The sequence below is a fragment of the Cygnus atratus genome, chromosome 17, assembly GCF_013377495.2.
Source record: "Cygnus atratus isolate AKBS03 ecotype Queensland, Australia chromosome 17, CAtr_DNAZoo_HiC_assembly, whole genome shotgun sequence".
Classification (NCBI taxonomy): domain Eukaryota; kingdom Metazoa; phylum Chordata; class Aves; order Anseriformes; family Anatidae; genus Cygnus; species Cygnus atratus.
The window spans coordinates 10,510,155-10,798,512 of record NC_066378.1 but is presented as its reverse complement, the minus strand read 5'-3'; the positions used below and the strand labels follow the sequence as shown (position 1 = coordinate 10,798,512).

The window sequence follows — 288,358 nt, the reverse complement described above, 5'->3', positions numbered from 1 at the left end:
AAACTAGTTGGAGAAATAGAGCACAGAGCACTCTATAAAAAACAGTAATATGAGTCAGCTTTGAGATGGAATGAGGCAAGAAGTTGGCAGGGTCTCCATAGTCTTATACATATCTCCCTATATCATGCACTGAAATAGTATATTCCTCAACAAATGCTGCATAGTAGCTGACATTTAGCTAATGATGGCAAAGTGATTATATCAGAACTTATCCAAGGCACAGAATTTGCCCAGATGTTTTTCCCAATAGTTAACAGTTTTGTTTTTTTTTCCCTGGATAAAAAAACAATGCGGTAATTTTTGCAATTATTCTGGAGCTGAAGAATCAAGTTCCCACAAACACAGTAATACAATGATTTGCAAAACAACACATCTCTCAGACTACAAACTGATTCTATGGTGATATCAGAATAATTTAACATGTGATGTAAGCACCATTAAAAACATTCATCCATTTCTAACACTGTGTATATTGCTAGTAACAATCATTTGTAAATGATTGTTAAAAAACAAAACAAAACAAAACAAAACAAAACTTGTAAAAACCATTTACTGTGTCCAAGTTTGCCCGCGCTCTGTGGTTTTCAGGAAAGGCTGGTAGAGGAGTGGGAAGAACAGTGTTGAACAAGGTGTTTCATATCTGAGCTATAAAACTGGAGTCATGACATTTGTAATGATCTTTCTCCAGATGTTACAAATTAAATCAATGAAAGATTTCTACAGCTAGTCCTTAAATAGAACTGATGGTCCAGCTATATATTAAATATAATTCAGACAAAAAGATTTAAGTGGGACAGATTTAATTTATATTGTAATTCTGCCCTGCGTTCAGATGCCTAACTCTGCCCATCTCCAACTGAACACTCAAAATTAAATTTATTGGTTGGAACCTGGTATTTTGTATCCTCAGCGGGGCTTGATATATCTCATTGAATAAGGCTAGGATATCTTGCAAATGTTTTGTCCTGGGTTCAAATTCATCTATTTCCAACAAAAAGAGGAAGAGACTGAAATGGGTCTTCTACTAAAATAAAAATGGATGATGCCTATCTGCCCAGAAAAGTTGTGGATGGCCCATCCCTGGATGTGTTCAAGGTCAGGTTAGATGGGGCCAGCCTGATCTAGTTGGGTAGCATCCCTGCCCATGGCAGGGGTTGGAACTAGATGATCTTTAAGGTCCCTTCCAACTCAAGCCATTCTATGATTCTATACCTAAGAAAAAGTGGCTGGTCAGAAGTTGTGGGACTGCTCTGATAATGTGCCAGTTCATTTGAAGCTCAGAGCGGAGACCATGTGAACAGACAGTCAAGTCAGTCTGCTGCCTTCCTCTTGGGCTGGACTCCCTTGGATTTGTAAGTGATGGGTAGCTGAATCTCCCACCTCCAAAACAGGACAGCCTGGGCACCTGCACATTGGGTACTCATGCAGCCAGTAGAAATGAAAATTTCTGTTTCAGAGTGAGTGCAGTGAAATTTCTGAGTGCCTCAATACAGTTAATTATTTTAAAATTATCCACACAGAAAGGAATTAGACTATTGTGCTTTCAAAAATGAGAATATTCTCCTGGAATTAAATGACATTATTTCAATAGACGTACTATATTCCTTATGTATGTTTTCTATTATTTTTCTCTCAGCATCAGAAAGATACGCATTCCTCCTCCTGCTGTCCCCCTAAGCTCTTTAAATACTGTCACTGAATTAGCTTTGTTTCTTTCCTTTCCTGGTATTCTAAGACTTACTGAAAATCAATAATAATGGCCCAGAGAGTTTTTTGGCCAACATCTTAGGAGTCCAGGATACAGCCTAATCTGATTTACCAATTTAAATATCACAATTTAGTGTCTGCTGTTTAACATCTACCATAATTATCACCATTATAGGAAAATATTTTATCACTATATGAGATTTTCTCATCTGTCAAAATATTTCTGCATAGCACCTTGAAAAAAATATTCTTACACAGTCTTGAAATATTCAAAATTTTCTGTCTTAATTCTTTCTCTAAATCAATGTGACTCAATTATTTTTAGCTTTATGAAATTAGGTCTTTTAAAAGCACTGCTATACACTTATGACAGATTTGGACTTCCTTCTGTTTGCACATTATAAATAAAATCTATTTATAATCATCTAGGTAGTTTCTCTCTCAGGCCAGAGAGTCTCATCAAATGGGTGGTATTATGTTAACCTTAACAATGCCTACCACTCAAGCAGGGAAAGACTAAATCCTAAATTTACAAATGTTAACACATTCTCAAGAAGATAAAAATTTTATTATATAGAATGCTCTTTTGCATATTTTTCCAAGTACATGGCTGTTTAGCAAATTTAAATAGCATTGGATTGGATTGGAAAGACAAGCTGAGATTACTTTTTGAGGCATATACCAACAAACAAGAAGAGGGAGAGAGTAGGCTGCAGGAAGGAAGAAGGTGGCTGGCGACCATTCAGGATCTGTTGTGAACTGACAGATGTGTCAGACAAATGTAAAGATAATGGAAAAAAAAAACAATTTGATAATTTTGTGCAATACAGAATTTGCATATAGGCCCCACTTAACACTGCTCCTTCAATTACAAGGGCATGTAACCAACAGGGTGGACAAGAAGTGATTAAAAGCACAAGTAAATAAAAATCTGCATCCCTTGACATTTTGAAAAAACACACAGATGTCATATCTATGTAATTATTGTGCTTCAAAATGGACCATGCTGCAAATGGGAATGTGAAATGGCATTTACTTATTCATAGTTTCAATAACATATGCAGATATTGTATAATGTGTGTCAAATGCCATTTGGCTCAGTAGAATCTAATTAATCTTAGTTCTTTCCACTGTATCTTCTGTCATACGTATTCAATAATATGTGTATGCTGGGGAAAAAGTTCTGTAGCTGTCATAGTTAACTTAAGAAATGTTTAATTTCTACTTCTTTAACAGTCCTCGTTATTATAAGGCCTGATTCGAGATGATCATCAGCAACAGGCCTCTCTCTTTAACTAATACCAAAACTTCAGTTATAAGAAAGGGGAGAGAGGAGAGAATTATCATTGACTTCAGAGAATAGATAAAGTGCTCAGAATCTCAAAGAACTAGGCTCTAACAGAAGAAATTTGATTTTCTTTTCCATGACTGTTCTACAAATAGAGAGCCTGGCTGCCTAAAACAAACTAAGTTACTGGCACAGATGATATGATTTAATTTACCAGCACAGAGGCACTGTTAGCATCTTGCTGGAATCCTGGGCTCAGAGTCAAGACAACAGGGATGTGGTTCTATTTCTCTTGTATAACCTTCTGCAAGGCACTTCACTAGGTTTTTGTTTTCTACGTAAATAAAAGGCTGTATCTTTCAAAAGCATTCTGTGACTTTGGAATCCACATCTTACTAAAATTCAGTGCTACCAGGGCTCCTGATTCATCTCACCACATCAGGAAAATGCAACCCAATGTCACTTATTTCTAGAGATCTTTGGTATCTGTGGACCATAACTAACATGCAAGAGTTAAATACATATCCAACTCTACAATCAGTGACAGTTGTAAATCATGAGTAAAAACGAACTTCTGTACTTAAATTGTCACTCCATCTTTATTAACTCATCCTATTATATTAAACTATTGAAAAAGATCTTAGAGCAGAGCACAATCCTATGCACTGCAATGCATTGTGAAATGAATGCTCACAATGAGCTGAAAAATTAGTAGGGGCCTGTCTTTGAATATTCCCAGGTTTTGACTTAAACTGACAAAAGCAGGAATTATTTTATTTTTAATGTATCTTTTCATTTCCACCAGGGTACTGTTTGAACTGTAATGTAAAATGTAAAACCTATTACCATCTTTCTGTATTCAAAACCTAAATACAAAAAGCTGTAACTATCCAGCTGATCTATGAGGAGCTTACCAGCTGATTCACATTTTCTAGTCATTCCAAGTCCTTAAAATTGAAGGAAAGCAATAAGATCTGTGTACATGTATGTGTGGATACAAACACAGACATTTATATAACTGTAAATACATGTAAATATACCTGCAGAGCAGGTCAACAATAACAATGTCTTTCTATTGCCAGGTAAAAACTTGATTTTGATAATCTAGCAGGAATCCTAAAATATTTACAACCGCAAACTGTATGCATCATAGGGATCAAAGATGGGGCTAATCAGAGCATATTCAGATTGGCAGTATGTGATAGAAGTAGTCAGTGATGACTTGCATTTTTGATAAAGGACTGATTTTAAGCTGGGCTTCTACTTTCAAACATAGAAAGTCTTTGGGAATTTCTCATTTGTCTTAGTGATGTGCAAGAACCTTGAATAAGAGCACCATAAATAGAGACCTAGCGAGGTGATCTGGAGCAACATGATTGGATAAAAGTATTTTTATTCATGCCTTCTCTAAGGAAACGAACTGAGATTTACAGGTAACAATCAAACAGTAACAAATGGTAACCAAGATTTCCATTCTCCACGGTACAGTTTGTTGATATTCACTTCCCTACACAATACATACAGATCAGGAAGGGAGCAGAGTCAAACCCAGCAACAAGAGTAAAGATAGAGAAATCATACACAGGCAGTTCTCACAAGCCAAACAACACTGATAGGAAATTAGAGGCCCTGGTAAGATATTTTTATATGAATGTCTGAACTCCTCAATGTTAATATAAACCAGTAAAAGCATCAAAGGCTTAAAGAGTCATCCACTTACTCCTAGGTATTGCAGAGACACATTCAGCTCCTAAGAAAAATGTTACAAGAACATTAAAGTCATGAGTAGTCAATGATTTCAGCTTTAAGCCATATGAATTTCTAATGTCAGTCATCAAAACACTAACTGTCTTGAAATTATTTCTAGGATGCCAAAAAAAAAAAATATATTGAAATTGTTTGAAGAAGTGAAACCCTGCATCAGTCATGGCCTGCCAGAAGCTATTTGACCAGGTTCAACTGCTGGGAAGTCTCTTTCACTGCTCATTTATGCTCCCTTTGCCATACCAATTGATGTCAAGCGTGAACCATGAGAAAGTTTAGAAAGCCAACAAACAAGCTGTAAACAAGTGACTGAGGTAGAGCTAAATGTTTTATTGCTGGCATCTTGCATCAGGCTCAGAGTCTGGTGTTTTAAACTGCCTTGCACAGTTATACTGTGCACTGATTTATAGTGTTTATGGCAACCAATATCAGATGACTGTACAGTGTAAAAGAATATCAGCCCTGCATTACAATCACTGTGTCTTGCTCCATCTGAGTGATTTACAGGAAAACACATTTTGTCAAACATTTTTTAATTTTTTTCTTTTCAGGAAATCTGACTTCACTTTTGTGTTAAATGATGATTGCTCACAAACTGGAAAGAGTGAGCAATTGTGAGTGCAATAGAAGCTGAAGCCCTTGGAGCTTTTTAATTTTATTTTTAGTATAAAAACAATTCCATTTTTAGATGGATGTGCACTACTAGTGGGAGGAGAAGGAAACAAGGAACATGAGAAATGGAGTAGGTGAATACAACAGGATCCAATATTCTATGCTTTACAGTTGATCAAAAACTTAAAGATGAATAATCTGGAACCAGAAAAGTGTTAATTTAAAACAGACAATGTTATTAATGTAGATGTATGCTTTGCTGAACAGAAAACGTTCCTGGTGATAAACTTCAGGTAAATCACAGGGACAGCTTTGTTTTGATTATGAATTGGATGCATTCTGATTTAATTTAGTATTCCAGCCCACTGGTCTTATTCTGATTTTCATACCTATCTTCTGAGATAGCCTCAGGAGTATTTTGAAGGTTCTGGTCCAAATTTTAGAGTTTTGATTGACCAGAAAATTCCTATAAACCATTTTTAGTTAACTGAGTAAAATCTCTCCAGCAAAGTGGAAACAAAGGTTAAGTGGAAAAGTTTTTTTTTTTTTTGTATTTTCTAGCAAGAACAGAAGAACTCCACTTAAAAAAAGAACCAGAAAAAAACAAATTTAATTACACTCCTCAGTCTACAGGCAAATTGTCTTTAAGCAGGGAGAGCTGAATTCTTTACCGACTACCTTGCCTCGGCTCTTTCAAAGCCATCCAGGAAGGGGAGAGAACATCATGCAGTTTGCATCTGTGAGCCAACCTGCAAACATCAACGGCTTGACCTCTACAGAAAACAGAGACAAGGTTTCTTACACCTCTCTACATCTTTATGCAAACATACATGGAAATAGGATGGTCTGGCCCTCCAAAAATCCTCCCAGGGAATACTCAGCCTATTTTCACAGAGAATGTCAAAGAGATGAGAACAGCCTGCTGCTGCTGCCACACAGAGCTGATTTTCTTTGAAAACAAAACAAAAAAATAAAAAAAGGAATATATTGTCACTACAATGCCTAAGATAACACACTGCATTTGCACAATAAACAGTATCTGGGAGTTGCTTCCCAAATAAATATTCAAAGTTATTTAGTTGACAAATACATCCCTTAAAGGAGAGCGAGAACTGTCACTCCCTCTGCAAGGTGAAACCAATTAAAGTTTCCACTGTTACTATCAGAAAGGAATAAAAGAAACCAAACAATAAGAGTAAGTAGCAATTATAGGTATTTCATGACAAAGGAAACACCTGACAAAAAGGAAAAAAATAGTCTAAAATTTTATGAAGAAGAAAAGTATTTCTGCTTCCCTAGAAGAGATAGTTTGAATTGTGACTGCAACTTATAGGTCTTGTTAGTGAGACTGTTCTTTTATGATAACCAATTTTTTATTTTTATAGAAGACAGTAGTAAGAAAAAGCATATACACATTTAGGCACATCGACGAAAGGAGGGTATAAGAACACACATGGCCACTGCAGACAACTGATTCCATGGGAAGCATTTTTTGTGTCTTCTTTACAAGCATCTTTTTGGATAATGGATTAGATGGACCGTTGTCTAATTCTGTTAATATACAGTTTGATTTGCTTCAAAGCATCTAAGAACACTGAAATAGAAAGGTATTAGAGAGACTGCCTCCCCCCCCACACACCCCTTTTCAGTCTATAACATTTCAGTTTGAAGAAAAATATTAACCTTTGCTTTCAGTCAACCTTGGTATGGATATTTATCAGTAAAGAGAACGTTCCTTTTACAAATTCCAGCACTGTTCAGCCAGTTATAACTAACTCTCATTTGGTGATGTAGTTGTTGAGCCTACAGGTGGTACAGATCAGGACAGGACAGAGGGACCAAAGTAATAGTCTGCTAAGACTATTGTACTACATGAGGTAGCAACAACAGCATCCCATTTCATTACTTGCACCAGCATCCATTCTCATCACAGAGCATCCCTACATATAAAATGGACCAAAATCCTGCCATGCTAGGTGTTCTCCCACTTAAAAAAAAACATGAAGCAAGCAGGAAGATAAGGTCAGGATGAAACATAAGAGCAAATTCATCAAGAGATTTCCCAGTTGCTGCTCTTGCCTTTCTTCATCCCATGCTGATAGGAAGTGTGCTAACAGCAGCCTTGAATGGATTATAGCAGTATTCCCACCCTGCTCATCAGCACTTACCCTCAAGATCCTTAGTCAGGCAGGAGAGCATAACTTCCTCACCCTTTCCTTGGTATTTCTAACACTGATAACACCAACACTGTTTTGATATCTGACCACTTGGATGGGAGTTGGTTATTTCCAGCTGACCATCAGAGAAGAAGACAATTTACAGTAACTATAAACATGAACAGGATTGGAGACAATGAAAGTATAAGTTGAAAGTATGCTTCCCAGTTCCAGACAGCACTGGCAACTCTTTTTCACATTACTTCTTTCAATATACAGGCCTATTTTTCCCCCAAGTGCCTTATTTTGTTCCAGTTCCTACAGACTGAAACGAAGCCCAAAGACATTTTTGACCTTTCCCCCCCACCACCACCCATTTTTACCATTGTATCCCTGCAGCTTTCAGACTATGTTATGAAAACTGAATTTACCCCTAAATGCAACAAGGCAGAGTCCCAGTAATGGGAGATCTCCTCATCCATACTGGATCTGGTTCTTCAGAGACATAAATCAGTACGCACCTGTTGTTATCTAAAGACTAGGCCTATAAACAATACAACTGTGACCTAGCTGTTCCTCTTTCTCTGTGCTAAATAGTTACAAATCTGCACACACTGTGTGCATATCTATGTGCTAATACATCACCAGCATAGCTTGAATTTTCACATAGCCTGTGGGACCTTTCCCTTGCATCCACAAGCTGATTTCTGTAGATTAGAATAGAACAATTTTTGAAATATCTGAAGAATTCTAGAGCTGCCATCCATAACACCACTTTCATTTTTATAAAGTAAACACTGTTGTTGGATTAACCATTTCTTAGTTTCACAATTCAGTGAGTTTGAAAAGAAATCACACTAATTCATATCAAAGCAACTGAATTATTTATGTCTTAGGAATACAGTGGGTAAGAGCTACCATGAAGAGATGAAATGATAAAAGCAAGCAAGCAGTTACTGTAGTCTGAAAACTCAAAATCCATTCAGCATCCTTTGTGGATCTGTTGACAAACAAGTCATACACTGCATTTGTAAAGTATGAATGGCTGCACCACTGATTTTCCTGAGACAATGCATTTCCTGAGGAGGAATGGGCCCCTTCCGTGAAAAGCAAACATGAAAAGTACAGACATTCCTATGTATTTTTAAGTGAAAAATCTACAAAAGCCAGTGCATCCAGTAAAGACGGCTCATTAATAGTCAGAGGGACATCATGAGCATGAATCCAAAAACGCCATCACACTTTGGATGCCTCTAATCGTCTATCACACTGTGGGCACAAGCAGCTTAAGGTAATATTTTAGTAAAGGCATGAAAGAAAAAGTTAATCCTTCATTCTTCAGGTCCCCTTTAGTAAAGTACTACCCATCTTTTCACTAAAATATGGTTCTTGGGACAAAAGTGGGGAAAGATTTTTTGAGTTAGCCTCCCAATTTGAACCTGCAAGTCTAACAAATCATATTTAGAAACCTATATTTCTTGCTATAATATACACTATTTATTCCTTCAGTTTCTAGTGGCATAACTACCTACAAATAAAGTATCCATTCTAAATTCATGTTTAGTGTCACCTTACATATTCCCACTCTCCTACATTGTTTCTTTAATTAGAGTTTCAGTTAGATTTTCTAAATTTGGGAATGAAACTGTTCGAAGTTGGACTTGAATGCAAAAGTAGTCACCTGTCTTTTAGCTAACACTGGACAAAATCCCTTCCTGAAAACCCGAGGAAAAAACATAACCAGAAATCATCACCTGCACTACCACTGCAATGTGGGTTAATTATCGGAAGGAAACAGCTGAAGCACTTAGTGCACTTAGCACTTTCTTAGTGATTTCTTTTCTTCCCTTAACATTCCACCACAAATCGTGGCAACAATGGGTGGCAGAATGACGTATTTTCTCAATGATTGTTGCTAAAAGCAAAGGAAAAGAGACACCAACTTATGTGAGCAATAGAAACCATTAGGGAAGAAAATGCAGCTGGTTCTTCTAAAAAAATATTTACAAAACTGCTGCTTAAAACAAATAACACAACCTTGAACTCAGCCAAACCTTAACTTTCAAAGGCATCTGTCTCCCTGGTAGAGCTTGACATTAACAGTGAGGTGTTTTCTTCAAGCAGGAGAAAAAAGTGTCTCAAATACAAGTTTCTCATTGAGAAAATTTCTATTTTCTCCCAGTCTTCTGAGAAAATGCATTACTCAGAAGCTTCCATATATACTTTTTCTTATATAACTCCATGCATCATGCATTATACATGGGTAAATATTTGATTCCTAAAAGACTGTTTTATAAACCTATCAGGATAAATTTGCAAGTAATGTTTTCCTGGATAGATGCTGAACTATTGCTATTTATATTATGGTAGAATTAAGAGGCTCTTACTCTGAGATCCATCATACTTAACGTATTAAGTGCACAATAAGATCACTTCTCCAGTGGATTTTGTGGTTTAAGTTGAAAAAATAAAGAAAAGAATCACAAGGAACTATTTTACAACAGGACAACTGAATTAAAGAAAACAAGGGTATTTTGCAAAAGACAGGAAAAGCTTAGTGACTTTTTAAAAAAGTCTAGCATGTCTATTCTGTGCTGTCTGATTTTATAAACAAAAGATAAACAAATTTTGTAGTTTGAGGCTGAGTTTCCAAGTCAACCCCAAAAGCTGGCTGAGAAGGAGCATATCAACATCTGGTACTTGAAGTTACTTACCACAAGCCTCTGAGCAGGCTGGAACTATGAGTAAACACTGTTTTCCTTTTTTTCCCTTTTTTTTTTTTTAATGAAAAGGTGGTCTTGAAAAAGAGAAGGGAAGTGTAATGGAATTAATCTGATTCTGATAAGATCAAAAGAAACCTTGTGCTATATTATTCCATACTATCTGGTAACTTCCCTGCTCCTTTCGAAGTTGGATTATGCCAATCTGTGTTGTGAATTTGCTTGCAATGGGAATTTTATACACTGCAATCATTATTAGATATACAGCTGTTAAGAGCCAGCAACCAACTCACATGCTTACTGGCAGTCCTCGCTTTAAGGGGGAAAAAAAATTGACGACAAAGTACAAGACTGATTGCTTAGAAAATTTAGTAGGACCCAGCCTTTAAATCAAAGTTATGTTAAACAGCACATGGGTGAGGTAGGAATTCTAATTCATTTCAGCCAGAATCTTTTACTAAAGAAAATGGATATTCGGAATTAGCAGAAAGAACAACAAAGCAGGTTCTGATCTTACCATGGATAATTCTCATGAGTATTGCTTAACCTAGGGAAGTAGATTTGTTGACTTCAGTGACATTTAGTTCAGTTGGGCTACCGTGTGAGCTGGTCTGCACGTTTCTGGAAAGAAGCAACTTCCCTTCCCCATGTCTTGAAACCGCATAGAGAATTTGGACCAGCTCATCTAAATTAGCCTAAGCATGGGACAATATTACTGACTGCAAGCTTTTACCTCCTAGAAGCAGTGGGGAAGGAAAAGGCATAGAATTGTATCTCCCTGCACTGTAATTCCTTACAAAGATGGCTGAGCAATACGCTATCATTTACTGTGTCCCTGTCATAAAATATTGTCATTCACGGCATTAACCGTGCCATTAATTATGGAAGGACTGGGCTCTATGTGATGTGATTTATTTTATAAAACTTTCCACAGTGTATTTGAAAAAAAACAAACCACCTTACACCTATTCATTAGCATGTACTCAAAGAAGGAAATTGATTATGCAAAGACTTGCAAGAATTTCAGTCATTTCTGTCCCTTTGTGGATCACATAAAATACAGATTTACTTATGTCCTCTTTCTATAAGAAGAGATTTTTGTGTATTTTGTCCTGGTTGCTGTTAATTACATTACACTGATGAGAAATTTGCTACCTTTCCCCCAAGCGTGCTAAGCACTCAGGATGCAGAGCTCCCTTTATTCCTACTGGCTCAGGAGATGATCATAAGAATACTGTTTTCTCTATGACAGTGCGTCTTCCTGTAATTTATCACAATTTGATTACATTTATTGATAACACCGCCACTGACACTACCAATTTTAATTATTTGTAATGGTTCAGAGAGAGGATGTTGAGTTTTTTCTTCAGAAATCAGTGACTACTCACTTTGGGATTGCTGGCAACTTATAAAGTTAAGCGGGTCTCTAAGTCTTTGCAAGGAGGATAGAGTTATGGGAGCTTTCCGCTAAAAGATGCTCACTCATATATTATGACTTCAGTCACTATAAATTACACCACTTTTAAGATGAAAGTAAAGAAACCAGTTGACATGGCACTCGATATGACACGGAGTGAAAGTTTGGCTGGGGTCACCTCCACCTTGAGGTGGAGGTTATGAATATAATACCTATACCAGGACCTTAGTGTAATGAGGTCTCATCCAAACAAATTGCACACTAAACTGCATGGAATTCAATTTCTCTACTTCTGAAAGATGAAGGGCAAGTTGATCCTGCCAGGGATTCAAATTTATGGTTTCACAGCTTCAAAATGTGAACAGTATATCATTAAATAAAAGCCTGCTTAGTGGCTAGATAATATCACGTGGTTATCTGAGCTATTATCGAAAAAGGAGGAAAAGACAGGATAATTTGTACTACATATTGCATATACACTTTACAGCATGGATCAGACACAGGCATTTACCTGGAAAAAAAAAAGAGGAAAAAATTGGCAAAATATCTTTATAAAGAATGAAAGGGGCAGTAATCAGCACAATGACAGAAAGACAAAAAAGGTAACTTCCTGTAATCAGTTGTCCCATTTGCCTAGAAGTCACTTCTGTAAATCATGAAGTATATTTGCAGTTATCAGTGGCTAAATTTGGGCCAGATGAAAAGCTATTGTAAATGACTTAATTTAGTAACATTTTGTCAATTCTCAGCAGGTCGGGATATCACTCACTGTCAGTTTATGTCCTGTGGGAAGCATGTTCAAATACTGCCATCTCTCAGGTGAAATTCACCAGGGCGATGGTCATAAAAGCCAGCCAGCCTCACTGGTCAGGTTAATCCAAAAATATTACTTATCCATCATAAATCCTGGATTATCTGTTATCTATGTGCAACAAAAGCAGATACAGAATCATAGCTTTCACCCACTGTGTAAGCTAGCAAAAACAATTACTTCTGTTCACATAGGGTGGTAGCTTTCTCTTCCAGGCTAATTAAGTGGAAAACTTTTGCTGGGATTTGGTTCCTCAGTTTAAATTTGAAGGCTGAAGTGAGTAGGGTATCTTCGCAATTTCCACAGCAGACCATTTTTCTGCATGTAATCCATTACTGCAAATCTGAACAATAATTTAAAACACTGATAATCAACCATAGCATTGACCCTAAAGATCCTTACAGCAACACAAATGAGATCAAAGGACTAATGAAAGTCTCTTAATCTCTCTAAGCGCGAGTTCAACCTAATCTTACGTTTCTGTCTTTTAATCCTCTATAAATCTGTTTTTAACTTTGCTTAACATTCACCATCCATTTTCACGCCCTAATCTTGAAAGAAAAAAAAAAAAAAAAAAAAAAAAAAAAAAACAGCATACATCTAGGTGTCCATTCGAGCATTTCTCCACAAGGATATTTTTCTGTATGAAATACTATCTCTTGCCAGGTATTGGAATGGGAAGTAGATGGAAGGGAGAAGTGGGTGTCGGATACGCAATGAGGGATTACGATTGATGAATGAAGTGCAGAAAGATTCCTTGCTGATAGCTTTTATGAGCAAAATATTTGAACAATAACTTTGAAAAACATTTCAAAATAAGATCATCAGGGACAGTAATTTCCTTTTACAAAAGAATTTACCCTGAATTGGACGAAATACTCATCAGGAGATGATATGTACACTCCAGATATCCTGGCCTGTTCAGCATTTACTGAGTTCCCCACCTTATTCATAGCCTGAAGAAAGGAAGGGTTGGGGGAATCTTTTCAATCAGCATTACTGAGGTTACCTGGCATTATTTGATCACAGCTAGCTATTCCTTCCACCTTGCCAGCCTCATGTCATAGATCTCAGCTTCCGACAGTCTTATTAATGAGGTCCCATATATATTTTATGTAATGCAACTATCACTCATAGATATTTTGAAGCTATGTCAACATTTTTATGTTACACAGATTTGTGTATTTTGGGATATTGAATACTTTCGCCATTAAGCATTATTATTTGCTAATGTGTAGTTAATAACATAATGGAAAAGCTTTTAAACTGCTCTGAGGATTAAACTGCTCATAGTTGTTTAACTGCTTGATTTGCTAATGGATACAGTGTAGGATTTAATATTTTGGTCATTTATATTTTTTACTAGAAGAAAACAGACTGTCCTTTAACTACTTGTACTATAAACAATGATAAATCATATTTAAGTTGATTGATTTCTGCATATATATTAACATAGGATTATAAAAGACAAAATGTCTTCATAATACAAGCCATCATGTGCAACTACAGCTGAATATTTAGATTTATTTTTCCTTAAAAAGAAGAAACAACATCCCTATTGCTTGATTGAATTTGAGTTACTTTCTCATGTGATGCTAAGTTAGAATAAAATTCCATTCTGTCCATAATTACCAGAGCTTCACTGATTTACATCAGCCAATGCTCTAGCCCCATGTGTTTGATATAACTGGAAATCTTTGTTCAAATACATCCAGACATACAAAAACTTCTAAGGATTACATTATATCCCGTGTATTCACTCTGAGAAATACTTTAGCCCCTAATAAATTCATGAACATAGGCTGACAGCAATGGTGGAACTGGCACCACACAGGCAACTCATGAACATTTTCCTTTTCATTTCAGTCCTGCCTTTCCTCTCTCACAGCTATTCTAGCAACCACATCATGCGAGTGAATTTAAGAGATTAAAAGCCTAGCATATAACCCATTTGAACCATCCCCAGTAATTTCCAGTTAGGATTTAAAAGTCCCTAGGAAAAGGTTCTTCACTGAGAGGGTTGTTGGCACTGGAACAGGCACCCCAGGAAGTAATTTAAATTGGCAATTTTAAATTATACATGTACATGCATCCAACCTGAATTTTTAAACGTGATTTTAGCTTATAAAACTCTAAAGACTTGGGGTTTTTACCCCAAACACTATTTTGTCCAGTATTCTGTAAAATCAGTAGCACATGTCCCTGTGGAAGTTTACCACAAAGATTTTACAGAACAGGTACATTTTAATGCTAACTTCCTATAGGCCTGATCATTCTGCCACAGTTATGTTAAATAATGCTTTACTCAAGAAATCCCACTGATATTCATTGGAACTATCCAGAGATCATACCACTGTTCAGCACGGGCAGGCAATGAGTGAACCAGGGGCAGATTTTCAGCTGGACACAGAGAGCAAAGATCTCAGGAACTACTCTCCTAAGATGACCCTCCGTAAGCCCAAGGGCTGTCTAAACTGCTGAGGCGTAAATAAAAGACAGAGCTGATATTCCATAAACTGCTCTCTCTTACAGAAGGGGTCATGTTTAGAAGCTCAGAATTGTTAGCCAGATATGATTTACTGACATTGTGAAACAGAGTCATGAGTGTTCATAAGCAAAATGATTAAAAATTACTGCCATGAATGCTAAAATAATCAAGTTCATAAAGTGCACCACAAAAAACTATTACCTAATCCAGGCCACATATGCAGTTTGGAAAGTGATATTTCTGTTGTCTGAATGGTAGTTGCAATTCAACATTAAAATCACACACCGAGCACTCTCATTAGCTGAATGGTTAAAAAAAATAGAGTTAAATGTAAGAACTGGCATTTCACAGAAGTCTGTTAGGCAAACAAAATCAGCAAAGGTCAGAGAAGCATCAAGGAGAATTAAACAGGTCATCTGTAATTCTCTTTGTTTTTTAAATAAAGGATCTTATCTCATCAGAAAAAAAAAAGTGAAGATTTAAGATCATTGCTAGGAATTGAAAAAAGGCAAGAAATATTTCACTGTAAAGCTTTCAGGCATTACACCAATTATTCATTTGGATGATAACAGAACTCTGGGACCCAGACATCCACCACCTTTCTCCTTGCTCTGGAGTCCTTTGAAAGGTGAGCCAGGTGTAGAGGCAGTGAGAAAGGTGTGGTGTACTCCACCCATTACTCCCTCAAATTTCCAATAACTCCAGAACCAGAATTCAGGTCACATTCAGAGCACCTTGCTTTGCAGGAAGGATGCAGCCAGGAAGCATACATGTGGACCTAAGACTGGAATGTGCCGTGGAGTAAACCACAGTAACCAAAGATTCACAAATTCAATGATTTCATGAGTTAACAATTGCTTCCCCATTAAGCCAGATGGAGAAATGTGGGAGATATACTGCTGGATATTGGTGTGGCAGGTTTGTGTTCCAATGACTAACATCATCCCAAGTTTCCTCGGGAAGTAATATGACAATGTGGAAGAACATCTGACTTCAGGATCTTTTATGAGTTTGGGACAGTGCCCGGCTATCTTTGGCACCCACCAACAGCTTCCAGTTTGGTTTGATTGAAACTTCTAGCTCTAATTTTGGCATCTGAAAGTCAAGTTTATGCAAAGCAGTTCTTGCCCTTGGTAACAGCTGTGCAGCATTACTGCCATCAAATAATTTGGGTCTTCTTGCAACCCTTAGAGCTCTCAGTTGCTCTGCATGGCTTTCAGCAGCCATTGCATTTGGTCAACAATTCTATTGATTATGCACAATGTTGGCAATTTGCATGAACTGATTCCATTTTGTTCTGCCAAGGGGCAGAAGGCCTAATGCATCAATCATGATTAAAATATTTGGTTAAAAAAGTAAAGAAATTCAGTATACATAAGTTAAGGGACTCAACGCTTTAAATTACTACAGACATTCTTTTAATACAGTACACCAATTAAAAAAACCAACTTCTAAATGTACGTAAATATGTTCCCCCTGAAGTCATAGAACAGAAGGGAGGTCTTAAATCATGGAAATGAACTATGGAAATAGCATAAACAAATCCATTTGAGCCTGAAGCTAATTATGGCACTGTAGCTGTCAAAAATTTCATCTGAAGCACTTACTGCCTAAATTGAAGGTTGGACATCCAAATTGAAATGTCATTTTTATTAGTCTACAACACTTACAGAAATAGCCTCTTCTTTTCTAGTAGGCTATACCCATTAACTCCCATTAGTGCTAATGGAGTTATGCACATACATCACATGCATGTGCATCACTCTACGCTGCTTTAACACTCAATGTCACATTAGACAACAGTTGTGTCATCCCCCTCCCTCCCAGTATAGTAGCAAAGATTGCAAGATGATGGCATAGCTGACAGCATTCTCTGAAGTCACTACTGGCCACTGCAGTACTTTACATTGACATGTATTCTAGGATGAAAAGTTTGGCTCTTCATACAGATCTAGAATAACACCATTGATTTGATTACATCTGATAAGAGATGCTTCATTTAGTAGTTACACTAGATACACACAACATCAGACCACCTGGCATCAGTGAGCAGCAAGAGCAGGGCTCTTCCAAGAGGGTGAGCACACCAGTAGCCATAAGAAATTAAAACATAAGCAATTCCTCACCAGCCAGAGCACAGTCCCATAAGCACAGTACACAGAGCCAGGAGCTGATAACTTCATTCCTCAACAGTTTCGCACAAAACAAGACGATGAAGCAAATCTGGTATACCCATCTCAAAGCAGTAGAAGATTAAGCTAGAGATGAGACTGGAGACAGAACTACAACACAGGCCCAAGGACCACCTAGGAAACAAATGCAGCACAGACCTAGAGGCAGGCACATTTACAGCATAGCTCACACAAAAACAGAAGGCTCAGACCCCAGCTTAAATGGAGCTCCTGGGTCACACAAAGAGGCTGCGGAGTTGAAAGTCCAGGTGAGTCTGGTCAGTGCCACTCAGAGCTACATTACTGCACTTAGTGCATTGATATCTGGTGCAGAAAGTGAGCTTTAAAATGATTCTGCAAAGAGACTTAAATCCACTGATGCAAAGCCAGAAAGGATCATATCTCAAATTTTGACCAAATCTCAGATATTACTATAGATATTATATCAGATATTTTTTCCAAGAACTTCTGCTGAAAAGCAGAAATGTAATTCCCACTTTTCTGATAGGCAGTTCAGCCTTAGAGAATCAGCTGAATTGCCTGCAGTCATTTAGGAAGGCTGCTGCAGAGCCAAGCCTAAAACTACGGTTATATATGGCCCCTGACAGGGAGCTGGTCTTCTTATTGGAACAATAAGAATTTGGTTTCTCTTGGGAACTCTGCATGCCTCAATGGTAATGGTAATTGTATTTCAGTGTAATAACATGTAAGACAGAAAGACAGAAACTGTTTTTTTTTTTTGTTTTTTTTTTTTTAATTGGCAGGTGGCTGAGAACAGTTTATCAAATACTTTTTGTTTTTTTGATTTTTCCCTTTCAAGTGTGCTTGCTAGGAAAACTGGATTTTTTTTTCCCTGTTATTTGGATTTCAGAATCACTATTCTCCTAACAACCATGTTTTTTTATAAACTTGAAATTTGGGTTATAAGAGAACAACAATTACAGAAATTAAAGTGCTATAAATAATCAATAAAAACACAGAAAACCCGATCCAATGAACCTTCTGGCTTCCGCAAGTTTTATTCTTCTTATCCATTGTGTGGAAAGGACAATACTGGGGATCAGCCAAGAGATGAACTTTTTGGAGTAACTACCATAGGGAAAGGGTAGTAACAGAAATAAGCATTACAAAACAAAAAGGTCTCTGAATCATCCAGGGAGGTATATAGATAGGTGGCTGAAACACTCATTCTGTGATGGTATTAGCTCTATTTTATTCCTTCTCTCCTCTAAATAAATAAATCCAAAGCGAGCTCAAGCCAATATTTCACATGGCCGAGAAGGCTACTGACAGCAGTGTATCAGAGTATCTCTGTTTCCTGGTCTGTCTTGTAGTAAAAAAGCAATAATTAAGAACATTCTACCTGAAAGAAAACCTGTGTAGAAACAGAGTGCAAATAGATCAACGGATGAATTTATTTATTACAAACTCCAGTTGATTTTGATATTTCATACTTTAAATACTTGGTTTGTACACAAAACTAATGTGCTTTATATTATATATTGGGCTTCAGACATTATTGCTTTCAGCATTATAGTGCATGTTAGACACAGATCTCTCAGTTTGGCAACCCTCAGTTGAAGTCTAGCAACATAAAACTCCATTGCACTCTTAGGGGCAGGGTGATGCCATCTTCCAGTTTGTCTGGATGCTATATCATACTAGAAAGGCATAATGAAAATGACAACATCATCTTCGTGCCTAATTTAAAATTTTGTTTTGTATAGCAGAACATAGAATTTAGAACTATAGTTTTATATATTAACTGAGCTGCACAGGAAACTTGAGGTTGTTTCTGGGTGATCTAGATCAATTCTTTTCTCTCTAGCTGAGCAATCTGAAGAAGTAACCATCCATATTGTCAGTCAGCACAGGATATTCTGCTTGTGGTTGTGTACAAACAGGATGTCACATCTCAGAAGACCAAATCCACAGAGCGGGATTATAACAAAACACACTATGAACCTTGCCTTTATTAAGCATTGTGCCTTTTGTCATAATCCCATAATGCTTTACATTATTGATCTGGCATTTCTGGCAGCAATCTATCAATAGGAAATTGAGTTGAATCTTTTCCACTGAAGAAAAGGGTGACTAATTACCTGACATGTTCAAATAGCTCTTGCACTGAATAAATTCTTGCACTTAGATTCCATGTTTTATTAATGTTGGGATCCAATCTACTATATAGGCAGTATGTAATAAGAATGAAAACATTTACCATTGATTGCAGTATCAGCTCCTGACACCTCTGTGGTGCATCTCAGGTGCAAAAGTAACCCAACAAATCATGTAGAGTTCCAAGCAAGAAGCAGCATTATACATATTGTAACATCCACCTTAGTCATCTCAGTTCCTCTTATTCAGAGAACAGATGGAAATGAAAACTGATTTCAAGTAGTTATGTATAATCCCTGCTAAGTGCTTGTCAGAATTTACTGCAGTTGCTATGTACTGTATATACACCAAATGGTAATTTTCTAAAGACTTTTATAAAAGTCATTTTAGAATGCTTTCACCTCTGGAGCAGTTTGAAATGAAGAACACTCCAGCATAGTCAGATAGGCTGCTACAAAATAAGAATAGAAGAGAGCCACTCATGGAGCTTGGAGGTTTCATCATTTTCAGGACATCAGTGGGAGGTAGAAAGGATTATTTAGGTATGACAAAACAACCTCACTTTAAGACAGAGGTCACCAGGTGAGAACTGCTTATCCCTGTTTCCAGCCGCTTTGAAAAATAGTCTTAGGTGCTTGAATTGCAAATTCACTTTGTGGGCATGTGATCATACATAATGCAGTATTGCTGTCCCTAAACCTGTAGAATGCAAGGCACGTGAGAAAAAAACTTTAATGCTACACAATGGAAAATTAACAAAACTCATTCTCATTCTTATCACAACATCACTGTGCTATATAGCCTCTTTTAAAGCACATACTCTGCTCTGTAAATGGGAATTATATTAGCAAATGCAAATGTTTAGGAGTTATGATTTCTGCCTGTGATATCTGCCCTGCTGGAGTTTTCATGTGTATGCCACTTCTCTGGAGTTTGGAAAATAACCACCCAGTGGTATATGCCCTTACACTGCCGCTAGTAGAAATTCAAATGAAATTCGTGTGTCTTGTTTCCAGCCAGATGTGAACTTCATTCTGCTGGGATGCTCTGAAGTGTCTACATTGCACCAAAGAGGTCAGTGGAGGGGGAAGGTGACAGCCACAAGAATTTCCAGTTTTGTGGGTAGCACTGAAAGAGTTACATTTTTAATGCACTTACTTGTAAGACATTCTACATTTAACTGACCTGCCTATCACCCAGGCTTTTACAACATGCGATGACATTGCTAAAACAGACTGACTGAGAAAGAATCAACAGCTTGCTTTGCAAAAATGTTAGTAAATCATTTTGGAGTTGAAAGAAGCTTTTATATTAATGAAATGGCTTTGTATTACAAACCTAATCTGGATAACCTGCTTAATCCCTTGTCATCTTAATTCATGAATTTATAGTATGAATTCTCAAAGGTCTGTTGCCCTTGCCTGAAAGTTTTAATTCCTTTCTAAGTGTATCAATATCATACATCTGAAATCAGTCAGAAATGAAAATACAATGTACCCAATATTTCTTATACAAATAGAACTTGAAAGTATCTTAAACATGTTATGTATTTTCCTATTGAATATCATTACAAATATTAAATATATCATAATGCCCTACAGTTTAGTTAATGTGATTCATGTTACTTAGAACTTTATATGCAAATTTTTTCAAAGGGAGTTTGAAAACATGGATAATCCTCAAACATGTCAGTTAACATTATTTAAGTCATGTAATGTTCTTAAAAGGTGGTTTAGAACACTTCTCTCTTTCAGTAGAAATGTCCTGGGGATGGCAAGCAACTCTGAGAATCAAGAGAAAATATACAGTAAGGCCTACCATTTACAGCCTATACTGTCTACAACTCAGAAAATTTCCCAGTCATTCCAGTTGTGTACCTCTCGCTCAGTAATTTCACTTATAACCATTTTTGCTATTCCAGAATCTGTAATCCAGCTGGAAGTATCAAACTACCTTCAACTACAGCCATGGTGAATTCAAAGCTATATATACATTGTTTTTCTGTAAATGAATTTCTTCTTTCATGCAATAAAAAGGTTTTCAAAGGAACAATATTGATCACCTAAATTCCCCAAGATAAATTTACTTAGGCATACTCAGAAGAATCTTCCTTTATATTGAAAGTTATCATTCTAGGGTAACACTATTTATCATGTTTCCTATGTTTTTGTTTGTATGTTCATTTTTGGTTTTGTTTTTGTTTTTTTTGCTTCTGCCATAAGGCAACTTTGTCATGCACCACTAAGGCTATCACAGCTTCCAAATGCAATGTATTGTTGACTTATTTATTTATTTTTGTTGTTCTTGCTATACTGCCGATGCAGATAATACTTCAACCTGTTTCTCAGCCAGTACCAACAGAGAGCTGGCTCATTTAAACTCTCTTTGAATTGTATCCAATTTGGCTGCAAGGCTAGATTTTTCATAGCATTACACAGGGCAGCTAAAGACCAATTTTTGCCATGCAGCTCTGTTTCCTTCTAGTTTTATCTTTCATATGTACATCAACATATCATTTATATTACTGCTAAATTCAGCCAGAGCTACATCACATACCAGTTGCTTTTTCATACTTTCTAGGGTCCTTCTGTATTTTCATGTGTAATCAACCTGATGTTATATTGACAGCAATAGCGTCTACAAGCTTTATGCCAGACTTAGCAATGAGAAGACTGACCTAAACAGCCTATATAAAGTATAAGATCTTATAAAGAGTAATACTTAGAGTGTAAAAGCCAAGAATAACTAATAGATTGGGGTGACACAGAGCAGGAATGTAGGAGCTAATGCAGCACAGAACAAAATGAATGGAAATGCTTAGAATGGACACCCTCTGGTAGTGATGTTCCAAGGGAATTTGATTCCTCCTTTTGTCAAGTGGAGTTCCTTTCCAATTTCTCATCAGGCCAAATATGAACAGCAGGTTCAATAGGATACCATGATATTTTTCAATCCTCCTTTTATCATTTCTAATGGCAAATGCCAGCAGTGTATAAATGCTTGCTATATCACACTTTCTTCTATGTGAAGATGAAAGGAGTAAATCAAAGCTGGAGGTGAGGGTGGTTGCTGGGTTTTCTTTAGAACAGCACTCAATAAATCACCAAAATTACCAATGCGGATCTCTCACGAGTTATTTGCAAGTATTATACTTCGTTGCATGTGTTTATTCAATCACTTTATGGCTCTAGGTCAGATAAGCAATGAAAGGCAAGTTAGAAACCTTTCCGATATCATCTTGCATAACCTCTTTGATTCATTTTCAAGCAGATGAAGATCTAGCCTACAATCTTCACAGGGTTTTTGAGAAGAACCAGACTGAAATCCAAATTGCCCTGATAGTCCCATAATTTTACCATTCTTCAATTGTCCAAATATACTTTTGTGTTCATTTGCTTCCTGAAATAGATGAAAATGATTAACTGTATGTTGAAACCAAGGCAGGAGTCCTTGACAAAATCCAAGTGTAATTTTCACATCAATTAGCTGTTTGAGACAGCACGTTTTATAGTTTATGTTTTATGCAATGTATTGGATTTACCATTCTTTACTCCATCAATAGCAAAATCACACCACATCACTTCTTTTATTTCATTCTCCATCTGCTTTGCAACATCTCAAACTTCCCCAGTGCACCCCAAACTTCTATGCTTCACCGGGCCTTTTCTTCAGAATTACTAAGTCACATTCACGCAGACTTTGCACCCTGGGCAGCCAAACAAATTGTAAATATATGGACTCACTTTCTTCGCTGCTGAACCCTTGTCTATGGCTCTTCTGTGTTTTCCAAAAGGTCCTTCCCAGCTGCAGATAAACAGCGAACTCTTTCTGCTGACTTCCTGACCAGTTTAGTATCCTTATTTAGGCAAATCCAAAAATACTAAGACTGAGAAAAGAATGTGTGTTGAGGAAGAAGCAGTTCTGGAAAAGCATCTGTCATACCTAACTGTACAGCATTATCATTTCATAATCTCTTATGACTCTACCTAACCAGATATTAGTATATGTAATTCTATGTGAATTACATGATAATTCTGCATGACTTCTCAAAGCAACAAAACTGAATTTGAACAAGAAGTATCAAATTCACAGCTCAATTTGGGTTAGCAGATGCATCCACAAAACTAACCCTCCACTCCTTCGGGGTCAGGAAATGGTTATGGCAGTAAGAAATCATCAAGAAATGTTGAAGCAAATTGAAGCAAATACTTCACTGAAATTAAATAGTATTTTGGTACTCAGTTCTGAGTACTCAACTGAGATTTGTGACCAGCTCTGGCAACAATCTTTTTCACTCCATTTACATTTTATTTTGACATCATCTCAAGCTTCCTTCACAATCATAAAATATTTTGCATATTGTTTTCCCACTGCATCAGGAGACAAAACTTTGCAAATTGGTGTAATATATGAATTTTGAAGTAGTTCATGCTGCTAAATGTTATGACTTTAATTGAACCTTCTGGGAGGCACATTATTCCATTTCTCAAAATTGTTTTCCCAAGACACCTTTGGTCTAAAAATAATTTAGATATGAAACTCAGTTTGCTTCTCAGACTTCTAAATTCATCACATAGTTTCAGAGCAATAATATCCCAATGGGTACAACCTCTTCTACTTCAATAAACTGTCTTCTACATACTTCTGATACATTCTGTTCAAGTTAATGAGTGAAATTCCTGGACCTTGCTCCTCTTGGTGATGATGAGAAGACAAGTTGCCAGCTCTGTGTTTCTTCCAGTCTGGTCTCTTCTAACATTCCAATGTAGTCTGTACAATTCACTACTAGCAGCTACAGAGGAGATCTGGCTTTTCAATTGGTGAGGTAAGATCCATTAGTGCATTTTCAGAATGGATAACTTCATATTCATGGAGTCAAAAAATTCCATGTACCAAATAACATCCTGTAATACTGTTATGAGATCAAGACAGAATTTTTTGTACCACAGAGATTTCACTAAATCTGCACCTTTCATATGACTGCTGCAATTTTAACTTTCTCAAATCCAGGATGAAATTTCTAGTTGAAACAGACACAATCATGACACCAGCATGACTAAAAGCTCAAGTAAAGACATAAATCTAATACAGGGGAGACGAAGGTTTAAGTTTCATTTTGGTGACATTAATCAGAGGTAAATGAAGAGATTTTTGAAAAATCATCTCTTGTCCCACTCTATGCAGTAACTTCACTGTTATCCTGGGAATTGTCTTTCATATTATAAAAGTAGCCAGAACATGAAAGAAAAAAAAAAAAAACCCTACACCTTATATCATCCAATTTAAACTGTGATGACACCTTTGAGTTCCTATGAAAAGGCAAATATGCTGAGAATGGTTAATGGATTATAATGTCCTCTTATCCTATGCATAGAAATTGAAATTTCCTTTATGTATGAAACAAGAGGCACAAGAACTGATACAGCCAGTTCAACCTGGTATTTGAAAAACATCTCTAATGCTACCAAGAACAGCATTCAGTCCCTTGGCAAACAGACATATGCTATGGAAGGTAGTGACATTTAAAGAGAGGGATTTATTTTTTTTTATCATAATTTATATTTCTGCATTTTAGCAGTAAAAATGTCAAAGATTCACAGACTGAAATAAGTCAAATACTATGATGCATGTACAAGATCTTTTCTGGAGAAACAGGAGGTTGCTCAAAAAATGCTTAAAACTTCCAAAGAGCTTCTTTTCTTTATAGGAATGCTAAGGGAATTTATTTATTATTAATAATTGATATTGCATTAAGATGTTATCGAGGCTAAGGGACAGTTTTTAATACTTTAGACTCCAAAGACCTTGTCCTGGGAATAGAGCAAACAGCTTTCTGGGACAGACTTTAACACCTCAAGTGATATCTAACAACATCCAGTATCTCCCAGGGATGGTCCACAGTCATGCAGAGCTAGGCACTAAGTCAACGGAGGTATCAAGATAGAATTGCAGTGTTGGTCACTCACTGATAACCTTATCTGCCTCATTCCAAACTTTATCTCCAGCTTCCTTTACCCTCTGTTTTCTTCTTCCTCTTCTTCCTCTACTACTTCATCCTACAAAGAAAGACTGGATCTCTGACAGGCTCAACTGCTGTTTTGAATTTCTCTTGATGAAGGCTGTAATGGATCCAGCTCTACAGATCAGCTATTAGTACAAGCTTCTAAAAAACTACTGTTTGCCATTTTCACCCTCTTTTCCAGGTCTTGCTTTATGACACTCAGGCTGCAGTATCTCCTCCATCTCATGCCATCAATTCTTGCTGGATCAGAGGAGCCAGCATTCTGCCATCCTATAACTGCTTGATTTTATCCTGGCAGCACATCTTAGCTCTAGAGCATCCTCTCTGCTCAGCAGTTGAGGCAACCATTCCATGTTCCTTCTTTGTCCTACTGGCTCAGGAAGAGCAGGGTGAAATTCAGCTAAGGCAACAGTCAGAATAGAAAACATCAGATCACAGATTAAGGATTGTTCATTATCCATATATTTTTCTTCCATGGTAAATGTATATTTTAATTATTATTAATTATTATTATTATTATTATCATCATCATCATCATTATTATTTAATGTTACTGTGCCAGGGGAGAGCTCTTATTGGGATGAAACTGATTAGGTTTAGTAGATTTTAACAGAAACACATGAGAACAATTTTTATCACCAAATTCCTAACATACTAACACCAATCTGGCACTAAAATATTTCAATGTAAATTCAAGCCATCAACCTATCAGTCATGCAATGTAATACAGATGCTGTAATGCAGATATGTGTAAAATAATAACTTAATTACAAAGCTGTAGCTCTAGCAGTATTTTGCTACCTTGTAAAATGACACAGCAAGTAAACAAGAAAAGCAGCTCAATATATAGATTGCTTATTTTGTGCTGCCTTCATTTGCAGCAAACCATGTTATCTTCTTATTCTAGTAGCATGGAACTAATTCAAAATGCAAGCCACTTGCCTTTCTGAGAGTACAAAGTGGGTTGTTTAAATGGGACAATGTTGACACCCTCTTTTTCTCCCACTCCTCTCCAGCCCCCACACATAACCAGAGAACATTTCAGATAAACTTTTTCAAACCAGCATCCTTAATTCTTTTTCTTTGATTGTGAATCTATGAAGGGGCTAAGAACCTGCCGCAGACCAGAAGCTGAACTAACACACTATTTATGCACATGCTTTATCAGCATTACTTCTGGGAGACTTCCTGCTTTTAGGACATTGTGCAAGTAGACTGTATTTCATGGCAGTAGAAATCTCCTTTGTCAACAGTAGCATTTTGTGTTTGGATTTATTATAGTTCCTGAAAATAATAATGTTTCCCTTCTTTAATGATACCTACCCATTACACAATATTTTTTAATTTACTTAATTTACAGAGGAGATTACTAGCATGTCTCATTCCTCAGGTGGGAAAACTGAGGTACAATGACATTATCACTGTCACCAATCAGCACAGATGAGAACAGAACTTAGGTTTTCCCAGTGGTGGTCTTGTGCTCCAGCAAGCAACAAAACTATATCGAGTTTAGCTTCCTTCTATAAGCAGCAACTTCTAAATAAGTCATATGTTAGGCCTCATTAATTTGTCCTGTCAAGAATTGTTATTAATTGACCATGCTTCCTCTCCTTAATCCCCACATTCTCATATACGTCAAACAGTAGCTTACACCACAGAAAGTCCTTTTGACTCACATGGAGCAGTGGAAAGCAGAGAAAAACAATCAGAAAATTGTCACTGTACTTGAGCCTTTGACCACGATAAATGTTTCCCTCCCTCATTGGTGTTTACACTTTCAAATGCTGGACTATTTCCCCGGGGAAACAATGCTAACAGGCCATGGCCAATACCTACTCATTGCTTTTCCTTCATTTTCCAATATATACCATAAAAGCAGTGGTCCTCTTTACTGCTGATGGTGTAATTTTCTTTCCTTCCATTTGCTGTTTTTTAACTTCGGCCTACTGTAAATCACATTAAAAGGACCTGCTTTCTAATAGTTTTTTTATTGACTAATATATTTTATTTGGCACTTGTTACCTGGGTGGGGATTTCATCTTCCAGTAATATACTGTATGTGACATAGTCCTCTAAGCATTAGTCAAAAGGAACCAACACAGTTAAACAGTAGATTTACTCTATTTGCACTTGGGGTTAGAAAAAAGAATGTGTTCCTGTTATGAAAGTCTATTAGTATCCCCTGTTTTGCAAAGAGAAGACTTGCTATTCTGCTTACTTGCCATGGAAGCTGTTGACATGATGTATTATCTTATACAAGTCACTTAGGCATGCTGTGCCCATTTATCTATTCGAAATATGAAATAACTCTTATCTAATACAGAACTGTTTAGTGAGACTTAATGAGTTGCTAGTATGTTTATTGCAGAGATTCCTGAGAACCAAATGGCATAATATTGCTTTATATATGAAAAATGATTAAAGCATTTCATGAAGTTTCAACTTGTAAATAAAAAGGGATCCAGCTATGAAACCCCATTTGCTACTGCACTCTGGAGGACATGCTATAATACTTGTGTTTCTTAAGAATAGTTCTTTAATTTTATAACAATGTTTCTTTATCACCACAGTGTTACCAGTAATAAGGATTTAAGCACTCCAAGCCCCTACGAGATTTGGCTAGTTTTCATATGTTCTGTCTATTGAACAGCATTTGCTCACTGAAAGCTTTCAAGTTAGCAATTATTTTGCACTCAGATGACTTCTAGATATTGTGGTAGGAACAATGGTGGAGACAGTTTTTATTGTACTAATGAAAGAAAATGCAGTCCTCCAATATGGTTTCATGTATCTTTGATGCTGGTTACATTACATCACTTCAGTATATTTAGGAACTAATTAGCTAAGCCAGGACAAACCTGCTTTAGACTCTCCTGTTCCAGCATAAGGGGAATTTACCTTAGTTTAGCTTAAACTGGCTCTTAATTGAATTAATCCTGAAATAAATTCATTCATACTTGTATTGCTATTAGATTAACTGAATAAATGAGAGAAGAAAAGCAAAAAGCTCACTTATTTTAATCCACATAACTATCCTATGTAGGTTTTTGATGGATCATTGCTTGGATACAAGGTTGTAGGTCCAAAGAGTTTGCTTACATAACACAGATAACATTTAGAGGTACCCTCAAAAGTCATCTGAAAAGTCTTAATTCTTTCACCTATCTCAGTGGACCCATCTAAACTAATATATTGTCATGTTTCCTGAGTAATTCGAGCCTTTTAGAACTGGAGTAAGAATTTATTCTTAAAGTATATAGAGAGATACTCATCTCTGAGGCAAGGGATTTGGGGGTATGGTCTGTGCATCACAAAGTAGCTCCAATACACGAGCCTATGAAATCAGCAGGGGGAATTCAGAAGGTGAAGTTTTGCCTTCTTTCACAGAATTTCTATAAATTGCCATTCAATGACAATTGTTGAATCATTTCTTGATTGGCCTTTAGAAGCAATGGTATGTTGGTGTATTTCTTTTACATTGGCATCAATATATCCAGTCTTGACAACTTAATAGATTAGACCTATGCTTTACTAGCAAAATGTACAGCTATATGCATATATACAGCCAACAGAACCACCTCCCAAAGTAAGCCTTAGGTGTTCCATAGCATTTGCTCTTTGTTTTGAATGTTCTTCTACAAGCAGAATAGTCGTCAATACAGTTAGAGTATGACAAGAGGAATTCCATTTGCTCCAAAACTCTATCAAATTGATTTATTCTAGATGTTTCTGTAATGTGCCCCTCATGGAATACTGCCATACCGAAAGAAGTTTAAGACCTCACTTGTAATTATAAAGAAACAAAATTTAAAATGTCAGGTCACGGCAAGCTGATAATAGCCAGGAAATTTCATAAGTATAACTCTGCTCATAAGTCACCATGTGATTAGGAGATATGGGGGTGGGAGAACATCAATCACTATGTGAGTCAAGGGCAGTGACAAATGTTTTTGAAAGTTTTGGTTATTTTTTTCTTACTTTTTTTGAGTGCCAGTGCTTTTTGTATATTAGCCTATGATGAATATGTGCAAGACAGATGTGTCAAAACTGTTCCCTTCCTCCAAATGTGTGAAGCAAGATTTTATGAAACTATTCAGGTATGTTCTGAAACATCTAAAGACTTCCAATTAGTCCCATAAATAGCTGGTGCTCAGAGCTGTAAAGTGAAGGTTGTGAAAAGAAAGAAGAAAGGACCTCAAACAAAACAAGAGTCAACCAGTAAAGAAAGATCTGTGATTAGAGGAGACAGAGAAACTTAACTTTATGACTGGCTGCTATATCCTGTTATGCATCTCAACACACTGTTGGCAATGTAAATGGCAGCCTGCCCACAGAGCACATGGATCAGCAGGTGGCATGCGTACAGCTGGGCATATCTGGCCGGCAGCATGTTCAAGTTTGTCTTTGCCAGCTAACCAGATTTTTGGAGCCAATCTCAGTTATTAAGAGAAAGGATCACTAATTTTCCTTCCCTCTCTTTGCCATAAGACTTTAAAACTTTACAATGGGAATGTGGCATGGTTGGAAATATATTCTGTGAACCCATCACAGCTGCCACAGAGCCCTGGGTCCTCAGAGAGGAAAGGTAAGTCACAAAACTGTTACCCAGCTTGTACAATGAGCACAGAGCAGTTGAAAAACACTGCTTTATTTTCTGCAGCTTTTTAAAGGTCACATACAATGTATTAGGAAAATATGATGGTAAAAAAAAAAATGCTGCGACACTCCTTTGACTTGCAACCCACCGTGGACAATAACTAGCGCAGAAAAATAAGCCATATTGGAAACAGGGTAGTCATATAAGCTATGTGATCCAAGGCACACTATACCCAGAAGTACTGACATTGTGTCATGTTTCTGAGGGAAAAGTGCTCGTGTAGCCTGAGCTGGGTTTTTAAACACATTTAGTTATGCTAATTCAAAAGGTCAGGTGCCTCAGATAGCTCATATCAACTTAGAATTGCTCTAAGAGAACTGAGGTCAAAATCCCTGCAATTTCAGGGGTTAGGCAGATCCTAATCATTTTACGTCCTCTCTTTCAAAGCAGGAGCACAAATAGTATTAAAGCATGTGAAGTTGTGGGGGACGCTGAGCAAATGTCTATTTGTGTCAGGAGGCAGGAGACTAAAATAAGGAATCAGTTTTGAGATCTTGTCTGTTAACACTTTTAATTTTACCAAGGCTTTTGCCTAATAGGACTAATAGGCAGAATTTGATGACCTCCTAAGTAAATGAGTTCCACATACTGACCATAATGTCAATGAATTCATGCTTCTTTATGCTTGCTATAAACGTACACCTTTTTACAGCAACAATCCATTCTATTACAAGAGGAGGGAAACTTTTAAAAGGGGGTGGACAGAAAATTGTATTTGAATTCAAGTCCCCTACCATGTGAAAAACATTTCATATGTCTTATTTGAATGTTTGCTTATATCTACAAAATGTGTGGAAACTTCTCTGAAAAGGTATAGGAAATTTCCTTTCCCTTATTCAGATTCAGCTGATAGTACTATATATTCCTATCTTTAGGAGGAAACTGTTTTAAATCAAGTAAATTACTAGTAGCATAACTAGTAGCAAGTAAATTACTAGTAACACATTACAAGCATTACTAGTAGCATTATAGTAGTCCATTTATGATGTTGAATTTTGTATGTTTTGGTGGCAAATTAACCGATGGACTATACAACTGGACTATATGTATTGCTATGGACTATATGTATTGCTTAAATATCAAAATCAGAACCACAACCAAACATTGTTATGCAGGAGAAGTTAATGCCAGTGTTTACCTTTTGGTATTTTGTTGGCAGGAGAAATATCAGTGAAATTGGTTAGCAAAGCTTTTAAGTTTAGTGTAGTAGTGGAAAAAAAAAAAAAAAAGGAAATATAGAGGATTACTCTAGATGTTTCTCCAAAGCTACCTAACTAGCTAAACTTCTCAACCTATAGAATCAGATCAGGCATTTTCTGAGACACTTTGTTAGGAATACAATGGAAATGGGAAACTTTGTGGCTAAGACAAAAATATTGCCTCCTCTAGGATTCTGTGAGATTTTAATTAGTCGTCCTGATCATGATCTCAAGTCAAGAATGACAAGTAGAAATAAAAGGAGAAAAAGGAGCTAACCTTTATTATACCCATGCAGGAATGTTATCAAAGTGAAAGAAACCTGAGGGAACAAGAGCTTTGAGCTATGATGTTCTTTTCTATATAACTGATGAAAAGAGACTACAAAAGGTCAAACAATTCTAATTCTCCTCCCTGAAGTTAGTCATTCTTCTTGTGGTCAGTGTTAATCTGTTGTCTACTTAGTGAAGGAAGGATTGCATCTGTTCATGGCTACAGCAAGAAAGAATAAATTAAAAGAAGTAAGAATGACTTCTTACTTGTGTCTTTCCATATTGTGTGTATTTGTGTCTTTCCATTTCCCTGAACTGCTTACGGTCTGAAAGCCAAACCTCATGTGCAGGTCAGACTCTCCTTGACAAATAGAAATTCTGCATGTGGGAGGGAGTTCAGTTTAATACTTCCTACATCCAAATCTTCACTGAGGCGTGGCTGATTACTCTGAGCTATTCATTCCTCTTACAAAGCCACTGCATACTGTGTTACCTAGGCTGACATCCTCCCTTCCTTTGTTCCCACTCTCCCACACTTCCTAGAACACTTGACAAGGTATAGAAAAAGGTACAGGGCACATGACAAAGAAATGAAGTGCAGAATCCCTGCTCAGTGAAAAACCATAGGGAGTTATCACCTTTACTTCAGCAAGCTAAGAATTTCAGCTAAAACATCAATCCTGCATATACAGGAGTTAATAGGCATTTTAGGTGTAATTTCTAGGTTTTTGTGATGACCTAGAACAGCTATCTGCAAAAGGTTAAAAATAAATTTCAGGTAGGTAAGGAAGAAATGTATTTTAATATTTTTAATGAGCTGTATGTCTCCTGAAAATAAAATTAGTTTCAGAGCTTAACATTTCAATGTCATGGGCAGGCTGCTAAATTTCCTTTTTAAGAAATGTTAAATTGAGGCTAGGCACTTGGAGAAGAAAACACAACCTTGCTTCCTTTCCATATTCATGATAATATTTGTCATAATAATTTAGTTTTGTTTCAGTAATAGGACTGTTGATGTTCTTCCATTTCCCCAATGCATTTCCAATTTCACACTTGCCCATCTAACATCAAATATATTGAAAGGGGTGCCAAAATATTCAATAACATTGGAAGAGCAGAGGAAAGAGGAAATCATAGTCACAGATTTTATTTCACTCCTTTTTCTAAATTAATCAATATTTCATTTTTTAATTCTTAACTAGAGAACTAGCAATATACTACTTCCAATCCCAAATATGAAAATCTGACAACCTGAATTTGAAAATTTGGTTTCGCAAAGACATTCTTGAAATTTAATCCATGATTATTACAAGCAGCAATCATATTCATGTGAACAACAACAACAACAACAACAAAATAAACACAGAATTTGTCACATGATTCTACCATTAAAATGTCTCCAGGATGATATATTTAACAAATTATTTCAGGTCATCTTGCCATTGAAAACACAGGGATTTTGTAACTCAGGGTTACTGACTCTAGGTAGAATAAAGGTGTAGCAAAACAACATTCATAATCATGATTAGCGCTTTTTTTTTTTTTTTTTTTTTTTTTTTCCCCTTTAATGCTTCAAAACTCACATTCTCATCTCTGCTGCTATATAGCAAAGACCATAGTGACACTTGCTGGTGCAGCAAAGAGTCAGAAAATAAAATGCAAAAGTAAGGTAAGCCAACTGCAGTTGTTTTTTATACATCTCTTCCCTCAGGGATAAATGCTCTGAGGATCCTGTTTCCTGCTTGGCATATCAAGAGATTTACAATATGTAGAGGTAATTATTCTTCTCCTGATCTAACAGTGTAAGCATTCAAATTACAACCTTGGCTACAGCAGGAATAGTATGCCACTTTGTTAAACTTAGTTGATTCAATCATCTCTCTTTTTTTTTTTATTTTTTTTTTACAGATATCTGAAGAAGTAAAATATTTCAATATACACTCTCCCCTTGCTCTCTTACCTGTCTCTTTAAATGCCCCTGAGTTGCAATAACCTCTTCTTCCAGTAAAGGACTGTAAAAGTCTCTCTTCCCCTGTGGCTGGCATGTACAGGACACCCCAATACTACTCATGGCTCTGCCAGCTTTCAGAAGTGCAGTGCATTGCACTGGTTCTACAAGGAGAATTGAGTATCCTCAGCACACCATGTAGCCAGAAACTCAGGATGTGTTTCTAGCTATGGAAGCTTGAGTAAATACCTTATAGTCCTCGTCTCAGCAAATTCTGCACTGCAAAGGACACTGGGAGACATAGATCTGATTTTATTTGAGGGGGAAGGTGGCTGTACAGACATATTACCAGACTGCATTGCCTAGTGGTAATGATTGGTTAAAACCCCTGTACAACCTCTTCCCTCTAATCCACATCTAAACTGGAAGTTATCATGAAACTAGTGTTAAGGGCATGTTGCAGTGAGTGCTCACTTAGCTGAAAAGAGTTATGGGATCCTCAGGTCTGATTTCATACTTGCAGTACTAAAGGTGAATTCCCTTACAGGCTTAACAACAGCAACAAACAAACAGCAAATGAACAGCAAAGAGATATTTTTGCCATTTGTTGATTATGATGACAGACAATTCCTCACAGGGAATTGCATATCCTAGATGATTACTTCATTCAATTTTTGTCCTGATTGAAGCAACATGGTTGCCTTCAACTTGGGTTGAATTCATTGCTAGAGTAGAGGCACCTTCCAAATTGTTAACATGTAGGTCTAAAAAACTTTAAAAACTGAGCAGGTATAGCAAGGTAAGCATGGATTTTGCACCTTGCTCCTATGGTAAAACAACAGTAGAGAAACTCATGGGTTTACTCCTTAGCTGCTCAACACCTCAACATCTTTAAAAGGAAAAAGGTTTCTACTTTCTTTTCCACATATTTTCTTATGACCTTTCCACATTTTTTGACCTGTTCTAAGGAGCAAGAAATACCATTCCCAGCCATATGCTTTTGCACACACAGGGGACAGAGAGGGGAAATAAAGAGCTGCACTTTCTCCTCTACAATGCAATTCAGCACTATATATAATTTGTTATGTGACTCATCTAAATCTGCTTTTGTTTGCTCCTTGCCATTTTCTGTCATTCCTCCCCTGTTGTCCGTAAATCACATCTTCCTCTCAGTGTTCCCATTTCACCCTCTATCTTATCCATGTAGACTAAAAGTGTCGCAAAAAGAGGATCTCTGCTAGACATACTGTTATACTATTGTTATGTAAAATAGTATTTGAGAGGTGTGTTTTGTTTGTTTGTTTATTTGTTTTTAATTCCCCAAAAGAAAAAGAAAAAAAGAAGAAAAAGAAGGTTGTTTAAAAATGGGAGGGGAATATAAAAATCTGTTTAGTATCAAAAATTTCAAAATGAAAATTATTTGAATTGGTGAATCTTCTAGCTGAGGCAATTCCACAAACTCAGCATGAACTCACAACCATGTCAATCAGTTCAAACGTGCGCATATTACACTGAAAATGTTATGTCCTGAGATTGTTGACAGATTCTAGCTGTAACACAGTATTATAGTTCTATCCTAATTTTTGAATGGCTAACCAGCTTTGTTTTGGTCTTCAATCACTCAGAGTTTACCTTGGTGCAAGCAACTCATATACAGAGCACAGGATGGAACAATCTTTCTGGTAACTTTACTTTTTCTTCCTATGACTAACCTATTGTTCCATATTCCTTGAGTAATTAAAAATTTGCTGCTCATCTATATGAGCTCATCCTTTTCCTTTGAAAAGCTTCTACATACACTAAATGTATTTTTTGGAGAGAGGTTGCACAGTTTGGCACATTTTTTTTTTCCTGCTTAATGAAGTCATCACATGTAGAGAAAAAGGATGTCAAGTTCTCATCACTGTTGAACAATTTGCACTAATGAAGATGGCTATCAGGTATGATCTCTCCTCCAGCCACACAGTCTCTCAGATCAGTTTGTTGTGCTCCAAAGCAGTCTAGCACACTAAATAAATCTTAGCTAGAACAAATGGGAGAATGGAATGGACACAGGCCATTGCAGCTGCAACACAAATGTTCCCAAAGAAAGCGAAGTACCATTGTCATGAGCAGTGTTCCCATTCATACCAGGGTAAGATTTAAAGTACAAGACAGCATATCAAAATATTAGATACCATAAAGAATCTAGTAATTTGGAAGAAAGCTATAAAGTGTTGAAAAAAGGAACAGAGATTCCCTAGTGGTATTTTTTTAAAGATATTCAAAGGGAAAAGGTGCCATTGCTAAACTTTCTATCAATGAACTAGAAAAAGAGAAGATAATGACTGGGAACAGCAAGTGTCAAAAATATCATCTGCATTATGCCATGGGGCTGTTGAGCTGTGACATTCTGATAGAGCAAAAGGACTTGTAACAGGTGATGAAAAGTGTCTCTCTGAAACACAGGGGCAGATCATTCACCTTTAGAACCAGTTACTAAAAAACAAAGAAAAAAAGAAAGCAGACATATTACTTACCAGATGAGAATTGTCTCTCCCTTGGTCATCCTCTCTCTGCCCCAGATGAGATCTGTCACCACTGCCCTTGTACAGGAGAATGAGAGATTCAAGAAGACATCTGATGCCTGCAAAAGAAGAAACCTATGAGAGCAAGAAATAAAAGGAAAAACAGAATGCATTTGTCAAGGCACCAGGCCTTCTTCTTTCCATGTAGGCAATACTTTGCATAGGGAATCTCTTTCCCTGTAAGTCTATAGTTATGTCTTTATTTCCATCCATAGTCCCACCAGAAATACTGGGGGCTGAATCCTTAGGATGGATGTAGGCCGTAATACTTGGCCACTGGTAGTACTTTGAAACATAGACTTCTAGCAAAACTGGAAAAATGACCTTTCCTTGCAAAATATTTATGAGGAAGACAAACACTTATCTTGGGATTACATGTTAGGGAATTGAGAACATGTTACGTTCTCAGTTTAATGACACTGAGGTTGGAGAGAGCATACGTAGTGGTGAATTTGATGCTGAGAGTTTAAATAATCTGTCTGAGGTTACATTGCAAACCTGTGTCAGCCCGGAGGTTAGAAGCCAGGAGCTTTAAATTCTCTCACCCATTCTCACCCATTCCTAGGCTAGGGAGTAAAGCTCCCTGTGGGGAAGAATATTAAAAAATAAATACAGACATAAAGAAGCGGCCTTGTTCACTCAGTACAGGCTCTAGAGTAAGACTTAGACACACAGTATCACAAATACTTCTCTATCCCTCATGTATCCTCTTCGACCTCCTCTGACTGACAGAAGTACTGACAACTTCTCAAGAGCCATCTGATCAAAACTGAGGATTAGAGCTTCTGGGGTTAGGAGAAGGGGAATTAAGTGTGGCTGTACAACCCTAGATGTGAGAAATAACTTCACCCCTGCACCTAAGAAGAACTGTCTCTGTTAGCAGCTGGTGTTAGATCCACTGACAGCTTGACAAAGGCATTAATAAAAAAAAGGTTCTTCTTTCCAGTCATTAGATGAAAAGTGGGTATAGGCCACCAAACAATAAACTGCTCCAAACTCCCACATAACAGCAATGGGATGAGGAAGGCTGTGATGCTCTTCAGTCTAGGCCTTTATTATTACATTTATCTGTCAACATTTCAGAGTAAATACTTGTAAGATTTTTTCCCAGCCTTTGACTGCAGCATGATTTGTGATTATAATGCTTCATTTCATGGAAAAAAAACATGCTGGCATATGATTTCCCCCCTCCTTTTCAAGTAGATTTCCATGAATTTCATGGACACCAATAAAGAATGCAATGTCACCTATCAACCTGAGGAAAATCACTTGTCCTGTCTTCTTCAGGTCTTCTCCATGGCCTCTACTGCAGTGCTCATCTAAACCATACTGCTTATAACACACTCACAAGCACTAGGGATTCCAAGGGGCTGACTTTATGGCAGATGCTTTGCAATGAGCTGGACACCACCAAAACAGCCCTCGTGAAAGGAGAGTGAAGCTATCTTTACTCTGTACAACCTGGTAGCAACAAGAATATTTAAAAAAGCAAAGACTATCACAGGGAACACCACCATGTTTCGAGTAACAGTAATTTACAGACAGATCCAGGATTTAAGGGCCCAACTTTTTTTTACTTTTTTTTTCTTTTTTTTTTTCTTTTACCTGTATAAAAAGGCCATAAAGAACACTGACTGTGATTCGACTTATGTCTACCTTCCTGATAAAAAGTTGGTCTCGGTTCTTTTGATTATTTTTTTGCTGACAAAGTAGGAATAGCTGATCAACAAATGCATTGTTCTTTTTACAGTACAACTTTAATATTTTCCATACTGTAACAACTGAGAAAAGAACTCCCCAAATCTGTCAAAATAAAATTTCTCTGGAATAAAGCCAGGTAAGATAAAGTGATACTGTCATTGAAAATGGATTAATATGAAGTAGCAATTGGTAGGAAGAGTAAATACTTTTTAAACCTAGAAGTGCCAGTGCAATAGCCTACTGAAAGGCTATTTTTAGGCCTATTTTTAACAAGCATACCTCAGTATGTGTAATAATACGAAGTTAGATCTCCAGGGCAAAATATGGAGAGAAAATGTTTACAGCATGCACTTCGAGATCTGAAAAACTTACCTTAACAGATTTTTAAGGTGTTATTAAGCTTCAGCTGGCTTTTTTAAGAAATGGCTTTAGAGTATTTTTCCATTATATGTGTTCATTATTTGTTATAGCAAGTGAGGTTTCTGTGTAACTAAAAATCATATGCATATGCAATTTCAATGTATGACTGTCCATAAAAGCCAGTTTTCTTGAATGTAAGTGTGAAACAAGCAAACACAAAAAATTGTTTCTCGCTTAAAGAAAAAAATGCATTTTGAAATTAACTCAGAGTTCAGTTAAAAATCTTTCATCTCTCTTTTTCAATAAATATTTCCCTCTGACCAAGTAGATGTCGAGAATTAAATTAAATCTTCTGACCTTCTTATAAGAATCTATATCCAATCTTAAAAATCTATATCCAATTCTAAACACATTAGACCACTGGAACCTTGTCTTGGCTTAACCAGAAAGGAAAAAGCATCATTTGCTGAGCCATAAGACCTTTTAGTTTTCTCTCTTTGGGAATTAGATGAAGCTGGATATGTTTCTTTTGAGTTTCTTAAGATATCTCTCTGCAGTAGCTAATAAAACCCCAAGCTATACACAGTAAAATTCACCCCTCTGCAAGGACTACATGTTTATGTCTCATGATAACTTTCAAAATGGAGTGAAAAAAAACATCTCTGTGCATCTGTGTACACACATGAATTCTACTACCTTTATTTGAAACTGACAGGACAGAAATTAGGCAAGGTACATCACTCCAGTCCAGCAAGACTTGCCCTCGTCATTTTGTTACACATCTCTGAGCTGGTTGCAATACTGGCAGACTTTTGGTGATTAGGTATGGACACGGGAAGGCACACACTACCTTTTTACTGTACAGAACCTAGCATCACTTCTCAGCAGGCTGAAGAGATGAGAAGACATGACTTTGCCTATAGAAACACAGAAATGAGAAAAGAGATAACTGAGGGAAGCAAGGTACAGACAATAGTGTCATCTGTCCAGGTTGCATTCTGCATGGATTACCATTCTGCCTAAACTCATACACCCAGCTCCCAGTACTGCTCATCAGCTAGGAACAGCACTGCACAAATGTCATTCTGCAGCTTCTGGGCCAGAGCTGACACTCCTATCTGCACCTCTTGAGCATCAAAGGGATGATTTTCTACCATAATCTCATCTGAATTCACTTAGAAGATGTCACTTACTATTCATGGAAGTACTTAATTGTGTAGCTCCCAGAAAGAGTGCTTTTAAAAAAGGCTCCATGCTCTAAATACATGACTGCTAAAATGTGTATCCAAAATGCATTTATACTGGCAGTAGTCCAAATATTCATTCAAATAAAACATCACTGTTTATTTACTACAGATAAGCAGAAGTGGACAGAATACATTTCTGGAAATATTTTTTAACTTAAGTAAATGGTGTTTATCAATAACTAAAATTACCCCACAACTTGAAAAACATATCAGAAAATTAATTAACATTCAGAATGATACATGTATCCTGGAGGCAATCTCCTCAGAGAAATTCTTGAGCATGTTAGGGCATCTTAGAACAAAAAATAAGAAGGAAATGTTGTGTGAAGGATGATGAAATACTAGGGAACTGTGTATGTTCAACATACAATATTCAATGTATTGCTCAAGACCAGTAGAACTGATAGAATATGGCCCACAAAATACTTTAACATGCCTAGATATGTGTTAAGTCTGGGATTTTTTTAAAGAAAAGCCTCTTTTCCTAAGAATATGCATGTTAGTGATTCAAGTAAGAAAGAAGCATATATGAATTGAAGTAAGAAGTATATACAATCATAAGCATGCCTTCTAAGGACTTCAATCAATCCTCAGTTGCCCATCAGAAAGGCAATATGATATATTCTGAATGTTCTACTGATGGGAAAACTATGGAACAAAGAAATGAAACGAGCTACATTTCATATTTTATGCAAGAAACTCCCTCTCATCAAAGAACTTCTTCCATAGTTTGCTGTACAGTGTCTTCTACTCCAGTAAAAACACAAAATGAAATACTTCTGTGAATCAAAGATTTTATTTTTTTTAATCCATGTATGATGAAGAATAAAAAATAAGCAGACAATAAAAAAGAAGGGAAAATCCAACTTAATCTAACCTCTTCACCTTTCAGATATCATCAAAGACAATAGTTTCTAGCTGATTAGGTCAGATTTCATCTGCTAATGCTGGGCAGTGATCATGGGTTCCAAAAGACAGCTTCAAATAGCTTCAAAGACAGACAGCTTCAAGAAATATGTTTTCACTTAGAACTGTAAAAACTTCCTTTGACCCATTCCAACCACAAACTGAAAATCTTTAATAATGTCGTGAGCTATCCACTCACAGATTTGGACACTTCAAATCATTAGTCATTCAATAAATCCTTTTTTTTTTTTTTTTTTTTTGTGAAGGTTGCCTGAATGTTTGGTTCATTTGCAGGAAGTCACAAGCGCATTGAGGCATGGACCAAATTCTGCCATAGGATACCTTGACCTCAAAAGAAAGTTGCAGCAGTGGGGAGAGTGACAACTTGTGAACCCAAAGCCAGCTTTAGCTTTCTGTGCTGATATACAAATATTTTTTTTTCCTTTTCATCTACAGATGATGAACAAACCTATTTTTATAATGAAAAATAATACTCCATGATGAATTTTCACTGACCTCCATTCTGTCTGCTAGTGGAACTTCCCTGATGTCAGGGGAGCCATTCTTTTCATTACTCTACCAATTGATTAGAATCAACATCTAAATAATTCTTTCTAATTTAGAGCATTATTTGGAAGAAGAAATAAGCACTGCAAACTTATGGTAAGATGCTACCATTCCTACTCATCATGTCACCAGACAACAGCATAACCGCATGTGGGAATCAACCTCTTAAAGGAATTGATAACCCTTCTGCTCTTGAAAGGAACACAAGAGCCCTGGCGTCGTTTTGTCACTTGCATATAAAAATAGACACTGAGTGAACAGCCTGCTCCACACCCAACAACCACTTTCCATTTTGATGCTTCAACATCTTTCCATTAACACCATCCCCTTTACAACTCTTGATTCATTAAAATCCATGCCTCATTACTTTGTTCTCCAACATGTTGGTAGGTATTTTTATGATTCTTACCTTCCTATCGTCTCTTACTGTCCTAAAAGATTAAATATGAGATGCTCATGGTTTTTACTTTCCTTTCCACATCTAGTGCTCATGGAAATGTTATTAATTGTACTCATGCTGTACTGATGCTTTTGGAATTGATTTTTCCATTCTTTTGAAGTCACATATAGTGAATTAAATCATTTTCTGAAAGTTCTTACATCAAAAGTCTCAGGTGACCAGAAAGAAGGAGCACCGACTAATTAATAGTCCACCACCTCCTAATTCAACATCAAATACTGCAGATTATTTATACCCAGAACAGCATTTAACGTTAGAAACAAGCAGGGGAAGAAGCACAGTTATTACCACATCACTGTGACTTACATATGAGAAGGGCTTTTCCAATATATGTACAATAACATAATTTTTGAAAGTTGCTTTACAATGGAATCAATTCTTTTTACATCCAGAATAAAACCCTTGCCTTACAAATGATTAGCTAGTGACAGCATATGTAAAGACACTGCAGAAAAACTTGTACCCTTCTTTGGAAGAAGCCAGTCTCTGTACAATTTTACAGGTAATCAGGGGATACTGTATTGTGATGCATATCATGAGCGAATCCCTATCAGAAGTGAGGATGCAATGCTGTAAATTAGAACTAGTAAGACACAACTATGAATTCAGCCATCTCCATGCTGACAATCATGTGCAGTCCAGTCCTAATTACTGTATCTTTAGTATTCATGGCAATTTATTAGGGAGTTTGGATATTACAGGAATTCTTGCTATGCTTTCTATCATATCTCTATACAACTGGCTCCATGAATCACATGTTATTGCTCCTCTGTCTTTGAATGCTTTGTTAAAATTTCTGTTCTGTCTGAAGAGAACAACAAACAAACAAACAAACAAGAAACACTTTGGGCACAGATTTCAGAGCAAGCAAAGGCTAATAACATAATTTATGAAACTGAGGGTTTCAAAAACCTTTTGAAAAAGCTGTTTAATATTAACCCTTTAGTTTGTGATTTCTCAGATGGCCAGACTGAATGAAACAACTTAATATTAACAATATGTAGCTGAACACCATTTAAATCTGATGACATCCCACAAATTCTGGATATTGTTGGTTGCTGTATTTTAATAACAGATATTAATACACTTCCATGAAAAATCATTTTCTTCTCATCTCTCACCATCATGTTTTGTGGCAGTAGCTTGACAAACAGTGGTTGTACTGGTAAATACTTTTGTATTTGAGTATAAATCCACCTTTTACTTCTCTGTTTGTGGACATTTTCTGAGAAAGGATTCACTGACCACATGTAAAAGGGCAACCCAGTAAAAAATAGAGAGGAGCAGGACTGGATGAAAGAAAAGGCAGATATCTATCGATTGTGTGATTCCTGCTAGTTAGTTAAATTACTGCATGGTCGTACAGGACTGCTTCAATCAACAAGATAAAACCTCTACAGAAGAGCTCTGCAGTCTCTCCCCCACTACTACATCTGCAAACTGCAACACTAGTGTGAATCACTGGGTCATTGCTGAACTGAGTTTTAGCTTCAGCATCTGTCCTGTGTCAAGTTGTTATGTAGGAATAAGCTCTGTCCTTTATGCTGGAGATGATTTTTCCACCTTCTTGGAAAAAGGATCTCTGTAGAAAATGAGATGATATAGAGAGGAAATCGTATACTTAATAAAAGTTTTGGATGTGTCATTTCTGCTTACCAAAGAAAATTGCACAGAAAAAAAAAAAAACTGGCTGCTTAATGGATTGTTCAAATGCTCATTAGCATCAAGCAGATTTATTTGAACAGATAATTATCCCCATATTGTGCTTTCATCACTGGAATTGTTTATGTCAAACTGTCAAGCAGCCGTTTTCAAATTTTACTCCTCGATGTGTTGAAGTTCCTCTATGGTTAGAAAAACAAAAAAGGATTTATTTAATTTTTTTTTCTCCTCAGCCTCATTTTAACCCCATTTAAAGTGTTTCATGTGACTTTAAAGTTTCCAGGAACATCGAGTCGTTTTCATTTCAGACATTATGAAGAACTGAACATACAGGGCCTCCCATGAGGAATACAATGCTATTCAAGTTTCTCTGTTCTTCTTTAATTCATTCATTATGCTAGCTGGAAGGCACATGTATGTGCGCACACAAGAGAGAAGCAACTTAGAAGTGGCAACTTCCTTACTTCCAGAAGCTGATTCTGAAACTGACAGTCCCTCAACATTCACTTTGGCTGCTGCCATCAGTATGTTTAGCAAATCAGTCTATTTGCAGTTACAAGTGACTAGAGCCCTATGTGAGATAGATAGCAAATTGCTATGCCTAATCAAAACAAGCCAACCCATGCCTTTAGGCTACTCTCAATGCAGTTATCTGTTGCTAAAGAAAGCAGTTTGACAATGTATTTGTCCTCATAATTTTCTCTGGCTGTCAGTCACCTTTATATTCTTTATAAAAGCACACCACTTGTCCACAGTTAAAGTCAATTTTGCTAGCCAGTATGAATATGCATTTTCTTCAATGGTAAGTGACTGATATGACAACGTTCAGCATTTAAAGTTTAACTACATAAATTCTGCAAACTGAAATAGAATGCTTCTTTTTGGTTTTAATCACGTTCCCATCCTTTTACCTCCCACTACAATGGATAGAAATTCTTTAAAACTATCTCCAAGGAAGATTTGCAAGTCTTCCTGTAGAGAACCACTACAAAAGCAAACAAACAAACAAAGAACAACAACAAACACAAACCCTTTAGTTGTGCTTGCAAGGTAATCATTAAAAAAGCCCAAAATTCTTTATTTGCTACTTCTTGTACTGCCACAGAACTTAACGTGCAATGACTCTGAGCTATAATTTTAGTCTGTACCTCATGGTCAATGAGGAGGAGAACTATGTCTACTTACACTGCTTTCACGCAAGTCAGCCTGAGAATTTCCAGCCAACAGGAAAAAAGGTGTTTATCAAACTATGCTGATCAGGCAAGGCTGGAAAAATACTAACTCCTTTGATGGTATTTAGAGTATCTCCAGTGCTCTCCCTGTCTTTTATCCTCATAAAACCTCTATTAAGCCTTTTCCATTATAAATCTTCATTCTTGTGTTTAGACTCTGTCCAGGTTTGAATACCTGTCTGGGTGAATCTTACCATGTGTAGCTGTCCAGCATCTGGTCTTTTACATCTACTCCACTGCTTGCTATGGAAATAGGTACTTTAACTTAATGACAGGTACTTTAAATTAATGATAAAGTCTTTTTATTATAGAGCAGAAATCAAATCCCACAGAGGAAATATGCAAAGCTACACTAGTATTTTGTAAAGGAGCACAAAGAGATTGGCATTTTATCATTCCATAACCTAAGCAAGAAATCTTTACAGCTCTGAGAGATGATAGTGGCTGCCAGTCTTAGAGCAATTAGTATTGGCACCAGCCTTCAGACAGCGGTGTAGCCACACACAAAGACTGCGCTGTTGTGTGGGGATGTAACTTCAACTGTGCTCAAAGGTCAATCACAGGAAGTTGCTCTCGTAAAGGGAAATAAATCAGGTGGTTTGGCTCTATGGAGGAGAGTAACTTTCCTTATTAACTGTTGATTTTGAGACTGCACAGGCAACGCTTGAAAAATGAAGTGAGGACGCAGTCTGCGTTTTGCATTATAATTCAATTTAGCAATACCACACACACACAAAGCTTTATTGCTAATGGATGCACCGAGCAGACCTGACTGCTCTACATCAACAACAAAACAAAGAACTACACATCAACAGTAGGCTATCATTAGCAGTAATGTTATTCCAAAGCATGGCGTATCTGTCAGGCAAATGTAACTGCATCTGACATCTACCGTAGTTCTATTTGCCTGGCTGAGATGATACATTTCAAATTGAGGAACATCTGTTTCAGGCATGTGATGAATCATCTTCAACTATATTTCCTACTTCCTGCAATCCTGTTAGATCAGACAGCGGAACGAAGTTACATAACACTATGACTGTGTTGTTTTTCAGTATTTCTGAAATTTTAGATTTTTTTGACCCGTGGCTCATTTTGTGATCTAAAAAATCACAGAGAGAGAGCATATTTCCATTGCTAGAAAAGGAAGAAGATGAAATAAAAGCTGAAATGGCTCCCCTATTAGAAGATAATAGTTCTAGCGAGGTACACTGTGGTGCTTTTGCGAGTGTCCCCTTCGACTGATAAATTATCTCCCTGAATGTATTAGAATTGCAGCTGGTTGGTGGGGTATGGGAGGGTAAGCAAGAAATAAAGTAAAGTGGTTTCAGTGCATCCACTGAAAACTGGAAGAATCAACACCATGTCATAAGCAGAAAATACTGTGAGAACCTGAGAGAGGAATTTGACAACAAAATAAGACCCTCTGATTGAAATGTTAAATTTCACACATAAAGAGAGGGATTCATACTCAGCCAATGGGACCTGACAGCACATTCACACAGCACATGAAGAGAATGTAATGTAGTACTCATGTGCATGTCTTCTGCATTTAAAAAGAAAATTGAAAGCTATCAAAAATAATAAGGCAGTTTTAAATATGCTATACCGTGAATGGTAATATGAACTACTTCACGCATGAGAAAGAACAATTTGCCAGTGCTCCAAAGAGGATCGTTATGTATTTAGTCTGTACACTTGCTGAAATAAAAACATTTATTTCTCAGTAGACAGTATTTATTGCATTCCAGTGATTTGCAGTGTGACAGAAGCAGACCAGATCTTAAGTGCAGTCACAAGTTGCTCAACTGCTTTGCATGTTTGCTTTAAAATGATGGCTTATACAATTTCTTCTCAGTCCTTAAACACCGAAAGCATTCAGACTTCTTACTTAACTACTAGATAGCAACCAGTTTTGCCGTCTTTAGAACTCACTTCTCTTTCTGGACATGCTATACCATCCTGAATCTTACTATACCAGGTGGTATATTTCTGGCTGAGCAGAAAGGTATCTTTCAGTAAGCTTCAGATCCAAACATGGACCTCAGCTTCATTTAAATTCATTGGAAGTCAGGAATTTCATTTGGACTCATAGGCCATTGCTCCACTTAAGAACTGTTCCATCGCTGATTAGCACAAAGCAGACTTGTTGGGCATATATTCAGCTTCCAAAAATGAATGCATCACAGCTGACCATAAGCATTTCTCCAAAAGCAAACTGCCATATCAGCAGGTCATCAAAAGTAGCAAGACCATTTACAATAGCACCATCTGGTGTCTCTCAGTGATTTTATAGTTATGGTAAATGTAGCAGATTACAGAAGTTAGCATACAGAAATTACCACAGTATGCAACAGTCATGTCCTGTCATTTCTGCTATTCTGTCCTAACCCTTCACAATGAATGAATGATGCTATTTGTTTCTTTCCCTGTGATCTCACAGTCGTCCATATATAATGAATTTAGGGTTTGTTTTGTCTTTAAAAGGAGGCAGATTTCTATCTTTTTGCCTGCATTGGAACTTGGGCTGTATGAACAAAATCAGGAAACTGCCTGTGCAAATCAGTCTTAATATGTTAAGCAGGTTTTGATCTGCCTATACCAAGTACATCTGGAAAAGTTGCCTGTCACCTGCTCTCATGCCTGGATTTTTCCCAGAGGTATACCTGCAGTCATTGCACTCTCAGAATATAAAGAATTATTTTCCTCAAAGGATGCACATCTGAAATGCAGCAGATTTTAGTGAACTGGACATTAGACAAGGCTAAGGAAATCATTCTTCAGTTCTCAGACAAACCACTCACTTGGAAAAGTGAGTTCAGTACTTTATTTGTCTCTATTTGCTATAGCACTCTGCTTTATTAAGTGTGTGTAGTATCCCATCTAATGAGGACCAGCCTTTATAAATATGGACAACAACTTTACTTCTTTCTAAGTGAGTGTCTCCTGTGACTGAACTCTTAGGGAATGCTATTCCTGAAATTAATCTTGAATGCTCTAATTAGAATGGTAGCAGTTACAGAATTCTCTAATGGCTACTTTGAAAAAACAATTACTGTCTTTATTATGATAACCATCCAGATGAGATACTACAGTTGACAAAAGATTATTAAACAACTTATTATTCAGTCAATGACTCACTCAGCCAAAAGCTTATACATGTAGTGATGAAGTCTAATGTGCCAGCAGTTAAAACTGTGCAGTGGCCAGCTTTTTAATACTTTTTAGACAGTACAATATTGCAATAGTTTTTTAATAATTTTTTTTTTGCTGTTGGTAGTGGTGTTTTTTTTTTGTTTTTTTTTTTTTTTAAAGTAAGTCTGTGGTAATTCTACTACAATTAAATCTTCCTAAGATATTATAAGATGTGATTAATGTATAGAATTATAAGCCTTTCATTTCATTTTATCTCAGAGATTAGCATAGGAGTTCACAATCTAAGGCAATGGTCTATATTTCCCAGAGGAAAAGATTGAGTCAGTCCAATCTGTATCTCTTTATAGGCATATCTATTAGTCAACAAGAAATGTGACTTTAGAATAAGCAATGTCAAGTCTCTGCTAAAGCCTGAAAAAAGATCATAAGGAAAAATTTAATCCTGGCTTCCCAGACAGAAGGTATTTCGGTGCTGAGGAATAAGGGGAGAAACAAATGGAACCATGGAAGGAAAGGTGGGATTCAAAGAGAAACATTTAAAATATTGCTCTAACAAACAAGGGGGTAAGACCGTAAAGTGTGTAACTTCCTCTCCGAGGAGGAGTGAGTTATAGGGAAATGACGCTTCTCTGCGGAATATATATTTTGAGCTAACTTGCTTGTCACCTGACACATTTAAACATTGAGGATGAGACATTCTTATACACAGTTTTGTCCCAGTTTGTTGTATTGCGTTCTCACCATCACCCTGTCGCACATCTCAGTAGATCTGCTATATCTTATTAGGCTAAGAGTGTACTGGGGAATTATCTTGCAGCAACCAGTGATAGAGCCATACCTTATTTCTCCATCAGTTAGGTGGTCTGGATTTTCTGAACATTCCTCATTTCCTTGTAAAATACAAAATACAAGTGAACACCAGAATCACCTACACACCCTAGAAACGTCAGAATCTTCCTTCCCAAATGAGACAGTGAGACGTGTCTTCCTCACGCAATCTCTTGAAGTCTACCACACAAGTCTTGGTTGCCTTCCTCCTGAATTTCATGGTTTCCCTGCAAGAACATCCCCACGAGAACATTGCCAAGAACAATAGGGAGGCAGACAAGTACTGTCCTTGCAAGGCCTGCAAGTCATTATGGGTACTGTGCAGCAATATGAAGTCTACCGGATGAGGCATGGAACAAAACCCTTATCATTTACAGAAAAAATATATATATTCACAACATTTTGTTAAGGAAGATGTGGAAACCTTACTGGTTTGTCCAATTTCCTTGCCTTCTGTGTCTAACTCACAGTGCCATTTCAGAAAAAAACATCGTTTCTCCCTGCCCTTTGGTGTTGCTAGTCCCACTGAAAGCAGGGTTATAATTTTTATTTCTATAACCCTTGGGTTGCATCCACTTCTAAAATGTCTTGGCAAGAAAGGCATTGCAGAAATGTGAGGACATTATCATAAGACTACCTACAACCAGTTTGTTCAATTTCTCTCTCTAGGGATAAGCATTTGAATAAGTGAGTAGTCATTGAAATTTTGAATTAGTCGTGTGTATTATAACTTCACTAGATAGTTCATTTTCCTCTGCTATGAAAAACACAAAGATACTTTCTAAAAAGAAAGTGCACCAAATTTTCTAATCAGATTCTTATACCCTGGTGGCTCTGCAGATCATTTTGTAATAGAATTGAGGAACAGGCTATGGAGCTAAAATAGAATAGGCAATTAAAATGTTATCTCTACGGAAGCTTATAATAACAATGATACAAAAATTCCATGAGAGAGAAGAATCCACTTAGAAAAAAGATTCATTCAGTCAGAGATGCATGAAAAACTTCCAGTGAGAGAGACTGATTTATGGCAGGAAGGTCTTGTATCCAGGGAAAGGGATGCTTCTATCATGGCATAATTCAGTAGATTTGACTACAACTTAAAAAATCATGCAGTAGTGACAAAATCACTGATGTTTATTTTATCTGATCCCAGATTGGCTATATAATCACAATAGTCATACTGGGGATTCTCTAAATATGTTACTTATGAACAAAGTCTAAAAGTATACAGGCAATATTGTACAAGTCTAAAAACTGCTTCTCTATTTTGATGTCCCTCAAGGGTCATTTACTTCACTTGAACCACGTCATGTTAGCAAGTCTCTGTCCAAGTGCTAGTTTGCATCAATGGACTGTACTGGATTCTCAAAAAGTGAACATGAGGAGAACAGCTGCATATTTAATCTGTCATTGTCATGGCACTATTTCATTTCAGCACTATAAGATCCTATTTTAGAATACACTTTTGGTGCTGAACTGGAAAGAACTTTGTTGATCCCCTGTAAAGTATGATGGTAGAAAAATGTGAAGGATATTTACCACAAAAAGATCTTCAAAGTGCCCCGGTTCTTCTCCATATAAAACTAACAAACAAAAAAACAATTGTCCAAATAAATTTATTTCTCTTGAAATTACACCATTTGTCTTTTTCTAGTTGAAGGTATTTGTGAAATTAAGTTAACCATGCTTTGCTGAAATGGTCTGCTGAACACCTGTATCCTTGCTATATTCACTGATCTTTCAGTGGCCATCAGCTTATGCTTAGGGTGAAGCTCACAAAAATCTTTTATGTTCACCTATGTCTTAGGTACTTTAAAATAATGTGGTCAAAATAATTGAATCTCACATTCAATGCAGTGAATATAAGATAAAAATCCCCATGAAAAATGTTAAGTATCTTGAACAAATTGAGTGTTCCTAACAGTACATATGCATACATCAGTATTGGGCTATCACCAGCCCTTACTGTAGAGCTGTTTGTCATTCACAGGAGACCTGCTTAGAAATTTATAGCACATTTTGGTCCATTACTGTTAGAAAGCATCGTTGTTATTGAATGTTGTCCCTTCTCAAGGGTATGTCCTTACGCTGGTGTCAGGCCCAGCGTGCTTACTTTCCTAAAGAGAAATTTGGCAGTATGCACTTAAGTAGCTAGGTAACAGTTCCCGAATGTCCATTAGGATTACTTCAATATGTTCAACTGGGGTTTATTTACTGAAGGAGCTTTGCTTCTGATGACTGGTACAGTGGCTAATTAGAAAGACCCAAATCACACTTATTTACAGGAAAAATATTATTTGTTCACTAATTCAAAGAAACAAAGTTTGAAGGCCCAGGTGTTAAACAATTAAAAAAAAAAAAAAAAAGAAAAAAAAAAAAAAAGAGTTGTCCTTTATAAGCATGTTCCCTGGCTAAACTTCCACACTCCATAATTAACATAAATCGAGATTAGTTTTCCTCTCAGGAGGAACAGCCTCCGTTGCTTGCAGCACATTCTTTCTGACTGCGAGTCTTCCCAGCCTGTCAGCTCTGTAATTGACACATTCTGGGAAACCTCTCTTGGCTCACCCAAAGCTCTCTCCCTTTTCTAGTTCTTTGAGGTTTCAGGCTTCTTTGATCCTCCACTTAGCCTTGGGAAGAGTACCTATTCAGCCTGGATGGAGCCAGCTCATTAGCTTTTCTCCAAGTGATGACCCAGCCATTATTATCTTAACTACTTTGAAGCCATTTATATGAAGTCATTCTTATCTGTGTCATTGTTTTACATTTCCTGTTTGGTCCTTTAACAACCCCTTTACAGACCGCTTTGATTTAACTCTCTCCATGCAGGGAGGAAGCAATACTGAATTGAATAGGGAAACATTTGTAACAGGGATGAAAGAGCTCAGCACACAAAAGTACTCCTGATGAGAAAAACATATTTTCTTTTATCCAACACCTGTTTCATCATCCTTCTGAAATGATAAAATCAGATAGGTAAGTGGGAAGTGTTTAATGACTGCTATTAGATCTGACCAGGTCTGAAATCAGATGCATGCACGTGAGCTAGAAAAGCAGAGCAAGACCCTTTTGTTCTTTTTCTGCATACATATATTTATTGGCCCAATTCTGTGGTCCCTCTTATAACAATGTAAGATTTTCATAAAGCCACCATCATTAATTAACAAATTTCCAGCAAAAATCCCAACAGTTCTGGTGAATCACGACCAGGAATTAAAATGCTCCTTTTTTTGGATTCAGGTGTGAAGACTGCTTGCAGTGCTTTCTCAGGTAACCATCCAATACAGAAAAATTAAGCAGAACAGCCACAGAGAATATCTATGTGACTCAGAAGGAACAAGAGTAATGTGAGAGTTCTGAAAGATCTGAACATCACCTGTCTTCCCTCCACTTCACTTAAAAACAACCACAAAAATCCCAGCAAGCCCATGGAAGAAAATTTCAGACAAAGTTAAGCTATTCTGAAAACAACATCCAAAATCTGTAAGCAACTACAACAATTTGCAACGTTATCTTTAACTGTGAAGACATTACCATACTTATAACAAGATCTGACATTTTGTCACTGTTGTTGTTCTACATAATTTAATTACAAGAAACATGAGTTATTTTCATAGATTCAGTCTAATTAAAATTAAATGTGAGATAAACGGTTTGTAAATATTTCAAAAGTATAGGTTATTCACTTTAAAAAATGCTAAAGTTGTGGGTAGGCAGTGTTCCATATATAATGAAATTTGAGATAGGGTACTGTAAAAAATTTTTGTAATTAGGTGTTCTTTGTAGCAGAATATAAAAGAACAATGTCTTGTGAGAAGCCTTATTTCGACAACCTGCAGCATAGTTTACATGCTAGGCTGCGAACTGTGACAAGTTAATGTTGGGTACAGTGCTTCATCAACAAATCATTCACAAAAGAGTAACACGTGGAAAGCTCATAGAAGAAAATGAAAAGATATTCATTGATTCTTGTTGTGCTAAGAAAGTTAAAGTGCAATAAGATAGGTAGGTAAGTTAAATTGGCACTGACAATATTCTTTCTGGACACTTCCAGTCTTGGACAAGACATTTCAACTCTCAGAATGATACATTGGTTTGTCTGTAAACAATTCAGGCATGTGCAGATGGAACAGGCAAAATATATATGTTACCTCTGAAGATCCAATCTCTATTTACATGCTAAACCACCAGAGAAATTAGTTTCAATGATTTCCATCAGATCCATAGTTACAGCAATTATTGTGGCAGTTATAGAATGTTCCTGTGTTCACTTTTAATATCACTTACCAGCTTTTCTGTTAGAATGAATACTAATTCACTTAAAGGTAAAGAAACAAGAGAAACAATTGGGGAGAGATCAATAAAAATGACTCTGAACATGGCAAACCACTGAGACATACTGTAGCAGACATTTGCTCTGAAGTTTAATCCAGTACATTGTTGAGACTCTTTGATTTTTTTCTTTTTGAACATGGAACAATGGACAGTGAGGAAAAATCATGGACTTAACAAGAACTAAGGGATTCTATCTGGGTTGAGTTCTTTCCTTCCCCGTGTTCTCTGGAGAACAGTTGTAGAGAAGCTATTTCAGAAGATCAGACTAACAGAAGAATGTCAACAAAGTTCCCAGCAACATTCAAACTGCATGAACACCTTTTTCATATATATATTATTGTTTGAGTGACAACATTAGTCTAAGCATAGGGGAGATTTAACCCTTTTGCACTTTTACCCATGCCTTAAGTGAATTTCACCTGTAGGAGAATGAATGACTCTTCGCAAATATTTGTACTTATAACATACAAATGATTTGTTAGCCAAGAGAATGATTATAGAAAGACACACTGTCAAAGAAAAAAAATGGAGAAAACAAAATTTGGATTTAAATTTGTACAGGTAGATATTTTCCACTGAATTGTATACTGAGCCGTATGTGAAATACCTACAGAATTACTGTTGCAAAGGCTATGCAGGATGTCAAGAATTTCAGAATCATTTGCACTAAGTCCAAAGTGGACATTATTTAAAAATATCTGAACAGTATCAAAAGGAGTTCTAAAATATTCTTACAGTTAGTGTTTTTTAAAGTTTCCTGTGTTATGTTTCTGCAGGAGTTATCAGCTTCAAAGGAGCCATCAATTCACTTCTAAAAATTCTACCTTAATATCATTTCCTAAAATTGTCTAAGTGTAGAGAGGATTTGTAAGCTATTTACTCAACAGTAAAAATTCAGTCAAAAGGTCAGCCAGGACCCTTTGTGTACTCCTGGTTCTCACTTTTCCTAGGTCTCATTCCAGTGATTAGCGTAGGAGTGAAAACTTTGATTAGCTACTGCTTGTTGTGATGAAGCTGATAAACTGCTGTAACAGCAGCTAAGAGGTATACATAATATAATGGAATGTCTACCTGTGTCAGCACTAGACAGAAGATCGAGTCTTCTCATGTCTCTTAATCAAAGCATTTTTTGCTGCCTTATACTTGTAGCTCTATACATCCATGGCTTCATTCCTGCAGAAAAATAAACAGAGGTGGAATTATTTCACTACGTGTGAAATGGATTTCCCATCTAGAAAATAAAAAAATGAATTTCAGTAATCTTTGTAACACGTTTGGGGTCATGTGCATGGATGCTAGGAATAGGCATGTATGTTTTTTTATTTTTTTTTTATTATTTTACTTTAAATCAAGGTCGTTTTGCCAATAACATCAACAAAATCAAGATCAGTCCCCTTTCAGGGAATTTTGTACACCCTTTTATGTCTCTGGTTTTATTGCACATTGAGGCCCATTGACTTTTCATGGCTGCCACTGTGGGAAATAAGTTATTCACTAATTATTATATGGGTGGGTGTGAGTATGTTGCAACATAATATTAAAACATTACATCAAGTAAAGAGCAGAACATAACATGAATTAATTAAACATGCTCATTTTTTGATGGATATGTCCTTCCGTATATATCAGGCTCGGACAGAGGGCTGAGTGAATGGCAGATTACTGTCATTGTCATGGTGGCTAGTCATGAAGAAAATGCCTTTCTGATTTCACTAATTTACTTTTCACTCCGTCCCCAAGTGACGGTTTTAGTTTATCGCACCATCTTAGTTTTGACAGTTTTTCTTCCCTCTATGGATTAAGCACATTAGTTATGTAGTAATTGTCTGAAACTTCTACAATGGTTGAGTTCAAGATTCAAGACACTTGCTGGGGCTAGGTGAAGAGAGAGTATGGATGGTCCACAGGGAATAGCTTAAGTAGAATGGCCCTTCTATAGAGAGAGCTTCAGAAAATGTTGTGTATGATACTAAGGAAAATCACCAGGAGTTTCAATGGAAAACCATCTCAATTGTATAGAACACACTTAATTCATCCTGCGCTTGTTGCAGTAATATTTGCAACTTACTTAAAACTATCTTTTCCAGTTTTTTTTTTTTTTTTTTCCCAATGTTAATGGCTCAGGCAATTTAATTTACGTACAAAAGTACAAAGCAGAAAGCAGTTTCCTTTGAACACATGTAGTACTTTTTCTGGCTATATTAGGGAATATTGCGATTGCTTCAAATGAAAAGGTATGAGGAACATACTAGTGAGAGCTCATTTAATTATTTTACTAAATACCAAGCAATCATGTTTTACTTGAAGGTTTTCATGTTCAAAGGGATCCTACTTTCATCTTCTAAGTCTCTAAAGAACGCTGCAGTAGAAAAGGCTCAAGTAATGTACCTTTTCTTTCCTTTAACTTGAAGGACAGTAATATTCCTTGTAGACAGAACTTCTTCCCTTTCTTTCTTCTACAGAAAGAATGTTCATATTTCTTCTCATTTTCTTCCTTTAGGAAGAAAATCTCTCCTCTTTCACATTTACTGCACTCCATCAGTGTATGGCCTACTAACTGAAAACACTTGCTATACCCTAACTAATATCTGTAACAAAGAAATAAAGAGAATAAATACTGATTTGGGAATTGTTGATGTTGAAACATTTCACATTTAGAATTTTATTTCCTGTGTTCTGCACATGAACTCATTTTGTACTTATATCCATCACCTCTGTAGTAAGCTTATCAACTATTTGAAATGAGGAAAAAGGAATTTTTGAGAGATGACTTGATGTAACTCACAGGCTGCTATGTACCAGTGGACAACACTGAGTGGCCAAGACAGTACATCACTTCTAATAACTGAATTCATATCTAAGGATGAATAATTTTAGGCTGAGGATTTCAGTACCACATGAGGTAAAATTATTGCTGTCAAATTAAGAAAAGTGGAGAGTCTTGAAAAGATCTGGGTATCTCAGAGTTCTCACCGAGTAGATGCATATAAAGGAGTTAAGTCATTAATATTTTCTCGTACTCTTTACAGCTAACACAGGAAGTTTTATATCTTATGATAAAACTCAATCCCAATAATCCATTCACTGTGATCACTGAATTATAACACTATCAGCAGTACGCAATGATGTTGGATTTAACTGAGAGTCCTCAGTAATGGAGAGACAGGTGAAAATTTTGAAATCAGCCTTTTTTTTTTTTTTTTATTAGAATGTCATTAAATCACAGTAAATTAAAAAAGCAGACACTCAGTGATTCTCTAAAGAGTAACACTATAGTTGCATCATTGCCACAACATCTCGCATACCATATCTTAGTATAAAATGCTTGAAAAGTAGCAATAAAAAAAGGTTGGAACAGACTGAGTTTTTCAATTTGACCTGTTGTTTATAATTCCATTACAAGATATTTTGAAACAATGTGAGCTCATACTTTCTCTTTGATCTTTTCATGTAATAATATTCTTAAGTAGAATATTCAAGATAAACTTTAAATAAAGCTTTAAATCTCAATTCAGTTTCTGAAGATTTTAGGAGTTGGCCCTAGAAAATGGCACTGGTCTATTAATAAATATCAAGGACATTTTTTCACAGCTCTGTTAAATGCTAAATGCTCCCATTATCTGAAAGTGTATTCTTTTGCAGTCAGAAGGGTGTTAACCTTTTAGTTGTATGGGAACAATAATAAATCCATCCTCTTCCAACATGGTTTATCAGTTAGTGATGGCACTTTAACAAATAACAACGAGCTCTTTATTCAACAGTACATAAAACGTAACTAGAATTTTGTTTAATGACTTGTAAAACTGTAACTTATTTTTATTTATTTATTTATAGGTAATTCACTGACCTACTGTCCCTGGTTTCCATTACTTATGTGTAATCCTTAAAAAGTGAGATTTATCATCATGTCTTTGAAATAAAAAGGATCATGAGGCTCTTTCCTGATGGGTAAGATTTCTTTTTTCAAGTCAGTGCACAATTATTAACTGTTTCTTTTCTTGTTCACACACTACCCTCCAGAAGAGGCTAAACTAAAGTTATTGCACTCTGGACACAATTTACCAGTGCTCACCATCTGTAGACAACTGTAGGATAGGTGATCAGAAGGGAAAGGAGATCTTTAAGGTTGTTTGTTCCTAAGCCGTTAGCTTGTTCTCAGTATGTTATGAACTAAATAACTCTTGCTCAGAATAACTGATGACAGTGATATCTCAGACGTTATCCATGTCTTCAGCAATCACTGACTTTTTTAAAAAGCAATTTCTGCATTACAAAATCAGGTATCTTTTCTAGAGAGACTACAAGCATCAGGTGATACCAATAGTGCAGTATCTTCAAAGCATTTCTTAGTGGAAAATCACTTTCAGGAACGCTTTCAGAAATAACAGAGATAACATGGATGTCAGCAACATTTTATATCTATATGAAATTATCTGGGAGTATCAGTTTTCGAGGAGACTGATCCAAGGTCCATTTAGTAGAATGAAAAAAATTCTTTTGGCTGTGATGAAATTTGAGCTAATACTGATGACCTATGAAGAGTGTCCACATCTGAAAAATCACATTTAGGAATTGACAATAAAGGTAGTAAGCTTAAACAGCAAGAACTGAATTTTAGAAGAGTTGACATATTGATAAAAGCATAGAGAAATACTGTGCAAGTTCCTATGCCAGTATGAGGTGGATGACTCAATCTACCAGCTTCCCATACCCGGTTTCGAACCTTGGAAAGAAAGGGAATAGCAATGGCTCTAGGCAAACAAAAGGATGTTTCTGTGAATTAGTTCTCCACAAATCAATAACAATTTTATCTTTTCAAAAATGGAAAGGAATGGCCATACTGTTTTTACCAGTCCCACTTTCTCTGGAGATGGGAAGCAGAATCTAATCTGAGGCTACTGCAGCTCTTTCTAATAGGAGATATAAGGGAAGAAAATTAGTAAAACGGGCATCTACAGCAATGTTTTGGAAATCACTGTTTTTATGTTGACTGATTGCTGAATTCTTCTGGCCTATCTGCAGCTGTAGTTCTGTATAAAAGCAGCTAAGCTGCAGTGTTGTGAGCAAAGGTTTAAAAAATAATAGCCTAGAATCTATTTATTTCCGTCTGAAAATTTATACATCACGCTATTCATATTTGCATAATGTAAAGTATATTGGAATACAGATGCACATTAACTTAGATATGCATTCACTCTATTGAAGGGACAAATTTTGATGCCTCACAGACCTGATCTACTGTTTATTAGAGTCAATGAAAAGTCTTCCATCCATTAAGTGAATTCTGTCCCAACCTTTCAGTGTTTTTCAGGCCTTATAAGTCAAAATTCCACAGTTCACTACTTGGAGGCTTTTCTTCAGCAACCAGTATTCTAAAAGCTCTGAACAAATGGTCTGTTATCCAGTAGTGAAGAGAACAGCATACAAGAAGCTACTTCCAGTCCAAAGCTAGTAAATAACCATAATCTTACAATTCCCAAGAACAATACTACATATTTTTAGAACTCTATCCATCTTAGCTCCAAGGAGGCAAGCCAGGCTTTTGCCTGCATCTTTGCATTTAGAAACAGGATCAAGTTTCTCACCACTTTTTACTGAAATACTATGTGATCTTGCAGAAGGTATTTGCTTGCCTATTTCTCCTCCTCTTTCTACATTTTTAATTAGGCTGTAAATTCAACTTGCTGACTGCCATCTAAAGTGGGACCTCAATCTTGATCAGGACCATTAATTGTAATACAACAAAATAAGAGATGTTACTAAAATTTTATACAATTTCTATCATACCTGTTTGTTAACACAATGACAAAATTCTATCTGTCCATTTTCCCTCTATCCAAACACTAATGATTCACTTTATCTTTAATGAATTCTAAATCTTGCCATACAAAAATCTCTTTATATTCAATATTACAATATAACACACTTTAACTTTTGGTTAGCCCTCAAGTGATGGGGCAGTTGAACTCAATGATCTTTGTAGGTCCATTCCAACTGAACTATTCTAATATCACTATTCTCATTTTGTAACACACTAAATATATGCTGCATGGGTATAAAATATTACATGAATTATCAGAGAAGCCGTGCCTAGCTTGAATTACCTCAACTAGAAGATGTTATTTGTCCAACTGAGTAATGAATTTTAATATAATAAAACTTCATTTGCTCGTCATTTTACTAATGGTTGGTGTTTCAGACAGGACAGAAAACAACTGCATATGAACAGTTACAAGCAAGCCTCTAGTTGCTTAAAACAACTACCTCAGCTAGCATCAGAAAATGAATGGAGTTTTATAAAATAATATTCTTTATCTGCAGCTGTACTACAGGGCCCTCTGCCGTGCAGTTCATGGTAATAACAGAATAAACATAGCAGTTCAGTAAAATTATCCTCCCATTAGTTCTAGCAGCGTAAGCTGCATAATTGACATGTTAGGTTTTCACTATTGTTTAAAAACCTTTTTAGGAGCAAGTGGCAAGTGGGCGTTATTTACCACTCACTCTGAGTTCCTAACAAGGTCAGACAGATCGCCTAACCTTGTCAGGTGGCAAAGCCATCTGTCTCAATCTCGGTTTGATCTGATTTCTGTTTCATAAACTAAACTCCACAGTCCCTTGAAAGAGAGACAATAGCCTTTTCAATGGGCTGAGCCCTTTCACCCTTTGTTTCTCTGTTTAAATAATATATCTCTCTTTGGTCTTTTGGCAAGAATGCTTGACCTTGTAAATGTGACCATTCACAGTGCTCTGTAGTGCTGGAATGTGCTTTCATAATACTCGAAGGCTTCTTTATATTATCTAAGGCAAATGTTTGTTTATGAAAGTTGAAGTAAAACATTCACATGATCAAAAGAGAAATGAACAGGCACCTGGAATGCACAGTAAAAAGATCTCCCCCAAGAGGAAACTCCTCTCCTTTCAGCTACTGTTCTGAATCCAATTAGGATATATGAAAACATTTCTCTCAGTTCTGAAATTAGAAAAAGAAGAGGAACTATGAAAAAAAAATGATTAATATCCTAACTAATTTGCTTTCTTTCTGTGTTTGTGAACTGCTGATGCTAATGGTTGTCTTAGTCCACTACAATAGCTGCGGAAAGGACAATTTTGACCTTTCCTAGTGGCCTGGGGTACAGTTCCACAGTACAGCTGAGGCAGAATAACAACTTGCTGTACCTAAAAGGTACAGACCTGTTTCTTTTCCCTTTCTCTGACTCTGCCTTCACATCTTCCTGCTCACAACAATGTCTCCCTTGCATTGGCTCTGTTGCTTTTTTGGAATCTTCACTGATCTGATTTAATTTGCCAGCCACACAGAGAAGTATTTGCCTATTTTATTTTATTTTATTTTATTTTATTTTATTTTATTTTATTTTATTATTTTCCTTTATTTTATTTTATTTATTTTATTTATTTTTTGCTGTTCATCTGAGCTGAGTCATTTTAGTGGGGGGCCAATAAGCATGGAAATGAGTGTAAGGGAAGCAAGAGACACATGCAGTGCAGAGGTATAGGAAAACAGTGGAGCTGATACAGATATACGGTGGGGAAAAAAGCTGTGGGGTGTAAGACTTGCTGTTCTGCAGGATGTGAGGAGGGGAGATGGTGACTGCTGCAGCTGCAAGGAGGAGGTGGTGAGGGGTCTGGAGAACAAGTCTTACGAGGAATGGCTGAGGGAGCTGGGATTGTTAAGCTTGGAGAAGAGGAGGCTCAGGGGCGACCTTATCGCACTCTACAGGTATCTTAAAGGAGGCTGTAGAGAGGTGGAGGTTGGTCTCTTCTCCCACGTGCCTGGTGACAGGACGAGAGGGAATGGGCTAAAGTTGTGCCAGGGGAGGTTTAGGTTGAATATTAAGAAGAACTTCTTTACTGAAATGGTTGTTAGGCATTGGAATGGGCTGCCCATGGAAGTGGTTCAGTCACCATCCCTGGAGGTCTTTAAAAGACTTTTAGATGTAGAGCTTAGTGATATGGTTTAGTGGAGGACTTGCTAGTGTTAGGTCAGAGGTTGGACTAGGTGATCTCGGAGGTCTCTTCCAACCTAGATGATTCTGTGATTCTGTGAGGAGCCAACCCTTCTGCCTTTCCCAGAATTAGCTCCCACCACTCACCCAGCCTGAGCCTTCCTCGTGCTGTAGCAGCAGCTCCATGGCATAACCAAAGCAGGTGGCTGGAGTGTGGTCCCTTGCCGCACCTCCAGCAATCTGTTGCTAAAGGCAGTTGCCTGCTTTGTGGCTCCAGGCAGCCATGTTTAGCGACTTCAATGTATGGCAGGATCTCACAGAGGAAGGGCTTATCACTGTACACATTAAAAATTTTTAAAGGAGACAAACTAAAGGCATACTTTGAATAAGCCTCCTATGCTTTAAATGGCGCAGTAATTGTATGTCTGAAATTCCAGAAGATCATCAAGAACAACTAGTTCTTGTTGCAGACTAACTTAGAGCATTCCCTTTATTCAGATGGCTTGTATATAAGTGAGACTCTTGTTTCCCTACAGACTCTTCACCATCTCTTAGAATCCAGTGCAAACCATGTTTTTTTTTTCTTTTCAAATTTAAGATATTGCTCTGTCTGGTCACTCTGTCAATGCACTGAAATTTTCTCTTTATTTTTATACTCATCCATTATTTTTTTTTCTACCATAGAGCCAATTAAAAGTCTGACCTAGAAGAAAGTAGTTAACTACCATTGAGTCTGAATAGCTTCTCACTTTGAATTGCCATTAAGCTTCTTAATAAGGCATGGTAAGTAATATTAACCCCAATCTGAATTTCTTAAAAGGTAGAGGCACTTTTCACTATCATAAATTAGAGCAAATAAAATATCCTTTCTTTAGCCTATCCATCCTTCATATGGCTATTCTATGGGATTGGTGTTGTTTATATTAAGCAGCCATCTAAATGCTGAAACTACATACCGATAGTTTAAGCAGTGGATTTTTTTCTCTTCTGTTAATTTTGAATAGAAAGTTTGAACAGAATTGTTAAACAGGTTTAATTTGTTTACTGAAATACAGTTCTGATATTCCTAGCACTTGATTCAATATACATTAAGTAAAATTCTTACTTCGTAACATGATTAAATTGTGGTCTTTAATAACATGCGGAATTTTGAAATTACTCTGTCTAGTGTTGACAATTGCTAAGGTTGAGGAATGAAACTGAGAGAAGATTAAAGGTAATCATGCTCAGTTCCCATTATTTCTTCATTTGAAATTTAGAGTTAGCCCTCACTGCCACAGCATCTTCAAGCTTCACAACAGAATCTCTGCAGTATCTGATAGGATAAGGAAAAGCTATTATTTCCTATAATGTAGAAAAGTGTTGCACAGAGAAAGTAAAGTTCAGGTCTTTTAATTTGATACCCAAATGGCACTGAGAAGCTAAAATATCTTTTGAAGTTTCCTTATTCTCAAACCTTTCAAATTAACAGAACATGGGTAGTAAGAATGGCGAACAGAGCCATAACCCAACAAGATCTATGCCTGGTTTGGTTTTCTTATCCAGGCAGTGAGAAGAACATGATGTTTAAATCATTGTCACCAATCAGCAGGAAAGAACAGTGTAACCTCTTGTGAATTAAATTACAGATGTCCACTAACATATTCTAGGAGAGTGAACACTTCAGACCTACTGCAGTCTGTAAGGTAGGAGGCTTTTATAGATGTTTTAGAGAACAAGATTGAGACTACTGCCTGCTTAGGAGAAAGAAAAGGACATAAAGAATTTCTATTGCCTGTTCTTCCAAGCGAAAACATCCCACAGACCAGAGGGAAAAGTCCTACGCAAAAGATATGGACATGTTATTTATAGACAGGTTACAAGTATGCAGTTGATTTTATTTCCTCTAGATGAAAGTTAGTGTGTTTTGGACAAGAAAATGCAGTTGATATTTGAAATCAAAATACTGATTGAGTGTTTTGAAAGTATAACACATGCCTTCTTAGCTGAAAATTGCAGACAACTCCAATTCCTACTTTGCTGATTGTAAGCTTTTGTGTCCAAAACTTATCTAATGCAGTTTTGTACCTCACGTGGAACAAACAGGGTATGTCAGGCTCTAGGTGCCAATGTAATATAATGATCTAATAATAGAGGAATATTATTATAATGCATAAAACAGTCTATAATACATATTATTATAGACAGTATAACATAAGTAAAAATACAATTAAACTTAAATTTTAATAATAAAAATGCTTCTATTGTATTGACAATAAAAACAAAGTTTTCTAGTATGCTGTCATGTGTAATTTTAAATTAAGCCTCATAATAAAATTAATTAAGAGTAAGCAAAAGCTTTCATAGCTCTTAAAAGCAGCTACAGCAAGGGATTCGAATTAATGCAGTTGACTACTGATTCAGTTAAATGTTAGATTTACAAATGAAATTAACTATTAAAAGCTAGAAAAGAATCCTTTCTTATCTCTTCTTTTCAATTCTTATAAACCTAGGATTTCACTGATACTAAGTTTCTTCCAATATACCATCCCATCTCTGTTTCAAAGTAAGGCATGAGGAACAATTGTTTAAATCGACAAGATAATTTGCCAAAAAATATAGAGTTTCTTAATTTCTTTGGTTAAAAGGTAGCTTTTTTTTCCAAATATCCTGATGGGCAGGAATTTATAAATTTTCTGAAACTTCTAGACTTACATAAATGCTGCTACCGTAATTTGCATGTAGTTTATATAAATCTTCCATGTCTTTTTAACACTACTAATCTGCTCACCTAATAGTGTCTGTGGTAAGGAATTCTGCAGACATTGCCCTTGTTCCTAAGGGCAATTTAAAAATTGCTGTCTTACAATTATATTGAATACCTCTTTGGCTTTGCATTAATTAAGAAATTAATGAAATTCCTGATTTACCTTTACATTATTGTTCATTATTTATGCCTTTTGATCATCTCTACTGCAAACCATAATTTAACTGGTCTTACCCCATAGCTACTTCTGATGACAATGCAGGAGAATGTAAGGTTGTCTCATGGAGCAGTTTTAATTTAGGTTAATACGTGTTGCTTGAACACAGTCGTGGAAACTTGGAAAATTTCTTCTTTGTGAAGTGTGAGGACTGAAGGATGGATGGACATTGCTGACATCATATAAATCATTATGTCAGCCTTAAGTCTACCAGATCTTTGAGCAGACAGTGAAATCAAGAAAACTTAAAATAACCCCTCATCCATAAGTCTTTACAGCACTACTTTTAGGATTAGCAGACAAAAACGATTTTAAGCAGAATCTGTCTCTGGCACTAAATATATAAACCATAGCTCAATGGAAAGACAATTCTGAGCCTAAAATGCAAAATTTCTATCTTGCTACTAGGGAAAAAATTCCTGCTGTTCTGATAGTGTGATTTATCTTTGATGTTCAAGGAGTAAACTCCTATGTCTGCTTGACACATGGATCCTATTGAACTGTCAATTAGAAGTGTTACATTTGCTCAATGGATACAACCTAGAACACTGAAGATTAGACATGGAGCTAGAAGTTCAATCTATTTCTCTTTGGGAATCTTGAGGTTTCTTTTCTACTAATTCCTGTTGTCAAAGACAGTCAAAAAGAAAAAAACAGTAAGCACTGTTATATAGAGAGCTTTCTCCCTTGATCCTCTCAGTCTAAACAAAACACATCACTTCAGGAAATTGAGTTGCTCTTTGTAGCCACAAAATCTGATGCATCTGCTACGAAGGAGGGAAGTGTAGACAGACTTACACACTCCTTCAAGAGCTTCTGTTGATCTCAGGGGATGTTATGAGGTGTGTGTCCTAACTTTGTGGATGTCAGAGACTGACAAACTGTGGTCTTCAGACCACAGGTATTTAATGGAAACATAATAAATAGTCTGTGGCTCACCTGTAGAATCATAGTGTCTATTGTTTTTACTTAAAAATTTCATGATAATGGCAGTGATGGTGGTTTCTGCAAGAAATATTCAAGGCTGATTATACTCCATTGATACAATGACCTACTTCACTAAAGATTCTTGAGTTAAATTCTTCCCTCACTTTAACCTTCTACTGTCAGTGCCTGTGATTTCTATGGGATTGGTGATACTTACAAATCAAAGTAAAGCCAGGTTTCCTTTGTTTCTACCCTGATGTTCATGTGAATGTGCCTGGAGATGTATTCACTGAGAGCTCAGCATGGACAGTTATCACCTAAATACACTCCTTTCTTTTTCTTCTCATTAAAAATTTCTTCTAAAGTAACATGGCAATTTGCAGGCTCACATAGACCATGAGATAGGATCGTATAAAAAATTAGATTGAAGAGGACCTCTAGAGGCTACCTAATACAACTCCCTGAGACATAAGAGTCACATCTGAGGTGGGTTCAGTGTTTCTAAATAAAATTGGAATACGGTATTAGAAGAACTTCGTAGCCTGTTGCATGCCTACTAAGCAATTAACTAACAAAAAGGATGAAGAGTGAACATAATATATTGAAGTGAATTTTGACAATTTCTTTGTCTTCTGAAGACAGTCACAAAGTAAAGTTTCATTTTACAAATGTTTCAATTTATGATATGATTAAAGCACTTAGAGGAAGTTCTTGACAGTAAACAGACAAGTCATAATATAGAAGAAAGTCTGTGGGATATTCAGAAGTGCTAAGAGACTCCAACAGTCTCTGCAGTATGTGCATATGTTCCGCAAAATCTGTCCGCATGGCCATCTTCATCTTTTAGACACCTAATTTTTTTTAGATTTGTTTCCCTAATTCTGTTTTTAAAAACAAATCTGTCATAACACAAGCAAGAGTCTGCATTCTCAGTATTAAAAGACAGCTGCATCTAGAATGTCATTACAATTCTATTCATCCTTCATTTGATTTGGAAAAAAAGAGAGACAGAAGAAACGTATAAAGTTCTTACTCCTGGCTAGATTATTATTATTTTTTAACTAGGACTACTTAATTGCATCTTCTCCATTTTACAACAGTTATTGGCCACAGTCATCAAAACAGTTCCTAAAGCAATTTGAAGTATTATACTCCTGTAAGACTGTATTTGTTTTGCAATGTTTTCTTTATAAATAATATGCATTAGGTTAGAACATTATCCTCATTAGCCTAGGGGACTGTTGAAAAGCAGAATAACTATATGAAAGATTGAATTTCAGCATTTCAGGTCCTATTATACCACGTAATTAAATGAGAGCGTCTGCTAATTGTACTGCATCAAAGACTGACAATGGCTAGGAAGAAATAGCATGTTCCATTCATTAAGCAAGGATAATATGCTTGTTATGACCAAATAATCCATCATGATCAGAGAATGATCCGAATATTGTTTATCTGTATGCCACATTAACAAGACTTGGCGCTTTCCTACTGCTCTTGAGTACCAGATGCATTGGAAAAAATAACAAGTCTACCTTCTGCTCCTGCTTTTCCCTGTGGCATGATGCAGACAGCCCTGGCTGATGCACGAGGGGGCACTGCTCGCACTGCAAAGCAATCACTCGCCTTCAGCAAAGCGAATGCCAAGCTGGAAAACTCCCCATTAATCAAAACCTTAGAACAAAACTCCCTCAGAAGAACTTGAAGCTTTAAATAAATCCACCTTAAAAATATATCTCTTGACCCCTGGTCAGATGCTGTCACCTCAGTTATGATTGTCAGAGAATATGGTATTAATATGACCATTCCCATGTACTGTCACAACAGGTCTGGTATGTTGAATACAGCTTTAGAGTCCCATAATTGATAACACGTGTTTAAAGTAATGGTTGAACTCAAACTAAGTGTCAAAAGGTTCACCTGGATTAGCAATTTATCCTGGGCACAGCACTTTGAAGTAGCTATCCTTTTTCAGAATGCAACCTGCAACAGATGTATCTTGAGTATTTCAAAGCCTTAACTTCCAGCAAATTAAAATATGCAGTAGTACAGTTACAAACACCTTTGAAATGCATTATATCTGACAGAATATTTGTTTCTTAAGTTAGTGCATATATATTAAGACAACTAAATTACATTGAAGAAAATGTACTAGTTATTCATGATATATATATCTAAAGGTTGTCAAGATATTTTGATGTATGTTACTTTGTGTATAGAAAAATAAGAGAAGAACTAAGAGGGAACAGAAACCTGTGTGGATAAATTTTTCCAACTGCTATTCATATATGTAAATGCTGTGATATACACACATGAAAAAAACTACATAAGACAGGTATTACTGTTTTATAGACTTCTGTTGTAATAGAATCTAGAGATCATAATTAGTTCATCATGATACCTCCCAAGAGTTTGCAGTTTCAAGTTATGATGAGCTATAACACTTGGATAAAACAAAGAAATAAAAAGACATTACAGAATAGAAAAAAAAAAAAGTGCTTCTAGGGATTTCAGCAAATGCTTGAGATATGAAAACAAATACTTAGTCTTCACTCTGTTCAAATTCTGCTCACATTTGCTTTCCACAAATGATGAAGTTGTATTTACATTTCATGTTTCTGGAAGCTAATACTCCCAAATGTTACTGGTAACTTGAGTATTTACTGTAATTATGGACATCTTGAAAAACAAAATTTATACTATTATATATACGCTATATATGTAGTTCTATATTTTTCACTGTTTTTGAATCAAAAAATTAAGGAATACAACATCATTATTTATGTATAAAAACACTGTTATTTGCCTTAGAACAGATACCAATTTTATGGATTGAACCCGTCTAAAATGTAGAAGGGTTCAAAAACAACTGGAAAAATTCAGAGGAGCAAAATCCATCAAAGACAGTGATACGATTGTTGTCTCAGGAATTCTCTGAACCTCAAATCTTCAGAGCCTGGGAACGGACTGTCACTGCACACTTGCACTCTTGTACTCATCTCAAAGCATCTGCTTTTGGCCTCCGTCAAAAACAAGCCAGGTGAACTTTTGCTCTGACTTGATACAGCTGGTATTATGATAGAGATCCTTAGCACATGGAGAAAAAAGATCAGATTCTTCAAAAACTTTAGTTATTAAAAATTATGGAAAAGCTTTTGCATGAACATAGAGCGCTTTATTATATAAGTGCAGAAAAATAAATTTGCATCTATCTGGCATGACTAGTCATGCATGATGGCACGACTTTTCTAAAGCTCATGTCTCAGGTAAGGCGTTTGCAGACAGAAATTAAAATGTAGAAAAGATTCAGAGATCCTACATGTCTTTTAGGAAATGTCCTTTTTTAAATGATATTCCCTTTACCTTGTAGTTTCTTTCCTGGACCTGTTTCCCTAAAGCTTCTCACTCATAAATTTGGCAGTCAGATGAAAGATACTTCCTTTACTTCACTAAACTATCTGTGAATAGAATTAGACAATAAATACCTAAAACAACTGTTAGCCACCTGTTTCTTTGTCTCTATTGTTCCCAAAGTTTACCTCATTTTGCCAACAGTGTTGAATAGTAAGAGAGAAAGCCATATATTTAATCCCTTTTATATCAGTGATTTGAATACCTCAAATTTGATGTCCTCAGTTATGTTTCAAGGTCAAAAAAGCCTTCTCTTCAGATCTAAGACTGAAAAGCACACACCCATGACATCCCAAATTTTTGACCCATGCAATGGATACATATTGTGTACATTGCTTATAGTCACAAGCATAACTAGAAAATATCACAGTAACTAGGTGAGATGGTTCCTTTTGCAAGCAATAGTGCCTTGTGATCCTAAGGCCTTAATAAAAACATTTGTCAACCAAAAAGATGACAACACCATGCACTATGATAGAGAGATACATTTCAGATGTCCTGAATACGAACCCATGCCATGCTGTCTGCATGCAGCACAAATGAATAAGTGTAAGAGATACAAGTTACATATCTATTTCAAGGAGAAATGCTGACATTGAAGTATAAAAAAATTAGTTTAAGTCGTGCAACACAAAGCATAGAAGACAGAAGAGGGATGATAATGCACCCAGGTACAAGGATGGCATAAAACTAAATCCTGAACATTTTTTTCACTCTATTCCATTATGTGAGCTCAGGTGTCTGGCAGGAGCTGGGGTGTACCACCTTTCCTTACTTTCTGTTGGAACCTTATATACATGGAGCAACACAGAATGCAGTTTTGGCATAGATGCAGTGAACTGGACATAACCCCGTTCAATGGATTTAAAAATAAATCCTATATTTAAATTAAATGAGTTAAGAAAAGTATAATTCTGAATAATTACAAACAATTTGTGAGCAGAGAGGTACACAATAAATTAGAAAATCATTTATTTACCTAGTTCTATTAATTTTTAAAGAATTCTAGAATACAGATGTAGCTATGTGCCCATGTACTTTATAAAACTTTTTAGATCATTGTCTCGTTATACACATAAAGACATTACGGAGTAAAGTAGGTGCCTTGCTCAAATTCACATGAATAGACAAAACTATATGTATAATATAGTGCCAAGGATAACGACACGTAGCTAGCTAAAACAGCAATCAAGCTTAACAGGCCTTCAAGTAGTAGATGTAGTTAGTGCTAAATGATTACATCCATAACCACTCACGTATATCAAGGACAACCTATGTTTTTTGGCTAAATTAATGAGTATTTGTCAAAAATTAGTTTTCATTAGAGACTGATTAAAACCGAGATCACAGGCTATAATGTCTATTATACTCACTTAAGTCATGAGTGTTGAACTGCTGGCAACTTCACAACCCCAACATCTGCTTTCTGAAGTTCTGTCAGATTATTCCTTCTGACAAACTTTTGCTTGAAGTGCAGTCTTAGGGCTGGCTGATGGGTTTGTGATTTTATTTTGTTATTGGAAGTCTACATAGCACAAAAGATGGCCCTTTTTTTGTCTTAAAATGAACATGTTTTCTCATGAAGAAAAAAATGTGAAAAATCTTGTACTTCAACTATTTTCCTTTTTATGATGAATGTTACATATCTCCGTGCTCGGTATGAGACAAACTTATAGCTTTTTTATTGTCCAACAAAATAGCAAATGGGATAGCTGTAAGTACCTATTCTAATGTTCAGTTACCTACACAGTATGTTACTCCTCAAAGTGTATGATCATGTGTTTGCCTGAGAAATGTCGGTGAGATATATTTACCATACAGAACTTCCGCATATGCAGCAGGTGCACCTTCAAAATACAAATTGTACAAAATATCTCAATTTCTGCACATGGGTTTAGAGTTCCCCTATCAATTGCTATCTGCACATTGCAATATGTGCTTTGGTTTGATGCATTCTTTTTTCTGCTTTCATTTTTCAGCTTGCATCAGTGAATTGGCATGTGACTTCAACATTGTGGTTGACAAAATCTAAAGAGGGGTTGGTGAGAGACCTTGATGTAGGTAGCATTTTCAGCTTGAAGGACACTTTTGAAAAATTTAGGAGTCTGCCTGACCCTAAGAAAGAAGTCAGCTTTGGCCAAGTCACATTCTATTTGTTCCTGAGAATGTTCTATATTTCCTTATGCTTACTGAAGGGAACATACTAGCCTAAAAAAATGATTTTAGGCATAGCTTCTATTGACAATTTTGGCTCCAAAATATTGCATCTACAATGACAAGAAATCAAATTTCAATGGAATAATGACAGCTGTAGCAAAATCTATTATATTTAGACATCTCTATACTTCTTATCCATGAAAGTCGCTGCCAATGGGTTCTATATGGAATTTCCAAAATTTTCTTCAGATCATTTTAGGCAAATAATGTTATATGCACTCCAGTTTGGATATGATAAATAGCACATAATCCTACATGTCAATATTTCCAAATAATCTCATATTCCCTCTAGTTTACATTATGTTGAAATTTTCTTTGCAATTTAAAGAAAACAAATGTTGGTAGTTTATGAATGATGATTGCATTGTTTTTTGGTCCCTTGGTAAAAGTTGCCTTGGAAAGGCTTTTGTCTTGACTGTATCTGCTTTCTGTTATAAATCAGATGAATTGTGTATACACATTATCTACAAATTCAAGTGTAGACAGGATATAAATGCTTGTTAGCTGTTGTGTTTTACTGTTGACTGCGGGATTCTTACATTTAAAACCTCTAACAAGTATTTGTAGTGTCTACAGAATTTACAATCAAGCAGAAAAGACTATAGCTGTTACATGTTTGAATTATTTTTTCATTGAGAAATGTTTCTTTACATTCCTGTGAAAAAATTCTCTTAGGATTGCATCCATATGATATACTTTCTTCCTTTTTTTTTTTTTTTAATGTATTTGAACTGGCTGCTATTAGTTTTTTTTTTTTTCTATTTGAATCAGCTGTTTTTATGACAATAAAATCATGTAAACCATAACAGTCCCAGGCATGCTCCTTCATCATCACTTCCTCATCAGAAGTCCCTATTTTAAAGTAGTTTTTCTTGGCTTATCAAATTGGGAACTATGTCTTGTGTAAACAATAGGCTTTATAGAATTAGCATAGACATGCTTTATTCACTTTATTTAGAAAAATATCTAATGATAAACTTTGACACCTGTTCACTACCTGACCACAGATGGAGAGAACTTCACTAATTTTATCTTATTAACCAGTCATAGCTGACTGGCTGTGACTCTTCATCTGAAGAATGAGGGCCTAATTTCTCAGACAAAAGCAGAGGGTAGGTTGTTCCCTGCTTCGGGGATTTCTGCACTCAATATTTTCTATTATGAGTAAAATATCAGAAAAGATACCTGCTGGATTATCTGGATCAAGTTAAAAGATGGGAATAAAGATGAGGTGTGAGAATTATGTTTAGAAGATGAAACTATGCAGAAGGAAATGGAAGTGTGAGAGGCTGGGCTGGAGATGGGTGAAATCCAGGTGGGTTGAGCAGTTCTGAGGGACTAGCGGTGGGCTGTAATGGCACAGCATGCAAACCAACGTGATCAAAATCTGTCATGCATCCCTTTTGCCCTTTCTGGAGGGGTGCGTATGTGTGTAGTAAACTTTCCTGTTTTGGTAATGTTCTTTTCTTTTCAATATATCTGGCACTATACCTGGACTTGAGAAGGGAGGACTGAAGATGTGAGGTCAGAGGCGGCCCATAGTTTCTGAGGGGGCTTCCTCTATTCCCCAGGGCCAGCCGGCCCGGGGGTGCCTTCATTCGGATGCCCTGCCCCTCCATTCTGCCCTTGGCCCCCCATCGGGCCGAGGTTCTCCTCTCCTGCCATGTCGGCTTCGCAAACCTCTTCTCCCCTCACAGTCCAGGCGCTGTGAGTGGCGGTCTCACCTCAGCAGCGCTTTCCCGCGGGCGCTCTCCGTGACAGGAACGTTACCGGTTCCCGCTCTCCCCCCTCAGCCTCCCGGTGCCGGGCGCTCCCCCCTCAACCCGCGGCTCTCCTGTCCCTCATGCCCCGCTCCCGGGGGTGGGTCCCCCGGCTGTGGTGATGGTGGTGGTTGTGGTGACAGTGGTGGTGGCAACCCCGTCCCCGGGGGCGGGCTGCCCGGTGCACGCGTGGGTTCCCTGATTGGAGCTGGTCCTCCCTCAGCCCGCAGGTCACCGCCTCCGCTCCTCGCCGGGGCTGGGCTCCCCTCCTCTCAGGGAAAAGTGCGTCTGTGTGTGTGTGCGCGTCTGCTGCCGGCCCCCAGATAAAGGCACGGGAAGCGGAGCCGCAGCGAAGGGCGCCCGTGTTTAGCGGCGAGCAGCCGGGGGGCGACCCAGCCCCTCCGCTCGGAAAGTTTTCCTTGGCGGGGCCGGGGGTCCCGGCAGCCGCTCCCCCCGCCCCCCCCGGCTCTGGGGTAGGGCTTCGAGGGGTCGGCATGGGCAGGAGCCCCCAGCGGTGCTGAGCGGGGTCTCGGTGTGTGCCTGCGGCGATGGCGAGCCGGGGGAGCTAGCGGGGCGGCGGCGGCCGAGCCTCCCGGAGCCGCTCCCGGGACGTGTCCCCGTCTCGGCGGCATGGCGGGGGCTGCCCGCGGCGCCGTGCCCCGCCGGGCGGCTCTCAGCCCGCTGCGGGCGGCCCGCAGCCTGCTCCTGGCGGCCCTGCTCCGCGGAGGTAAGCGGGGGGGGCCGCGGGGTGGTCGCGATCGCGCTCGGGCTGAGCTGGGTGAAGCCCCTCAGGCTGGCCGCTCGCTTTGCGCCGCGGCGGCGTGTGGGCTCAATTCCTCCTTTCTCCTTTCTCCTCGTTATTTCCTTTATCTCCTCTCCCCGTCTTTATTTTCCCTTTTAAAATCCTCTCTCTTTCTCCTCTGTCTTACAGTTTCGCCCCCCTCTCTCCCATCCCCGTGTTTATGTGCATGGGAGAGAACCTCGCGAGCTTGCATCTGGCTGAAATGGGAAACGGGGAAAGTTTCCTTCCTCTCCGCCTCGGCGGTGATGGTGTGTTCAGACACATCTCGGAGATCCCCCTGGAGCAAAGGGCCCTTCTGCGTGGGAGGGGGCCCGGGCCCAGCGTGGGACAGGACGGGCAGCGGGGAAAGCTCCGAGGCACCAGGGGAGCAGTGGCAGTGTTAAGATCGTGGAATAGCATCCTTTAAATGAAACGGGAGTTGTACAGGGATAGCTTTAGAGAATGGGTAGAAGCCCTATTACCTGGGCTGGGCAAGGTGGCCGTTATCTGGGTTACGGGGCCAACTGTGGGCTGTGGTCGCAGGAGGTCATTTGGGTGGTCTGCTGCTGCCTCTGGTCACTGGGCTTCTGGGGCCAGTCGCCTGGACAAAGGCAAGTCCGCTCTAAAGCGACTCGGGGATGCAAATTGGGTGGGATCCAAACAGGTTTCTATGCAGAATTATAGGTGACTGCCGTGTCTCCATGTCTGGTGATCATGCTCAGACCACGTTAGTTGTGGACATCTGAACACAGCACCTACCCCTTGCCTTTCGGGGAGATGGAAACTTGTCAAGGTCTTTGCAATTCCAGCTGTTGTGGTCATCCCTGGGCAATAAGAAATATATATTTTGCTCTTATTCCCATTGTTATTAGTGGTGCTAATTGGCTAACATAAGGAGATTACTAATAGGACTCTTCACTGTTCAGTTTGGTCCAGCCCTGCTGACTTCTTTCTCAGGGTGGTTGCATGGAGAGGCAGCCAGGATGTGTAGAGAAGTATCTCAAGTGAAACAAAGGTAGAATTGGTGGTAAATCTTTTCCCACCCAGGAAAAACAGAGAGAAAACAGAGTACTTGGTACTGTGGTAAGCTCTTGGTAGGGAAAGCAGAGTACTTGGCAGAAAATTGCATGGCCTCTTAATGCCAGTCATTTTAATATAGTACATTAAAACTAATGGACATCCAAGTGACTCAATGTGCTGTGAAAGTGCTGATGTGAAGAATCTGAAATATGGGGTTTTGTTTGGGTTGCTGCAGTCTGGAGGTGAGAATCCTATTAGCCACATGCTCACCTTCAGAGTCTGCAGGAGATTAAGACTTGTAAGGAGGGTTTGGCATTTTTTTTCTAGGGCAATATTTCTCTTCTGCCGTGCAGCTTTTACAGTCACAAATGCATCTTCTCCAATAAGCATTTGCATCACTCTTAATAGAGTTAGGCACTGATATATGGACACTTTCTGTCTGAAAATATTTTTACGAGAGAAATATGTAGGTGCTGCTTCTTAAGGGTGGGAGAAAGTGCTGCAGTGAGAGGTTATAAACAACCCAGCCTCATTAAGCTGTTTCTCTTTGCTGGAACCCGGGTCAACGTTGACTCAGCCGTGCTGTAAAGAAGTCAGCAGTGGTGCCACAGCCAGCTGCTACCAGCAGCAGCTGCTAGGAGTTGCTGGGCTGCGCTCTTTGGGAATAAAAGAGAAAATATTACTTTCCTTCAGGGAAGAAAAGCAGAGCTTCTGAGCAGAGAATTTGCCTCTCAGCATTGCTAGGCACAGTACGGTTTAGAAAAGAGCCGGTTAATTAAACTTATTTAATAACGTGTTTGTATGGTTTCCTTGTGAGGCCTTAACAAGCATTTCATTTGCACCCCCCTTGTGTATTTGCACTCCTTTGGTTGGTGTGTTAGGATAGTGATTGTTCTTGAGAGCCAAAGTCCAACTAAATGAAAGTCAGTTTATAGCTCACAAGTGAAAACGTTTGTAAATGTGCTGAGAAACTTACTATTATAGACAAGTTGTCATTTGCTATTTAAAGAGCTATATTTACTTCTCTGAACTCATTAGCATCTCCTATCAGGCCTGAATTTCTAAGAAAATTCGCCTGAAATGTTGCCTTAGGCCTCAGTGTGCCATTATGCTGTGGTTATTATCAGGCTAATAATGTTAATTCATTCAATCTCAGGAAAGAAGCTTGGCATTTAATTTAAGCCATGCCTCTAGTCAAACCAGGATGTATAAAAAGTCAGCGTGCAAAAGTGTTCTCGCATTTAGGTACACGCGCATGCTTTACATACAGATTATTGGATGCCTGTTCTCTAGGTGGAGAGTGCGTGTGAAATCATATTTACACAAGTAAATCCCAAGTGGATATATATTCCTTTCAGGAAATGACCTCTTTTCAGCAAAGTGCTAATGCATGTGCTTAAGCCTCTTTATAGCCAATAGGAGGTATTCACGAGCTTGAAGTTAGATATTTTTAATTGTTTTCTTGAATTGGACCATAAGTGTAAAGGCAAGTGTACAGCTCTATTTCATTGTATAATGCATAGACAACTGGGAATTCTGAGCTATATTATCTGTGAACTAAAACAGAACAGTGGAAACTAGAAATACACAATTCTAAGTCCTGAAAATGAGTTTGGGGATGTAGAGCTAGAGGATTGATTCATTTGTGTGAGAAGTACGTGCATGCAAGAGAGTATTGAACATGAGCAGATGTTACATCTGCATAGAGTTACAGGAATTTTAGGTGCTCAAATAGCCTTTGTACAAAAATGCAGGCACAGTTGTGCATCCAGAGGTTGGTGTAACACCTGGTTTGGCTCTGCTATTGCTTATACCAAAATCATGTAATGAGATCTTGTTTTAGTTAGTGATGTGGGAACTGATTGAAGCTCTTTATTGTGAATTTTATTTTCTTCCAATTTTAAATTGTTCAAGCAGTTAGGTGGCTTTTCTGTACGTTATTTTGGAAGATCAATAGCATGACATACCTCGGTGTTATGGAACGCTTCCTAGATTTTCTTTCTCAATTTCATCATGTTAGCAGTAGCTAAGAACACAGCAGGGACTTGCATTAAGTTAAATTATAACTGCACAGGGTTTAAGTGACTAATCTAAGATATAACACTGTCAAAATGTAGACAGTGCTATTAATATTCTGACTTTTCATATTTAATAGCAGATCTTAAGGTTTATTAGACACTGTACTTAGTGAAATATGCAACAGTTGTATTATAAATGTCTGTTCAAGCATGTGTCTAATTGCATGACCATGTGATATAAATGTCATACCAGTAATCATTTCTCTAATGCATAATATGTAGCTGGCTCCTGAATTGTGGAGCTAAGTATCTGTGCCAGCTGTGGAACTTTCACTTGTATGAAATCAAATAATGAACAGCACAGCATTAAGTTTTCTTAAATTGCTAAATATTAGTAAGCAATGGTAAGCCATGTTCACTGAGATTAAAGGATATGGATTTTATCGAGAGTTGGGGTTTAGTTCTGCATTTTTGAACACTACTGGTGATGCAGTGGTTCAGCACCACTGAAAAGTTGCCTTGTAATGAATAGCTAGAAGCTCTATAAATAATGGTAAACTTGTTAGAAGTGTTGGCATACAAACTTTCCTAGGCAGGGTTTTCAAGGTAATGCCCCTCTGCAGTAAATATCTCAGAGCTGTTGTTCTTAGTTGTGGTTAGGGTCATGTCTCTTCAAGGCAGTTAGTCTGGAGACAAGTAAATGAAAGTTTGAAATCTTCAGTGTGTGACCACACCACAGAAGAGGTGTCAGATTTGTTGCCCTGTTCTAATTTTCAAGTTTTTGGTAAACTCTAAGATTTGATCATATGCTGCATGCCAATTTGTGCTGCCACACTGGGAGTTTTGGCAGTAGTTCACGTCTGACAGGCGGTACTTAGATGTGTTCTAGCTGCTGTGAGAGAGACAAAAAAGCCCGGCATGATAAAAGAGGTAAAGTAATATAGTAACAAGTTGAGAGAACTTCAAAGAAGTGTGTAAAGACAGCTATAGAAAATCATCTAATATGGATACTAAAAAGCTAAACTGAGGACGTAAGACAGAAAGCAAACACACTGTGGGTGAATGACAAAAATAACTCACCCATCGGTTTGAAGGAGACGTTTAGTGTGTACGGGGTGGATTTGATGCCAAAGAGGAGAGTGGATTTAGTGAAAGGAAAGCTGTTTAGCAGGAATCAGGTGCTGCCTCCACTGTCAGGAATACCGCTGCCTTGCTGTCTGAACATTGATCAGTCATTTCCTTCTTACTTTCCTGGGCTCTTGTTCACTGTGCTCGTCTCGTTGTTGGTTTGTTAGTTTTTGATCCTGGTTTGGCCACTTTCTCCAGGGAGATGTTTTTAGTTCTTAATATCTAAATGCTACAGTGATACAAATACAGAAAATAATCTGTGATGCTATAAGATGCTAACTCTAGGCGTTTGACTGAAATTTGGGTGCTCTGTCCTTCATAGTGATATGCAATAACTTACTGGCCAGAAAACTTGCCGTTGTCTAGGTCAAGCTCTTGTCCTGACTTGCTCTTGCAGGCCTGAGTCCTTTATATTTTATTCAGCCTTCCTTGCAGACTCAGTACCCTAGCAAAACAGTTTCACAGTGTTCAGCTCTTCAAGCAGTTGTACTGTTTTGTGTTCTGTGGACTGGCTCAGGCTCTAGTGACAGATGTGACCCCTTTGAAACAGGGACGGACAAATGGTGCATTGAAAGTTCATAGCTTCTGCAGTCTCCTCACTTAGAGGTATCTGGTAAAAGCCTGCGGATGCATCTAGCTCGGGAAATAATTTTACTCCAGTAAAGCCTGTATCTGTTTTAGTTAGTAAATGGAAATACTCTCTCTTTATCTATTTGTTCACATTTTTGGGGTCAATACACAGCCTCAGGTCACCGTTTTTCTTTTCAGTTCTATCTAGTGAAATGACCCAGCAAGTTTACTCTTCTATTTTCTTTGCTGTTCTAAAACATATTAATCTATTGAGCTTGAATTCCATAAACAAAGTGTCATCCCCATCACTAAAATTATAGGCATATTTGCACCACCGGCCAATTAGCTGAATTTTTCTTTAGGGAAGTACATTTGGACTAAGTGGTTCTTTGCCACTACACTTCAGAAATGTGCTAATGTCTTACTATTGCATCACTGACATCTTGGGTCAGTAACTTCATGTGCAGAGACAACCTCTTCTGGCACTTCTTTTGCTTGAATAACACAGATCATACTAATCATAGTTCCACTGTCATTATCAAAAGTGTTCTTTTACGACTGCAGCTTCAGCAGCTTGACAGATGTAAATGGCTAGATGAGTCTCCTTAATTGAACGCTGCTTTTATTATGTACTGTAGTAAGAATTTAATCTGATTTTATCATCCAGTGGTGCTACAAGTGTCATGCCTAAGGTCAAGCACCTTTTTTGTTGTTTCCTCTCATACAGCATTTTCAGCTGTCTTCTACAAACTTTATTGAAGGTGAGATTTTTTAGAAAGACACTAGTATTTTGTAATGGTGTCATATTTTTATCATAAATTTAGCAGAGTGCTATTCTATTCGTTAATTTCTGTTGCTACCAGCATTTGGGTGTTCGCTGCTTTTTGTTGTATAGTTTAAGATTGGGAAATGCAAACTTGCTGCGAGGGAAGACGGAATTGTTAAGTGAATTAGCCTTTTCAGTAATTTGAGGCAAACTAAGTCACAATATAATGATGAGGGATTTGACTTTTGTGTGAAAACTTTGAACTTAAATAAGAATAAAATCTGGGGGGAGAACTTCTCTTTTTTGGAAAGTCACTTTAAAAGAAGCTTATGCTTTTGAATAGAACAAATCCTTAATGGTCTCCTGAGCACATGTAAAAGTCAGTTTCTCTGTGCATGAAGAGGAAGTCTTAAGTAAATGAAAGGTAAGCTGATATCCCCTGATACTGATGCAACAGAGGGGTTGGTCCACTAGATTCTGCTCTTTAACTGCAACATAGAATCACAGATGTTGAAATGTATCTACAATGATACATCTAACGTTGTATTGCTTAGGTAATTGCTTTATTTCTTCGCTTGATTAAAAAAATAAATCAGCTGAACCGTTCTTTCTTCAAAAATATTTTAAAAACTGATAAAATTACAAAACAAAATGGGGAGAAAGGGGTAAAAAGTTTCCTTTTTTTACTTTGAAAGTTTCCTTTAAAAATTATCAAAGCAAAATTTAGATGCAAACACACTTTTTTTTACTTCTAGTAAAAGTATTCAAATATGAATTGACAAGAGCATAGATACTATATAGAGCACATCATTAGTATTTTTCAATAATATTTATTGTTTTCATATTGCAGAAATGAATCAGCTCGATATGACTACTATGAAAGGATTTGTCATTCAAATGTCTTCTGAAAAGCATTTTACCTTCACATAACAATTTAACTTTTTTTTCTTCTCATTGAGAATGAAAACAAACTTCAAAATGTTACAGTTTCTGTCCTTGTGAAATTCCATTTTCCAACCAGTTGTATTGCCTGAGGGTACAGTTCCTCACCAGCTTGAGCCAATGTAAATTGGTGCTGCCAGGTTTCTGCCCTTGCCCAAACTGAACAACCCTCTTTTTGTGCCAGCACTGGCATGCATTCCTCTCTAAGCTGCTTCAGGGAGATAAAGCACATACAATATTTTTTTCATAAAGGGCAAGTTTGTATCACCGTGGGATCAACTGACTGCTTGTATAAGCAATAGCAGGAAAAAAAAAAAAAGATAGGCCCAAGTTGGGGGGAAATGGCTTAAGTGATTACAGTACTGCAGCGTAACACTTACAGCAGTATGGCTTTAATTTGTTCATGTGACAACACAGTAAGAGAAGAGATTATGGGAATTGCTTACATTATATATCCAATGCAGGATATTAAACGCTGAGAGGTTAGAGAGTGAACACTTGGTGAACCACGCAGCTTTGATTTATTTTTTTTTTGTATTGGGTGTTTTTTCTCTTGTTGATCCTATATAAATAAGTGATGTTTACATTAATATAGTGCCATTTCTACACGCAGGTAGAATGTGCTTTTGATGACTAAATTGTTTTATTGAATTAAGGACAAAATAAAAAACAAAACCCCCCATCAACAACTTTTTTTTGTCTATTATTACTATCAGGACTAGTAGCACTGCTTGTTATTAAAACTGTCATTAAAAGAGTTTGGTTTTAATTTAAGTTTTCCAGTCATTAACTGTTTCAGCTGAAATATTCCATGCCAAGCATCTGCTTCAGACTGAGTAAATTTTCTTTCCAAAACTTGAGCCAAGAGTTCAATGGTTTACAAAACAGAGCTATGTAGAGGGAGAGGAGGGGTAGTGTGGATTTTCCTTTGTTTAAAAATAGTTGCTGACCTCTTCTGTGAGAAGTGCTCGTACCCCTATGAAACTCCTCAGGAAAGGGGTCTTGTGAGATCACTGAAAGAAGTCTGAGGTTGGTTTGATGGGATGTCAAGTCAGAAATACTTGAAAGAATGAATTTGCACACAACAAGGAAAAATTTGTTGCATCGTTACAGTTAAATGCTATGAAAATTGTCTTGCACTAGGCCTACAACATGATAGGAATGAGCTCTACTTTCCTTGCAGAGAAGTCTGAGCTGGGCAAAGCGTAAGGTATGGGTAGGGTCGCTGTCCATCCTTGTGTTCCCAATGCTCTGTCCCCCTTCCTAGCTGCAGGGCGGACTTACTGGAAGATGAAATTGCTTCATAGGAATAAAGGAAGAACAAAAACAAGAGTTTAAGGTGGGAAGCAAGGTGAGCAGAAGGAGAATGATGCAGGAAAGTGTGGTCTGAAAACTAGCAAGGGCAAGAATCAGTCTGGGGACAGATGGGAGAGAGTCAGGTATTTGGGTGAGGAAGAAGAAGACTGGAAGCAGAGGGAAGGGTCTGATTGTGGAAGGTGGTGTGGGGGAGGAGGTTAGGATGGGGGCCTGCAAAAAGGCAGAAACATTCAGAACAAGATGGAGGTTGTGTAAGGAAATGTCTCAGGACTGGGACGGGAATGACAGAATGAGCAGAAATGTATCAGGGAGCATGGGCAGGGTTAGGTCACTTTCTGATGGAAAGAAGGACTCAGGCTTGAGCAGAATGGGTATAAAAGTGCACAGCTGCTAGCATGTTTTTGTCAGATCCTGGGTTGTGGAAGGAGTTCCTGTAGTAAAGGACTGTGAAGTGATGTGGTGTATATGAAGAGGAAACCATTAGACAAATAGGGAGCAGGCCTGCTGCCATGTCGCCCTGTCCCAAGGCCCGTTGAAGGCCCGTTGTAATCAGGCAGAAACTTCCTGTTGCCATCAGTGGGTATGGAGTTGGGCCCAGCTGTTTTCTGTTTTAATTCACGACTTTAATTCTTGTGGTCTGCAACTGAATTACTTGTACAATCACTGTACAATGCAGTGGGACCAGTGCTGGGACAATGAAACCTGACTGATGGCCAGTATTTATTGGGCTGTTAAAGCATGCTTGGTACATGCACTCATCTTCAGCATTTTCTCAGTTGGTGAGAGAAAACAATTATGGCAGAGAACACAATTATGCCTTAGCCATCTTTAATCTTTTAAACCTGACTTAATTTTTTTTAAGAACTGATTTTTTTTCTTTTTAATTTCACATCTCAGTAGAAAGATCCAGAATATTTGTTTGTACTCTGTAGAATCAAATGACTTATTACTCTGCTGGCATGAAATAAAGAGTAGCAAATACAATAAATAACTGCTGTGGAGAAGGTAATATAATATTGACATTTCAGTGCCTCTTAATTTTGACTGATGAGAACATCAAGGAAAAGGGAGATTGAATTTGGCTGCCCCTTAGGGAGGGTGGACACCTGCATGTGAATAGCGTGAGTATGAAAACTGAGGAGGGCTTCTGTTTTGTATGAAACTTATGTAAAATTTTGTAGAAGGACAATTTGTATTACACTTTTGTCAAATATATTAGTAAATTTAGGTTGTCAATACTTGCACTTCTGCCTTTTCAAGGATGAGTTTAATTTAGTTTTTTTTTTTTTTTTTTCAAATCTGCTATGCTCTACTGGTGGGTACTCTGATACTTGATCTTGTTTCACTGCCCCTGGTGTCCAATAATGGACCGATCAGACAGAAGATGATTTTCTTTGTGGACAGCTGTAATTTGTGATTTGGATCTGAGTTATGCAGAGTATGGGTAACGTGACTAGAAAGGACTCCACATTTTCTGTGCTATAAAATGCTTGCTTAGTGAATTTCTACATCAGGCAGTCTGGCAGTGAATATTCAAAGGGAGCTGCACGTGCCTAACAGAAGTGTAAAGCTTGTTCCTCTTGTAAAAGCTGAAGTGACATTACATGAGTTGGTGATTGTTCTTGGTGAGTCTCTTTTGTCTGTCCTGGTGTATCTTTATTGTATATATTTGAATCTCACTCTCACGACAAAGCTTACGATTTAAAAAGTGTTTTATTTAGCAAGGTAACTCTAATTTTCCTCTTTTACGTGTTCAAAAAGGGCTGTCTTTTGTGAGAAATATTATTGAGCTGATACTGCTTTAAATGACTTTATGCCTCTCTTGTTCCTAATCATCCCAATAATAATGTCAGAAAAATCTATTAGAAGAATACCGAACTAAGGTACTGTCTTTCTATATATTTGTTTAACATGTCTTCGTGTCATTCTATCTTAGAGGGAAAAGGGAAGAAGAAATTGTAAGCAGGGTTGCCATGTTTCTTAGTTCTCTCTTCAGTTGTGTGTGTGTAAATGTGAGTGCTTAGGTAACCTCTGATTTCTTTTGTTCATCTGTAAGACAGGAATGACTAAAGCATTTGATTACCTTTCTGTTATAATGTGGGTAGAAAAAAAATATTTTCTTTGAGGTAAAATTGCAAGTTTTTACAAGTTTTGCAATTGATTAGATAGCAATGTGAATTATTACTGTTTCAATTTTACCCAGAAATACCTACCATGATATGAGACCAATATCACGTGATGGTACTCACCAATTCACTGGATGTACTCCTTAGTCATATTTCCAGATGGAGGCTGTAAGTTAATGTATTGTGCTTTGGAACATCAGCAAAATAATGGAACAAATTTTTCCAGTTGTGTGTAACAGTAGGGTTTAGTATATTGTGAGGTGTTTTTTTTTTTTTTTTTTTTTTTTTTTTTCATTTGGAGCATCACATACTCTGGATGAAAGGAGAGTGGTGGTCTGGAAAGGCAAATGCTGATCTGGAAAGATGTGTAGTGCAGTGTCCATCTGGAAGGTCCTTATTACATTACACACAGTTATTCAAAGAACCATAGATCCATGCCTTGGCTACTTAACAGATTAAATTTGGATATTACTGTATTTCAGGCTCAAAGCATCACAATTCATCAAAGCTTCAGGCTTCCATTGAACTCTAGTCTTGGTTTTGAAAATTCATTTGGAATTAAATTAGCTGTAGTGACAAAACTGTGACACTTTAACAGGAATCATCTGATGACATTTAAACATGATCATGTAGTGCTGTAATGCCAGAATTGGTTTGAGGTAAAAATCATGCCTTGAGGCAGTGTTGTTCACGAGAGTCATAAAATGCAAACAGTTTATTTGAAGAGTACTTATATTGATATGTTTTTGTTTTAATCACGAGGAGGAAAAGGATCCACTTTTGTTAGTAGCAGAGATTTGTGAAGTTTGACTTGAACCTACAGTTCTGAGTGCCTCTACATTTTTGGATCCTGACCTGGACCCTGAAGAGGATGTCTCATCTTCGTACGTTGTATTTAGACCACTGTTAGTTTGATTCATCTAAATGTTAGCAATGTTCTGAGCTTTCTTGTACTGTGTGGCTCTTGTGCATAGCCTCTTAACGTTTGAGAAGAGTATGTCAAATTGAAGCCTTGGGTCACCAGTGCTTATTAGTTTCTCTCGACTTTTTGTAATTCATTATTTTGTGAATGGACTTTTCTGAAACTAAAAATTCGATTTTAGTGTTAGAACTTGTATGTGAATAACTACAGACACTGGCATAAGCTGTTATCTCAAGTTCTAGCTCTTTTGTAATGAAGCAAATTCTACTCCATGGGCACTTGTTCATGCCCTGTACATTGCATGTGAAACCCTGGCTCTGCATATTTCAGTAGGAGGCTTACCATTCATCCAGATCTCAGCCCACATGTATATTGCTCTGTATGCATCTAATAATTCATGGCTGCTAGGTACAGTATCTGCAGTATACCTCACTTTACCATGCGATTTCTCTCCCTATGAAGTGAAACAGATTGGATGGAGAGGACATTTTTAGTGCTATTCATGGGCAAAGAACAGTTTTGTATTCTTTTGCAGCATTTACGTATATTCATTTGCTGGAAGAGGGGAACTAGTTCAAGATGCCAGATCTCATTTGGCACTGCTAGACCCTGTCAGAGTTGAAACGATTTTGGAAATATTTTTCTGTTAATTAGTCTGTTTATAAGTGGTAAATACTGTTTGAAAAACACTGTTTCAGTGTCCTTCACGGGAGAACGTTTAAAACAACTCATTGGCATCTGTGTTCAAATAATTCAGAAGATATTTAATCCAGATAAACTCCTTTACTTGTAACAGTCAAGTTAAATGTACTTATCCTTGCTTTCTTTTTTCTTTTGGGTGAAAACTAACATAGTAAAATGTACCCAGAGCTCTCAGTTATTCTATCCTATGTCTTGCTGTAGCCCTGCACAGGGTTTCAGGAGGCACAGAGAGAAGCTCTGACGTTTTGGTGGAAGCTCTGTCAGCACAACAGCTGTTTACTTTATCTATGGCTTTATCGACTAATTGTTCATGTAGTGCTTTCTGGCTTCAACTCGCTCTCGGTACTCCTGGATGTTAGTGTTCCTTTCTACCTGAAATAGCTGAGTGATATGAAAGGGGGGCTGGTAGAAACAAAGTACAACCAAAGCAACCGTTAGTATTTCTTTGCATTAAATGTTAGAGGGCATAGCTGGAAAGCTCACATTCTGTAACCTGTTCTGTTCTTAGGGGTTTGGATATTTAAAGCTGTCACTGACATATCCCATCCAACCTTCCACCCTCTTGAAAGTAAGTTGTGGGTTGCCAGCCTCTGTTAATTTCTATTAATTTTTGAAGACATCTTTGGGTTTATATTGAAATTTAAATTCTAACATGCTACAATGTAAATAGCACTATATATGCATGTAGGGTGAATATGCATTTCTGCCTTTCTGCCTGCTTCCCCCCCAGTCATAACTTAAAACTAAAACTGAAATCAAATAGCGTAAGCTTTAAGGAAATAATTTTGGAGAAACAGAAAATGCAAAACACATGGACTACTCAGAATGTGAAGACTTAGTGAAGAAATCTTTCTTCACTGGAAAAACTAACTCTAGTGGGTTTAGTAAGCAACATTTCAAAGCAGTTTGAGATGAAAGGTCTGTGGTCTAATTCGTTACATATGTGATATTTCTTAATGGATTGGTACTATAGTAAAAAAGTCAGGGAAATAATATTTTTTTAGTTTTTGGCCTGATTTGGTAGTTTAAAAATCAAGTTTAGTCACAATGTTATCTGAATGGCAAATATCTGAATATCAGAAAATGACATTTAGATTAATTGGTTAGCAATCTTTGCTATAATACCTTCTTAAAATGGGGCTTTCTCAAGCTGTAACTGTTTTAGCTGAAGTTTTCCATGCTGCATATTTTCTGACTGATTTGAGAAAGTTTCTGTGAAGTGGTTCAGTTGTTTCCAAGAACAAAGCCAGCTAGAAATTGAGTTCTAGCCAATTAGAATCACTTCCATGAGCAGATCTACTTGGGTGAAATCCTGTGATTTTCACTGTTAGAGGCAAAGATAAATGGTGTTTTCTGTAATCTCTTTCTGAAGTGATGATGATGTATGAATGCTAGCATTCATTTTTACTAAGATTCATGACTGCAGATAACTCCTGCAAGCACGTCCCTGCGTTTAAAAAAAAAAAAAACACACATAAAAATGGGGATAAAAATGTTTGTGAAGGCATATAACTTTTGAGTTAATTCCATGAATAATCTATTCAAAGTTGCCAGAGTTCTAAGTCTGAAAATTGTGTCTAGTCTGTTCTTAATTCAGCTGCCACTCTCTCAATTCTGTGTTGTTCTGAGAATGTTGTCTTTGTGGAGCACGCTGCATCTCAGATAAAGGTGACGTGTGTTTTCTTGGGGATGATTCCCTTTGACTGTCATAAGCCATCATAGCCCCACCTTTCAGGGCAAAAGCTGGGGAGCCAGGGAGGCTCTTGTGTGCTCTCAGAATGCCTCCTTCCTCTTTTTCCACTTCATGCAGAAAAGGGGGAGGAAGCAATCTTGGGGCATGACAAGAGCTAAGGAACAGGTGGTTATCTGCAGGTCTGCTGTCTCATTTCATACACAGGATGGATAGCTTCCTGGGAAAAAATCCCAGATTTTGTTTTGAAGGCCGTTATTGTCTGTGGACTTCTGCTTCATTTGTTACAGAAGCAGAAGGTGTGTAGATATAGCAGGCTCAGCATGGGTTTAACTTCTTTATCTAGACAGAGAGGAACTTTGGTATTTCAGAGCATAAATAGCCTCTGTGGCTGTCACTGTTTTGTTGTTATTTTTTGTACTTGGTGACAATGTCCTGGAATATTTTCAGTAGCCCCTCAGGAAGACCACATGAGTGGCTCATGAGCCAAATGCAAGCTACAGAAAGGAGATAGGTAGGGGTTATATGGTTCAGAGCATGTTATGTTACTACTCAGAAACTTCCCTTGGCATTCAGGACTTCATTTTCTGAATCCCTTCTTTGTCTTTATTTACTGTAGCTGGATGAGTTTGCAGATTAGCTTGTAGCTCATGGAAGGAGCAAAGATTGTAGGAAGATAAAGGTAGTTAAAGGAGTTTAGTAGGGCTCTGGGGAGTTATATTATGTTCTTGTTCCTGCCACAGCATTAGTGTGATGCTGGAAAGAAAACAGATTTGTACATTATCCTTACATACTTTTTTTTTAAAGAGCTGTCCTTAAAGTAAGCGAGAGATTTACTCTGAACTTATGCTAATACTGTATTCTTCAGAAAATCAGGCTATAAGTTTTCTAAATAAGGAGTCTGTATTAGCAGATACTTCTGAGTTTAGTTACTAATTTAGCAGTACTGCAGTTCGCACTCCTAAAAATTATAGAAAATTCTGTTCTAGGAAAGTGCTGTGCAAGTAATTTTATTAATATTTCTGATATGCTCTGTATAGTAGCAAGAAAAGCTTATTGGAATAGAAATAATTCTGTGCAACACTTCAAATAGTCTTGAATTAGTGTATAGGTTATACATGATGGTAAAGAAATGGTGAGCAGCTGTCTATTCTTCCAGCCGTAGGAAGAAGTTATTTGGAAGAAAGAATATGTCATTAAAGGCCGTATCTTAATGCATATGTATGTGGGGATGAATTAAGTTTAAGTCTGGATTTCCTTATTACTTTTTTTAGTGCTTTACTTGGCAAATGTAACATTCTTTTTGTGAAGAAACCTTCTGGCTCATTGTAGGCTATTCCTGCTGCTTTTAATATCCTTTGAGATTGATTCATGAAGTGCCAACATCTTAAGCTGTGGAAAAAGAGTAAGAATCTTAAAGAAAGACCCTGGTACATGGGAATGGATTTGAACTTGGACTATTTCAGTGCCACTTTCATCAGAAAGACATGTCATGATTCAAAGAACCTTTGCCATTAAGTAAAGCTATCAACTCGAGCAGTTCTATTTTGATCAAATACTGATAGCATTAGTGTGCAAAGAGTATAAAGAAAGTGTTTGGATCTGGCTTATTGGAATATTTCAGAAAACTAGTAGAGGTTTCTCAGGTAACTTTTCAACATATCTATACGTGATAACTACTTGGCAATATTTTTCCTCCAAGTGGGTAGATGAACTTGAATGTTTTTATTTTAATGACATTCAAGTGACTTGTGTCTTGGTGTAGGATAGGTCAATATTTGTTTACATTTCACTAGCTGACAGTTCCACACAGAAAACGATGTGTGGAAACAAAAGAAAACAGAAGTGAAAAGTTCAGTGGAAGAACGTTAGAATACCTGGTGCATCTTCAGGGGATGGTGGTGGACCCTCAATACAACCCACTTCAAACAGTGCGTGTTTTGGAAACTTAGCAGCCACAGAGGTAATAGGAAGAAGGACCTGTGACCTTTTGGCTTCTCTTCATTAGTCCTTGAACAGACTGCAGGACAAAGAAAATCAAAGCTATGCTTCCTTATAAACTAGGAAAGTTAAGTGTGGCCATTTTTCTGGCTTGCTGCATGTGCTCTGAGTAGTTTCAGAAGTATCTCTGATTTAGAAGCACATTCATAGGATGACTTTCAGTAGGTTTCAGGTGAGATAAAGCCTCTTCATTGATTATAGGGAGAGCTGAAAGAGCACCTCATTTAAACAACTAAATGTAGTGGAATTAATCTGTGTAGGCTTCTATCATTTCCTGCTTTATTACTTTCCATTTTTTTCCCAACAGATTTCAGATCTATAGAATCCCTTAAAGTTATTTGCCACTCCCAGGGAAAGAGGATTCAAAGCATTGCAGAAAAGGCTGAGTGCCTTCAAGGTGAAGAAATGGTACTGACCTGTGTTTGGTAAGAAAGTCAATACTGTACGAACCTCTCCCAGTTCTTAATTTAATGCATTTCTTTAAGGCAAGAGTGGAGTAGAGACAACCTATTTGCAGACTTTCTTGAATGGTTTTTCCTGATTGTTTTTGTAGGAAGAAGTTACATGGAAAGCTGACTGTAAGGAAAACTTTGTTCTTTGAATGTCAAGGTGGTAATAACATTCAGAAGGTAGCAGATACAGGGCACAAAGGCACTCAATTTTTTTTTTTTTGTGTAAGAGGAAAGAATCAAGTATTTAGACAGAAAATCAGAGGTATCTTTAAGAAGTCTATTCAATGGTTACAGAGTTTCTGGATACTTTATAGAGTTCCTGTCAGTGCCTTACATGATGGTATTTTCATCTGCTTACTTGCACATTAACATCAACTGCAGTGCAGGAGGTTCCTTAGCTGATAAGTCAGATTTTATCCTAGCGTGCTTTTTGCAAGAGGACTTCCTTGAAAGAAAAAACAAACAACTTTGTAGGCTGTTCTGCTTTTACCACATTACCATAGATTGTCTTTTTTTTGTAGTTCTGATAGCTTATTAATGTTTTCTGGAACCTGTTTTAGTTTCCTCAGACTTACCTTATTTTCTCACTTCCCTCTTGCTCCCCTTAAATGTCATCTATTTAAAAAAAAAAAAAGTAAAAAAAAAAAAAAATATAGGGAAACGTGGTGGTGTTCAAATAATTGTAACTGAGAACAGAGATCTTTGATTTAGACAGTGCAGCAATGCAGTCTGTTCCAGAAGCATAAGCTTTCCTTTGATAAGCAGCATTGACCCCGAGGGTTTCTCATAAGTTCAGTGAGTGATAGCACGGAGTGGATGCATCATAGTATGTCATGAAACCCAGACTGAAATCCAGAGCTTAAATACAGACAGTGAACCCAGAAGCTCTGCTTCATTCAGGTCTGGAAGATCTGTAAAGCACATGGGACTGTCTGCTCTGTACATAGAACAGCTCAGTATATCACCAAAACAACATCAGGCAGCTTAATTTGCTGCTATTCCTGCTCAGACAGCCTACCCACATCCAGTTTATGAGTAGACACATCTGCAATTATGCTGTGCTTCTTGCCAATCCCTAGACCTGTCCTTGAGAGCTGTGTAGACACAGGCAGTGAGCCCTGTTACATACGAAGGCGAGTCCATCAATTCCATGCCATGGGTACCAGATGCAGGTTTGGGTTCTGGCCAGATTGCCCTTGGCAGGACAAAGTTTATTGCCTCTTGTTTTATATTTTGCTTGTTTTTTAAATGTGGCCATTATGTTGGCCAAGTTCCCATAATAAATTATTTTTATGTACCTAATTCGTTCTCAATGAAACAGACCAATCCATTAAGGATCCTGCACTAAAAAACTGTAGCTCATTATGTGTTCTTGTGGTGTATGACATCAGTAGAATGCCACAAGTTAATTACATTCTTAATTCCAGCTTTGTATTGAATTAGGGACCTATTATACATAGAATAATTGAAAACCTGCTGAGATCACGTCTGGTAACATCTAATTGTATCCCATGACATTTTTTTCCCCTAAACTTTAAATAAAAACTGGTATTTCATTTAGCATGGTTTTAATTAATTGACAAGAGAAATGTAATTAGAGCGGAGGCAACAGACCAACTATATTTAAAATAATCACTCCAAAATTAATCACATTTGGGGGAAACAATTAAGTTTCCAGAGCAGGAGCTATTCTGTTGCACTTCTGGAAAAACTTTGAGCAGGCATGATTGAAGAAAGGAATTGCTGCTTGTAGAAGAGAAGAAAGATTTAAACATTTGGAGGTATTGAGTGATCTTTCAACCTAAGGAAACTTGATATCCGTGCAGCTTCAGGCATCAGAGAGCTAGGAAGAGAACTGAAACCTAATGGTTTTCAGAATATTGAGAGGGGCAGGACATAGCTGCATTGTACTAGGAGCAGAAGTGGTTACTGGTGGCCTGAAGAGCTGAGAAGCTTTCCCAGCTTTTCTGGACTCCAGTAGAATTGCCTGCTAGCTGCCAAGAGCAGAAGAGAGTTTCACTTCAGCATCAGTGATTACGCTTGTGATTTGGGCTCCTTGAGCTTTCTGCCGTGCTTCCCAAGGCCCAGCTGCCATGGAAGTGGTAGGAGTTTTGTGGAGGCTGCTTTGCCATCTACCATCAAAAGAGCACTATTGGAGGTAACAGGAAAATGTTTTATTTCCTCCTTTTTTTTCTTTCTGAAAATATTAGCACATTCCTGCTCTTAATATCAAGACCCAATAGTTAGCTAAATTAGGCAGGATCAGGGAGTGAGAATGGTGATTAGCAGGAAAGCACGTTGCTCATCTTTTCTTCAACAAAACCTTGTCTGTGATCTCAAGCAGAACTAGATTTTAAAGTTATCTGAGGATATGCTTCTGAACAGTATTTTCAACATCAATTTCTGATGCTAACATATAAGCAGGAGGTTTGGATCTGTTTTGGGAAATTATTCTTATATACATGTAATATATATTATATATACAGAGCTGTTTATTTAAATCAGCCTGCAACAAAGCTTTAATTCCAGGATGAAGAATGTCACTTTGTTTGCGGAAAGATTCATTTGTTTCAGGACATAACTATATTTCCTGATTGTAGCCTTAATTATAGTACCTAACTTCTTTCTGGTTGGTATCTTCAAAATTAATTTGCACCTATTTGGGCTTGTCTATACATAAATATGCATATGCTTTGTTTATAAATGGAGAGCATATGCAAGGATAAAAATGATGCATGAGAGCAGGTTTACGAGATCTCGCTGTGCTTGGACACAAGCAGAACTGCTGGGTACATCAACTGCAAACTGGCTGGCAGCCACAGCACACAGAATGGAGGGGATGTTTGCCTAAAAGACTAGATTGTGTCAGGCGTGACTAAGCAGGAATTTTAGCTAAAATGTGTTAGCAAATTGAATGCTTAGAGGAAAATGAGAGTGTTCATGGTCTTATCTTTGTTCATTTGAGACTGGATTTTATTTTTTTAATATAAAAATCAATGGGGGGAGGAAAAAGCCTCTGCAGGGTGTTTCCTGAGTTTTAGAAATGCTGATATAGGTGAGTGAATATTTTGCTTTTGCAGTTCCTTTTGGAGTATGCATTCTTTTTTAATATCCTTGTAGCTCTTGGAGCACAAGACTGTCAGTTGGATTGTGTTTTTTAAAAACAGAAAAACTTTAATTACCCACATGCACTAAACAGGCCCAGTGAGAGTGAGACTGGGTAAAGGGAGGGCACTTGGAGCTTACTTTCTGATTGAAAGGTGTAATGAAGGCTAACAGCCAATGCTTATTTTACTTTATGGATGGTGTTCTTGAGGAAAAGAGTTGCAGGACCTGTGTTCTTCTCAATCCCTAGGCCTGTGGGAACGGCTGCTGCAAAGCCATAGCTTGATGGAATAAGCTATTCAGCAGGGCAACTAGCAAAGAACTGACATACTGGTATGTCAGAACTGGTATAGATTTCCTCCCTTTGGTGTGGGACCTTTATGATGGACTAAGATAGTACTTTTCTTAACCCCCCTTTTTCCCAAGAAATTATAAGAATTTGAGAGGAAGTGTGTGGCTTACATTTTTCATCTTGACATCAAAAAATACTTTCTACCAAGTAGAGGTCTGTAGCACCTCTCAGTTGTGCTCAATTGTGTTAATAGATGAGAACCTCTGTTGCTATAAGGTTTCTGAAAATCTGTCCTTTTTAATTAATAAACAGGGTGAGTACATTGCTGAAATACATGACTCTGCCCACTCGATCTTTTATTCGTTTTCTTTTATGGACTGCTATGTTCTTTCCTCATTACTTTTCTAATATTAACCTTAGAGGGTATGTATGCAAACTGGTGAACAAACCACTACGTGCATGTTTCTGTAATCTGGATAGACTTGGTATGTAAAACACTGCTGCTCTACCAAGGTTCTGGGAACTTCTAGAATGTAGAAAACAGGGATGCTGGAGCCTCACAAATGTTTTAAACAGTAAATCTTCTACCGCTTTATTTCCCACATTCCTGGGAATATGGGAAAAGAGCATTTAACAATGAAGCAGACACGAAATACTGTGGTTAAAATAACAAAAAGTAAACCTATTAGCTAGAAAACCATTACCTGTCACCGAGCTAGTGCATTGAGCCTAGCCTAGTGTGAACAATTATTTTCATTATATCACTGGGATAGAGCTGAATGACTTGTTTCTGTGCTATGAATAGCAGGAGTCGATTGGAGGGAAGCAGTGTCAGAAACCTTATGTAAAGCCTACCTGTGGGATTTGCATTTCCACAAAATTCGCGTCTTGTTGTTCTGAAGTCAGGAAACACACTGTAGGAATGCTGATTATGCATCAGATATACATTACAGACCCAGAATATTTGGCATTGAGATCAAATTTACATCCAGACAGCTTGCACAGAATCCATGTTCTGTCGAGGAGATAAAAGAAGGGGACCAGTAGCCTAAATTGGTGAATTCAGCAAAGTTGATTTTTCTTGACAAGTGATTTCTGGAGGTTTCCCATCTCCTGAAGGCTGCAGGAGTAGTTATGTAGAATAAACTGACAGTAATGGGCAACTGTCTTTCTCATCTCTGTCCAGTTTAGCTTAGGCCTTCCATTTTTCAGTGATAATACTAAATGAAGTACGAGCTGGACAGTGGCCAGGTGTCAGCACATGGCAGAAGGTTTTAATTCTGCTTTTAGAAACTAGATAAGTAGTGCACTAATATAAGCTAATATAAGCACGACTCCCTTCTCAGTTGGACAGCTTGAGTGAAGATGAGCGTGACACTGCCATATCGTCGTGTTTTGTGTTAGAGCTTGTTAAAGCTGTAATTATTACAGCTGTCTCTAACATACTGTCACAGTATTAAAACATCTATTTGATTATATGCAATGACAGTAACTAGATAATAATTCTCTGAAGATTTTTGCCTCTATTATATATGTTTTTCCCTGTTGTTCATACACTGGTACTACTCAGGATTCATAAATGCTGTTGTTCTCTTCCATCCCCCTTCCAATTTCAATACTGAAAGCTGTGTTTCTGAGTAATCACGAAGTTGTGCATTTAGCTGCTTCCTCTCTAAGATTCCATAATTTCTTGAGATGCATTGCAGCCACAATGTATGCTGTATCTCGTGCCCAGAACAAGCTGATTATGCCGTAGTATGTGCATTCTGATGATTCGTAGAGACATCTCCTGGTTTCAGTGGAGAAATTAAAACCAGAATGCCTCTGAAGGCACAAATGGACTGAAATTGGTGTTTTAACATTAACTGAAGTAGTGCTTTTTAAGCTGTCTTTTTCATTCTCTGCAGTTTTTAACCCCTTCCACTCTTCAGCAAGTCTTTGTTCTTGGGTTTGTTCATAACCTTCTGTTTTATAGGGGAAAGATTCCTTTGTTCTGTGGCTCCTAATTTTTTTTTTTAAGTGAGTTTATGGCGAAGTGTTCTGGAGAGATCAGTGCTGAAAAGAAGTGACTATCTTTCACCTTGAATACTTTTGTTATGGAACATGGGGATTTCTCCACAACGACATGCTGATTACAGATGTGCCTGAAAGTCATTTCTTGCATTTTTGGCATTGAGAAATTTTAGAATTAGAGCCTGTTTTTTTTTTTTCAAAGGGTAGTGGTTTGAATGGATTAAAAAAAAAAAAAAGAGGAGTCTAAAAGGTCTGACTATGAGTGCTGGGTAGGTGCAGAAAAGAACATGCTGCCCTTTTGACTGAGTTACTTGATATAAAACCGGACAAAGCTGTGACAGTGCACTCGGAAGCAGTCTCTGAGTCCTTTGCCAGTCTGCTGTTCACCAGCTGAATTTAACTATGGTTCCTCCGATTAGTGAATAGATTTTCCTCAGATTCTCTTATTTCTGGTTTCTTCCCCAGCTTTTTTTTCTGTGGAAGACAAAATCCATCACAGGGACTTAGATTTATTAACTGCTGCCTGAGTCACTTTGCATGATGTCAGGGGAGGAGAGAAACTGATTGTATCCTTAGAACTGGTTTAACAAAGGCTTTGGATAATTCCTGAGGTTTTTAAGATGTTGGGTTGGCTTAAATGATTAGTGTGAAAGGTTCAAAGAAGACTTTAAATATTTAAGGCTCTATTCTGTCCTTGCTTGTACCCTTGCTATTTTCACATTCTCTGGATTCACTTTTTTTCTCTGGATTTTCACATTTGAATGAGAAAGTAATTTCATGTCTCTCTCCCTCCCTGTCTTTCTGCACTCTCCCCCATTCAGCCTGCACAGAGTTGGTATTCTCTCTTCCAGCTGTTACTGAGGATCTAGGGAATGTTGCCAGGTACGTAGGAATGGGGGAAGGCAGTGTCTAGAAGGGGGAGGAGTGGATCCAAACAGCACACAGCACATCATTCCGTGCTAATCACCAGTGTGATGATAGATACCCCTGAAATAAGCAGATCCCTTCATCTTTAGCAGCTCAGGATTGGAGGCAGAATATTTTGCTCTCCACTCCTCCTCTTCATCTTGCTATCCCCCCCTTTGGAAATCACCATTCCTTTCCTGGCAGAATCTGTTCTTTTTCCATCTCCCTGTTTGTGATGCCATTTAAATCTCTTCATATCTTTTTTTTTTTTTCTCTGGGAATACCTGCAGTAATGCTTGTAACTTCATCTGCTGAGAGAGCGCTTATTTATGGGTGGTGATTCTTCCCACAGTGATAGACAGAGCTTAGCATGGGGCAAGGAGATGATGACTAGACAAACAGGGAAGTCCGACCCCATGCTATTGATATCTGCCACCAGATGAAGATCAAAATTTATGACCTCTAAAATTTGGTAGTTGCTTAAAGAAACTTAGATGTAGATGGGCAGGTTTTGTTTGCATGTAACAGAGTTTACATTCCCTGAACAGTTGTTACTACTTTGTGTCCATCTACCTCTGATTCTCAAACCATACTTCTCAGTTGTGTGAGTATGCAATCATCTGTTGATTCCTTCTAATTCTTCACTAGGCCTGTTACTTGTGGGAGAAACTATGGGAAAAGGGATAGTGTATTGTTTGGAAGGCTTCTGAAAATACATCACTTAATGCTTACTGACAACTATTTCCATTTGACTGGGCTCACTTGGAATACCAGTGTACCTGGTATTCAGGTATCACCATTCTTGATAACAGTTTCAGTTCTCTCTCTTTAAAATGGCAGCTGAATGTTGTTATTAATGTGATCCTATTTGCCGTCTGTGATGGTGTAACCAGAAACTATTCAGTCAAGGTGAAAAGCTCACTCAGCTTGGAATTTACTCTTACAGTCCCAGGTGTAATGTGCTTGCTAGTGAAGTCTGAATTCAGTGTGGAAAGGACTTGGTCTACTCCATTCCCTTGGAGTATTTCATTAGTGAGTGCTTTTTACAGTTAACTTGTATAGCTGCACTGAGTTTCATCTATGCTAAATGGATTCCAGTTATTCCCATGACCTTCAACTCCTCTTTCAGAAGTTTATGCATCAAGGAACATGCTTTGATGCAGTTTTAAGGAAAGTCTATATCCCTCGGTGTTTTAATACCTTTACTGTATGAAGGTATTGGGGTATCTATGCAGCTTGCCAGCACGAATGGACTGGATAACAACTGGCAAATCCTGTATGCCACAGACAAGGTATCAGTCACTGTCAAGGAAGATCGCTCAACAGCTGTACTTTTTCATACTGACTCTTCCACATAAAACCACTATGAGAGTGAGGGTGTTGGGTGAATTGCTTCAGGCTGATTGCATTGGTATTAGCCAAACAGGTAGTACAGCTACTTGTCTTCTGCCTCTGAGCCCTTTCTGACAGTTGTCTTCACGCCTTGTGAGTCAGGGCTTTTCCTGTGAAGTTTGTAAGTATGATCTAGAGAAATGCTGAGTATCTATATCTCACCCAGTTGTTAAGTCCAAAGTCCAGAAAGTCTTTAAAAGAGCATTCCTAGAGTTGCTTAGAAGGGCTTTTGGGGCATAGTCAGGAATTAGCGCAGAGATGCTCTTTTTGGGCGTTGACTGTTTGGTTGCACTCAGCTGTTGGAGTGATGTTCAGTGTGATATGGCCAGATACGTGATGCAGGGTGGTGTCTGGGAGGATTATCTCAAATGTCACTTGCAAGAAAATTGATCTAATAACTGCTGTTCTGAGACAGGCTATCAGCTGAGCATCTGGTCTGCAATGTGTTTCGTTATGACCTCTGTCCAACCACAGGCAAACAACAATGGCATTATTGTGCAGGGGATAAAGGAGTATGTTGATCGCTGAAGATGCGGAGGGAGTTCTACCTCTGAAAAGCCTAGAGGAATTTTTAGAGTAGCTTTGAAGGGCATAGCACTTGGTGTGATGATTCACTATTTCTGTTAATTTGTAGTTTAAAGGTGGGCTCTCTTTATTCATACAGATTGACGGTTCTGAAGGAAGCAAATTTTTCAAAAAAAACAACAAAGTAATCCTTTTTGCTTAAGAGCATTGCTTTTCTTCCAACTGTACAGGAAGTGAATCTGATTGCTTTGTTCCTTTGCAGAATTTATTTCCTTCCTCACAGTAACAGACTTTTTCATTATGCTTTTGTTAGTAAAGATTGACATACAAGGTCCCATTTTATTATTTTTATTTATTTATTATTATTATTATTTTTATGAAATGGAATCATCTTGTTCAGGAAGACCAGAGAAAAGGGAAAAACTCTGCAGACTGTTTCCTCCACATGTCCCAAGTAAACTTTTTATTTACCCTTGTGCACTTAAATACCTGCTACTGCTTAATAAAATCACTTGGAAAATCTCCCTGGGCTGGCAAATGGTAGAGTTTGCAAAGCTGCTATTGAGTCTGTAGGATTCTGGAGCTGATGCTGAAAGGTAGGGAGCTTTGGGAGGGTCTGACCTCAGGAATCCTGGAGCTAGAGAGGGTCAGATGGGTGCTCGAGGCTATGGGTGAGAGGCTAGATTCAAGCTGTGCTTTGGAGTAAGGTGTATGATAACCGGACTTTTCCCCTCCTGGTACTTGAAAATAAAAAGAAAGTAATACCTAAATTGATAACTGACTGTGCGTGCTTTAGTGTAGCATTGGAGTGGGTCAACTAGATAGACATCATTATTCCCTTCCTCTCGTAAGAGGAAAGTTTAATTTTCCTTTATTATATCAAGATATATTGGGGAAACAGTATATTAACTTAGTTTTTCGCTTTATGTTTTCAGCATTAAAAACACCATGCTCAAATTGCATTTCTGACTTTTCCCCATGCTCTGTCCCTTTCTGCAAAAGTGCGTATATATACGTCTGTGTGTATACCATAAATATGTATAACAGAAATATTTGGTGAACTGCTTGCTTCTATGCCTGGCTTGTATTTGGCATGCACAAGTTATGTGAGAACCTGTTTTATGTTGAAAAGTGGCTGGGATGTTACTTTCAGGTTTGTTAGCTCAGTGATGCACTGGTTTACAGCCAGCAGGGATGAGGAATTGGAAGGTTGCTTTTAAACTCAATGACAGATTGCCAGGGGAACGAGGGCTATAAAGCCATTCATTTGGCTATCCTCTGGGGAGAGTCAGCCATCCATCCAGCTGAGTCAGTGGGAGCAATAAGGCAGGAGAAACCAGCCAGGCAGCCATTTAGAAAATGTGCTAGCTGCTTTGGGGGATTAATTTAGTTAATCGGATTAGTTTAACAAGTATCAAGAAGAGAACTGACCAAGTGACCACTAGATAAACTATTTTACTAGTAAGCTATATAAAAGAAATGATCAGTGATAACAGGTAGAACTTGTATTTTTTTTCCCCCGAAATAGTAATTTCAAATAATAAACATTTAGCAGCATATTTCTTTATTCCAGTGCTGTTATGCCTTCATGTTGATACCTGTATGTGGATCAATTTCAAATGGTCGACCTTATGCACTGCTTCTGAGTCCACTTTTTCCTAGATCCTCCCATGTTTCTTCCTTTCATATTATTTTCTGTAGTGTTAAACATCCTTCACAAATCACCGTCTTCTCCCTTCAGGCTCACGTGGTCTAGGAAAACTCCTGATACTTTCACATGTGAGTGATGAAAATGGTTGTACTGTATTCCTTGTCACTTTGTTATTCTGCTTTCCTCAGTGAGGAGCCAGGCCAGCTTATGTTACAGTTGATAAGAAGCAGGAGGTGGGTAGGAATTTGCATGCCAAGGAGAGTGGCGCTTAAAAATGGGCTTATGAGCTCAGTCAAAACTGAATTGCAAAAACTGTGTTCCTAGAGACATCAAAAACATAACTTTTTTTTTTTTAAAAGGAAATAGAGAACCAGAAATGTAAGTTATTGAGTAACTGCCTCATTTATCTGTATTTTCTGTAAAACCTTGCGTACAATTAAAATGCCCCAGAGGTTTAGCTGGAGGCAAAAAATCATAGCTCTACCAATACTGAGGGAGCCCTTTGGCTTAGACCAGTTGAATCTGATGTTACATAAAAAGATGTTAATGAGGAAGACACTTAAGTTGTTTATTTTTATACTTTTTTTTTAGTGGAAGAAGCCTCTTTTCATTGCTGGTATTTGATATTGTAATCAGCTGTAAAGAACATTTAAGCAAATGGAGACATCCATCCAGCTATGTTTTCTGCTTTTGGTGATTTGAACTTGTTTCACTAAACTCTTCAAATGCATCCTAACAAGCTAAATCAGGTTGCAGTGTTCATTACACGGAATAGCATCCTTCACGATGAGTGTTTCAGTAGAAATCAATACAGAATAATGTACAAGTTAGAAGTATTTTGAAACCCTTTTATTAATAGTAGGGAAGCTTCCCCCTTCCCTCCCTGAGTTCCTTAGGTTGCTTTACTGTCAGACATGCATTTATTTTGAGACATTTTCATTACTTTTGTTCAGTAGGAGACTAATTGCATGAGCTCACATACTGTATTTTGAGGAATTAGCTATTAAATAGTAGCAACCTAAAATCTTCTTTGATTGATTACATGTAACTGTCTGAAATACAACACTAATTCAATGTAACAGTTGTTGCTTATGAGTTGAAAAAGTAATTTATTCTGTTAATAAAAAAATCGTTATACACTTGCAAGGAAGAAATGTTAGATTCATTCTTTTTACTGTACATTTTTATATCTTAATCCTGTTCAAATTTCTACTGTAATATTAAAAAAAATCTAATCTTTTCATGAAGATGACTTTGAAATCCTTTGCAGTGGGAAAAAAAAAGGACAAAGAACTGCCGAACAGAAGTTTTATTCTGTGAATGTAAATAGGTTCTGCACCATAATTAGTGTTTTTACGAGGGCTGAACTGGAGGCACTGTATTTTCATGGGAAAATCCGTTTGATGTGTACCATCCCTAATTTCTGCAGTACTGAATAACCAGGCTCTAATTCTGCTGTAATGAACCATGTGTTAATGCTACAGCCTTCTGTCCAGCCAGAAGCCAAAACACCATGTCTGACTTTGTAATGAATCTTGCAGTCATCTTGTTGACTCCATGGGTAGGCTTTTGTTCCAAATCTGTCCACAAGTATGGCTAGTTTTTATTGAAACTTACAATGCATCCTACACTTGTGCTTGGGTTTACCCAATTTGCTAACTTTCTGGAAAGTGTGAATGTTTCGTACCCTTTAGGGTGTTTCCCTGCTGGTTTTCAAACAACAGAATTTAAAACAGTGGAACTAACTAAAGCTGTTCATATTTTGCAGTTTAGTTTTCTTTGATTTATAATTTTACAGGTTTTTTTACAGGTCTTTTTAAACAGAACTAACACAGTTCAAGGTTTGCTGTGTATGTCTAGGTGGGAAGGAGTATTCTTGCAGCTGCATTTCTTGGTATGTCACTTAATGAACACTTTTCTGTTCTGATCAGTAACTCATGTATTTTTTTCCTCAGATTAACTTATTTTCCACTACCAAGATGATTATTCTTTTTAAACTTATAAACAAAATGTGTTGAATTTGTCATGTTAACAGCATGGATACAGTTAGATCAGGAAGATGTGGACTGGGTTCAGACACAACTGAGTTTTGGAAGTGACATTCAGATCCTGATCAAATGTGCAGAGCTTAAGTAAATGCTATCATTCCTTCCCGGCAAAAAGTGCGTGAAGTGTGCTCTTCAAGCAGCCATCAGCAGGCCTGCATACTGTGTGTGGATGGTGTGGTGTCATCCTACTGAGATGGCCACCCTTGTGGCTGGGAGAGACCTTTCGTGTGCCCATGTCCAAAGCCTCCCGGAGGTACTTTATAGCCTGCAAACTGATGCAAAGCCTGTATGAGCTGTGCAGAAGTGCTGTTGGTGGCTCCCACTGGATGTGGGTAAAGAATGTGAGTGCAAACTGATTTCCGCTGTAAATATTGGTCTCTGAGGTAAGTTTCTTCTGAGTTTTGTTGATTTGCAGGCGTGTGTAGCACTGTAGGTTTACATATAGAGTCTAACCCAATTCAAGTGAGCACTTGTAGTCTTTGTCTGCCCAGCTTCTCTCCATTGGCATAGTTGTTGCTCCTGAGAGTATGTGTTCATTCATTGCATCTCAGTGTGGCAGTCAAAGAATTAATTACTCTGAGAAGGGACAGGCCTCTTCTAAGGAGTTTCACAACTTCAGCTTTTAATGGATCTCTCCCCCCTGCTGGGGCTGCACCGCAGCTTGTCAAAGCATTCGCAGCGGCTGCACGGGTCAGTGGCTCCCAATGGAGAGACAGTGTTAGAGGAGCCGCGACACTGGTTCCTAAGGCTGATTTACTTGGAGCTGGGGGCAGCGAGGGAACAGGGGGAAGGGAAACTGTAAGCTCTTGGGTCATTGTTCACAGGAAGCAGGTTTTAAAATTCTCCTTTAAGGGGGGAAAAAAGTACTATACTTAAACTCAGGCTACTTGTACATTCAAGCATTAATCTCACTGGTTGCTTCCTAAACTGATTGCCTAAATGGCCTGTCTGCAGTGGTGCTAGATGTTGTTTCATTATCTAATGTCACTTATTGATTTTCATTAAAAACATGTCAGCATTGATTTTTCTAAAGCACCCTCGGAAATGCATTCTGACCCTTTTTTATGTTGAATCTACTGCAGAGTCTTCCACTGAATTAATCTAAAGCGGGATTATTTTCTGACTAAGAAAAGTTGATTAAATATTTTGATGTATGAGTGGTTAAGACTGCTTTAAGAACAAAGCATGCCACGGGGAAATGAACTGAGACACGGGAAATGCTGAAAGGGAGGATGCTATAAAACAGGCACTTTGTCCATTCATGCATTGTTATTTAAAACTAGCGATGTAAATCAGTTGAAGATCTGGTCTGTGCATTACCATCGGTTTACACACCGGGTTGTATTGATGTGATGCTGATATGGGAAAGGAAATATTTTTATGTATAGTTAAACTATACCTGTCTTTTTTTTTTTTTAATCTCTTGAGTTTTCAGGGAGCCTAGCATATTTGTTCCTTGATTGTTAAAATGCTGATGATCACTAACTTAAATTGATCAGCTCTTTTTGTCATATGCCTGTGTTATTTTCCTGCTCTCCTCCTGTGGCTCATCGTGCTTATATTCATATTTGCAAATCAGTAACAAGATGTATGTAGTGATGAGCGATGACATGAATTATTCTGCAGACCTTTGTGGGGTAGCTCTAGCACAGCTGCCTGTGACTGCGGGACATCACCGGTCCAAGACTTGTGCTTATATTCCTTCAGTAGTTAACACTTGGGACTATTTTGATAAAAGCTTAAGTTAGAACAATTGTTTGTTTATTTATTTTTCCACAGAAGTGACAAACAGCTAAAGATCAGTGACTGGGAAGTTCTGGTGAGTTGGCAACTGAACTTGAAGCTGTGGCATCGTTTGGGTAGCAGTGGGCTGTGGTATTTCAAAATCATGACCAAAACCAAAAGACTTTTGAACGTTCTTTGTGTATGTCTATTTGTAAAGATGGGTAAGATTTTCCCTAAAACTTTGGATTTTCCCCTATAAAACCTGTATTTTGGGTAGATCATTTCTTATTTGGCATTCCTTATAGAATCCTCTATTTTGTGGCAGAAAATGTGGTCCCAGACTTCTGCACAGCAGATTCTCATCTCCTGGAGAAACAACTCTGCATTTAGCTAATTATTAGCCTTTTTTGCCTGCCTTAGGTCCTAAGATTCATGAAGAGAAATTTAGCATTGTGTTTTGGGGGGGGCGGAAGGATTTTGATGTGTTTATATCTACCTGTACATGATATACACTGTTGTTACTCTCTTTCAAATGATTCCTGTGAGAATGCGTTACTTGAATATTAGTAACGTGGCCAAACCTGATGAGATAATTTCTCAGGTGACAGAAATAACTCTTTTGTTATCCGAATATCCCCCTGGCTTCTGCTTAGTCAGCGAAGTGCTTTAAGTTATTTGATATACTCTAGGGAAGAAAATATATCATTGATAGAAGGGGACATTGAGAAACTCAGTATGGATGCACAGTGTGATGCATAGAAGTCTCCAACTCAGTGATGTCCTCCTAATATCCCTTCTGTTTGAGGGTGGTGGTGGGGAAGTACAACTGGAGCCCTTGTGGGGGCAGAGGATATTTGCTGCCTTAGGAATAATGCTGACCAGGTGTGGCCAATGGGGTATGCATTACAAAGCTGTAGAGTACAAAGCTCATGACTCTCCTTCTGGGGATGAGCCTGCCAGACGGCTGGAGCAGTGTCTGCTGCAGCGGTTCTTGACCTTTTGATCACAGATACGTATACCCCAAGGGAAAGTCTCTGAGTGCCTCTCCACATGCTCCTCAGTGGATGGCTCTTTAAAAACTCTACTGAGATCATGTATGCCTCATCTCTATCTAATTGTGTTCACTTTTTTTGTCTTTTCTCAGTGTATGTTCTTAGGCTGTCTGCCTTTTCTTGGTTTCTCTGTTAATCTGCAGTCGTCATGTTCATTTTACTCTTACTAATGCATATTGTTATGCAGCACGATAGATTTTTAGGATAGCTATCCTTATAAATCCTTGCTTTTTAAAAACCTTGGGGAATCCAGCAGTTGTTTAAGCAGGACCAGCTGATGCACACAGGGCTGCTCAAACCTCCTGTGCCCTTTGCCTCTGGCAGGTATGTAGGTATCTAACAGCAGATGAACTGCTGCTGCTCCCTTGTATAATAGCAGGTTTCTACAATAGCACCAACTTCTTGCCTCTTCATAGTGCAGGCTTCACGTAAACGTAGCTATTGTTACACAAAGCTGGGACAGAGAAACAGAGTGGTCCATCAAACAGTGTCCGAGCTCTGGAGGTGGCCTTTTTCAAATGTCTCAGAGGAATGCAGGAGAAACCCCCTAATGTGCCTAGCCAATTGTGCAATCCTATACGATAGGGCTGGAGGGAAGGGACTGGATTTCTTCCCAACCCCCACCTGTCAGTCAGCTTAGCCCTGAAGGATAAGCTGATCTTTTTGAAGTTAAGGCTTAAAATTGTTGAGACTGGAGGGCATTTCTAATAGGTTACCGGGTTAGCAAAGAAAAACGTCGGTGCTGTGTATGGTATCAGCTTTGCTTTGATCAGGCATTGTTGTGTGTACACACGTGCGCACGCAACACTGATTTAATAGCTGTTACTTACCGCTTACCTCCACTGTCCGCTTGCTAAATCAGAACCAGAGGATCTGTGCAATGCAGTCCTTGAGAGAACAGATCTGAGAGCTTTTTCCAGAGGTGCTGACTAACGAAGGCTGGCTGTTTGTTGACAAAACGATGAAGGAGCAGTGTATGAACTCTGCCTTGTCCTATCTGCATGTGTATGTAAGTGCGTAAAATAGGAGGAGGATGATCTGATTTGGAGCTTTCAGTGCTAGTGAAATATGAGTAATAAAACCATAAGCTGGCACAAACCTACCAGGAGCAATGCACTGAAAATACAACTTTTGAGGGGAAACATCTTCTTCACCCCTCACAAACAGCCATACCATAAATTTTCTTCCTCTTCTGGTTTTAGTGCTGTTGTAAAAAGCCCAGGCCGGCTTTAAAAACCTAAAACTTTCTCTTACAATGGCCCGGGCTGAGCTTTGAGACACTGCCACAATTCATTGTCTGGGGAAGAACTCTTGCTGGGAAGGCTGTGATTTATATCAGCCTGCCTGTCATAGGGTGAAAGGAATGCCCAGTTTTTCATTTTGATCAAATGTTAGGTTTGAAAGCCACCCACTGCTGTAAACTCAGTTGGAGTGGTGAGATGAGATGGAGCACATTGCATGCTTTGTTGCTGAGATAGTGTTTTAAGGCTGTCTGAATCTGTTTCCCATTGCTCGGTGCAGGGAGGAAATATGTGGATTTAAAAAGAAGGGAAAATTAAACTGAACACTTTTTTCTGTACTCTTAGTGAAACAGAAAATGGGCTGAGGGCAGTTCAAGAGTACACTCACTTCACAGTAGACACTTAGAAGAAGCAAAAATCTTTGTAATTCATTTGGAGCCAGAGTAGATGAACCCGTAGTGAAGATGAGAGTGGAATTTTCCAAGGAGACTAGCAGAGATAATCACCTAGCTTCTCCTGAAAGCTGATAGACCTGTCCTTATGCCTAAAACTGGAGGGGGGGTGGGAGGAGGGACATGACTGTTTTGGTCTGTAATTGGATTTATTTTCTTTCATTGGATTTCTTCCTTTCCCCTCATCCTCTCTTTTTTTTGTCTTCTGTTTAGCAGCTATTGCCTGGACTTTCCTTTCGGAAAGGATGGATGCTGATACAGTTTTATTTCTATTAAAAATCAGCAATAATTTCTATCTTTTTCTCTTGACAGTGTTGGCAGCAGCACATAGGACTTTCTCTGGTTTTGAGTTTCATTGTAAATTTCCAACTTTGACTAGTCTTGTTAAGGTATAAAAGCATCTGATCTGAGTTTGTGGCTTTGAATTCAAATGACATTCATCTTCTGATCTTTCTTAGGTTAGTGCTCATTTTGGCTGAATTTGCTGACAATTAACATTTTTACCTCATTAATGCTACTTGTGTTTACACAGTCCTCCCTAGCACTAAATTAAATCAACACTGACTCTTGTATTAAGAATATATATTAAAAATAAATAAATCTGTGCTGTTGAGTATGGCTATAGACTATGATCTCGATCTTCAGTTTGTATAATGCCAATGAGCAACTTCTGTGAGTAAAGAAGTTTACTTACTGAGTTCAGAGTTCACTACTATGAATAAGAAAATCTTTCTTATGTACTTCTACTGGTATTAGATTTGTAAATGTAAAATTAGATGCTGTAGGTAATTCCCCTGTTCCACTACCACAAACTGTCTGAGTAGCCTTGGGCAAGTCACGTCTGCTCAGATACAAGAAGGGATAATAGTCTCAGAGGTTTAAAAATAAACATGTTCAAGATTATAAAACTGTGGTGACAGTGGGGAAAAAAAAATCTCCAGTGTACTTTAACCAGTATATTTGATCAGTCCTTCAGGTCAGAGCAGATTTAAAGGCCATCTGTGGTGTGACTCCACTGACTTACATAAACCAGGATCAAACTGGATTCATGTATTTGTGTGGTCTGACCCCTTTGAATTCTCTGGTCAAGTTGTGTTAGGAAGGGAGAGAAGCACAAAAGTTCACTTGGACTTCTGTGTGTCTAAATAAAACAAAATCCTGTCAACAGCTGACTACAGGACTCTTGTTGTGCAATTTTTATCACAGTTTCAGGAACAGAAGTAGCAAGCTGAAATGTGCCTTTCAAATTACAAATACACAATTACAAATACACAACACCTCTGAATGTTTTCTTTAGGGCAGTTACTGTGGGAATTATGAAGTAAATGATTTTTCCCATGAAATAATATACTATTTTTTAATGATAAAGCTGATGAGCTAGAGATTTAGTTATTACTTCATGAATGCCTTTTAAAAACCTTATTTTACCATCTTTATAAATTATACCTGTGTTTATTACATGTTTTCATGTTTCCAGGCATATGGAGAAGAGTTATACTATGGTCACATAATTCTGTTCCCAGCTGGGAGTGACCAAAAGGACAGACTGATTACAATACCTAAGTCTGGTCTGTAAAGCTGGTTTGCAAATGTAGAAAAAAAATGGTAATAATTCAAGGTCTGTTTCACCAGGACATCAAAGGCTGAGGTTTTTCAACATCATGCTACCACTAATTCCCAGCTGGAATGTGTTAACTGCGGCTATTATTGTTCGAAACAGCAAACAGCAGGTAATGTTGCACTGTGGAGCTGGAAATGCTTGTCAGACTTCTTACAGCTCTTGTTCTTGAAATCTGCATCCTCTTTTTCATTCTAAGGTTCAGCTGAACTCTGAACATCTGAACTTACTACTGATATTCTTGATTAAATAGCTGGTGTAAATTAGGGAGTCCTTTGAATGAATTCAAGTAGTTCCTGGAAGTTTAGGGACCTAGCTATTTCATAAAAATGCTTTCACCACAGTCCTGTGATGTAGAGTGGTCTGGAAATAGCTGGAGGGCCAGATCTGATCTCTTGTGACACTGGAATTTGTTTAGGGGAGTTCTTATGTGACATTCCCTCCCACACCTGAGTTTTGTTAGTTATATACATTTTATAGAGCAGAAAAAGAGTGCTTCTGGAAGCTGTCTTAAAAATGTGGGTTCTGAAGAGATTGGGGGCAAAGAGTGTAAATTCCTTTTAAACCCCATTTGTACAAATAATTTACAGAATAAGGATTTTGGACAAGTAAGAGGGGCTGAGGGCTAGAATGTGTGGCCTGTGTGGGATTCATGTAGAGCAGCTGAAACAAAATAGTTCATTTCAAACACCTATTGTATGGCTTTCATCTCTGTTCTCAAGATGATGAAGAAAAAGACAATTTTGCGGCTGATTAATCATTGGGAAACAGTAATCACTAATGGTGTGTTTTGGATCATTATTCAAGGACTTTCAGACAAAAATAAACAGGAGAACTACAACAGTAGCTTTCTCTAATTATTTTTCTGTGCTCAGCCCTATTTCATGTATACAGCAAACCATTTCTCTTCTTCCAATTTATTGTCAATGATCTCTGGGGCATAGATTCAAAACATCCTGCAGAGCTCGTTCTAGAAGCTGACTTGATGAGAGCATATTTACCTTTTTTTTTTTTTTTAAGAGACTATTTATTATGGAATTAGTTCAGACTCTAAAATCGTAGCTTAGATTTTATAGCCTACTTAAATGCATAAATCTGGTTGAAAATATTTTGAGACAGATCTTTCCCAGGTGTAAATTGGCACAGCCTCTCCAGAGCTGAAAAACTGTGGCGACTTGTACGTGCTGAATGTTGGACCCCTTTGATTTGTGTTTTCTCCATGTGTGTAATGCACTGAGAAAAAAGGCACCCCTCTTTAATCTGAGGAGAATTTAGACACTAATCAAGTGCTAAAGAGGCACCATGCTGAGGCTGAGAGCTAAAATCCTGAGGATGAAATCAAGTAATTGCTTTATCTTTCTTTTCAGACATCTAGAGATGCTTAGAGGCAAAACTAAAAGAAAATGAATGAATGTAACCAACTGGATTTAGCTGTGGATGGATGTATTAAACTTCCACTGAAAGCAACAAATAAGTGACATTCACTACAGCTAACAGAGGCTAACACTGGGCAACACCACACCACCATTCTCACATCTTTGACTTGGTATATCCTGTAAGTGCCCAAATTGATGGAAAATAGGCTTTATTTATTTATTTATTTATTTATTGCTGAACGTAGCTCATAATGGAAAATCTACCATAGATATTTACATTTGTTCACTAGTCAACTATGTGTCTCTAGGGTCTTTAATTTCTCTGAAATCCCTGCGCTTGCCCAAACCCTGAGCAGTGATGGCACTAGAAGTTTCTTTAGTGACTTTCCTCGTGAAAATATGCAAGACTATATGGCTCCCAAAGGAGCAAGTCAAAAAAGTCTAGGAGATAAACCAGGGAAGATGGAGCACTTCTTTAAAATGAGTCATTGAGTCTGCGTAACATCCTGACCATTTTACAGTTACGTTCTGTTGGCAGCCAATTCTTTATACTTTGTTACTGATTGAGATATTATTGGTCCTGGATGTTTTTTTCTAGCTTTTCCTGGTGTAGACAGTTTGATAGTTCTACACTCTTCATTTAGATTAGGTACAGAAAATACAAATGTTTTACCAAAGACTGAGTAACCAAGCTGTTTCCAAGAAAGAACTTCAGTGTGTAAAATTGCATGTAGATCAAACTCTTGCACTGTGTTCTGTGCGTGCAACCATATTGATGAGTAGCTTCACTTTTTCTGTGGGTAGTACCTGTTGCAAAAAATGCTTTATGCTTTCTCAGGTGTTGAGAGCCCTCAGATTCTTGTATTTTCTTGTTGAGAAGATCTAGAGGTGACTAAACATTGGGAAAGATTAAAAAAACAGAAGACTGAACAATCTGAATGTTGAGTACATTGCTGTCTGTCTTTAGCAGAAATCTGTGGGCAGACTAGTTCTTCTGTCTGAATCTGGTGTAATACAAGTAACCAAGAAGAAGCTGGTGAATGTAGGGAATGATAAGCTTTCTTCTGCCTGATCATTATATCGTCCTTGAGTTCAGGGGTGGATGGGTCTTTCTGGGATCACTTAAACTTCAAGACACACTTTCCCATTTAAAAAAGAAATGCATTAGTGATGGGAGAAGGAGCTATCTGCAGGCAGTGAATATACCGGGACCATGGGTGCCTCCCACTGCACTCCAGAGGCTTTGGTTTAATTCCAGTGACACTGGAGTCTTAACCACTCCAATTACCACTGAACCTTTAGATTCCCAGCAACTAGCAAGCAGAGAAAGCAGTTATCTGGGTAACTAGGGAATTTAACACCAGAACAGCCTTCTGTTTCCCTGGCATATTAATGTGCAATGATTATATGCCCAGAAGACTAGCTGAGTATCTGGTGGGGGGAAGGACACAGCAGCAATAATTTTAGATGTCTTACAAGGAAGAAGTAGGGAAATCCTACAAGTAGTTGGGATAGGACCTAAATTTCAAACCTGACTTAACTTCCCTGTACTATACGGCTATCTGGAGGCTTTCTTGTGGTACATGTAAAATAAATGAAGTTCATTTGTTTGATGTGGATACTTATAATTGTCCTTCACATAACAGAAGAACCATTCAAAACTGTTTTTCTTCCTGATGGCTGAAGTTGTGTACAATTGCTGCGTTGGTCCTTCTATACTATACTTTTAATAGATTCTGGGTTTGTTTTTGCCATGAGTTGGGCAAGGTTTCACCTGCTCCTCAGTTTTACAATCTTAATAAATAAATAAATAAATAAATGCTACTGACTTCCACTGAAAAGGGAAGTGGTGCCGAAGTATAACAAGTGATTGCATCAGGTTTGCATTTCTAGGCATAGATGATGTATCTAACAGATTTCAGCCATTCAGATTTTACTAAACAGCGTGATTAAAAGTACTTTTGGATAAAGGAAGGGGAACATTTATTATGCTCTTCCTTTTTGTGGAGATGTAGACATATCGATACATCTGTGCTAAGTCTGACTGTATGCAGAAGTTGGATAGATGATGTAAATAATGAAAATGCCACAAAACCAGTCTCTGTATTATCTTTCATGTTCTAGGATGAAGCTACACTTTTCTCCATGCATATTAAATCCAAAACTGATTCTGGAAAGCAGTTCATCCTGTTCATCTCTCTAGCAAGCAGCGTGAAGTGAGATTAAAAAAAACCTTGATTCAGTTTTAACTTGTTGGACTACAATATGGGATTTAACTTTGATGGTAGTCTAGCAGTTAAATCTTCAGTAATTTTTTAGTATATAGTGGTAAAGTTCGACTATCACTTACATTTAAGAAACATGTTAGGAAATACTTAAAGCAGATTTCTCAAAATTTCTTTGGCAGACATATTGTGACAAATAAGGAAATATTATAAATATTATGTATTACAGTGCCTCATCCAGTCTCCCAGGTGCACTGTGAAAAAGGAGAGACGTGCCACAAGTTCATTCTCTTTGCCCATGGGGCTGGCTTTTTTTTTCCTGGCGCAATTGTCTTTTTGCTTTTTGAACTCCATTCCTTTGCCATTGATTGCCACATATCGGAAGGCCTGACACACCCACTTCTCCCCTCATATCTGTAGTTACAAAAACCTACATAGAGCTAAACCTACTGTGGAAACCTGCTGGTTTAATTTTGGTGTTGGTCAATTGTTTTCAGCTGCTTCACCCAGCCACCAAGTATTTCAGGATGCTCTTACAGTAGATGAGGGAATTGTGGGAGATGGGAATAGGAATTTGTATGTAAAAGGTGGGATTTGTGGGGACTCAGAAGTAAAGATCAGCTGGGTGAAATGTTCACTTCTGATGATTTACTGCTGAGAGTGCATTTTTAGTTGGAAAGGCTGTTGTGAAGGTTGCATCCAAGTACATGCTCTGAAGGACTGAAAAGGTGGTAGTGCTGTATATTTTTCTTGTCTTTTCTCCAGAATACCGAAAGCAACAATAGAAGTATGGCTAGGAAGGATATTGCCGCAGGTTAGCAGTCTACATGTCAGTCACGGTGAGAGTTTCATCCTGCTTCATGTGAAGAGTAAGATCCTGACTGCAAGTAGTTACTACTTAAATGAGATTGAAAACAATCAGTGTTTAGTGTCCTAGTGAATGATCTAAAGATGGAGGAATAAAATCCAGGTGTGCCGATTTACGGCTTATTGCTCTGACCATTAGAGCATGCTTATCTTTTAAAGGGTTGTTTCAACTAGCAGCATTACTGAGAGCTGCAGAAGTTTAAAAAACCAAAGGGACATTTTTCTTCAGTTCTTGAGTGTTTTTTTTGTTATGAGGTTTGTTATGGTTCAGTAGAAGCTCTTTGAATTGGTGATAGCACTGTGGCTGGAAGGAAATGAAAAGAAAATGTAGAACAGGAGGAGGTTTAACGAGAAAATGTTGTTCATGCTGTTATTTGCTGGTTACAAGAATTAAGTATGTCCAAGAAGCTACCTACTTGAGTATATCATGATATGGATTCCTGCCCAACCTATACTACTAATATTGCAGCTAGGGAGCTTTCTGCTGCTATGTTAACAACTTCACAGATGCTATTAGAAAACACTTTACATAAACAAATGCCGCTAGTATTTCATAAATCTGTTGTGACTTGTTGCTACTTAAGGAGAGTCAAATGTACAAGCTGAAGGAAAATTAAGAGATTTTTTTTCTTTAACAGAAAACTTTCTGTTCAAGGAGATGAGGCTAAACCTTTCAGATACTAGGGAATGTTCTTAGTCCATAGCAGGTTCGGATACTGGTTTATGTGATAGCTAAGAGCTAGTCCTGTATTTGGTGCTGTGGAACAGAAGCTTGCCAAAGGATATTCAGGTTTATTCCTGTCATTGCTAGCACATGTATCTGATCCAGCATTCACAGGAACCATGTTTTTGTGTCCTCTGGATGAACAGAATGACCAAGGAAGATGAGTCATTTGTGCCGTGCCTGGCTGAGCCTGGTAGAAATTTTCATGAAGAATAGCTCCAGTTTGGCTACGCGTGTTGGAAGCTTGCAGGTATCTCTGACAATTGCTGTTAGTACTGAGAAATCAGTAGCATATATAACTAGTCAACATGGATTTACTGAATAAAATCAATGTATTCTTACACTTGCATACACGTTATTCCTTTAGGTTTCTAACCATGAAAAGGTATATGGTATAGGAAATAAAGTATTGATTTTCTCATTTTCTGATTAGATACAATTAAGACTTCATAATTTTCTTATGACTTGTAAGAAAATCAAAAGTGATCAAGGACTATAAAAACTCTTGTGAAATTGGGTTGCTTTGTAGAACATAGTAGCCGTCATCTTATGCTAGTTACTGGAGATATGACATTAATTGTGTTGCAGTGTTTTAACTGTGACCAAGTACCTCTGCTAGGGGCTTGACCAGCTGGTAGAAGGGTGTTGGTTGCCCTAAGATTATTCTGTGCTAACAGTGCTCATGGAATAGCTAACAGTGCAGGAATCAGTGGTGGGAGAAAGGGTAACTGTTGTACCAGTACTTGCTCTCGGATAGTTTATGAAAGGCATCTCGTATTTAGAGGTACAAAGGTGGACCAACTCTTTCTGCCATGTGTCCTGCTGGAGAGGCAACCTTGGTGTTACAGGAAAACTGCTGATTGAGTTGCTCAAAGACTTCTCTGCTGGCTGATAGCCAGGGCGGGACAGATTCTTGGCTGCAAAACCAGCTGTCTGTTTGTCGTTTCAGTTATCAGTATTGAATGTGCAAACGGAAGGTCTAAGATAGACTGAAAAGATTAGAACAGCAGTATAGCTGTGAGTCAGCATCTCGTTTGCTGTACTTGGCTTTGGTGTTAGGACAGAAAGATTTAGTAATTATATATGGTAGTTTATTCAGCAAAGAGCAGTTCTTATAACCTTCAAGCTGAAAACACCATGTATACTGAGAAAAATAATATCCATTACCTCTAAAATCTTAAATGTACAAGAAGGCTGGCTGTTGGGTTTTGAAATGCTGAGCAGTAAACATTCTGCTTAAGTTTGCTTCTATTTAAAATTGAATCTCAGCAGATTTATATGCAAATTTCATCAAGAACCAATCTTTGTTCAGCCATTGGTGTGTGGATTTTTCATTAATTTGAAAGCATTTAAGAGGAAAAGAGCCAGTGTTTTTCTAATTGGGTAAGCTAAAGTAAAATTGCTAAATCCATATGTAGGCACCAGACTGATTTGTTTCTTAATGGGGCTAATTTTGCTGAGACTTGAGGGAGCTTAGCATCTCTAAAATCAGGTTGCATATGTAGGTGTTTAAAACAAAGGAAAGAGGCTGGTCCCGCTCCTAGGTGTAAGTGCCCACTATGGGGCATGCGTTGTATTTGCATAGTGGTCTTGGGGAAACAGTTTAAAATATTGCTGGAGTCTAGATTATGTTTTATGTGAAAGTTTATAATTTCATATATTAGAAAACTTTTTTCAATTTACCATGCCTAGGTTTTCACATGTCAGTCCCAAGCACCAAGGAAGTTAGGAGCAATTTCATCAACTTAACTGGATTAGTATCATGCCCTTATTCTTAGCAGAAGTCAGACTTTCTTTGCCTACTGTAAAAACATTACTGAGAATGAAATCTCTGCACTCCGTAGAGTGAGACTGGTATCAAGTATCTAGCATGAAATAAATTGTAGTATCTCCTCTTCTCCCACCTGTATCGATGTTGGCATCTTATGATGTAGGAAAATATAACCATTTTTCATAAAACCTTACTTAAGTTTTCATTTTCTTTGTGAAGTTTGACTCTAATGTACTGATGCATGTTAATGTGTTGCAGTTTTGTAACATTAATAATGTCACTTTCCATTACATTTCCAGTCTTTCAAAGATCAATCCCAAATCATTTCTGAGCACTAGTTAAGGCCACAGCATTTTTCTGCAAAAGAACTCTTACTCATTTTATTTGGTGTCTTTATCTACCTGTAAATAGATGAGATGGTCTAAGGTAATTCAGCAAGTCTGGGAGAGCTGCAGATATAGTCTCTGCTATGGAATTACCTTAGTGTTATTATTTAAAGATGATAAAACCTTCATCTGAATTTGGAGTTTACTATCTTAGTGTGATTACAGTGGAGAGTCATATGGTTTATTCCTGACCTGTGACTTTGAAGCGTTCTTTTTCTGTCATTGTTGCTTCTACAAATAATCACTTAAAAACCTGCAGTGATCAGAAGCTGAACTATACGTTTGTGTTTTAAATAGTTTAAATTTGTTTCCAACTCTTCTGCATTTGAAAGCCCTCAGTCCTATAAGAATACTTTGTATTAGTTCTTCTCTAGTTATCAGCATGCAAACTTTCAGAGGAACAGAGTTGACAAAAGCCTCTTGGAACAGCAGGTTCTTTGGCAGCTAGTAAGTTCATTATGCTTAGTGAAGTGCTATGGGAGGCTGAAGCAGAAAGACAAGAACCTGTGTGGAATATGCTTTTTACCTGTTCTGCTGTGGATTAAATGAAAACAGGTTTTTGGCTCTGAGCATCTGTGCATAAATTCAGTCTGAATAGGAGGCAAGTTATGAAATCAGCTCTGAACAATAATACTAACCACAGCTAATCTTAAAAAAAAGAAAGAATATAAATTGCTATCTTTTGAGCAGCCAAAGCGAGCCAGGGGCTTGTGTAGGTTCTTAAATTTTGCCAGATTTCATATTGTTCCACATTAAGGCTAGTTTTCTTGTATGTTTCAAAACAGGTGTGAGCATTAAGAGGGTGTACATCTTAACCTAAGATGACTACAGGTGTGGGATGCTGTGTGTAACAGTATTAGTTTAATCCACTTTATTAATATCCCCCCCCCCTCTGACCTGAGGAGACTTTTCTGACCTATTTTGCTCCCTGTGACTCCATTTGCATTCTCCAGTGCAGGCACCCATTGTTCTGCTGCCATCTATGCTCAGCTGGTAGGGAAACAGTTACCAGGTTGATGCAACTTTCAGTTACTGCCTGGCTGGGCTGGATCTGAACCAGGGATCTGGAGGAGAGTTGCTCTTTCATTTAGCCAGTTGATGGTGAGGTACTAAAGGACAAATGTAAAGAATGGTAATTGTTTGAGGAGGAAAAAACAAGTGGGGCAACTCATACCAAATGCTAGATGTCATTAACGATAGCACATTGTGCAAGAGAATCATCTTCCATCCTTGATGAAATGGTTTTTCTGAAGTGTGGTGTGTACATTGCTGGTGGCCTGCAAACCTAGTTTCTGAATCCCTGCAAGCATGTAGATCTAAAGCATACACTAATCTCTTTTGAATTTGGCTGTGAAGTCTCTGCCAGCTTTCTTTATTGTAGAGAGAATCCCATGTAGAGGGGAACTCTTCTCAAGAATCTGACGTTTCTTTGCTGTAGACTTGATGTGACACTAGACAAGTTATCATTCTATCTGCATAATGATTGTTTCCTTGTGAAATAAGGGTAGTAGCACAGCTCTTGGTGATAACTGTAAGCTATTGTGGCAGAAGGAAGGGATGCCTAATTATTACAGACAGCCACACACTTCTTTAGCATTTCATAGCATGTAGCCCAAGTCAGGACTAAGGTGCACAGGCAGAGAACATGCAAGCAAATCTGCACAGTGCCTCCACTATAGCTGGTTCTAATTAGTCATTTTTATGAGCTCCAGAGTCAGACAAAAATGAGGAGCCCTCCCCTTGTGTAGTTTCCTGTTTGCTGGGTGCATGTAAAAGAGATCTGGCTATGATGTATGTTAATAATGAGCTGATAATGTAAGCCAGCTGAGAGATGGGGAGTTAGTCTGGTCTGCTGCCAAGTGGGAGGTGAAAGTTCAGGAACTGACTCATGTTGCCAAGACCCGGTCCTGTGGAGAAGGTCTGCCCATTAATAGATTGAGTTTCTCATTAGGGCTACACAGCATATGCTTACAGCTTTGGGGTTTCAAGCTGAAACCCAATACCAGTAAATGCCTGCTGAACAGAGTGGCAGATTTACTGGTAAATAAAGGATTAAAGGAACACTTGGCGGGGTTGTTGGACTGGAAACCTGACTGGCCTTTGAAGATTACTCCATATTGTAGATCCTCCCTTAAAGTTTATTCCAAGAAGAGACTTGTTCTGCAATTTACCATGCAGCCCACAGGGCTGGAGTTTTACATTGTCTACTTTTTTTCCTTGATACCTATCAAGGGTGCAAGATGCTCATGTCTGTCTTCTAAACCAAATGCATGCTATTGCCTCTAAAGTAAAACTGCACCAGTAAGTTGTTAGCTTTGAGGAGCCTGATATAAACAAGCTCCCCTCCTGCCTCTTGCAGGCTTTGCTTTTCCATGGAGAGTGAGTACCATGCACTAGATTTCACAGCGAGCAGCTCAGTATTTACAGCATCTCTGAAACTACCCTTGTTTCCTTCTGTTTTGAATGAGGATCTCCAGCAAGCTAGCACAATTGCCTGCTTGGGTTACAGCATGTGATGTTTATTACAGCCAGCATGAATGGAGTGCGTATGTGGCTAAACAGCTTTAGCAAACTTGTATTCAGACAGTTTTAAATAGACTTTATATATATATATACATACATACACAGTGGTCCAGAAGCCCAACAGCTGACGAGTGTTAATACAGTACTCTGGGGCTTTAGGGTGGCATTTTCTTTATATGCCTTTATTGAAAAGAAAGATGATTCCCATTAAACTTTAGAGTTTTGAACTTGTGCAACACGATGACTCTTGTGCCACTTGGCTTCAGCTGGCTAGCTTTACCTGGGGAAACATGGAGTCAAAAGGAACTGCAAGATAGGCTTTGTAAACTGCTCAGTGTTTGACTAGTGTATGGTAATATGCTTAATAGAGTTACCTTTTGCTCTTAATTAATTTAACTATTGTTTTGTTAAGTACTGAAGGAGACAAAACTGCAAATGTGAAGGCAGCAGTGGATTTTATCTAACCCCTCTTCCAACATAAGGCTTTTCTTTGTTCCTGCCTGCCCAGAAGCCACAGGCATCTTTAATCATTGCTGAAATTGTATTGTCTTGATCCCAATAGCTGTGCTAGACCACAGTCTCTTTTGATGCAAGACATCTGGCTTCAGTAAAGTTGCAATAGAGAGAAGGTATCTGGCTTTTTCCTTACTCAGACGTGACAGGACGAGTCAGTCTGAGAGGTCAAGACTTGGATTTACAGTTTATCACAGAGAAATGAATTGCATTTACTAATGTATATATGCAAATACATATTTGTGTATGCGTGTACACACACAAGTATATATTTTACCATAACGCGCTCTTTTGGCTACGTAAATCTTATTGCTTTTTTGTAAACCAGAACTAGCAAAAATTTTTCAACCTCAAAAGGAGCCTTTATCAGACAGCGTAGGCTAAGCTGTGGGTGTGGAGTCCGCTAGGTTTAGTTTTTCCTCTGAACCACTTTTTTTTACCACTGACTGTAAGAAAATTCATAAGGCAGAGGCTTTTTGGAGAACACTGCCTGGGAAAGAGCAGCTGGGGCCTAGTATAGATCAATGAGATAGTACACGTGGGTATACGAGGCATGTGGCAGGCTTGTCTGTGTTTTACCATAGGAGTGCAAGAGGCTCCTCACCTGTCATGTTAGCACAGCAAGGCAGTGCTGCCGAGCAGTGGGGACAGCCCTGTTCGGGGGCTTGGGGTCGGCCCTAGCAGGGGGTGAAAGTCATGCTCAAAGCCAGGCTTTTACAACCTCTTGGGCTTTGAGTGTTCCTTGGTCTTGCAGTGTCTCACTGACAATACAGCCCTTAGCACTTCTTATTAAATCAGTTGCTTTTTTTCAGCTGTAATGCCTTCCTCTGCTGCTAGTTCCTTTGTCACCTGAGCTGATGGGATTGCATGCTCGCAAAGCCGACAGTGAGTGAGTGCAGCTGATGCTGCCAGCAGTGAGAGTGGACAGTGTTCGTTGTATTGAGACATCTTTAGCTAACCACATCAGCTTCTCTGGCCCTTAGGGGGCAGATTAAAACACTCCTAATGTTTAATAGATAAATCCTGAGGAGATCTTATGTAAACATGTTCAGTGAGCACTCATTAATTTCCCTTGGGAGCCAGGCTGAATGAAGATGCTTTTCAAAGAAAGGAAAAAAATAATTTTATCTTTAAGGACTGCACCTGTTGGGGAAAAAATGTAGGAGGCACTTGTACTTTAAGCTGTGTGAATTAGGGATCTGTGGCAGGGACATGAGGGAGGTTTGGAAGTTATATTAGGAGAGGACAAAAATAGTGCTCGCAAAATGTATAGCAAGGCTCTGTTTCATTGATTTGCAGGGAGGTCTTGCCAATTCTTGAGCAGCAGCACTTTAGGCGTATGACACATTCAACCTCTTAGAAAGACAGTGCAAGTGTCATTTGCTCTGTGTAATTTTGTGGCACTCAGCATAACAAACTCACATCCATCATGGTCATTTGTCTTTGCCAATGACTTTAAGGACACTAAGAAGCAACAGCAAGGTAGGAATCTTAGCAAAGAATTATGTTTTAACCAGCCCCAGAAAATAAGTGTACTTTGCTACACCTTCAGAGGTGTGTGGGCCAGCTTTGCCTCTTTCATGAATGCACTCTGCATAATTCCTGACCGAAGTCTCACCACCAGACTTTGCCCTACTTTGTACGCTGGATCTGGGTTCTTGTAATGTATCTTCATTTTAGGCACGTCCTGTTTTTTGGCTTGCAAGTTTATTCCTTTCAAGATAAAGTTTGTATCAAAGAAGAACTTGGTCTCATTGGTTTTTGTATCTTAGTTCCAAAAGTGGAATTGCCAGATGTCCTCTCCCAGATGCTTTCCTCAGGTATTGCACAGATGGTGTGTTGTGGTTTGACCCTTTCTAGACAGATGATAGCAAGACAATTAGAGCAAATAAAGTAGACTTTAGAGAAGAAATTCTAAATCATGCTTTCCACCTTAAACAATAAAAACAGAATTAAGAGCATGTGTGCATAATTCTTTCTGCATTTCCTCACCATGATTTATCATTCTGTGAGGTTTACTTTTGTCCCTCAGGATTCCTTCTTCCGAATCTCATTCATAACCTTGTCATTTTGACTTTCCCATGCCCATTGCTAACACCACAACCACCGTAGTGCTTTGTTCTTCCTGTCGTTTCTTCACCCACTCACTTCCCCATTGCAGGTAAGCTGGAGAGAGCAGTTCACAGAATGGCCAAAGTTCATCTGCTATGGGAATGGGATTTTAGGGACCCTCTTCCCTCCTACTTCTGCCCAGCAGCGCTGATGTTCACCAAACCGACCATCCAGTGGCTGTTGTGGAGAGCTGGGATGCTGCCAGCTTTTGTTAATCAGGATGAGATACTTGAGAAAAAACAATTTGGGATTTTGGGGAGGGGCTGTTCATCCCGGTATCCACTGGTTTTTGATGTGTTAACAGCAGCTAGTTTTCTCCATGTGGATGAGAGCAGACACCAAATGGGATTGTACCGCTGCTGCTGGTGTCGTTCTTCACAGTCTTCTCTGGAGGAAAGGTGGTAAGCTGGTTAGAAGCAGCCATTGGACTGGATCCAGTCTGCAGGCTACTAGATGAGCCTGGATTTCAATAAAAAGGCTGTTTACTTAGTAGTATCACTAGCACCTGTGGTGCCACAGGGTGCTTCAGGATGCCTCTGAAACAGCATCGCAAATCAAGCGGTAGCCAGGGCTATTTCTAGTGCTGCCTTTCCCACCCTGTTTTCCTTGGGTTTAAGGCAGTTTTTAGGAGGGATTCCTCCTTGTCCCCTTCCTGCTTTCTCTTCTGATGTGGGGCCTTTTCAAACGGAGAGAGAAGGCTATGTAAGTTTGAAGAATAGGCACTGCAAAAGAGCCACCTTTTGTAGGTGATATCACCTTAAAAGCAGCTCTTGGAGGTGCTGTGACCACAATAACACAAGTGCTTTAGCTATCCCTTTTAATTAATTCCTCAAATCTGGTGTTTAACCAGATAGATTTCTGCTTGATTTCTGTCCTGCTGCTGTTGGTGCGGTGGGCTTCCTTTGTGCTCGGGGACAAAGAATTGCTTGGAGGTTAAAGGTGACAGTTCATTTCCCAAAGGGGCAAGGCTGGCCCCCACCCCCAGCTTCATTTCTCAATTAATTGCCTCATAGATCCTTGTGGCACTTGAAATGGAGTTGATTAGTGGAGTTGTAGCCGGGACAGTGGGATATCCTGATGTGTTAAGGCACAGTACTACAAGCAGGTATTGAAAATGTGCACGCATTGGCTGGTACTGTTCCAAATGTATCTGTTCAGGAGGAGAGAGAACAGGGATGAGTGTTGTCTTTTACTCTCAAATGAAGTTCTCTTACAAATATTTTTTTTTCTTTCAGTAAACAACTAGAAAAATAACCTGTGGGGGTTGGGTTTGTAGCTACTGTAGCATACCATTTTTCTGACTTTAACAGAGCTTTATTGATTATGCCAGTGGAGAAACTTTCCTGTGAGTGGAATTCTACAACGCTTAATATAAATCAGTACTTCTGTGGTCATTTTTTTTGCCACAAATTAGTTATTTTACATCAACTTTGCATAGATATTTGTAGATGCCAAATGCGATGACAAATCTGGAAGGGGTTCATTTCATCATGGCGTCCAAACACTGAAATATAAGATGCCAGTTATGAGTGTATCAAGTTGTATGCTAAAAGTATATTAACCCTAGGGAAAGCCTTCTCCATATCTAATAAGTCCTTTTTTTCCATGTTTAACCTTAGAGTTATTAAGTGTCTGTTTGTACCTATCTCTTGGAGTAACATCCTTTATATCTGTGTAATGCAGCGCACAGTGGAGACGGTGTGGGCCTTTCGGCACTAATGTAATATAGAGTCCTTTTGTTTGTGTCTCTGGTTTTATTTCTAATTAGCTTCTCAGAATATACCTATTTAACAAGAAAAATTATTTTCCCTTTTTCTTACTGAATGGTGTGTGGGGGGGAAGCATTGTAATTCATTTATTGAATCCTCTGTGTCCTCTCCCTACACCTGTGTAGCTGCCAGCTTTGTCCAGCATAGATCTGCACACTACTCATGCTGAGCTTTGTACTCTCAGTTCTTGTTGATTTTTGTGGCAGTGGAGAGTGCTGAGCAAATTACACCATTCAGACTCTAGGACCCTAATCTCTTTTTAAACAAGGAGCATGTGTAAAGCAATTTAATGTCTAAACAGAGGAGTGATGCCTATCAGCATCTAACAAAGGCTTAAACAGCAGAGGAAAGCACAGTGCTGTTAAATGAGAGACAGAGGTGTAGGACAAGAGATTGACACATTGCCAAGGCCAGAACTATTTGTTCAATGTTTGTAATTTGCGTGTCTATTTCTGCAACACTTCAGTAATTATTTCTTTACTGAGATATCACAGTGATCAATTGCATTAATATTCTGGCCAAGGTTTTGAAATTTCATGGGAGATTGTGTGCTATGTTCTTAGGCTAAATTTGAGACAATCTGCTGAGACCTGTTTTTCACATAATTGTACTCCTGTTAAAATTAGACCTCTTCAGCAGAGTGTATTCAACAGGAAAACAAGAATCCAGATCTCTGAGAAGTTACTGGTTAAATTGGAAAAACCTGGCGATACTGTCTACTTGTTCCCCACTTGTTGGCTTCCCCTGGGTCATTTTTCCTGTTTTTTTTTTAAAAAAAAAAAGTCAGTGCTTTACCCAGTCTTTCTCAGATGAGCTCAATGTTGTACTTAATCAAAAATTAGTCAAAATTCTCTATTAAAGAAGAGAAGCTATCATGAAAGAAACTGTCTTGTAGTTGTGCCCTATGGCTACCACATGTTTTCAGGAGAGCTGGGAGTAAACTCGGGTATACTAAATCCTTCTCCCCTTCTATACAGCTGTCAAACAAAATCAGCTTAAGTGTTATTTGCTTTGGATTTGTAGTGCTGACACAATAAATGAATGCAGAATCCATGGAGTTTACCACAATGAGACAAACAGTGTTGGAACGAAAGGCCATCATATGACATTTTACCTACTGTATGTTGCTCTCAGGGTACTGACATTTGCAGTTACTGGCAAGGGGAGGAAAGCCTGGGCACTTGAATGGTGTCTGTATGGAAGTTTTTAGAACCTTATCTCTCAACAAAAGCTGTCATTAGCAGAAATTTGAGTTCCAGATATTTATCTTTGTTTCTAAACAGTAAACCAGCTTCAATACGTCAGATGGCTGCGGCAGTACAGACGTTCGGTAATGTCAGCGCTGGCAGTAAGAGTTATTTCTGAAACCTTCACTGACCTTTGCATATACACTGTTGTTTTACAGACTTTTAAGGTCATCAACTAGTCTGAGAAAACAGTTTATAGATTTCAGTCCTGAATGTCAGACAGTCTTTGACTAACATGTCTCAGTTATATGAATTGAGGGTGATGGAGAAGATAGGTTTTGCAATGCAGTAAGTCGGGAGTGATGTATAGAACGGTGACCATCCAAAATTGGAGCTTTCAGACTGTCCTTAAAAGACTGGAAATGCATTTCTAACGTACAGTTCTCTGAATATTTTCATTTTGTGTTTCCAAATTAGGATTTTAAGAATCTTTTCCTGTTTGTGAAGAGACTGCATCACGAAACAGTATTTGTGGTTTGTACACATGTGCCTGCAGCCTCAGTAATCCTGAGGAAAATGGAGCAACCTAGCAGATGTCGGATAATGCTTTATATTGCAGAGATCTAATCCTGGTTTCTAATAGATAAATACTGAAACAAAGACTTTTACTTGTACTTAATGTCATTACCCTATATGGTCTGCATATCTTTGCAAACATGCAAATCCTTAAAGTCTTGGTGTGTTCTTGGCCTCTGTACCTTCCTCCCTTGCAATGAGTTCCATCATCTAATTGCACCATGTATGAACGGATTTCTTCTATCCACCTTGATTTTTTTCACTTAGTTTCCCTGACAGACCCTTTTCTTTTAGTATGTTAGAGAAGTGCGGAAGTTCTGGTGTATCTTTGTCTATGCATTATTTTAGGTAATTTTGTGGTGTTCCCTGATGGTTTTGAAATGACTGTTCTGTTTCTGCTAGAGAGATATAGGTGAAATGTGTCTATTTGTACTAAGTCAACAAATGTCTGTTGAGATTTACTAAAGGTTTTGCCTGCTGCAGGATACAGGAGATAGATTCATTAAGGACATGCTTTCAGTATGTGGGAGAAGCCTATATAATGGAATATTATTGCAGTTTTCATTTACAATAAACAGAGTGAAATCTGGTATTCTGTCTCCCTGAAATCAAATAGGACATTTGTTCAAAATAACTGGTTAAATCATCTCCTGACAGTCTTCATCTGATGTAGCATAATTGAACTCTGATCTAGGCTTGATAAGGTTCTGTCTACACCTGGGTTAAAATATGTGGTTGGTTACCGAGGGTGTCTGTTCCCATCTATGTGAACAGGGAATATACAAGTCCAAGTTAATTAACAAAACACTCAATTGTATACTTGTCCTGTAACGTCGAGCCTCAGTTTAATGAAACCTGGATCCTAAAATTCTGAGAAAATAGTTAGCAATTATTTAGTTGACAGAATTGCCATCTTTGGGTGCTCACAGGATATTTGAGAATAGACTGTAATTTCCTTCAAACATGTTCACTATATGGATTTCTTTGACAGATTTGTTTCCACAGTTTATTTTTAACTTCACAAATTGGTCTCAAGCATTCACTGTAAGCATTTGACACTTGACATTGCCTATGTGCAATTAGTCAAAGAGTCTCTGTTCTCTCACTGGATGAGAAAGCATATCTGATGGGCAAGCATGAGAAATAGAAAACATGGTTTCTGCAGTTACCCTGTCATGTCAGGTTTTCAATTTATTTTTTGAATGGTCATAGGTCCATAGATTTTAAGCCAGAAAGGAGTAGTAGGCTCTAGTTATCCCTGTACTGAAACTGTAACTTGCAGTGAGAAAAAAAATGTAGCTTTCAGAAATGAATCCAGTCTCCCTATGAAGAAATGGACAAACCATTACTCCTGCCTGTAATTTATGCAATGGTTAATCAACCTCACAGTTAAAAACGCTTCATATTTTTAATTTGACCTTGTTTGATTTTTAAGTTCCAGCTGACCTTTGTAATATGAAATATCCTTTTCTAGATGTTAAGGAAAGAGAGCTAAGAGGGGATGAGAGTACAAGGTCATCCTGAAATCTAAATGAATATTCACAGGCATTTATTTCCTGCCATATTTGCTGAGCTGTAGTTCTAAGAAAAATACTTGCTACAAGATTTTTTTATGCTTTGAATTTACTAAATGTGCTGCCAGTATGGAAAAATAAGGGAAAATGGACAAGAAAACATAGCTGTTGATGTTTTGTGGTGAAGAAAACATATGTAAGGATTTAAGTGCATCTTTTCTACTTTTATTCTTTCCCTACTCTGTTTGCATTTGCTGAGTTGGAGCATGTGATTGTCCGTGCAACAGTGGGACAGGTTTGGACTAGTGGAAAGAGTCACGGAAGAGAATTCAAGGACAGGGATTTCTGTGAGAGGATGGCTGGTATAATATGCTTAGAATATGTTTAGTATTGCTGGATGCGGGGGTAACACAGGAACGGGAATACACATAAGGAGAAGGGATAGCTTTTAAACGGTTTGCAGGATTTGTGGTGGCGCTGTAAATAAACAATACCTATTTTTAATATAAAAAAGTGGTATGTAATTTGGGAAAAAATAAAGTCAGTGCAATGCAGCATTCAGTTACAGCTATGACAGCTATGTTTAGGAATGGAGGGACAAGTCGGTGGGTAAAGCAGTTATAAAAAGGAAGGAGAAGATCCTGCTTTGGAAGTTACAGACTTCTTGGTGGAAGCTTCAGCTGTGCTGATGTGGTAATGGAACACAGACTGAAATTTGTCTACCAGTTTTCACATGGTTTGTTTCCTGGAATGAGTATTTGCAAATGTGCCTTTATGAGGGCCATGCAAGGTACAAAGAAAGATTCTCACATTAGTCCTCTTTTGCACAGGCAGATGTCTTCTGTTCTCACCGGCTTTCTCTGGCTAGGAGCCTGCTGGCTGGAGGGACAGGCAGATGGTTTCCTTGAAGGCTTGGTGGCTTATCAAACATCAGTCAGCAAAGATGCCTGGCCATTGGCCAGTAATCTCCCACCCACGAATGAAACCCTTAATTCCCAATCCAAAAGAAAGTTGTTTCAAACCAACCTCATAAAAGGTTGGCTTAAATATATTAAACCTTTATGACTGTTCCAGTGAATCCAGCACCCAGGGCTCCAGCTCCATGTGAAATTCCCCCAAAGAAAATTCTTCTTACATTGAAATCCAAGAAAAAATAATGCAGATCAGAATTCACCATTTCATATCCAGCTCCAAAAACGGACTTGTTAGGTAACAGGAATTTGACCTGGCCTGTGACGCTGGAGCCAATGATGTCTTCAACAGATGCCTGTTTGGGTTCAGATGAAGTGCTGCAGAAGCATGTGAAGCCAGAAGGATTAGAAAGTCACTAGGCTGTTACAAAGGAGTAATTACTTGTAAGCCTTAGCTTTTGTTCTTGGCTAATGGTAGCTTTGTTTGCTGGTTCTCAGTCTTTTCAATGCTGGACTTCACCTCTGGACAATTTGTGGCTCTTATTTATTACAGAAAGGTAAAGCACTTGCTGCTTATTTGTGCTGCAGTTAGAGTTGGTCTTCGGTACAGAAATACTATTTTTGCAGTTCCATTCTTACCCTTGTCCATATTCTTGATTTCCATTTTGGTTTGTAATGATGCGTAAGTTCTACTTATTTGAACCCGATATGGAAGGTCAACAAGCATCGTTCTTTGATGATCAGGGCTTTCAGATGAAGCACCCATGGCTTTTCAGGATATATTTACACCCTTCAGCTAATCTGTCTGAGGAAATGCAACTTCCCTGATGTGAATATTTTAGATTTTTATAAATGCACTTAGCATTCCTGTGCAGAAACCCAGTTCCATTTTGTTGATGCAATTGTGCCCACATGAGTAGCTGAACCGGCAGTGAAATACTGCTCCCACAGCTGGTACTTCCATAGTGGTACAATGCTTCAATTTAGACCTTGCTTTACCACGAACCCCTCAAAATGTGCTTTGGTGGTTGAGGAGAAAAAGGTTCAAAATTGAGATGTATTCTCAAACATCTGAAACCACTGATAGGCATGGCTTCTTTTTTAAGAGGTGCTCCATTTATTTTTTAAATAAGTAACATTAAGTATAGGATTACGTTGTCTAAAGTAAGTTGTGATATGAAACACAGAAAAACCTTGGCATCTTGTTAAATAGATTTTCTGATTAAATTTAAAAAAAAAAAACACTTCTGTGGCAGAGCTGATTAAACATACAAAAATGTTCCTTGGAGATTTTGGTAATTAATTGTACCAGGACATGAAGGTTACTGGGTAGAGATTTGTGTAAAACAAACACCTGAAATGATGGCCTTTAGTTGCTGATATATATGGCTGGGATTCTAAAATAAAGTGGACAGTTTTAACTACCAGCTTTATCAGTAAAAGGCTCAAAGCGTTTAAATATATTGTCTAAAGTACAGCCGTCACTGTAGAATTATAGCACTCCTTTACGTACAGTACAACAGTGGGTGGAAATCTTTAGACTCCAATAAAGAAGCAAAGCTTTTTCTCTTTGCTGTCATTCTGACCAAGCAGATTTTGCTGATGTTGCTCAGTTTATTAAAGTGGAAGTTGCATGGCTGTTTTTCTTAATATTCAGCCAGGTCCTACAGACATCATCCATGTGATTGATTCAGAATAAATGGAGTGCCTGCACAAGAGAGACCACCGTCAGTCTGAGTATGTGCTACAGCAAAAGTCCTGGGAATTGCAGGGAAACAGCTGTTAAGTTTCAAGCATAGATACTGATCAACAGCCCTTTGAAATCAAGAGTTTGTCTCTGCAGCCTGCTGAGTTTTTCTGTTTCTTTCAGACCTGTTGAAGCCAAAGGTATTCCCTCAGTAGCAGTGGCTAAGATGCCAGTTCTAGAGCAGGGCTTCAGTGAAATGTGTACCCATGTGTTTCACTCAAGTAATGCTTACGGGCGAGGAAGTGTTTATGTGCTTCCTTGAATTAGAGCTTGCTGCTTTCTGATATTACAAGGCTCTTGGCCTTAGAACTTTTTTTAGGTGTCCTCTTTTCTAATGCCTTGTTGAGTCAAATTCAATATCCAAGCAGATCAGCAAGAAACTGAATTCTCGTGTAGCAAACCTTTTTTTTTAAAGGAACAGTGGTAGCTGTCACGTAAACTCTTTACACAGCAATTCAGAAAGTTAGCTCTGTCTCAGCAGGCTCTGCTGCAGTTGAAGGGATTTAGAGGAAAGTGAACCTAAACTGCTACTGTTTCAGTAAACCAAGTTCCTGTTGTGTTCCTGGACCAGAAGGAATATGTAGGCTTTGTTTCTTGAAAGATCCATGTTCCAAAATATTTACATTTCTTATTTCGGTATTATAGGGCTTGGGGATGTAACCCTAACAGAGCACTATTCTGATTCAGCTAAAGGAAAGTTGGCTCACTTAAAAGTGAGTGCCATTATTTTGGGCAGGAGCGGCACCTGTACGTTCATTTCCAGCAGAATTAAGATGTATGCCAAAGACTGGAGATTGAAACAGCGTGCTACACTGAAGTTCTGTTTTAAATGTGGCTTTACTTGACAGGGTATTGTGCTGGTAATTCACTGTGTGCTGATATTTTCACTGACAGGCCTCTTACCTTTCTTTTTTTGTCTTTTTGCCTTCTACTTTTTTTTAATTTTTTGTTCAGTCATAGCAGTTTCCTCATTTATGAGAAATAATTCTACCATCCAGTGGTGGTGCATGAATTAAACATGAGCGAGCACATCTTAATTCCTTATTTCAAATTTATGGCTGCCATCCTTTGAGAGCTCTGATTTTTTTTTTTCCTCTCTTCTCCACCTTTTTCTTACATTTTTCTTAATTGCTAACACCTGCCTTCCAAAACTGTTCCCTTCCCCAGCAACGAGTAGTGCCAGCACACTGGTTACATCAACAAGATTGCAGTGAAGTTGTCTCTGTCAGCAGCAGCTATTTGGAGTAATGATAGTTATTGATTATTTATTACTTGAAAACATTTAATTAAGTTTGACTGGATAATTAGCATGCTAGCAGCCAGACATGCTAGAAGGACAGTGAATCTATTATTTGGAAATAAAATAAAATAAAACCCAACCTCAAGCTGCAGACCCTTGTGAGAAAGACAGTGTTTTGTCAGCTATATAGGGGTTTTGAGATCTTCAGGTGTTCCTGAGCTTCAGACAGGTCTGGGCATTATGCATTGTCCTTACTGTTGCCTTTCTTTAAAGTGGTAAACAAATACAGAACCTTAAATCCTGACTCTGATGGGATTCCCCAAGGACATTGGAACAGACATATGTCTGAGGGCAAGGTCTATTTTTAAGTACTAAAGACAGTCTAGCACTAGATGCATCTTCATTCAATTACCCTTTGTACCTATAGTTATCTATTCAGAATGGGTTAGGAAGAGGGCTTGGGAGTATTAAGTAATCCGTGTGTTGTATTTTAAGGCTGTCCTCTATTATTTACACCAACTAGGCAATAAATTTTCTTTCAACCTATTTATCACCATTATGTATGTATGTTAATCTTCATAATAGGCAAACATCATTTCAGTCAAAAAGGAGTTCGATATTCAGCTTATACGTAAATTGGGCCGGTATGTACAAACCTACTAATTTGTGTATTGTATTTTATGTATTATCTATACGCACAAAGCACTTGTTGAAATATTCCTAGCCTGTGGTACGTATCTGTTTAACTTAGGAAGCTGACTTACAGTCAATATTAAATTACAGAGCTGCAGATCGTAGTGCTAGAAATAGTAGTACAAGGGCAAGATTTCTTGACAGAGGAAGAGAATGAAATGGGATGCGTTAGTTCTTAGAAAAGCAATTTCTGTCTTTGGCTGTAGAACAGAGGCTGTATTTGATCTCTGGGCAGCGTTCCTTACAGGGCTGGTGATGAGCAGGCTTTTGAGGGCTGGGGTTCAGGGGACCTTAGCAACGTGCTGAACACTGTACGTGTGCTGTAACTGAACAGAAAGATTGAAAAGACAGCAGGGAAGTTTCTAAGTGGGTGGAAGGTTTAGGTGGGGATGGCATGGACAGAAAAAGTGGGGAAAGCAACCCCCACTGGTGGTTTAAGTCAGCCTGTTTATTTGTGAATTGGTTTTGTGAGGCTTTGACTCTGGCTTGTGGCCAGTCCATAAGAGAATTGGTGTGAGCAAATTTCAATATTTGAAGTTTTGTTAGGGAGGTGAGACGTTGCATAAGAGTGAAAAGTATCTGCACAAATAGAAGTGTCCTATTTCTCGTCCAGGTGTCAGTCAAAGCATTCAGTGAGTTCCTGAAGTGAAGTCAGTTTCTCAGTGTGATTTTGTTGTGTGTTAGGTGGGCACAAGGTTCTGTTACCTCCAGTTGAAAGGCAAGTGTAATATAGGACTAAGTCTTGCATGGACATTATCTATAACAGCAGGCAAAAGGAGTGAAGTGCTCTGTTGCAGTTTGTCTGAACGCTGGAGAAAATGATCACTTGTGTATGTGCATGTGTGACAAAACTATGCTAAATAAATGTAAGGTAGCACTGAAGTCTACATCACTTTTCTTGTATGTAATGCAAAAAAAAAAAAAAAGCTACATCTAAACATTTAACTTCAGTGTATATTTTTGCACCAAATGATAATCCCTAGCTCATCAGGTAGCTCCACTAAAGTTGTAATAAACATCCCTTGGAATCCAGAAGCAGACTTGATCTAACCCACATCACCTTTTCTTTTATTAGTGGCAGAGAGTCGAGGGGTCTTGGACAATAATCAGAGATTTTCTTCTTCACCAACTTACCTACCTGTGAGCTACCGGATCTTCAGTGCCGAGACATCTTTCTTCCTCAAAGAAGCCAACCAGGACTTCATGAGAAATTCCAGTTTGCAGTCCAGGGTGGAATCGTTCTTCCCATACAAAGCCAAGAGGCCACCCGTATTAAATGCCAGCTATGGACCTTTTTCCATTGAACAAGTTGTGCCCCAGGACCTAATGTTAACTTCCAACTTCTTTGGATCTGCCAACAAGTTTACTTATAACTGGAAACTCAAGGCCTTCATAATGAGTGACAAAATTTATGTGAGCAAGCCCAAAGTCCAGGTCCTGTTCTACATCGTGGGCAGAGACTGGGATGACTACAGCACCACGGAGCGGCTGCCCTGCCTGCGGGTGTTTGCCTTTCGAGAGACGCGGGAGGTCAGAGGCAGCTGCAGGCTGAAGGGGGACCTGGGGTTGTGTGTGGCAGAGCTGGAACTCCTGGCAAGCTGGTTTAACCCCCCCACGGTTGTCACAGGCCGTAAGAAGCCACCTGATTTTTCTGAAGGGAGCCCTGTGGAGCTTTACTACACGGTCCAACCAGGAGATGAGAAGGGAGAATGTACTGCTGAGGATGTAAGGAAGGGAAATGCTATCCGGCCAGGAAAAGATGGCCTGGATGGAACCATGTCCCACCTACAGAGGATTGGATCAGTCAGCCTCTATCGAGGCCAGGAAACTTCTCAGCTAACGGAGCTACGGCTGGACAGTAACATTGTCATCTGGCTGCCCTCAAAACCTGTCAAACAAGGAGAAGTTGTGAACATTTATGTGACGATTGCCACCAATTCTACAGTGGATCAGTTCATACTCAGGTATGGTAGGTTGTTTTTTTCCTGTTTCTAATGTGGTAGCACACAGATGTTGGGAGCAGGGGGGGGATATCACAACCAATTTGCAGTTAACCTGCACTGAAGATTGCTCCTAGTCATTGAAATCCATTATTTTTCTTGAACACTGTGAAGAGGACTGAAAGCCTCCATCAGTAGGAGGTTTTTTAACATGTATGCCATGCCATTTAACACATGCCTACATTAGGCAGCAAAGCACAAAATATGGTAATTCGCTGCCTTAGCGGGGCCATTTCTGCAGAATGACAGGCAGTGAGGCACCAGAAAAGTTCTCTGCTTTACAGGGCTTTTAAAATCTGCTTTTTATTGCACTGGCAGAGTTTAAACATAGCAAAACTTCAATTACCTGCTTTTCTCAAAGTGCTCTGACAGTGCTTTGCCTCTCCCACACAGCGGTTTTGTTATGAGAGCTCTTCAGGGAGGGGTTTTAACTATCTACTTGTGGTTAAGCAGCATTTGTCTTTGCCAATGTGTATACCCTTTAAAATGAGACCTAATGTGTTTGATATTGCTGTGGTTTGTGAAGGACTGCAAGAATTGAGTGCTGTTATTTTGGACAGGAGTGGCAAAAGCAGTACCTGGGAACATAAGAAATGCCTTACTGGTTCAGACCACCTTCCTTTCATTTCCTTCTTTAGCAGTTTCACTACCAATGAGATGAAAATCCTTTGAGGATGACAGACTGGAAAACTTGTTAATCGCTGAAATATTTGATGCATCTTTTTTTCTGGTTACCAGGCTTTGAATTCAAGGGAAATCTCCACGGTGATAAGTAACAATTGCTCTTTAAAGCCTCAGGGAATCAGAGTTTCCCAAAAGATTCTGCACATGAAAGTATTTATTTCTAAGGCTTATATGAATTAGATTAATACATAGTTGACAACTACCGAGGAGAATAGCCTTTAGAACAGGAAGTGTCGCTTGGCACATAAAAGGCTTTTATTTTAAAAAGGGGGGATTTTAGTTATCCCAGAATCATTCTGATGTTTGCAGCTTTGGTTAAGTTGGTGAGATAATCTCTGGGACACCTGTTTACCGAGTGAAATCTCCCTTACAGAAGTCTTTTCTGACTGCGGTGCTTATCTTTTATTGAAAATCCTTTTTCATGAAATAGTAGAAACAGAATGCTATTCCACATAACAAGCATAGCTGTGGTGAAAGAAGAAATCCAAAGGCAATGAACTGGGTATTTGCTGGGTGGATGGGAGAGGGGCTCACCCTTTGAAGGTCTGCTTCAGTCTTTATCTTCCTGAAAAGGGAGTTGAAGATAAAAACAAGCTTGCTGCAATCTGATGATGTATTTCTTTGCTCTGAAATGAATCTGCCTAGGCAAGGGTATCATTAGCATGCTGAGAAGTGCAATAGATAGAAATAGTAATGTGGGATATCAGTAGCTGCCTGTGTGACTTGCTGTTATGGACAAAATGGATTTGTTTCGGTTTTGAGAACAGGTAGCTGGTTTATTTGAAGTGAATAGTCTGACGTTTATTGGAATATTGATCGTTCTGTGTTAATCACAAATGCAGAGCTCAGGCCATGTTCTCTTGTTGAAACGCCCTTCTGGTGAAAAGGGGATTTGCATTTTTGCTTAAAATTATTTTCAACCAGGCAAAGGCATGAGGCTGAAGATACCAAGATTTTTTTAAGAGTTCTGCTTGCTTCCAGCAGGAATAAGAAGGTGGTGATTTTTTCTTTCCATCAGGGGTGGGGAGGGGAAGGGAGTAAGCACACTGAACAGCACTATCTTAGATGGCAAGTCAGCCCTATGCTACATCTCAGGACAATATTCCCAAGCAGATGTCAGTTTTGAAAACTTACTCTTGTGGGCCTGTTAGTCTCATATCTACAGAAGATGCTGATCCGTGCAGTTGTTAAGGCATCAGATAGAAGCTTTCCTTAAGTACAAGAGTGTAATTCCATGTAAAAGAAATGGAAATTGTTTTAACAGCTTCCTTGACACTGTAATTGGAAGGGACAGCTGGTCCCCACTGGTGAAGCTCATGTGTCACTGTCCTGCAAGGTGTTAATGGTGTGGACACTTCTGCCCCTGCTAAGGTTTCTGCTGTATTTTTCGTGACTGCTGGTGAAAGGTTGGCAAAACTAAGTTCACCTTCCTGGTTCTGTGGTGGAAATCTGTCTTCAGTGAAACTTCTTGCATGTGGAAGTGTGGGATTTGACCCGGGAGCCCATGCAGTGCCTATACCTTACAGGGAGGAGCTGACTGAGCACAGCAGCCAGGGAGCAGTGAGTGCATATGCTGGTTCTGCCTAGGGGCTGCTTTAACCTTCTCCATGGCCGTTTGCCTGGTTAGATATAGGGCTGTATGCTCTCATATTCATGGGTTCCCAGCAGAGCAATCCCTACATCCTGTGACATGCATTCACATTTAATCATCCTAAAGAAAAACATGCCACACATTATCCCCAGGCACAGTGGGTTGGCTTGTTTATTTTCTGCTTCTTGTATATTATTCATTGAGGTATTGCAACATCCAGTACTGAAGTAAACAGCATGTGATCATTGCTTTAGGAAAATAATAGCTACAAATCTTCTCTGGCAAAAGTAAAGTAGACTGGTCTGTGACCTCATATCCACAAATCATCGGGATTGAAACTGTTCTTAAACTGTGTCTTAATTCAGAATCCTATCTACTGTATCCATAAACTTATCAGCCCAAGAACACCGGTAAAGTCAAGGAGAATGACTAATATGTCAGGGAGTGAAACTAATTATGCATGGTAGTACATTAACGCAGTAGGAACACTGTCTGAATAAACAGATCTTCCTCTCTTGCATCTAGTCAGTGCGAGCTGTTGTGAAAGTGGTTCAAACATTGCTGACAGGTTATAGGATGTAAGTGCTTCACAGAGCCCTCTTCTTGTCTTGCTAGGTGAACTTTGGTAAGTGCAAATAGAAAACACCTGCAAAGTAGAAAATGTGAAGAGTTGATCAACATCACACTCAGGAGTATGAAATCTGTTTCAGTCCTGTTTCTAAAATATTTTGGCTTCCTGTGATGAAAGGAGATTCAGATTTGCTATACGTTACCAACAGTAGAGTGAATAGGAAAATATTGGTAAAAGAAGGGGGGAAGTATCCTTGCACTGTATTTCTGCTGTTGAGAAGGGCTTCTGGCCCCCAGAGGGGAGATGAATTGCACTTATGGCTGACTGCTCAGTGAGGAAAATTCCTGTTACCTCTAGCAGTTGGGTAAATTATGAACAGAAGAAAGGGTAGTGTCATTATAACTTCTCTGTAGATTGGAAAATCAGCACAGGACAGAAAAATTAAAAACTAGCAATACTTGAAATCCAGATCACTTAAGCGTTCTGTGTGCTTCCCAGAGCTGTTGTAAATTAACACCACTGGCTTCTGCAGAGCTGCAGTGATTGTCACTTCATGAATTGATGTGTATTCAAGCTTTTCTAATCTGAGTTATCGTTTGTATATACTGTATGTAAGGATTAGAAGGCAAAATCCTTAGGGCAAGACCCTGTTCCTGAATGCTTCTGTGAACTGCCCTCACATACAGCAGGCTACAAATAAGGGAAAAATAATAACCATACTGAAAACAAGCTATTCCCAAGAGGTTAACTTTCAGAAAGTAACACGTAGCTGTGTGTGTATATATCTGAAGATATTTGAAGGTAACTGGAAATCTGGCCACTCAATTTCTATTTGTAGTACTGGGCAGCCAGTGAGCTGAATGCATTAGGCAGCTTTGAAAAGTTTGGCCTGTGTGCATTGCTGACTTTGTCCTGTAGACCTAAATACTTTTCCAACTACTACACCGTTAAAGGATCCTTCTATCTGTTTTTTCCATGGCATGATATACCTACCACATTTGATCCGGTGCAGGGCCAAAACAAAAGATGTGGGAGTGTGAAGTGCCTTGTTATTCTGCTAGGCAGCGGCTAATCTCTAGCATACTGCAGAAGGTGCTGAACCACCACGTAACCCGATTTACTGGAGGTATTGAGCAGGATAAGTAAAGGGAAAGGAGATGAAGTTATCTGTCCTGATTAGAGAAAAGGGGTGAAAAAACAGTAATACAGTGATACAATAATTCTGAGGGAGAAAAAAGATTTTTACAGTGCAGCTTGTTCACCTGAAGGGTGGTAGGTTGTACACAGTGTTACTGAATTACTTTTGTCCAGCAAACAAATCAACCCAAGACAATGGATAATTAGAGATGATAATAAATCTACAGATTGAAAAAAGGTTAAGGGATAAATGCAGTGAGGAAGGCTATTAAACCGATCAGTGGAGGCAGCTTTATATGTCAGTTCCTAATGAGTATTGACAGCAGACTGTTAGGTGGTATTAAGAACTGTTAAAACCTAGATGCTCACATCCAGCAGCACTACAGAAAGCCCGTAGCTAGAAAAGTAGTTATGATCATAACACCAGTGTCCTGCTTGCTTATGAATCTCAAGAATTAAAAGACCAGCTTGTGATCTGGCCATTTCTGGAGAAACTACTCGTGGAAAAGAGGGATCTCCCAGCATCAACTTCACCTGTTTTGTATGGAAGACCTATCTGAACCTCCCTATGGAGTAAACTGCTGAGAGGAGCCAACTGTGCTTGGTCCTGCCCATACCCACTGTATGTAAAGGAAACAAAAGTAATTGTTTTCATGTAGTTACTCTTAAATTTGCTATTGACACTTGAATCGTACTGTATTATGAAACAACCTTCTAATAACCTGAGATTTACTAGTAAAAATTGTTTGTCAGTTTTTAATGCATTTTTTAATGCATCATTGTAGTAGCATCACTGCCTGAAATGACATTGTGTTGACTAACTGAAGCTGATGTTAACCAGAACATGACAGACCAAAACCAGAGATGAATTCACTCTATGGTTTGTGTTAGGACATAACTTGTGACATATATTTTCCTAGGTACCCATTTTCCACAATAAATGGAATGTTGATTTCCAACTCTGAAATTCTTGAGGAACATGCTTTTGAGTACTGCTTCATGTTTTAATATGAATGAAGTTCAGAGTGTAGCAAAGAGTGATAGATTGGTTTGGTGGGATGCTCTTCTGGTTGTCTTCAGACGTGAGTGACAACAAAACATTTTTCGTTTCCCGTGTAGTTTGATATAGCTTAACAGAGAAAACACTTAGGAAAGATTTCTTAGGAAAGATCTAAGCATAAAAGGATTTCAGTTCATATCTTGAAAGGAGAGGAGATTGAAGCCCTCGGACTTTCTTCTGTTGTATCATTATTTCATGTTCAATTTTCAATTGACAAGATCTCATCTTCAAAAACCCACACGCAAAGCTTTAGCTATTGCAGGAATATGAAAAGTAAGATATAGTCTCTGAATGCTGGATTTCCTTTTATGGTACCTTAAACCTTCTCTTTGGACATGCTTTCTGTATTCTGAGGTACCGATAAAACTAACTGGATAATTCTTGCGCTGTATGGAGAAAAGCATGCATCTCAGGCAGTCCAGCTAGCAAAATGCCTTTGTTCTTCTCTTCTCATCTGAGATAGTTTCTCCATTCATATTTTTTCATCTTGAATAAACAAAATGTAAACTTTCTGGCTAAGATCTTTTGGAGTATTCTTCACATTTTTCCTTGTCTTTTTCAGAACAGTCACTTAAGTCAGAACTGGAAGGTTTAAGTAACCTAGTTATGAAGCTTTAATCATCCTTCTGAGAAACTGGAGAAACTCTTCCTTGGTCTTCCAACCCATCAAAGGGCTTTCCCAGTCATTTTGTTATTAAGTAGAAGTCATAGAATTGGATGCTAGGCCAGAGTTGGTTTACAAAAGTGTTCAGAACTAGAAATTACTGCTTGAGTCATGAAGTTTTTTATATATTTTGTCCAGTGGTTTAGCCTTGTGAAATGTTCATTCTTACTGTGTGCTGTTTGCAGGTTTTTTTGTTTTCCCTTCTGTAAAATGAATAGTAACAATTGAGCTTCAGATCTACAGTGGAGCAGGTTAAAAAGAAAAAAGGTGGTCTAGTCATTGTTGTGCACTAATTAATAAATCAAGAGACCTGGATTCTCTTCCTACTTCTATTCAGGACTTAGTCTGTTACTTTGGGCATAACATTTTATTCCTGTTCACATAATCTTTTTAGTTTGTTTGCTTGTACTATGTACTATACACAATTCAGGGAGGATGCTGGGCCTTGCTTTGTGTGCCTCACTCAGTACAGGGAGCCTCCAGTCCCCGTAGGGCATCTGTGGATTACATAAAACAAGTGACAATAAGGCACACAAGAGTTGTTACACTTGGGGGACTATGTTTTTTTTTTGTAAATAAGAATAATAGTACTTTGCAAATATTTTGTTCAGGTTTCTTCAAAGTAAATACCTGGGTAATAATTCAGAGCAATCATGGTATCATTTTTTATTTTCTTGTTCAGTAAGAAATGGAGCATAATCTATTGAAGTTCTCCTAATTCTGTTGTTTACTAGACAATATGACAGTGACATAAAAGGGTAATTATTTCACAGTATAACTTTTATAAGCACTTACGATATCAAAAATCTTTTTTCAAAGAGAATGTGTTAATACTGTTTGAAAAGAATGTTATCACACTCCGGTTAGTTTAATTTCATTAGCCTTAGGAGGCACTGTTTGTGGACATCAGTGTCATACTGGAGACAGCTGGGTCCTCCAAACAAGTGGCTCATTCTCCAAAATAAGTTGGTGAAAGAGGTCCTTTAAACAGATTAAGAAAAGGCCAAGCTCGTTCACCAGAACAAGCAAAGAGCTCACTTGAGTCTATGGTTGCAGTAAATCAGGTTTGGTAAAGTTTAAAAAGGAATTGATTATTAATTTTAAATAGAAGCTACCTGCTTAAGGAAGAAAAAAATAAAAATAAACAGGTATTCTTCCCCTGACTGTTCAGAAGGTTTCTTGAGCTATGAAAGACAATGCAATGTGCTCTTTAGCACTGAGAATAAGCTATACATTAGTTGTTAGAAGGTAGTCTCTCTTCCTTGCTTTGGAAGTCATTTGCTGATTGACCACGTCCGAGTCACTGGATCAGAGCTTTGCAACCAGTGAACCAGGAGTTGAGGTTAGATCCCAATATATTCAGGAAGTGAGCAGTAGGGTTCAACATTGCTGAAGTTTATAGAAATGTAACTGCTCAGCACTGAGAATCAAAGTTTTGAAAATGGTGGTAATAGCTTTTATCATTAACACCCTGATGAGCTGGCTGTAAAGTGGAATTTCTATTATGCAAAAGTCTCACAAAACCTCCTTAAATCACTAGTGTAATACTCGTAGGAATGTTCTTTGCATTGTGAAAGCATTTCTGCAGTGCAGACTCAGTCTGTGGGTTCTTTCAGCCAAATGCAGGGCTTTCTCCATGTGACTGGTTATTTGACAGGTAGCACCTCCATTCCTCGAGTTGCAGACTCAGGTATGAAATCCAACCAGTTGAGTGTAGTCAAACCCGAAGTGTTATATTAACCCCACTATAAAATACATTCTAACTTTTGTGCTTCAGGCTTTTATGTTTGAAATGTTTTCCCTACCATGCTGATGGAAAAGTAGAAGAAAGTGATAGGGGCTGTCTTAAGGGGGACCGTAAGTGGGGGAGAAAAAAATTATTGCATCAGCAGCCAGCCAGTGAATTGCTGCACCAAGTGCTGGGGCTGAACTTTTCAGTTAGCATTGACAACAATATGTGGAGGCATCTTGTTAAAATCCCCTCTTGTAAGCCTTTTCCCTTCCCTAACCTCTTCAGTCTCAGCGACCTAGTGAAGTCATTTCTGGCTTCTTTTCCAAATACGCTGCAGCACGTGTTGCTAAATGCTCACTGGTGCCCCTGGCTCTTCTCCTTCTGTTTAGAGACACTGCTTTGGGGTATGGTGTGCCTCCTGCTAGCTTCTGTCTGCTGACCTCCTGAATGCCTGTGCATGTGCAAGGCTGCTCACAGATCAGATAAGGCACCTCTACTTAATTTTTGTTTAGACTGTTAGCCACTTGTGTGACTCAAGTTACAATGTTTAATTAAATCCTTGGTTACTTGCCCAATTAGAAACAATGGTGGCTCGTTAAAAGATCATACCACATAAACCCCAGTTCTCCCAAACCAACGGTAAGGAGGGAAATTTCATACTACTGGGAGTGGATTTGAGTTGAACCAAGATAATGTTTTCTGGCTGTCTGAAAAAAGGCTGTGATCCGATGCATTAGGGAACCTCCTGGGAACCCTCAGTGTGATTATCTGACAAGCTGTTGGGTTCCAAGGCCACCGTAAGCAGAAGAGTGTGTGAGCCTGTAGGTCTGAATGGAAATGAGTATCCCTGAGAAAAATTGTATGAAAAAAAAGCTTTAAAACCCAGTGCATCTGTTAAAGCTGTAAAAGCAGTAGCAAGTTACCAGAACGATGCTGGAAGGGACACCAAGTCATAGCTCAGTGTTTTGTGGTAACTTTAGGGTGAGGGAGGAGGTATGGGTAATAAGCCAAGAGTAGGTACCTGGCCTGGAAGAACTGTAAAAATGTGGTGGTTTTATCTGTATTGTTTTATTGGTGCTTGTGGGTCTCGTTATTTAAGACAGAAACTGTCAGATTGATTGCAGTTCCTCTTTTGGTAGGCTATCACTCCTTCCTTGTGACAGCACATATACAAGGAACTGAAATTGTTTATATGTTTGTATGGCACTTTACAGTTAAAACTCCCACAAAAGGCGTGAGGATGGTGGAATCTGCTGCGCTGGTCTAGGAGTTAATTTCTACAAAAAAAAAAAAAGAGCATTCCTATAGGGTACAGGGCATCTAACTCCACTTTTGTCACAGTTTCCTTTGCGAGCCTATTGGGTGCTCAGTGCTTCCTTTAAATCCCAGTCTTTGCTGTATGTGCATCTTTAGAGAGGTGTGTTGGTATGTGAGATGTTCTCTTGAGAAGGAAGTTGTATTTCTATAGGCTTTCAGCGTGCTGAAAAGCGGTTTAATTTACAGTTTAGATCAGACTGGGTTAAAAAAGAAATTAAGCATCTTTTGTTTGTCTGGTTCCTGGTGTGTTACAAAATGTCTCTATTAGCAAAGCTGCTGGGGGTTAATTTGCACTAACGGTCTAATCATCTCCAACAACATTGTTTTAGGTTTTTGTATTGCTGCTGAGATCAGTAAAACTAGAGAAAAGAAGACTCAAGAAATAGCTCATATCTTGTGGGGGGAAGCATTTCAGACACAGCCCTCTGCATTATCAGCTGTCAGACTGCTTAAAAAGACTTGCTTTTTCTTAAAGCTCTGGCTCTAAGATGTAAGCCTTGATTTCTCAAAGTGCAATGAGACTGAGCTCTTTGTATAGGAGAGACACTCATTAAAAGGAATATGTGGTATTTAAATGCCGAAGTCCAGAGCTCAATTCCTCAGCCTCCCTGATTAGTCATTGAAGAGAACACACAAATAGTTATGGATCATGAATCACAACTTGTTTTTACAGATTATGGTCCAGTACGTCAGGCACTCTAAAGTCAAACGTTGTCTTTCATTTGCCCCAGGAGTGCTGAAGAAGGCAGGTCAGCCCTCCAGGTGATCAGTAAGGCACAAATGTCGGTGCTGACCAGCCAGAGGGGGTTCGTTTTTTGGCACATTGGGTATCTGTAGGTCCCATTTTGAGGAAACAGAATATTCCTGTGGATTGCATGGCTGCTTAGGATTCTGAGCTTTTAAAAGGGTAGGTGCTGTGATGCTAGTTGCTGGAGTCACTGAATCATGGGGTGTGCCAGGACTCAGCAGGCTGCAGAAATACCACCAGAAGCAACAAAAATGTTTTTCTCCTTGAGATTACTTCTAGCTTAGAAAACTCCCTGCCGGTGTGGAGCTTTTCCTCTTGAAATGAAGTGTCAACCGATAGTGAGAGTCTGTCACCTGGGAATATTCCTAAATATAGTTCTGTCAAAAGTAATGGGAATATTCACGGGCTGTTTTTTATCCCTCTGGATACAAGACATTCATGAGACCATGTTAGCACCAGCTTCTTTTCTATAGCTGCTTGATTACAGTTTTCAAGCAGAAGGGGACGAACAAATACCTTTTTTATGTGTACTTAGTTGGTGTTGGTTGCCTGTTGATGTTGATGATAGTGGACAATGTACACTTACGTGTGTTGTAATACTGTTTTCTGAGACATGATGAAAGGCTAGTGTTAGTTTTAATCTGTTTGTCAACTCAGTGCATTGTGAAGAGGACCAAGCAGGTCTGAATAGGCTCAAGACAAAGGCGAGAATGGAAAGCAGGTGGTGTTACACAAGTCAGTTGTAGTGTCATGAGGGTCGCACAACCTTGCAGGTGACATTGTAGTGGCATTTAAGTACGTGACTTGGATCGTCGACACTGGTCTTTGATTTCCTGATGGACACTGCTGTGCTCATGACGACATGTGAAAGCACTGATTCCAGACCTAATGAGCTCAACTTCCCAGCAGCGTCTCTGAAAGGAAGTCAGCAACCTTGTGGCATAGGTGACAGCTTCAAAGTAACTCCCCAGTGACTTTTCACAGTGAAGTGCTGGTATCTCAAATCGAGCTGTAGGAAGCCCTAGGAAGGATATTGCAAACAGCAGTCTAGCCTGGGCAGAAGTGCATGAAGTAGATGTGTAATCTCCATTGTCTAAGACCCCAGGGTACTGCTTAAGAATTTTACTCATGTTATCTATCTCAGACAAAACTATTGTAATTAACACTGGGCAGAAGTACTGACATAGTTGAGAGAAGATTTTATCTGCTGGCTGTAGGCAATGACAGCTGGTTAATTTTAATATTAATTTTCTGGAAGATCTTTAAAGAAATCCTGAAGAGTTGTTTAGGAATTAATATGCCTTGCCTCTCTTCATGTTGCTAAAGAATGACTAAAGTGCTGTCATCTGTAGTTTGCATTCTTTAATTTTCCTAGCATCTCAGGTGATGGGTGCTTTGTCCATTACTATGGTAACATTTTTTTCTTACTCAAAGTAAACACTGATGTAAAACCTACTCTAACATTCTTTTTATTCATCACGTATACCTAGTGGATGCCATAGCTGTGCAAATATGTCATGATTGTAGTGGATAAGGAGCAATAAACTGCAAGTCTAGTGCCATGGTATATAGCTGCTTTTGCCTTTCAACTCATACATAATTTTGTCAGCTACTTCAACTCCTACCTGTGTTTAATTAGATTTCAAATACTTTGGGGGGGAACAGTCCTTGGCTGTGTTGGTGAGCATTTAAGAGAACTGGGATCTAATAGCGGATGAGGCACGCTAACTTTCTCTTGCTCTTAAACAGCTCCATTTTGAAGCTCCATTGATCCCATAAACTCTTGGCAGTTGTTCAAAATCTCTCCTGTGCTTTTTCTGAACGCTAATGATGGGAGTAGCAGTTCCTTTTCTTGTGCTAGCACTTCTGTTTCGTTGCCCTGAAAAAAAAAACAACAAAAAAATCTCATGACAAGTTGTATAAAGCTCTGGTAGCCCTGTTCCCTTCCACAAGGTTCTGCCATCAAGTTCCCTTGAGATTGCAGTTGCTCAAAAGCTGCATGGGGTGATGCACGTGCAGAGCCAAGTCCTACAGCTCCTTCCTCGCAGCAGGGAGGCGGCTCGCTTCGAGCCCTAACACCCAGCAGAGCCATGGGCCACCCCCATGCCAGGAAAGCCGGCAGGTCTGGCTCTTCTCAGAGGGAAAAATCAATTATTTCTGCAAGTATATTCTAGGGTCCTCCCTGCCCCCATCAAAATTATTTGATAAATGTAGCAATTCTTACTGTTTTAGATAAAATCTTTTTTTTTGACTCTACAAGAAGGGGCCTGCATGTTCTGTGTTATACTCTATATGCTTTTAGAGTGATTGAGATGGAACCTCATTAAGCATCTTTACAGCTCTCTTAGGTTCATCTCTAATAACTATTATAGGGATTTCCCATGAGGGAGTGACTGTACCACCTTGCACTAAAATCAAGTGCAATTCAGTCTGATAGCCCATTGTACTGGGAATGATCGCATTAAAAATGCTCTGCATGGGTAGAAGTGTTTGCAGGGTAGAAGCTGTAAGACCCAGTTCTGCAAAAAGGCTGTTTGAGCATTTATCTGTATGTGCTGTGTCCAAAATTAAATATGTGCAGTAACTTTTTAGAATTGAGGTGGTGCTTTATGAAATACATTTTAATCCTTGAGGTGGAAATGTACTAAGTACTGCAATTAATATTTTTGAAAAGGATCTGATTGCTTACCCAGTTGATGTGAATCATCTGATAATTTCTTACTTCTGCAGTTAGCTAAAAGTAAAAGAATCCTATAGTTAGCTAGGCTTCCAAAAATGTTAATTACTCTAGTCTGGGGACAGTATTCCGTATGCTCCTATTCATGATGATATTCCTACAATAAAGTTAATACCAAAGGTGGTGTTTTGGGGAGCGCCTTGCCTAACCTTGTGCAGTAGGCATGTTAGGTAAGAGTACTCAGCAGAAGGAGCCACAAGGACTCTCTTGTTCTCATCGGCTGAACGGGTGAGTCATGGCTGGATGTAAGAGCGATCCCTGGGAATGGGAAATGGTCAAGAACTTCTTGTTCTGGGAAGCTCTGATTGTTCAGAAAGGCAATGATTGTCCTGTTGCGTCGCATAATTATGTCCGCCTCCACATATCCCACTGCTATTCATTTCTATTGTCTTTTTATTTAAATCCTCGCTATTCAATGAGGAAATTTAACACATTCATGGCGAGAGCAAGTGAACATCAGTGCACTCTTCTCTACTCAGAAAAGCTTTAATGGATAAGGAATGTTACTTTGATAATTGTTTAAATGGTGCTTAAGGGGCTCCCTGGGCTAGTTACATTGTCTCTGTGATTTGCCTTTTTCTGCCAAACACTCAATTGACTCAATGTCAGAAACATGAAAGAGAAGGGGAAAAAAAAAAAGGCAGGAGGATTGCAGTAACTCAGTCTTCACCAACATAAGAAAATGAATCGGTCATTAAAAATCAGTTGCCACTCCACAATATGCATGTACTCAGGCTATTCAGTGGATAACTTTGTCTTTTATTTCCCTTTATCCAGAAAAATAAAATGGAAAAATAAAATAAGAAACAAATTAAATTTAACTCTGGCCATATTCTTATAATCTGGGGAGAAAAAAAAAAAAAAACTTATTTCCTCATCTTTTCTGTTTAATTTTAGAGCTTCACTATTCAGAGCAAGAAATTTCTTTTGTGGAAATTCATTCCAGATAGATATTTTGGACAAAATCAGAACCTGGATTTTTGTTTGATTTGTAGGAAATTTTTAAACCTTGCACTAATGCTTCTTGTATCTCTTTCCAATACAGTATCCTTCATTTCCTCCTTGTCACAGTGCTTTCAGTGACCACCTGTGGTCCATGCTTGAGACAGACGTATCACGAGTCCCTGAAAAACGCTTGCTGGGACCCCTACCCTGCTGTGCAATATATTTAGAACAGATTTTCTTAGAGGCACAAGTATGATGTCATTGTAGAAGTGTAGCTGTCAGATGTGGGTATGTGGAACAGAGATTGGGAACCAGCAGCTGTGAAAGTATGCTTTCTTCTACGCTCTAGAGACAGGATGATGCTTTCCAGCTTTTCACAAGTTGAACCTTAATTCCTGTGTTTTAAGTTTTAGTTCTTGTGCAGATCCTGATGGGATCATTTCAATTAAGCTTTCTATTCAGATGTGAATAAATTTATGTAACCGAATAAGTGTTGGTTACATTGGAACTTGAGATGTATGTTGCGTGTACACCCAACAGTTTGGCTATATTTCTCTTTAAGCAACCTGAGCAGTTTTTTTGCTTTTTCTGCACTTTCTACCCTTTTCCTTCTCACTGGAGAGAAACATACAGAGGTTAGGGCTGTAATTTCTCTTGTCTGATTAAACACAATGTAAGACTTGCATTTTGATCTGATACTGCTTGGGTTCTCTTATACAGGAGGAGTGATATCTTTCTAGCATGTGATGAGAAGGGACAGAATGTTATCACAGTTCCAGTGTTTTGTATATTAAATTTCCGTGTGGCTAGTCTTGAAAATAATAATGTGAGAATGACTCTGACTTTTCTGAAATGATAGTCTTCTAGACAAGTATCTCTCACACAACTACTTCAACTCAAAAAAGTTACGCATTTATTTTGTGTGTGTATATATATATAAATATATACATATAAATGCATTAAAGAATACTCTCTTGGTGCATGTGGAACTAAATAATGATCACAGCAGTAGGTCATGGAGTAAGATGCTATCCCCAGAGCCTCAGGATGAGACTATAGCCTTTTGTCACTCCATTGGTCCTTCCACGTCTTTGGCTCACTCTGGGACTGTAACACTGAACCAGCTCACAACCAACCTGGTGGTCTTTCGGAGAGGGGTTGTGACTCTTCTGTGCAAGTATGCAGAGGCTTAGAGAAAAAAATGTGTGCCGGGAGTTACCTTTTTTTTTTTCCTCTCCTATCGTTGCACAAGATTTAGTTGCAAATCCAGCCCTTGACCTACATAAAACCAAGGACTCGTTGAGGCCACCAGCCAGCTGCTAGGTTGTCTCCAAGAGAGCACAGTTTATAACCTTGTCACCTCCACACTGGGGAGCGGAGCCGCAGGTCTGCACACAGCACCTTTCATACTACTCTGCTGTGCCAGAGGGCTTCCAGGAGCTGCTGCTTTGGTCATCTCCATGGTCACTGCCACCATGAACAGCAGCTGCAAACCAGTTGTTCCTCAACCTTTGCACTCCTGAGTTGTAAATACAATACAAAAAGACACAATCAATGCCAGCAGACTCAGGACCAGTTAGTAGCTATTGCCCAGCATTATTATTTTGGCATACTAAAGATTTGCTCTTGTTGTAGGAGGAACCCATTTCCCTTTGAGCACAGTCACAGCAAAGTTTGTTTTGTACTTTAAGTATACGCCTTAGCATATAAAATCCAATGAATGCATCTTCCTTTTGTAGAGCCAAGTGGAATGTTATTTTCTTGTTTGATTTGGCTCTTCTTTCTTAATCTGGAGCTGTGCCAAAACCATGAATATTCATGACACTTTTAAACAAGATTTTTATTGAAAACAAAAAATGGGTTTGAAGTCGTTCATTTGTCATTCTGAACTCGGCTAGCGAAAGCCCTATGGATAGATACACTTTACAGTGAGCTTTTCTTTTTTTTTTTTTCCTTGTTTGTTTTCTCATTGAATGAAAATTTGCTGTGCCCAAAGTGTGCATGACTGGCTAGTAAGCCTAAAGTTATTTCTCTATATAATCTGAAGATAATATATTACAAATTAATTTGTCATGTATTTCATCATAGTAAAACTTAATTTTTATATTTCACATATACAAATTATTGTATATTTCATACATGTATAGCTTAAGCATAAAATAGTTAAGTGTTTGCTTCTACGCTTTCACCTGATGATCAAAGGGCAGATCTAGCAGGGTTCACAAAAGGTGTTTGCTTTTTCTAGGGCTGGTGTTCATACTTAAGCCTTCCACCTGCAGGGCACCTTGGCTGGCCTGTCTGCTGCTGCCTGCAACTGGCAGCTTGTGCTGCTCGGAGGGACTCAACTAGGGTCAGCAGAGGTGGTAGGGAAGAGAGGACCAGCCAGGGTTTCTTCTGCTTGTGGTTTTCTGGATACCACTTAGGCATTCACCACTCTGAGAGCTGATAGCTGAGTCCCTGTGAATGAGAAATTTGTCATGTTTCCTCTGTGTGTGTGCACATACATATATACCTCCATATGTACACATAAGTCAATTGCAGCCTGGCCTCACAGGTGTAGAAAGGGAAAAGTGAGAAGAAGCAAGAACAGCAATAAAAGCAAGGTAGATCTTCCAGATGTGTGAAAAATTAAACAAACATAGCTTTTAGACGACACATGTAACTGATTTGAAATATCCATGCTCATTTATTTTGCATGGTGAAGCTCTCCCGAGATTTACCTTTTTCATCGTGCAAAGCAGGCTAACGAGTATCTCCTCCTTCCAGGCATGTTATCTAGGAGAATAGTTTTAGGAAAAAAATGTTTGGAGATGTGGAGATGTGTTCATAAAATGTCTGGAGATGTGTTCATACAGTGCCAGGTATGATGGAACTTCGATCCTGACTGGGACCTTTTTTGCCCTGTTAAAACATTTTTATTGATTAACAAAAACAAAACAGCGAAAACAAATCATTAAAAAAGGCCACAAACAAAACAACAACAAAAACACAAGCTTGCATTTTAGTGATGCATTTGTATTTCATGATAAGCTAGATCCCCTCCTTGGAACATGCAATTTTTTGAACTTCGTTGAAATGTCTGTTATAACAAAGGCTTTTACCCTGAAATATTTTCCATGTGTTCGTTTTAGAAACGATATTCCCAGGTGTGAGCTTTCCACCTTGACAAAACTTTATCCAGGTAAAGCGTTGAAGATGCAGGAGAAAAATCCCGCTTTTCATTTAATGTAATCATCTTGGTTCTTAGTAAAAGTCACGTTCTTTGTGTGCCTTAGTCCTGTTGCAATCAGCGATATTTCTTATTAGGTATTATTAGGAATTTTTCCAAGGTGATGGCCTCACAGTCTAAGGATTTTTGGTGTGTTGTGAAAGTACCATGGAACTCAGTTACTGATGCATGTAAATGCTATGTAAAGGTTACAGTTAATGGCATGGGTCTCCATTGATCCAAAATCAGATCCTGCAGCAATTTAAATCCATGTCAAAACCTCCATTGACCTCAGTGAGGACAACTGAGTACTTGTGCTAAGGACTAGTAGCCCATAACACCACGCTCCAACTCCTCATTATCACAGTTGTTAACAGTTAAAAACAGATAATTAAATCGAGACAAGTCCAGAAAGAGAAGTAACTTCTGAAGTGCCAGACTCAGTATGGAGTTGTTCGTGCAGGAGTGCTAATGAGGGCAGGGGCACGGAGTGACACTGAGCAGAAGCAAGAGAGGTCTGATGCCGGGTTAAGTTGGGGACAACACCGCCTTGGCTTGTTTAATTGGACATTGGTGAAGGTCAGTAAACACATTAGGAAAAATACCTGGAATAAATGATTATGGAGGTAAAATACATTGAAGTTATTCTTTATGTATGGTTACACACAAACATACACATCCTGCCCCACTGTGGGTGGCCCTGAAAGAAAAGTCTAGAATTTGCTTTTGCCCAGAAGCAAAGGGTTAAAGTAAATTTATGATTGCAATTTCCTACTTCTGGGGTTGGTGATGCTGCTTTCAGTCCTGCTGAACTGTCCAGCCTGTGCTGCCTTTGCAACCTGTTGCCCGGTGTGTTAATTTGGGTGGGGTTCATTTCTAAAAGAAGTCTTTATTAACAACCCAAAAGTTTTGTGTAAGCTAAAGTGAGGTAAGATTTTTTTCCAGATACCTTGAAAAATTTCTCATCCTAGCTAATGGGGGTGGGCTGGAGTTGATTCCACACAGAAACCTTGTGAACAAGAGAAAGAAATCCATCAATTAATACACAAGAAATATGCAAGAAGAGAACAGAAAAGTGCTCATAGATCATTCAGAACTGAACCCGTTGCACTCCATACTGAGTTATGTGCCACTGATTTTTTTAATGGTTACGATGGCAGTGCGATAGCTGAAGTTTGCGTGCAGAACAGTGAAAGTGCTTGGGGCATCCTGCAGGAGAAGCCGTGTGGGAGTAGTGGGGAGGACTTCTGAGCCCTTGCTGCAGAAAGCAGAGAGGCTGCTGTGACTGAATTGTGGGAAAGTTCTGCTGTAACAACAAAGTGTTTGCTCTTAAAGGGGGGGGAAGTACATAGCACCATCAAAGAAGGGCAAGGATTCAAAGGGAAACATATGTCTAAAACATGCGGGTCAAGTTTATTTGAAAGGAAAATTTGTTTGCTTTTGATTCTTTATAACATTTCCCATGGAGACTAGCAAATATATCTGCCACATTTTTGGCAAAGGGGATTTATCCTAAACCTGAAACACTTAAATACACATACTTACATAAATGTGGTCTCTATTAGTTACAGCAGTATGACTTTTTTTTAACTCCTGCCTTTATTATTTTTTTTCTCCTATTGGTTATATTTTAAGCTTAAAATGGGATTATTAATTAAAGTTATTTGTTTTTATTTTTTTTCCTCTCAATGGTTATGCCATATGTGCAAAGGTCTGTAGAACTAGGGACAATTAGTGATGGGCTGTACTGTAAAAACTTTGTATAGAGTGCCAGTGGGCTTGAAATCACCTGATGTTTGTAGCTATTGAATGTCATTACTAACTGGTTGGCATTTACAGAAAACATTTGGATAGCAGTAACTCAGGCATCTTCTCTGGCTGAGCTTTTCAAAAATGCCCATTAACAAAGTTGAAATTTGAAGGTGGGGCAGGATAACGTCAAATCAGTCCCTATTCACTGAACTGCTCTGGCTCCAGTACCTTTCCTGGGCTGGAATAATGCTTTTTATTTTTTTTGGCGTTTGTTTTTTCTTTTTAATCATAATTTATTTTTCCAAACAGTGATGCTGGACCCCCACCACTTTTTGTGATTCAGTTTCCTTTGTTTATTTTTGAATAAACGTATGGCACAGCTCGCTCTCATGCACACAGAGCTCTCACTGATGTCAGCAGGAGCATCACCACCTTTGATATGAGAGAGTCGGGATCAATAAAAGAATGGCTGAAAGCTGGCCAGCCTTATATTCCTCTCTTCCTAAACATATGATAGTTGGAAAAACAAACAATCCACTGAGACCTAATTAAGTTAAGTGCCTTTAAAACACTGATTGTGAGTGTCATCAAGGGTTTATAGTTGACAAAACGGATACAAACCTTTAAAAGCCTTCATGCAAAAAGATGGGCATGCTCAGGGCCAGAATAATTGCCTCTTACCTGCAGCAGGATAGTTTGTCTCAGTCTACTCTATTTTTCTTACCTTAGCGCTTACTAAAGGACATGTCTATGTATGTATTTGTATACAAATTAAACATATATATATATATATATATATGTTTAGAAACAACACTTAAAGATTCTTCATGTAAGCAGAGAGAGGGCTGATGACGCTATCAACAGCCTCTCTAGTGCTTGGGACTAGTTTCAGGCTGTGCAAGGAATAGGGCTTATTTTGCATTTGCCTTTCCCTCCATGCAGACGCCCTTCTTGTCTTTGTGTATATCTTACAATGCTTTTAATGGCTGAAACGAGATGATAGTGACAGACTGAGGGAAAATTGCCAAGATTGTTTTGGCATTGTTTCCTTTCTCCCTCTGGCCCCCAAAAAGAGAGGGAGAGAAAAAGCAGAGGCTTTGGCTATTTGCCAGTTTGCTCAGTGATTTGCAGACAGCAGGCAGATCTGCCTGTGAAGATGGATGGTTGCAAGCACTTCTTTAGGATGTTGTACCAATGACAGATGTCAAGGCAGCCGTCTGTCTGTCTTGCGAGAGCACTGGTTACTCTCAGTGAACTGTATGTCCTCACGTCTCATTTTGCCTTTGTTATTTTTATGGGACTATATCCCTGATTTTGGGTGACTGATAAGGGAGTAAATAAATGCATATTGCATTTAACACAGTGAGATCAAAATCTTCACCACTGCTGGGCTTCTTTACTCAAAAAAAAAAAAAAATACATATATGTATGTTCTTTAAATATTTCCTCACAGCTGGTGCTAAGATCTGAAAGATCCAGTCTACCATGGAGGCAACGTGTGTATACAGAACTCATGTATAGTTTTGTCTTCTGCGTTGAACTTGGTGAGTGATGGACTTTGGCTTCCCAGGTCTTGATCTCCTGAGCTTTCAGAGTCCAAACTGGCAGAACTGTCAGCTGTGTTTGCGGTTTTTATTACCTTGAGTGAAGGAAACCAGTTTTCCTCTTGAAGCTTCAATTTTGGGGTTCCCTTAGGTCTGTCTGTCTTAGGTCTCATCTTAGGTCTAATCTTTAGTCTAGATACATCCCCCAGTATGTCATAATCTAATAATAATTTTTTTATTTTCAGGAATCAGTATTGGTTTTCAGCATTTCATCTAAAAAAAAAATAATAATATTCATTCCCACTAACCTAAAGATATGAGGAGGTTCCGAGCTACCTCTGGAAGCTACTGTAAAGAGGATGAAGTATTGTAATGAACCTTTTCAAGTGAGAGTTCTCTCCAGACATGCTTATATTTTGTTTGGGAAATATGACTTCCAAAATAATTTAAAATACTGTCAGACTCCCTGCCCAGTCTTGTTCTGATTGCATTATACAGTAAACCTGAAGGATGGTCTTTTTTATTTTTTTATATATATTTTTTAGAACAACCCAGGATAAAAATAGCATCTTTCTCACAGAAGCGGGTAAAAGAGTTTTCACAGACCCTGCCAACAGTGTTCCTGGCTCAGAGCATTTCTATTTATCCTTCTTTTCTTAAAGCACTGAATTCACTTTCAAGTTTGCAAGCATAAAAAAAAATCACTGAGATCCAAATTTGATGGTGCACTCGAAAGATCCAGTAGGCATTCCAGCTGCATCTTGTATCTGAGTTGTTCTAAATATTAAGCACTAAGCTGCCAAATTATTGGATGCTGGCAGCACTCCCATTTGCCTAGCAGTGCAATCTTATTATAATTGATGTGGTAAGGCTCCTCTACGTAAGAAAATACAGGACCTCCAGAGACCGCAAAATGAACCATAATAAAACAGTTCTGCCAAGTTTTGGCTATGCAAATTAGGGACATATGGTTGGTGTGGCTGATGCTGGCAAAATCCTTTGAAGCCTCGCTTATATGTTGTCTTGCTGCCATCCATCACACTTCCACAAAGTGGCAGGAGATGTCAGCAGAAGCTGTTGCTGCACCTTAAAATAAACTTGGTGTGTGTTCTGCATTCAGGTGAAAGACTGTAGCCTCGAGCAGAGAATCAAAGTAGGAAGAAGCCGTAGCATTGAGCTTTGTTAGTATCACACACTCATTTTTCTAGACTATATAAGCACTTAATACAAATAGTTTTGAATTTCAATCTCTACCAGCTTCTTTTGGAAGCTTTGGGCCCAAAATGTTTTTTTTAGATCTGTTGTAAACGTAGACTAATCCCAGTAAAATTACCATGAAGGAGAACTGAATTTGGGCTAATATTAAATTAATCATACTGGAAAGGCAATTAAAACTTTAATTTTAGTGTTGATTCCTTTGATATTTTACATTTAAGTATTACTTTTAGGAATAATAACACTGCAGATTATTTAAAAATTTATTTCAGCTAGATAAAAGCTGGTTAAAAATTGCAAATGCTCATAATTGTTTATTTTAAAAAACAATGTTTACCTCACTGTGAAGGTATTGGCATTGGAGAATACGAAATGATGAGAAATGTAAACAGAAACATCCTTCATTGTCAGGGGAACTTTACTACAGAGGTGCATTCAATCAGTGCTGGTTCCTTCTCATTAAGTGGTGTCAATTACAGCTCCAGGTGAAACAAAATGATTTGCTACAACAATGTCAATTTAATTAGCATGACACAAATATAAGCTTTTTTTTTTGTTCATTGCATAATGCATAGATATGACCTCTTTAAATGTATTTACTTTTATTGACATTTTAATTGGCTGCCCACGCACAGTTTCTCAGTGCAGTGATTTCCATAGTAACAAAAGACAAATGATCGTGCCACTCAGGCTAGGCACCACATAAAATTACATCACTAGCCACTTTCTACTTCTTTTCAAAAGGGGTAAAAGCGTCCTTAAAAACCTGTAGTACAAATAGCAGAATGAGAGAGAAGGGCATGTAGTGTTACCCTACAACTAGGCTTTTGTATTTTAACGTGACATGCTGGTTCAGGTACAGGGTCAGAGGTAGTGAGCTCCTTGACAGAGCTGCCTGATCACTAACGTGGGGGAAATTGCAAAGGAGAGATTCTACTGCTCTCAGAGGCTTGTTTAGGCACATCACTAAAATATAAGCAAAAATACTTCTGTCATCAAAGGAGTAATCTCATCTGCATGGGAGCATAAACGCTAGGAATAAAATGATGCTTTCTTTTGGAAGGGCTCAGCAGGATCATGTGTTGTTTTCAGACCAGTATGAAAGCTGTATCTGTGTACAATTTTTAACACAGCTGAAACTACAATCAGAACCTCAGTTTATGGCAGCAGAGTGCCAAAGTGTTTGGCCTGTGAATTTGATGTTTTCAGGTTGGAAAAATGTTTGCTGGCAATTAATGTGTCTGAAGATCAGGTTTGTTTCCTATGCACACATAAAATGAAAGTGTGATTAGTTCAAACACCATAAACATAAAGGTTATAAATATTCTATTAACAGCTTTGAACAGAACAAATGACCATGTCTGCTAGATTGCAAGCAATGTATTTCACAGTCACAGCAGACTATTCTGTTTGCAGTAAACGGTGATGCATAATGCAATGTTTAAGCATTTATCATTTTCCAATACCATTCTGAGGACGGTTTGTGGTCTACCATTGAAACAAAAAGTGCAAGTTGGCATTATAAGTAATAACAGAAAATTTAGAAAAAGTCTGAACTTGCTCTGTGCTGTGAATTTACACGAACGTAAGGAAACGTGGTTGGTCCATTTGAATAGGTAGATGAGGGTTCTACCATATATGATGAAAGTATAGAGTTAATTATGAGAGGGAGCTTTTTCCACTAGATATTTGAAAATGTCCTATTCTCAAGAGAGAGGCTGATTTTTCAGGTGAGATGCAATTAAAAACCTCACAAGCTGTGGTCATTAAAAACTCTTTCTTGCTCCCTTTCAGATGTAGTGTTTTAATCTCGTATTGTCTTTGATACCTGAGATCTTCTTTCTTCTTGAAATCCTTTCTGTAGCTGCAATTCTATAAACAGTTCTGCTCTTTCCTCTTATGTTATTTCTGTGAAATGTTATATAGCTCCCTCTTTCCAATTGTAGGAAAAACTTCATTGTTGTGGTGTTTATAGCTCAGGATTATTAGCAGCTGAGTTTGCCTGAAATTCTTGGCAAAACAATGTGCTCAATGAAGAGTACATCTTTGGGCAAACAAAGAAATTAATATGTCAAATTTTAACTTAAGCAAGACTGAACAACCTGAAAATGAAACAGAACTTTCAATTTATAATAATAATAATTCATCCAATAACAATTTTCCATTTTTCCTGGCCTGACCAGCTCTATTTCTGAGCTTATACTTGATAAAATCCTTTAAATGGTGCATGTTTTTTTTCCTGCAATTTAAAGTATCCCACTGGGGCAATCTCTGCCTTTGCAGTTGTATCCCTGCTGTCCCCCAGACCATAATAATCTTAGGTACTGATTTTTTCCAAGTCGCTTCCTATTGCCAGAAAACAGTAAAACAGTTAGCTTCCAAGTGTGATGGAAACCAGCTGTCCTTGAGTAAGGAAGACAAGATTAAGAAAATCTTGAAGAGAGCTCCATTTCTTGTTTTAATGGAACTAGGTTGAAGCACGAGTCCTCTTTTCGAGGATGATGTCCAGACATAATTCAGGCTAGATATCGCTGGCTATGTTAAGTTCTCATTGATTATGTCTGAAAATGGTTGCTCTATTCCTTTATCATTACTGAGCATGCAATATTTTTTATTTGTCCATACATTCACTTACAAATCCAAATGACTTTTTAGAAATATTTGAATGTAGTTTCCACCTCTTTAAATATTAATGGAGTGGCAAATCAAGCCATTATTAGATTTTTACATACCCAATACATCTACAGAAGTGTAAGGACTAAGATTCCAATTCTGTGCTCCGATAAGAGGTTCTTCCTGTCTCTCTACAGCTATCTTTGAAACCCTCTCGAGTCCTTCTCTAGAAAGCAACGCATAGGTCAAATAACAGCATAAGAAAGGACGGTTAATTTTTGTATTTATTTTTCATTCTGTTTTTGGCAGAATCTCTTTCAGGTTGGCTTAACCTTGTGCTGTGTTCAATACATAGACTGTCAAATGCTTTGTATTATGCATGGTGGTTTAGTAATGTGCAATAGAGATTAAACTGAACACAAGAAGTTTGTTTCATTTAGTTTTCCAACAAAATTTGAAGACTTTTTTTTTTTTAGGAGAAGGAGACTCAACCTTCTTTTGCCCTGCCTCTTACAGTTTCTTGCAATAAAAGAAAATGTTTTACTGCAGCCATTTACATACTCATTCCGGTCTAGTGTTTCTTCCCCTTTCAAAGAGGTACTTGCATAAATTTTGATGGGTAGCATAAACAGTTGTAGATTATTCTTACTCCCATATCTCTATGTGCATGGCTATCATACAGTCCTTCATTGGCTTTTTTCACCTTCCTCTCCAGTTTTAGCAGGAAACTGGCTTATCTACATTTCTCTTTTCTCCTATATCCTGTAATAACCAGAATGTCTGGTGGCAGTACAGCCTAGAAGTTGCTTGTGAGTTCAGTTCCATTTCAGAGCTTGACACTCTGTTCATGGCCCTTCCAAAAATAGTATGACTCATTGCAGACCATGCTATTAGTCTTCAAATTATTTGAGTGATGGAAGGGATAAAAGGAGAGTATAGAAGTATAGCTAGTTTGACTTTCAGTTCTGGTGCTGGCAAACAGGGTTTCATCCTGTGGTAGTTACTGCCTTACAGTGTTACCATGACTGAAGTTATGTACCAGACCCATCTGAGTTCTGTGATGCCTTCACACTTTTTCCTAAGTGAGCGTAAGTGAAATATTTTGATCCCTTCATGGTCATTAGGGTTCTTGACAGGGGTCAAAAATCAAAAGTACTTTCTCACCAAAATAGAGAAAATTCTGATATCTCAAAAGGAAAAATTACACCTCAGTTTCTTTCCTTTGATGGTCCATGTAATCCTTTATTATTATTTTGAATATCTGAGTTATGTCCTTTGGAGTGATGGTTTCTCAAAATCTGGTTGATGATGGGTTCTATAAACCAGGGAGGAGTGGTAAATCTTTGATGGGCTCCTCTTTTGTCAAGAACTCCTCTGCTTTGAACTTGTGGAGTCATTCAAATTGTCAGGTTTCCTTGGTTTAAATGGGCTTTGAAGTGTTATTTTACTGTTTGTGAAGCTAGTACCATTCTCAGGGCAGAGGGGAAAGTCATGCATGATTCTGGGTCAGCCTCACAGTAAGTAGAAGTGTTTCTGTTTCATGGTCTTCCAACCTAACTGCAGTGCAGCCAGGTCCAGATTCCCTTCTCCAGAGCACTAGAGGACAGATTCTGCTTTCACGGTGTCTGTTGTGGTGCAACAGACTTTACAGAACTTTGGGTGAGGCTTTCATGAAAAGGACATATATAGCAGGATGCGGTTTAAATTCAGAGATTGGTCTGAATAGTGAAGATATAATTGGGGTCCAGTGTTTACCAAAGCTCCAGATTTTAGACAATTTTTTTGTATAGCCCTTTAAAAAACATAAGAGCCAAATTTCAAAGTCTGTTGCAAGGCTGGGAGAAACTGAGGAAGTGAGAAAGATGGGGAGAAAATTGAAGTGGAAAAAAACAACATCACTGTGTTGGATGGAGACAGAGATACAGAGAGCAGTATCTTTCTTCATCACAGATGTGCATGTTTTGGTTGAGAAATAAATAGCATTTCTTTTCAAACTTCCCCCTTGATTTCAAAGTTCTCTGCAATCAAGTGGGTTTATATTATCATCAGCATTTTAGAGAAGGATGAAGAACAGAGGTTAAGAGGCCTCGTCCAATGTCACACAAGAAGTTGGTATTGGATCCAGGAATAGCTTCCCATCCATTGCACCATACTGTGACACAATGCTGCTATATAGAGAGGAGCTTACTGTGCATCTGTGATACATTATGCAGCTGCAGAGAGCATTCAGTATTTGAGATTGTAACAGCATAGATAATCTAAACATAGAAGAGATGGAGAAAGTCAAGTGATAAAACCTGCATCTTCGTAACCTCCCCCAGCATAACAGCAAATCAAAATTTATATCTTAGGTGGCGCAAATCTCCTAAAAACAGGAGTCAAGCAGTATATGCAACAACAAAAGAAAATAAGTAGAAACTTCAGTAGATGCAGTGTTTATATTCCGGTCCAAACATCTTTTTAACAAGAGAAAGAATACCTAAAATTAATGAATATGAACTCATTATGATGAGGCAGTGGATAGAAATGTAAAGTGGGACATTGCCTCTAAACCTTCTGCAGACATTAGAGATTTAGTTGTTCAACAGAGAAACACATAAGCTAGTAAATAAAATCTTGCTTCCAGCAAAGGTAGGCTCCCGTACACCCAGTGGCAAGTTGCAATCTCGTGTACTTTGTTTACAGTGCCACTGCTTGGGACTGATGAACTTATCCTGTGCAAAAGGTAAAGCTTTAGAAACCAGCAACAGTAAGCTGCTGTTCTTAAGGACCAGACATTACAGAACTCACAGCGTGCTTGTTGCGTAATGTATTGCGGTCATATTAAGAGAATATTTTTAGGTTCCTGTTTATCTTCCTGATGAGTGGTTATTTCCTTTAATTAAAGGTTAAAAAAACAGTCTCTGCTACATCCTCTCAACTTACCTAAACTCTTCTAATAGTCTTCTAACTTTTTTTTCCTGCACAATTAATTTCTTTCTAAAGGCCCCTAGTGGGCAGTAAAATGGGGTGACAGCTCTAGAATAGTAGGAGATCAATAGTTCCACAGTAATTTACACCCTCTCCTCAAAGCACGTAATTTTTCTCTATTAACCACAAACATCTGGGAAATCTACACCCTTCTACTTCCTGCTACACAATCGCGCACTTCAAATGAAGCAGAAGGTGTTGCTGTTGAAGGCATTAATACCCACTTTTGTAACATGTAAATATGCAAAGTACAGCCTATGATTAAAGAAGCTGCTTTTGTATATGATAAGGATGGCATCATGCAGTTAGGTAGGTAGCAGAATTGTCTCGATACTTATGTATGATACTCGATACTTTATGCATGAAAGAAATCTAAATGCACTATTATGTTGGTACTCTGATGTGAAATCTCTACAAAACTTCCCTTTGTCTCTTTAGACCAATGCCTTTTTATGTATTTATATTTTGCCTTTCACATGGATTTTTTTGTTGAACGTAGAATAAGTTTCTGTTGTCTTGACTGGCTGTTCTTGAGCCAGTAATACCATCCCCTAATCATATTACCAAACTGGCACAAATGAAAAAGAAAAACGTAATGCCAGCTCTTGGATGAGAGTCATGAGATGAAGATAAAGAACTTCCTGTCTTCCTAATGTTTTTACTTCTTTTTGAGGGAAAAAATATACTTTTATTAGCTTTTAAGGTCAGATAGTAAAACAGAGGTTAATCAGTTTTACTTTAATTTTGGATCCAGTATCAGAAATTCCCATTCAGGGGCTGGAGAGAGCAGCATAAACAATCCATTTTGTTTATGGTTCTCAGCACTGGAACATAAGTCAAGGGATCAAGTCATGCATAAGGAATTCTGCTGTGCTTTGATGGTACCATTGTCTGGCTGTGTATATTTTTATGCAGATGGGGGAAAAGGTGTTTTTTTGTTTTTTCTTTCTCTCAATTTCTTCATACTTTATCATTTTTTGTGTGTGTGATTGATTTTCTGTTCTGTCTCTAATAAGCACCCCACCCACTTTCCACTTTTTTTTTTGTAAGGAGAGATTTGTCCCACTTGAGCTTCATCAGAGTAAGTTTTCCACTATTTTTCTTCACCTGTCTCTTACCTCAACTCTCCTCAGTTGGGACACTTTCTTTTTAAGTCAGAAGTTTGATTCAAATTCCAGAACCACTCATAAACAACCAAACTACCTGGTAATGTAGCAAGTTTGTTGTTTTCCGCATCAGATTTCTGTATTCTTGGAAATGATCAAAAGCTACAAAGAAGTGTAATTAGATTAAACAAGCAAGATTCAAATGGAGTTCCTTAGCTGAGTGTTTGTATTGAAAATATGTAGCACTGGTACCCATTAGAGCTCTGTGCCCCCGGAGGGTATGCAAGCCCCCTGTCCTTCTTGTGTTTCTCTGACGGTCTTAGAGATGGAGTGGGACAGTCTTCTGGTACCTGCCTGAAATGTGGGAATCTATCTTATTTTCCTGTCTTCTGTTGAATTCTGTTATGATGAACACGTAAATGCCTTGAGTCTATTATTCAGCAGTCTGTCTGTAAATGTGCCAATACTAAACTATTTAATGAGACTAGTGTGGGACTGAGTCTATTGATGGCTGTGGTGGTAAGGCCCATATAAAGTCACTGTGATGGCTAATTTGTTGTTACTGCTTTGGAATTTTGCCAGGGATTAGAGAATGCAGTTCGCTCTTCCTGCATTTGACACCTGCAAACGCTGTGATGGTAAAACAAACTTTCTTAAATTCATATTGGCTTTCTTGCTTCCTCTTGTGCCTTAATAACATGCTGGCCATCCTGTTTGCTAAATCATTTTCCACTAAGCTTTCTATTCGTTCCTCAGCTCTTAAACACACAGTGCAGGGTTCATAGCTTGTAAGGAAACCTTATAGTAGAGGAGCATGTATTTTATAAGGGAATCTTCTGCTCGTTTTTTAAGCAGCCAGTGATTTCTAACGGGTTTTGTAAACATATTCAAGCTGGCATTCCCACAAACCACTGTGGTAATTGATGGCTTATCTTGCTCTGGGAATAACTTACAGGTTCCTTTGATTATCTTCCCATTTTTTGTGAGAGTCTGAGCATTCATTTCTGGCTCTGTCTAGGAGATTCAGGATGGCATCACACAATTAAACGACCTATCTTCAGTTACACAGTTCTTTCTCTTTTGCTGCAGGGAAAATTCCATCCATTTTATGCCTGACACGTATCTTTGCTTATGGATCATGGTGGGGAAAGGTAAAGAAACAGATAAAGAGGACAGTTGGGAGTAAACCAATCATGTAATCCATCCTATTTCAATACATTTCAAAATCCTGCTTATTTCAGCTAACTGTAGCTATAGAAGTTTCTTGGATAGTTGAGAACTACTCTAGTTTTAGACAACAAATATTCTGTCACAGGTCTAGTGCTGCGAATACCAGGGAGTATTGAAATCTGGGCAGTATGGAAGAGTCATTGGACTCCAGAGCCAGGACTCTGGTGGTGAGCACGAGCAGAACTGAAGTCATAGTCTGGGCTGGAGCACTGGAATTGTTTCATACATGACACCTGGAGCAGCCCTGAAATTGTATTTTGTCCTTAGTGACCTTGTACTTATCACAGCCATAAATAAAAGAAGGGCTAAACCATGTTAGAAGCTCTCTCTTGCCTGGTGTTGCATGTTTTTTTTTTATTGTCAATAAGTTTATTTAGGCTCCCCTTAGAAAATCATTAGCAAATGTCTGTAACTTCCTTAATGTCTTCCATTACATAAAAAATAATCAGAGAAATATCATTACTTGTACCTTCATAGAGCCTTGGGGTCCCAGGCAGGCTTTGCATGCTGAAAGACGGACTCAGTCCTGAAGAACCTGCTATAATTTATACCCTGTCCTGACACTGAAGAATGACTTACAGACAAATTGGGGAGGGATGGGAGTGGCGTTTAGAACCTAAGAAACCAGTAGTTGTGACAATAAAGGGGGGTTGTGTTCCTACATTTGGGGTAGTGGTTGAAAGTTTTCTTTTTTGTTCTGTTTCATCTTTTACCTCTGTGCTTTGTGGAGAGAATCTTTACTTAGAAGCAGAAGGGTACTTTTTTCCCTGAAATTTCATGAATTTCTGCATCAGTCTCTACTGTTTTCACTGACATAATGCTGTATTAATGAGGTTACCTGAAACTGCAGTTGTGCAAATTCAGATTGTCTGTGCTGCTCCCCAAGGGCTCTTTTAAAGATGCACTTTGCATCTCTCTGGCTATCCTAAAGCAAACACTTTAAAATAAAACCATATGGTAAAAACTTAGGGCAGCTCTCTGTTGGTTTCCTTCCTTTGCTTCCAGCACTCAGCTATTCATGTTAACTGAGCAAGGAAGGTACTCTGGTATATTCCTGCATCATTTCTGTTGTGCTGAGGGAGACACCAGATACTACAAGATACTAATCACTGTCACTCAGCAATACCATCCTTAGTCTTAAGTCTCAAAATTCTACAGGCAATGATAACACTTCCTCCTAAATTAGTGTCACCACCACTGGGAATCACTTATGCTCTTTCACAGAAAAAAAATTTTGAGAGGTAGCCTACTTTCCTAAGGAGGTGATGGGTTTCTTATGTTCCCCGTACTATGCTCATTTTTATGTTTTGGTAGGAGAATGCCTCATTTCCCATTATTGTGCCACAGAATAACATGCCTTTTAGTTGGCCTTTCCACCTCTTGCCCTGAATTGATTAAAAAAAAAAAAAAAAGTTTGTGATCAGTCATTCTTACCAGTTGCCCCAAATGCGCCATTTTTTTTCCATTCCTCTCAGGACTAAGCAGAGGTGTTATCTCAAGGCCATTTAATGTCTTTTTCTATAGTTCGTTGGTGAATTCAATTTAAGAAGAGAATAATAAAAACGGCTTGCATCAGAAGCACACGGAGATTTTGTTTTCCTCAAAATCCTATAAAAAGCACCCAGTTTCCAATGCTGAGGTAGTGACAAAGTGCTGGGGCTGATGATGCCTGAGGTAGGAACTCTTCTGCAGTGAACATCACGTAGGGTCTCAGGGGCTTCCCACAGGGAGGCTTATATCAAAGTCATGTTGTTTTGAGTCTTTTCTTTGTTGTTGTTGTTTTTTTGAAGCACTTTGCAAAAGTGAATGTTAATAAGTTTATTAACAGATTGTAAACAGGAAAATGTCGATCACAAATAAACGTATAATCAGAGGATATCTACAATCAGAAAATGAGTTGCCCTGGATTGGACCAGCTAAATCTTCATTTGAGAATGTCTGTGTATTGAGAGATGATGGGCACTTCAACAGGAGAATATTATTTCCCTAGATAATATTGTCCCGAGGATGGAATTTTTCCTTTTGTTATTAAAGGGTATCATCTTGGGAATTCTGACACAGGCTATGAAGTTTACTAGTAAACAGCTCACAGTTCAAACTCCTTTACCACTGACCCCAATGCTTAATAAATAAAATATTTTCCTGATATTAGGCACCAAACTTTCTTCATGAATGTAATGTTACAGTTTAGTTAGTGGAATGCAGAGGATTGACAGGATATTTTTAAGGACTTACTTTAAGTAAATTCAGGCTTTCAAGGAAAAAGTTCTAATCGTGGTTTGTTTTTTAGATGCTTTTTAAAAGACACCAAAAAAACCACGCTACATTTACCGGTGTGTAGCCGTTTGTGCTAATGCTTGTCTCAAAGACTCGAAATGACAAGAGTGCAACAAGGTCAGCACCATTAGCTCTTTTCTGATTTCATACATTTCTTATTAAAGCATGGAACTCTCAGTGAGGGAAAAAAGGCTCAGTATAGAAGCTGAGCAGATTTCTTATTGTTCTGAGAGGTGAACTGGTAACAAAAGTCAGCACAAGGACTATTGATTATGCTATAATACCCTGTTGATATGAAACATAAAAGAAGAATCCCAAACCACTGAATTTCTGATTCTCTCAAAAGTAACCTGTGGATCTTGTGCCTTGCAAAATTCCCCTGGTGCTCCAAAGGCTACCACAATCAACCCTGTCCATTGATTGCAGTGAGTTTTCAGTAATGCCTTTACACCTGGGCAAAGTGGGTGTGAAATGAACTGTGATCAGGAGAATAGCATTTTATATCAACTTAGGCATTTTGAAATACGTAGGAATGACTACTACTTCTGCAGTGCAAGATCACGTTCGCAGATTGTTTTTTTTTCAAGTATTGGAATGATATAGCAGTAAAGTAGGGGGGAAATCCTCCTCCCACTGCCTTCTCATTTTGAATTTCAGACACTTTCGTCCCCTTTTATAGCAGCAGTATATCATATTTACAACATCTAGCATTTCAAGGTTAGATGGCAAAATGTTGAGTCAAAAAAAATTGCCTTCCCAGAGATACTCAAATATTTCAGCTCATGTTTGGAAGACAGTGCTGATGTGCTACTGGTTGATTTCATTTCAGAAATGGACAACAAAATGATTCATCTAGACAGAGTCAAAAAGCTGATCTCAACCTCAGTGCTCACTTTTCAAACAGTCTATGATCAGATGTCTTGTGTGTTGGTAAGGCATTTATTTACACACAGTGCTACTTCTGGAGGTTTTCAAGTTTTCAGACCCATATGGCACAGTATTTCATATGAATGTCAGCAGGCTGAGTCCTCATCAGGATTTCATATATACGTGTCACCAAGTTTTTCTGATTCAGCTCCATTGCTGTGTCTTCATACTTCCTGTAGGAATTAAAGTCAGACCAGGAATTATCAGTGACTTTTGCAAATAATTCTGTCTCCTTCTTACTTTTTGAATGTGGTGTAATGGCTGATGGCTACTACATTTCTATACTTTTTTTTTAATACTTCTTGTCAATAGAATTTTAAGGTACCTATAAAAATTCAACGATCTCAGTATCTTTTCTCTGGTTTTGTGTGTTTCTGATTTTACGCAGTTCAGTCTAAAAGCTGACACTTCCAGCACACAAAAAGGCTCTTTGCAACAAAAAAAATGGTAGGCTTTTGTCTCCCTTTGAAGCCCCCTGGGATACTGGTCCTAAGATATCCAGGGCTTAGTCTTTCACACAGGAATTCAGGTTCCCAGGATAATGATAAGATGAAGCCAGGGAATTCGGGCTGCATCCCAGGAGTTAACTGCATAGACGTGACCATGTCAGCAGCTTGCGCTGCTGGAGAGACAAAGGTTTCCTTGGTGAGTCTGCATCTGCATCATTTTTATATTCATGCTGCTTATTCCTTAAGCTGGCAATGGTGCCTACACATAACACCACTGTAGATCATTCTTGGTCCCTGCTGACTAGTCAGCAAAGGATGTTGTCAAAGTCTCACCAAAAATATGTGCACACCTTGACACCTAATTTGCAGCACTGGCCATTTTGCAGAGAGCAACTGTCTTGCTTCACCATCATTTGTGGCTTGGCCAAAGAGTGTAGTTGTAGTTTGTGCTACTCTTTATGACCTGACTTTGATTTAAGCTGTTATAATTTACAGGTTTGCTCCATTTCTTTGAATCATTGATGACAAGGCTTGGTGATTGTAATTATCTTTTTGACTTTAACATTTTCTAGCAGTAATTTCAGAAAATTCAAAGGAGGTATAAACAAGCAAACGTGACAACTGTGTTATTGCAAATAAACATGCTGTAAAAGACCCATTGTATGTTTTATGCCTATCCCATAATATTTACTAGTACTTTTTGAATGCAAATAGACTTGTTGGTTTCTGCTAATATATATTTATTCACATATTGGAGTAAGGCATTTATCAGATAAAGGCATAGACAACCTGGACTGATTCTGTTATGATTAAAACAAAATGAGGCTAAATGATGTATTGTTAATAACAGAGGAAAAACTCTGATGTAATTGAATAGACTAAGCAGGTATTCAGAGGGAGATTAGTACTTTCAAGGGAAAAATAATATATAAAATCTCCTGAAGCTAGGAATTATTCTATATATATAAACTGCAAAAGAAAAAAAAAGTCTGTAAAACTACTTTTCAGGTGATAATAGTTTCCAAGAATATAGCATAATTCAGATGAGACTGGATATCTTTGCAAACAGTGATTATAATTTTCAATTTTTTGCCAGACAACATTATAGTGACTTTCATTTAAACATTACATTTATTCTTTCAAGCCTTAGCAGGGCACTTATATGGTATTTAAATTGTGTTCATGCCTGTTTTACTTGGAGGGTACTCCAGTGTATTAAAATGCTAAAAGACTTGGTTGTGTGGTGAGTAAATAGCAGAGGAAGGACTAGACTGCGTCATTCATAGTCCCCTACTCCGACTACCAAATGTATAGCTTTTCTGAGCTGTTTTATCAAAGATGAGCACCCTTGAACGATAAACATGCTAAGCTATGTTTTCATTGCAGTACTCAGACCTATTTATATGAACGTTCTAGTTTTCTTGCACAAAGCTCTGAAAATGTCATGGATCAAGACGGTAGATATCTTCTAGCACCCAGCCGAAGATGTCAGTCTACTGCTTACTTTTTAGTGTTTAATTCTTGAATTTTAAAGGGATTAAAGGCACTTTTCTTTTTTAAAATGCTTTATGTAAAAATAAATATCATATTTTGTTAGCAAGAAAGGTTTCTCTCTAAATTTACATTATCAGTTCTGCAACCAACACAAGCTCGTTAGTATCCTATTTTCCTGCAAAGCTGCACTGAAGAGTGCTTTAAATTATCCCATCTTATGAATGGTTTCCCTTTTTTATCAGTTGGAAAACCTTTACAAGCCTCATAAGAGTCCTTGAAGCAGTTACCTTTGAACAATTACACCAGATTGTTATAAATTTTCCATATTGTTTTTATTGCCTCTCTGAAGTGATCTGGGATTTTATATCCCTACTTTTTCATAGGGTCTGGTTCTCCTGACAGATGCATGCTTACATCTCCTAGGAACTCTAATGAGAGGCAGGCATTTGTCTAGTTTGGAGACAAGACCTCCTTATGCTTATATTGAATTTATTCTTTTTTCTTTTGAAATAGTCTGTAAGGTTGAAGAAGAGAACTAGGACAGCCTCATTCCATTCCTAGCTGTCCTTTTCTTTCGCAATATAATCACATCCTTTCTTGACATCTTCAGTGAATTACAAATTAGTAAGCGTAGTTTGTACTTGCATTTTGAATCCTGAAAGAATATCTGCTAACACTCTATGAATCAGAAATAATGACAAGAAACCGATACTCCAGTTAAGGGATTAGAAGTACATTTCATCTCTGCTAGCTGGGGGTGGAAGGCTGCTGTTTTTACAGGTTTCAGTATTACTACTTTCTTTGCTATTCTGCTCACACACAGGCATTGAGCAGCCATCTAGGAGATTTTAATTGTATTAAAGGAGCTCATTCCATATGGTTTTTCGTGCATTCCAGGTACACAGCTATCCAGTGTGTGCAGATTTTACATCATGCATGCGCTCAGATGTGGCTGTATCGGATTTAGGATGTACTGCACAGATAATTTGTGTGCATATAGCAAATCCAAGGTGTTCTGGACTTTTCAGTGGTGGCAGGTAAGGACATAGGAAATAGGAGTTCAATTTACAGCTCTCCTACAGGCTTGGGCAAGTTAGACAAAGCAGTTCATCTCTGGGCATGGTGCAGTACTACTTGTCTTTTGAACTTGTCACCTTGACATGCGGGTACAAATTCCTCCTCCTACCAGTTTGTCTAGTGTTTTGGTTATGACTGGAGCCTCTGAGCACATATTACTACGGAACAAAAACCCCACCTATGAAACCTGGAAACAAGACTGTGATGGATCTGATACATACAGAAATCATATGGTTGTACCGCAGACAGCCCGCGGTAGAGCTCCATTTGATACGCAGGTCTCATGAGACCTGGTTCTTTGGTTTAACCTTAGTTATCTCTCTCCTAAGTGCTTCTGATATTATAGCTGTTGCAAGAAATCTAATTAGCTAATGCTTGTACACTGTGTTCAGATCCTTAGATAAAAGTCAGCCTACATGCACGCGTGAAGTGCCAAGAAATATAGTCAGTAAGCTTGCTTGCGCAGCAGGGTATCTTGGGATTAACATGGCCTGTGATGATGGGGTGACTTCCAGTTTTCTTTTCTATGTCTTTGCTACTTAAAAGGAGTAAATAGCTGCTAATTAATGTGGGCTGATCATTTTTTCTCTTCTAAATACCTTTGTTTATGTGATCTGGGTCACTAAGACTGTCAGGAACTGCTTCTAAGTTAGCGCTATCTAAAGGATAGTAAGTAGTAAGCCCAGCGTTATGTGAGGTTGGCTTTGAGTATCAACTCAAAAAAACAAGCAGAAAAATCCCTTATAATAATGAAAAGGTAGGGAAAATGCATCACTTGGCTTTTACTTTTGTACATCTGAGTTCACATCCTGTCTCACAACAAAAGCAAACAACGTTTTGCTGCTCAGCACTGCAGAGCTCACGCATTCCCTGTGGTTGGAACTGTCTGCTCTGGAGATTTGACACAGCCCTTGCTGAGAAGCTTGTATGCTCAGTTGTAATACTCCTATTAATGCAAAAATTCATTAAGAAACTAGGTGGAAAATGCAAAGCTTCTGTGCTACTTAAATCCACTAATCCTATTTTGATGATTTAGATGGTGAATAGGCTTCAGGCTGTTGGTCTGCAAGGGAGTGAAATTCAATCCAGGTGAATGAGAAGGAGACAAGGCTTATTTTAGTGCATTCTGTACCATCCATTAAGCTTATTTGATCCTGAAATCGGGAGCAGAAAAGCTTGCACAACAGGTAAAGGCTTTTTGGAAATGCAACATCATCCAACTATGTTGACAAAATATTTGACTTGGACATGCTAAAAAAAAATTGGATCTCCACCTTACAAAAGTTGCTGTAGATGTCATGAAGACTGACAGTTTCACAAATTGAATAATTTGGAGTATAAGAGAGAAAATGACCATGTCACTATCAATTGTAATCAAAAAGAATTAAAAAGGAAAAAAAAAAAGAAATATTTCTTCCTGATAGAGATATCAGCTCAACTTTCACTGTTTGTCTGGGATTGCATGGTTGATTTGGAAAATGCCTCAGACCTGGAATCCTTTATCTGTCTACATGGCTGCGGAGCATGATGAAGAGAAGCTCTAAGCTTTACCAGTAGTGCCTCATCCAGGCATTTCATATCTGAAGTGGAATGGTCTTGGTTTAACTGTCATTTATTTGCTCTTTGACCTTTACTTGGATAGTCCAATAAACAGTTGGTATTTGCTGTTGTGAGGGGACAGACTCCCAACTCAAACACACAAACCAGTCACTGATAACATTAGATTTTGTGGTGTACAAGGCAGCATGTGAAAACAAATCAGGTGTTACACATTCTGGTCCTTTATTTCCCATGTAGTCAGTGTATGACCTTGGTGAGACATTCAGCCTTTCTGAGCTGCCTGCCCTCTGCAAAACAGTGCAGTGTGGCTTGGATCATAAACAAAAATGCTTTTCATGCCTTCAATTGCTACACCTTTGATAAGCATCTATAAATAATATTAATATGGACCATATTTGAAGTAGAACACTAGGAATGAAAAGTCAGCATCAGCACCAAGGATCTCACATACTCCATCCCCTCTCCTTTTTATTTATATGCATCAGATTTATCAAGCACCTTCAGGTAAGACAGAGAGAAATGCTGAAGCGCACAAATGCCTCTTAATATGCCCTTCAGTTCTCTGCTTGCATTGCTGCGTCCTGCTGAATAGAAAAAATGAGATGTCTATGGACATTTTATGTGCTATATGCTCTTGATTTTTCTTTGTTCGGTGCTATTTATCCAATCACAAAGCATTTTATGAGAATATGTCAGTCTTACACCAGGGTAATGGACATTCTATTACTCTCTCTCTGCAGACAGCGTTGAAAACATGAAGTGTAAAATCAGATTCATTACCTAAAGTCTCAGAAGAGAGCAAGATGTTAATTGCAACTTGACTTGTTAAACTTTGTTGTTCATTGTCCCCTCTATTTAATTAATTATATTTCTGCTTCATATTCGGAACAACTGCATGTGTCATGTAATACAGTGATACTTATTCATGGAATCTGGAGTTTATGCACATCATTTTTGTGCTGCCAAAACATTTTCAGAATAGATTTTTAGTCTTAATAGTTCATAGGGCATGTTTGCTGATATTAACTATTCTGTGTAAGGTGCCACATACACAAAGGGTTTAAACGCAACTTCTGGTGCTTAGTACATGAGAATCATCAAATCAATTCTACGCTAGATTATTACCTGAGGAATCTGATGCAGACAGGGAAAAGAAGGCAAAACAAAACAACAACAACAACAAAAAACAAAACAAAGCAAAAAAAAAAAACACTTTTCTGTAACTAGAGCCAGAAGTTTTGAAATCCTGAGTAGTGAAACCTCCATTCCAACTTTTTTGTTCGTTAGTTGATTTAGGTTGTTTTGTTACAGGTTATGCGTCAGGTGTTAGGTAGTGGATGGGCTCTACTGGTGCTAGATGGGACTTGCTTTCTTAACCACCATAAATGACATTTGGTATAGCTGGTGTTTCATCATGCAACCCATCCTCTTCTCCTGGGGAATGAACAGTACCTGACCCCTGTCCTTTTTGCTTACCTTGTAGCAGAGGGTTTTTGTGACTCTAGCCCTGGCTGTCTGCTCAGCACATTTTTATGCAGGCTTTCAAACCCTGAAAACCGGCCAGATTTATCAATGCAACACTGTACCAAGGAATAAGTTGCTGTCCTGAGTGGTAGGGCAAATCTAATTTCAGATAAACTGAAATTCTTACATAACTCAGGCACTGTTGTGGCCTGTGATACCATGCTTTGAGTTACACTGTGTGCAGAGCTTGCCTGTGTACTGCTAGCACAGCTTGGTTGTAAATTAGGAACCCACCGTTAAAAATTTGGCTCAGCTCAATGCATACAAAAGATGCTCTGAGCTTCTTTCCTTGCTTGCTCTTCAGGTTATGGTTCCTACGCTATCTCATTAAGCCAAAACTTGTATTACTGGCTAACTGACATGGAAGAAATAACTCCACTGAAGTTTGTTTCATATTGTAACTGTTTTGCAATGAAAAGCAAGACTGACAAGGTATACATTTGAATTCTTCTTAATTTTTGTGGCAGGAAAAAAGAGGAACTATCTCTAGGGGCCGCAGATCACTGCGTGTAACTGAAGAGGTGAAATAAGAGATGCTGATGTGTTGTGCAGTTTAAAGTGGTTTGAGGTACCAGCCTGTTTGTTGCAAAACATTCCTGTTCGGTAGCATTTCAGAGACTCCTGGTTTGCTCCCTCCTTAGGTTTTCAGTCAGTGGCTCTGTAGGTAGGAAAGAGGAAAGCACAGTCCTTTGGAGCTGGTGACATTGAATTGATTTTTGGGTGCCTCTATTTTAGGCCACCCCCTGTGAAACACTTTACAGCAACATGTGCACTCATGCCATGATTTCAGTTTTATTAGAAAAACAGCAATACCAGATGAAAATCTCTAGCCCAAGGCATATTCCATATGTTACTTCTCAGTGCTTTATTTTCAGGCCTGCGAGAGACAAATGCACTTATTCCATTAATAAAGCCTGTGACTTAAAGTGCAGTTCTACCCTGGAAAAAATAGAAATGTGGAGTTCTAAGTTCATTTTCCATCAATAGCTTCTCCATTAAATTTGTTCAGATTACAAATGAAAAGGTGGTGTTATTTTTCAAACTGTGTGCCTGTAGGCCTCAGCTTTGCCTGTGAAAACAGCCTTTTCATTCTCCTGTGGAAATCACAATGAAGAGGGCAGAGATCAGCTCCTGTGCTCCATTCCACCTCTTCAAGGTGACTTCTTATCTTTGTAAGGTTCCCATTATTTACTGCTATGAAGCCCCATTTAATGTGTATGTAGGGGGCAATACAAATTTTAATAATTAGAATATATATGAATATACTAAGGGAATAAAAATACTGCTTCCCTGCTTTTCTCCCCGCAGTAAACTCCATTTGCAAGTTTTAATAAAATTGTGTAAGTACAACGATTTTGTTCTTTTAAGTACCCCTCCCCGTAATGATTTCATAACCTCTGAGTTTTCAACTCTCTGCATTATCACTAGAAAATAAATCTCCCATACCATTCACACGATGGATTTATTGCCTTTGTGAACCTCACATTACCCTTGGTATTACTGCGGCTCTGCTAGCAGTCCTTGTCCTTACCAGAAGCTTTAGACAAATGTCATTAGCTGATAGAGGATCCGGCATGCACTGTGGAAAACGCATTCATCCTGGGGCCTTAAGCTTTGTGAATAGAAGAGGTATAAATAAAAAATAAAAAAATAGGTCGTTGGTCTTCCAAATGCCACTCTTGCAAACAGAGGCTGGGAAATTCCAGCCAGAAAGGCTTCACAAAAAGGTAAAAATAAGCATCTGTTTTCAAAGAAGTTCTGAAGTACTGAAAAGTTTTCATGTATCAATGTGGAGAGTTGTCTTTTCTGGGGGAAAGAAGGAGTAGAAGGTGGTGGTAGGGGTGGTGGTTTTCCTTCTGAGTCACTTGCAGCAAAATCTTTTTGAAAAACACCAGTATAATAGGGTTAAGAGGGCAAAGATTCTTAAAAATTAGTAAAATTGGATTCAGAGAGCAGGTTGATAGTGAGAGACAGAATTAGATGGTGGCTAAAAGCATTCTTTAGCAGCTCTATTTCAGCTGGCTGATAAAGAAGCTGATCCTGTAGTCCTTATTCAGGCAGAATTCATTTGGGTCAGTGCAAAGTTTACTGATACATAGACTGCAGGATCAGGCCTGTACCAGGCAGCATTTTGAATTATGGATAAACACACTCCCCAGACAATGCAGAAGGTGTAAAACTTTGCAGGAACAAAGAAAAGAGGCTCTGATTTACCTGGAGGAGGAAGGGCCCTGCTCTCAGTCTCTCCTGGTGACCTTGGCTCTCAGGAGGGCTGGTGAAGTTGGGTCTGGCACAGGTGTGACCCAGATACTTTGCTTATGTCTGTCACCGACGCGTCCTGAATACCTGCATGTCTGGTTTCGTGGAGTAGATGTTTCTCATAGATGCACAACTCCATATCAGATATCTTAGGGTTACCTCTTTATCTCAGGTCTATCTAGTTACCGCTAGGGAGGGTGTCCAAAAGCTGATTTAGGTACTTAATCCAGCATTCATTTTGAGAGATTTTTCTGAGACTTTCCACTAATACTTTTCTGGAAGAATAATTAAACGTTTGAAATAGTTTGTCTCATCTTCTTTTGCTATTTTTAATATGCTGAAAAGATGGTCTTAAAATGTCAGAAATAAAAGGGAAAATGGCCTACTGGCGTACAAAATAAAATGAAGTCACAACCAAATGATCCTGTGGCATATTGCTGTGGATACTTCAGTTTACGTTATATCAATATTAATTTATTGCAAGGCTGAAACACTTTTTGGATATTTATTAACTGTTTGATTGCTTGGAAGCTGGTAGCTTTGCTCCATATAATGAAAACGCTTACATTTAGTCAGCCTAGTGGTTTTCTATGCTGCAAATTAGTAACCCCTTTCCCTTCTGATGACAGAAGCAGCAGGGCTATGAGGTTGTGATAAGTTTTCATCTCCATGTGCAAACAGGTAATACTCAGACCTTAAATAATTTACTTGAAACAAAATCCTGCCTCTTGCAGCAATTTGCAGGGTGAGTTTACCCCATCTTTTTCTTTTTACAAACCATTGGGGGGTATAAGCCCTCTAATTACGTCTTAGTACAACAGCATAACGGGGCTTCCAGCTACTATCTTGAGGCTGCTGTTTCTGCTCATAGTAATAATAGTACAGTCCCATGTCTGGTCTCAGTCGGGTTGCCTTTACATCTCTCTGTTTGCTGGAAGCATCGGCATACTGACATGGCTGCATTTGTGATAAACTCACCACTGTGAGCATTAAAGCAGAATATATACTGGGTGTATATGAGGAAGCTTGGATCTTGAAGTATTCTAGTTGTGTTTATGTGATGTTTTCTGATGTAGTAGACAATGCTGAGAGCTAATAACATTTCCAGCTGGATGTACAGAGGGCCGCATGGACCGGAGCAGGGGATTAGAAGACCTAGTGGTAGATTAAGCAAAGATTCTGAAATGTTAGGGGTCTTTAGGTACTAAAGGCCTCATTTGATTATCATCCACAGCAAGGTAAAATCAGAACTGCCTCTGAATTACGTTGGCTTGATAGTATCTGATAACCTTTAAAGTCAGTATCTGAAGTCAGACCTATCCCCTTTAAAGTTGGTAACGTGAGCTGTGCCAGACCTAAAGGACAGGAGATTGAGAACATCAGGGTCTTGCTGGACTAAATATTTGTGGAATTTTGTAGAAGGATCTGAGGGACTTGGTAATTTCTCTCTCCCATGGGATACTCTGAGTGTGAATGTGTCTGCTGCTCACAGAAGAAAAAAAAAAAAGAAAAAGCATAATTGCATGATTGGCTGATGAAATCAAAGTGGAATAGCTGGCAGCCTTCTTACTACCCTCCCTGTGTTTTTCTGTCATTAACATGCTAGCTTTGTCACCTCCAATCAGGGAAAGATAAATCCTTCCTTTTGTAAGGAGCAGAAACACTTTCCCTCAGTACACAGAATAATGACCTCTTCTGTATATTATTCATATTCTTCTTTTTGTACTTGTCATTTCTCTATATCTTTGGTTGTTGTACTCCATAATTCTTAGTGGTTTTATCTAAGGCCTTTCAAACAAGGAAGTGAATGGCTTAGGAGATGGGTAGAGGTTTACCAAGGCTCTAAATTGACTGACATATGTCATGTGCAGGTCTGGTACCACCACCCTCGGTGGCTGCTGAGCAACCTCATCAGCTTTCTGGTGCACAGGGCCAGTGCCGTAACATCCCTCACAATGACAGGCTTGTCGTTACCATAACATGAAGCCTGTAGACTAAATTTTTCTCACCTATTTCTAGAAGTACTCTGCAGAATAGGACAGAAATGGAGCGGAGGATTGCTGCAAGCCCATACTGGTTTTCTGTGGACCAAAAAATACAATGTGCAGCAGCTTTGCCAGTCCTAAGCATCTGAAAGTTATGAATCAGGTGCCCCCAAACTAGAGGGAAGTGGAAGGAGGATGTATAATGATATATATTAGTGCTCTTTTTGTTCAGTAACTACTGTTTGAGCCATTATAATGCACTTGTGACATTTCCAAGCTTTTCTCCACAACCTGAGATGGCTTTAACAGAAATTGCATAGGAGGTTGGAGGGCATGAACTGAGGTTCTGTAGCAGCCCTTGAAGTCTGATTGCAGGGGGATGCTCCATGCGTGTATTCATGTATGTATGCACGTGCTTGGTTACCAAACATTTCATTTATTTTTGGATGTTATTAGTCTGATACAGGCAGTGTTGGGGGTAGCTGCTTCAGCATTTTTGGAAAGCACATCCTTTGTTGCTGCTGAAGCTTGTGCAACTCTAAATCAGGTGCTTGTGTTCTGCCCTGTCATATGCTATTTAGGTCTAGTGCTTTTCTGCTGCATCAAACTGAAACAAAATGATTTTCATCCCTGCAGTTAGTAGCTGGCTGCAGTAGTATTAATTGAAATGACTTTTGGGGAGAGTTGTGGAGGGAAAAAGACTCCCCAGGAGATAAGAAAGGAAACATGATTTATGCTGATTTGTAATCCTTACAAAGAAAAGGAATAAACACAATAAGTGTTAGAAATATACTACTCTATTTCATCTTGTGGGTGGCTTTTTTCTTTTTTTAAGTGTATCATGACCTTAATATTTGCATCCAGGAGCAAGCTGTTGCCTCTGGCTTTCACCGAAAGCTGGTTTTATTTTGATACATCCCAGAATCTTCCCACTGATTTCTGCAATATGTCAAAGGAGTTCAACAGTTTGTTGACCTCTCAAGACTTTGCTCTGTTCATTTTGGCCTCAAGAGTTCACAGTTGTCCTCAAGTGCACGTTCAGCCCCACCCCCCCAAAAAAAAACAAAAAAAGGGTCTATAAAAGATCTTGCTGAAATGCCTGATGGTAGCCCAAGGGAACTGTTGCCCTTGGGCACATCCAACAATGGTTGTGGAGATAATATTGATGACCTAAGTGAGCCTGGAAAATCAAAGGTGTAAAACCTGATCCTGTAACTGTGCAGCAATAAACAAAAGGCTCGTGGTTTCTAATGTACAGACATCTGCCTGCTCACTCCTAACCTGTCCCCACGAAAAAGCTTCTCAGTCTTTTGAAAGGGGCGAACAGTGCCTTGTTGAAAAAAGTGTCAAGTCATGCTTTTATTTTGATTGCAGTATTTATTTCATCTCTAACTTCCTAGTGAGTTTCTATAGGAAACCCTTTTCTTTGATAGTCTGTAATTAGTATTAAAGATGACAGCCCTCTGTGGTCAGATAGGAGAGAGTTGGCTGAGATGTTCTGCAGCAGTAATTGCTGTTACAGTTAGGTATGAGCCAGGAATAAGGCAAACCAAACACATACAAAAGGGAAATGGAAAGCAACTTTCAAGTGAGTTGCTGCCTGAACTCTTGTTCCTAATCCTTCGTTGTAACAGTCCTGCAGCTGGGCAGGCTCATTTCTGTCATAGTCAATACTTATTCCTAGTTTTCTGTAACAGGAATTGGACACCACTTACCTAATGTACAAAGAATTTAAGGGGCTCCTTTTGTTGGGATACATTAGTCAATGCTATTTAGATCTAGACAAGACAAGTCAGCCCAAAATCAGAGAGAGCGTGTCCCAAAAAGGAGCAAGTCTTCAGATGGGAGAACAGGCATGATCATGAGGTAGAGACATGAAGAGAGCTTCTCCGCTAAGGAATTGTGTAAAAGTTGAGGGAAATATTTACTTAACTTAACAAATACTTTTGTACACCAGAAGTTCACAGTCTAAGAGGACCCCTCGCTGACTGTGTGAATACTGTCTGGCAACCTCAGCGACTGGGCCCCAGGCCCATGCTTATTGAAAATGACTGTATGTTTCTTTTGAAGAATAAAATGACACCTCTGTACTGTGATGTGACCCATCTGCAAACTAAATCCAAAGAAATAAGGAGCTGAAGCTGTAGGGCTGGATTCAGGGTTACCTGTCAGTGCAGCTGAAGAAGAGCAGGGATGGGCAGGCTGGAAGTTACCTGTAACAGGGTGGTGACTGGGCCGGTTAGACAAATCTCTGAATGAAAGAAGAAGGTGAAAATAAATGAGAGGAATAAAAACAGAGTGTTACAAGAGGATGTGCAGAGGTATACAAAGCTGAGAGAAAGCAAATACAAAGGGACTGATAATGGAAAGGAAAAGACAGCAGAGAGAAATAAGAAGTAACTGTATATGAAGTACTGTGTGTGTTTGTACATATAGACAAGTGTATACATGCACTTACAAGGTAAAACCCACCATGTTTTGAAGCGTTTCTTTATGATAAGAAAAATGTGTCTGTCACTCAGTAACTCTGGAAAAAAATAGAACTATGGATTTATGTTACAAAACAAGTTGCAGGAGGATGAGAGTGGTTTTCTACCTAACTCGAACTCCCTGAGACACATCCCACCAGTAATTTATAAAAAAAAATATTAAATTTATTGTTTTCTCACTTCTGATCCACGTGAGTTTCCATCGCATGCCCTTCCCACTGACTGCCCACTAGCTGTGGCCGGCCAGCTGGTGGCCCCGTGGAAACCCATGTGTGCTGCATGCATCTGGTCCAAGGCCTTTGAGGTCAGCAGCAGTGCTTGGGCTTACTTCTTTTTTTTTTGTGCTGATCTCAAGGGCTTCAGGTCTGCACCTAAATACACAAACTACCAGCAACTGCCTCAGGGCACAAGGATCTCTGCTGTTACTGGGTAAACTTAAAGCATGAAAGAACCCAATTTGGAGGCTGCAGTACTGTAGATCACTGGCAGCTTTTACCAGGTTAAGACTCAATTTAAACATAAAGCTAGCAGTTCTGTCTGCTGTATTCCCCTAGACCACCTTTGTAGTATTTCTATCGTACTGTTAGCATGCAGATTAGAATACAAGGTGTGCAAGAACAGCAGCAGTGTTAACGTGACTTAAAGTGACTATATGCAAGTCTGAGGATCACGATGAGGAAAGCAAGTATTAGAGCACAAGGGATAAAAAGGAAACCTGTTGCCATAATTCTCATTTTAATCTGCACTTATCTTTCTTAGAAATATTTCTGCTTTGTCAATGGCAGTTCTGGCACTCATCTGTGCCAGAAGGTTGCCCCTGGCTGGTTGGAGCTGCTCGGTACTTCAAAGAGGCAGGGAGGAGGCAGGACTAAATGGAGGGCAGCACAAGTTATGATAGCACCCGTGGAGTCAGCAAACTCCCTGCTGTGTGGGACATCAAGGGAGTTATCTTGTCCAGGATAACGGTAAAATGCTCCATCCCTGAGTCCGCTGACTAGAGTAGAAAAGATAGACTGATTAGAGTACAAAAGAGTACTGCATCTTGGGGATGAACCACCTGCTAATCAGTCCCTTCTTTTATTGCTTGTACAAATACATACTATAACACCTAACATTTGAAACAAGTATTTGCCTGAATGACTCCTCTCTTTCATGATGTTTTAAGGATACCTGCCCCTTCCTCTTTCTAGCAGTTGATCTCAGATATTATATTTCTCTAAGGGAAAAGGAAACACAGCCTTCATGGCTGATGGCAAAATTGTGTCCGTAACAGCTGCTGAAGGGGGAGTGTGGATGGGATTAAAAACACAAAGGGATTGCAGAGGAAGATTACTTTAAAAAGTCACTTGGGGTCTAAGTAATAATCCTAATAACTACTGCAAACATTAAATATTTTCCTCAGCACTGCTGTTGCTCCGGCAGCTGGGGGAATGTCACAAATATGCTGCTTAAAGATCTTTTTGTAGTAATAGAAACTGCATGGAGCAGCAAATAAAATCTCAATTCATTTATCTATCCAAAAAATGTCTCTGGATCTATAAACTAGATCTGTGAAGGTGATGAGCTTGTATTTAGCACGTGCAGCTGAATCTGCACTCTGGATTCACCATGAGAATTTTTTGTTTACTAACACCCATCTTTCTCTCTCTGCAAGCATGTTTTGGTGTGAGACAGCTGCTTATTCCAACTTACTTTTCAACAGACAGGAGAGCATAGTTTCCAATGGTTGCTCATATAAGGCGTAATACCTCATTATAAATGAACGTTCACCTTTAGTGAACTTCACAGGGAGTTTACCTAGATGTGGGTTATGCATAACTTTCTTCAGTTCCTTGCAGGGCCATGAGATGGATCTTTGACTTGCACCCATTGGTTATTTTGAGTTTCAGATCATAAAGGAGCCTTTCTACTCATGTACTCTTTAAAGAAATTGAAAGGGTGAATAAATCATAAGAAATCTGCAAATTCACCCTGTCCTCTCTTCAGTTAAGCATAAGTATCTGAAATGCTTACCATGGGGGAGTACAATGGTATTGTAACACTGCTGCAAACACCTCCCAGGCACTATAGGACTTCAGTTGTCTCAGTAAGAGCTTCCCTTGAGTTTCTTATGAGCCCAGATTTCCTGCTAATTCCATGAGGTAACAGGAAAAGGGTTATAAAAAAAGAGGTTGAAGAGAGCAGTCTTGTGATCCTGTGTTTTTGTGCTTCCACATTGTATGTCCCTATCTGTTGATTAATAGTTATATAATTTTGTAAACTCTGAGGTGAGGAAAATCTTCCTGCTCCGTATTTGGATAGTGCTTGTCACAATGGGATCTCCATTCTTCATAATGGGAAGAGATTTTTATGTTTTGGGATGCCCATATCAAGCATCACAAAAATATTAAGGATTACAAAAGCAAGCATGGGGTTTTTCTTGTTGAAAACACTTTTTCTTCTGTGTTTTCCCTCCAGTTCCAGAGGACTAGGAGCTGAGCTTTAAAAAAAAAAAAAAAAAAAAAGCTATGTCCAAAGAAATTCTTGAAGCTATGGACTGGGGAGTTAAGCAAAGGAGGATGTACGCTAAACTGGAGTTATCTGGTGCATGATTTTTTTTCTTCTACTTTGGGCCATCTTGTTTAATATCTTGTTACTGCTCTGATAATTTGAGCTCAATGACAGTGGTTTTACCACCTAGGTGGCTCCACAATGCAGTTATCCAAGGCAGAGAGCAAATATAGCTTATAGTAGCCATGAAGTCCCTTAGGTTTAGAGCTCCTATGAGCTGCCTCAAGTTTAAATACTCTTCTCGACCAGTGGATTTGAGAATACCTTGGTAATAACTAGGTTGAAATGTGGCTGTTTCTCTGAAAACAGGATGAACTGGAGTATGCAAGTTAAACACAGTAGCAGCCCTGTGACAGCTCCTGTGAACATTAGGAGCTTACAGTGTTTATCTTTGCTGGAGGCAGAATATTAACAGGTTGTAAATTCAGATTGAGTTTCCTTTCAGTTTGGAAGACAGATCCAGATTCTCTGTGTTGTGTAGTTCCCTCTTGCTTTTATTTATGTATGTGTTTTCCTCCTGTCTTTCCTCTAATCCCTTAACTAGTGCTATTAACATTCAGAGCTGCAGAAAGCAGTTTTGCCATGAGATATATTAGAGGGTTAAATGACTAGCTTTTAGACTTCAGTAGTGTTATCCAAGCTTCACAGATAACATCTCTTTTTCCTTTTCTTTTTACATAAACAATGAAGTACCTGAGATCTAAAGAGGACTGGGAATGATAATGAAGAGTTAACCATAGAAATTGGCCCAAACCAAAGAACTCTGTGACTGGAAAATCCCCAAACCCATTTAATTTCTTCTTAGGAAAAAAAATAAAATAAAATACAGCTGACAGCATCCACCTCGTGCCTTGCAGCTGAGCTCTTCAAAGCTTCCTAAGGGATTTGAAGCACCTATTCCATTGAAATAAAAGACAGCTGATTTTCCTAGTGTCTCAGGGAATTTCAGTTATGTAAGAAGCACTATAAAAGAACAGCCCCTGAGCAATTTTGAATCCCAGGATTCCTCACTGGAAGTGGAAGGAATTATATAATTTTGATGGACAGTGAAGTCACCAAAATATGCAATTTTGGGGGAGCTGAATTTAGTGCAATTCAGCTGACAGAGGAAGTTTCAGAAATACTGCAATATGCCTCTGCTGCTTACAGAATTAAACCTGTATTCAAGAAGCTTAGGCATTCTGGTTTAGAGGTTCTTAAGGATTTGATTACTGTATTTTCATAGTAAAATATTTCGTTTTTTTGTATTGACATGGCATTTTTTTCAAAGTTGTTTCAAATAGACCAACATTCTAAAAAGTGAAAAGAAAATGGGAAGAAGCCAGAAGTGAGGGCTAAATACCTACATTTTCAGGGACATTTACTTTTTTTTTTTTATTAAAAAAAAAAAACCATTTCCTGAAGGACTTTTCTGGATACTATGTGAAAAAGAAAGTGCCTGAAGGAAAACAGATGCTCTGAGGATCAAGATTTTCCACTATAGTAATGATCAGCCCATACTGTAAATCTAGAAATCAAAGAAAACAAAATTCTTGCATGGATGGCCCTTCATACTAGCCTATTTAATGGGAACCAAGTCTGAAATACTGCTGTTAGCAGCAATGTATTACCTAATAAATTTTGTACCTAAATTCCCCAGATGAGATGGGGCTCTCTTTTGCTGCTTACCTGTGCATTTGGCTTATAAATGAAAACCTCTGTAGCAAAGGGGTGGCCATGCGAAGCACAGGTGGAAATCTGCTTGCTGGGGTAGGACGGAGGCAAACAGGGCTCCTGAGGCTTGTGTAGAGTTGTGCAGGAAGCCTGGAGCTGACATCTGATCCCCACTATTCCCCGAGCAGAGCCATAGCCACTTAATCACACCCACTCTGTCCATGTACTCTGCAAATCAAAGCATATTTGAAAGGTCGACACGGATAACCAGCCCGCAGTCTTATGTTCTGCTTGTGGCTTCTCAACTAAGACCAGGAACAAGGCCTCTAATGAATATTATTTTGCAAGGCAGATGGCTGTCCAGTTCATTCAGAGCTGTGGTGAGATCTATCAACTCATTTCACATAGATGAAAGGAAAAAGACTTGCTTAATAAAACAAATCTTGCTTAATTGCAGTGGTTAGTCTCCTGCCTGGTTTTATGGGTTCCTGCAGCTGGCTTTAATCTCCTGATTTATGTTAGGAACAAAGAAAGAAAGGAGTGAAGTTAAATCATGGCAGGAAGAAGTTGAAAATTTTTTGGCAAAACCCAGAAAGGTTAGGGACTTACTGTAAGGCGCAGCCCAGAAACAGGCCACCAGGAGAGGCTCTCTGGGTCTTAGGAGGTAGGGTAAAATCATTTCTTACAACGTGACCTTTAGAGTCAGTAATGTCAAAAGTTTCTCCTAGTCTGGGCAGCTAACGGAGGAGTAGCAGAGCTGCAAGAAACATTGAAGCTCCAGAGAGGACTGACCAAAAGGGGTCAGTATTTGTTAAGTTGAAACACCAATTTGGCAAATACAAATAGATGGGGATTTACCTGTGGAAGTACAGTGGGTTTAGCGCCAGCATTCCCTCACCCCGTGTGGTGTGGCCTGTGCTCAGCACGCGAGACCTGAGGTCTACCTCACAGATGAGCTGGTCCCTCCACTTAGACTGAACTTGCATCTGTCTTTAATAGTTATGTTTTGAATACTTCCTAAAGAAAGGTCTTCCAGCACAGCAGCTTGGGCAACAGATGTGAGCTGAAGAGACTGTACAACTCAGTGGTCACTGATCTGAAACCGGCCTGCGCTCAAAGTACAGCACACTGGGAATAGCATGGCATTTATGAGGAGCATAATGCAGAAGATGCAGAGCTAAGTATAACCCTCTGAAAAGAGACAGTCTAACAGGACCAGAAAGTTTAGTGACTGGAAAGCAATTCCAGGTATTATGGAGCCTATAGGAATTTACTATTGATTTAGCTTTTTATTCTCCAGGGGAGCCTTGTCTATCCCAGCTGCTCTGCAAAATTTTTTGGAGTGCAGCCTGCCAGTACCGCTAACCCAATGTAAGAGTCAGCTGCTGCTGCCGAGGGTACAGTCCTGCTCCCCCCTTTCCTAACTTACTGGTGAGCTAAGGTGGTAGTGTTAATCTGTGGAGGATTTAGCTTCCTGGATGGCTCACTGCAAGATCTGATCAACAGGCTGTGCCCTGGCTGTACCAGGGAAGTGCGGAAGCATGAAGCAAGGACTCTTCCTTATTTCTCTGAAGTGACAGAGGTGATGCCCTCTAGGATTAGTAAACATCAGCAAAATCATAGAGCAAATGAAGAAATGTGTGCAGTAGTCAGTAGTCGGTCCCATCTAGGCCCTGCTGCAGGTGGTAGAACCCTCCCATGGCTATAAGCATTTATGCGAGATTAAAATTTAAATTTAAATAGGGAATTATAATTTGAGCTCCTGCAGTTGTAAGTCACATCTTCAGCTCTGGCTGTTGCTGATTCAATTGCCTTTCAGTTACTGTCTTTATCAGCTGTATAGTATTATGTCTAAACACTGCTGAGGTTTCTTGTAATTTGAGGACAGTGAAATGGAATGGTAAGATTTTCATCTGCAGCCCTGATCACCCTGTATTAATTAGAAGTGTCATTTCTAAGTTTGACACATTAGGAAGGTAAGGTGCTAAATGAAAATCTTTGTGTACAACTAAAAGCTTCAATTGGAAACAATATTTGCTTGGAAATTGCAAACTTACACAAATGCATTCGGTGTGAGATTGTGTCAGTAAATATTTTTACTTGGTCTGGATGACAGTTATGTAATGATATGTAGGTGAGCTGCTGGAGACTTTTTCAGTAATGTCTTTAAGATGCAGCTTGCTCAGCATGCCAAGTGAAATGTTTTAATTTTCCCTTTGAAGGAATTAAAGAGAGAAATCTGTTACCCAGTTATTTTGAGACAAAGTTGAGGAAGAGATTTCCTGGGCTATGAGTTAATAACCTTAGAATTTGAAGCAAGAAGCCCCATTCTGGCTACCATGTGTTCATAAAGCTTCAAAATCTCGTTCAGATGGAGTCTTCTGTGTAGAATGGGATTGAAGCTGACCTCTGGTATTCTGTTCTGTTCCTAATGATGGTCTTTCTTTCATCTTTCCATTGCAAGGTCTGCTTTCGTCAAAAGATCAAAAACTGTGCTTAACTTTTCATCAAACTCAACTAAATGAGCTGCCCTTGAAGTTTTGTGCATATGTAGGTGGCTTGCTTAGCAGGGTATGTGTTTAGATCCAGAGGAAGGGGAGGGTGATTTCTGTTACTGGTCAGCAGACCTGGCACCATGCTTTAGTTTATCCTACTGCCATGGAGAGCACATAGCCACAGCAACAGAGGACATTTACTGACACCCACAGAAAATGCCATAATTAGATAGAAAAAAGTTGGGGTGGGACATTTTGACTCCACTTGGGTGGAAGTCCAAAGTGACAACTTCTAGTTGTGCTGGTGGATACTTCCAGGCTGTAGAGCTGTGCAAAACCACCTTTCTGTGAGCATAAGCAGCCACGGCAGATGGGAGAATTTTGCAGTATGAGTGGGTGGGGAAGCATGCACTGAGGGAACCTGGAGTACTTCAGCTGTTTGTCACCTCCGTTTGTTGTCGCTGTGCCTGCTTCCCTTAAGTAAACATGCTTAATGTATATATACTGCATAGATTAGGTGGGTAAATACAGGAGACTGTCAAGCAATTTGGCCTTCAGGTCCTCTATCTCAAGGTTTATTGAGGTACTATAAGTTACAAATTTTTATATACAGAGTTGGCACTATTGATTTTAAAAAATTAATATTTAATCACAGGCATACAACAAGGTCAATGGATTTTTGTTAAGGAATTAAATAGACTTTTCCTCGCTAGCACTCAAACACTAAGTAAATAAAAAATTAAGTGAAAACATTTGTAGCATATGGGTACAGACTGCATTTAAAAATGCATGGGGCTCAGTACTGTCTGACTTAATTCTGATTCATCCATTGACCTTGTTATATAAAACTCAATGCCCTTTTTAGAGAGAGAGTTGCAAATTGTGCTTCTGCATATTTATTTAGGAAGTTCAATCTTCTGGGTGTTCATACCCTAATTCCAGTGCTAAGTGCAATCACAACATTGATTTTTCTCGCTAAACATAACCTACTTTACCCTGGGATGGAATTTGTTTTTTTTTTTTTTTTTTCAAAGGGCTTTATATAATGGCATATGTGAAAACCACTCAACTTAATGCCCCATATTGTAGTTAATTAACAAAATGGCATTGTAGCCATGGTCTTTCGTCCTCTGGCAGTGTATTTTACTGCTAACCTTGACCACACAAAATGTCCATCCTAATTAACAGGAGACCAGGTATCGAATATGTCAAGCTACATGATGGAAAGGGCAATTTACAGCTGCTGAGGAAGTTGTAATTCTGTTGAAAATCCAAACATGAGGAACTTCATTTTGACTGACATTACGCCATTTCAAAGTCCATCTCAAAGAGCAGCTGAACAAAGTATTTAAATGATCAGGTTTTACTTCTCCCCAGTAGCTAAATAACAGTATCCTAAAATATGTCCAAATGTCTCCTAAAATACATGCTACCAAAAGCATGCAGATGGATTTGTATGGATTTCAAGATTGGTAGTAGTGTTTTCTTATTAATGAAATGTTTATTTATTTATTGTTCATTTATTTGAACTGCATGCTGGAAAACTTAATGGGGCTTAAGGCTTTAATGAAACTTCAGTAGCAGATTTGATCGCCTTACTTTTTCTTGGTTTTATTTCTGGGTAATTCAACTGAAGGCATTAGGGGGTACATCAAGTTTGTGCTAGTTTTACTAGAACAAGACTGTAATTTGTGAAGCTCCATTGTGTTTCTTGTTGCAAATGAGAGAATTAAGCACTTTGCTTTTATACAAAGAAAAAAAAATGTTTTCTTTTTCAGTGTCTTAAATTAATTGTTTTTGTCTCAGTATTAAAAATCTTCAGGAAAACAATTATACTTGCTCACATTATTCATGGCTACATTTTTAAAGTGTTTTAATGTCTAAAGATATGCATATGCATCTTTTCATATCAGTCCTCTGGGCTGGTGGAATTTTGTGCCTCTGTCTTTTTGTAGAGAAAGTGTAAGTACCTGAACTGCTTATTCTTGATGTTTTGTAATAGAACTGGAGGTCAGAAGTTATATGTTCTGCACCTAAATAGCATCTTTGCTGAGAGTTCTTCATAAAAATGCTCCTTAATTAAGCAAATACTCATTAATTAACCCTCCATGCAGTTATTGCTGATGATACTAGCATCACTGGATAAATACAGTTAACTTTTTACTGGGCATAACAAGTAACAGTGGCAGACATTTGCATCCTGGAAGAATATCACTGAATTAAAAAGCCTTGTATTAGCCAACGGCTGCATTCTCTCCAGACTGGAGATCCCAAACAGAAACAGAAATTTCCTTGGAAATCTGTCACAGAGAAGGCAGAAGAGCAACCTGTCCACTAATAGCTAGAAGAATACTATATATATAGGTGGATTATTTAAAATTCTCAAGTGAAATATTCATCTGTGCAATGATCAAGCACAAGCTTGTCTTGATACAGATGAACAGAACCTTATGAAGTCTTCTCTGTTGGGACAAATTTATCTTTGAAAGAAATTGTTACCGGAATAAAGAAATAAACGTCGAGTGCAGATTGTCCTACAAGTTTAGTCTTTGTCATACCTCCAGCCTACTGTTGGCAGAACATATAAAGGCACGCAGGAATTTGATTCTGTCCAAAAAAAAAGTAATAGGTGGCCTTAGATCTGCACTCATTATATCAGTCTACATTTACTTATGGATTAGAAACGTCTTTAATACTTAGCTTTATTTTGATACATTGAGATTTCCATGCCTGAGCTATATTAGGAAGATCACAGTCCTGAATGACTCCTATAAACTTTTTACAACTGCTGTTTCCAACAGGGCAAAGGTGAAGAAAGGTGTAAATATTCTCAGTGCAAAGACAAGTGATCCCCAGCAATGGGACGTGAAACAAGAAGTGGGGAATGGTGGAAAGCATTCAACCGCAACAGTTATTTGTCAGAGGATAGCACCAAGTTCAAGGAACAGGTATGAAACCTCATCTTCTCGGCACATTAAACTCATTTATATCCATGATACCATTCATTGGTTGAAAGACTTAGGGCTCACATTACCACTACTCATAGCTATTAAAATTGTAACCTGGAAATCTGGAGACACTTATGTTAACTATGGTACCATCTGCTGATCTATAACAGGACATCTCAGTTTCCAGGTAATGAAATTAATCAGTTTAAATGAGAGAAAAAAAAATAGGCCTAAGGTTGGGAGAGGGGATCATTTTGGCATGGATATAAATATCCTTAATTTTAGAGGTTTTTACTGAAAGTAATTTTTTGGCTAGATAGTTTTGACCTTGTTTCTCTGAACATATCACAGCCTCCATGGTTGGCTCACCAAGCAAGTAATGAATTCTTCCAGGATGAGCCACTGTAACTTTCAGGTACAGGATAATTTAAAGCTTTCAGTATTTAGTGTCCTGTGTGTAATATGGCAGAATCCCCTTTTGCAAATCATTTCTTCTTCCAGAACTAGAGTTTCCTTTGCTAGGCCATGCACTGGTAACTGTCAGAGGCAGCCACACACTCCAGGAAGCACTGGTATGAACTGGCCTGCCAGTGCCTGCTTTCCTGTTTGATATGTTTGTACTGAGAGTTAGTCTAGCTGTTCCACAGCCATAGAAGTGGTGCTTTTTCAGGAACTCTGATTGTCTTCCACATCATGCAGTGAATTTGTACACTGTTGGTTTCAGTGGAAATCATTTGGCTCATGCTGGGTGTCATCTTTTGAAGTCTAACAACACTGTTGTTCATTAGTCCACGCAGAGCATTTCCATTGTACAGATCTAAGCAATGTTTCCCAAGCGCTATGCTTATTAGCCTCAAACCTGGGCTCATTGAAGAGTATCATAAACCCTTCAGTGGATTCTGTGTTGGCTTTTGCTTTCCCATGCAGTGGATCTGTACTATCTTCAGGCACAGAAAACCTGAGCAGGTTTTAACACTCATATTTTGCGCCCAGTTTGAGTGCCTGGGAAAATTAGACTTCCATAAAGTGTGGAAATTTCTCTTGTCGTGAGCAGCTCATTCATTCATTGTATTTACACTTAGTATCATTGCAGCTACTGAGATTTTTAGTGGAGATTGGGGGGGGGGGTGAGGGTGGGGGTGGTGTGGAGTGAGGAAAGGAAAAATAACTCATTTAAGCCTGCCAGAACTAAGGAAAAAAAAAAAAAAACAGTTTGAAAGGTAAAACATGGCTATAGAACAGCATGTGATTCTGAACATATTTACAACTGCAGAACTATAATACTCAGGTTATCAAATCCCAAATTAAATCTTCTTAATCCAATTTGCATAAAGTCTAATTAACCTATAAAAATATTTTTAGCACTGATTATGCAAATAAAAGTCAATGTTTTAATTAACGCCTCTCTCTACTTGTGTATGTAAATAGTCCCTGTCTTCTGAAAGCATGACAAGCCTAGGTTTGAATGAAATGTTAATATACGAGGATGAGCTTGATGGAGAAACTTAGGGGTGTGTGTACTGAGATCCCAATGGGAAAGCACACAATGTAGCAGGCATTACAATTACTGAGCGTCACTTGGAGCCCTCTGTGCAGAGTACAAATATTCTATTAAACTGATTTAATTTGGTCAAGAATTGCAAGCCCCTAATGGGATCTTTCTGTGCTGCCGCCAGCGTTTTCAGAGTGGTTTAGCAGTGTAGTGCATCTGGGCAAAGTGCAGTTCTGTAGCAAGGTCAGCGTACATGTGAGCTACCACTCTGGAGCGCCAGCATCAACACAGACTAATTTTCTCCTGTAGTAAACTCAGTGATTTCACAGATACGTTGGTTAATTTAAGCAGGGAGTGTTATTTTCTATGGCCTTCACCAAAGAGCTTCTGAAAAGTAAGTAAACATTTATACTTCTTGAGTGCTTTATGAACACTCACACAGCCTGTTGTGAGGATGACAGTATGTTCCTTTTCTTTGCGGGACCATCTATTTCTATCACAGCTCAGAGAATGAGCTAGCAGGAAAGGAAAATGAAAGGTCTTCTGCAGTTGTGCTTTATTCCTCTGTACTGCAACCAGCAGGAGTAATTTGGCTCTCCCTTTATGTTGTCACATGTGCCCAGTTGGTTGTGAAAAGTCAGAATATTTCTTAAATTAATAGTAAATTCTCAGTGTATTGGTGTGCTGCCTCCTGCAAACTGTTTTGTGGAAACAAGATAAAACCTCATCCCAGAGCTCCTTCTGATCATAATGAAGAAGGTGATGTGTTAGGTAGTTAAGCACGTGAACAGGAACTCCTGGCCTTTCTCTGCACACTTATTTACTTGGGAGTCTCCCTGACACACCATGGTGAACCATTGCACTCCTTCCCCTTCACATCCCTGGAAACAAATCCCCAGACTCCATAAAACAACTCATTTTTCTTGCCATGTTGCTTTTCTTTTCTTTCATCTTTCTACTATCGTTAGTGTATGGCTGTAATTACTTTGTAAGCATTTTGAAGCAAGCAGTTTGTATCCGGGTGCAACACCACTCAGCAGGTAACAGTTTTCACATTATATAAGTAACAAAAACCAAGGGACCTTTTTTAGGTACCTCACACGAATAATTGTTTACACTTACATTTTGAGAATATGTGGGCCATGTTTTTTTACTTTTTAAGTAGTATTTTTTCTATTTAAATTTGTGCCACTAAAGCAAAGAGCCGTAGCTTCTTAACTTTGATTTATTCAGAAAAACTTTACCACTGCAGCAAGTAGCTGAAGACAGCTTGAAATCAGCAATGTTTGTGTGCCTCATAATGCAATTTGTGCTGAGATTCAAGTAACTATTGATGAGGATAGCAACAGTGTGTTGATTAGTGAAAACAAGGCTAGACTACTGCTTGGTCAGTTGTTTTCCCTTGTTGTTTCTCATGTCTGGAGGACAGCTGGTGGGTTTGAAATGTGTCCTCAGGACAGATGAAGAGATATTTCTGGTTACTATCACAATCAGTTCCATATCTTAGCCTTGCCTCTGTTTGGTTCCAGGCAAGTATGGTTGATTTATGATGTGCCACATCTACCCTGAGAGCAGCTTCACTGAAAAGTCTCGTACTTGCTGTGTAGCTTATTCTGGACTGTCACCACAGCATATAAAGGCTGTTCCAAGACAGACCAAAGGTTATTTTTAACCTAAGTAATTTTCACAGACTTTTTTTAATGGCATACCTCTACCAGCTGGTATGCTGCCAGACGTGTGGATGAAAACAATGGATTAAGGGTAGGAATGAGAAGGGTTAGGGGAATTTCTTAAGCTGCCTTCTTTGCCAAAGCAGGAGTATCCTGTATCTGCTATGTCAAGCACTAAGTAGCAGCAGCAGGGGCTAATCTAGACCTAACTCCCTTCCTGCTTATTCAAACCTGGCAATGGGCTGGTACAAGCTGCCTTCAGTCTGTTCCTGGGCTGATGTTTCTGCCTGTGGATGTTTTGTTTTGTTTGCACAGGAACAGAGTCACCCAGTGCTTTTGATTTCTGCCAGCGCAGCAGTGCCTGTCTCCGTAACTGGGCAGAGAAACAGAGTGCGGGAGAACGGAGAGACGTTTAGAAAAACTGACATAATGGAAAACTGCTGTGATGTAGCACTTTATCCTCTTGGCCTTGAACCTTTTGAGAGGCCTGTGGGCTTACAGCTCTCCAGCCATCTGTCTGATAAAGAGGCAGACTCAGGAAGAGTGCTTCCAGATGTTATGTTTATGTTTCAGACTGTGTCACAATCACTTCCCCTACCACAACACTTTTTTTTTTTTTTTTTTTTACACTGGCTGGGTATCATTGCATTCACATGCAAAGAGCTAATGATGTTACCAGGTTGTGTTTCATATCATCAGGGCACAGAGGAAAGCAACAAAGCCATTACGCAGTTCTGTGCAGGTCCTTCCTCTGTCTGGCAGCACCATGTGTTGCCAAGGGGTTTCAGCAAAGTGAAATTATCTTGTGCTGGAAAAAAAAAAATGAAGCATATGTGAACAACATGTCTCAAACTCGAAAAACCGCAAGCCATGCAGTGTGTGTGGCTGGCTATACTTGAAGACAGGCAGTGCATTCCCAATGTATGGGTACACAGAAGAGCATCCAGACATTACAAACAGGGTTGAAGGTATTAATTATTTGAAATCTGGGTCACCTTCCCCTGGCACAGTTTGGGGTCAGTGTGGTTTGCAAAGCTCAGCAAGGTGGCAGTGGTGCCTGCTGACCACAAAACCTTGCAGTCTGAGCAGAGGACGTCCGTCTTCACAAGGACTTGGAGGTTTGGTGCTCCTGGATCAGGATTTTTTTCCATAGAGTTGTTTGCCCTTCTGACTGTTAATTGAGGCAGGATCCAAGCTGGCATGACACGTGCCACTACTGTACTATTAGCTGCTTGGGAAGTCGTATATGGTCATATCTGCATCTGCAGAAACTGATTTGTCCAAGCCAGAGAGATGCTTTAGAAGGAAGACATCAGCAGTGGATATCCTTTACTATTGAAGCCCAAGAGAGGGAAACAATTTCCTTTAATTTATATAAAAGTCACATCCGAACAAGCGTTATGGCCTCCTGAGTATCGTGATTTAAGCATTATTCATATTTTGGTGCAAATTAGGTGCAGTCTTTTAGTCTGCTGGCAAGTTACCAGTGCAACCCTCAGAGCTTGCAAGGCCAGTCATTCCGGTGATGTGCATCCGTCTGCTTAAAATGACACGGGAGAATTTATGCACATAGCTTGCAGTAACAGTTTCAGGAATAATACAGCTAAGCCTTTACCTACTGCTTTAAAGCTCCTTTCCTTCCACCCTTTCTTGTCTGATTTACTCAATAATTTATCTTTGCCTGCTGTCTTTGCATTCTAAAATTTCCCTTTATGTTAGGATGCCTGCTTCAGGTCAAATTAGGGCACAGATGTCTTCAAGCATACGATATAGGTGCCAAAGATATACTGGACATCTGCACATATGGCGGAGGATCAGCCAGCTGTGCCTCGTAACAGTGTCTTTTCTAGGGCACAGAAGACTTGGGTTAAAAGGTTGCTTCCCAAAGGAGCCCTTCATACAGTTCCTCTTTTGCTGCTTTGAACATCAGGAGTGTTTATCAAAGCACTGACCTGGGGACAGAGGAGGGATGAAGGATGCCTTTCTTATCTCTTTCAAGAGGAAGCTGTCTGCAGGACAGGCAGACGCGCAGTTACCATTGCCTCACTCTGGCTGCTGCAGCGTCTGCACAAACTGTCTTGAAGGGAAATACTTGTTTCTTGTGCCTCGCCGTCTTATCGGGTACTTGTGGAGAGCAGGGCCACTGGTTGAACCTTATGAGTCCTGAGTGGTTTTGACTTAATGGGCAGCTCTCAGCTGCATTAAGGGAAAGTGAATTTCATGGGAGCCCTCATGAACAAGGACTCTTGCTGAGGCTGAAGGGCCTTTTCTTTTCCATGCACTCAGTAGTGCAAGTTCAGAAAGATCGAATTTGAGATAACTATAGCAATCGTCATGACAACAGCATCTGTCTGTCTAGTTTTCATCTCGCACCTACCACTGCAAGGCCCTGCTCCATACCTGGTGTGTCTTGGTCCTGCCAATAGGCAAATAAATAACAATAAATAACTACTATCAGTAAATAGTCTTGCTGGAAATGTGTGTTTAACACATTTGTTGTATGAGCATAAATACCTGCTTTATGACAGAAAAAGGCCAAGCAAACCAACAGGATCTGCACAAGGCAATCCCATGAGTTTTCTGCCCAAGAAAAGAAATTAAGTGAGATGAGATGCACAAAATTAGGCCCATCCATGATCTCCACAGAAGTTCCAGCCCAGTTCCAATAAATTAATTGTTTCTTTGTTTTGTTTTGGTGTGTATTTGTGTGTCTACTTTGGAGTTTCTGGGTCTGTTGGGAAGAAAAACTGAAGCATGAAGAGAAAGATCGTTCTTCAAATATTTCTTGCGCTAATGAAAGCATCAGATTTTGTTTGCTCAGCAAATCTGGACAGTTTGGAAATGCTCTTTACAATGCTTATCAAAACCAAATGCTGAACACTTAGCCAATGTGTGCAGTAATCCAACCTTACTGAGAAAGTTGTCTCACTTGCTGCCAGTGCCTTCCTGCTTTCCAGTCAGGTTGGAGGTATTGTTTTATTTCATTATTATATAAATAGAGCAGAGCCCCACACATATTAAATTGAATAGGATGTGCAATCATGGAATAATGGGAGAGTTTTATATCCATTTCAAATTGATGGGCAAATTCAGTAATAACTTTAATTCCTGATGTCCAGGATGAGATTATTTTTTGATTTCTGACAAAACAGTAATTTCTCACAGATTGACTAGAAAACATACAGTCTCCTTCTCAGTCTTTGGCTTATGTCTGTGTTTTGTAGAGCTCCTGGATTTTATAGTAGGAAAGGCTGGCCGTCCCCCTTGCATCCTCTGCAGAATAACTGCTGTCTTCTCACCTCTTGCACACAGCAATCCTCATCGCCTTCCATTTTAATAAGATGTAATTCTTAGCCAGGTTGTCTGTGAAAATCTTTCTGATGCCACATGTTCATGGACTGACACTTTTGTTAATATTTTTTCTTTGCACTTTAAATCATGAGTTCTAATTTTGGACAAGGTCAGCTCTCATTTATCTGTGAGATTTGGCATGGGTAGGATGTTTTAGTAGCTATTGTCATGCAGCCTTCCTTGTGATTTGGAAACAGTGGAAGATAAGAGACAAAAGATGCAGAACTGGGGGGGGGGGTGGAATTTGTGCATGTGTATCTTTCCTCACACTCTCTTTGAAGCAGAAACATCTGCTGAAAGCCATAAACAGCTGAGTTCAGCAATACCACATCATGATGCCAAGCAACTCTGCTTTCCTCTGTAACTTTCACAGCAGAGGAAATAAATCAGTCAGGCAAAAAAGAATGAAGAAAATTTAGGAAAAAGCATCAAAAGCCAAACCTTTGTAGAATATAGTGAATAAGATCTTTGTTAGTATTTAGCAGAGTAAATTGAAATATTTCATACACATGTAAATCCTCTATATCATTGCTACTTGAGGAATTTTGTGAAAACAAAACTCCTCTGAACTCGTTTGCTCGGAGTTTTATTGTAGGGATAGTATGCAGCAATCCTAAGCATGCAAGTAATCTGTTCATTTTTCTCCTCCAAAACGCTGATCAGCATCTTGTTTCCAAGGTGCTTAAAACTGGTCAAGAGAGACCTCTGGAAAATATACTGCAATCTCAAGAGAATTAGATGATTTTGAATGTTTTCCCCATCTCCCATCTCTGTCAGAGCAGTAGCAGCTAACCAGCTGGCCGGGGGAAAGTATCACCAGTTGCTTGAGACCTTTGCATTGCCTTGGATGAAGCATGCTGTATTAGCCAGGTGAACCACATGTTTCTGCACTGTCTTACTGAGATTTACTTTTCCACTCAAAGATGTTTCAGTTTTATGAGTTACTACCTATTTTAAGCACAGACAAAAATATCTCCTCTGTTTCTTTATTTTGTTATTATATAATAATGGTGGCTGTTTTGTGAGACAGGCAGAAAATTACTATATAGATGTCTTTGTTGTAAGCCTTACAAGTTAAGCAAGGTTGGTAGGAAAATCAGCAGATTATGGTAAGTGCTGACTCAGAGGATTTCATGGTGTGTTGGTGGTGCTGTGTGGGGCTGTCCCTCCCGTCACCACTCCTGGCTGTCCCTTCAGTTCAAGTCATTAACCTCCATTCACAGTTGCGAGCGTATGTAATCAAATACATGACATTACTTGTGTACCTGTGGCAAGTGATGGCTAGACACTGCTCCTGCTACCTCTATGGCTCCTGCTGCACTACTGCCTCTTTGTTCATCATCTGTCTTTCAGCATTGTATGTCTCACAGGGCCTAAATAATAGAAAGACAGAATATTCATGTTTTTACACACTGCATTTTTTCTCTTTTTAAAAATTCGAAATGAGTTTAAGTGCATTTCATTAGCCTCTGCCATTACACCCATCACATATCTTCCAGTTGGAGATAATTGTAATGTAAAAATAATTTTATAGGCACATTAAAATTATCACTTAAAATCACTTATGTGCAGGGTTTATAAAGGAAGTTTGGTCTTCATAAACACTTGGCAGACCTAACTGTTGTCTCATTAACACCATTTTTACATTGGTTTAGCTCCACTGAGTTGAATGATATTAATCTACTGATTCTCACTTTTGTAATTTAAAACAAGATCAAGCCTTGCACAATCATAAGATGTTTGTTTAAACTCATCTGTGGTATCCAGTTCTGTGATTGCAAATGTGTGGCTTTGAATACCAAACTAGCACAAGGTCCTGAACTCGAACAATTTCGGAGACCTGGTCTGACAGCTGTGGTTAGTGCATCAGTCCACGTGTGTTTGGTTCCTTCAGACACTCATGTCTCAGGCTGCCTTTCGTGCTGTCCCCTACTGAAATGTCATCCCCATGTGTAGTGCATCAGCAACATTACATCAGTTCTTGGAAAACCTTACTCTCCTTCAGTTATCCTAGAAAAGTTATAGCAATGACAGGGTGTCTAATGGGTACAGCTCTCTTCCTACAGCTTTGTATTACTTTTTCAATATTTCTATGCACTCTTGTCTCTCTCTCTCCATCCGCTGTCTTTTTTCCTGCTTATACTGGTAGGCTTGCTGAAGCAGGCTGTGTGTTCATTATTTGGGCGATATGCAGCACAGCGAGATCTAAGCCTGTGACAAGGATCCTACTATACTAATAGTCACCTCCTTTATCTGGTTAATTCTGTGTCTCTGCCTGAAAATAGTTGAATGGATCCATTCCCTGGTGTGAAGCATGTTTTAAACCTTTTCAGGCTGATATGGGGAGAATATTGACTTGTAACGTAACTACTAATAAGCCACATTACCAGTGCTTGAGACTGAATGCAGCAGCAGCATTATTGTTGTGCAAACACTTTAGAGCATATGAGCACTGCTAGCAAACAACGTTTTGTGTAATTCAAGCTGGACATAACACAACTCGGCAAAACTAAGGACTTCGCACGTTTTGTTGTGATGGATTTCATCTAATTCTCCCTACTCATTTTGCATAGTAGATGGAGATAACATATGCTTTTACATGCTTAGAAAGTAAAAATCTTTGTTGTAGACAAAACAATTCCTTTAATCGAAAAAAAAAATTGTATTAGAGATCATTGCAGTTCTCACCACATAACCAACCTTCACACAAGAAAGTGTAATTACTCTCTTGGTTTCTATAGGTCATCATTTGCAAATTGTAGTTATCTATAATTCGAGGTGCAGGGAGACCTCTGGCATTTCACATTCTAGGTATGAAGGAGGGTTTTTCTTTGCTATCACTTCATGGCGATCATCAACAAATACACAAATACATTTTAAAAGGCAGCTTTTTTTTTTTTTTTTTTTTTTCTGAGCTGTGCAGCCACAGTCCCTTAAGTGTAAATCAATGTAGAATTTGTCTTGTTCTGTCAAGTGCTTGTACAAATCACCTGGCTTGAATTGGGTTTGGTTACATACATTGGCAGGTCTGAAGGGACATAGGATGTGTTTAGAGGATACAGTATATTTCCTGGCAATTGAACAAGGGAGCAGTAGGCTGTTCTTTTGGAAGGTGGGAGATGTCTGTGAGTTCTCAAAAACTTCATTAGGATCCATGAAATCTTGACTAAATAAGACCCGTGGGGTTCTGTTAGTTTCAGTAAATGATATTGGATGATTAAGATCAGCAATCATGCTCTTCTGTAACACTTTCACAATTAAGAATGAAAAATTAAATTGGAGTAACAATGTTATACAAATGTTGCCAATGTGTTTTGAATGCACTTTTTCCTTAAGCAAGGAAATCCAGTGCTTTTTCGTGAAGAAATCTGTGATGCATCTGTATTACTTTGAAGGGTCTGAATGAGGAGTGTCCACAGATGGTATAAATCAGTCTGCTGAAATGATGTATACCAGTTTGTCGCACTATCATTCACAAAGAACTCATAGATCTTTCCCATTATTACTTTACCAACATGCTAGTAATTTAACTGGGAAGCAAATTTATTAAAGAAAACTGAGATGCTTGTTGTAGCAGAGTTTTTTGATAGACCTATGCTGAATTCCAGATTGCTGAATTCCAGGAATTTCAGTTCCAGTTAAATTTACAGAGAAGAAACCTTAGCTTCATTGAAGCAAACAGCAACATTTTCTTTGCGGTCTGAATTTCACCCCATTTTAAACCCACCAAGTTTAGACTAAATTTTTGTTGTTCTCTCCTTCCTTCTCCCTAGCTTGCAGCTCAGAAAACTAGATAATGTCTTTCCTGTTCAAGGCTGTGAACAGCAGCTTGCACACTACCCTACCATATGTATATCTGCATACATGATCATAATTATTACAAAAGGAGTTTTAAGTAACACCCCATTGATTTTTGGTTTCCATGCTGCAAATTAATGGACTGAGCATGCACTCTTTGTAATCACACCAGTAGAAATTCAATAATGACTCTGCCAGAGTTCTTGAGCGACCTCAGCCACTGAATTCATTCTGATTTCGGCTACTTTTAATGAGACTGGCATATTTAGCAATGCCATCAGGTGGCTTGAAAGCTAAGTGCTCTGTCAACCAAAGCATTGATGATAAGTCAACTAACAAGAATTTCAGTGTTTGTATCTGTGCTCTTACCCAAAATAGTTTACAGTTCCTGTGTGGCAACGTTCATTTTAATGCACAAGGCAAAAGACATTTCTGATGTATATAATCTCCATGAAATATTCTGTTACAACTACAACATTTCAACCAAATCAGAGCTCAGCAAGTACCACTGACAGTCCCCGAAGGACTATAATCTGTCTGGTTAGTTTAGCAATTGTTCAGCTAGATTTAGAGGTTTTAATTGTATTTTAGTATAATTTCTTATGGCATTTTTGTCATCTGTGAAAAAGTGTAATAGGATGGTGAGGCTCTCCACTTGGAGATGCTATTTCTCAATTTTTGTCTGGAGAAATGCTCAGAAATTTAATGAGACTGACTGAGAAGGAATATTTACAGACAGATCTTGTTCATTGCTTCATATCTGTTTGGCTATCTGTAGTTGCTTACTTGCACAGTTTGGTTTTACCTGTTCTGATTTCTTCACAATGAACTAGTAAGCTCCTACACATTTCAGATGAATGATATTTAAATACAAGCAGTAGTAAATACAAGCAGTTCCTAACAGTACTCTTTATTTACAAAAGTTAACCTAGAAAGATGATGGTTATTGTAGGGAACTTGATCACAAGGAATTGTCTAGTAACTCAGCTTTTGTTAACATTTCTCCCAGAACCACTCAAGAAGGGGATTGTTGCCATGTTTTGTTAATCAAAGCTGTACATGTTATTTTGACAGGCAGCCTCTCCTGTTCTTTTCAGTATTCCTGGGGCTGGCAGAATTGCTGAGGTGAGATGAAACATAGTCATCAAACATCATATAATTGCCACATCCTTCAATGATGGAAATCAGTAGAGATTTGTTCTGGATCTGAACCACTGTATGAATTCATTAAAAAACAAAACACCTAAGAATATATCCACAGTCACAGAACAGACTTCCATTTAGAGCAGAACCTAGGACATTTGAGGGCAGTGTTTTTCACAGACCTGGCCAACCACACTGTGTGTAAAAAGGCTCTGACTTTATAAATGTTTGAGAAGTGTGACCTCTCTTCACCATTGTCCACTCTCAGAGGAATACTGATTTCACTGGCTTTGTTTTGAGTGCTGTACCTCAACAGCTGGTTTTAAAATGAAGTCTCTGCAGGTGGCAATACAAGAAGTTATTAGAACTATTCCAGATGTCACTGAAGACAGACTCGAGCAAGTAGGTAAACCCTTTAATTTCGTAGTTGCTGCTATCTTTTCGTCTTTAGCAGCGAAAGAGATGGGCCCTTCATATCCCAAGGCTTCTCCACAGTTCAGAAGCCTAAGATGCTCTACAGCTTCATTCTGAACTACACACTAACTCACCAGACCTTGCGTACCCTGTCTCTTCAGTGAGGACTTGAAGAAGAAGAAGAGTCAGAGGGGCTAATTAGCTGGGTCACCAAGTGGTCAGGCTTGGCAGGACTGAAGGGAGGAGAAGCACTCTGTGTGAGCATGATAGAAATGAAGAGATGCTCATCCAGACCAAATCTCTCTTGAGACCTTAAAAGTTTTCTGTCCCTAATTAAAATCAAGTGCAGATTATGTGAGCATTTCAACTTCTGTCTCCCTTGTCTCTCTATTACTCTTTCTCAGATCTTAATTCTTCTGACCGCGATAGCCAAAACCTCTCAATTATTGTCACACTCTAAATAGCGTAGTGACAATAATCCTCTGTAGAGAAAAAGAGAGTTTCAATGAATGGAAGTGAGAATTAGATGCAGAAAAAATATGCCAAAAGTCATTGTCACTTTGCTAACTAGATGTAATTTAAATTTTACAAGAAGGTATTAAAATTACTACTCTTGGAAGAGAATCCAAAACTATAATGGTTGTTCTTTTTTTAAGAGAAGTCACGCTTCTCCCTGCGGCCAGTACCATACAGTCTTTTGTATTGAAAACAGCATAGTGCTAAGAGTGGGGAGCTAAGTTGTTAGGGAGAAATATATACTTTAAACATATAACTTTATCATTTACTGTATACCACTTTTGGTGTTGGCTCTCTTTTTTGACACTTGTACAAGGGAATGTATATAATCAAAACCAAATCTCTTTCCATTGAAACTGAAATACATTTTGATGATTCTGGAAAATATATAGCTTGGCAAGTCCTGAACCTGCAGACTTTTCCAGAGCTTCCTAAAAATCTGTAAAATTAACCTTCAAAATCTTTGTAGGACTGGCTTCCCACTAGTCTCTTCTGTAAGCAGTTTCTGCATTCATCTGTCTTTCTTTTTGCTCTGTATTAGATTTACTGATGTGGGTAGAAATCACCTCCGTAATTTCTTCCTCTTCTAAGACATGTAGTGGAGATATTGGCCATTATTCATCTACTTGACGTTCAGTTTAAAAATACCAAATGCACTCAACTCATTTGTCCCTCCTGTTTCAGTCAATTTCTGGGTGGAATATTGATTTGATTAATTACCCGTTTGTAGCACAAATGTACTGGAAGATGCTCTGGTGACCTCTGGATCATCTAATGGCTGATCCATGGGAACTCTCTGTCATGAGCTGAGCTTTGGCCTGTGCCAGTCCCAGAGGCTATAGTGTCAGAAGTGGGAAATGGTTGATATCTTGTATCCACAACGTTGACTTTAAAATTACTGCATTTTGTCCTAGGTGCTGTGTTCTGGGATAGAATCCAAACATTTCTTATTTCCTAGTGTTTCAACCTGTTCTGTCTGAGCCATGCTCTCAGACATCAGCAGAAATCCATCCCAGCCCTGGGAGAGTCGTGCTATAGAAGAGCTGGGCTATATGTCAGGGGGATCCAGAAGAAGCCTCAGAGATGCTCCTGCATTACTCACCCATTGTCTTTAAGGCTTCCTAGGCTCACCTAACACAGCCCTCCTTCATTCAGCTTCAGATTCTTTTAACACTGATTAAACCCTGGGGACTTTGTTTCTATCTAGGTTGGTTGCAGTATCTGCTACTTTACTACTAAAGCTATTGGAAGCAAGGGAAGCTTGTGCTGCTAATTCTACGTATATATGTTCTTTATCTCTCTCCTCCTCGCCAAGCCTTAAAGTTTGCCTAAGAATGCCCTTAACAATAAAAAAAATCCATAGTGCTGCCGAGTTGGCTGATTTACTGGTGACCTGCCCGTGAGGACTGCGTTACTCAAGAATTCACTTGTCCTTTAAACATGAAAAGACAGACAGGTGGGGCCTGGGGTATTACTTGATACAAAGCAAACATTTAAAAAGCACAAAGTTTCAGGCCCTTATCGGTAATGGAAAGTTCTATTTTCAAAGTGCCATTTGACATTTAGAAGATTAACTGGTATTGACTTCGTGTGTGAGTTGGGCTCCTGAGTATCTGAGTCACTTCTGGAAACCTGAGTTGGCCATCTGTTTCACTTAGGCTTTGCAGTGCCAACTGAAGCAATGCATAAATACTTTGATGACTATAGTTTGTAGTATCTAAGTTTTAAAAAGCAGTTATTTCAACAGTTTGACACCTATTGGAATTTTCAGAAGCTCTGGGGCCTCAAATTCCCACTGTCTGGGAGAAGGCAGATGTGTTTGAAAGCAACTGTAGTTTGAAAGGAACTTGTGCTTTTGAAAACCCCAGAGCTACCCCATCACTTTTGAAAGTAGAACTAAGGTACTTCCAGAAATTTCACCTCCCATCCCAATCAGACATCTGACAACAGAACCTGAAAATGAAGATTATTTCTTAAAATGGGGTAAAAAAGTGAGATGGAAAATTTTAGCTTATGTAATAGGAACCTCCATCGCAAATTGGTCTGTAGATTCTGAGAATGATGCATGCAGGACACAGTTGAGACGGCCAACATGGCCATTTGGGGCACAGAGGAAACTTTCTGTTATTGGTTCAAACTGGATATGGACAGGAAAGGCAGATATGGCTACAATCTAGCATAGAGTATGCCAGCATTTGAGCAGGGCTTTGACATTGGAGGGATATGAAGAATTATTTGGGAAAAAATTTGCATTGAAAAAGAACTTTGCATTCATTTTTGCCTTGAAGGAAATAACTAGTCTAGGGAACCAGCCCGGACTGCACTTTGAACAGCCATCTCCAGGCCATTTAGCATCAGGGGAGGCTCATAACGAGAGCTCTCAGTGCCCTAATCCATGTTGAAAATGTTTCAATATCCAATTTTATGTGGGATAGTCTGAGTCTCCAAAACTTTCCAGGATTATGTCACCTTTCTTCCTTTTCAATTTGACAGTGAATTTAATGATACTGAAAAGTGTCTGTTTTGAGACCTTTGGAGATTGTAAAGAGTTCACTGATCAAAGATGTGGAATAGCACCGACTTCTTTCTGCTCCTCCCCTATGATGTCCCTTGACCAGAAGGACAAGAATATCTAGGAGGTCCATGTAATTTTGAGCATTTTATTTTTTTCATACTCAAAATGCTTAATGGAAACTGTTCTATTTTGATGCCACTACATGTTTTGATGACAAATATATATATATATATACATACACATATACATATATCAGTTGGCAGATTTCGGCCAGTGCTAGCTCTGTCTTATTCCTGGAGCCAGATGACATGCATACAAGTTGCCAACATTTATTACATTACCATGCCAGTAAGCCAGACAGAATAATGGCCTGAGTCTACCTCCAGTTTCTTTTGCTGCATACAGATTGCAGCAGTTTTTCCCATTTCCCACACCAGTCATCTTGACCACATACAAAGTCATTGGTAGATATGCATTGTCTGAAAATGTAAAATCCATACAGATATGACTGTGGTAGAAAAATTTTTGTGGGAGGCCGTGAGGGCTTGCTTGGATGTATCACTGTTTCTCTACAATTACTTTCCATTTTCAGAATTTAGAACATTTAAAGCTACTAGTTTTTGTTTAAAGCTGGTACTGCATCTTTTTTTTTTTTTTTCTCATTATAATTAACTGTGTATTGATTGTTGTTAAGGAATTTAGAACAGTGGAATGTGTTTGAAGTTGATACTGTAGCTGGATCAGAAGTATGTAAAGTATATAAAAAAAAAATGTGATTTCTTAGGTTTAATATGAATTAACTGTTAGTTGCACTTTCTCCAGAAGATGAAGCTAGATTGGCTAACATGATAATAGATGCAAACAATTTTCAAAAGATTTTATTCTCATTATGTAAGCTCGCTGTTTTCCTTTAACACAATGTCAGAGTGATCAGAGCCTTACTTACATAGTAGGCAAAGCTCTGCAAAATCTTCAGTACTCAATTTAGCCATGCACTTAGAGTTTTTGTCCTTATTTCTCTGATGGACCTCCTGTATGACCTTGGGCAAGTCACTTCATTTTTCTGTTCCCAGCTTGCATATCCTAAAATACGGTAATGGTACTTTACTCCCAAGAGCTATGGATAAAAAAAATCTGTCTGAAAGCAGTAAAGGAAGGGATTAGTATTGCTATTGTTGTTGTTATTGTGTATTTATTTAAGCAGTGTGTTCTTGTGGTCTTACGCATCATACGAGCAGACCTACTGAAGGCAGTGGGGCTGTTTATACGTTGAAAGTGCTTTGTTGGACAATGGCCAGAAAGCAGGGATGAGCCTATAACCAGTAGATATTCCCCGAGGCATTTAGCAGCAGGAACTATGGTTCCGAGCCACGTTACGAGTGGATAAATATATAAATAATTGTCATCAGGATTTAAAGTCATTCAGGAGGCATAGACTACTTTGCATGTAAACAAACTGTAGGTCTTGAGGGGGTCTGTGTCTCAGCTAAATCTGCTCATGTATAAATCCTCTTTTTAGGCTTTATATTTTGTAATCATTGTAATTCAGCTAGAAGTGCACGGGATTTGCACATTTTACCACCATTAAGGAAGTCAACAGGAGCTGTGCACCCCACTCACTGTAGCTGCCCTTCAATAATTAACTCCTTCCCATCTCCTAAATCTGGAGTCAGGCATAGCATCAGCACTTGAGATGTCCTTTTTAGATCGTTCATCCTGGGAATATACATGTGAGGGACAATTGTTTTGTATTTGTCTGCTTATTGCTGTCTTCCTCTCTTTCCTGAGATACTAAACTGCTGACTTTGTTGCCGCTGGGTGAGCAACCACTCCTGCAACTTTCTGAAGGTTAGCCACCCCTCTGACTTCTGTGCCAGGGGATCAGGCACATGCTCCCCGAACCCTTCAGATTCATTCTGATGCCTATTTGACATCCTTTCCATCATATGCATTGCGCAGCATTAACCAGCTGCACATGTTCCCCTAGTTAAATAAATTCTACAGCCCAAATTCATCACTGAAACAAACTGATGCTGGGAGGTACATTCTCAGTTGATAAAATTTTCCACCAAAAATATTCCATTAACCCTTTTTGCAGTTTCTTCAAATATTTTCATTTTGTATTAAGGAAGTTGTGGTTGTTTCACCATAAACAGCTTTTCAGGAATGACAAATGTTGCTTTGCCCATCAAAAAGAGGGGACAGATGTTCCAGAGAGTAAGAGAGAGAGGAAAATACTCAGGCTTTTACCAGACAGCTATGTTTGAACTTTTCTCCTGTAGTTAAAAATGTAGAATTGAAACCTGTGGGAGAGAGCGTTGAACATTACTTCACCTCAATCATCCCTGCTAAGTATTATGATTGCAAGAAAGGAATCCTTAATATCCCTGTTACACATGGAGCATTCTATTAACTCAGAGAGACAGTTGGGGTTGGCTTTTTTTTCTTTTTTCCCTAGAGGAAACAGTAAAATTTGACAGGCAATTTTGTAAATGAAGACAGTAAACAGCTGTTGAGGATGATAATGTCTGAGTGGTTTTGTTGTTTCTATGAAAACTTAGTTACACTCAGTTTATATTAATTTTTCATTGTCTTCTGTTAAATGAGAATTGCTTACGCGGCTGCTTCAAATGGAACCTTGATTGCTTTCCATCTACTGACAAAACCATAGAAGACAAAAAAATAATAATCAAACACATAAAAACATTCACGAGCAGTGATACAATAAATTTGTGCTATAGTGCATTTTAATTTGATAAATTAAAGTTTTCCTATGCGGCAGTTTGTGTTCATGTGTGAGAAAGGCATATACATTCACCATTTAAATTCAATACTGTGTTAAACATCAGTAAAAGCAGTTCTGGCTGCTATTGGGAGCCTTTGGTGTAGTATTATGGAAGTCCCCAAAAGTCTAAGTAGCAATGTGGGAGAAATTAAATTAAATGTATGCATGGAAAAGGAAGTGCAAGGATAGCCTTGCAACAAAACCACCAAAGATAGATTTAGAAGATGGAGCTTCAGTTCCCACCTCGCCCACAGATTTCCTGTATTGCCTTTGTAAATACTGTTTAAGAGCATGGAAAGAAAGGGTACTGCTTGAGGTCCAGGCATTGAAATGAGAGGTCCCCTTTCTAACTGCTGCAGATATTTAGTGTGATCTGGAGTAAAACACTCCTTTTTCTCTGCACCTTATTTTTGCATTTATAAATAGAACTTAACAACTTCATTTCCTTATTTGTTTGTTTGTTTGTTTTTTCCTTCTTCGATGTGGACCTCCTAGGTCCTGCAAGGCCTCCTAGTATGTGAAGCAATCCTTTACTAATATACCACTTAGCACAATGGTGTGCCAGTATTCACTGGGATACTGTAAAAGGAAAGAAAGCAGAATAGTTTCAAAGAGTTTAAGCCATAATTCATTCCTGCTTTGAAGTACTTCAGAGGCATTTAAAGCTTCTGCTGACTCTCTGCATATGGATGATTTCACCCAAGATGGATATTTCTTTGAGTCTGAGAAAGTGGACAGGATCTATTGTTTGTGAGTTCACAGGATGATCAGGCAAGCGTGAATGAAGGTAATTTGTTTTGTTTGTTCGATCGTACACTTAATAACACGTGAGTCCTGTTATGACCTTTTACAGAACTTTGTTTTGGCATAAATGTCAAGAAATGCAACTGGGAATGAAAATGTTGATAAATATATTTCCAGGATTTAAGTTGTAGTTTTGACTTACTAGACAACAGATATTTATGCAGCCTTAATAATTTTTGAAACATTTCTCATCAGTCCTTCATAAATACTTTTTAGAATGTTTCTAAATACACATCATTTTTCCTTTGCAAGGCTTCACACCATGAAAAACATTGTTCAGGAAGGAAAATCACTGCCTTTTTAACAAATTGATATTTCAGAGTTCACTGCAGTCTTTTTTTATAGCTTCTTCACTGAAAAAAGTTCAACTCATATGTGCCAATGTCTTCAAGGAGCTCCTGTTTTTCTTCTGTTGAATCATTTCTCTTAACAGGCTTAATAGAAGGACAGGCAAGACAAATGACTGGTGTGAGATCATACAGTTAGTCCATGACCCCAGAAAGGGCTTTGACACAGACTCTTAACACTTGACCACGTGATGCTAACATAAGCCAACAGCATACAGCTAACAGAGATGCTTGCTGTTTAACCCAGAACCAGTTACCAGAGCTTTGAAGCAGGGAGAGAGAAGGGGACAGCAAGTGAGCAAGGAGAATTTATCTGTAAAGAGACCATCTGATCTGAATTCCCCTGCATGTAAAGGGCCAAAGTTGTGCGGTTAATATCACAGGAGTTTGATGGCAGATGTTGGCTAGCTAAGTGTAACATAAATCTAATGTATAGGTTAAGAACTGGGTAGGGGGAAGGGAAGTAGATGTCATTTGTTTGACAAATTCAGCCTGACCAACAGGCTTTCTGCATCTCTATTACTTCCCACTCTACACACACACACACACACAGCATTTCATTCACAAGTTCTATCTTCTCACTTCTTTGGCTTGTCACAGATACGTTTGTACTTGCCAGTAAATTGCATCAATAATTCCAGAAACATTTTTTTTTTCTTCTGCTGGCATAAGAAGAACATGGAAGTAGTGTGTGTTAATTTGTTATAGCCAGATAAGATATTCTGGTTTTTTTCTTCTTCACTTTTCTCTGTCCATTTTACCCAGACATTCTCCTTTTGTGAACCAAACCATCAGCAAGAGGAATCGAATCAAAACCCACTGATGTCCGGAAATAATGTCAGTTTGCACTACATGACATCTACTGAGGATGAAGAGATGACCTCTGATAGCCCAGAGCACCTCTTACTTCCCAGTATTGCCTTAGGCACAATTTTGTCTTTATTTTTGAATATTTGAAGCTCAGTATTTCTGTAATTCCCTTTCTCTATATTCAAAATGCTCCATCTGCTTTGGGAAACCCTTTCAATTAGTCATAAAGGCCAAGTCTCTTAATAGAAGTAACTGGGTAGCACAGACAGCCTATCTGTGAAATTAAGAGCTATCTTCCCAACAAAATGCAATTCTGGGAAGAGTTGGCAATGCTGCTGGAAGTTCTTAAGAAAATATTTGTCCATTTTCAAAGATCATTTATGTTGAATGGTGTGTAGATATGAGGATGTCTAGAATGTGTAAGAGACTCAGGCCATCCCATCTGGAATATGCTAACCTCTTTGTTCTAGTACAAACCATATATTTGGCAACAGTAAAATATTTGCAGCAATTTGTGTCCCGCATTTGACAGCTCTGTGTGCACCCTATTGGCTTAGCACTGCTCCCTCACCAGAGTAGCAGAGTTGAACACCCCTGGAAATTCCACTCTGTGTGTCAGATTACTCTACAAAGATCGTCTCTGCATTAGCCAGAATTTAAAATCTCTATAACCAAAATATTTTATTTAGTGATTTTAGCATGGTCCAACAACACTGGCGTTTCTGTTGTGATCTTGAGGCACAATATTGAGCATGGTACTTTAGGTGGCCTTAAGGAAGCTACAACTATTCCATTATTTTGTGACCAAAAACATTTGGACATCAACATTTTTACTTTCCATGGCCAGACATGAACAATCACTCAGCCATCCACATTCCTGAAATCTGGTTGTTGAAATAATCTTGGCACAAGGAAAGGGATTTGTTGGGTTTGTTGTCCAGTGCTTTGCAGCCTGACATTGAATACTCTGCCAAGTGACACAAAAGCATGTGTCTTGTCACAGATGAAAGTACAGACAAAGTTGTGGAACAGGGGAAAATCATACTATGATCCCAATTCGTAGAATTAGGAGTAGAAGGACAGCAAAAGGAAAACCCATCTCATATGTAGTGCAGCCAGGTCAGCTCTGGGAGCAGAGCATTACAGTTGGTGGAATATTCAGTAGCAGCCTATAAGCAGCTCTCTGCTGGTGGAAAAGATCATCTCTTGGTTTGCCTTGGGCATCAGAAAATACTTTGAACTTGCTCTGGCTTCTCCAAGCTGACACTGCTGCTGGAGAGTGCGCCTGAGGGTACAAGAGAGGTGACAACGAAACAGCAGCCCTATTCCCATCAAAATCAGAAAGCCGATTGACTTGAGTGAAAGTAAGGTCAGGACAAAAGTGTCACATGTAACATATTTTAGTGTTGTCATCATACTGATTTTCAGACACAGGAGAATGGTTAGCAGTATTCGCTGCACAGCTCCAAGAGTTTTGAGAGATGTTGACACAAATTTTAAAAGATGGATCATTTCCTGCACACTATGGTTTCTGTACTTAAAGAAAAAGTGCCGCATGCTGAGGGGAATAATAATGTGTCCATGATTCACTTCTTTTATAATCTTGTTCTGAAGGGGATGCATCTGACAGATTGCTACCACAGGAAAATCAAACTAGATTAAGGATGTGTAGCTGGGAAGAGGCCGGAAGGTGCAAACTCCTTTATATTTATGCTGGTAATTTCCAAGACCACCCCATCATGCTGGCTGTCATCCTTCCACATTTTTAACCTTTTCAGTGTTGCTCCTGCGAACCTATTTTATAGAATAAGAATCTATGCCAGTCTTGAATTTTCCTTGCATACAGCTGTGAGTGCATTTGACCATTGGCAGTTCGGATTAGAGCATGGCACACACTGTACTGACAAAATTCGAATGGTTGTCTATAATAATGACCTCTTATCTGACATTCCCATAGCTGTGGAGCCAATTCTGCTGGTGTTCTCATATGGGAGCAATTAACAAGTATAAGAAGGTTTCCACAGCATGTAGACAAAGGTGTAAATGCAGTTCAATCACCCCAATTTAACAGCATGCACGAGATGTACTACTGTGGCTCAGCTGAGAAGTGGGACTTTGGTAATCCGCAGTAACAAGGCTCTTTGCAATCCCGTATGCATGTACTGTGTGTAGAGTAGCACTTTCGCTGTTGGCTTGGTATTCCTTCAGAGCCTTGGAAAGCTAGACTTTCATCAGTCCAGTTCCACCTCTCTGATCAAGTGAAGTGTCAAAAGTCAGCAAAAGGCTGGAGTGGTGACTAATACTGCTGCAGATTTCAATAACAAAGAGAGGGCTTGTTCTTTAGAAGCTTTTTTTCTTCCTCTTGGCAGTGTCCCCTAAAAGTTGTTCATATAATTATGCAGAAACCTGTTTTGATTCACCTAGTGTAGAAAGGCGTAGAAAAAGAGGGTATAAAAAGGCAATAATCATTGCTTGGAAAAAACTCACAGTAGATTTAAAAATCTTTGCTCTGGGCCGTGAGACAAATATGTAACTATATGGTGCATAGAGAGATTCTGTGCTAGACCCTTGTTTATTACTTTCTGTAATAAAAAACTCACTGTTGTTTAAAGAGTAGTCTGATATCATGCAGCATATGGTTCCCCCAAGCACTCCTACACCCTTCCTAAGGGTCAAGTTAAGATGAAAACTTCTTCCTTGCAGTGGAAAGTCACATTTGTAAAGCGTGGCTTCTCTCAAAATCCTCATCCAAATCCACTATAGTAAGGAAGTGGTTGTTTTTTTGTTGTTTTTTTGTTGTTGTTTTGTTTTTGTTTTTGTTTTCTTTGAACCAGGGCCTGATTTAGCAAATTTGAAACTGAGACTTCCCAATAAATTAGACATAGCTGTTTTCTAATTGAGGTGCTGTAGAGAAAAAACAGATTTGGAAAGAACCAGAGATGTCAGAGTCATCACTTCAAAGTTGCTCTTTGAGTTTATCTGTAAGTGTTTCGTCAATCGAGTAGGCACTTGCTTTTCACACAGGCCATTTAACAATAGGATCGTGTCTCCTTCATTTGTCTTCCTGAAATACTGAGGACACATTGCTCTTCATGTGCCTGACAGTCAGATGGGAACGTCTGCACTCTGCCTGAAAACTGATGTCCGCTATCAGGTCTTAGAAGGAACATTTTAGCTACAAATATTCAGTTGTTGTACAAAGAAATTTTTACAAACTAGCTGGCATCTTCAAGAAGCTTTGATGAACATTTTGCTTAAAGACAGTTCTGCTACATTAGCAAATATATTCTATATTTTCCTGCTTTTTCATTCTATTAAGCAGAAGTGTCAGATGGGACTGCCAAGAAACAAAGACCCAGGAGTTTTTTTCTCCGTGCAAACATGCAGAATCTAGACCTGAAGTCTCCATCCTGCTGGTGACAATGTCTTCATGACTAATAGAGAATTACTTTTTTTTCTCCAAAACAAAGTATGTTCTGTGGAGAAATTTTCAACTGCTTGAGAAAAGCAGAACATTAAAAAAAAATAAAAAAGAAAAAGAAAAAAAAACTTTTTTGGTAGAAACTCCAATGATTGCAATTTTAATGCAGCATTATAATATTGCCATGGGGAAGAAGTCAATAATAAATATGTATAATACCCTCAATATGGTGGACATAAGGAGAAAGAAAAATATAAATATCCAGAAGGGAAAGGGTGAACTTGCTAGGGAGATCTTGAATTATACAGAAATCCAAACATAGATACTTGGTGTAATCTCAAATCTATCATACTTGACAGTATGCTTTTAAATGACTCCTTAAAAATGTTAATTGCACATCACAGGCATTTCAGCAATGACATTTCTGCCATTGAATGTCATGGGGACATTTTTCCTTTTATTACCCTTGAACAAGAGAAATGAACTACTAGAATTAAATAACAAATAACAGTATCATGAATTCTAGTGGATTTACCTCCAGTATTTATATTGGTTCAGCTTTTATATGCTTCTTTTTATGTTTACAGTGAATGAGAGCTGTGGATGGTTGGGAAGGCAGCATTGTTAAGCATTGCATTATGAACTGCAAAATAAAGGTTTGTCCATCAGATTTCCAGAGCTACAGATGCTGAAAGCCCTGGGGTCCATGATTTTTGTAAATTTGAAGAGATGGTTTATAACTATAGACCAAGGAAGTTGGTCACCGTTTTGTCAAATTTCCACAGAATCTTTACTATAGTCATCTCTGTCCATCATACATTTTGGTTTTAAATATGTAGAAAGAAGGGAAGAGAAAAACACAGGAAAGGAGAAGCGGAACAAAAATCCCAGCAACCCCTGCTTGTGTTTTTGAACCAGTTGTAGCCATCACTGGAGTCTGGTCTTTTCCTGCATAGGGAAGTACTTCAGGTTCTTAATAACTCCTGTCGGTTTCAGCCAGGTGGTGCTGCACCAGTACTGAGCAGAGTGATCCTGTGTGGCCTTATCTGCCAGTCTATCTATGTAAATACTGGCAGGTGAATCTTCAAATCATCACGTTGTTAATCCTGAAATACATGTGTAACAAACTCGTTCAATCTCTACATGATTCGTATGTGATCTCCACAAGGAGAGCCTTGTCACTCATGCCCAGTCCCTGGACGATAGCTCTCATCTGGTTGCCGCTCTCAGACATGCCACTGTGAGATCTGTAGCTAATCCTAAGGAGGACTTAGGAACTAGTCTATGTCCCGGTCCTCCAGCTTAAGGAGACCAACATAGATGAGTAAGAATTTCCTTCCTGAAGCTCAGGTCACACAGACAGCTCTCTCTCTAGTTAAGATGCAGGCATTAAACCACAATTACTTAAAAACTTAAAATTTAAATAATGGAAGAAAATTGCAGAAAGTTAAAATAACAAAACACACTATTAAAATATTGTTACTAAAGGATGTATTTGGACTGTATCATCTCAGCTAGCTTCTACATCTTGCACTTTTTAGCATAAAATAGATTTTTCCACTGTGAACTAAAAATGGAGATTCTTTGTCTAAGATGGCTCCTGTAGCTTCCTTTCCCTCTTTACCCCTTCAGAGGAAGGAAAAAAAGAAGAGAGAAAAAGATAAGATTTATAAGCCTCTTTTTTTTTTCCCCCTTTCTAACCTATATTTCCTCTATCTTACTTCAGAAAACTTCCTAAATTCCTAAAAACATCTGCCATACTTTTTTCCCCATTAGTGAAATTCTTTGATTAATGTCAGTGTACACATTATTTTACACTTCCCTGGCTTTGGGCTTTTTTGTTGTTGCTCGTTTTTTTTCTTTCATCTTCTGAGAACAGATTTGGTAAGCTGCACGCATAATGTACACTGAGGGGTATTAAATGGGTATTAAATATGTATTCTTTCTACATTTCTAAACTTTTTTTTTTTATGTTCATCACATAAAGACCAGCCTAATGATGCCAAAATTGTGAATTGGGGATGGGTGTCTTAATGTGTACAACACTTTAAAAACTCACTCTGTCCTCCTGTCCTTCACACTTCCCCATGCACAGCCTTGGTTTTACAGTACTTGTCACAATTTTCTACTATAAACTCTCAATGCAGTGCAGCAAAGCTATGCCAAGAGCTGGTAAAATGTTTCTTTTCAAGTTTGACCTTGCAAGATCATACTGCATAATCTGAGAGAACAGAATACTATTCCTTGTCATCATGGTGATAACTTTTGAACACATATTCAGCATGGACCAGCCTTTACTATTATCCAGGGCAGTGCCCTCAAGTGTAAGCATACTTACAAATAATTAGTATAACTGAATTAGGCCATTCTGCCTGACTCTCCTCCTCTGTCAATTTTCACCTATGTCATTCCTTCCATTTATGTGGAGCTTCATCTGGTTTGCACTATTATAGCTTAGTTCAATTCATTTATGTTATTATCAGTGCTCGGACTTTTCCTTAGATTAGTTTGGGCTTCTGCTGTACCCTAATTGAATTTTACTTTAGCATGGTAAAGAATGTATGAGCAGTATACAACACTGAAGAGAATTTACAAGGTAAGGGTAAATTTAAGTAGTACATCTTATATTCTTCAAATACTAATAAGGGGAATAATATGGAATGACACAAGAAATATGACCCAAGATTGGGAAAAAGGAATATATTCCTGCTGCAGACTCTTTCCTAGTGAAGCTTGCAAAAGTATATTGACTTTCAAGAAATAAAACTACTTCTCCACCTTCCCCAGACTGATATTCTCTAGCTCTAGGTTGTACACAGCATTATTCAATTCCCTGCAGCATCTAGTCCAAGGAACTCCACACGAACTGAGTTTGCTCTGTGATGAAATTGCAACTGTTGAGGTTATTTCTCAGAGGACATGGTTCATTTCAAGATCTTTTACTCTCTATTCAGGCAGCTTCACAGGCACCTGGAAAAGCTCTTCAGCTAAATTGGAGGTCTCTCCAGGTAGTTGCCACCAACCAGTTGTTGATCATTGCTTCTGATCTGAAAAATCCTTTTACCTTCTCCATGTACTTGAATAAGAAAAACTACGGTCATAGCCAAATGTAGTGTACGGGAGGAGCATGGGGCTATCACCCACAAGCTTGGCTTTTCATTGCCCCCTGAACTTTGCTTATGGTTAACAAGTTTGAAAAAAAATAAAACAAATTAGTTCACCTTTTGGTTATTTTCTTTACTGTTTCACCATTGTACTCAAAACTTATATATTGTTTTCCTTTACTATGCCATTACATGCATGATTTCTTTACATCCTTTGCCTCTATGAAATGCAGTTATTTTATCAACTTTACATCCCTGATGGATGGTCAATTTGGTAGGTATTTTTTATAAGAGGCATTTGCAGATACCAAATTGAAAAGGAATGGGGATCTGTACGCCCAAATATTTTTGGAGTGTGAAGCATAGCCCAACAGCAGATATGCTAGCAGAGCAGTAAAAGGAAAAAAAAAAAAAAAAGAAAAAAAAATCACAGGAAGCCATAGGAACTAGAGTCTGAAGACACCTGACTTTTAAGTTAGAAGTGCATATCAAACATCTGATTTACATATGCTGTTACTTCTAAATAAATGTGATTTGTGTTGCCACCTGGTTCATAATGCAGTTGCATCTACAAAACAGATGCAAATGCCTGATACACTTACATCTACATGAGCAATACCTGGAGGCATGTTTTGCATAGCAATCAGCACTTAGGCTACATCCCTTTCTTTGATCAATGTGTCACTTGAGGGCATAACAGACCACAAGTGTCATGCAGTAACACTTGGTCCACTATTAGTAACTGGTAGATAAAGAAATCAACTGCTATTGTCAATAGCAACTGACGCATCTTCACTGGGCAGGGTAGTCTTTTGGGGGCTACTTCAATAACCAGGCCTTTCTACATCTCTTTGCCATTTTGATCATATTTTTGTAGTGAATCTCTCTGAAACTGTGTTCAGGGTCTCCTTTCCAGTGATGTCCCTTGGAAGATTTTCAGTGCTTAAACACTTGCTGTCGCCAAAAGAGGAAAATACTGCTTACTCACGGTGGTTCTGGAGAGACTCCAGGACTGAGTGCATACTAAGTAAAAAAATGTCCTTCTTAGAGGCAAGAAGAGATGATGAATCCCTGAGAAAGCTTATTTCTTTACCAATCTGTCTACATATTTTGTTATCTGAAAATATAATGAAGACATTAGTAGGCTAATATCTTGTACAAACTGAATGGAAAGTGAAATAAAAGTGTGAGATGATGATAGCTTTAGTCCTGGGATTTGCACATAGCCTTTATCCGATGGCAGCAGTCTGAGGTGGAGGTTCACATGCCTGCTTCCTTTGCGAAAAGGGAAAATCAATCTTATACCTTGTGCCTGGATGTGATGTAGTATCAGAGAAGACTAACGAGCCTGTGATCTTGACAGCAACATTTATTAGTTATTAGTGACTCAAAAAAAATATTCTGGAAGAAATCGGTGAGATGTTGTGATCCCCAGTCAAGTTTCCCTTCTTTAGGGACTGTCTCATTCAACTTTTTGCTTGGCTAAGAGAGGAGCATTTCTGCTTTTCTGTATTGTGATCAGCAACATGACTTTTGCTGTTTGTTGAAGATAGCAGTTAACATCGCTGACTGAGGTTGGCATCCATGAGCAGGGCTTGTAAAGAGAAGTCAGATAGATACCACATACTCTTAATTTTTGTTGGAGACTACAAGAAAAATAAAATCATTATTATGGGAAATAAAGGCACAGGAAGATCACATCCTCGGCTCTCTCTATCTTATGCCACCCAGGAAGTGCATATGCAGCTAAGAATCTCCCTAGCATGTGGGAGCTCTCAGCATAATGCAGCAGTTCAACCACAAGTGGTCTTCTGCCTCTGTCGTACACGGAGTGGGGTTGAACCCAGCTGAGATCATGGTGCTCATAAAGTTACTATATTCAGGTGCCTGAAGTGGTAGACAGACACTGTTCTATTCTTTAAAGCTCCATGATGCCTAATTCCTATTGATTTTATTTTAGCTGTAAGGATCTGTATCTTCGTGTCTTGCCTGAGGTCATTAAAGGATGCTGTGGAAGAGCTAGGAAGTGAAATGAGATTTCCTGTCTCAGTCCAATACCTTAATCAAAAAGCTATGTTTTATATCACAGTTTATGACAAGAAAACTAAGAAACCTTATTAACTAATGCAGCTCTCATCTGGACTGTATGAAGAAATCAAGTACAGCATTATATCATCTGTTTAAAGATATGCATGTAAATTTTGTTATGTTGCTCAAGAGTTTGCTAAGTTATACCTCAGATATTTTCCTTTGAAGACCTTCATAATACTTTTAATGTGGTAGTTTTCATGAAATTATGTCCTCCCTGTTTGTTAATTGCCAAAATAGATCATCCTTTTATTTCTCCTCTGCTGGTTTTTATGGCTTAAAGATGAAAGCTAGGCTAATATTGCAAATAAGAAATTTAAACTGTGTTTTGTGTAGAGCAGTTGGCATTCTTTAATTACCACTTGCTTTCTACACTTTTGCAAAGGGATTACCTTTGTAACCATTCTTATTAAGGACCTGCTGAAAGAAAGTGATATTAAGCATTTGTACTCCATTTGCTGATCAGGCCTTTCAGAATAGAAATGGATGGCTCAAGGGCAGAGTGGTAGATATTACGGCATTTAGCTCATAGGTGACTAATTCAAAGGAACCTGGGTTGTTAATGACCCACCCTTTGTTAGAACTGAGTGCTGACTGTAAAAGAGAATTGATGTGTACAGAGCTGTGCGTATAATTTCATCATCTTTAAAATCATTGTAAGTCACTTTCCAGATCAGGTTCTAATTTTTGTGTTTCGTTAATTTTGGTTAAATTGCTGTAATCCATTATCCAATGTGATTAGGAAGGGTGCAGGAGGATGAACAAATTGAAAAGAGCAGGAATAGTGGAGCATATATCCTGTACCCCATTACAGTCTTAGTGGGAAAAGGCATTGGTGTGTGCATGCAGGTAGGATGAAGCACAGGTCACTCAGGGCTCCAGTTTGACCCTTGGCTTTTGATGAGAGCTCATCTCTGTTCATGGTGGTAATGTACTTCAATACGTTAATTTTAGTGAAGATAGGATGTGAAGTGTAAGTGGGGGAAAATGAGATTTGTACTCTTTTCATTTTTTTATGTCATTTAGTAAGTGCTGATCTTGCATTGAGATGTCACTGTCAAACTGGATAGCATTAAAGAGGAAAAGAGTTGATAAATTTTCAGCAGGTCGAAATAGTCCCAGTTCCCTAAGGACTTTCAGTGAAAATCTGTTGGAATAAAGAATGGCTAAAAAATGTTTTTAATCTAGGTTTTTTAAAATTTCTCTTTTGAGAGCCACAGTAATAAATCAAAATTATTGATGTAGCCTGCAGCAGTCTTAAGATTCACTTATTTAAGTGTCGAAAATTCTTTATTACTTGCAGCAATAACCCAACACTTTGAAATCTCTCATCAGAGACTCCTGGCCCACACATGTAGACAGACATTCAACAAAGATTTCTGTTTGTGTGTGGATCTTACATCAGCTGAGATCTCTACACTGTTTTTCTTAGTAAGTATCTGCCTTCCTTCTCCCACTGCGCCCTGAAAGCCTCTGCAGCACTGGCTTTGCGGTTCTTGCTTGGGGACTGAGCTGAGTGCTGGCCACGTGTGATCAGTTTAAGCTATTTCAGCACTGACACATCGAACATCATTCTACCTCTTACTAGACCTCTGCAGAGAAAAAAAATCTGTTATGATTAGCATATTTATAAATCAAAATAAATCCAAAGAGTGAATGGGCCCAGGAGAACTCTCAGTCCAATCAAATTAGACTCATATATCCACCCCAGAGCAATTTCTTAGAAGCCCAGCCTTCACGAAGCTTCATTTGCAATCTCTACGTGCTGTGTACTTTAGAAAAGTTTTATAATTACTTGCTGTTCCGGCTGCTGAACAGTTCTAAATGTTAGATATTAAGGAACTGCTGTTTCAGTCAGTGAACAAGCTCTGAACATTAAATGTGCTTCATGAGAAGTTTTTTTCTCAGCCATTACACATCTCTGAAGGCATATTTTTTTTCAAGTGGATGCTTTCCCAGCTGTTGATCATCTCTCAGTTTCTTGTGTATGAAGAGAGAAGGAAACTGATGGTAGTGTGACATTGTATAAAGGTTTTATTGCTGTGAGAATGAGATGGGTGCATTACTTACAAATGCAGGCATTGAAATAATTATGCGGGTCATCCTGAGAAAGTACCAATAAAACCTTTATTTTGTTCCATATGTATTTTTGGCTACTGTGCCGTGTATCTTACAGAAGAAATATTTAAGCAATGTTTTACAGTATTCTGTACAAAAATTTTGGTACTATTTTTGATATCTACCATTAGAGTCTGATACTTTGGGAAGAAGAAGCCTGCCTGTCTGCTCAGCCAAGAAGATTTTTGGCTGAGATAGCCAAAGTACTCAATGAGAACTGGAAACCGAAATTAAGCAGGTGTTTGAGGCAGTGTTGTAAATGGCAATAGCAGTGATTTCTTCTACAGAATAGCTCAGCAGTTATCAAAAAGACGTTTCATGTACTGAATGGTGTTGAAATTTAAGATTCACACACTGAAGACCGTTTAAGACTAGAAACAAGTGCTATGGTTCTCATTTCCGTTGATAATGTAATGATGATGCAGTGGTTTTCCTGAGATTTGGAAAATCACAGAGCGTTTTCTTACCCTATAACAGTCTTCCACATGACCTTGTGTGTGTCACAGCCTCTCCTTCATTCCTTGTATGCAAAATTGAGATTGCTATGTCTACAGCGCAATGGAGAAGAGATTTAGGAGTGTATGACCCTCAAGACCCTCTACAACAGATGGTATATAAATAGAGCATGGGCAATAAATCCCTCATTTTAGCCCAAGAAGATCACATAGTGGCAGATGTAACTGTCAGTGCTGCAGGAGTGATACTTGTAATTCTACATTTGGGAGAAAGGAAGTCAGCTTTTGTCAGACTTTCTTATGGTGGAGTTAAGTGCTTTTTAGAGATACAGGCTGTTTCTTGTGGTTCTAGTGAAGATAATATGGATGAGAATGCAACTAAGGTAGTAGTAATCAAGTGTGATTTACATTACAGTTGTAGTTTGCCAGCACTCCAAATGTGTGTGTTGATTTGTATAATAGATGAAAAATGTTGAAATTTTCTTTGATTACAATAATCCAAGTCAGTATGCGTCCTGGGCTTAAAATATAAAAACCAAAAGATGTACTAGAATCCTCCAGGTATTATTAGGCTGGAATAAGACTAGAGTACTTTCACATATAAACTACAGAATATTTATATATGTATGAAATATGGAATAGGCATCCTGAGACAGTACCTTAGAGAAACTATGTCTACACTGAGAGCTGACTAGTCCCTGTCTGCTACTTAATCTCTGGAGCATTTCCCAAATGGGGAAGTGGGAAGTATGTAAGTGTGGACTGTAGCCTGCATGAAGTAAGGTTCATGATGCATGAAATAGCACCTGCCGTACTGCAGGTGAGGTCTAGAATCATGTAAAACAGATGTTATCTCGTCATGTTTCCTGTGTCAATCATTGGACATCATGACAAAGATGTGGGGATACCTAGAAATGGCAGCTAGAGCAGGCTGTGGTCTGTCCACATTGGAGTTAAGTGTGCCATCAAATGTTTAATAAAGACAGCATACCCAAAGTTTTTCTTCGGGGTATTTCTGCTGGAGAGCTCAAGGTCAGGCTCAAGTGTGTGCCTGCAGGTAAGCAGTATAGACAGTTGATGAGCAGAACTCCAGGCAACTCTTGGAAAATGAAGTAACCAGGAAAAATAGGTGTTGTAAATCAAGAGCTAGGAGCCAGAAGGAGCTGATCAGCCCTCACCTATGGCAATGCATCAGGAATCAATGGGCTGGCTGGAAATGAGCTCTTTCCCACCTGTAAATTCCCACCTATTGCTCTCTGGTCCTACCAGCAGAGTTGTGGGATTTTGTTGTAAAGCTACACATTTCACATCTGCTCAGAGGCTATTTAGAGAATTGTAGACTTCTTGATCAGGGAGACTTTCCAGACATATATTCACTTTAAGAGCGTCTCTGATGTGTGCAAAAATTTATTCCCTACTTAACATAAGTGAAAGCACTGAGATAGTCAATCAAAAGTACAAACTTTTTCTCTGTCAGTTACAGCATCAGATCTAGAAATGGTGAAAATAATGGCCTTTCAGGTGTCATTAGTCTAAGGCATAATGGTGTCTTTAAGAGCTAAATGAACGCTGTAGCTCAGGTGATTCAGATATCTTTGCATATAATCATGCTTTCAAATAAATTACAAAGTTCAATCCAGTATGCATTCATTTTGAGATGTCCCAGAAGTGTGTAAACTTCAGTTATAACAGTTGCCTTGTATTTACAAACTCTAAGATTTATTTAGTAGGAACTCTTCAAAAGGGAATAGGCCAGTCTTGAGTTATGAATTGCTAAACCCATCCATCTATTGCATTACCACACAAAATCACTCTTTAAATGCATGGAGGAAGTATGCCACCATTGCAAAAGTGTTGCAATGTCTCTCTTTTTACAGAGAAAAAAAAAACAGCAAGGAAATAAATTTAAAGCATTAGGCAGTATTAAGACTTTTCAGAGTAAGCCATCCAAATGAAATCCCATAATCAAAATAATAATTATCAGGGGAACACATTTACTTTCAAAGTAATCATGCAAAGTAAAGCACAAAATATGTCTTAGGTAATAAAATGGTGATTTCTGTTCAAGAGGTAAAAAGAAAGTTTAGCATTTCAGAATATAAGTGCTTTGTACATGATCAGTTCTTGACAGATTTTCTCAGAAATGGACCTTTGTATATTGTACATTAAAAAAAAAAAAAAAAAACAGAGGAAAAAATTGAAGCTGTTATTTGGTGAGTACATCCAAAAATGTGATGAAGCTGGAACTGGGTTACTGAAGCTAGGAAGATGCCCATCTTTCCCTTACTTTTGAAATTATTACAGCATAGTGTTTGGTAGAAGTACTATGCTGTGAAATGTCAGAACTTTCTATGATACGGAAAGACATTTGGAAAGCACTGGAAAAGTTAATGTATTTTTTTTGATGCATGTAAATTATTTATTTATTTATTTTTAAATTAAACTAGCAGGTAGTCTAGCAAATTTATTTCATATACTTTTATTTCTGATTAAGTTAAAGAAATTTAAGGTGAAAGAATTTCAGCCTGTCTTTTCTGTTTATTATTCAAATTATCTTATGTTTCCTGAATTTAGGGTATATTTTACTTGCCGTAGCTTTGTTCTTTCTGTTTGGTTTCAGTTGCATGTCTTTTTAATATCCAGAACATACTTCTAAGCTTAAAATATTCTCTTCATTCCACCATTTAACCATGTTCATTTTTTTAATGGCTGCCATGCTATATATATCTACTTCAGTTACACCAAGTTTCTTTGCTAAGGATTTATGCAAATTTGATGACAGGGATGTACAATGAATCTTGTTTGTCTTTTTGGCTGGGCTAATTCTGGGCTCTTTGTCATCATAAAATGCACTGGGCTTAAGTTTGGCCGATAGGGGTCAAATCCATCTTGTAGAAGGATTGAATTATACTTACAAAGATCATAATAAACATGTAATGGAGTAAGTATATTTTTCTTTCATCAGACAGAAAATCCTGGGTTTTATCCCTCCACATAGTGTCCATAGTAAGAGCACCTGACTCATTTTGAATAATTTCACTTTGTATACTCTGAAGAAGTTGTAGATTGGAAGGGGCCTTGTGTTATATCTGCATATAAATAGCTGCATTTTCTAGTAGCTAATGTGATTCACTTCATTTGCCATCTTCAGCAAAAGTAATAGCTCTTGCCTTTCCCTGTTTTCCTCTTTCAGAAGTAACAGTTTATTCAATGAGGTCGTGCAGATGAACTTTGAAATAGCCAGTTTCAGCAGCCTTTCTGGAACGCAGCCCATCACCTGGCAGGTGGAATACCCTCGGAAAGGGACAACAGACATAACCTTGTCTGAAATCTTCATCTGCCAAAAGGATCTTGTTGGAATTGTTCCATTGGCAATGGTAAGAAACTGTTTCAGCATGTTGCTCCATCTGATCTGTATGTGGTCTGAGAAAACACACACCAGGCCTCAGACAGATTTGCAAAGGACGGCTCTCTGCCCTGCCTCCCATTTTATAGCTTTATAGGACGACTTGCTAAAATCATGCCCATGTTTAATGGTTCATAGATGTCACACAATTTCGAACCATAGAAGAAAGGATGCTACCACTTTAGAAATCTCTCTCAGACTTTAAATCTTGAATTTCTGCCATGCACAGTTCCTCCAGGTTACTAGTTGTGAGCACATAGCCAGGTAGATTTAACTATCGATTTCTAATTTTGCTGTTACAGAGCTTGAACTTGCAAGGTCCCTTGAGCACCTTTTGCTAAAGAATAAGTTGCTTGGTCCTCAGTAGGCTGAGGCTGGTACTAATTTTGCTGGCCTTTTCCGTAGTGGTTTAAGAGACTGTGTACATGCTGAAGTAGGCTCTGAGCATTGATTTTACATGTCCTGAACCTCAGGAAAGGGAGAGGCACAAAGCTGCCAGATATCTAGAACAGGATCAAGAGTCAATTCAACAGAGGAACTGGAAGTGCTACTGTTACTCAATGTTAGAGATCAGGATTTGGAAGAAGAGTTAGACATATCCATCCCATTTGTGAATTTTGCCTCTCCTGTGAATAATCTTGGTGGTGGAATCCTAGCAGCCTTTTCTTTGAACAATGTTCTATGGTTTGCAGCAGATAATTAGATGAGCGTTATTTCCTGGAAGTCCTTGTCTTCAGTATATTCTTCCCCTTTGAAGAGTGAAACTGCTGCTCATAACAAATGAGGTCATGCCCAGCAATTTCCTGATCCAAACTCTGTTAAGTCAGCAGAAAACCTGTGCTGCATTCCAGATCTGAGAAGAAAATAATTGTCCTCATTACTGGTGGAGTTGAGCAGGGAATACACATTTGAACTTCTGTCTTCTAAAGGCTGAAAATGTGCATAAGGAAGTCTTTTCTAGTCAGGTTTTGTTTTGAGATACCTTCTGTAGCTTCCAGTACCAAATGACAGACGTCTGTCTACTGACGGACTTAACATCTCTTTCTTATTCATTTTTTGAAAGAATTCACCAGCTTCTTTCTATATTCCATACCTGAGGGAATCAAGATTTTCTTAATATCTCATGACAGGGTCTAATGCCTTTGCACTTGCATAAAAGGTTCAAGCTTTATGCCAAGGCTTATGTCCATTCTATATTAAAATTAATCCGCTTACAAGGGTTCTTCTAAGAACTGGAGGTCTAAATTAATGAATTTCGTCAGGTATAAATCATATAAGGTGAGATCCTTTATTCCCAGCAGATGTACTGTGGGTTTTTCAAAGGGTTCAAACAATGAAATCATTAAATCTTTCTCTTTGCAAAGCTTTCTTGTGTTTATTTATCTCATTTCTGTAATTTGTGATAACACTTGGCTGGAGCCAAAATATACTGTGTTAATAGAATCCAGTTGGGTGAGATGCCAATGCAAAATTGGCTTTGCTAGCAGGATATTAGTAGATAAAGGGAATTTTCACAGTTTTCTGTTCACTAAGGCTGCAGATCCAGCCAGGGTGCTTTCTTCATTTAGGCATTAATCGCTAGCTGAGCTGATTACCTGGCAATTCTCCTGTTCAGAAACAAGAGCCACACTGAAAAGAGAGAGGGGGATACTGTATCTACCAAGAAGTCAGACCACACTCTTTATCTCTACTACACACTGTAAAGCAACAGCACATTATTGTGCATAGAAATTAGATCTCAGTGTTTATCAGCAAGTGTGTTTCATAAATCCTCTAGAGGGTAGAGAGGATTATATTGATTTAAGCATGGAGTGTTCCTACAGCAACACTGCTAACATCAAAAGTAAAATCTGTCATACAGAGTTTATAAAGTTGGCCAAAAAAAAAAAGGGGGGGGGGGGAGGGGAGGGACGGGGAGAGAGAAGGAGCCATTGCTATTGTGCTGGACTAGGATGTGGGATTTCCAAGATCTGACTGAGTTTCTGCCATTGGTCTGATGGGCGTCCTAGTCAGTCGTCTGGAGATGAAAGCAGCAAACCTTTGTGTGTCTTGTTAATGATATAATGGTCATCTGTGACTCACAGAGTAAAGCATCTCTCATGTGAGCCATTCCAAATTCTGAAACTTATGAAACACAAAAGATCTTTTATCCTTTATTGGCCTATGACTGATTATGTTACAAAAAGAAGATGAAAAAGAAGAGGGCTTTCAAAAGATTAGTGGAATTGATGCTACAATATTTTGGATTGAAAGAGATTAAAGAAACATTGCCAGTAAGAACTGAACCTAAAATTTTAAGAGAGCCTTACAGATTTTGGATCAGTAGAGCAAGGTGTAGGATGCAGCTGCTGAAAAATCAGTGGAAATTCATCATACAATCAAAGAGAGGATTTTAGTAGAATCCAGATTCTGTGTGCCTAAGTATGCAGCTAAGTAGTATGTACAAGTAAGAAGGAGCAACACAGTGATGCTGCTACAGTGAACGCAACAGTGAAATAAAATGAGCAAGAGAAATATCAAAGGTACTGGGCTGAGAATAGGTATAATAACTTTTTCCCAGAAAAAAAAAAAAAAAAAAAGAGATGTAAATTTCAGGTAAGTATATTTTTTCCTGCGCTCAGAAGTTAATCAATCTGAGTAATTTTGGAGGACATTTCACCATTCAAGGTATTTAGAGAGAAAAATGAGACAGAAAAGTAAAGAAAATGTAATTCTAACCACTTCTGTTGCTTTCTAACTCTCAAATAAGAGAATTTATTTATAATTTATCTGAGTATGTACTGTGGGGAATGACGCATCATAAATGGATCCTCATCACACATATGTAGTACTTTACCAAAATCTTGAGTCTGACACTTGGTGTAACCATCCCTGTACCTTTCATGCAGGCTGCATGAGGTTCTCATCAAAGGATGAGATTAAATTTGTTTGTTGTATTTCCATCATTGAGTAGCAATAATTAACAGAGGCAAGACGTGTTAAAAGGTAATGTCATTTATTAGACCAACTGATACAGGTGGAGAAAGATAGATGCTATTTCAGGCACACAACCTCTCCTTCAGATCTCTTACCTCACTTACTTAAATGACAACAGCTGCAAAATACTACAGCTACAGAAACTCAGGCTTGTAAAATTCAACAATTAGGGGAGATAAAAAAGAAAATAAAAAGATCTTTTAAAGCAAAATATATACCACTGTTTGCTGACAGGAAAAATCTATCGCAAAGATTGAACCTTCCAGTAGAGAAATCTACTGTCTGAGTCATGTCCTATTCGAGCATTTCTGATTTCATGTTACTTGTTGCAGGATCAATTAGAAAAGTGCTTTCATAGGAGCTTAATTAATTATCTGCTAAGCAGCTTTTGAAAACCTCTTCAATTAATCACACGTAACCTCAGAACTTACCAATTAAGGTGTACAAGGTTGGTTAATTTACTTCCCCCATTTTCCTCAAATTTCTACCCTGTCATGTGCAAATGCAGCCAACTATATTGATTTTGCCACTTGACTAGATTAAAAAAAAAAAAAAAGGAAATTTTTCACGTTTGTAGCATTCATGCACACAAGAATTTCAATGAAGTCTATATATTTGTGTTAAAGATTAGACCATGTGTTAGAAAATCGAGCAAGAGATTTCTTCTCATGCTTTAAGTGTGTAATACGGATTTTAATACCATTGAATTTTGCTTTGGGATAGAACCAGGTAAAAGACTTATAAATAAGTTCGTTTCTTGATGCCAGTAAGGCACGTTGGTATTGAAGGATAACTCCTTCTGGAAGGTAGATTGATGAATCAATGGTTTAGTGTTTATGCAAGACAATCTGGGTGCCTGTATATGGAATTGCAGTGGTAGTCCTTAATCATATGGATAAACTCTTTCTGAATTAGTTTATCTCTAACTGTGACTTGCATGAAATCCAGGTATTTAAAGTGCTGAAGTATAAACCTGATGTCAGGAGCAGAGTTCTTGTCTGAATGTACTCCAAAGGCATTTGTCACCATGTAACTTGCTCATCCATGCATATTTCCTCTTTAAAATTACTCTAATACTAAACTTCTGGTAGGTCTTTCGGGCTTCATTCATTCAACTCTATAATCCATTGATAACTGCTTGCAAGCAAATTCAAGTTGGAGTGGTTCTCAGGCATACGTGTGTGATGTTGCTGCTGTTTCACACCTCACACACTCAGAAGCTTGTCTTTTCTCCTAACAGCATCAGTAGGTCTAATAAAAGATATCAGTTGTTCCTACACACCCTGCCTTTCTAGTGATGTAAACTGTATCTTTTCTTTCCATAATAGCTGCTGGTTAATCCAAGTTGAATTTTTTTTAATCCAAGTTCAGAATTGTTTACACAGAATACCCTGGCAAACCCAGCAATAATGTGGAGCTGAGAGTCTCCTCTGCTTATCATTAAGCAACACAGTTCCACGCATACTTTTTGCTATGTACTGAGTTGTTTGGTTTCCAGGTGCCTTTCTTTACATTCAGAACTCAGTGTAATGGTGGTTCTGCTGCAGAAGTGAATGGACATTTAAGATGAAGAGCTGTGACTCAGACGAAAATGCTTTTTGACATATTTATGTATCCTTGTTAACTTGCTTTCCATTAAAACACAGATGACTGAGAATTTAGCTTGCAAGGCAACAGTTGTTTTATATACACTTATATGTATGCCATTCTCTGTGATAAAGATTTTTTAAGGTATTTCATTGCAATGAAGGGAAACTAAGTCCCTATATTACATTTTAAAATATGGACCTAAATAAATAGAGTTCTCTCTGCAGTCTGCAATTTCACACCATAAAGCTCCATCTATTTCAAGGTCACAGAAGTGCAGGATTCCCACTCCCATTAGTCTTTGAGTCTTGAACGATGCAGGAGGCAACAGGCACAGCCAGGAGTCATACAGTTCAGGAGTTTTCCAAAGGGCAAAATCTGAGGCTATCTAAACACATCCATTTCCCAGTTTGCTTATTGCAAGCAAACTAACAGAAAATCTGCATACTGATCTTTTCAGCTGACAAGTATTGTCTCAGATAATTAAATTATGAATCACATCAAATAAAGAACATGAAACAGATTTATTTAATGTAAAAGCTATCCTGTTACTATTAGTAATACTAACAAATTAAATGATCTGTGAAGCCCTAAATAATACCAAGAAGTACAAATTTGTAAAGTTTAGTTACAGGACTGTGTTCCGAGTGAGAGACCAGACTTAAAATCTTCTGATGCTAGGGCAGAAGCAGTAGCCCAGATCACTTATATGCCTACCATTTCCCTCGTGGTAGGTTGCAGTTGTTTAAATGAGGGTAGCATTCCTTCTTTTAGGTTTACGGTGAATATAATTTCACTAAAGTTTGTGTCATTGCTCTATATTTATACCAGATAAACTCAGGAGCCTGCATACCTGCTTGTAATTTGGCTCTGTCACATAATGTGTTGAGCTGTGACTTGCTATGCATATTGATTAATCTTATCTGACAAGAATTGGCTCTTTTGTTGTCTACCCATCAGGAAACAAAAGTGGGAAGAAAAAAAAAAAAAAGATGAACTGTTGTACTGTTGTCCATTGATTCTAACTTGGTCAGAAGATGCAAACAACATAAAGAACTTAAAATGGCTCAATTTAATAGTCCTTTTTAAGTCCCAGTCATCATTTCTAAAACCACTGCACTTTTGATTCTAGCTTCTGTTTTCCTTTTCTTTGCTATGTTCACATTCACACCTACCTTTTGCAGGAAATGAGAATAGATCAATAAGGCTATCTCAGCTGGCTGGAATTACTTTTTTCCACTGGATCGAGTTATATGTCATTTTCTATGCAGCGCAACAGCATATATAATTTCCTCTTTCAGCATCCCTCATATCTGACAATGCTGTTGAATAGATTACTTGGGAATTTTTAAAAAGCTGGGGAGAGGTGGAGCCAGCCAGCTTCCAGATTTTTAAAGTGTTCTGTAAAATCTCTATGCCATATAGAGAACTTTTGTATTTTTTGGCCAATTCCCCTGCCTGTAGTAGAGAGATGTCAATACAAGGCTTAATATATATGCCACTCAGCCTTGACAAGAGAGAAATCCTGTGAACCAAACAAAACTTTGCAGATCAGCCAGAATGTGCAGTGAGACAGCCAGCAACTCAATTACTGGACTTTTGCTGTTATGGTAATACCTAAATGCTGCACAGGCAGATGACAGGCAAGTCAGAATCCTCTCTAGAAAATTTTCAGTCCACAAGTCAAGATGATGAAATTCAAGGTGTTCAAAGGTGGATAAACTGAGCTCCATGAAGGGCAAAGTATGGACACTGAGACAGCAGACATCACACCACATTTACATCCTAATGAAGCAGGAAGTAAAGATTTGAGATCCCCCAGCCTGTCTGTTCTCGATGCCAATCCGTCGTGCACGTTAGAAGCCTTCTGGTCATGGTCTCTTTCTTCTGACAGCATGGCACAGTGCTGGATGCTTCTATGCTTCTTCTCAGCATTGGAACCTAGCTAAGTCCTCATTCTGCTGCAGATTTCTTGGTATTGGTTCATGGTACCGCATTGTGGAATTGTCAAGCCTGGAGATTGTTTTGTACTTGTGATATATTGGGCTAGATATGGGGGCTGCTGTAAGTATTGGCTCAGGTTTATGATACCAGTCTGTCAGAAGAAGACATCTTAAGTAACAGTTTATATTTGAAATGACAGCTGATTAAAATTCTGATTGTTTAACATAACCACAAAGTCAATTTCACAGCTGCCACATGCATGTGAGCAGAGACCATACAGAGACATAATAATGAGCCAGCAGAAATTGAGTTTTGGCCCCAGATGATAGTGCTTGAGAAGGACAGTCCAGGACTGTGTGTTTTGATGCTGTGTCTGCTAAGGACTGTCTTCCTCACATGTGCCCTCCACTGCTGCCTTCACTGCCAGCAGAGACAGTGGGAAGAGAAGCACTACTGAGCAGTGGCAGGAGACTGCTTTCCGAGGCTGACATTCTGCCCAAGTTTGCAGCTAAAACAGAATTGGAATTTAAAGGCAGAGAAGTTGCTATCTTGTAAGGCTGTAGTGTGAGATAGGTGATTCGTCAGAGTTCACCCGTGGCCCACAGTGGGAGGCAAGTGCTGTGCCTGATTCTGATTCTCCTACTGCACTGCACTTCTGCTGTGGGGGATTTGTGTGAAATGGGAAGAGAGAAGGAAGAACGGAGAATGTTACAGAGTTCATTTATGAGTGGCTGGCAGAGCTGAAGGAGGATTCTTGATTGCCAGATAATGCCTTCTCCTATGAAAGTTAATATATTAGTTTGCTTTTTTTTTTCTTGTCTAAACTCATGCCCTTTCATTAGCTTTAGCTATCAATCAATTGTCTCAACTGATAAATGCAAGTCCAGACACTGCCCAAATTTATTTCAGATGACAAAGATTTGTGGTTTAGCCTAGAGAATAAAGTGGTCTCCACCTTCTCATGCTATCACTTATCGAGATGCTGGGATGAGCAGTGACTGTCAGAGCAGACCAGGGATGTTTGCAAACACAGCATGTGCTCAGCCAGTGTAACCATTAAGTAGGTTAACTCTGACCCACACTGAAAAACAGGAAAAAAATCTATTAATTAGCAACTTTTTAATTATGGTTTTGATCTGTAAAGAAAGTTTTAATGTTTCTGGGGAGTACTTAATTCTTCACCATCAGGTGAAATACCTAACAGAATTATGAATTGTTTAGACTGGACCCTAATTAATGAGGTCCTGAGGTGCTCTAGCTTGGCAGAGAGACTAACGAGACAACCAGGAGACTTTACTATAATGGAAGGCAATGAGTGAGCATGGGGAAAAAAATAAAAATCACCAGGACTTTTATAAGTCTCAATGTTATAATGAGCTACCCCAAGGATTAAAATACCGAGCAACTTTTCACCTTTGGTTTATTATTAGATGCATGTTTGCCTTACCCAGCTTTCAGTTTACACTTCATTATCCAGCCAGACCCTCAGCACTGAGGATGTTTGTCATAGAATTCATTAGGAATCTATACTTTGAAGTCCGTAGTTGTGCTTGAGGGAGATAAAACAGTAAAACCTAGGATGGGGGTCAGTAGTGCCCTGGTGAGAAAGCTAGCACCACTCTTCTGGCTTTTCTCTTTGCCTCTCTGTGCAGCAGATGCTAAAAGACATGGGAAGCAGCAGTGGTGAGAGGATTTGATCAGTGCATAATCTCAGAAACAAAAGGGTTCCAAGACAGCACCAAAGTTTGGGCTGCTGTTAGTACTTTGCTAAGCCAGAGGGGCAGTATGCAAAAGTCTTTCTCCAAAGCCAAAGCTCTCTAGATTGATGCACATATACTACATGGCTATAAGTTAACAGACCAAAACTTCATACAGCGTGGCAGTGGCCCCATTGCTGTAAATTGGCACAGACAGTGAACCTATCAAGATCTTTTTTTCCATCAGAAACAAGTCATGCCTAATATTTAAAGCACCAGCATCATATCATGAGTGTCAGCAAGCCAGCACACTGGTGAGAGAGGGAATTTCAGGAAACAAATGGAAACAAAAGTAAAGCTGATATTAATTTTAATCAGATCCTAGTCATCTAATCTTTACTTTATCAAAACTGTTTGCCTTTCCGCAGGATGTTACCTCACAAAACAATAATATGGCTGTAATGATGTAATTTATTCCTGCAATTTGGTTTTGAAAATCCTCTATCATTAAAAAATAGCAGCAGCACAGCTTTGTTAATTACAGCAGTTGAATATTGAATGCTCACTGTCACTATCAGGATTAGTGAGTACGCTGTACTTCGCTCTCCAAGGCCTATAGGACAAGATCTGTACATGTTTTGGAGGTTGTGAAATGAGTATTTTGATTAAACGAAGTAAGTACAGAAGAAATAGTTCAAGTTCACTGGGGAGTTTAAGAAAAATGAGAGAGGGAAACATTAACCTGTAAACTCAATATTATAAAGCACACTAGTGTGTTAATCGACCACATAATGTTGTGTTTATAGATAGTGTGGTTCTGCAGCACAGCCTCTCCTGTCCTTATCCGACATTTGCCCATTTATCTGTATTCTTGTACCCCCGAGCTACTTCTGGAAGACTAAACCTTCAGGTTCATTATGGAGTTTTCCTCTCAGTGTGCCATTTTGAACTAGTTTATCTGCTTGTCTTTTTTTTTTCTTTTCTTTAATGTAAAAATATTTTACCCAGGCATAACACTTTTATTTTAATTTGCATAAACAGATTTCACTAGATGCAGGTGAGGAAAATGCATGTGGACAAAATCACCTTGTGTGATTTAAAGGTGGATTTTCTTCCTTTTGTGTTCTAAAACATTGCATAATTGAATGAAGTCCAAAAGGTTTGCTATAACCTCTTAGTGATCTTGAATTCTCATTCTGGAGAGCTAACAGAAGGTAGAAGGCCTCCTGCTGCATATATTATGTCAGCAGCTGAAACCAAACCGATCAGTCTAAGACCTGGATGTACTTTGGAATCATTTTGTATAGCGTACGACGTGCCTGTGTGCCAATATCAAGAAGTTTTATATGACTTGAAGCTTCGATTGAGCCAGCAGAAAACACTATGTTTTAGATTCTGGATCTGGGACAAAATGTCAATTGCAAGCATTGAAAAGCGGTGACTAAGAGAGGAACTGCCAGCTGGCACCAAGTATCCCACGGCATATGTTTTAAGAATGCCTGGAAGCTTCAAGAGTGAGCTTGGTGTGGAAATAAATAAGTCATTTGAGACTCGGTAATTCCTCCTCGCTGCTCTTACCTCATTCAAATTATGGGTTACTCATTAAGCACTGGGGAGACTCTGACATGCAAAAATAGGAATTGTCTGATGGACCAGGAGCCACATGCCTGGACTTAGTTTCTGCTTATTTTATATCTAGGCAGAACTCACACACCAGTTCACTCATCTTTAGAAGGGACACAGTAGTTAGTACTTCCTACGTTACAGGATCATTCTGTACTTCAGATCCTTTAACAGTGAAATCTTTCTGCTTAAACATGAATTCCAGTCTCCCCCACTTGGTACTGGCAATGTTGTTCTGGTCCAGAAGAGTAAAAACGTAAGTGAAGCAAGGTTTGTAGATAATGTCTCTTATTAGGTCATCCGACAGAGTTAGAAAAAAAACAGACAAGCTTTCAAGCACTAAAACTTTTTTTCAAGCCTCTTTCAGTGTTGTAAGTTGCTCTGAGATGCTCAGATAAAGATAATGGTCACTGTGTTTGCTTCAGGTTATACTCATAAAATACTGCCTTAAGCAAAGGGATTTGATCCCTTTGTCCTTCACATCACTGACTCACACAATGGGCATGGCAATGTCTTTCAAGGATGCTTCTCCAGCCTTGAATCTCTAGCTAGCATGATCGTGCAAAACAGCCCTTGAAGGTAAAGGGCATCTTTGCTTGAATCAGGAGGAAAGAATTGGATCTGTGATTATGTATACTTTCTATACTTCACCCCTATCTACATTTATGACATTTTTACTTCCTATAAATGGTAAGACACACCAATCTGTTAGTCATGTGTCTAGTCAATAATTTAGTTTTCTTGTATGTCACTCTCTCCCATCTTTTTAACTGTACTAAATTTCTGATGTCTGTACAATATCTTCTCTCATTAATGCAATAATCTGTTTCCTGCCCTCTGTGTGCTTTGCTTATGTGGACCTGCTATGAAGTCAGTGAAATCAATAAGCTGTTTGAAAAGGGAAAATAATCTAGGGGCAAGGATAGGAAATAATAATAAGAATGATTATTTTCTGCATTTTTGTTACTACTTTTTCATAGCAGTTCCAAAAGAAGCTCTATTGTGTCTTGGTTACAGATTGTGCTTATCAAAAATTAAGGATGTATAGCCCAAATAAAGAAAGAACAAGTAGAAATTTTCTCTTGCTGCTTCTAAAATAGGCTAAACTAAATTGAAAGATTTTAGCAGAAGCTGTCTGTTTCTCTTCCACTGTGGTTTAAATAGAGTTCTGAAATCCAGGAACCTGAGCCAAGTGTTAATATGCACTCCATGGTCAAAAACTGAGGACTTTAAGAAATTTGTAGGTGAATAATCCGCATTAGAGGGAGAAAGTACTAACAGTGACAGCACTGTTAGCTTTCATGTGGTTTTAGTTAAAATAAATATTTATTATTACTATATAGTATTCATGCTCATTAATAATCAATGACATATTAATCTACACAGATGAAGCGAGTTCACAACCCTCCACAGTGGTCATAAAAGTCATCTATGTATCATGCAATACCCCAGTTACTTAAAAAAAGGAAATATGAGGGAGGGGGGACTTAATCCTTAAAGTCCATAAAGCATTTAAAATTGCTTCACCCCAGCTGTATAGTACATCCCACCTCATACTGTGATTAGTGCCGTGCAGCTTCTGTGAGGCAGTCAGGCTAGATGATATTTTACATCCCTCATCCAAACCAAGCTGTTTATGCTCTGTCAGTGTGGCTTGCAGCACTATATAAAACAGGGTTTATATCAGCAGAATCTGGGGGCTTCAGCTGAAATTCCAGGAGCAGATTATAGTAGGTACCATATTTTTATGTGCTGTAAAAGAGTTTCTGCTTCTGCTGTTAACCAGAAAGAGTAAGGATGTAGCCCCCATGTAGATGGGGAGCTGTAGTACAGAGATGGAAGATTGGAAACTTACCTTGCTAAGTTAGGAGAAGAAAGAAAGAAGTGAGCCAGGTGACTATACATAGGTGTCTAATACTGTTATATACTGTAGGGTCTCAGCCATCCATCCAGGACTGCCAGGTATGACGCAAGACTACAGGACACCTGTGTCCTCCTGGAAGAGCATCTGGAGGCCAGGCATGATGCCTACAAGCATCTAAATGGCACTCTATTCTTAGGCATTTCAATCTTTCCCCAGAGCTGCAAACTGTCAAGTGGAGCTGTGGTGAAGCACATCCCTGAAAATGCCATGTTTTTTGTCTGTTACTGTGGATTTCTTAAGTATGTGGTTTAATTTACAGAAAACAATTTAATTTTACACAAAATGTACTTTCTTGACCACTTTTCCTGCTATTGCTGAGCAATACAGCACTACACACTAAAATACATAAAAAGTACACAGAGGTATTTGTATTATATAGGTATAGGTACTCTCAGGTCCTCACCGTGAAGCTTCTTGACTCCCACCACTGGGAAACCACACTGAGATTTCCATCCTTGCTGCCCAGCAGGGCTCTGTGTTACTGTTATACTCTGTCTCCACAGGCTGCACCCAGCCAGTGATGTCAGTGATGATGCTAATTTCATTTCGACCACAGAGAACATTTGCAACACGTTAAGAGAGAAACTCACAACAGCAAAAGTATCACACTGATCCAGATTATCACTAATTGGTGGAAAAGCCCTTGTATCTGTCATAACATTAGCTTTATATACGACTAAATCAGTTTTGCCCAAGGAATAGGACACCAGTCCTTCAGGCTGAAGTCAGCAGGGCTATGTAGAAGTGCAGGTCCTACTGCAGGGAAGCACATTAGGGAGGACTCTTTAGGGTTTACTCCGTAACACTTGATAGAATAGAGCTTGGCTTTATTGAATCCACTGGCAAGATCACTGCTGATTTCAGTGGGGTAATGTTTTAAAGCATGATGGCTGCAAAAATTTGCAGTAGAAAATATGTGAGATAGAAATATATATAAAATGAAAATTTCTTCCTCTATCTGTCTATAATAAGTATATGGCTTCTATTAACACAGAATGCATCATAATCTTTTTTCCAGTGTAGTTGGATATGTACATGTGTGGATACAGACTACTCACATATGTGTGTTGCATGGAATTGTCTGTGTACCCATGCATGTGTGCTAATATGCTTGTATTTTTTCAATCCGCAACTATCGGTTGCCACTATTACAGCAATATTATTACAGATGTATGGCCAACTATATAACAGTGCCGCAGGTTTAATTGAAATGAACATGGGAAGAATTTCAAACTGTTAATGAAAATTGCCTTTTTACTACCAGCTATGCTCTCATGGTAGTCACACAGACCGGAGGCATCACCAGAGCTGTGCTGGTTCTGCTTAATGATGAAGCAAACCCAGTTTAACTGGGGGTCCTTTTCCAAATAACTTCCTCAGACTCATGAAAAAGGAAAGCAAATGACTGACACATCGTGAGCCTAGAAAATGCCTTAAATTGACAAATTTCACATATTAGTCTTTTTGCAACAAAAGAGAGCTGTAAGCCATGAAATGATTTCAGCAAAAAGATATCATATAGCTCCATCCATGGCTGCTTAAGCATCCATGAACCATTCCATTATAAAATCACCAGGTGGCTATTGTCTTTCTCTCCCATTCAGGCTTTACCAATATTCCCACTCCCATCTGTGATAAACTTAATAGGACCATTCAGCAATGGAGAAAAACAAGAGAGGTGTTCATCATAGCTGAAGGCTTTTTCAGACAATTATTCCTTAGATGTTTGAGTAAATGAAAAGCTATTTTTTGAGATTAAAAAGGACCGAACACTTTGCAGGTTCTGAGGCTATTTTATTGCCAAAGCTTTTGGAATCAGTAACAAATATTTATCCTTTCCTGGGAATGTTGTAAGTAGCTACAGCCACTGAAGTAATAATCTTGATATGTTTATCGCCACTCTATTTTCCAAGTGTGTGGCTACTCTTCTAAGAGTGCTCGTTAGAAGAAAAAATATACTTCTGGGTATGTAATGTAGATGTTGTCACATGTCTACTATATATGAAATATATATAGTTTATGCACTGCATAAATATATAAAATCCTGAATTTTCAGGAGAATTTAGGGCAGTTAATTGCTTATACATGAGGTATACTTATATTTTCTTTTAACCTGTCGCTTCACAGCTTTTCATCTATTTGCAATTTTTTATACTCAAAATAGCCAGTAATGATGCTGGGGGTAGGAATATCTCAGGTAATCACCCACATTTCAACCCATAAGTACAATTCTTTTCTCTCTACATAATATGGCTCCTATGTAAGTGCTTTCATTTCTAAGTCAATTTAGCAAAATACTGCAAGTAAGGAATGAAATTCACAAAGAAGAAGAGCAGGTGGTTTCCTGTGTTACATATATGCATCTTTTTAAAAATCAGTCTTTTTGTTTCGTTTATGTCTAAATAGAGAGAGATAAAATGAGGGCTTTTGCTTCCCATCTTCTCCAGTCACCTTCATGTTCTTATTCTACATTTTAAGTAGTTACAGGAAGATGAAATGTGGGCTTCTGCTTCCTATCTCCTGCAGTTGTCCTTATGTCCTTATTCTGTGTTTTAAGTGGTTCCAGAATTGTTTCCTTTGAAGTCACTTACAGACTCTTCCTCCACACAGCAGGAAATACCTTCTTTCTTTGAGAATATGTACCAGTCATTGGATCCTGATTTACCCACGCTAGTCAACAGGAAATAGAGACAGCTTTAGCAAAATACTTGTCTTTTTAGTGAGTTGTACCTAACAGAGTTCAGTGTCAGAGCTCCGACAAAGCCGAGTCCCCCAGCCAGGGGCTCAGTCACTGTTGATACACATTGATTATGATAGATGCTTAAAAAAGACAAACTGTGCACATTTACAGCTTTTGAGACAGTAGAGGAAGACTCAGTCAAGCATGAAAATGTTCTGTGGATTCTATTTCATGCCATTATTTTGCATTTCCCATCACCTGAGGATTATCTAATGAGATCATCTTGTCAGAGTAGTTGAGGATGGAAGGGAAGTTTTGAAATTATTTCTTGTGCCCTGATTCATTAAAAAAAGTGTTGAAAGCAAGTTCAATGTATTGTCACATATAAGCTGTGCATGTTATTCATGATTCAAGTAGCATAACAGTTCTTATGACAGGTGGAAAGGAGTGTTGGGACAGTGTGCTCACTTGTCTGTAGTCTTGGGAGAGTCTGTCTGACATCTCTTTCTTGCAGAAGGGATGCTGGTTGTTGCTGCTGGAGGGAGTACCTCTCCAACCTGCTTGGTGGTCAGGCTATTCTGCCTGTCACAATTTGGGTACATGGGGCTTCTAAACTTCTCCGAGGATGTGAGTTCTCCAAGGGTTCAGTTATCATTACTGTAATTGAACCCATGCACTCTGTGGGAAAGGATCGTGGATTTCTCATTCCACCTTGCTTTATGCTAGGTAAAGACAGATCTTAGGACAGCTGTGTAGGAACAGTCTCTTACTATACTCATTGATCAGCATATTGAGATCTAGATATCACATGGAGCCAGAATGGGGTTATTTTTACATAAATAATAAACACAAGTAACATCAATATTCAGGCAGTGGAACTTTACTGTTAGGAATATTAATGGAAGTGCTTGGATTCCACAACGGAGAGGAAATAAGATTTCTTGGTTAGTCTTGGTGCCTGTGTCAAAATATTACAGCTCCAAAATCAAGTTTTAACTTCTCATTATAAACTGTATATGACGAACTTAAACACAGTAAAGTAAATATTTGCTTCCAAAATAAATTTGTTAGAATAAGTCTGATTTTCTATTACTCACAAGTGCAAGAAATGACAGGACCTTCAGAGGGCTGACTCTAAGTCACTACAGCCTTCATACAGGTACAGATACACAAGTCTAAGTAATGGCTTTATAACTGTTCTCCATCTGTATAATTATGTCACAAACTGTAAAGTGAACAAAGCAATTTAAGGCATAGCTAATTTTGTTCAGTTGCTCCATTTTCTTCTTACGTTTTAAAGGAGATGCTCACTTTTGAGAGATGAGAGAATTATATTTAGCAATTGAGTGTTCATCTGCTACATCAAAGTAATCATTGGGCGTGTTCCCTTTTGCAAGTTTAAAAGCTAACAGGATAGATTCACTGCAAAGTAAGTGTGGATTAGTCATCAGGAATCCAAAGAAAATTTTCTGTTTTCCTATCTGTTAATATATTCTACATTCCCCTTTTCTGCCTGCAGAATTTAGTTTATGAGGATTCAAAAGTCCCACTAGCAGGGTATTTGAAAATTGTACTAGAAGGGAAGAAAATGGAATGGTCTGTTGCTAATGGTGAGGGGTGGGCAATAATTAAGATTTATCTCAATATGGAGACTATAAACAGAGACAAGATCATTGATTAAAAGAGCATTGCATTTGCAGAACACTTAGTTCCCATTTTGAAAAGACACTCAGATCTTTGTCATAAATTACATGGCTCACAAAAACTACAAGGAAGATTGAGTTGAGCCTGAGAACTTCCCATCCCAGCTGAGTGGTGTTTGCTTTCTATCCTTCTGGCCCCAGGAATCTGCCACCATTTTCCTTGCCGTGGGCCATCCCCAAGAGAAAAGGGTGAGGGGGCCCTGCCTAACCTGTGCACTGGGGGTCTTTACCTGTGTACTGACGATGGTCAAGGCCACTCCTCTTTGAGATGAGAAATATGAGTCTGAATCCCTTCCTTACAACCGTGTTTCCAACTTTCTACCATTTACCTTCTTCAAAACTTCTGGAGACCCTCACTGGAGACATCACACTGATCAAGCTCTTCAAACAAATGCCGTGCATGCTGAGGACAGAACAATGCCAACATCCACCTTTGGGTCTTTCCATGGGTGATGTTTTATCTGTGTTTGACTTCTGGATTGTTTGTTCTTCAGGGCAGGTATTGTCCTTAATTTTTGTGCCATGTCCATTGTTGGTCATTTAACAAAGATTTAGTAAAGAGAAGATACCTCACAGGGCTGTCAAGTGTCAAAAAGAATTAGCATCCAAAAGAAACTGGGATCTTTTGTTCTGCTGTCCTGGTCAACAACAGACTGCAGAAGTGGCCACTTTTGTTAAATAAACCTGTTTCTTATGCAGATTTTGAATGGCCTGATTTTCCACTACTGTTAATCTGTTCATTATTTTCCATTTTCCTTCTCACTGTAGTCACAGAGTAACCTGGATTCCATCTGCATCCGTGTTTGAATACTGAGGGATGCAATTAAGTAAGAAGGTGTCCCCCTTGGTTTTACTGCTTAACTGCATCACCCCGTTTCTTTTGCAATATAGCATTGCTCGCAAAGTAAAAGTCTTCATGTTTATAAAATGAGGAGAGAAGCAAAACAGGATATACATATGGGGGGCTCATGGCATTGGAATCAAGTGAAGGAAATGAGCAAACCTAAATTCCACCACCAAAATTTGTCTTCCCCTACTGTCTGCCATGGGGTGAATTTGCCTCAGGGAATGGAGAAACCTTTGGTCTGTAGGAATCTTCCTGTTCTTCTGCAGTGTGTGCTGAGAATGTAGAGGCAATGTTAGCTTCTTTCCCTTCTCATATAAATTGTCTGTCAACGTAGAGTGTCAGAGAATCCAGTTGGCAGCAAGCTCAATGTGTAATTTATTTTTAATCATGGGATTATGTAGATAAAACATAATCTGCTGCCTAACAATATCAGTTTGTTAATCAGCTGTAATCTTAGGAGTATTAATAACTCAAATCTGCAACCATCGTGTCACCAGACTCACAAATCAGCATAACACTTGTCTGCAGTGCAGTACTGTTCTGTGCAGCACTCCGACTAGGATGCCCTGGAAACCTGTGGTGCATAACTTTGTGCTCATCAGTGGAATATTTACGGTGTTTGCAACTGGTGCGCATGCAGTTTACTTTCTGTCTCCCACATCTCCATCATCTTTTGTAACTGTGTGGCCAGGGTGTCACTGTTCATCAAGGGTGATGGGTTGAACAATAGTTGGAAGCACAGTGCAGCTCCTGGAGCTCTCCTCCTTAGCCACTGTCTCCACCAGTTCAAGTGCTGTCAACAACATGCAAGGGCTTGCTTCTTCTGTCCTTCTTCTGTTAGGCATGAACTCTTGACTTTAAGGTGGACAGTGCCTGATTGCCTCCTTTCCATTTTTTTCAGGAAACTTTCTTTATAAATTAAACCACAGTTGGCTTTTCTATGTCATTCCTTCAGGTCTGCAGTGTAGGTCTGTTTCTCATGAGGTACCATGTTTGTGTGAGGGAGAAATCTTAATGCTAAGCTATGATTAACATCATACTATGGGATTCCACTTACAGAATTTTCAGCCTGTAAACAGGACCATTCTCATGACCTCAGGCTCCCATGGATTTCTCTTGATAACACCATCTAATTGGATTTGGAGTTTAATTAAACAGCTGTCACTTTGCCTCCTCATTCTGCTACAATTTAATGTTGAATTAGTTCCTAAATTAGTCATGGCCGAATGCTTGCCTTCTTACAATTGAGAGGTTGGATGAACATAAGGTTTGCTCTTCAACTAATTCAAGCAACTAGGGCTCATATTCCATATTCTTGCTCTTTGCACAGTGCTCCCACTGACATTGATGGAAGTTCCCTGACTGAAAATGTGATGAAATAAATGGTCAGATTCCTGAAGTGTCAACCGTAGTGTTACCTAACTTCAAATGGCCAAATGTGAGCACGTGCATCTTCTCAGCTCTGGCTAGAACACATGAGTTTTATGAATGTTATCTTCTCTTTCTAAAAAAGTACAGATTTTCTGTGAAGCAGTATAATGAGTGCGGCTGTGGAAGTAAATGTTTAGACCAACATTGCTGCTAGTGGACTTTATCCAAATTAATTCTGATAGAACCAAGACCAGTGTATGAACAAAGATTTATGGTACTCTGAGTCATGACATCGGAGTTAGTTTACAGTCACAATTTCACCTGGCTCTAAGCAGGAAAGCTCTGAGGCTTCCTATAGATTGGTGATATTTGCCTCAAATTCTGGATGTTGATCTCAATGAACACAAGTCTCTAATGTAGCGTCTGACTCCCTGCCTGCCTTTGATCTCACCGTTTTCCTTTGAAATACTCATTAACTCTTTTCCTGATTTATACAAATGTAATATCGGGGTTTGTAACTGTGGTAGCTTGGTACAGGTATGCACAGGGGAGTCCCAAACAATTAGGCCGATGTAGCTTACCGGTTCTACCTTGTGGGCTTCTTGATTAATTTTTGTTGCTGTTTTTTTCCTTATTAAGAATGCAGACAAATGAATGTAAGTGTGCCTTTGTTGCACTTGAGTCATTACTGATCAAATGCTTAGCTATCAGGAGGTGGGAAAGTCACCCAGCCCTCTTACTTTATTTATCTGGAGAAGGCAGATGAACAATAGTTGTTTTTTTAATGGGTAATGAAAATGCTATGTTGGTTGAAGACGTTTACTCTGTTCTGTTTATGAGATCTAGCTTGAAGTTAAAAGTTATCAACAAATTTTGACAGTAAATTCTTATGCACACAATCCATGGTTTACTTTTGAATATCTCCTTTGATGAGAGCCTTATGTTTCAACACTGGAGCCTTCCTCTAACCATTAGAGGAAGAAGAAAAAAAGTGTTCTTTAATGCTAGTTTGTTAATTGAATATGTGTGAATAGCAACAGTTTCCTTGATATGCTGTGCTAATTGAAGGGATGCCCTGTTAATGGGGAAGAATCACCTTAATCGGTATTTTGTAGGTAGTTTCTCATACCAGAAACCTGACTCTATCTGCAGTGTCAGTCATGTGGTTTTAGGATTCTGTCATTGTGCTATGAAGATAGTTCAAGGCTTCCAAAGAAGTCCAAGGCTCACATGTCCTTACTATGTCAATGAGAATCATATGTGTTTGACTTCAGAAATGACAACCCTTGTTTTTTTGTAGAAATTTTCATATACATACAGGAACATTTTTCCAACCTAGATATTGATACTTGTTTATAACTCATCCTCTTTCTGGTCTTTCAATTTACTTTACACTACTTTCCCTGTTTTTTATTTCATTGGGAGCAAGTCCAAACATTGCTATCAGATGCTTTCTGTCTTTTGTCACACAAAATAAATTTGAATTTGAACTTCAGTTGCTGCCTGCACAGACAGTAAATTAGTTGGGGGGGGGGGGGGGGGGGGGGATTTTAAAAAGTGAAGAATGTGGAAATGGCCAAAATATTGTGGTTTTGAAATGCACTAACATTTTATATGCGTTTTTAGTCTCTCTAAAGGTTTCTTAGTAATGTTGTTTTTATACTTGTTTTTATACTTGAATTAGACTAGGATAGTATATTTCATTTTAAACTAAAGCATAAAAGTCACCACCTATACCAGCTATTGTATTTCCTGCAGTTACCTGCTGTGAAGATAATTGTTTACTTAATGTTACTTGAATATTCATAAAAATTCAGCTGCAATTTCTGCTTTTAAGTGGATGAGCAAGACTGTTACAGGGGGTGGCAGAGTACAAAGTTTGGGAGCCGAATCAGAGTCCTCTTGTCTGTGGTGCACATTCAGAGTGCTCAGTATAGCAGAGCAGACAGAGTGACAGTTCTATTTAATCTCCTTTTATTTTTATGAGTTTCAGCTCAGCTTTTCAGGAGTCTTGGACCATGGATCCTCCCATACGTTGTTTACAGTTTTCTGCCTAACAGCTTGTGTGGGGATGCAGACAGTGGGTCAGTTCTGCGGTACATTAAAGCCCTTGGCTGTATTGCAGGAATATAAAGGAAAAACAGAGAACGCAGAAGTTATGCCATAAGGCTATTCCATATGCTATAGGGTACATGTTATTCTATTTTAGTTCTAAACAAAAAGACAAAAGAATCAAAACTCAGTTCCTTGGTCTTGCTTGTTTAAATACCACAGTTGAATAACACAGGGCACTAAAGAAAAAATAAGGTAAGTGGCAGATTTGAATTGCTTTTACCATACTGTGTAATATGCTAATTACTTATACTTCAGTATTTCTAAATCTGTGTAATAACAATGAGTTGTGACTGCTATCAGTGATTAACTAAAAAAAAAAAACAAAACTTTAGTGAGGTGGCGAACAATTGCTTCCTAATGCTGAGGATCTCTGATGATTGTAGTGGCCCTAACTATGAAGCTATTAGGTAACACGTCCAATATATTTCCATTCGTTTTTGCACATCATGAATCTGAAACTCCTGAAGTTGATTGTCATGCAGAGAAGAGATGTAGAACTTCAGTAGCCTTTATCATGACAAACTGCCTTTTACAATTTTTATGCAGATGCGGCTCTGAAGTAATTAATCAAAATAAATTAATTCAAATGCACATTCCTTTAATGAAACCATTAACAAAGGGCAGAAGATTGAGGTTTCTAATTGCTGATAATGTGCTAGTAGTCAAATTTCCTGTCTTCTCTATAGAGAGGTCTCGGGAAATTTCAAAAGGTTTTTTAACCTTTGTAATAGTGGCTTTATGTCAAACCCACTTAGAATTCAGATATACCAATAATGACCTATTGGAAAGAGAGAAACAGAAGTGACATTATTACGTAGCAATTGGTACATCAGTTCTGCACTAAGGAGCGCAGAAAGCAGAAATATCACTCACATTTGCCTGTCAGGCTTTTTCATTTTAAAGATACAGATAATTTTCTTTTGTCCAGTGAGGAAGGATCATATTATTTGGGATGGGTGAAGTAGAATAGGCTTATTTAGGATACAAGATATATAGGTTATTGTATTACCATTCAGTTTTGAAAATTGGAGAATCAGAAGATAGAGGGGTGAAGGAAACCACAAGAGGTCACCTGCTCCCTTTCCTCTTTTACCTAAACTCAAAGAACTGATGTTATTTCACTAAGATATAACCTGTTCTTCAAAAATCTCTTATGATAATGTATTTTATTCTGTCCCAGACAATCTATTCCAGAAATTCTCTATCATTGTTTGTATAATAAAGACTGCCTTAATGTCAAACAAATCTTCCTTGTTGCAGCTTAAGCCCATTACTTCAGGCCCTGTCCATGAACATAGAAAATAGTTTATTCTCCTCATTTTCAGAAGACTTTTACATATATGGAGACAGTAATCATCTTTCTTCGATTAAGAAAGCCTTTACTGAAGTATATTGCTCAAAATCAGACACATCCCTTTAGCTGAGGCCTTGCTAGTGCTGAGTTGAGAAGGACTTCACGTCTTACCGGGTGATACTGCTCTTTACAGAGCTTAGTATGGGAAGGTTTTGTTTTTCAACCACAGCAGCATGCAATTTCCAACTTACGTTCAGCTTGTGATCCGCTAGAGCCCCAAATGCTTTTCTGAGAGCAGCTTTTCCTGTTCAGTTTTCTCCATCTTGTATTTGTGGAATTACTTGTTCCTCAGAAAATGGTGCAACTTGGTTTAACTTTATTACATTGCATTTTTTTTAAACCACTGTGGTGTAGGCTCAGAGCTTAGCAGCGACTGTGGTTGGTGATGCAGCAAACATGATTTAGTGTGATCTTACTGGCAGTCTCACCATCACTCAAGGTAACGCAGCTGGTCTTTTTCTGGTGGTATGCAGTGCTGGGAAATCAGGAGCACTGCATCCTCATGCAGATCAGAGTGCCTTGTGGCCTTGCCTTCTGTTCTTCCCACTTACCTTCTACCCTCTTTTTCTTAATATTTTTTTTGTTGGGGCCACTGATTACTCAGCACTGCAGGCATGAGCAAAGCTGAGCTGGAGGAAGTTCTAGTGACTCCCAGGTAGGTTGTCAAAAGTTAAACTCAGGTAATGAATTCAGTCTGATGCTCGAAGCACAGAAGTTTTATCTCACTGTATAATCACATTTTGTTTTTTTCTCTTCTTCATGACAGTGGTGTGGGGTTTGGTTGTCTGTTTGTTTTGTATGTATATGATTTTCTTTTTTGTGTGTGTTGAACTTCATAAATTGCCATTAAATGCAAACATGGATAAATCCCCAAGCCACAAAGTATGCTTTAAATCTGAAACTCCTTTCTATTTATGGTATTGCTCTTCTTCTGAATCTGTCCCTTTAAATTAGATTTCTCTACCAGTAATTCATATCAGTTGCTAAAGACAAGCTGGATCCAAGTAGAATCATTTCAAAGCAGAGCTGAGATAGCCTGAAAAGATGTCCTGTCATTTCCACAAAGTCTCTTGCTGCTCCTTCACCCTGGAGTCCTTAGTTCACACTGTTTAACACTCTGAGCCACAAAAAATAAGGCGTTAAGGGACTGAGGCAAAAGATTAATTTTAAAGGACATACAGCACTTGCAATAACCAAATGCACAGTAAAAATATGTTGAACCTGCTTTTTGGTGAAGCTATGTGGGTTACTCAGTGCTTGTTGCTTCACAAGTCTGCCTACAGAAGAGTAGGCTGAGGGGGATCTCCATCTTTGAAAATCAGGAGTTTCCAAGAATGGCCTTGGACTTTCCAATAATGTTATTTGTAAATCTGGCTCTAATTTACTGTGTTGTGTAGCTCTGTTTAAATAAATGTCATAGGAATAATGTTCTTACTTTCCTAAAACAACCAAAATCCCTATTTTAATATATATATATATTAATTTGATGGGCTTTCTTATGAAAGCAGCAGGAAAACCTGAGAAATAACAAGTTGCAAGATGAAAAGAAAATCTGACCGAGATTTCACGCTCAGTAAACTTGAATTGAAAACAATTTCAATAGTATCAGTGCCCCATTTTGCTGCTGTTAACATTAACAGCTGCAGTCCTCTTGACTGTTGCTGAAAATTTTGCTGAATATTTTATTCGTTTTATAGAGCTGGATTTAGAAAAGATGGCGAAAGCTTTGAAGATCTTCCTGTATGGGAATCTTGGGACTACAATGGTGCTGAAACAGTTCAGGAATCAGAAGAGTTAGCTTAGTCGATGGTGCATTCAAAGGCTTTTATATGCCATGACCCAAGTTCAAACTTCAGATTTCCTTGTTATTTTCCTTGCAGTTAATAGCATCACTAACTCCTTCTGGATTCCTTACATTGCTTCACTGGCCATATCAACGGAAATTAAATCATCTTGAAATGGTTCCAGATACAAAGTTCACAGAGAGGCCCTGTCTTTGCAATGGGCTTATATTCAGAGAGTAATGTTTTTGCTTTTGATACTCTTGCATCCTGTCATATTGTCAATCAAATCCGGTTTTGTAATAATCCTGAACTAATGTCTTAGAAGGTATATATTGGGAAAAGCCCCAAATATTAAAAAGTAGAAGCTGTCTGTGATGTGTGCCTGCTCGGACTGAACTGAGCTGCAGTCCTTTTGCTCACTATTTACCAAAGTGCAATGCAGGTGTCAGTGCTTGTTTAGCAGGTAAAATATAAATGGACTTTTACTACTTATTACTGAGTTGTGCCTAATAGAAGATGAGATTAGGTCATTAGCTGCTGAGAATTAGTGCATCTCTCTTGAGTATAAGTCCAATTGAAGAGCTGGTGCTCACTCTTTGGAAATGTCTTTAGCTGTCTCGTAACGGTGCTGTGCTTTGTTTTGCATACAGGATACAGAAATACTGAACACTGCAATTCTCACAGGAAAAACAGTGGCAGTGCCCATCAAAGTGGTCTCCATTGAGGAGAACAGTGCTGTGACAGACATCTCTGAATCAGTTGAGTGCAAATCCTCTGATGAAGATGTCATCAAAGTAAGTTCACGCCCTATGTTGGCTTCTGAAATTTCTTGTCTTTTTATATAATAATAACCTGGGAACAGACACTAAATCTAGTCCTGCAAATTAATTGTTCTTTTGTTTCAAAAGCATAATGAGGAGGATTTTTAAGAAAAGAGAGAGTTAGGAGCATGAGTACAGCCACCACACTGAGTTTCAATAGAATTTCAATGTTTAATTTTTATTCGTGTCCTAGTTTTAAAGTGTCTTGGTAATGTCACCTCAAGTCCTCTGTGCATGGAGTTCATTCACTGCAAAAATAGCTCTGCTGTTAGTGCTGCCTCTCCAGATGTTTCTTATTACCTTGCCAGCTGTTACTATCACCCCCACAGCTGCATCAGTAGAATGGATTGGATAAATATTCCCCAGCAACTGCAATGCAAAGTCATCCTGGTGGACGTCACATTCTGCTGAGAGCTGCTTTGAATTAAGTAGTTGATTCTGCACAGAAGTGGCTAGAAAGCACTCACGTTGCCTGATCCATCGATTTAGCACTAGCAGCTTAATGTCACACACTAACAAATACCTGTGGGGTCATACTGTCTTATGGCAACACAACTATTTCTGCTGTGAATGTGTAGTCAAGGCCCTGAAGGAAATTCACAGTTGTGCAGAGAGACAGTACAAAGATAATGCTGTTCAGGAATCCTGTTGCAGCTTTCCACATAGGATTTTCGTAGTGCATGATCCTTGAGCAAGGGTGATTTTACCCTGGTCCATAAGCTCTTTGGAAAAGGAATTTGTTATATTTGATATACATCACCAGATGATGCATAGAAAACGACAGCACAATGATTTCTCAAATAAAAATTCATCTGCAAAAAAGTCTGAGTTTTATAGCTTTGGAGCATATTGATCAAAAAGAAATGAAATTCCCAAATCTTACGAAGAAGAGAGTGTTGTTCTTGCAGTAATTGCAGCACATCCTGGACTACCACAGTTCTCCAACAATTTGTTTGGAAAGAATGTTTTCTTGAAGCACTATGTCCTTTGATTAGCACTTGGGACCCTGCTGTGCTCTTCTCTTCTTTTCTACAGAAATAATTTATCTCCGCTAAAAGGGTTTCTTAAAATGGAGTCTGTTTGCACTATTGGAACATTTTTAAGTGGCTTCTAGAAGCCTTCCTATCTAGCCACTCTGAAGTGGAACAAATAACTGGAGGCTAGCACACAGTGCTTATTGGAATTGACTAGAGAAAATTTTCAGGTATAATTTCTTTCAGAAGTGTTTTGAAATTGCTCAGACAAATAGGGAAAATGTCTTCTGTATATTTAAAAATATAAGCAGACTCCCTAGAGGAATGCATCTGTGACATAAGAGCTAACTGCTATAAATCATACAGCTCGTTAAAAAATAGATTTCAATGAACATTGAGCGTTGAACAAAAAGGTTTTATCATCTCATCATAAAGAAAAAAAAGGTGGTTGGTTTTTGTTTTATTTATTTATTTATGAATCAGGAAATTTTCCAGTAAATTTCTTTACGTGGGTAAATGAAGTTTGGGCTTTGAGTCATATTGAAATGTTTTTATTTGTTCTGATTTTTAAGAGCACGCAGAAATCTTAAAATGGAGCACAAAAATCTTTCATCCTTAATTCATTTTGAAATTCCCTGTAAAGGTTTTATGTTAAATTCTTTGGATGTATCATCTTGCTCTGTAAAATAGTGCTTTAGATACCTTGTTGGTAATAACCTTTCTGTTAAAAAAGAGAAGTCTAGTCATCATAAATGATACTTCTTCATACAAGATCATGGTATCTTCAACAAAAAAGGGTGCACGTGTTTGCAGCTCGTGTTCCTAAGCATTCCTCTCATAGCAGAGTCAAAACACATTTAGATGTATGAAAGCCTGTAGATGAATTTAAACCACAAACTAAGAAAAGTAATGAGATATTGATGAGAGCTATGTAATACTTAGACATATTATCGTTTAAAGGTTCACAGAGATATTTTCGTTTGATTTCAGTTGTGTGGAATTTCTGATTGCTTTGGATTCAGACAAGCATACAGAGTTATTCTGGAAGTTAGGGGGACTGCTGCTTGCTAGGACTTAGCTTGTAATATTTTGTCATTACCTAGATAAGTGTCCATTTGTATGGGTCATGTAAACAGTCTAGAGCTAATGTTTTTGCCCTGCAATTTGAATGGCCATCAGATAAAAGTTTATATGTATTAATTTTTATAGTGCCTTCAGTTTGGCTGTAATTACATTATTCTCAGTAACAGAGCCCAGTGGAGATGTAGAGATAAGACATATCTACAAGTAGCAGGTAATAGCTTCCCCAGCTATAATCTTGGTCTTGAGGCAGTTCAGTGCATAGTTTGTATCCTGTCTTAATCTGCTGACTATAACTCCTTTTACATTTTTTTTTAACATCTCATAGTTTCAGCTCCAAACAGCACTCTGTTTGTTCACTTCCAAATTCACTGTTGATTTCCTGACCTTTAAAAGTCTTTGAATGCTCTAGACCTTCACACAGGGGTCCAACCTTATAAAAGAGGACAAAAAATTTATTATGGCACTAAAAATCAAGCTGCAGCCAAATTCTACTTTGCTGAGCTGGAATTTACTAGTAGGATCCATATATCTGGATCCATTAATAGTGATTGCTCTTGCATACATAGCCTCTTTTTCATCTTCTGGAAATTAAAGTCGATTGTGGCTGCTTTTGCCAGTGCTTTTGTGTGGTTTACTCAAGAGCAAATACTGCTCCGGGTTCCCAGGTCACCTGGCAGTTAGCACAGATGCGGTTTCATGCTGTGAAGGAGAGCAGAGTTTCAGGAGACTTGCAATACCTTGTGACATTTCCAGACTGAGAACTCTTGTGGATGTGTTCTTTTTTTGTTGTTGTTTTATTTATCTGTGTATTTAGTGGTGGTGGTGGTGTTTTTGTTGTTGTTTTGTGTTTTTTGTTTTTTTTTTTCCCCATGGAAATAACCTGAGTTCAAAAATCTTCTGTGCTATTTCAGAAGCTACAGTAAACATTTTGGGTTTGCATTTCATTATTCTTGGTCTATTTTTATCCCACCACTACATGAAGGGATGTTACATATATGGCATTGTATTTTTATTGTATTGCTAGTATTTATAATCAGTAAATTGAGTGAACGTAAGATCAAAACTTAGATTCACATAATATTTGTACAAACATGCAGCTGCTATGGTCATCAGTGGGAAAAGAAGTGTGGATCTCACCTTTAAGACATCCCTTGGTAGCTGTTAATAAACAGTGGGGTCTTATTTTCTTTGGGACCAATGAGCAGAGAAAGACATTAACGGTAGGTAAAGGCCACTGGAAGAATGTTAGGAATTTGGGTTATGAGCTCCAATCCGGGACAAGGTGTCACAGCTGTCCTGCTCTTATCACAATAGGTTGAAACAAAATCCCAGATCAAAGCAGTGCAGAACTGCCGGGGGCTGAAAATTTGACTAGGGGTTTTTATAGTTGAACTCTGGTTTAGTAGTGAAAAGCTTGGAACCACTGCTGGTCTCAAAGCTTTCAAAGCAATACTGATGGGACTCACAGACAACTGTCAAGGTTGCAGATCTTGTTTAAAGGTCCAATCCAGTAATCCTTCATGCACATAAGTAACTTTGCTGTGAATACCTCTAACATCAGTGAACCTACTCATATGAAATAGTCCTTTAGGATTCATACATATTTCAGAGATTTTGCCATTTCTGGTGGAAACAGTTTATACAATGAAATTAATTCTTATTAAATAGACACAACTTATGTTGGAATATGTGCTGTTCATTTGTGATCTGTTCAGATTAAAGGCCAGTCTGGAGGCTGTGTAACACATGATGCAGGAAAGACTCGGTTTGCTAGTGAGGAAGCTGACAGATGGACGTTTTCCTAATAGATAAATAAATAGTTGTGCACTAATTGTAGTAACTTATTTTTATTTTTATCTGGACCATATCACATGAGCCTATTTAGTAAGGAAAAGTAATCAGCACTTCATTATTTAGAAGATACTTTACTATTGTCTTAATATACCCAATCACAAACAAATAGCTATGCTTCATCCTCTTTAATTCAGAGAACTGTAGACTCAGAGAATGGTTTGGGTGGGAACAGACCTTAAAGACCATCTAGTTCCGACCCCCTGCCACGGGCAGGGGCAGTCGTTCAGATAACTACAAAGAAATTGCACTGCTCTTCCTTGCCCTCCAGTATTTGCAAAACTTGCAGTGTTTTATAAAAGGAGATATAGAAAGCACTGTCTTCACTTTGATAGGCAGAGGAACCACTAGTTAGCAGCATCCATAGGTATTTTTATTAAAAGTTGAGTTATGTATTTTTCTGCCAGTAGATTGACTGCAGTTCCAGGCTGAGTGGCTGAACTGCAGGCAGCTAATAAAGAATCAAACTCTTCAGCCTCAGTGCTGCACTCATTAAAGTGCTGCACTCATTAAAGCCGTCAGGAAAGTTCACCGTGAAGTTTTAATGGTATAGGGACAGTCCCTCAGGCTCCTTAATGTCTCATCATATTCCAGAGGAAAACTAAACAAACCAACCAAACACAACAAAAACAATAACAACAAACATAACAAAAAAAAAAGTAGAAAAGTGAGAGAGATCTATGCACAATAGATATCTGTAACTATTTAATGGAAGCCCTTTCATATTGCTTAGATACCAAGTAGATACTTACTCTGACTCAAAGCAGTGGCTACATATTGGGGCAACACAATCATTTGCTCTCTGAAGCACAGGGGCTGGATGTGAGGCCAAAATCAAAAGCAGGCTTCCACCACAGGCTAAGGGAAATCATCCTGTCCTTTATTTATTTTAGCCCTACCTAAAAATAAGTGGTTATCACTGCACAAGCAAGGCTGATACCCTGTTAGTGAGAGCAGAGGTTCCCATGCTGCATATATCAACCTGAGTGGGGATCAGCTTCTCCCCACAGCTGGTGGGCTGACCGGGGGCAATGTCCTGCTGAGGCACCAGCTCCTGCTACCTGATTTATGTACTGTAAGGGCCCAGCTGGTGGGGACCCCTCTGAACTTGCCAGGCATGCAACAAAAAGAGAGCAAATCCGGGGCTCAGAGAATGGTGATGTGCGGACAGATGATGGTGGAAGCATTAGTGGGGTGGAAGGGCATGTGGTGTTAAGTTAAAGAAAGTGGTGTTGCCAAAATTCATTGGGCTCTCAAACCTCTATGAAGATGAATGAGATTCAGGATGTGACAGTCCTCACCAGGTGCACTGCAGCACTAAAGAATATGGAAATGTTCAAGATCGTTAAGGAATGACCTAAATGTCTCATGGCTTGCTTTCCACAGGACTAATTCAAGATCTGATCCTTTTCCTATTGAAATTAGTGTTGCACTGTTAGCATTGCAGTTGTGATATCATAGTGAATCAGTGCTTCTGGTCCTGAGCAGAGGTTGGGGATAATTGTACTTGGTTCGGTGAAAAGTTATTATGGATAGTGCCAAAATATACAAAGTAGGAATCTCTTAAGTATCAGCCAGAGGCACACTAAGTCTGCTCAAAGCAAAGCTTCCCATGGCCTCTAAGGGTTCTTCCCTGTGCTTTCTTACTACCAGCAGCATCTGGAGGCAAGTAATGATGTGGTGGTTGTCATGAAGTGTGATGCAGACGGTGATTTCAAGGGGAAGCAGAGTTTGAGAAGATGTCGGTCCATTAGAAACCCTGGCAGATCACTGGCACGTTACGTTTCCTCTCATACCTTTCAACTCCTGCTGCAAACAGCAGGGTAAGCATCCAAACTTGCATTGAGTTTCTGCACCTCAGCACACACATACATTCTTTGTATGGGGCTTTATTGCAAAGCTTTCAAAACTCAGAGGATTTAGGGCTTCACATTATGTTTTTAGTGCAGTTATGGGAGAAAATAAAAACAAGGGGCTAGCAAGAAAGAACTGGTTGTTCCTACCAGCTATTTTGACCGAGGAAGAACACTAACTTCCAATAAAAAACTGCTACAGTGTATATAATGCAATTGATTTATTGCTCATTTTTCACTTAGGTCAAATAAAACTCTATTTGGAGTCTGTTAGCTAGGTGCAACTGTTGTAGAGATGAGCACGCTGAATAACGAGTTGATGGATACACTTTTGATTGAAACAAGTCTTATTCCTATTTCAACCGTGTGAAGCAAAGGGAGAAATGAAACAGGGTTTCCTGGAATCCAATATGGTCTAATAATAGGCCATACTTTGTGCTTGAACGTAATGCTCTCTTCTGTGGTTTTACAGGTGTCCTACAGGATGCAGTGAAAGCATGCAGGGTTCAATCTGAACGCTAGCAGCCACCAGCAGTCCTCCTACCCTGTAACATGGAGGCAGCTGCTCATGGAGTGTTGATGTCTCTTGGAAAAAAAAAAAAAAGTAGTAGCTGTGTAACTTTCTGGCAGGAATGTAGAAAAGTTGCATTATCCCTTCTGAAGCATCTGCGTGTTCATTCTTAGGCATGCAAGTCCTTTCTTGGTTAGCTCCAGAATGGGGAGCAGAAAGCTCAGTCCATGTGATGCTGCACTGAGATCCAACACGGCTTCACTGCTTTGGGGTCCTGAGCTAGGTGGGATCTCTGCTTGGGGCTGTAGGGACACACCAGCGGGCTCAGAACAAGCATGGGATCTCTGTCACATGCTCCATTGACCACATGTTGCAGATACCCACAAAGGGCACCACAAATCACTTTCCTGAAATGAATGCGCAGCAGCTGATGAACTGCAAATACAGTTCCTACTCAGCACAGCCTAATACAGCCTTGAAAGCCCTCAAAAGCAGAAGCTATATCTCTTTGTGAGTACAAACCTAGCACTTTTTTATCTGATGGTTCCTCTTTCCTCTTCTGATACTATGTTTTCGTGTGATCTGTGTGAAAGTGAAAAGCTTTCAGACAACAGAAAGTCACAGCATGGAAATTCCATTGTTTTGCCATTCTGAAGCCCTGCTACTTTGTAGGCTTTTCTTCTGGTAAATCCAACATGGTATTTTATATTATGAACAGAATTGCAAAGAGAAAGTCCACCTCCTTGCCCTCCCCGATAGTTTTTATAGTCCTGTGATTTACAGGGATCAATATACATCAGCAGAGCGAAAAAACTTCAGAGGTGTTGTAGAAAAATAAATCTTTATTGCACACTTCTGTCAGATACAAATATGACATATAAGCCAGCAATATGTGGAGTTTTCATAGATGTTATATCATTAATGTATGATACTATTGCCCAAACAGTCAGCCTCAATGGAAGTTGAAACTCAAAATAGACATAGTGTGAGATATTTAAATTCAACAATAACAGGTGTAGATACTTTGCCATGAAATAGCAGGCAAATATTTCAAAGGCAGCTAAAGAAACATTTAAGCTACATCCTTGCAGACTTCTTTCCCTGTCATCTCATGCCCTCATGCAGCTCACTCTCTGTGTTAGTGATGCCAGTGTGGAAAACCTATACATCCCAAATGAAAAATCAAAGCAGAGTGGCAGTAACAATGCCTGAAGATCCACAGAAAGTGCTTCAAAATGAACTTCAAAGTTGCGAGATCAAGACCAGGAAAGGGAATTGGAGAAATAAAACAAATCTCGATACAGGTATAGATTTGATGGGAAGATTAGCAGGTTTCTACAGACCTTTTTGAACAATATGGGCAGAAGAAATAATTATTTGCCTCTCTTCTTTTTCTGCTAAGAGTTGCAATTTACACATTGTCAATTTGTATATTGTAGATACATATTCAGTTAGGAAAAAGCAAGCAATGTTATGTTCTTGTAACTACTGTCTAAAGTGTCTAGTTGGTAGAAATTAAAAGTCTTTGCATTCACCCTGTGATCCTGCTTTGACACGCGAGATATTTGGGGCCATGCTGTATATGTAGTCTGGCATATCCCTAGTGAGCAGTAGCCAAACTCTCTGTTCTGCCCCATTTTCAGAAATTACTCGACTTGAGAGTGCACAAAACAAGACAGATTTTGTTTTATGTGATAATGGTAGCTGCAGAGAGCTCCTGTGGCTCAGCGCAGCTACAGTTCAGCTTCAAAAGCTGGTCATTCGGGAGCAAATAGATGCCCTCCAGTCTCAGCTGGCATTTTGTGCCCCTTTTACTCTCTCAGTTCTGTCGTAGCGAATGATATTCAGTTAGTTAAATGTACTGCTTCTGCTCTGCAAAGCTGCCAGCGAAATCTTTGTAATGAGATTAGATAATGTACAGCCTTTTCCCTAAGAAATGCTCTCTAGCTTTGGGGGTTTTCTAGTTAGTTTTGCTAATCTGGCTGCTGATATTGAAAATACAGACGCTTCTCAGCAGAGAGTCCAAATTGCTTCTAAACTATGGCCTGACTTTAGAGTTCTCTCCTTTTCTTCAGTGCTCAGGGCTCATTCCCTGTGTTATTAGTGCAGGTTGCTGGGAATTTTGCCAGAGGGCTGATTGCAGGGATCGGAACCACATTTGGAAGGTGGCAGCTGTTCACAAGCACAATGCAACGTGAAAGCTGCAGCCGTGTTATTCATTGAAAACCATGGAGTTAATTCTAGGAGTTGCAGAATGTAAGAGACTTCAGTCATTTATTAAAGTGTAATACCTGCCCTTCTCTCATCACTGTTTCCAGAATGGGAGTGATTATTCCTCAGTTATTTCAAGAAACAAATTCATTCTTTTTCTTTTGTTGGGTCATAGGTAAAAAAACAACTCTTGGCATTATTTTTGCTTGCAGTGTGAAAAATCAAGCCTTTCATTTATTATGACAGTCTTATCGGTGTAGTCTTCATTGCTGTATTTACCTTTATGTTTTCTCTGTGAGGGGAGCTTTTGGCTTTGCTTTCCAAGTCACTGAGCACAGCTCCAAGTGAAGTCATTGGGAACGAGGGTGGCTCTGGCAAGTCAAGTCACATTGGCAGTTAGCAACTCCTGTAATGGATGCTTCCTTTATACAGGCTGATCTATGTGTTACAAAGCTGTAAATATCATGCCAGATATCACGGAAGAGCTCAGGTCTGAAGCTTTAACTCTTACCAGACTTAAACAGTTTAGCATGAGAAAATAAATAGTACAGACCTTGAGACAGCTTCCATTTTCCAGTGGTAAGTTATTGATTATTCAGGGTTATGCATCCAGGCATTTAAGCACTTCTTATGAAGTTGCCATCACATAATGCTCATGTAGCACAGGACTTTCTTAATGTATAAAACGATAGTCTCAAAACCTCTTGAATTTAATAGAGAATAATTGCCTTTCTACAGGAAATATTGTTAGAAGAATATTTTAGCACAAATTCTATAACAAGGACACGCATGTTAAAAAATCCTAAAGAATCACACAAAAATCTAGTGGACTGGTTCTCACTCCTTACCATTTTCAATATGATATTATGTAATTGCCAGTATATTCAGTGGATACGTCATTCTGGTGCTCTGTATTTATTAAAGGAATGAATGACTTTTTCTTCAAAAAGCTTAACCTTCCCGTGTGCTTCAATTGCCCTTCTGGTATGTAAGAGGGATGATACCGAGCTGAAATACTAAGAGAGTCATCTCTTTGAAAAGTGCTGAGTATCACTATTCTTTCCTAATTATCCCGTAAGTTTTCTCATTGAAATTGAGATTCTATTAAGAAGTACTGGAAAAAGCTTTTTGCTCATAGAAGTGCTTTCATAAATATTTAAGCATTTATGTAACCTTTGAATATTTATTACATTTACATTAGTATAACAGACATGGGCAAATGGGTTTACACACCAAAATACAAGATTCTGGGCCTTTCCAGCCTGATAGGGACATTTATCAGAAAAGCCACTATTCAAGTACTACCGAACTATTTATTTTACATAAAGGATTAATTTGCTTAAAGACACACAGCAGTATTTCTTGTCATGTCACAATTAGAGTGAAGAGAATGTGCGACTAAGTCACAGAGGACAGATTGAAAGCCACATATCACAACTCTGGCCTAGCCAGGACCCTGAGAAGAGAGCTCCTCAGGGCTGGACCTGTTCAGAAATAGGGAATCTGTCTGTGCTGTGTCTTGTTGAGAGACAATGTCCTTCAAGAAATCTGGGATCAGAATCAATCAGATCAGAATGCAATATTCCTGCTGTTATAACCCAGATATTATTCTGAGGATTATTCTGAAGTGAAACAGATTTTCTGGCAGCTTGACACTATTTCCAAATGAAATTTGGAACATCGAAGAGTTTTCCACAAACCAGCTGCTGAATCCAGAGTTATGCTGGATTTATATATTACTGTATTGATGGAAACTTCTGTGACGAGGGCCCAGCAGTTTCACTTCTCAAAGGATGATCTAGGAAGAGAGGACACAACTCCTTTCCCATTTCCAATACTGACCTGCAGAAACCATAGACAAGTCATTTTGGTCTAATTTACTTAAAGTGGCCTCCAGCCGAATGTGCCTCTACTTTATGTATGTATCCCAGCAAGGCACTCATCACCCACAGTTCCAGCTCAAGTCAGTCACATCTAAAATTTCTCTCTAAGAATATAAGTTAATTTTAATCCTTTTTGTCCCACTCTGCATTGAGTGAGCAGTAGCCCGCTAGCATCCTATAAGGTACTTATCAAGCTGCTTTTCTACCATAATTACCTTCCTTTGATTTCTCCAGCATCTCTACTGCTTTTTTCATACCTTCAAGTGATGGGAGCCAGTCAGTTTGTAAAGCAGCTGACAAAAAGTAGAGTTTAAAATATTTATCCCATGGATACTGAAATATTTATGCCTTTATTTGTAGAAGTCTTCAGTTGTACTAGGCTAATGAATACAAGCAGGATATCCACTATTATTGTAACACAGAATCACAAGTGGCTGAGGTTGAAAGGACATCTGGAGGTTAGTTCGTCCAGCTCCCCTGCTCAAGCAGGTCCACCTAGAGCCATTTGTCCATACCTCTTCATTTCTGTTCTGTTTTAGCTTCGAGACTTTTTAAACCTCAGGATGTTTAATGGCAAACCACATAGACTTGTTCCTAGAAAATGGATGGATGCCTCACAAATTTGTAGTGTTCATAAATTTAACAGTATTACCATTATTAAAAGCTCTCTTCAGAACTGTCCTTCAGAGACCTGTTGATATGGATTGATGTCTCCAGAGCTGAAAAACACACTTGGACAATAAACAAGCCATACATTAGACTCACACAGTCAGTACCATTTATTTGTGGGTCTTACAGCTGTCGTTTTCTCCACTCCTGTGTACAACAGATACAAAACAAAGCAGACAGTATTTTGACTTCACCATCTTTTGAAAGACATTCTCAGCTCATACTTGACATGGAATTTGTCTTTTGAAAACAATCTGCTTCAACCAGTAATTGAATGAGATTTCATAAGAATCTGTAGCAGAATTTAACCAACAAAAGAAGGATACTCTTACAGAATTGTCAACAGCCCCTTTATGGCTGCAGAGTCCAAGGCAGTACATCGTCACATCCCTTATGGTGACTTCAGGCAGCTCATGTTGTGGGAGGCTTCTCCCTTCTTGCAGTTATCCAATACAGAGCTCATTGTGGGATCGAGAGCTTAGTCTGAAATGAGCAAGTAAAGGAAGACCCAGAGGTTTTGCATTTAACTGGTAACTGTACTAGGAATCCCAATATTCATCGCAGCTAATTTGTTCATTACTAGATGGAAAGGTACATTTGCTCCCCAGATCACAAAGTTACATAGTGCCATAGGTAGTGTGATTCAGGAGTGACTCTTTTTTTTTATTTTTTTTTTCCAGGCAGTAGTTTGCTCTGTAGTTTGCTGTCAGCTCAGTAAAATGTGATTTGTTGCAGAGAGAATCTATCCAAGTCATTTAGAAAAGCAATGGCCTTTGTAACAAAGGGGTACAAAAATATAATGCCAGAAAAAAGAGAGAAAAAGAAGAAACCTCTGGGGAATTGTGCTTAGCCCTGTCTTTTGCTGTCTAGCTTCTTTATTTTGATCTGGAGAGAGAAGTTAGAAAAATAGAGAAAAAGGGAAAAGTAGCTGAATGCAGCTTAATAATGAAAGAAACTGCTGAAATAGCATCAGAAAACTCTTTAAAATGCAAAACTTCTTGCTGATCTGCTATGCAGAATGGAAAAAAAAACAATCGCTTAAAGGTAGTGGCTAAGCAGGCTTTCCCTTCATCATCTCTCACTTCTTCTGATGCGGAAGACAAGAAGCAGTTTCAGAGAGAAAATGATTTCATAGTTAAAGCATAAATACTACAGGAGATGGGAGACAGATAGATCACTGTTCAGAGTCTCCAGCCTTCCGGGCTCTATCAGAAACTTCCTTAAAGTATTGTGGGCAAGTCTCGTAGATGAGAGCTGGTCATTGTATTATTTGGTGAGCTCAGAAGTGATGCAAAACCCTGGAGGAAACAGAGGTACTTCTATTGCATAGTTTGCGTCACATAACCACTACCCTTTTTTTGTGAGACGAGTCTGCTTAGCAAGTTAGACCGTACATTGTGAATTAGATGCTGAGATACTGCTCCCCTCTGCCTTTCTTCCCCTGTACAGCATAAGTTGGGAAGCCCATTGCCTTTCCTTGTAAAAAACAGTGTTGCTTTAAGAACAATGCCTACCTGAAGGCACCAAAGTTAAAATGCGTGCAGTAATACAATACAAGCTTTGCTCCTCCTGTACTCGCTCTGTGCTACATCTTTATCAGAAATAAAGGAACAGAAGAAAGAGCATGTGTAAGGACATCAGCAATGCTTGTACTTGGTGAAAAGAGTAATGTTTTTCTCGATGCAAGTCATAAAGACCTGCCACTGTTGCTGATGCATGTCCAGTACTAAATATTAACCTGTAACAATTTTAAGGGCTGCTTGGTAGCTACAGCAGCCACTTCCTTAGGATGCTGTATGTATTTGTTTAGCCATTTGTTTGTCACACACCCATGAAGGCATATAGCAGCTTTACAAATACAGATGGAGATTGGATCTTAGCCCAGAACCATTTAGGAATTGCAGTTTTGCTGCTATTGTTATTGTATTTTTTCCCGACAGCTGCATTTGTTCTGTTACTGACAGTGTTGGGCTTTAGATGATATTAACTCGTACACCTAGACCAGACCTGGTCAGTCTGAAGCTGAATATGTTATCAGGAATCTTTATATCAGTAGGTGCATGTGGTTTACTGCGTGAATAAATAAGAAGCTTCTACAACTAACTCAGAAGGTTCATGCATTTGCCTTCGGGATCAGCTCCGTAGAAATGAACAGGATTGAACCAGTTTCAGAATTGGAATGGTTGCTGCTCCAAGTGAAATTAAATTAGATCTTAGTGACCAGCCTCCCAAAAACTTCTGCTCAAAGAAAGGTAGGGCTAAGGAAAGAAGAGCCATATCTGAAGCTGCTTTCTCAAATGTTCTTGTGTCTTCCCCTCCAGGCACACCACTTCCCATTTGGCTCTAGAAGTTGTTCCGTGCTCCAGGCACGGCACTGACTCTTGCTGACCAAGGCTCCCTGGGCTGCATTGCTTACACCTGTGGGGGAAAATGGACAGAGAGTTGAAATGACTTTTCTGAGACCATAGAGGAAGACAAAAATTAGAATCTATGTCAGCCAGGATTTCCTTGTACTTTCATTGAGAGTGTTGTGCAATAGGTAACTTTCATTTGTGGTATATTGTTTGGATGTGAATTGCTTTTAACCTCAGCCATCCTCCAATTGCTTTTAACTTCAGTTAAAAATTTGATCTAAGATTCTTCCTAGACTCTCCATATCTGTTGAAGAGACATTGGCACCTGCAGGGAGAAGGGGAGTAATGCTGCTGCGTGTTGAGAGAGTCACCCACTGGCCATTCCAGTTTCCATGCAACTGAGATGGCAGCAGTGTTCGACATCGGCAGCTCAAACATGGGAGCTGAATGCCCCAATATGTCCTAGTGCTCTAAGCAGAAATGACTCTGTGATCAGGCAGTCAAGGCTGTACCTCCTGACATGTGGCCCTTGCTTGTCTCTTCAGTAGTTATTTTAGTGAGAAACACTTTCATGATGTTTTCTCTTCCAGAGTGAAGCTGATGCAATGGCACCATAGAAAGCAAGAGTAGCAGATTTAGGGCAGGGTTCTGAGTCACTCTGCTGTATTATATACTACATTATGCACCTCTGCTACATAGTACTTTTAGATTAGATCAAACAGCCTAGTGTGAACAAAGTCCATTTCTATATTGCCATTCAAGTTGCCTTGTAAAAATACAGCATGCGGTTTGTATTGATAAAATGAAGGAATTTCTGCCACCTTCAGACTTTTAAACCTGTCTTAGATGGTCTGAGGTAGAAGCCTAGACAGACAGGTGGGTCTTCTATTGTAGTATGTAGCACTGTTTTCAGCACCCAGAGACAGCATAACCCTCTTAGGGAGTGAGTCATAGAAATGTTTGTATTATGTTCTCTGAAGTCTCCTCTTGCAGTCTCACCATCAAATATTTCACCACAATGTGAGAAGTGCTTAAACCTGACAGACGATACAAAGTGGGATGTGTATGTCAAGCTGGGAACAATTTAGCTCCTGTATCGTGGTCACAGAGGACACCTATCTGTTTTATTAGTGTGAGGACATGAACATTTCCAGCAAACAATCTTCATTTGAATACACTGGTATGGGGAAGGGGAGTGGGGATAAAAGGCAGCAGATGATGTTATAAACGTATGTTCAGGTGGGGAGACACATTGCCGCCACTGACGATACTCATTATGGGTGATGAAATACAGTTCTGATGGATGGGAGCGAGAACGGGAGTTGAAGAGATTTGCTGGGTTTACTGTTAATTTCTGCAGACATACCAGCTCATTTAGTAATGTAACAGCCCCCATTGCTAGCCACTTAATATATGATTAATGTGCCACAGGATTTCCCCAGACATTTATGACACCTTTAGGAATAGATATGACAATGACTTTATCACATGGAGTCACTTCATACTATTTGCATCCCTCTTAATGATTTATATATTTGGGAGTGATTTTATCACTGGTACTCAGTAAGGTAATAAATGAGAAAACTCAATGGTCTGTAAATTACAACATTGATTAAAGAAGCAATTACTGATATAACTCTTACATGACTATGATAATGCGTGCTTATATTTCAGGACGGTATTTACATGTTAATGATAAATCTACTGCAGTGTTTAGAAATACTTTACAGCTTTAACCAAAATGAAAACTTTTATAAACAGATAAGTTTATTGTGGAGGGAAGGAGTAGGATTCTGTTATTCCTCAATGGCAAAATCCTCTACAGAGCCAGCTTTGTCTTGAAGACTGAAAGCAGTGTCACCCCCTGCTGAAGGTCAAAACTCATTGGGTAGAGCTTTGGTTTGCTGCTCACCTCCACTGAGGCCTGTTATGGTTTGTTGGGTTCCTCTTGGCCAAGCTGTGAAGGAGCTGTGCTCATTATAAACTCCACAGCACTGTGATCAGCTAGTGGCTCACTGCATAGCAAACAGAAAATCAAACACCAGTTTCATAATTGGTATCCAGTTTTTAGGCATCTCCAGAATAATTATGCCTCCTGAATCAATGAAGGATTTTCGTGTTCAGCTGTTCCCATTGTAAAAATCTGTCATTTTCGTGCATTAAGAGATGGGAGTCTTTTTTGTTTATTTTGGGGATTTGAGGTGCCAGGGTTACACTTCAAGCCTGTTTTGTCTCAGCAATTACCTTCTCTTCTTTCTCTCTTTCCCCCTCACCTTAGGTTTCTGACAGGTGTGACTATGTTTATGTCAATGGTAAAGAAATGAAAGGCAAGGTGAACGCACTCGTGAACTTCACCTACCAGTATCTGAGTGCTCCTCTGCAAATCACAGTCTGGGTTCCACGCCTGCCTCTTCAGATCGACATTTCAGACACAGAACTGAGCCAAATAAAAGGCTGGCGAGTCCCCGTGGTTTCCAACAAAAGGTGGGTTTGAGATGCTCAATTTCTCGGGTGTTTTTGTGAAATAATAGAGTTGATTTTAACTCGCAGCAAGAACAGCTGCAGCACCTGCACCCACATTGCAGTATGTTTCCTTGAGGAACAGCAGCACTGGAATCCTCGGCTCTGCACTGGCCATCTGCAGATATAATAAAGGTTTTAAAGTCTGGGGGAGTTCTGTTTGTGTGAGTGTGTCTGTCATGTGCAACAGAGAACAATGTGGTGCAACGGTAACTGTTGTTGTTCAGACATTGCAGCTTAGATGAAGAGGTGGTACAGTCCAATTGTATGGTTCTTCATCATACTAAGTAGCCATGAATTAACAATGGTCCTAAGACAACAGAAGGGAGGTCTTAATAACTTAAGGGAGCACTCTCTATTAGCACTTTAACGTTAGTTTTCACTAATGTTCTTGAAAATGGTTTTTTTACACTTTTTTTTTTTTTTTATCAAAAAAGGCCCACCAGAGACAGTGATGATGAGGATGAAGATGAACGGAAAGGGAGAGGATGCACTCTCCAGTACCAGCATGCCATGGTGCGAGTCCTGACACAGTTCGTAGCTGAGGATTCCAGCCCTTGGGGTCAGCTGAGCTACCTGCTGGGCTCTGACTGGCAGTTTGACATTACAGACCTGGTGATGGATTTTATGAAACTGGAGGAACCTCACATTGCCAAGCTGCAGGAAGGCAGGATTTTGATCGGACGGGAAGTAGGAATGACAACGATGCAGGTACTCTGCTCTGGACTGCCACATTTCTACCACTCTCATAGAGAATCTATGCACGGGCATAAAATATAGTACAGTGTTCTGCTATCTTGAAACTGGATAATTTTCCGTTACATTCCTGTGACCTATTAGAGTGTCACACACAGCATTAACCCAGGGACAGTCATCCAAGCTAGCGCATGGTCTGAGGCATGCAGCACGGTCAGAAGTGGGAAGCCATACAGCCTTCAGAGACTTTTAGGAAAGGCAGCAACTGCAGGCTCAGTGAGAGCTCTTGTCCCTTATCGATGCAAGCTACCACCACTCAGCTGATGGGCACCATTTTACCTTTATGACACAGAAATCTTTAGATAATGTTGATTTGCTTTTGACTTCCTTAAACATTAACTCAGGAAACAAAAATACAACCTGGTTAATAACCCTGAAATACTGATAGTGGATGTTGATGACACCATTTCCCAGTTCTGCCCCGGCTGCACAAAATCTGAATATAGCTAGTCTATCCAATATGATATGGATATAGTGGAGAAGAAAGTTATTGCATGAACTAGCTGTCCTAAGATCCCATAAGGGCAGCAGTATGGCTGTCAGTTTCATTAACAGGAAAGATTTCCTACTGCCTTGATGTTCCATTAGGAACAGCAAAGATAGAGAAATGAGAATTTTCAAGCAAAGAAGTGAAAGGCAAATCCTAAATGTGTCTAACCTCCCTTTAAAATGTTTGGGAGGTAAGTCTGATGAGCTCGTCTATATTGGGACTCAGAGTATAACAGAAGACAGTTTTGAATCAACTCTTTTAGTGAAGTGATGCAAATAACACAACAGAGGCTGCATAGTTCTCAGTACTGGCTGCAGTGTTCTCAGCCATACGCTCTCTATTGAATGTTTTTTTCCCACCCCCCACATGAAATCAGACTGTCTTTGCAGTGTGCTTGTCTGCTTCTCCTATGCATAAGATTCTGGGGACAAGAAGGAATGATGACCTTAAGAAATGTTATTTTAAATTATCAGCATTTTTCTAAATTGATTCTTTTGTATTTCTCAAAAGGTTTTGTCTCCTCTGTCTGACTCCATCCTGGCAGAGAAGACAGTGACTGTTCTAGATGACAAAGTGACCATAACAGACCTTGGAGTCCAACTGGTGGCAGGGCTTTCACTTTTTCTTCAGCCAAGCGCAGCAAGTAATCAGGCTATTGTGGCTACAACCATTGCCCAAGAGCTACTTCATACTCCTAAGCAGGTAGTGTACACTCCAGTTTTTACTGTTGTTGCTGTTTGGGATGGGACAATGTTTTATCTATGTGAATTACAGGTGACTTAATTATATATTTCAGTAACAAGTTTAAGACATGTCTATGGTGATCGCTTTTCTCTAGAGTTACTCTGGAATTTTCTTATCAGTTCTTCCCTTCAAATATGGACCTAATCCATAGTAAAAGTTCTGGCTATACTAAAGTTTGTATTATTTACATTTTTAGTACCCTTTCTTTAAATGATGCCACATCTGTTATTTTTGCAACACAGTCTCTGGACAGAGATCTCTGTTTGCTCTATGAGCATGCTCTTGTTTTCCATGCCAGAGAGCACAGAGCTCTGTGTATCACAACAATTTAATATTTTGAAGAGCTATAAAATAGAGGAAGAAGAAAGCCAAATACATTTCTTTTACCTCCTGGAGTCACAGCAGACTGCCAGGCTTCCCCGTCCTTTTATTTTTCAGGTGGATTTTGGGGAATTCATCATTCAGTTCATTAGGGTGTCACTATGCTGATCCTACTTAATTTAAGCCAGCAAATTTCCATCTCTGTAAAAGGAGGCTTTCAAGCAGTGTGTTTTAGGTCACAACCCATATGGAAAAAAGGACAACGGCAGATCGTGACAAACAGTTGTTTGGGAACAGATTAAAAACAAGGGTCAGTAGCAGCAGAACAAGCTGTATGTTCGTTGCTCTTTCAGTCAGTTGATTTGAAGAGTGGGACTGGGGACCAAGCAATTAACTCTGTCCACAGCTACTCCTCTCACAGAAACTGTATTTTATCTCACAGAGATAGGGAGAGATTTCCAGTCAAGTTTTATGGCCCATTTTCGTGATTATTGCTACCTAATTTTCTGGAACATAAAAATAATTTAGATTGTTTTATAACTTAGTGACAGGAAAATGTCCAAACTAGAAGGACATGCTGCCCATCTGTTCAATTTACTGCATCCTGTAAACATAAGAAACTTATGTAATTAACCCATCTATACCTTTTCTCCAGGGCTTACAAACCACTTCTGACATATTGTCTTCAGACAAAGATGGTAAAAATGAAAGCCAAAGCACGCTTAACCCAATTCTATTATGTAGACAGAACACCATTTCTCCTGCAGTATCTTTGGAAGAATCATGGTTCTGAGTGCAGATAAAAGAGCTTGTGAATCTGGAAAGGTTGCACAGATATATCATCAGCTACTCAGATTTGTATCTAATTTGTCCTGAGTATGCAAACATATTTATCAAAAATAGTTTATGACGTGTTAAGACACAACATTTCAGTAGTGCACAACATGACGTCTACTGCCTGAGCCTACAGAGAGCACTACTGGATTGTGCTTATTAAAGATACTGACTGTAAAGCAGGAGGCAAGAGAAAATCAATCACGTTTTTCTCAGTAAAAGTAGATCAAAATCTGTTAAAATCTGGAAAAATCGGGAACTAGACTCTGTTAGAAGGCAGTGGGAAAAAAAAAAAAAAAGTGATAATAATCCAAGATCTGGTATGCCCAAAGGAAATTTTGTTGCTTAGCAGGCATCCCAAATCAGTCAGTTTTCCTACTCTTTCCATGTATGGCATCTTCTGTCCCAGTTTCCTCCAAACATACACCAGTGTGCTCTTGTGGAATCCCACTTCAGTCACTGCCTCTCCTTCCAGCTGCTCCAGTTTGGAGCCTTCTATCCCCATTGCCTCTGCCTGCCCACCACCTCCTCTTCAACAGGAGAAAGAGAAGTGTCCTGCTGCTTTTTTTTTTTTTTTTTTTTTTTTTTTTGCATCACATGAAGTAAAAGACAGGAATAGTTTTCACTCTAGAAAATACACTGAAGGGAAGAGTCTTAGCACATGAGTGGCCTATAGAGTCACATACGACTTTTTCTTTCATTGGCAGTTTGAATGCAGGATATAACATTTAAGTCACTTGCCCTTAGAAGAATTAATGCAAATGCAGTAATGCTTGTGACTAAATTTAACGAGAAGTAATTAGTGAATTGGAGTATGCCAGCTGAGATCCTTAGTGAACTGGAATTTCAGAAGGCGAGTGCTGAGTGCTTTCTGAAAATCAAGCCCTTTTGAAAGAGGGTTTTTTCAGAGGTGCAGCCCAGAACTAAGCATATACTTGAATATTGAAAGGACTTCATTATTTATGTGTGTCAATTCTTCTCACAGAGGTTTATAAATGACCCAAATAACTCATGCAAACCTTACTGATGAAGCTGAAAAACAAAATAACAGTAAAGACGGCTGAAGGTTTAATTTTTCTCAGGAATTATTGTATGTCTCAATATTGTTATATGGAAAAAAAATAGTTCTTATTCAAATATTTTCCTTGGCTACGCTTTAACATCTTCAATAGCCAAACCTCAACATAGATTAGCAAATGTCCTTGGGTAATTGGTACTCTGGCAGGCACAATATTGTCCCTAGCAGATTTAGCAGTACGTCTGTGCAGTGCAATGGAAGGCATAAAGCATTTATACAGGTTGTGTTATTACAGATCCTTCAATATCATAGGAGTGAATTTAGTATTTTAGCTGTGACTTTCAGTGAACATAATGACTAGATTAGTTCCTTGATTATAATGACCGCACCATTTCTGCATAAGTAGGCCAAGGCAGCCAAAGCACGAGTCCTGAAAAGTTGGCAGTTTTTCCAAATACTTAGCAATCCAAAGAGGATAAGTCAAAGTTTTTTATTTTGGATGACTAAAGTTAGAAATCTCTATCTATGCTTTGGCAACTCATTACCTGAGGCCACCTTGAGTGATGCTGAGCCCATGCCTCCTTTTCTTGAAATCAGGGGGTCATCTTTGGTACTAAAAGTGGATCGATTATTTAGTTGCCTAAAAATAAACTCAGGTTAAACAACTTTTAAACATCAAAGCTGAAATATCTTCTGAAAATTTGGAAACTGTAGCTGTATGCAGTCTATTTTTAGTGTCCATCTGCTCAGGTAGAAAAGCTGTTCCATTTGGCTTGCAGACCTTTGGTAAAATAAACACGGCCATCTTAAAGCTTTCTTCCAAATGTAAATAAAAGAAAATCTTCAGTGTTTAGGTCTTTTCTGATCTGAAGGAGCTTCAAGGCCTCTTACATTTCAGCTGGCTCTGCAGAGGAAACTCACAGTCATATCATGGATTTTTCATCACTGTAGGGTATTGCATGTGGTCTAATGGACCGAAATGGGAGTGGATAAAATAAAATTAAAAGGAAAGCCTTTAATAAATAGCTGTGTATATTAATGTATGTCTCAGTGCTACTGGAAAATTCAAGACATTTTCTTAGGAAAAGAAAAGAACGATGTTAGCACTTGCTAAAGGCCAAGTTCTTTTCCTTCACATGTGTAGCTCCTGTTGACATCAGTGACAAGACCCAACCCTGTGAGGTCACCTGTAACCTCAGGGAGTGTCCTCTGAAATGTCAGCTGTCTTCTGACAGGAGGCGAGGATGCTCAGCACCACCTGAATGAGGACGACAAGCTGGAGTTACTTACAACTTCCTGCCCCTTGGATTGACACAATACTATCCTGGTTTAGCTTATGTCCTTCACACAAACAGGGAGTTCACTGACATCTCGCAGTTAAATAATGGATATTGAGAGTATTTTTATGGTATGGTTTCATTACCCCATTCTAGTAATATAATTACTCTTCAATTGGATTTCTATCTTCTTTCAACAGAGCAATGTAATGGCACATGAGTATGACAAAGGAAATAAGCAGCATGGGAAAGAGAAAGGATGTGTAGTTAGATAAGAATCTGAATTCTTCCCTTGCAAATACAAGCAAATTCCCACTGGAAAGGAATGTCACATTAGGAGATTGGACAAAAAGGAGAGAAAGAAATACACAGTAGGGGAATGCATTTTTTGAATTAAGATCTGAGTGTTGGCTGCCTTTCATTTCCACATCATAACAATCAAGTCCAATTTTTACTGCACAAGCCACAGGCTTAAAAATAAATGCACATGTAATTCTTTGATATTTCATGTGATAAAATAGCCTGGGAAACCCATTTCAGCATTCAAGTCCCCACATAAAACAATCAGAGCTGGCGTAATAGAGGCAGCTGAGAACAGTGTTCCTTTTCCTTTATTTTAGGGAGGAATGTTTTCTACAGAGCCATTCTGCTCTCCCTTTCTTTCCTTTGGTGTCCTGCCTCTCCCCAAGACTGCTGCAGCTGACCCCAGCAATTTAAGGCTTATTCACAACTACTTTTATTTGTGATTTGGTGAATAAAGACCATTAAAAGGGTTCTTAATTCTGGGCATGAAATGAAATGAAACATACTGATCAGTCCTCTCATGCATATTTCTAAGCAGTAGAATTCTCTCAAATGCAATCAGTCCTACACATTTTATTCACCCAATTTTTGCTTGAAGTATACAAGGTATCATGCCCTGGTATCAAGCTGATCCCAGCTTTTTTTGAGCAAGCATTGAAGGACACTCTGTAATCACAATCTTTCATAGTGAAAGGTTTCTAGTGATGCTGACTGTGATGCCACAGATGGGCTCAGTGGAACATAGTAAGATAAGCAGTCTTTCAAGTGTTTTATAAGGCTTTAGAGGGCAAAATAATCATTACTATGGCTCCCAGATTTTCATAGGCAACCTGTGCAAGTCCCGGCACTGCAGGACTCATTAGATTTCTGACTGATATGCTTTGTGCTGAGCTTCCAAACCAGCTCTGCTTCCCACATTCAGGTTGCCTTTTGGAATGTGAGCCTGGTTGTTTTTACTAGGTGGAACAGACACAGCCAGCAAACAGTGGTGTTTGTGGTCAGCTCGTACAGGGGAGTTTGAAGCATTCCAGATCAGGAAGAACAGAGCTCCTCAGGGATTGCTGGTTTCCATTAGTGTCGCGTTACTTACTTATCCTAGAAATTTCCCCCTAGTTTTATCCACCTAAATATAACGTGGATAATAAAAGATAACAATACTAATAGAAAGCAAAATGCAAGCTTATTCAAGAAGATCTTCGGACTGATAAACAGCAATGTAATTCAGGGCCAGAAAAGGTGGTGAAGGTGCAGTGGATCACGAAAAACTGGCAAACTTGCTTATATGGTCTGTAGCTATAAGTGGAATTGAGAAGGTAAACAGCAAAAGCACAAGGGTAAATGTAGAGAAAATGTATCCTGTTAAAAGGGTTTTTTTATGTGCTTAGGGAAATCATGGTATTTGGGAATCAACAGTGGTTCTGGAGAACAGTTTCTTCATCTCTTCCAGATTGGATTGTTCTGTCATTAATGTGATCTAATGTACAGTATCTGACTCATTTCATATCATCACAGTCACCATATAAATCAACCTGTTCTCTAAGAGACACTGACACTAATGTTTGGTTGTGGTTCATTTGTTCATAGAGTGCAACTGAGTATTCATGTGTGTGCATAAGTGAAAGAGAGAGGAAAAGCAGAGGAAAGAAAGGAGAGAGAATCCCTCAAACTATTTGTTTATGCTTAATAATTAATGAACACAAGCATTTGTCATTTCATTGTTGAGGGAATCAGACTGGGGGCAGCAGCTTAGCAGGTAAGAAGGCACCAATCCATCTTCATCTGCTGATGGTAATTGTAGGACCCTGTCAGAGATTCGGAGGGGATTTATTGATGCGGTACGTAGGATTTGCAGAAACAGCTCTTTGAAGGACACGGTACTAAATCATTTCTTTTTCTTTCTTTTTTTTTTTTTTCTTTTTAGCTTTTCAGAATTTATAATCATTTGGGAAATTTACTTCCTTCCCCTGTCTTCAGCTTGCCTTTAGCGATGTGAATGAGAGGAGCTATCTTTTGCCAAGTGGAATATTTGAGCTGATGCAATGTATTTTAGCAGGATTTGAGATTCTGTCCCTCTCCCTCCTTCCCCCCCCCCTTTTAATTAACATAGCATAAGCATGACAGTGTTGTCTTGTGTTGTGTTGTGCTGTGGTATGTTGTGTTGTGTTGGGAAGAAATTGGTTCTTCCTAACCAAAATTGGTCTCTTGGAAATAAAAATAACTCAGTGCTGGCTGAAAATAAAGGCTAGGCTATTGTACACCCATTATCTATAGTAAATCACATGTGTGTCTGCAAATCTCAGCTAACTGCCATTTCATTCTTCTCTACCTCTGCTTCATAAAACCAAGTGTGCAGGTTAATGGAGGAATGGAGGTGGACAAAATAAAAGTTGTTTTAAAGTTGATTGCAAATTTGTCAAATTATAGCAATTTGGACAAAATTTTCCATTCTGGCTACCTCTTAACCTGAAAGGTACCTGAAGACTGGCAAACCAGAAAGGAGTCAAGACAGGAAAACCAACCAGGGATGTTGATAACTTGAAGAGAACAGCAAAGAAGATTATATGGCTTCTTGTACATCTTCCTCCCCAGTGTGGACAGAGACTTCAGATCCCACAGAGCTGCTCTTCTACCACCAGTAGAACCAATAAAACCTACTTGCACAGCAAGGGCATAACCAAATGTGGGGCTCTGCAACACTAGGTATGCTATTTGGCTGTAAAGGAATACACAAAGGGTTTAGCAATGCGAATAATCCCTATTTAGAGACAGGATATGATGGAAGTCCACAGCTGAGCAGGGAGGAGGCACAGGCCTTATAGTTTCTGATACTAACCATATAAAACTCTTCATTCATTTCCTCATTCTGCTCTCCAAAAAAAAGGGTACAACTGATAGGCAATGCCAATCCTATTGTGATGTATAGTTGTAATGATGCTGATGTTTTTGACTTCCATAGGTTGATGAAAAATAAATGTATCTTAGTTACCTCTCTGATAGTACATGAGGCTGCCCTCTATCTCTAGGGAGAAGGAAAGCAATAGGGATTTGAATTACTAGGGGAGATGCATCTTTTTCTCTCTACACATATCCATAAGAAAAAAAAAATCCTTTATTTTCCCATGGATGGATCTGTTCTGCTGTAGATTTTTATGATGTAAATTTCAGCTGTGCCTTGTAGGTCTGTGCTTCAGTCTGTTCAGCCATTTCTCAGTTGTTTCTCTAATGGAAGATCAGCTGTTTTAACTTTCTTATGCATTTCACCCTTTCCAGTTCCTGAGCTACTCTGGCTCCATTTCAGCTCTTTGAATCACCAAGAACTTTGCCTTCTTCCCTGTTGTGCCACAACTTATTTTCCTTCTACCAGTCCCTCAGGAACTTGCTGATAGTACTTTGGAAATCAAATATTCAGTATAGTCCAGCCTTCTGCACAGCTAAATGCCCCTTGCTGTTTTCACTGAAAAGCTTTAAATTTAACTAGAAGAGTAGCGATTCCTTTTGTTTATAACCATAGCATAACAAATTGCAACCAATTGGAAACCATATTGGGTTGTAAATTTGTATTATGACTGGACGTTAACAGGGTGGCAATGTTTTTCCCCGATGGTGATTTTCAGCCCAGTTGTTCTGATGTACCCAAGTGTAAAGTTATTAGGGCCATCTGTGGTTTAAGTCTGGTAAAGAAAAGAACTTTTCTGTGTGAAGTTGCACTCCGGCAATCTGCCTGCATGTCTTCTAGCTAAACAGGCAAGACATAGAGCAAATGAAAAAATAAAGAAATCTCCTGCAAAGAAAGCTACTGAGACGTGGAGAAGTAAATATCTATATCATCTGGATGGGATTCAAATGGCAAAGAGCTGACCTCTAGCTTTGTATGTGCTTCTAATGATGATTTCTAACAGTGCTACCTGCAGAGAACAAAGATAGTCCAATTAAATCCAAGCCATTTGTGCTGTTATCATAGAGACCATACCAGAATCCCCATCCTCCTCTCCTTGAAACAGAAATGCAGTGGAGTTTTCAATTATTTCAAGGATAAAGTGTGTTTTATTTAAAACAAACCTTTCTCCTGCAAAATAGCAATTGTTCCATGAGTCTTTTTCTTTCAGGCGAATCTTTTGCTCTAATCATTTCCAAAATAGTCTGGTAGCTCTTTATCCTTGCTGATTTTTATGCATTGTTTAATTTGACAGCTCCCTGTGACACCTGAGCATGGGCAACATGAGGAAAATAAGTGTTCTGTCAAGTGCCTCTAGTAATTTTTCTGTTTTGTCTTTTCCAGGTTTTGTATGACTGGAATGGCTTGCTTTCTTTATAATCATGTAAATTGTAGCTTGCTAATGAATACTTTGGTATTGCGGAAATCTCATATCAATTATTTCATATGTTCTTTTGCAAAATACTTGCAGGAAGGGTAGCAGTGGAATGTTAGTGAAAAATGTGACCAATGTTCTGCCCCATCAGCTGAAGCTTGGTTTGCTTTAAATGCAGTCCAGAGACATTGTCTCCCATTTCCTCCAGCTGCTGTTCAGAGCTGAGCGATCAATCAGCTGCAGTGGCTTTAGCTGTTCTGTTTAAGATCCTGTCTTTAACCATACCCCTCTTCTTTCAGGAGGCTGTGGTAAGCACCTGGATTCAGTTCAGTGACAGCTCTGTTACTCCGCTGGACATTTATGACCCTAAGGACTTCTCTCTTTCTGCCGTGTCATTAGATGAAGCTGTTGTCTCAATCCACCAGAACGCTGCCTTGAAATGGCCAGTTGTAGCAGCGGAAGGTGAAGGTCAGGGCACATTAATCAAGGTGGACATGATGATTTCTGAAGCCTGCCAAAAGTCCAAGAGGAAAAGTATCCTGGCTGTGGGAAACGGCAACGTCAAAGTCAAGTTCGGCCAGAATGATGCAGACTCTGATCCAGGTGGAGATTATGATGCTGATGAGATTGAAAACCATGCTAGCGACCGGCGACACAAAGTGTCAGATCAGGAGCGGTACGGCCAGGATGGACGATATTATGGTAGCTCTTCAGCAGAGCGAGAGGAAAGCGCCATCAGGAAAGTCAGCACCACTGCAAAATCTGTAATAAAAAATAAAGTGATGAAAAACAACAGGCTGGATGGTGGCAAACTCTCAGATGATAGCCAGCTGCAGAACATCCCCATAGACTTCACCAACTTCCCTGCTCAAATAGACCTCCCAAAAGGCAGTGCAGGCATGGAGGAAAATGATCTGGTGCAGACACCCAGAGGCCTTAGCGATTTGGAGATCGGGATGTATGCTCTGCTAGGTGTCTTCTGCCTGGCAATTCTAGTCTTCCTAATAAACTGTGCAACATTTGCACTTAAGTACCGTCACAAGCAGGTTCTGGTGGAAGGACAGGCCACCATGACCCATTCCCATGACTGGGTCTGGCTGGGAAATGAAGCAGAACTGCTGGAGAACACAGCAGATGCATCACCTCAGCAGGATGAGCACACAACCATTATTGACCGAGGGACGGGTTGCGAGGAGAGCAACCAGCTCCTCAACGGCAGTGCTCAGAAGAACATTCAGAGCCAGGTTCACAGGCGTGCTGACTCAGGGGGCAAGCTTGTAAAGGACCAGAAATCCGAACCTTTACATTCGCCAACATCTAAACGGAAGCGGGTAAAATTCACAACATTCACTACCATCCCACCCGACGATGGTTGTCCTACTGTCAATTCAATCCTAAGTAGCAATGATGATGACATTAAATGGGTGTGCCAGGATATGGACCTGGGGGACTCCAAAGAGATAAGAAATTACATGGAGAAGTTCAAAGACAAAGTGTAGCTCCTCGCTGTTTTTTAGGAGGTTTAACCACACCTTGATGCCTTCAGTTCTACAATATATATTGGGAGAGAAGAGGGAAAGGGGAAGGAGTCACCAGGAGAAATGATGAGGCAGTTTTTGTAATCAGGGAAAGAAATTTGCCAAACTGTCCACAGTTAGTTTTTTTTCAATTAGGTGTTTCACTTTGTTTTGTTTTTCCAACAGTTATTCTGCTATTCATGGATTTAAGAAGTGGAGTATAAATAGCAGAAAGGAACAAGGAAATGGTATGATCAATGTAATGAACTGGACAAGGTGAGGTTGTGAAAATGTATTTTATGGGTCATAGAAACAATAATGATACTAATGTTTCAAAGTACCAAAACTATTCAGGAAAAAAAAAAAGAAAAAGAGAGAGAGAGAGAAAGAGAATATAAGACCATGAAAAGAATAAGCAAGAGACAAACAATGACTTGTTTATATTACTAATAGAACATCCCAATTTTGGACATATGACCTGTAAGGAGACTTTTTAGACTGATATTCAGGCTGGTTCTTTCTATTCCTTCATTTGAAGTGAAGATGTGTCTTTGGTATTGAATATGAAGGAGAAAGAAATTACCAGGTAGTTTTAGTTTTACTTATCTGATTGTCTTATAAGTTGAAACAGAATAATTTTCCCTTTCGTAATATTCTTCTAAATATTTTAAAAACAGGAAAAAATTCAACCCAGTAAGTTCACAGTGGACCAAAAATATTTTATTTCTAAGTTAGCTATAAGTAATCTGCTGTCATTTAAAGAATTCAGAGGATAAATACTGACTAATAATCTCTATGTGGTGTCTCTTCTGAAAGCAAAAGCCTCAGTTGTTTCACCCTAGCTAAAAATATGTTCTGTTTGGAAGGAGTGTTCATTTTACTTTCAGGTTTGGATTGTTTGTTTCATTGTTTGTTTTAAATCTCCACAACCAAAGTTCCCATGTTTCACCAAGGGAAGAAGGTGCTTGTTTATGTTAGTATGTTGAAATAATAACCGATGGGAGTGCTCCCTGGTGCATTTTAAGTGTACCTGGAATGGACACCATGCAGGTCAAATATGTACAGTCTGGATATTTTTTTTTCCGAGTCCATGAATTCATGATTTCATTCTATAATCTCTGTTTATTCCAATGTCACCAGCTCTCACCAAACTCTGAAGCTAGAGGAATGGACTTTAGGACACTGATTGTCCTCAGACTTGCATTTCCTTGTACTGGGAGAGCTGGCCTCAGGACAGACTGTTGGGAGGGGGGAAAATATTACTGAAGGAAGATCAAGAAATAACTGCAATTTTTATTTTATTTTATGTTATTTTATTGACATTAGACCAGCTAAGACGGAAAATTTTAGACTAGATTGTACAGCTGTTGTTTTGTATTAAAAAAAAAAAAAATCATAATACAAAACCAGTAATGAATCTAAAGCAAATACAAAATAGAGCCATACATTCATTGTGTAAACTGGCAGAACTCCATTGACTCAGTGCCAGTTTAGACCAACGGAAGATGCAGATCAAAATCTATACAATGAGGAAACCACTGACAAACCAAAACCTTCTGTAACTCGAAGGAAGATGGTATATCCAACTATCCAACCTTTAGGAAAGCAGTATTATTTCTTGACTGTTAGCCAGAAGCACTTGCATAGTCCTGTCTTTATTCATGGATTTTTTTTTTAATTACTAAACTCAGTAGTTTGTTGGTTTTTTGTTGTTGTTGTTTGTTTGTTGTTTTTTTCTTGGACAAAATCAAGCCTGCCACACAGTAACATAGATGGACGTTTTAACAAGATAAGCCTAGTATGCATTGTAGACTGAAAGAATGTAATATTTATTTATACATGTTATACAAATTGTAATTAAAATGCTTTACATGGCTTGACAAATTAACCTCTCTTTTCTGAGGGGAGGGGGCTGTTTCTGTCATTTCTGTGTTGGAGTACTGCAACCACTGCCTAACAGCTGAAACAAAATTTAAGGCACTTTCTGAAGAGAAGAGAAGAGAATAGAGATGTATAAAAGTTCTTCACCGCTCTGACCCTTCCTTTGTGAACCTCTTCCCCTTCCCACCCAACATGTGGTGATGATGATGGATGGTGGGAGAAGACAGAAGTCAGGCACAGTTCATGGCAGTGTCACTATTAATCTTGCTCAACTTCATGCTTACCATCAGCACGAGCAACTCCAGGACTCTAGCTTCTGATGTGTGCAACTTTCATGCAGCCCAGTCATAATTAATTATGTTGCTTCTCTGATTGATACAGTAGGTTCAGATGAAAGCAAGTTTTACTGAATCACAAGTGACATCTACAAAGCACCCCATATCCCAGTGGACCCCTACTACTTCATAAGCTAAACACAGCGATGCATCAGCCACACCTCAGGGATCAGTATATCTTCCTGGGAAAATGCAAGGGCCTCTCTGGTGAAAAAGACATTTACAGTGCAGAGCTGCGAAATACAACAGGAGAGGAACAAGAAAGATATATGGAACAAAAATAATACACCATGGTAGTACAGACACACACAGCGCAATTGTTCAAAATGCATCTTTAAGAAGGCTGTTACTGTGCTGAGCAGCCCTTGTTACAGCACACATGAAGGATGGCATCTCCAATAACTGAGCACTCCTGAGCACTTTCTGGGATACAGATACAGCACTGGTGGGGAGGAAGGGAATTGGTTGCTAATTCTTTATTTCTAGCCCATACACTCTTTTACACTCAGCTTTTGGCAGCTGAGGCTTTATAGGATCAGAAGAGGAAAAGGATATCTCTATCCAACATAACAAACAATTGGCTACTGAGAAAAAAACCTTATGAGGTGGATTTATCTTTCTCTGCATGTTAGTGATGACGTGCACATTTGTTTGCTTGTTTTATCTTGTTATCTCACTGTATTGGCTAGGAAAAGTGTTTCACAGTGAATGAATACATTATTCCTAATTCACCTCCTCTCCAAAACCTCAAGCATTTTTTTCAAGAAATAGAAACACATCTTCATTGAAGTTAAGAGGAGGGGAAAATCAGTTTCCCATGGGAAACTATTTTACAATTCCTTTTCAAAACAGTGATGTAAATTTTTGTTGAAAGACTCATTCCTGTATTAATGCAGCTCAGATTGGATTCAACACTCTCAAAGAGGAACAGAGCTCTTCTGTTATGAGTAGGAAAGTTATAGCTTATTTATTACTTCAGCTTTTGTTAAGATAATCACCATTGTTTCCTTCTTGTTTATTGACTGTGTGTATAGCTTTCTGTTTGCTGTTCATATTTAGACTTAGGCAGTTTGTTTGAAATAACTCCCCATCAGAAAAAAATATATTTAATATAGAGCTATGGTCATTGTGTCATTGACCAACACACAAATGATGCCTCGTTGGGAGCTGAATTTCACTGATGAGTAGCCATGTGTCAATTCTGAGTGACAGTATTCTGTCATGATACATTAGAAAATGTAGTCTCCACAGAGTCCCTCTGCAGCAGGTGGTTTCAGGGCTTGCACACACAGAGCCCACCGAGTGCAGCCTGTAACACCGCGTTGGACGTTGGCCATTCACAAACACATCCGGCACTTTACATACACTGTATATTGCCGTGGGTACTTGTTGCAGTTCTGACTTACTCTTTATCTTGTCTGTGCCATAATAATCACTTTGTAAACAGTGACAATCACATGCAACTGCCCACGTGAGCACATGCAAGGCCAAGAGGAGAGGCTTAAGCAGGAGTTTTTTTGGGCTGCTGGACTCGAGGCAGGCAGTGCAGCCATTTTCCCAAAGCAGACTGAAACGGAAACAACATTACTGAAGAACTTGAAATGTTTTTCTCTGGTGTTTTTTTCACTAACACATGCCTGTTATTGATGTCTTTTAGTTCCTGAGTTATCAACTAATGGACTTCAGCTAACCTCCATGTTGGCAACACGATGGGGTTTAAGGCTGTAAGAGGAAGACACGTGGAATACTGCCTGTCATAATATCACATCTTACTATAACAGAAAAGAAGAACCCCTCCTCCAGGTTCTGTACTACGTATGCAGTAACAACTGAAATATGGAAAATATGTTCAGGCTGGGCATGATGTGTTTAACAGCAGGGCCGTGTGATATGAGGCTTGTGATGGTTGGGGGGCGGAGCACTCAGGAAGTCCCAAGATCCCGCTTCAAATCTTTTCTGAGTCACAACTACAGCTTTTCTCTCTAGATCTACACCTGCTGTAAATCTCTCTGTCTCCATTGAAGCCATCTGGTATAGGCATGTTAATTGACAGCAGCCAGGAGTCTGGACTTTTGATTTAATATATATGAGAGGTTCTTGGCTGTTTAGGAAGAGAGTTTTAAAGACATTTTGCCATGTGATATAACTGACTTGGTGTGTTTTGCCGCACAAGGGGTTTGTTTTCCCCTATCATGAAAGTGGAAAGAGATGAAGCTAACGGCAGTGCTCTAGAGGCTTGGGCAATGACTGTTTCTCCTGGCAGAGCCTGCTCTCTTCGTCAGCAGCAGAAATTGTTTCACGTGTCTGATATTTCCTTTACTAGCACCCACCAGCCCGGATGCTTTTTCGAATGAAGCAGAGAAAACATCTTCTGCTTGCAGCAGCCTGCTGCCTTGGTCCAGACTGGTTGAGCTGCAGCAGCGGTGATGAAGGGCTTGGGGTGTTGATGGTTTCTTCTCTCCCACAAGTGTTTAACTTCAAAGGAAAAAGTACTTTTGTATCTGAGTGGTGGTGACTTTGAAAAGGGCTGGTTCTCTGTGCACTTTGTAGGTCTGAAGCCTGGAGGAAGCCTAGGAGAGGCCATTGATTTTGACTCCTGTAACTTGTGGCTGAACAGGAGCATGTCTTCAAAATCACTTGATCTTTGCAAGGAACAAGGAAGACAGGCTGTGTTTCAAGAGACAGTGGAAAGGAGGAAAGAATTAAAAACAAACAAACAAACAAACTTATCCCTGCCATCACATTTATTTTTTCTGAAGTTACATACAAAACATGGCGCTTCAGAGCCAGAAAAAAAAAATGAAAATTTTCAATTTGTCTTCCACTGACCAAAAACACCATCAAAGTCCAACTCTGACTGAGCCCCCATAAATGATCATCTCAGCAGGGAGAAAACCACCAGGCTGTGAAATATCATTTATTTGAGAAATTCACATTGGTTCAAATGCCAGGATTTACATTTCTTAAGCTTTGTGGTGCCACAGTTACAAAGGCACTGGGATCAGGCACAGAGAGCCTCTCTGAACATCACTCCTGGCAACGTGCCTTCCTTGCCAGATGAGGGAATCTATAAGTGCCAGGGGTGCATGGCTGCAAAGATAACACGCTGCAAGGTACATTTTCCTGTCAAGGAGCCAAGGTGGAAATTCATTAATAATAATTTGCACTTAGAGGAGAGCTTTTCATCTGAGAAGCTCAGTGACTTCCAATTGTTGGGAAAGGGTGAAGATGTGAGCAGGCTGAAGGGGGCCTGTTTTTTTAAAATGAGACAACACCCAGTGAACACATTCCCGTTTTTGGGGTGCAGGAGCTGAGCTGCACCTGTACAAGGTCTAGACTTGTGTGCCCCCGGGGAGGTAATTAGTGAAATCACCTGATGCAGGCAGTAACAAGGAGCCCAGCCTGGGGGGAAAAGAGAGCATTTGGGTTGGTGCAGCTGAAGAGAGATCACAGTATGAAAGCTTCAGTAGATGGGATAGAGTGAGCTGGTCTGCCAGGGGGATTTCACCTCAGTGAGAAAGTGAGTCCTGCTTTTTTTTTTTTTTTTTTTTTTGCGGGGGGGAGGGGTGTGTGTTCTGTTGTTTTAATTACTGGGTGCTCTGGGGGGAAGGAGGACTCTTCCTGCTTGCTTAGGTGTCCCAAGTTTGGGAATAAATGAGAGGAACTGTGTTGCTTGCCCCTTAGCAAGGGGAGCTGCTAAGGGAGTAGGATGCAATCTGCTTTGTGCCTGGGGTGTGTCAGGGCTCAGAGAATCATGTATTTGTTTGGAAACCAGCAAACTTTGAAAGCCTACGCACCTTTAGGAAGAAGAAGAAGGCTGAGATTGTTTCTGTGCTGTCAACACAGCTGTCCAAAGAGTTCTTGGCTCAGAAACCCAGTGGTGTATGTTTGTGCTGCTCAGGACTAAACCCCAGGCCAGCTTTCCCCAGGCACTCACCCCTGGAGATGCTTCTAGCAATGTGTGGTGCTCTTGTCACCTGAAAGTAATTAATCTGTTGTGCCATTACCATGTTTCAGAGATCCTGAGATAACAAGGGCTATTGCAGCTGTTGGAGTGGGACATGTTGTAGAGCGCTGCCTGAAGGTGCAAAGTGTGCAGGGATGCCAGTGGAGAATTTTGTTCAGAGGAGATTGAACCCGGCATAGTTTTCGTGTCCCTGTTACCTGCTAGAGGGAGTCCTTGGAGTGACCTATCTCAGTCTTGCACGTGGATTTGTTTTTAAAAGGATTTTCTAAAAGAGAGCCCAGGTGATAGCTGGTTGTGTAACACATGGATGCTTAGGGGACTCGGACTTGGGGATGGACTGAAGGCTAATTCAAGTGTGAGCCGGTGCCAGGCAACATACCTTCACTGGAAGTCCTGAATCTCTGGCACTGTCAGTGTGTCCCAGCTTGCCAAGCTGTTGCTTCATAGCTTTAACCTTCTAAATGTTCTTCTCAATGCTTTCCTGAAAAGCTAAACTGAAGTGAGATATGTTCCAAAGATTATTTATCACTGTAAAAAGTTTGTCTGCATGTCTGCCATATACACTATAATACCACTGGGTATTATAGTCTGTATTTAAAGCAAATACTGGAGTTTGAACAGAAGATGGGGGTTTCTGTGAGGTGTGTCAGTAGACATTTTTCTGGCATGTGTGCATGGAAACACCCTAGCAGCTGGGCTGGCAATAGGACAGTGACACCCAATGCTTGCACATATCTATCTTCCTTCATTCTTGCCCAGGAAGGAAAGTAGAAAGCACAGCGGGAGGACTGCTCTGTTTTTGGAATACTCCTAAACTGGATTTCAGTGTTTAAAAATAAGCTGTCAGCAAAGATGCTGTAGCAGACACTGATTATGATGCAAATTACTAAACAGCTCTCCCTTTTGATTACTGATTTCGGTCAAGCTCAGCCCCATTCTTTTTATGTTTATGTTAGGGAGGGATAAAAGCTCTTTGTATGAGGTGTTGGTGTTAAAGCCAGCCATCAGCATCTTGGAGACAATGCCATGGTCCTCAGCTGAGCCATGTGAAGTTGCACAGATATCCCATGCTAATCATTCCCTTGGCTGCAGGAGGGGCTGCCTTGTGCACTCTCGGGCATGTTCCAGACAGTGGTACATCTTTCCAGAGATGCAGTAGCACATCTGGAGATTGTAGGTAATTTTTTTTTTTTTTTCTTCAGCACCATGATAGTCTGGTTGTTCCTGTCTACAAATGCAAGCTAGGAGGGAAATCTTACTGAAGGCTTTTGGTTGTTTCACCACTATGTCACGCTTGGTATAGTGGAGGAAGCACCTGGCAGAGAAATGCCTGTCTACCACTGGCCACATCTACTCATTCACTTCATGTTTGTCTTACCACTGGGTATTTTAAGCTGCTATCTAGCTTTCCAGCCCTCTCAGCAGTACTAATGAAAAGCCACTAACACAACTTCATGTTATCCATATGGATTGTGGGGAGAGGAAAAGCAAAAAGAGCTGTGGACTGTTTTTATTGCAGAACTGAAAGAATGAGAGCAAAGTCCCATGAGAAAAAACTTAAGCTATATGAAGGCTAGGATCACTTTCTCGGTTTGTTTTTCTGCAATGTATGTATAATTCCCCTGTCCGTTGTGGCCTTTCCTGGTTTGAAGTGATAATTTTCCTAGTTTGGGGCTAAGAGGTATGCAAACCCTCTGGGACTCGGGCTGGCTCCGCTGCCTGGTTCTGGTTAGGGGAGCAGGAGCAGCCCAGCAGGTACTGGAGCCTCTGCTCTGACAATCAATGCTGACACCCGAGGGAGCTGTATGATGAACAGCACTGCTGGTAAGGGCTGTCCAAATAATAATCTGGCTCGATGTGATAGTGAATTATTCTGGGGGCAGGCCGTAGTTAAGTGTTTTCTTATGACAGGGAGGACTTTGGTTCCCAAACAGATTTGTACCAAAATATGAGGCTTCGGTTAGCTGCACTGCAGGCAGAAAGCCCCAGTCTTGACATGAGGCACCCAAAATGCTGTGCAGCTAATGACTAGCACTGCAGTGCCATTTCGTAGCAATTGCAGAGTTATCTGGGGACTCCTCTTTGGTTATGATGACACTATAGATCTTAAAGTGAGCTGAGGTTACCATAATGATGAGACTCTATTAATTTAATATGATATTGCTACAGGGTCTTTTCGTGGATTGTCTGAAAAGATTAATATTCTTTTAACAGAAACTCTTTGGAAAATCAAGTAACCAGTCCCATTCTTCCACTCCACCCCTGCATTTTGGCATCTGACATTTACTTTTTCCATCATGTCTCTAGGTTCATCATGCCACATTCATCAACATGGCATGCAATTTACACATGTTCTTGGAGGCTTATTTTTTTAAATCTTCTCTGCTTTGTAGGGCATTGTGTTTTCCTATTTTTTAGGCCTACTATTATCAAAATAAAATGCAAGATATTGTTAATGGAAATGTGTGGGTTGGGTAACTGACAGCTTCAAGGCATTTTGGAAATTCACCAAGCAGACTAAAAGGGAAGTTTCCCTGAAATGTGGAACAGAAGACATTTGTTTTCAATGGGGAGGGAAAACCTGTTATAAATCCAGCCATCTCCCCCATACCAGAGTGCTGTTCTCTGTGCTTCTACCTGTGACTACCAGACCTCTTTAATGTAATTTGTAGGCTTCTACTTTCCATCGGGTAGTACTGATGGCACCCAGGTGGCTACCGTCAGGTATATTAGGTGTATATATATGAGGGTGTAATTGCTGCTTGAGTTGCAACCAGCTCTGAGGAAATGTGGGACCCTGGATGTCTCCTGTCCTATTTCAGCCCCCCACAAGGCTGTCCTGGTTCTTGCCCTATGACAAAGGCTGGTGGGCTCTGGTGATACAACCTGGGTCTTTGTCTTCCCAGCTCTTATTCAGTTCAATGTTTTTAATACCCTAGCTTAAATTCCCCTTAGCTTTGGATTTATGAACCAGGTTATGCGTTGATGAAATAACCAGTCCTGTGTAAATTTTATTAAAAAGATGAGCAAATAAATACAAAATGAAACAGGCATATTACTAATCAGGTAAACTCCACTAAACTAGTGTAATGGAATAATGCAGCAATCAAAGGCTGTGATTAAAGCTGAATCTATAAATCAGTGGATTTAAGTTTACCCGCTGGTTTAATTTGGCGAAGTGTTATCAAATTCAATGATAGGACTGATGCTAAGAGGAATTACTCTGCTCTGGTCTTATCTGAAAAATATATGGAGGAGCTAAGTCCTTTCAATTGATTATATAAACCAGTGCTTTGGCCAAGAGAGCCCTTCAGTTGGTGGAGGGCACAAGCATATGGGCGGTAAAAGTAGATGGGACATTAAATAAAACGCTTCCCAGGGAGGTACCTCAGTGCCAACAAATGCAGAAAAATGACTTGCCTGTATGTCTTGCATAAAATTATCAACATTTGCAGCAAACGCATGGCCTTGTCAGGTCTTGTTCTGTTCCTCCAGTTCTGCTATTTTTCTTCAATAATGTTGAATCTTCCAGCAGACTTGCTCTGGAAGCAGTGATTGAGTTATGTGCAACTCTTTAGATTTTTCTGTTGCTCAGAACAGGGAAATATTCACAGCCTGGTATTCTCTTTCGGGTTCTTACTAATAAACATATTAATATCTACATCTATTACAGACCCATTTCTAGCAGGAAGGGAGCATGCAGGGGGAGAGAAGAGGGGAAGAGAGTTGGAGATCATGCTGTGGTGTCATCTCCATGTCTCTTGTGGTTATCACAGCAGTGCTTGGAGAAATTTGGGAAGAGGTGAGCCAGCTATTTCCCACCTCCCTGCTTCTGCACCAGTGTATGTGTGAAGCAGTGTCCTGCCTTGCCGGTATGATCCTTTGTGGCACGGTGAAGGTGATAATGAATGACTTTTTTACTTTGCAAAACCTGCTCAGTTAGCAGTAAGCACGTGTTCTTTCAGAAATGCTCTGATAGCAACATGAGGGCAGGTAAGGGGAGGCCAGCCAGGAAGCTTGAGGTCAGCTTTCTAGATGAGGTAATGGACATGAAAATCTCCATATGCTGAGAAATCATTTAAAGAAAAGGTATTAACCTAATTAGCCCACTTGTCTCTTCTCTCTTCAAGCATCTTCCTAACAACAGTTATTTCCTACCTTAGATTAGAGAACTAATACAAGTAACGTCATAACTTGTGTCTTAGAGTCTTTAGAAGTTGTCACTTTTTAAAATAACCTCTTCAAATGCTGTCTGCAGATGTGTGCACTGTGTGTGTGTGGGCTAGGGAATTTTATTGTGCTAAGCTGAGGAAGAGAACACTAGATTCAGGAGATCTACCTTCCTTTGGTAGGAAGGTCAAAATAAGGCAACAAAAAATAATTACGGATTTCATCACAAAAACTATTGGAAAACTGGAATTTGGTCACAGATAATGCGGGAGCTGCCCCTGGGAGAAGCAGTCACACGGACGTCACACAACAACTGCAGTAGTATGTTGAAACAAAACTGGATGGCTGAGCAAGGCTTAATGTAATCCCGGCTGCAACAAGGACTGCAGATATGCTTACTAGGAATCTCCCCTCAGAGCCCTACAGTCTATTCAGACCAGTTTAATTAGTTCAGTTCCATGCAGCTAGTCTGCTAGAATTGAGAACTCCTGAATCTCCCTCAGATATTGGTGACACTGGTTAAAAAAGTACTTTGAAGGCTTTTGCAGACCCTTTGTTATCAGAGCCGTAGGAACTGCCTCTCTTCAGCCCCGGGCAGCTGGTCAAAGCTTAGGTGCATTAGGAATGCTGCTGAACTGAAGAGCAAGAGCAATTTTAAATGTGAAATCTTTCACTGAGTGCCTAAATCCTTTGTTTTAAATGGGAACTCGATGTTCCTGGATTCAAGGATGTGATCTAGTGGAGAACAGTTAAAGTCATGCCAAGTACCTAGTTCTGAGTCAGTGAAATTGAACTCCAGAAAATCCTGATTTTTGAGCTCTCCATCTAGCAGAAATATTAGCAATTACCTGGCAGAAAATCTTTAAGCTGAAAGAGCAAGACTCATTTGGCATCGGGGAGTGCCCCTCAGGACTAGGCACTGCCTGTCCTGGGCTTCTGTCCAGATCTTTTGTCACTATAATGTATATGAAGAAAAATTCTAATGCATCTCTTATGGGGAAAAAGATAGCTCTAAGATTTCAAGGTTAATTAAAACCACGCTGACAGTGGAAGACCAGAAACTGGTGTAATCCTGAACAGCCAACAAATTACAGGTGCTAGCCTGACATGGGAAAAGGAAACTACTAAGTGCTCACCTAGGTAGGAATTTTGGCCAAGGTTGCAAGAAGTGATTAGCTGCTTAACTGGTGTTAATATGTCATTGATGAAGTAAGGCTGCTCCATATGCAAATGCAGGCACGCAGTACTATCTGCCAGAAGATGGCACTCAAAGTATGGCATGCTACATATCTCGGAGTCCTATCTGCTTGCTCCTAATCTGTTGGGTAATAGTTTATGCACATGCAGACCTAGAGGTGATGGAGTTCTGTATAATCAATACAGCCTAGGGTTTTGTGAATGGCTACATCCTTGTGCCTCAAAGGGGTCAGTCATCTGGGAAAATAGGTTTCTTTTCTGCAAATGAGAAGTCACAGCTGAAACACTTGGTTTCTCTGAGGCTCTGAGTTTTGTTGCACAAGTCTGGCATTGCTGTGCATCTCCTGGGAAAAGAAATCTGCCCTCTGGATAGCACAGTTCCACTGCACTGCATGAGTTTAGTGAAGGTATACAATTCCCTGTCTGACACTCCATCTGTATTTGCATCAATCTGCTGCACCTTGAATATAATTGACATACTAGCTTCAGGACAAAAAGTAAATGTGTGGAGAAATGTGTTTTTTTTTTCTTTTTTTTTTTTTTTTTTCCCTGAATGAATAAAAGATCCCCTGAGGAATCCAAAGACGGGTAATCCATCTGAGCAACTAATTCAGGCCTATTGCAGAATTAGTGTGGCTCAGTGGACTTCTTTGCAACTCTCTGCTTGATTGTGCTAAATGCTGCCAGAGTCCAGATCTCTGCCTCGGATTATAGCAAGGATGATAGACTTCTGTGCTAAGGGGTGACCACAGGCTGGGACCCAAGTATAGTGCTGCTAGTTTTCTTAAGGTGCACAGTTCTCCTCTGTTTCCTCATAAGCAGTCTAAGCACGCACACAGAAACAGTTAGGGCTCAACACAAACCCTCTCAGGAGTGCGAGGAGGCAGCACTGGAAAGCACGGGCAGGCCTCAGGGTGTCCCCAGGCCTGAGAGACAGCCCGGTCACTAATCAGAGGGTCCTGGTGTGGCTGAGTCCCCTGGGAATGCCTGACTGCTCTCCAAGCCCCTGCATCAGGATGACAGTCGAAACAGGTGTCTCATTTTCTCTTGATTCATAAGGGAGCCTAGCTCTGATTGTGCAACCTGGGGTTCCCTTTATGCTTATGCACTTCCCACAGTTTAAGCTCTTAATGAATTGTAGTCATCAAGCTGCAATGTGCCACCTTAGTGGAGTAGCTTCTGCTGGCTTCTGACTGCTTTTGGGCAGATCTGGGACAGTTCTGCCTCTGAAGGGTTGGATGTAGGGAGCTCTTCTGTAGTCCTTGAGGATTTTAAGCTGTCCTTGGTCTCTGTGAAAGTAACACTGTCTGTTACATTTTGATTCTCATGAAATGGAGAAATAAGGTAGAAAGAGCTCTTCCTCAGTTTGTTCTTTCTGCTCAACTTTGGGACCTCAGTTTGGTAAAATGGCACCCCTGGGTTATCAAGAATTCATCAGCTTTAGGCTAGAGAAGAGCACAAGGGATCCAGTTTTCTACTGGATAGAAAGTGGCAAGCTCAGCTTTGTCCTTACAGCTGGAGCTTTAACTGTGCCACTGGTGATCCCTGACTTCCGTGAGGGTTCACAGCCTGCAGACAACTGTGTGTTGCCACAAGGCACTTCAGCTAAAATCCTTGCAGAACCTGGCAAGTTGGGGGACCAAAGAAAAGTAACGGCCCTGCTGGAGTGGCCTGGGAGGTGCTGGGGTGCAACATGACTTACTGTGAATTATTCAGGGCACCCTGTCTATCCAAGAACTACTGAGGGATTTATTTAGTTTTGCTTCAAGGTTGGCCCATGTGTTATGGACTGCTTCTTTAGAGGTAGCTCTCCAGGCTTCATTGTTTTCAACAAAAGAAATAAGGTAATTGTGAGAGCTGGAGGCCTGGTGGCCAGGAAGCCTTTGGAAAGCAAAGTGAGCTGCTGTGTTAGAGAAGGGAAGATCTGAAAAAGAGGCAAATTAGAACTAGGAACAAAAAATGTAAGAGAAATACCATGACCTTTTCAGGAAGGCTGGATTTTGATCAGTCTTCTGAAGTTCGATTGCCACTTCTGATACTTCTCAAATTGCATTTCTTCTTCATGATTTCATGTATGTCCATCACCTGACCTCTGACCCAGCTGACAGAGAGTCTTTTTTTCCCCCTGAGTCTGTTCTGAATAATTTTAGACTTTTTATTTGAATTATAAACTTTCCTAGATTTTTTTTTTTTTAGTATAGATGTTGGCCAAAAAATTTTGAAGCCTGAATGCCATTAGGGTAGAAATCCCACTGGTGCCAGTGCTGTCTGCAGACTGATGCATCCCCCCCAAGAAAACCTGCCTTTGTCATCCACCCTTGGTGGCAGTCCTTGTGATGTTTGGTCACCCATTGAAGCTCAGCATGCCACTTGATCCCATGCTCCAGCTCTTTAGTTCTATCTTGTCCGTGGCATCTCAGGGGACTTTTCAAAGGCCCTCGTTGTAGGCAGGGTTATTCAACCAGTGTCTGTAGATAATGTATTGGTGCCCAGGTCCCAGCCTTCATGTTCCATTTCTGTCTCCTTCCTTCCCCTCTTGACAGGCTCTGTTCAATTGCCCTTGTCTCTGTGTCGATCTCTTCTGTACACCTCTGCCCTGGATGCTGCCTATAATTACTTTTACACAGGGTTGTAACTCATCTTGCTGCATTCAGAAAGCTTGCAGCAATGTAAATAAAACCTGTCTGCTACTCTAGTGTCCTGTTACATGCATGCTTAACTTGACTGAGCTCAGGGTATTGCATATGCTAAGTACATCTGCAATGCATGTAAAAGGAGGGCTGTTAGTTCCAGGAGAAAACCATGAATCAATGTAAGAAATGAGGTAATTTAATGTGATTTAGTGGTATGTGAGGGGGAGGGTGTCTTTTTAGAAACATTTTAAAATTCTAAAATTTCCCCAGAATTGCTACAGAACTCTTGCTCTGTCCTTATTGTTGTATGCCAAGTATTTTTAGAGTATGGTTTAAATCACTCTTACAAACATAAATTTAAGTCCTAAATAGCCCATCACTTCCAGACTTTACTCGGAAATCTTAGAAACCTTCCTTTCCAACTTGTGGATTATTATAATGACAAATGTGCCTTGTGCCATTAACATGGTAAACCTGTAGAGTTTTCTTCCAGTCTTGCATATGGCTGTTACCTCCATATGCTATCATTTATTTAACTGGGCAATGATATTTTTATCATGTCAAATAAACACCAAAGTTTTCTATTCTCTTCATTGCTCAAGTTGTCAAAGGGAAGCCTGAACCTGAACATGCAGCAGCATAATGGGTTTCCCTCTTCCCCGCTCACAAAAGCTGAAAACTCCACAAAACTTAGTAGCAAAATACTGTAGGTGTAGAGAGGAGAATGGACTGGGAGAATGCTGTTTCTCTTGTGTTTAGTAAGTGATACAAAAAGAGAAGAACTAAATACTTAGAGCCCCTAAAATCCCCAGTAAATCTGCAACTGAAACCTTTGTTTTACAGTTTGTTGCCACAAATGCATTTATATAAACAAAAATGTTATACTATGTTTTGTTTCACTATGTTATAAATAGTTAAAGAACAGAATAGGAAAACATTTTCTGCTAAGGGAGAAACACCTTTAAGGATAAAGTGGTAGTATGTTGTTGACCACTCTTTTTATTAGCTTAATCAATGTGCGAGTACTTTCTGAGAAGAATCATAGAATGATCTGCTGTCATAAAATGGATTCATCTCTGTACTGGAAGTTCTGTGCTGCCTTTTTTAAATCATTTGTGGTGCATTAGGTAATAGAAGTGAAGTGATGGTTTGTCTAAATGCATAATTCTCCTTGATGGAGATTCATTAGTAAGTGCCTTCTTGAGTCTGGCTTGGCTTGCATTTAAAGTCTGTTTGATTGTTTACTCAAGGCAAAGCTTAGAACTTTCCCAGTTTATTTTATTTAAATTTTGAAGCTTTCAATCTTACTAGACTCTTTAATGTGTAAAAGTGGCTAGACAGACAGACTACATTTCCAGAGGGACCCCAAAGCAGCAGGAGAAGGCTTTAGGGTTTATCTATTAGGGTTCTATTGTACATGTGGTGGCTTTTGTGTGTGTGTGTGGTGGGTATTTCTTCTTGTGTTTTTTTTTGTTGTTGTTGTTTGGTTGGTTGGTTGTTTTTTTACTACTTTGGTTTGGTTTGGCCTCTTGGAATCTCTGATGGTTCAGGCAGTGGCCATGTTTGTAGATTCCTCAGGCAGCTCTGGCTCACGCTGTGCTTGCCTAACGGTTGTACCCAGGAGTTGCCTCGTTGAGAAGGAAGCCCATGGGTGGCTGGGGGTGTGCATGGTAGGAAAACATTTCTCAAAGAGGTTTCTGCAGAAGAGGGAAAGCTTGAGGGGAGGCAGGCAGCTCCCCTGCTGCTTCTGATAACAAAATGAAGCTCAGAGGAGTGGAGAAGGTTTTTGATCATGATAAATCTTGCAGAGGAGGAGAAACATCTACAAATTTGTTAAAAGACCTTAGTGGAAGTGCTTTCCCGTGGCTTTAGGAAGAATCTGGCCCTCACTGTGGGGTCTGAAGCAGAGGACTAGCATCTTCAGTGGGAAATAGATGCCATGGAAGGCTGTCAGAGGTAAGAGTCTGCCAGCTCTGACCTTACTTCAGTTTTCTATCCTGCTGTGTACTGAAGAGTGTCTATGTAATGGTTAGCCAGGCAAAGATGCAAAAACCTTGTAATTAAGCAGGACGCATCCCCTGTTAAGAGGCTGTTACACTGCCTGGTGCAACCTGCCCTGCTCTTGAGCTGGAAATGGAGCAGTTGCAGCAGCACACCTGAGTCGTGGGGTTGACAAAGAGGGTGTTAAATGCTGTGTTAGGTGCTTTATAATACTGTAGAGTTCATCAAACAGCATGAAGAGCTAACTGTTTGCCCTTTCTAAAATGAAGGGAAACTGAGGCTGAGGTACAAAATGACTTTCCTGAGCAGGAGATGGTTCAAAGCAGCTGTGGGGCATGGGGTGGGCCTGGCACCTGTGCCATCTCTGTGTGCCTTGAGCAGTGCTGTCTCCTGCTACCAAAATGCATTTGGGTTCCTCTTGCTGACCTAGAGTAGTGTGACTGCAGAATGTTCAGAGGGTTCCTACTGAGAAATACTCCCAGGTTCAGCCACTGAATGCTCTGTCTCATCAGGAGGCCTCTCCCCTCTCCTCCCCACCTGAGGCTCCTCAGAAAGCTCGCTGCCACAGTAATTCTGCCTTCTGTCAGCGAGGCTTCACTGTGCCTTAAAAATGCCACCTCCTGTTGTACCTACGTGCTTCTCTGACACAGATACTTATCCAGCCCTGCAGGGCCAGCCTCGTTTCCCAGATCCAAAGCATCTTCTGTCTCTTTCATACATCATCACCAGCAATGCACAGATATTAATAAAACTCAGACGCACAGAATGATTATTGTTGGTTATGTCAACTAAATTTAAATGGTTTTCCCTCTCTGGTAAATCATACATGACAGACTTAGGAAATAAGTTATGCTGACTTCTGAGGACTGGAATTTTGTGGCTAACAGCTGTTGTTTTTAAAGAGTGACTTGCCTTGGCTGGAGGAAAACAAAGGCAGATAAACATAATGCGATTTGTGGAGTCATTTAGTGGAGGCTTGTCAAACAGGGCTGTTTAAATCCTGGTGATAAATATGGAGCAATTGCTGGTTTGTGACTAGGAGAAGCTTTTTGTGCTGTCAAGTTCGGCTTCTGCTTCAGAGAAATCAGCTTGCTCTCATCCAAGAGCATCCTGCGCCTCTTCGGCAAGCAGCATCAGATGTGCGCTGAATTAAATCCCAAGGCTTTGAGTTTAGGAGGTAGCTCTGCCTGGTAGGAGACTGAAAGCAGATTGTGAGTGGCTTGCAGGAAGCTACCTGGCACTGAGTGAAGAAAGACCTCATCTAGGTACCGGGCTGGGGCCCCAGGCATCTCGTGCTCTGGGAGGAGGAACGGAG

At 38.9% G+C, this 288,358-nt stretch overlaps 1 protein-coding gene across 3 annotated transcripts; it reads left to right on the top strand.

Annotated features, from left to right (window-relative positions):
* The first annotated feature begins 71,986 nt into the window (after positions 1-71,986).
* On the top strand, positions 71,987-272,741 carry TMEM132C (transmembrane protein 132C). Of its 3 annotated transcripts, none has more exons than XM_035564992.2 (9): positions 71,989-72,344; positions 129,282-130,170; positions 184,571-184,717; positions 218,742-218,925; positions 243,210-243,353; positions 259,048-259,253; positions 259,727-260,000; positions 261,046-261,237; positions 269,642-272,741. In XM_035564992.2, exons 1-9 carry the CDS (start codon positions 72,248-72,250, stop codon positions 270,839-270,841), a joined length of 3,333 nt encoding a protein of 1,110 aa, XP_035420885.1. In that variant the 5' UTR covers positions 71,989-72,247; the 3' UTR covers positions 270,842-272,741. The 3 variants fall into 3 exon arrangements, with proteins under 3 accessions (XP_035420886.1, XP_035420885.1, XP_035420887.1); XM_035564994.2 differs by lacking the exon at positions 71,989-72,344 and adding an exon at positions 87,979-88,025; XM_035564993.2 differs by lacking the exon at positions 184,571-184,717 and having other exon boundaries at positions 71,987-72,344.
* The last annotated feature ends 15,617 nt before the right edge of the window (positions 272,742-288,358 follow it).

Excerpts from the sequence above, each read along its gene's own strand:
- TMEM132C (XM_035564992.2), top strand. The coding sequence starts at position 72,248 with ATGGCGGGGGCTGCCCGCGGCGCCGTGCCCCGCCGGGCGGCTCTCAGC. Across the intron at positions 130,171-184,570 it reads GTGGATCAGTTCATACTCAG|GGCAAAGGTGAAGAAAGGTG; the intron begins GTATGGTAGGTT and ends TGTTTCCAACAG. Across the intron at positions 218,926-243,209 it reads GAATTGTTCCATTGGCAATG|GATACAGAAATACTGAACAC; the intron begins GTAAGAAACTGT and ends TTTTGCATACAG.